Source organism: Xyrauchen texanus, chromosome 10, assembly GCF_025860055.1.
Source record: "Xyrauchen texanus isolate HMW12.3.18 chromosome 10, RBS_HiC_50CHRs, whole genome shotgun sequence".
NCBI classification, from domain to species: Eukaryota; Metazoa; Chordata; class Actinopteri; order Cypriniformes; family Catostomidae; genus Xyrauchen; species Xyrauchen texanus.
Window position 1 is genome coordinate 31757687 of NC_068285.1, and position 288358 is coordinate 32046044.

The 288358-nt window shown below is 38.5% G+C and overlaps 5 protein-coding genes and 1 non-coding gene across 13 annotated transcripts; 3 read left to right on the top strand and 3 right to left on the bottom strand.

Moving 5' to 3' along the window:
- Nucleotides 1-342: 342 nt before the first annotated feature.
- LOC127650022 (engulfment and cell motility protein 1) lies at nucleotides 343-129844 on the top strand. 5 transcript variants are annotated; one of them, XM_052135136.1, is made up of 23 exons: nucleotides 343-459; nucleotides 55899-56030; nucleotides 56650-56690; nucleotides 56815-56887; nucleotides 56972-57022; nucleotides 58933-59102; nucleotides 67232-67267; nucleotides 70132-70231; nucleotides 72854-73005; nucleotides 73130-73208; nucleotides 74461-74502; nucleotides 74672-74722; nucleotides 76162-76284; nucleotides 76501-76629; nucleotides 81605-81709; nucleotides 84653-84761; nucleotides 103896-104032; nucleotides 116453-116616; nucleotides 118315-118427; nucleotides 123207-123314; nucleotides 124280-124362; nucleotides 126118-126195; nucleotides 128516-129844. In XM_052135136.1, exons 2-23 carry the CDS (start codon nucleotides 55953-55955, stop codon nucleotides 128714-128716), a joined length of 2223 nt encoding a protein of 740 aa, XP_051991096.1. In that variant the 5' UTR covers nucleotides 343-459; nucleotides 55899-55952; the 3' UTR covers nucleotides 128717-129844. The 5 variants fall into 5 exon arrangements, with proteins under 5 accessions (XP_051991096.1, XP_051991095.1, XP_051991097.1 ...); XM_052135135.1 differs by lacking the exon at nucleotides 343-459 and adding an exon at nucleotides 36123-36275; XM_052135137.1 differs by lacking the exons at nucleotides 343-459; nucleotides 74461-74502 and adding an exon at nucleotides 36123-36275.
- Nucleotides 129845-130869: 1025 nt separating this feature from the next.
- trnai-aau (transfer RNA isoleucine (anticodon AAU)) lies at nucleotides 130870-130943 on the bottom strand. The gene has a single exon. It is a non-coding gene; the product is annotated as a tRNA-Ile (tRNA).
- A 672-nt stretch (nucleotides 130944-131615) lies between these two features.
- Nucleotides 131616-159749, bottom strand: pex1 (peroxisomal biogenesis factor 1). Its single transcript, XM_052135133.1, has 24 exons — nucleotides 159535-159749; nucleotides 159259-159402; nucleotides 159064-159147; nucleotides 156919-157033; nucleotides 156113-156828; nucleotides 155506-155625; nucleotides 155293-155416; nucleotides 155100-155200; nucleotides 153208-153299; nucleotides 152906-153038; nucleotides 152508-152604; nucleotides 140468-140638; nucleotides 140221-140375; nucleotides 139634-139820; nucleotides 139391-139551; nucleotides 139070-139204; nucleotides 137371-137435; nucleotides 137140-137282; nucleotides 136728-136831; nucleotides 136461-136637; nucleotides 135982-136212; nucleotides 135639-135833; nucleotides 135055-135185; nucleotides 131616-134932 (listed from the first exon to the last, which is right to left on the bottom strand). The coding sequence occupies exons 1-24, from the start codon at nucleotides 159640-159642 to the stop codon at nucleotides 134848-134850; spliced, it is 3774 nt and encodes a 1257-aa protein (XP_051991093.1). The 5' UTR covers nucleotides 159643-159749; the 3' UTR covers nucleotides 131616-134847.
- A 3326-nt stretch (nucleotides 159750-163075) lies between these two features.
- Nucleotides 163076-167920, top strand: otud6b (OTU deubiquitinase 6B). The gene is made up of 7 exons (XM_052135144.1): nucleotides 163076-163406; nucleotides 163539-163681; nucleotides 163808-163909; nucleotides 164694-165006; nucleotides 167098-167159; nucleotides 167269-167375; nucleotides 167479-167920. The coding sequence occupies exons 1-7, from the start codon at nucleotides 163337-163339 to the stop codon at nucleotides 167558-167560; spliced, it is 879 nt and encodes a 292-aa protein (XP_051991104.1). The 5' UTR covers nucleotides 163076-163336; the 3' UTR covers nucleotides 167561-167920.
- Nucleotides 167921-168084: 164 nt separating this feature from the next.
- Nucleotides 168085-171758, top strand: lrrc69 (leucine rich repeat containing 69). The gene is made up of 8 exons (XM_052135143.1): nucleotides 168085-168261; nucleotides 169399-169525; nucleotides 169606-169678; nucleotides 169789-169984; nucleotides 170195-170266; nucleotides 170603-170704; nucleotides 170807-170986; nucleotides 171651-171758. Exons 1-8 carry the CDS (start codon nucleotides 168085-168087, stop codon nucleotides 171756-171758), a joined length of 1035 nt encoding a protein of 344 aa, XP_051991103.1.
- A 28826-nt stretch (nucleotides 171759-200584) lies between these two features.
- Nucleotides 200585-287767, bottom strand: runx1t1 (RUNX1 partner transcriptional co-repressor 1). 4 transcript variants are annotated; one of them, XM_052136213.1, is made up of 11 exons: nucleotides 287333-287767; nucleotides 233054-233191; nucleotides 230575-230816; nucleotides 229127-229216; nucleotides 225461-225642; nucleotides 215020-215270; nucleotides 213684-213772; nucleotides 212266-212467; nucleotides 211606-211674; nucleotides 205214-205404; nucleotides 200585-202491 (listed from the first exon to the last, which is right to left on the bottom strand). In XM_052136213.1, the coding sequence occupies exons 1-11, from the start codon at nucleotides 287358-287360 to the stop codon at nucleotides 202213-202215; spliced, it is 1761 nt and encodes a 586-aa protein (XP_051992173.1). In that variant the 5' UTR covers nucleotides 287361-287767; the 3' UTR covers nucleotides 200585-202212. The 4 variants fall into 4 exon arrangements, with proteins under 4 accessions (XP_051992173.1, XP_051992172.1, XP_051992174.1 ...); XM_052136212.1 differs by having other exon boundaries at nucleotides 213675-213772; XM_052136214.1 differs by lacking the exon at nucleotides 287333-287767 and adding an exon at nucleotides 253920-254366 and having other exon boundaries at nucleotides 213675-213772.
- Between the last annotated feature and the right edge of the window lie 591 nt (nucleotides 287768-288358).

Here is a 288358-nt window from a genome sequence, read left to right on the forward strand (position 1 = left end):
GTGTGTGTGTGTGTGTGTGTGTGTGTGTGTGTGTGTGTGTGTGTGTGTGTGTGTGTGTTTGTGCTCACTAAAACCCATGAATTATTAAACCCATTGTTCACCTCAAAATAATTGCAGGAGAAGGCAAAATGTAATTGTCATATGCAATTTCTCGCGCATTATAAAATAAAGACCTAAATTTTAAGACCTAAATACATGTATATATAGTATACAGTCGTCACAATCAAGCTTTGACTACAATGACAAACGCATACAATAAATGCAGCCCCCCCCCGTGATGTGATTGGTGAATGTGCAGAAAAGGAGAGCCAATCAGCGAACAGGAGGAGGAGGCAATAGGAAGTGAAAACAACACCAGCGCTATCCATCTAGTGCGCTAGAGAAAGGGAGGGAGCGCGCGACTGTAACAAACTCCCAATTATAAATCTGGAAGGAGGAAAAGTCACCTCACCGCTTCAGGTTTGTACGTTTTATTCTGCATCACCTGTTCAACCGCGGGTTATCTCTCATGGGCGCGCGATATCAGACCGCTCCGGGTTGTTTAACACGTACTGATTGAAGTTGAAGGGCCGTGGTGGTGTGCAGTTGTGAGACAGTCATGAATAGCCCCTCTATTGCACCGCGGACAGACAGGCTGCTCGCGACGGAGAGAGAGTTTGACAGAGACCTCAGTGCATGTAAGAAGGGAGAACAGAACTGACTATCCTAATATGACACTCCTCGATTGTTAAGTTTAACACATTGCTCTTAGTGCATTCTTATTTTATTCCCTACACGTAAGGGCTTTAACTCTCTGTCAAACTTGCAGGAATACTCTGATGTCATAACACGGTCACAGTAGTTTCACTTCACATTTGCTACATTTTAGCAGCAACAATGTTACATTCGAAATTGATACATTTGAAGGAACTTTCTATAGAATGCATAAGAAGCTGTATGTTGTTTCAAGACCAATAGCTATGTCTTTTCTGTAGTTTGGAACATATTGTATGGAATATAAATATGTATTTAATGGAAACTCGTTGACTGTACTTTGTGTACTTTACGTACTTTATACATAATCTTTTTTAATTACGATAACTCTACATGCAAAAGTTGACAATTACAAGGAAACCATATAAAACAAAAGCACTTTATGACAGAAAAAAGTACTAAGTGACGTCACTGACACGCCCAGCTGACCAATGACATTCATTATTATTTTTATTATCGATTTTATCCATTAATTGTTGCACCCCTGTTGAGAATTCTAGGAATATAACCATAATTCTTCATACACCAATAAGGTTTATAGATGGGATTTGTAAGAGTTTTGAAAATGTGTCATTACTGAACAAATTACTTTTGTTAGGGGCTGTTCAGGACGAATGCGTTCGTGTGTTAAAAAGATGTATGTATATCGAGACACTTTTTTAACTGTTGAAGTTCTTTTTAACTTGGCAAGTCTTCTACAAAACTCTGCACAATGATCAAAGACTTCCGTATAGTGCATGTTTGCATAGAAAAACCGTTGTAAATCAGACGGACCCAGAACGCGTTCGGTGTGAACAGTCCAAGGGTATAGATTTGGCTTGAACAATGAGGGGGTTACATGTTTCCATTGATCATGGTATAAATATTGGGGGGGGTTGTACTTGCTTGTTTTGATTATTGGGGGGGGTTACCTCCACCATACCCCCTAGAATCTACACACCTGGAACCCTACCCTAAGTGGTAGAGAAGTTATGCTCTATAGGAAGGAAAAAGGTAATCTTTCAAAAACAACCAGTAGCTCTTCATCTTTGCATGAGATATGTGAGATAAGGACTAGTGGATTCCAGATGGGAATGTGTTTTGTTGTGACAGTCTGTTTCCTTTATCCTCATGGAGTTGAGTCACTTCTGTGGCTTGAGGCAAGTGTGAGCTCAGTGTCTTGGTCCCAGTGGGCTGTCTGTGACATCACATGCATGCTCTGTTCATCTTAAGAGATGTAAGCTTGTCAAGTGCATTTTAGTTGCATACAGTGTTTTCTGGGTCACAACATTACATTAATGTCAAATGCATATTTTTTTTTTGATGTGATGCACTCTGTCAGGTGGCTGGCTTTGTTAACTTCTCAACTTTCTATGCTGCCAGTGCATTCCAAGTTTGCACAGAGCAGTTTTATTTTTATATTTCCTTGTTTATTTTGCCCCTTTAGCCAATTGTATTTATAGATACAGGATTGGGAGGTAGAAGAGCGGGAAGGGGATCAGGAAATGTTGCAAGCTGGACTCTAATCTGCTACGCCCACATGAACACCATAACCCAATGTGTCAAGAGCATGTGGGCTTACCACAGCAGTTCTGATAGTTTGGATATCACTTTGCATCAGCCTATTATTTTGATCTCTTTTAAGGTGAAATGTAAATTTTTACACCAATAGCATCACCAAGCGGAACTGCAAATTTTACTTTTTATACAGGTTTCTCAAAAACCTTCCCCGTATTTTTTCTTCAGACAATGTGATCTCCCTCTCTCTTTCACGCTCCCCCATCTCCCTCGCCCTCTATCTTTCTCACCTCCCAGCCCCTTCTCTCACATCTAAACTCACTTACTCAGGAGGGATTTGTTGAAATCTAAACTGTTCCTCATCTGATGTGTTCTCTCCTAGCTTCTTTTATCTTGACATTTTGGTGCTGAGCTTCTGTCTAACTCTCATTTAAAAGAGCTTTAATGGGATTTTAAAGGGACAGTTCACACAAAAATTTCATTCCAGACCTGAGTGACTTATTCTGAGGAACACAGGAGTAATGTTGAAGAATGTTCTAGCTACTCTATTCCATTTTATGAAAGTGAAAAGGGCTGTCAAGCACCACAAAGTATCAGAAAAGTGATCCTTATTCATTAAAAATCTGCCCCTCTGCCGTAGCTCTCGAATCAAATATAGTGCTTTAGACATGTGGCATTGGTTTTGACATCAATGATGATCAGTTATGTCACATTGATGTCACAACATCAATAATGCATTTAAAAACGCCATATTTTAATGGATGTGGACAATTATTTTCATTTCGGAGCCTAACAGCCTGAGCCCCATATTCACTAAATACATTGGCCAGTACATTCTTCAACATTTCTGTTTTTGTGTTGTTTTAAAGAAAGAAATAATTTGGAGTTAAGAATGACATGAGAATGTGAAAATTACAAAATGTTAATTATTCCTTTAAGAACTCTTGCATTTGTAGCCGTCAGATTATTGTTATTACAAATAATTTTTCAGTATTATATTTTTTCAAAATTATATATTCCAACATCATAATATCATCTAATGGGAGGAGTATCAACATCCCCTGTTGCTTTACCATTGTCGCTTGACTAGATTCATTTCCTGGTTAAGTGGCAAATGTTGCAGTGCATGTAATGATTGCTTCTGGCATAACATTAATTACAGATGCAGACAGGATTAAATGAAGGTGTTAAAGTCTCCTAATAAGCACCAGTGGAAGTGTGAAGAAATTTTGTGATGCAGTCATAGTTATTTTGGTTTGTACTGTTCTACTTACTACCATGCTTTGGATGATTAATCTCATTGCAAGATCAAAACCAGGTCATTATACAGCTTTTTGACTACATTCTTTAATATTCTGTTAAAATGGATCTCGTCCAATGTGTTTAGTTTTACTTTTGTCTGGACACTCTCTGTAACTAGTGCAGTAGATTGGGAGTCATTAATAGACTCTCATAGGTAAGAAAAAATACAGATGAGATCTTTTAATAGTAAATAATCTGTGCTTTCTAAAAACACAGATAAGTTTCAGAAGAGATCTCAACTAGGGTTGGGAATGGGGTTCCATCTTAAAAGAAATACTAAAACCAAATGATTTCATGACTTCCGTTAACAGATCTGTTAATTATTTTCAAATGTGTATTCTTCTGGCAATGCAGATGCAACACCTTGCTAAAATGCTGTGACGGTACTTTCTGTGCCACCATTCAGCAACTCTGCAACAACACTATTGAACTAGCAGCGAGAAACATACAGGGCAACCAGTGTAGTCATATTCACAAACAAATTACTCTTATGAGCTGGTTCTTTTGAATTTACAGCGAGACCAGTGTAGTCCAACTCCAGGAGGAATTACTCTTATGAGCTGATTTTTTTTAATCTAAAGCCTGAAACATACAATGTCACCAGTGCAGGCTGATTCTCTGAATGAAGTATGTACTGAACCAAAAATCATAAATGTTTTAATGTCCGACTCAAAATAACCCAAGAACTGTTACTGTGTTATGCATACTCATTAGACTTAAATCTGGGTCATTATTGGATTCAAATGAGACACCTGTTGACTAATATGCAGTCTACTTTGATTAGGGTTGCAAGGGTATGAGGTTTTCATGGTACGATAACCGTCTCAGAAAATATCACTGTTTCATGGTACCACGGTATACGGTATTGCACAATTACTATTATCAGTTACAATGACCCTTAAAGGAGTGAAAACAGAAGTTTATTTTTTTTTTTTGGTTGAACTTGAAACTATTTTTTTTAATTGAAGTATGTGTAAAAAAAAAAGTCTCCCTTTTGAAAATAAATAAGAAAGCTAACAGAATTATAATAATAAACCGAAGTATAAACATGAAAAAAATTTGTGCAATAGGACAGTGTTGCTCTTTTCCTCCTCAGTGCTGTTTGGTATGTTAGGGCTGTTTACTGTTTGAGAGGTCTGACTTGACTTCCTCCGTAACCCTTTAAACTAGAAAAGTCTCACTAGAATTGAAATTGGTCGCATCAGTTTTAAGGTCTGTGCTCCGCAATATCAAGGAAAGCCTGTTTGTTTGCATGCATGCGCCAGAGAGAAGGGCAGATCATTAGCGTGAGCTGGTTCCATTACCCTTGTGCGAAAGTGCAGATGAGAAGCCTTTAGTTGATTGCTAGATTATCATTAAATCTGCCTCGGCAGTCCTAAATAGGCTATCACTTGGAATATCCGCTGAAATATCTTCAATGGGAAAACCATGTCATTGTTCTTTCCCTGCTGTCCGAGACCCAGTCCGAATAGACCTGCGATCCACCAGTTGAGAAACACTGCTCTAACTCTCACACATACTCACTTATGTCTAACCGCCTCGCTTCTCTCTGACATTTTCTCCACTGCATGTGCGTGTGCGTGTGTGTGGCGCAAGTTCATGAGTCTGACAGTCAGTCGAGGAGGAAATGAGATGCACACGCACAGATGAGATCCTCAGTCTGGTTGCATTTTTTCAATACCGTAAATAAGAAAATGTACATGGTATTATAACTATACATTTTTATACCGTGGTATACCGTGAAACCGGTATACTGCTGCAACCCTAACTTTGATTTGTCCTAAGGAATTTTTGGGAGAAAAATCTAAGACAACGCCAACTCCAAATTCCATTTGTTTAGCTTATCAACCTCTTAGAAATAAAATGCTCCTCTGTGCTGTGCCAGCCACACAACAGGTTTTGAAGCTTCTCCCCACACCTGTGCATTCAAAGCAGTGATCATGTGATGTTACTTTTATGTTTGGTTAAAACAGTTAGTTGAACCGGCCCTGCTGGTACTTTTTAGCACAACCTGTTGTCTATGAGCGGGCACAGATAGTCTTATTCAGCTTTGTGCCACAAAAATGTGCCTCTGGTCATGGCAGCTGCATGCTTGCTTTCAGTCCAGCTGTGCAACATTCTCCCATGGCTTCAGTAAAATCTTTTTCTCTTGAAAAGCTGTCACATGTGATGGTTCTTTTTGCATCCCTCTTGATAGTAAATCAAGCAGCATCCTGGTGGTGTTATCAATCCATCTCTTCACTTAGCCAAGGATTATACCATTAAAAGAGCAAAGGATATGGGATGACAATATTAACTGTGTTAGAGCATGTGTAGGGATAAACGCAAATCCAGCATTGATCCTTTCCATGTGGATCATGTGGTTTTAAAGTTTAACATTAATGGCCCACATCTTGATGCACTTTGCCAGGACTTCATATTGGGTTAAGATTTGTCTTGTTCCTGTTGGTAGCTGTTGTTGGATTTGGATTTGCTCTGTTTGTTATAGCGGTGATTCACTGGCCCTCTGAAAACACATAGCAGATCTGCACAATCATCTACATAGGGTTTTGCTTCATGTAAGCATGTGAGCTCTGTGTGAGTCAGAAGCTAGGTTTGGAACGGAATACTAATTTACTACTTGCTGCCTACTGCACAGTATGCACTGTATACTGATGTAACTAAGTTCAAGGAATGAGAAAGTAGGAAGCATCGAATACAACTCAAAAGTAACTTTATTCTTCCCAAAAAACACATTTGCTTGATTGTGAAATGGTAAAGCTTCACATAAACACTCAAAAACTATATATATAGTGTGCCTGACAGCGGCCAACACACTCACAGCTTCAGCTGGGCTCTCTCTCTCCCTCACTCTGAGGTCTGGCCCCTTTTATTAACCCCCCATCTCTCACTGTGAACAAAGAAACAGCAATTACCAGCAATTCATCTCAGGTGAAAACCCTTATCGCTTTCCCAGACCAAAGCTTGACCACGCCCTCACCTCCACAACTGCATACTCTTTAGCAAAAGAAACAGTAGGCATTATTATATTAATTTAAATGTTTCAAGCAGTAGTATGCTACATCGTTGTCACATGACATCATCCCACATTTGTGCCATCCACATATCATCTTAATAAATGTATTTCTTTTTAAAGAGCAGTTCACCCAAAAATTACTTCTATGACCTCCTTTCATATGCAGTACACAAAAAGAGAATTTTTAATGAACATCCCGTTCAATCTTTTCAATACATCATTAGCAACTCACTTTAAAGGTTAAAGGGATAGTTCACCTAAAAATGAAAATCCTCTCATTATTCACTCACACGCATGCATCCATATGTATGACTTGCTTTCTTCTGCAGAACACAAAGGTTTTTAGAAGAATATTTCAGCTGTGTAGGTCCATACGTGACCAGCACTTTGAAGCTCCGAAAAGCACTTAACTCTTTCACACATATGATCAAAAAGGTGTGATTACACTAGAATGTGCTCAGACACATATGATCAAACTGGTGCTATCTGCATTTGTGCTGCTGTTTACAAGCAAAAGATGGACTGAAGCGGTTATCATAAATCTGAGCTTTTATCATTGCTGGGGATTTCAATCACACCAATTTGAGGACAGCACTCCCCAAATTTTAACAGTAAAATTTAATAAACAATAAAACATTATCTGCTGCTCACATTTTCCTCCAGTGTCGTATGCTCCAGCATCCCGGGCCAAGTGCTCAGGGCCTGCGCAGAATAGCTGGCTGACGTCTTTGACGTCAACATTTTCAACCTCTCCTTGGCCCAGGCCATTGTCCCCACCTGCTTCAAAACAGCCACCATTGTACCAGTACCAAAACATGCTGATGCATTGGCCCTCATGACTTCCGCCCCGTTGCTCTTACTCCCATCATAGCTAAATGTTTTGAGAGGCTGGTCCTCTCCCAATGGAAAACATACCTGCCCCCAATACTGGACCCATATCAGTTTGCCTGCAAACCCAACAGGTCAACTGAGGATTCTATCGCCTCAGCTCTTCACCCCGTCCTGACTCACTTGGACAAAAGCAACATGTATGTCAGAATGCTATTCATTGATTTCAGTTCTGCCTTCAATACTGTGATCCTATCCAAGCTGATCTCCAAGCTCACTGATCTTAGCATCAGGCCCTCCCTCTGCAACTGGACCTTGGACTTTCTCACTAAGAGAACATAGTCTGTTAGGATTAGCAACCACAAATCCTCCACCCTCACTTTGAACACTGGTGCACCACAGGGCTGCGGAGTCCAATCCTCTACTCTCTCTTCACCCTTGACTGCATACCTGAGCATGGCTCCAACTTCATAATCAAGTTTGCAGATGACACCACATGGTAGGCCTGATCAGCAGCGATGGCAGTGTGGTGTGCCAACAACAATCTCACACTCAACACCCAGAAGACCAAGGAGCTGATTGTGGACTACCGGCGGACTAGGAAGGGCCATGCATACACTCCCATCTACATTGATGGGGACGAAGTGGAGCGTGTGACAAACTTCATGTTCCTGGGTGTCCATCTTTCCTGGACCTACAACACCTCCACTCTGTTCAAAAAGGCGCAACCGATTCCTTAGGAAGCTAAGGAAAGCTCACCTGTCCCCCCACATCCTGCTGAACTTTTACCGCTGCACTATTGAAAGTATCCTAACAAACTGCATCACAGTGTGGTATGGCAACTGCACTGTCTCAGGCCAGAAGGCACTCCAGCTGGTGGTGAAAACTGCCTGATACATCACTTTGTTCAGCTACCCTCCATCAAAGACATTCACAACAAACGCTGACTAAGAAGGGTGAGAATCATTATCAAAGACACCTCTCACCCCAACTACGGTCTGTTTACTCCTCTCCCATCTGGGAGACGCTATAGGAGTCTTTGCTGTCGCACCAACAGACTGAGGAACAGTTTCTTTCCCTCAGCTGTCAGCCTACTGAACTCTAAACTCAGGCGCTGAACACTACATCCCACTCGGACTACATATATATATATATATATATATATATATATTAAGCAATATCACACGAGTAAGAGTGCGATATGGCCCTACATCAGCACTGCTGTGATTCGGCCACAGGCCTCGTGCTGTAGGTAATTATAGCAGTGCTGATGTAGAGCCATATCGCACGATTGCGAGTGTGATATTGCTTATATACAAGCGTTCAATGAACAAGTACATTTAAAAAATTAGGAAAAACTCAGTATGGTCTTAAAAAGTGTGTGTGTGTGTGTGTGTGTGTGTGTGTGTGTGTGTGAGAGAGTGAGAGTGAGAGTAGAGAGAGAGAGAGAGAGAGAGAGAGAGAGAGAGAGAGAGAGAGAGAGCGCGTGTGCTGAACCTGTTGCCACACCCAATCAGAGATGCTTACAGCTTTCTGAAGGTCAGTTTTCTCAGTGGAATATAGGCGTCCAAGTGGGGTATTCCTCTCTATTTCAGGGTAGCTGGTGCACAAATGTCCTTCACTATAGAAACCGTGATGTCCTCCGCCATTTTAAACAGTATGTATCCAATGTTGAAACTCACAGAGAGCTGTTCTGTGTAAACAATGACTAACGGATTCACTTTACGTCACCAAATGGCTCATATTACACACAAAAATTATCTTTTGCCACCACCTGCTGGCTAACATATGTAATTTCAAAAATAAAGACAGTAACTCCTAACACATGCAGTATGCTTACACTATAGTTTAGAACAACACGAACACAAGCGGAGTGATACACACAGTGAAGCTATTGAGTGCTGATGCTGTCACACAATCAGTGCTCATGGAATATCTCTCGTCCAATCAGATTCGAGGACCGGAACTAACTGTGGCATATATATATATATATATATATATATATATATATATATATATATATATATATATAGGCAACACATTACAAACATTTCACTATTGACGAATCCCGATGACTCTGCCTGGACTCCAAATTACGTTTCACAACAGAGTACACGTGAGAAGTGAAACGAGATATGAAAACAAATGCATGATCATATGTTATGCATTTCAGAATATGATGTGTGTTTTTAATCATATATTTTATTGGTTACAATATGAAAAAGTACATCCTACTGAAAAATCGACCTATTTGCATACCTGACTGTCCAAAAGAATTTCTCTCCAACTCTTCTCTTTCTCCACCCGGTTTCAGATGAAACATCAAATAAGCGATGATGCACCTGCCAATGTTCCACTAATTTATCCTCCATTTCTTCGGTCCAATGAGACTCTCTTGATATCGCAGCTATGCTAGTTGATGTTCTGTTGCAGGTACATCAGGACTCCTCCCACTGAAACTTCCTGTGCCCTGTTTCTTGCTCTCTCATTTGCTGTAGGTCAACACTGCATTTGTATTCAGTCAAAACATATTTCACATTGCACAATTTGGAATTGCAGACGGGTCCAGATATTTAACTTGCTAGATATCTCACTGACATCGGCGACGCGTTGGCGCTTCTCTGAAATCAGGTCTTTGATATTTCATACATTGCGATCGTCGCTCACAGAAGCAGCTCCGATTTGCTTTTGTTGGCGATCTCCACAAAACTGTCGGCGAGCGAAAATCTGACTTAAAATCGTTTAGTGTAAACTCATCATTATGCTGCAAAAAGCAGTATTGTTTCATCGCAGTGCAAATGTCTGCACTCAGTTTGAAGGGGACAACAATTATTTTGTTAACCTGTATGCATCTCACAATCTGCTGGTGTGCATCTATACCACCATTATCTGGAAAAACGCTGGTAGCAGAACTAGACCACTCCCTTTAATGGGGACTACACCATAGGATAATCCCTTATTTGGCTGCTGGAATATTTAGAGTTTTAGCACATTGTTGTCTAAATCCACTAGAGCTTGTGAGGAAGCACAGGGGTTTGCGTCAGAGAAATCAGGGGCCTGAGAAGAAAAAATGCACATTTGCTGAAGTTGGCCGTCCATAGGGACTAAACCTGGAGAGACAAATAGCTGTTCAGGGAAGCAAACTATGAAGATGGGTTTTCCTTTTTTTTTTAAGGGCTGGAATGTGTCCTCTAAAGATATGTTTGACCTGGGATACTGGTTGGCTCGGAATGTTCTGCAGGTGTTTTTTACCCCGACTGCTGTTCTCTGTACTATTCTGTCTATCCGCTCCCAATTTGTCTCATTTTTGCTGCCTGATCTAATCAAACTTATGTTACTGTGGCAATATTTTTGCAAAACAAAATGACATGCTACATTACACATTTTGCAAAAGCAAGTTACTTTTGTTATAAACTTTAGATTATTTATGAAATATATAGTAAACATATAGAAAGCATTTTGACAGTGTACTCACAGAATGATGCAGACATACCAGTGCAGAAATATAAAAGCAAACCAATGCGTTGGCTACTACGTGGAGACTGCGCCATTGGTTCGACGCAGAAACATAAATCAGCTTTAAGTGTGTAAATGTAGGGGTGTCTGTAATACAAGCGTTAAAATGTGTAGTTTTTCAAATGATGCGTTAGAGTAAGTGTTTTGTCTCAGAGAAAAAAATAACTGCATACGATACGTGTTTGGATTGATGTGAGAGTAAGTATATAATGACTGAATTGTCAGGTTTGGGAGAACTATTCCTTTAAGATTTGTTTTCTTCCTTTTTATATTCGATTCCATACCACATTGCTTAAAATTAATTCCTAAAGATTTTTTTTTATTGCACATCCGTCCTCAGCGGAGAGGAAATATGTGAGAAGAGAGTCAGGTGAGCTTGTTCCTGTGCTGCTTACAGCGCACACTTATCTATTTCCTGTGTTAACGGATGCGTAGAATGTTTTTCCAGAGATGTTCTTTCCTGTTTGGTATTTGATTGTATCATAAATTACATTCAAGAGGGTTATTACCCTCTCTGTGCCCAGAACAGGACACTGGCCATGCATTTTCATGCATTTTTATCACTGATATAATAGATTTAATATGTATAATTGTGTAATAAGAGAATCAGTTGCATTTTGAGAACATTTTGCAAGTAGCAGACAGAGGACACTCATCTGCTGATGCACATTTGACTCGAATTCTGCAAAAACGTAATTCTGTTTTTGCAGCAGTGGACAAAATAGACATTAAGAAACATACTAAAAATACTATTTTGGCAACATGTTTTAAAGATTTTATTTATAGTTGAATGTTTTAATGTTTCTTTATTTTTTTTAAATAACTTTTCTTGCAAAGCAGTGTTTGAGTACCGACTTGGTACCAGGGTACCGGTATTTTTGAGTACGCTAATTGGGGACATGACTAAAAGTAATGACATGTGGTTCTTCAACTTTAGGTTCTTGAGTCTTTTTGAGTAATTAATTACAAGAACTAAATCATTAAGTCAATTTTTTTTGGATCGGACATGTCACGCATTTTTGTTGTGTGTTTTTTTGTGTTTGCAGCCAACAAAGACAACAAGAATTATTTTGTGGTGCCCAGTCTTTATATCACATTAAATTGAATTCAGATTGGAAGCTCACAACTAAAATGAGGTAAAATTAGTGCTGGGCATCAATATAGATTTCCTGGTTCGATTCCGAATCAGAAGCTCTTGATTCAATTTCAATTTGATTAGATTCTGATTAATTTGGGTATATTTCAGTTTTGATGTCCATGTTTGCTTACACATTAAAGCAATTTGATGACTCTTAATACCAATTTAAATAACACAACTGTGGCAGGGCGGAGGGCGGGGCCGGTCGTGGTCCTACACACCCGGTCCCGTATTAGGCTAATTATGCCTCCGTGAGGGATAAAGGTCGACTGCAGGGGATCGTGCGGGAGAGAGAGATCGTTTACGGACATGTCCGTCGTGTGTGTTTATGTTTGTGCTTTTGGTTTGAGTTTAATTAAATTATGATTTATATTGACAGTACATCAGAGAACCGGCTTTTCAATATAAATAATAGTTTAATGATAAACTAAAACAGAAGACACAAACACACACATGACGGACATGTCCGTAAACGATCTCTCTCTCCCGCACGATCCCCTGCAGTCGACCTTTATCCCTCACTGAGGCATAATTAGCCTAATACGGGACCGGGTGTGTAGGACCACGACCGGCCCCGCCCTCCGCCCTGCCACAACAACGAAATGCTAATTTGAGTAAACATTGTTTCAAGATATTAAGTAATTATTCAAGACAAGTAAAGAGTCAGTAATAAAGTAAGAACAAACAAACAAATTACAAGCAATAGAACAAATAAAAACTAGAGAGCAAAGATACAAATTAAGAATAACATTGCAGTTATCAACAGCAGTATCAAATCAAATTTACAGTAAGAAATTTTCAAAATTAGTAACATGTACAGGTAACATACAAATACTTAAATTACTGGTACTCACTGTGTGATTATAAGGCATTGCTACTGAAGATTTCCACCCAAGAGCAGTGAGTGGATTTCTCATTTTCTTTTTTATTGGGGGGGGTTCTACCCTTTTCTCCACAATTTGGAATGCCCAATTCCCAGTGTGCTGTAAGTCCTCATGGTGGTGTAGTTACTCACCTCAATCTGGGTGGCGGAGGATGATAAATGTTTATTGTATATTTGGCAGAATGTTAGCCACATTTACCATTCACTTATATTTGTATCTTTTATTTCCATATAATGAAACTGAATGGTGACTGAAGGTTAACATTTTGCCTAACATCTCCTTATGTCTTCCACAAAGGACAGAATGTCATATGATTTCGGAACAGCATGAGAGATTTTCATTTGTGGGTGAACTATCCCTTTAACCTGCTTCGTACCCTACCAGACTGGATTTTCAAACAAGTAGAGGAACAACAAGTTCTCAGCCCTGAAGAACTATCACTCAGTGGCACTGAAGTTTACGCTTTCATACCAAGTATTATACGAGTAATGCTCATATAATTACATCATAATTATATCCATAATTATCACAAGTACTGTAATTTGGGCAATAACGGCATGCTATGGAAACACTGAGCGCTGTGGGAGTGCTGGCATGGATTATTGTCTGCTGTTGCCTTCTAACCTTCAAAGCATCTTCCCTGTAGTGAGCAGCCAATTTGTAGAGTCACCAGGCTGATCCTGAAGCTTAGGTGCCAATGAGTGGCTGTAGTCTTAAATGATCCAGTCGGTGCCAGGCACAAGGGAGGGGAACAAAGAGAGACTGTGCCTAACACACACACACACACACACACACACACACACACACACACACACACACACACACACACACACACACACACACACAAAGCCAGCTGTCCCTTGCGCCTCCCAAACCCCCAGCTGTATCTGGCTTTTCACCAACCATCCCCCATTATAATGGGCAAAGACCATGAGTTGTTTCCACTGTCCATTTTCAGGATCTTCTCCTTGGTAAAACCGCCTTGACTGGGAACACCCATTGCAATGCCAGCCCTCATAATGTGTGTGTATATGTGTTTGTGCCCACACGCTTTCATCTCTCTGAGCCTCAGCTCTACCCATTCATTGGGGTTTGCTTTGGACTGTTATTTTTCACGGTAGTAAGGCTTACATCACTCAAGGACACCCTTCAATTGAGGAGAGGACTTTGATCCCATTGATGTACAGTCGATCTATTATAGTCAAGGGCATTGCAACTTTTTTCTTTTTTGACTGCTTTTACCTAGTCTGTGAACTGTTTTTTTTTTTCTCGGCAGACTAGTGTTTCCTGCACCAACATTAACACAGCTGAATCTACAGTGCCATTGCAAAAGAAAATATATTTTACCTGTAACGTTTTGTGGGAAGCAGGACAAGGAAGACGGGAGGTAGGATCCAAACGCAGCTTTATTATTACACAAAAATAAACAAACTCCGGAACAAAGAAAAGATCCACAAGGGGAAAAGGAAACCAAAATACTGGGTTGAACACAGAAGGGGTGCAGGCATCGAACATCCACGGAGCACAGGGTAAACCTGAAATGACAGACAGCAGGGAACATGGACAGCAGGGTAACCTCGGACGGATGAGCAACGAGAGCGGGGAGCATCAACAAGGAACACACGAATGAACGAACATGAAGCGTAGACAGGGACATGAAACTCCAATGAACGACAAAGGGAAGGGGAGAAAGCGGGGTTTAAATAAACAGACAAGGTAATGACAAAATAACAGACAGGTGTGGACAATAACACAGTGATCAGGGCTGGGAGTGTGATCCGGGAATTGTGGGAAGTGCAGTTTCACACACGGACAGTGAGACTCAGGGCGGACAACAGGGAAAACGTGACATGGAACGGGATCGGTGACGGGTGAAACGGAAAACACGGAGCAGACAACAAGGAAACGTGACATAAACGTGACTAGTGAGACAGAGAACACAGGGCAGACAACAGGGGATCGTAACATTACCTAGGGCTACAAAAAATCAAATTTATTTTATTAATCGTGAATCTAAAATCTTAAAATCACAAGATACATTTTAACTTTTATCCGGTAGTCCTAATTATGTCAATCACTATCAACTAGTTAATCGTAAGGAAGCCACTGGTTGATCTTGTTAACACCTATAAACAAATTGTAAGAAACAACACAAATTATATAAAAAAAATTGTCACTGTTTGACTGACAGGTGCTTTATGTGCCTGTGTGTTTCGAGAGCACTTGTGGAGTTGCAGTAATGTGGATACGTGCCTAAACTTTAAAATTCCTTAAAAATGCCCGTCTGTGTGAGGTATTTGTAAACAGTAATTTATGTGAAAAAAAAATTGAGTTCTTGTGTAAATGCAACCTATAAGACCTGAAGCAGTGTACACTGAAAATAAATTATGTGGTGGATTTACTTAAAATATATACGGATCATTTTTGCATCACACTTTTTAAGTAAATTCAACTTATGTCATATTATTTCAACATAACTAAAAAACCTTTGTTGCAAAAATGATCAGTTCACTCAACTTTATTTACATAAAAATGAATGTCACATGAATAAGAGTTAGCAACTAATAGCCAGTTGTTTCAAATGAACATTTACACCACTGTTTCTACTTAATTTACTTGGCTAATAACTGCAGCATTAAACTTGATTCCCAGAAGAAGTGCACATAAAGCTGCACTTCAGCTATATGCACATTCACATGAGCAAGGGAATATTAGGCTACATGGATGGAACTGGATCTAAGTTGACCTCTAATGGAACAATAATCACCCTTATGGTAACTTTACACGAAAAAGCTATTTTCAGGAAAACAACATCAATAACACTAAAAAGAGCTAAAACCTCTATGAACTCTTAATAACAACTAATTAAAAGCCGACATAAGTTCCTTTTGACCAAACAAACATGCTTAAATTATTCAAGCGTAAGGACTTATGGGTGTTCCCCACAACTTCAGATCTACACTTAATTGAGTTCGTACTTAAAAACGTAATATATTTATAAGCTAAAGAATTTCAAGGAATTCACAATTATTTATTTACTTTATTTAAATCTTTAAGTATACCTTAAATAATAATTTTTATAATAATTTTTGGTACAGCTTAAAATGGTAAAAATAGGTATATTTCTTAATAGAAACTATTTATTTGTATCCGTTATGGTTGTTGAGCCAACAAGTTTTTTTTTTTTTCCTCAGTGTAGTAAGTTGTTATTATTAATCAAACAACAACAAAAAAATGAGAAATCCGGGGGCCAGCGTAGCTCAGCAAGTACAGACGCTGATTACCACACCTGGAGTCGCAAGTTTGAATCCAGGTTGTGCTGAGAGACTCCAGTCAGGCTTCCTAAGCAACCAAATTAGCCCAGTTGCTAGGGAGGGTAGAGTCACATGGGTTAACATCCTCATGGTCGCTATAATGTGGTTCGCTCTCTGTGGGGCACGCGGTGAGTTGTACGTGTATGCCGTGGAGAATAGTGTGAAGCCTCCACATGCTCTAGGTCTCCGCGGTAACGTGCTCAACAAGCCACGTGATAAAATGGGTAGATTGACGTCTCAGACGTGGAGGCAACTGAGATTTGTGTTTCACAGACAACAGTCTTACGGATTTGAAACAGCAATGAGGGTGAGTAAATGAAAGAAATTTCACTTTTGGGTGAACTTCTACCTTTAAGGCATCGCTTTTGACCCTAAAACACTTTGTTTTTAAGGCCTGGAGATGTTATTTTCATTGCTTACAAGAATATTTCCTGTTAACGGTGGGATATTGGAAGATAATTTCTGTCTAATTGTTGGCTAAAGCGTACAGTCTTTGTCCTGGTGATTACAGACCAGCTCTCGGTTTGAATATACTTTTTTTTTGTACTTAAATGGACCATGGATTTGAACCAGTTCCTTGAAGTGGGCCATTTAAAAATAGTTTCATATCAATCACAGAACGTTCCAGGCTCTTGCAGGTCTCAATTCAGGATAAATGAACCCATCAGGGATTGCGGTGACATGTTGCTCTATATTTGAAGAGCTAAAGAATTTGAATTGTTGGCTTAAAGCGGTAGAAACTTAACCTCTTACAATGAGTTCATTATATAATTATAAGTGGTTCTAGCTAAGGCAAGGGATTCTGAAAAATCCCTAATCCTATGAAACGGCACGTAATTTTCCCCTTGCCATTTGTGCAGTGAACATAAATGATAGCTCAAATCTTGTGGCTTATTGAGGAGAGATGTACTATTACTTTTTTAACAATCATACTTGAAAACCGGTGGAAAAATAACCCTTAGCCTTATATTAAAAGAGGGTCCTGAGCCATAGGGACTGGAATAGCACAGGGACATGGGGTGGGCTCTTTTGACATGGGCTAGTAAGCAGTCATCTAAAACATACTTGCAACTGCATAGCAACACCCTGGCAACCACCCACAAATACCCTTGCACCACTCACATTTTGTTTCAGAAAATGTAAAGTCTAGTTTTTGATCTGTTTTGATGTTATTTATAATGTTTTAATTTAGTCAATTACTAGAGGATAATATATGTCCAATACCTAATCTGTAAATAACCTATGTTGAATGACCTAGAATAGGCAACAATATACTCTGACAGGTGCGAATCACTGCTTCCTTGTTTTGATATATCAGTTTGAGCTGAATGAAACCTGTGACTAGAGAAAATGTTTTTTGAAGCCTTGCAAATAAAGGGATAGTTCACCCAAAAATGAAAACTTTGAATTAATCTTTTATTGACCCTTATGTTTTCCTAAACCTGTATTTCTTCCTTCTTTGACACTAAAAACAGTTGGTTCTCACGTAAATTGTAACCATCTGTGAAGTGCTGAGTTTGCATGTGCAGAAGCACTAAAAAGATTTACAAGCTACAGTGGAGGGTATAATTTTCAACGAATAAAGACTTCCATTTTTGTCTATTTCTAACACAAAGATATCATATGGATTCAGATGACTTGAATGATATTGTACGCTTCAGACAACTTGGATTATTTTGTACGTCTGTATAAGTTGTGTAGGCAATGGTCACATTATGCATTCGTCGCATAGAAGAAATACAAAATGAGTGGAAAAATGTGTTTGTCCCTAAATGAAACCTGTCAGGAAAACTTCCTGGTCAAGTCAAGTCAAGTCAAGTGGTTTTTATTGTCGTTTCAACCATATACAGTTAGTACAGTACACAGCAAAACGAGACAACGTTCCTCCAGGACCATGGTGCTACATAAAAACAACAAAGGACCAACACAGGACCACATGAGACTACACAACGAAATAAAATACCTATATAAACTACCTATATATATACCTATATAAAGTGCACGTGCAAACATGTGCAAAAAGTACGGGACAGTACGACAAATTACTGACAATGAACAGGACAATAGACACAGTGCAGCGCCGACCAGTACTCAGTAGTGCAAAAAGATGACAGTTTCTGAAAATGTAAACATAACATACTATGAGATAGTGTTCTATGCACATAGCAGTTATTGAGGTAGCAGACAGTTATAAAGTGACAGTAATTAAAGTGTAACTCAGGACACGTGTGTGTGTGTGTGTGTGTGTGTGTGTGTCAAACCAGTCTTTGAGTATTGAGGAGTCTGATGGCTTGGGGGAAGAAGCTGTTACACAGTCTGGGCGTGAGGGCCCGAATGCTTCCGTACCTCTTGCCAGACGGCAGGAGGATAAAGAGTTTGTATGAGGGGTGTAATCTTTTACTCAAAAATAAAAAAAACAGACAAACAAGACATTATATTTTGAATATAGAAAATGAAGGCTATTTTAGGATCATTATGATTTTTTTACATTGTGACATTTAGTTTCATGACAATTACACACATTTGAAACCCCAAATTCTCATGAACACAATGAGTAAAATGAGGGTAATTATGATTTTCTCATTAACACAATGTAAAAAAAATATTGTTTTTAGATATTATTTACTGCCTTTGGTATGCCATTCATTTTTGCTGATTTTAATTTTTTAAAAATGAATAAAACAAAATGACTATCTTGCGGTAATGTAAATTCTCATTGAAAAAAGATTAGTAAAAGTAAAACATCCGGATTGAAAATTTGGGGTAAAATATGCTTAAGTGTCCTGAAAATAATCTTACAATACAAAGAATTTGAATGGTCCTAAATGTAGGCTTCATGTCATAAGGGATTGGGAAGACATAATGGTATGCCAATGATGACAGAATTTAAAATTGGAAGGAAAACTAGGCTATTCCTTTCGAGGTCGTATTTATAATAGACTACATTAGCCTCATTTTAGGTTGTGTGTATGTGTGTTTTTTTTTTTTTTATTAATATTTTAGGCCAAGTCTGAGACTCGAGCATTGTGTTTGCATAGGCCTTTTGATCTGCACTGCTGCACACAAACACACTAATGCTTTACAATTTGTTCCACTTTCATTATAAACTCAAGAATATCAAAGAGTCATTTGGTGAAGAATATTTTTTGTAATGTTTCATTCATATTTAGGGGGCAGAATGTCTGTGTTTATCTCCTGATGGTGTGATGCATGTATTGCTTTGTCAAGCATGTTTCTGACTAATTTTGTGAATGGAAACTCGGATGGAAACAATTTATGACAAAAGACAAGAATATAGTGCGTTGCATGTGACCCACCTCGACACACACGAACAGAGCCTTGATTATTGTGGTGGATCTTATTTGGAAGCCAGGGGAAATGCATTTTCCCACTTCCCTTTTCTTTTGGAAGTTAACGTAACATTAGTCTGAAAGCAAGTCTGTTTTACTTCCACAATTCTGTTGCGATTAAGCAAGATTTAATCACAGATATTCTGTTACCTTAGTGCCTGTTCTGGCAGCAGTCCAAATACAATGCAGATGTAAAGAGCGATGCTTCTAAATTTTATTATTATTACTTTATAATTGTTGCTTGTGAAGGCAAACATCGATGTTACTTTTGTTAATACTTGGGGTTAGGGATTTAAACAAAACTGTTAGAGGGCTGCTTTATGAGTGCTAAAGGTACTTTATTGTTGTGAAAGTTGAGAAATATTGTTAAGCATGCTCTCTCTTATTCTGGTTACCTAATGCTCATTTGTTTTTCAATGAAGAGCATGTTTTACAACCCACGTATTTATGTACTTTTTATAGCACTCACTATTTCTGAAAGCACTGTTTATGTTTTTTGTCCTGCATAATGCTGCCCACTCCAACCCACTCTGTGGTAAGTGCACCTGAGGGCAGTGTAGTGCCTGCGTTTAACATTCATAGCCCCAGAGCGATTGAATAAGTCAGACTCTGCTGCTGCTAAATAAAGGTTTTGTGCCCATCCCTGGAGAGATCCACACCTCTTCCATCTGGGGGCATCTTCACATGAAAGCCTATACAAAGGAAAATGGTTCTCGTGTTTTCCCAAAATGGTCTGTGCCTACCATTGTGTGGTGCCTACTACAGCTAGAGGTCAGTTTCACATTTTCAACATGGCCTGACCCGTGGGCCAGGCCATGTCTTTCTGAGAAGAGAACTCATTTGTGAAGCTTACTCATTGATTGCATTCCATTAGTTCATCCCCATTAAGTGATTAGTGGAATTCTGTTTTGTTTGGTTTCCTTTTTGCCTTTGTAAGAGATAATGAAGCACTTAAAACATAGCTTGGATGGTTGATGTGACATTATTTTTTACTTGTTCAGACTGAAATAGTTTTTAGACAGTTTACTACATTTTAATCTGTATAAACAGATGAAACTAATAAAAATTACTTTAAAAAGAATGTGATTATAATCTGTTTTCACAACTAATTTAAATACGGGAGTAAGGCTGAAACGATTAGTCAACGTTATCGACAACATCAACAACAAAACATTGTTAAAAAAAGTTTTCATTGTCGAATAGTTGATCTCATCTATTCGACAATGTTTGATCTCATTTAACGTAACATGCGATCAGTGATGACGTGTGAGTGCAGCACTGCATTTCACACCTGACTGAGGAGAGGAAGAAAACTGCTCACAGTTCAGATGCACTCTAAACATTCACAGCTTCAGGTGATGTAGATCACAAAGTATGAGGAAATTATAATGCAAAAATACAAAATAAGTAAATACAGAAGCACTCTCATTGTGGAATAAGTAGAGCTGGAGTTGCCGCTCCGCTGAAGCAAAACTTGTGTGTCGAGCGTCTTTAAAGTAAACACCCCGGCGTTACATCTAAAATGCAGGTGTGGAAAGAGTACTGAAAATACTCAAGTAAAAGTACTGTTACTTTACATCTAAACAGAGTAAAAGTACCTGTCCTAAAAACTACTCAAGTAAGAGTAAAAGTATAGCTCATTTAAAAGTACTCATGAGGAAGTGAGTATTGAGTACTGAGTTGCGAAAGCTATGCCCCTTTAAAATAAAAACTATTCTGCAATTTAAAAATGTAGCACACATACCCTAATTTACATTCCCTTTTATGGCTGTTTGCTAGAAAGAATAAAAAATATAGGTATTTTATAGGTGTTTGTGATTGACAACTTTTAAAATACATCACTTATCTATGATACTGTAAATACTACATGAATCTGATTTAAAATAATAAATAAAAGGGCGACATGATTACAGAAATGAAAAGATGAAAAAGTTATTTTCAATATAATGTATGAAACAATTACATTAAAAGCAGTTTATGTGTAGGGTCTAAATTTCCCTTTATACTGACTGAGAGTTATTGTTGCACATAAAACATGTTCAAAACAATGCAAGGAATGCAAAAAACCCACTAAAAAAGCAGGGTCACTTGGCACGGGCGGTAGAGCATTTGTTTGGTACAGGGGCCACATCGGGCTTTAAAGGAATAATTCACACAAAAATCTAAATTCTCTCATTGTTTAGTCACCCTTATGCCGTCCCGGATGTGTATAACCTTCTTTCATCAGCAGAACTCAAATTAGGATTTTAAGAAGAATTTCTCCGCTCTTTTGGTCCATGGATGCCAACATTTTAACGCTCCAAAAAGCACATAAAAAAATGTATTTAGCGCTCAAACGTTAGCTGCCTGTCAATCAAATGGCGCGCAGCTACAGACATCAGGAAATAAAAAGTTAATCTTTTATAGTTTATCTATCAACAAACCAGTGGTTGTCTTGCTATCGTGATCGATGTAATGAAAACCCTATTCTAGATGTAGAACATAGGTTAAGTAAAGAAAACTTCTCAAAAGTTTATCATCAATATCACAAACATCTCTCTTTTTCAGATAAACGTCTAGATAATTTTATTCTATTCATAACACTGCCTTAATCTCTCACATCATCCAAATAACCTCAGTGATAGATAGCTAATTTATAGGCTACGCTACAAACACAGATTCTAGTAAGCAGAATTATGACATTTATAACCATGTGAAAAAATACACTTATATTTAACACTTATATTTTTACATTCCCTTAAAGCAAGTATAAATATCTTATATGTTGCTTCTCAAGTAAATTGATTTTTTGACAATTTTAAATGGAAAACAAGACAGAAACACTTGATAACAATAGGATAATTTGCAGTGAAATTCTTTACTGAATTACACTCAAAGTATTTTTTTTTTCTTTTAATACAGTGATGGTCATTTAGAGGTAATTTTAAAAGCTGATTTTGCTCACTTTATTGTTAGTAAGTATGTTTAGTACAACCTTTTAAGTCGGGACACAAGCTGAATAATAATTTACGAGTTAATGATTAATCTGTGCAGTAATTCCCAAATATTCGAATAATTGTTCTAATAATCGTTAGATTAATCCATTATCAAATTAATCATTAGTTGCAGCCCAATATGGGAGACTCGGCAGTGAACACATGCATTCATTAATATACAGTTCATAATCTAAACATTGATTTCAGTAGACTAATTTGTGAGTGGTAACACTTTTATATAAAGTAACATTATATTTATATAAGGCTATATTTGTTAACATTAATAAACACATTAGATATTATGATAAAATGATGAACAATAATTTTTACAACATTTATTAATCTTGGTTAATGATAATTTATGAAAATATAAATGTTAATTTTCATGGTTCCAGTTTACTAATTTCCCCCTTTAACTGACCTGAGTGTGTCACAGTGGTGCCGAAAACATGGGAAATTAGGAAGCGGGAACCAGCTCGCACTTCATGGTGATTTATTTGTTCTGCTTTCACACAAAAACTCAACAAAGTCCTTATTCCAAGGTTTCACATAAACATAAACATAAACACACGCTGCCGTCCACGGCATTTTTAGCTTCAGGTCACTCCTCTCTCTTCACTGCTGGTCAACTCCTCTTTATCTCCCTTTAGTTTTCACTGTTAATGCAACACAGCTGTCAGAGATAATTTTCCCCCAGGTGTCAATCCTTAATGTTCTCTCTCTCCCGGCCTCACTCTCCATCAGGTTTGCATACCGGTTTCACGGCATACCACTGTATGAAAATTGATGGTTATCATACCATGCACTTTTGCTTGTCTACGGTATTGAGAAAAAATGCAACCGGACGGAGAATCTCACCTGCGTGAGCTCATCTCCTTTCATCCTCATCTGCCTGTGAGACTCGTCAACTTGCGCCACACAAACATGCAGTGAAGAAAATGTCAGAGAGAAGCAAGGTGAGGGGGTCTAACATAAGTGAGTGTGTGTGTGAGTTAGAGCAGTGTTCCTCAATTGGTCGGACAGCAGGGAAAGAACAATGCATGGCTCTCCCATTGAAGATATTTCAGCGGGTGCCAAGTGATGGCCTATTTAGGACTGCAGAGGCAGATTTAATGGTAATCTCGCAATCAGGCTTCTAATCTGTAATTTCGCATGAGTGTAACGGAACCAGCTTACGCTAATGATCTGCTCTTCTCTCTGACCGGTCTTCACTCGATATTGCAGAGCACAGACCTCAAAAACTGATGTGACCAATTTCAATTCTAGTAAGACTTTTCTAGTTTAAAGCATTACGGAGGAGGTACAGTAGGCAGCCCTGTATGTTCAGTTATGTTTGAAATTAGAAACAAACGGGATAATAATGGACTCTTATAAGTAAATATGCTCTACAATTTTTAAATGGAGGAGAGAAAACTTGACGTCAACAACAAAATTAATCTCACTTGATGCACGTCCTTGTACTTGAAAACCATGAACAAAACTATGCAACATAAAAGGAAATGTGACCCAGGATACATTAAATACCGGTTACTTTTTTACTATGATGGGTCGCCACTTGATTTCCTATGTAAAATCTGTCCTGAAAAAAACAGTTGAGAACCGCTGAGATGAATGTACAGACAGGCACCTACAGTATATGTTAATTATTAATAATCATGGGACATTACTTTAAATGCTCACACAGCTGATGTTACCTTGAAACCGTGATATATTCTGAGACGGTTATCGTACAGTGAAAATCTCACACCGTTGCAACCCTACTCTCCACAGACGTTGTTTGGCCATGCCTGTCTCTCCACAGATGTATAAAAATAAACTCTCATTGCCTCTATGTAGAATAAGCTATGTTTGGTGTCTTGGCTATTGCTATGAGATCCAAATAGTGCTGAAAGTTGAATTGGTAGCTGATCTTATATTTCTGGGACAGAGCATTTCCAAAGTCATTTCTGACTGCAGGATGCTTGTATAACCTCTCTCAGTATTTCAGCTACTGTATATCTCTCCGATCCAAGAGCCACAGGACTGGCCAGGATCTTGTGGGGATGTTTAGGAAATATCTTGAATTTCTGTCATTCCATCTCATCATTACTAATAATTAGTTTTAATTTCACCAGAGAAACCAGATGCATGGGTTGATTTTAAAACCTCCTAAATGTTCCAGTTTAGTCTGTGGGATGTGGTGTAGGGGGTTGAGGTCTGGTCAACATGCTGATTTTTAGTTTTGGCATGTGTACTCATAGCGACTTACCAGGAGTGGTTGGTGTTGTGGCTCAAGGTGATTCTTGGGGAAATCGTGAACCACAAAATAAGGGTTCACTTTGGTGTCCAGGTACTTTTTTAAAAACCATTAGAGACACAAATTCCATATTTTATGTTCTGACAACACCTTCAAATAAATTACACCCTTCTACCATTGGTCAAACAGATAGTCCTTCCCCAAGAACAAACATTTCTTAACCAATTTACAGCATTTGAAATTTTGTTCCTGGTCTACGAACAGAAAAAAGCAATCGTAGATCTTATAATCTTGTAGCAGTGTACATCTGGAACTGTCCTCTTTTAAGATATAGATTTTTTGTTGTATATTTAAGATGATTACAATTAGTACTGTTTAGATGTAAAGTTTAGCTTTTTACCTCGAAAGCTCCTTTTGAGTTGTTATTTGATTTCATTGGAATTGAAAAGATAATAATCTTGCTATGTTAATACAGTGTATGCACAACATGGAAAAAATCGATTTCTTTCCTCAAATGAAGCTAAACCAAGGGTTGCCATATGCAGAGTTGGTGGTTGGCAGCACAGCTCATGAGTACCACCAGCCTAACTCCCAAGGCCGGCATGGGTGACTTAATCAGGTTTGTCAGAGGCAGCACAGCGTGCAAGGGGTCTCTTTGCTCCTGGGGATGGGGTTTAGTAACCAACCAAACACTAGATATTGGACACTAATTGGAACGTGGCACATCACACATGCATCTCCAAGGAGACAGCTTGCTCCTTGATGAGCAAAATGGGAACATTGCTTTCAGGACAGCTGGGTATGTTTCTCAAGTTTAGAAACTTTTGTGGTGAGATGAGAGGTTTGTGTGTTTAGGCACTACTAGAGAAATCACATTTGATATTGGTCAATATATTGCAGTTAAGTGATGTGAAATGGCAATGCATCGCTGTTTATTTTAGCTGATAGTTCAGGATATGTAGAGGAAGAGGTAAATGATGACAATTGTATTTTGGAATTAATTATACTACTGTATGGTTTGTTGAATGTGGAACTGCTATTCATTTATGACAGTAAAGTATAGGGGGCAACATTTTTCTTGTAGGGGGCAACTATATTATACCTTAAATGTCCCCTGTACACATATACAACATCGTTTGCTGTTTTAATTCAGTTTAAGTCAGAAGTTTAAAAACACCAAACACCTTAGCCAAATACATTTAAACTCAGTTTTTCACAATTCCTGACATTTAATTGTAGAAAACATTCCCTGTCTTATGTCAGCTAGGATCACTACTTTATTTTAATAATGTGAAATGTAAGAATAATAGTAGAGAGAATAATTTTGTTTCAGATTTTATTTCTTTCATCACACTCCCAGTGGGCCAGAAGTCTAAAGCCACTTTTTTTTACACCGGTTTATAGGCCTCCTTGCCTATAAACCGGTGTTACACACTTTTTCAGTTTTGCCCACACATTTTCTATCGGATTAAGGTCAGGGCTTTGTGATGGCCACTCCAATGCCTTGAATTTGTTGTCCTTAAGCCATTTTGCTACAACTTTGGAGGTATGCTTCCCATGGTGTTTATACTTGCGTACTATTGTTTGTACAGATGAACGTGATACCTTCAGGCATTTATAAATTTCTCCCAAGTATTAACCAGACTTGTGGAGTTCCACAATTTCTGAGGTCTTGGCTGATTTCTTTTGATTTTCACTTGATGTCAAGCAAAGAGGCACTGAGTTTGATGGTAGGCCTTAAAATACACCTCCAATTCAGTATACGTCCTATCAGAAGCTAATTGCCTAAAGGCTTGACATTATTTTCTGGAATTTTTCAAGCTGCTTAAAGGCACAGTTAACTTAGTGTATGTAAACTTCTGACCCACTGGAATTGTGATATAGTCAATTAAAAGTGAAACAATCTGTCTGTAAACTTTGTAAAATTACTTGTGTCATGCACAACGTAGATGTCTTAAATGACTTGCCAAAACTATAGTTTGTTAATATGAAATTTGTGGAGAGGTTTTAATTACTTCTGACATCAACTGTATTTGCAGATGTGCAATTTTTGAAAGACATCCAAAGATTCACCAAATTTGAGTAAAAATTGTAATTTTTAAATGTATAAAAAAACAGGCTCATGACAAATGTTACAATGAGTCAATACACCCTAATGTTCTGGTTTTACCCACAAATTATAAGCCATGTTGCCATGCTGTTATTTAGAATTACTAATGCAATAACATTCTTGGTTAAAAGGAATGATAGGCTTTGATAATATTTTAGGTTAGAATTTAAGCATTAGGGTATAATCAGCATGTGCAGGTATTGTAAATGGTCACCATTTCTTTTAATATTCTATTAACAATTTTTAAGCACATTTTTAAGTTCACTAGTTCATTTTAAATGGTCCAGTATAACATAGTAATCTCAATTACTATGAGTTTTAAAAAGTTGCAAGCATCGTAATTATATGCATATATATTGCATATATAATCATTATGCCTGTCAGTGTCAATGCACATTCCTTATTGAGAGCGCTAGAGAATTCTGTTGCTAATATTAAGCTCAATTCTTCATTATTGAACACACGTGTGCTACTCCCTTGTGATTGGTGCGCTACGCGTTAAATATTTGATTGATAAATGGTGTTCATAAAGAGGATGTTGTGTTTGTTCTCTACCCTGTAAGCTATTTAGTGCTTATCTTGCATTTCATTTGCAAGAGAAGCAGCAGGATCAACTCTGCAGCTTTGTTTTCTTTCTTCCGGTTAGTTGAACGTTTGTTTTTTATTCTTGCACCTATACCCAACTGTCAGTGAGCTGAGAAAACCGGACCCAAGGGCAGAGGAGATTATTATCTTTTATATGGTCTCCGATATATGGTCGTTTATTAAACACAAAGTTGAACTCAAAATAATAAAGTCAGGAGGGCGAGGAGAGTATGTTCCTCAGTAAGTGTTCTAGTGGAAGTCCGGAAAATCCACTGAAGATAGACACAAGTTCCCTGACACGTGGGCATATAATCCAAAGAATCCTCCTCAGGAGCGATCAACAGGGCAATTGTGATCTGTGGAGTAAACACCACCTCAAGAACAGCTCAACCAGCTCCACACTAAACAGGAGACAAATGTGAGTGGTACAGCAAACAATAAACCAGCAAACAATCAGGGGAAACACACAGGATAAAATAGGGCATGCAGTCAGAGGAAGACAGGTGGAGCGTGTGAGAAACCCATTATCATAATGGATGTCTCCCCATGGAAACGGCTCACCAACTCCACCTGTGAAACACGAAGGAGAGAGAACAAACAACAGATTGAACTGGCAAACGCCGGATCCATGACAGTACCCCCTCACCTGAAGCATTACATCGCTGCTGGTGAAAACGATCAATGAGGGCGTGATCCAGGATATGCCACACCGGAACCCAACACCTCTCCTCAGGTCCATAATCCTCGCAGTCAACCAAATACTGAGACCCTCAGCCCCTCCACCTAATGTCGATAAGTCTCCAGACAGTATAGACCAGAGAGCCTTCAACCAGACGGGGGGTTGGGGGGGCTGATGAATTTGGGAGGACAGCCAAACCCTCTGCCACATGTAAGTTGGCGGTTTAGACTGCCGTCGGTCCACTGAATTCTTAACAGGAGTGCCAGTCCATAACAGGGCTTCTCTGGTGGCTTTCCATGTGCGTCAGCAAATGTGTAAAAAGGCGTGAGCAGACGGAACCTGAGTATTGGGCTCTTTGGAGGGGAAAATGTGGGCTGGTAACCGATGCTACTCTGGAAGGGTGACAACCCCATAGATGATGATGGCAATGAGTTGTGAACATACTCGACAGAAACTAAATTCTCACTCTAAGCATAAGGGTTTCGGGAGGCCATACACTGCAGGGTCTTCGCCAATTGGTTAGCTCGCTCTGCCTGCCCATTTGTCTGGGGATGAAACACAGAGGACAAACTTACTGTAGCCCCCAGCTGTGGAAGGCAAACTTACTGTCTCACCTGTGGAGGTGAGATCTGTCAGAGGAGCAGCGAGTTTGCTATAGTTTCTTATACATTTTCGATAAAAGTTAGCAAACCCCAGAAATCTCTGCAAAGTCTTGTGAGAATCTGGGGTTGGCACTCGGCAAATCCTTAGCCGAATCCATACGCACTCCCTCGGCCGAAACTATGAACCAAAGAATCAGAACTGACTGCATATGAAATGCACACTTCTCCACCTTGACAAACAGCTGATTCTCTAGTTGTCACTGAAGAACCTGCCTGACATGTCACCCATGGTCTTGCATATTCTGTGAGAAGATCAGAATATTGTCGAGATAAACGAAAACAAAATGGTCGACCATGTCTCGAAGCACATCATTCATGAGCCCCTGGAAGATGGCGTTGACCAAGTATTCAAAGTGCCCCCTACGGGTGTTAAAAGCCATCTTCCACTCATCCCCCTTCCTAATACAGACCAGATGGTACACACAGAGTGGATGAAAGCAGCTGCTAAAAAAAATGTATTTACCTGTTCATGGACTCCCTCTCGTGGCTCGAGAGCGATCAGCCAGCCTCGAGGTGGAGCCAGGACGCAATTCAATAGCGCAGTCATAAGGGCGATGAGGAGGAAGGTTCGAGGCACGGGATCGGCTGTATACTACCCTCAAGTTGTGATACTCCATCTGCCGGCTCAGCATGCAATAAAACACAAGACTTGACAGGGGAGACACTAGAGTTAAGACAATGTGAAGAACAGAAAGCGCTCCAAGACAAACAGATGCAAACAGATTTGTTTGCACCACCGGGTAGTTGGAGACCGGATGAGGAGGAAGGGACAGCTGCTCAGAAGACCATGGTGACTGGTCTAGTGGCAGGTGTTATGACCGATATGTTCCTTAAGTCAGCATATGGGGTCTTTTTGCACTACATTTGTCTTCTGCATTATACTGTGCAAAGCATTAAAGATAGTGGAAAAAAAAATATCAAATTTTTAATAACATAAGTGTGTACTGTATATTGTTCTAGAAATTAAAACCTGACAGATACACATACAAAGTTTTTTTTTATAATGAATGCTTGCCAAATAAGAAGGATCTCTAACGACTTGGGCTCAGGTGCATTCAAGGGAGAAAATCAGATCCAGATCTGGTTTCGTGATAATAACGTGGGAAATTGTGCTATAAAAGTAAATGTAAGCGCAGCGTAGTTCTAGAAGGAAGACTAGCAGCTGTACATCATCACACCTTTAGCTGGGTAATTCCTAGCCAATCAAATGTAAGCCATTAGTAAGTCTGCTCACAATCTGTCACATTGCTGTTTCAATGTGCTAACACGGCAACCTCCACCACCCCACCCATCCTGCACGGTGGTAGGCTCTTCGCCCCTGCCTCATATCTTTGATATGATATGACTGTTCCGAGGACAAATTCTTTGGACTACCAGACGGGGTCTACGCCAAAGAGAGACATTAATTTTCTGTTTTATATTCATCAAATAAATGCCATCTTAATTTTCACTCACATCTGCGAGTCTTCCTGATAGAAATTAACTTACACTTGCATTTATACCAGCACGTATAATCCACATTAAATAGAACTGACACTGGAGCTTGCGGAATGTCCAAAAATGCAAAACTGACGCTAAATTTCTACCTTATCTCCTGATGTTGTTGGCTCGTTATTCGTTTGACATTTGGTTTCCCCTACCCTTGCTCTCTGGAGCAGAACATTTTACAATGATATCATTAGCATAATTAGGTTAAATAATACAGTATATGACTATATCACACAGGCATAAAACTCAGTGCTAGTTGGAGCTGGAGAATTATGCCTAAAAATGGTCAGATGGCCTTTCTTTAACAAGCGCTAGTAAAGGACCATCTGAAAATTGGCACGCTATAATTGAGGAAGGACCCAAGATGCGGGATAGCAATGAAAGGTGTTTTATTGAAACAAAAAATACAAACAAAACTCTCACAATGGTGAAATAAAAGATAAGACAAAGACAGAACTGAAAACAAACTGACAAGGAAAACTAACCTGAACAGGAAAGAAAAATTCTCACTAGGGAGAAGAAATTAAAAAAACAAGACAAAAGGAACGGAGAACAAACCGATTGGATAACAGGACAGGATACAAACAACACAATGATCTGACGGGGAAGACAAGACAAAGGAGAGAATATAAAGAGGAAGGGAAGACTGTACACAGGTGCTGCCAGTAATCACAAGCAGCGTGAATCAGCGTTGCCATGACAATGCTGATTGTGCTGCTGAGCAGCACCTGTTGGATACACGAGGGAAGGAGGAAAACAAAAGCACATGGACGACCTGAGAGAAAGGAGGAGGAAATTAAACGTACCCCTCTAAATATTATGGTCACGCTTAATTTTAGGTGGGCTTAACTACTATGTACTAACATTGAATACATACAAGACTATGTATTTACTGTGTAACTAAATGTTATTCTGCAAAATCCCCACATTTGCTGCTACTGAGGTTGAGGTATGGGTGGGTTTCGGATAGGGATGTCCCAATACCACTTTTTCCGCTTCAGATTCCGAAATCGGAGATCTCAGTATTGGCCGATCCCGATCCGATGCAGTGTTGTTTTTTTGCATAATCAGTTATAATATAATATCAGATATAATATCTTTTACATTATTGTGTGGAAATAATTAGTCTTTAGTCTAAAGGGAGTAGTCTTTAATATGTAAAGAAACACAAACCTCTAACTACACATTATTTCAATATACATGTATAGCTTATTAAGAAACGCTTTATTATTAACTAGTATACTGGATAAAGTAGCAGCAAAATTAACAGTAATTCCAGTATATGTCATCCGTAGAAATGTTGGCAAAACCTTTTTTTTTTTTACTTGTATCTGGACTTTAAAGGATTCAGAACTAATTTTTTGTTCAATTTAGTTGTAAGATATCAGCTCACTTTTCATTCACACGGTCACTTTTTGGAGCCCATTCAACTTAAATATTGTTAGAATTTGTTAACAATGATAAAAATAATAGTAATTATATTATAATAGTAATATATATTAATATATCTCAATCATTCACGTTTCGTCACTGCACTCCCTGAGTTCTGATTACACGCACCTGCATATCATTAGTGGCTAATCCAAGACTGCACAAATACCCCGCTTTCACACACACTCTTTGATAGTATCTCTGAGACTCTAGAGCTTTCTACTATGTCAAATATACCTGTGTCTTCATTATTGCCTGCAAGTATCATCAAATTGTTGTGAGTGTCTATACACTGTCTGGATATTACTTACCTGCTGTTTGCCACTCTGCTCAACTGGATTTACTCACAATGTTTACATCACTGTTTCAATCCTCTGCTCAATAAACCCTGCTTCTGAGTTCATATCTCTGCCTCTGTGAGTCTCTCCGTGACACCTTTAACTTTTAAACCCTCACACTTTTTATTCACAGTTTAATTCGCTTCTTATTTAAATTCTGGTAAAATGCACCTCCGGTGCCATTCTAAATCCATATTATAAATTAACCGAACTATTGAGCATCTACATCTGAGATGTTGTTCGTTTGTAGCGCTCCAATATTGTGCACACGTGAGGGCTAAAAATGGCAGCGGGTGTGTGTGTAAACAGAGAAGCACCATTCACTAACGCGTTGCAGCTGCACGTGCATTTTATACGTTTACTTATTAAATACAGCCTATTGCGATTCACAGAGCTATCGCATGCCTTCAAGTGGCTTTGAATAAAATGCACGAGTCATATGAACCGCTTTAATGGTGTTTTAACAGTTCTTTTATGTAATTTTTTGAGCTTGACAGTAATGAACATGACTAACACATAGCATCAGATTTGGGTCGGGCTCGTTGGACCGATACCCAATCCGTCTAAAAACGTCAGTATCGAAGCCAATACCAATCCAGGTATCGGATCGGGACATCCCTAGTTTCGGAGTAATGGTAGGGTTAGGATTAGGGGTTAGAGTTAGGTTTTGGGGTAAGGGTTGGGTTGAGGGTATAGTTAACAATGTAGCTACAAATGTAATGAAATGCAAGTACTTTAAATGTAATTACAATGCAACAACATGTATGTACATAGTAGGTACATTGTATCAAATGGTTAAGTACATAGTAGTTAAGGCCACCTAATATAAAGTGGGTCCAGTGTTATTATGCAGTCATAATGCATTGATGGTTTGTTGAAATCTAATTTGTTTGGTCTATTTATTATGATGGGGGGGTCACTGGACTTTCAGTGGGTTGGAAAATGAGAGTACCACTCTTACCTTTCTGCCACTCCAATTTAGGGGGGCCACTGGGGGAGCCAGGCCTATTGACATGGAGGCACTGCACCCAACAGAACTGCCCCTGGGTCACAGTTTAATTTGAGATGCTCTTATCTTCTGTAGAAATTAGCATTTTTCTCTTGTTTCTCTCTGTCTCTTCCTCTTTGTCTCAGAAACCTTGACCATTTCACCAGTCAGTCTGAACAGCGCTGGTTTGATGCACCCAGCCACGCATGAATCCACGCCAAACCCAACATTTTTCATTGACCAGCTCTCCACTGATCTCTATTCATAGCTGGAGGAACCCAGAGCCACCTCAACAGCTGTGAGAGCAGGGCCGGCCGGCCTGTTGGAGCCCACAATGGGTGGGACCAACACATGCTCTCTCTCATTCACTGACATGAGACAATTTACCCATCACCCCCCTAATCTTGAATGGGCAATGAGATTTTACAAGCTCTTAAATTTGCCACCCAGTGCTAAAACCCAGCTGCAGAAATTACCATGTGTGCTCCTTTCAATATCGTGAGAGGATGAGTGTGGCCAGCTCATGGTGTAATCAGCAGCTCTTGTGTTCATTTTCTTTTTCTTTGTTTAAAATGTGCCGTTGGGTTGTGACAATTAGCACACTGATCAGTAAAGCTATTTGTGTGTAGGATCATCAGGCGTATGTTTCCAGCAATGCCATTCTGTCCAGCTAGTCATAATCGGAGCATGTTTTTTTTCCACTTGATGGCTTGTTTTTGAATTTTGTTACCATGACACTGTAAGTCTGTGATGTCAGTCTAGCATCAACTTTATTTGGGATGCACATGCATTTGCACATGCAATTGGGAGTTCTTTGAAAAATCTAAAGAATTAGAGCATTTTCTGTGATGCATAAGTCACACAAAAGTGTTTTTGTATCATTTACATTATTCTTATACCTGTTTAATATTCTTCTTCTTTTTTTTGTGTGTTTTATATGTATATATAGTTTTAATTTGATTGCAGATCCCAAATGTACAATTCATATAAAAATTCATATGATATGCTTGCTTGCTTTGATAAAATAATATTATTAATATTTTAATGAAATTACTATTGAGAGTAATTACTGTGAGTAATTACTCTTTAACCCAAAATCAAAAGGAACAAAATAAGAAATAATACGATTTTTTGTAAAGAATTTTACAAATATTATTGCTTTTTACTATAATGCAATATAATTAATTAATATAATTTAATAATTGCATTTTTATTAAATTTGAATATAAAAAATGTAATTCTTATAAAAAAAAATTATATATTATAAAGTTTGCGCTACTGATTTTTAAAAGATTATTATATTTTTATATCAATTATTAATACTGATTTTAATTATGAATAAAAACATCTTTGTGTCCAGACAGAATGATTGTCATTACTGTATTACAGAGATTTTTGTTTATTTTATTATTATTATTTTTATTACGTAACAGTAGTGAGAATTGGTGGGAAATTATCCTTGGCTTCAATATCATCACAAAAAAAAATATTATTATATATTTTTTTTCTTTTGATCTTGTGGTGATAAATGACCTGGACATACCTTCATGACATATTATCCCTCTAATACTAAAACAAATGCCCTGCACCTGGGCAGATTTATTGGTAGTTTGCATGTTGAATACTGCTGCCGCATGACCAGTTATGAATTCTGTTTTTGAAATTCAGCAGCTGTTTTCAGTTTAAAGGAATTCCCTTAAAGTTTAGATTAGGTTTCCTCATATTAACCTGTTGATACGCAAAACCCCCGCACGTGGTGTTGACATCACTCTGCTTACAGTTAATATATAATTTGCTGTCTGTAAATGTAATTAATGTTAACAAATTATACATCTTTTCAATGGTCTAAGGGTTCAACATTGATATCCGATCTCTGTTTCACAGTAGCAATGCTCCATAAACAGCAATTTAGTTTTTTGTGCCAGGAGTACAAATGAAAACATGCAATATCAAAACGGCACTTCATACATTTGTTATGAAAATGCGATCACCAGATGAATCCAGTTCACCACACTTGGGTCAATTGTCCATGACAAGTGTACATTGAAAAACATCCAATAGCACTTTTTGTCCATAAAAGTGATAAATCTGAGAAATATTGATATATTCTCCATTGTTTACATGAGATCTTTAACAAACTATGCAATCTGATCAGCATTCATGTTGTAAAACTGTGATGATCTTATATATTATAGTCTCATAAACAAAATGAGCCTATCTCCAAAGTCTATATTTAAAACTGTTGCGTCGTTTTATTCATAATAGCCGAGCAGTGCAGTCAGATTTTGTGTCGTCTTGAAAGGTGGAGCCTTAATTTTACTCCGTACGCTTCCAGCGATTTTACAGAGAAGAAAGCTTGCAGGAACCTCATTTTTTGTTAGATCATCTTCAAATTTGAAACGTAACTTCTTTAGACTTGTAGCTTTTTTTGTAGTTTTTATAGATTATAAAAACATGTTCAGCACAAAATATTTCCATTACTATAAACTTCAGCTTCTCTAACTTTAAAAAATAACAACATATATTAATTCTGAAATAAAGCCCAAAGTGTCTTCTTTCAAAAGATACTACAACTGTGTCCATACTCCAAAGGGTCCAGTAAATACAACCATTTAAGTTCAGGTATGTCATTTTCATAGTTTGTGCTCAAAAAGGGGGTGCATATCAACAGGTTAAGACACTATACACTATGTGACTTGACAACTGCTACGTGTCAGCTTATGATTTTCAGGTTTTATTTATCCCAAAATAGACTTAAAAAGAAACAAAAACAAGCAGTCACTTCATATCAAACAATCAGTGTGCCTCCATATTTCCTGTTATTGTTTGACACACTCGGATAAGCCAAGCAAGGAGCCTATGAGCCTGTTTCCACCCTACGCCTTCAATTGCGTTGTGTCTTTGAAATTTGCCGCCTTTCCGCTTAACTGTAGCCAAGCAGTTTCCTCTTCTCGTGATGAACGCCTACTTCCTCCTCCTCCTTCACCTCTCTTTCTTTATCTTTTGTGTCTTTCTCATTGGCAGAGACCAGGTTCTGTGAAGTAGTTTAAAAAATAGAGTTCTAGTATTAATTTTGGAGTCTTTTGTTGATGACTTGTATGCGTGGATAAGCAGCATACTGTACTGCTGAAGAGTAACCGGCTTACAGTGGAGGAAACACAACTTATTTGACCAGGAGGTTTCTGGTGAGTTACTTTATGCTTGTGAATGAGCCCGGGCCCTGTAGGGCTCCAGGGTGTGGCTTCGGGTACCGGAATCACCTCTGTTGCCCTTTAATATCTTACTACAGATAATCCTGTGAACAAGGCTGAATTTCCCTTCTTGGTAGATCTCATTACATTGTCGGTTGTTTTGGTCTGTTTGTTTTACTGTGGCATCTCCATTGAGCAGTCAAGTTACAATTCATATTAGCCAGTGTTAAGCTTGCATGGATAGAACACAATTAATTTTCTATTCTTCTGAAGTATTTTTTATTGTGCACTGTTCAGTACCACTATCCATACTGTACTGATCTGTATGTCCATATCTATAGGCTACTTCTTTGTACTTCTATCTGTTTCTACTTGTCTTTGTACTTGTTGCATGAATTCATGCTTTTGTGTGGTGGAATGTTTGTGTGATAGCTGGAAATGTTAACCTTTTTATAGTTATTATATATTATGGGGTGTTATGAGATTATTTTTTTACAAGGTGGTAAAGTTAGCCTGTAGGTGCAGTGTGATGCAAATGCAAGGAGCTGGAGATGTGTAAATTGCTGTTTAGCTGTGAGATGTACCATGTCTCTGACATGGTAATTTGACAGGATATCCTTGTTACTGCTTGAGGAAAAAGAGGGCTTGTTACAGCACACACCAAAAGAAACAAGAGAAACAGAATCACTTGATGAACTAAACTGCTTTATATTCTGTGATATGGGGAAACTAATGACATTTCAAAAGAATTAAAAAATACACATTTCTCTCAATTTCCCTTTTTATTTAAATGCACCTCTTTTAGTAGTAAGGCGAGGAAATGGGAGGTTTGTTTTAGTGTATACTGCATGCTTTTGTGTGGTGGAATTTTCTCCCCAGTTTGGAATGCCCAATTCCCAAATGCGCTCAAAGCCCTCATAGTGGCGTAGTGACTCTCCTCAATCCGGATGGAGGAGGACGAATCTCAATTGCCTCCACATCTGAGACCGTCAATCCATGCATCTTTTCACGTGGCTTGTTGAGTGCGTTACTGCGGAGACATAGCGCGTGTGGAGGCCCACGCTATACTCCGCGGCATCCACGCACAACTCACCATGTGCCCCACCGAGAGGGAGAACCACACATTATAGCGACCACGAGGAGGTTACTCCATGTGACTCTACCCTCCCTAGACCTGACTGGAGTCAATCAGCACGCCCTGGATTCAAACTCCCGACTCCAGGTGTGGTAGTCTGCGTCAATACTTGCTGAGCTACCCAGGCCCCCATCATAATTAATGCAATTATTTTGCATATTGTACATTCTAGACAGCTCATACATGCAGCTTATGAGAGGTAGGTCCATCAAATAGTTCCATACACTTTAAACATAATAAACATCTGAAAACACATAGGACAAATATTTGCAGGACTGCTGGCAGTGCATTTTACTAAATAAATTACAGCATATTCATGAAACTGAAATAACTGCAACCAAAATTAAATAAGTATGGTACATTTATTTTCAGTCATTGTTATCCAAAGAAGATAATGAATGCATTGGTAATGTATCCCAAGTTTCCCATAACTACCTGCTATTCCAGGACAACTGCAATATTGACCACCTTGGAGAATGTTCTTGATGTTGATGGAAATGTTGTTGTTCATCATTTCAAATATTCTCATTTTGGTGCTGCTTGTGTGGTTCTCCCATGCCTCATACTCCGTAGAATGCATAAAAAAGCAGTGTTAATAATGAGTCTGTGTAATCAACAAAGACAGGAATGCCAGTCTTCAGTAAAACAGTACAAATATTTATAAATATACATTGTATGTAATGTATGTATGTATGTAATATATGTTATGTATGTATGTATGTAATATATGTTATGTATTGTATGCATGTATGTATGCATGGTCACTATACCAATGATTCAGTTGTCGGTGAGTGAAATTTCATGGTTCTCGATACCAATACTAATTATTTATTAATTATAGTTTCATAATTGTTAGAATTTTCCAGAATTTTTTTAAAGTTTAATTTTATCATCAAAATAGTGTCTAACCAATAAATTCTTAAAACTTTGTACAAGTGAAAATAGACATTTTTAACATTTTAGATACATTTCAGTCTGGTTTCAGACCATTACACTAGAGCCCGACCGATATGGGATTTTTGAGACCGATACCACTTAAAATTCACTGATTATCAATATAGTGGCCGATTATAGTTAATTTTTGAGCTTGAATGAAAACAGACCTTTTCTGTTTGCCCCGATTTTGCAACAATATGACTATGCAAAGGTACTCAGAAGGCTGCTTTCTTATACAAATATTTTAATCAAAGAATATTTGACATTATAATACATTGTCAACAAATTCTAGAAATGAACACAGAGACAATAAAGAATAAATATAAATACAATAAAAAGCTAAATAAACATCAGTACTGTATTTTCAGTATCAGTCAGTTGCTGACCATTTAAATAAAGAATAAATAAAAATACAATAAATAGCTCAGTAAAAATCAGTACTGTATGTTTAGTATTTGTCAGGTGCTGACCATTAAAATAAAGAATAAATGAAAATAAAATAAATAGCTAAATAAACATCAGTAGTACTGTTTAGTAATAATCAAATGCTGACTATATTAATACTGCCAGTCAATTAGAGGCAGGTTGTAAAACAAGAAGCATTTACACCTAGCGAGTCAAGATGTGTTGCACCATATTCTGCTATACACGTTCAAGGGAAACTTTCAACAGTGGAAAACCAGACTTATAAATATTAAATTTTTATAAAGACAATGACTGGAATTGTTTGGTTTTAGGGGTACCAAACTGTGAATCCTGAACAAAACAGTTACACATTAGCTTCCACTCAGTTGACAAACAATGAAAGTAACTACGTAGTTAGCTATAAGGTCGTTGTCACGGAGAGTAAAAAGTGGACATTTAAAGTTGCCAACTAGGCAACAACAAAGCATGAAAGCAACACTCAACAGACACAATCCACCACTGCACCATTGTCTGCTGAGCTGTAAAAAGATGCTCTGATGTTTACCTTTCAATCTGCTACATTACTTACTGCACTGACAAACTATACATGGCTAACAGCAAACAGATGTGATAAACATGAGTGACATGGTTGTCAGGGGCAGGGTTAATGTTATATTAGTTATACTGAAAAGGGACAATGATGGGGTCATTGTTTATTAACTTTCCAGTATGTACTTCACAAACTAGTTAGCAACTTACCGATAAGGCACAGCTTAACTCCGCCCTGTCAGTAGAACTACTGTCAGTTCAGAGTCATCTCTGTAAACATTGGAGTCGGAGCAGGCTCTGCTGGACAAACTATGCTATGACACCAATTCAAGCATTGTTTTCTGCATTATATGTTCTGAAAAAGTTTTCATATCTGCACATATCGGTGAACACATACTCCGATACTGATATATTGGTGAAAGGCTAATATCGGCTGACCAATATATCGGTTGGGCACTACTTTGCACAGCACTGAATCTGGAGGCTGGCATGCACACGCAAGGTCCAGGCCAGTGATGAGATTGCTGGGCCCAGTGCTTTTGCTGATGTGGATGTGAATTAATCTGAAGACGCGTGGCCAAAGGTTGCGGAGGAACCAAATGTTGAAAGTGTTGAACACACGGATATTGTCACTGAAATTTCTGATATAAAAATGTATTCTAGTGAACGTTCTGCTGTGCCGGAATCAAGTGAAAAGACTGAAATTATTACAAGTGTTAATGAAAGTGTGAATGGTGAAGTAGCTGGAATGTGATGAAATGGGTAAAGATTTAGAGATGAGAGATGATGACGCATTCTCTGATATTTCTTACTTAGGCTCACAGGCTATCGATTTAAATGTACACTTTGCAAGAAAGATTTTTTGGATACAATGTTTGGTAAAACAGTGGAAGTGAGACATTTTTTTTTCAGGATACTGTATAGAAAGATTAATTGTGTCAGTGATGTTACTGCAGCACACTGTAAGTTACGAAGCTTCGAGTAAGAATAAGAGGTGCCATCTTAAAAAGATATTAACAAAGTTATGGAAGGATACGTTTCATGCTTCACAAAATAAAACACAGGGTGTCCTTTATGCTTTGCTTGCTATTTCTGTTTCTGTCTTGTCTTTCTCTTTTCCATCTTCCGGGGGCTTTATGGTAGGGCTCCTTAAATATGAAGGGGGGTAGAGACAGAATAAACTTGCAATGGTTTCTGAGTTTTTCGAATAAATCAGATCGATGTAAACACACACTTGTAATGATAATGAGATAGTGAGGTATGTGGTGGGGAGGAAAGTTTGCCTTAACCTTTGGGACAAACAAAAGTGCAGGAGTAGCAATTTTATTTTCTAAAAATATGAATGTTAATATTATAGCTGTGGATGAGATTTTAAAATGTCGGATCTTGTTAATTCATGAGTTTGGAGATTGGAACTGTACCACAGATTTTACAATTGACCAAAACGAAGAAGAGCCCCCATAGTCAGTCAAGTATGTTATTATTGAAAGTAATTAACGAATTAAATCTAATAGATGTGTGGAGGAATTTTAATACAGGAATGAGACTTTGCTTAAAGTGTCTGATGATCGAATCAATGGTGCAAGATTAGATTTTATTTGGGTAAAATATGGTGCAATAGGGTGATGAATGCTTCTATTTTACCTAATGGTTTTTCAGACCATCATATGGTCACCTTTTATTTTAATATGAGAAATACATCAAAACCTAATTATTGTTGGTATTTTAATGTTAAATTGTTACAAGATGTCAATTTTATTTGAACATTTTAAATTGTATTGGAATGACTGGAAGATGAAAAGGACACAATTGAAAATCGTAGCAAGTTGTGGGATGTGGGTCAAGTAAATATAAGATTTTTTATCAGAATTATACCTCTCATTCTACATTGATGTTGAAAGAAGTAGTAAAGAGTGTAGTAAACATAATGTTTTTTTAATAAGAATAAAATGGAGCTCAAGTCAATTCAAGTGTACTGATTTACCACAGTTAGGAGATGAGCAAAGAAAGGCTGGCATAATCACATTCATAATCACATAATCACAAGCTCACAGAAGCAATGCGGTAACTATCCACAGGTCGATCTCCAGGGATTGAAGGGCTTCCAGATGAATTTAACAGCAATTTTGGGACACTTTAGGAGAGCATTTACATAATGTACTGTTGGAATGTTTTAAGAATAAGACACTTCCTATGAGATGTAGATGAGCAATTCTTTACTTGCTTCCAAAAAAAGGAGACTTAGGACTTCTTAAAAATTGGCATCATTATTGTGTCATGACTATAATTTTTTTTGAATGGGCCTGGTGAACAGTCTCAAGTGTTATTTAAAGTTTCTGGTTTAGAATGACCAGACATATTGCATTTCTAACAGATCAATCATGGACAATCTTTTCTTATTAAAGGATGATATTGATTTGAATATATTTAATAATCTTGATCTTCAAATTCTCATTAGACTAAGAGAAAGCATTTGACAAAGTTGATCATGAGTACCTTTTTAATGTTTTAAAACATTTTGGATTTGGTGATATTTTTATATCTTACATAAGGCTGCTGTATTCCAATGTTTTTGTCCTTGTTAAAGCTGGAGGTGGATTAAGTGCACCATTGCCTGTTTCGAAAGGTATTAGGCAGGGCTGTCTGTTTTCGGGGCAGCTCTACAGTCTTGTTATTGAACCCCTGTTGTGCAGGTTAAGAAGAGACATTAGAGGAGTCTTAATATCAAATGGAGTTTTAATTTCCAAAATTACATTATTAGCATATGCTGATGATATTACAGTCTTCATTTCAGGGCAGGATGATGTTATAGCTTTAACGAAAAACATTGAACAATATGAAAGGGCATCCTCAGCTAGGTTTAACTGGGGTAAAAGTGAGGGTTTTATTATGGGCCAGTGGAAGGTAATGGGACCCCCATAACTCCCAAGTGAATTACAATGGGTAATGGAGGGGCTGAAAGTAAGGATTTTTAGATATTTTAAAGTATTTGTATTTTTAATATTATATTCAACATTCTCAGATAACAATTTTGTCTTTTGCAGTATAGCTGCTAAAATGTACATTGTTTTAAATGAGTTTTGGATATTGTTATTGGAAAACAAGCCAACACAAAAACAAATCAAAAACATATTTTGTTGAAGTGTATAATGTAAAGACTACCCTCTCTAACCGTTTTGTTCACTTCAATCCATCTTTAACTCACAAAAAAACCCCTCTCTTATTAATAAAGCTACGTTTTGCCAATATTCTTCACAATAAAAAATACACATTGATATATTTTATGATTCAATAAGTCACGAGCCATCGCGTTATAATCTAGCTGCATGTGCAGTGTGCGCACTTAAGGGACTAGCATCCACGTGACAGAGTGTGTATCAGTCGGATGCAGTTTCAATCACTCCCCCTTAGATTGGGACATTCGCGCAACTCATGGAAGAGCACTGACCACACAGACCAATGCCAGAGTTGGAGTTTGTAGTTATTTACATGACCTGCTTCTGTATTATTTGAACTTTAATAATGCTCAATGCATTAAAACTGCATTTAAGATGTAACACTGGGTGTTTCCTTTAAATAGCTCCGGCTCCACTTATTCCTCAACAAGAGTGCTTCTGTATTTACTTATTTGGTATTTTTGTATAATTCCCTTGTACTTTGCGATCTACATAAGACGAAGCTGTTTGGAAAGTTTAGAGTGCATCTGGACTGTGATCTGTGTAATTCTTCCTCTCCTCGGTCAGGCGCGAACTGCAGTGCTGCTCTTGTGCGTCATCATTACAGTTTAATGTGATCTTATGTTATGCTAAATGAGATCAAACAACTATTCGATAATGAAAATCTTTGTCAACAATGTTTTATTATCGACGTTGTCGATAATGTTGACTAATTGTTTCAGCCCTATTTGGCACAATTTTCTATACACTCTAGAGATTGTTATGTGTGAAAATCCCAAGAGATCAGCAGTTACAGAAATACTGAAATCAGCCAATCTGGCACCAACAATCATGCCACAGTCTAAATCACTGAGATCAAATTTTTTCTCCATTCTGATGGTTGATGTAAACAGGAACTGAAGCTCCTTACACGTATCTGCATGAATTTATACATTACACTGCTGCCACATGATTAGCTGATTAGATAATCAAATGAATAAGTAGATGTATAAGTAGATGATAAGTAGACCTAATAAAGTGGCCAGTGAGCGTATACACCGATCAGCCACAACATTAAAACCACCTGCCTAGTATTGTGTAGGTCCCACTCATGCTGCCAAAACCAGCCCGCATCTCAGAATAGCTCAGAATGCCTTGTTGATGAGAGAGGTTCAACATAGATTGTTCAGACTTGTAACACCCTTACTACCTCTTTTGCGTTAGTTTTGACTGCTGCTAAAGGTCAATATAAAACCAATATATAGTCTCAAGAACTGGATATGTCTTTGGTTGGACCCACAGTTCCGTCTCTTTAGGTTTGTATAGGGTAGGCCTGCAGGGCAGAAATAGGAACCGTCTGGCATCAGTGCATGTGTGTTTGAGAGAGAATGTGATTAGTAGCTCAGTAGCCATCTCTCATCTCTTTGTTTCTCAGCCCAGATGAATCTCATTGATCCTTTGAAGGCCCTCACAGCACTGGCCTCTGAGCTCTCGGGCCCTTTGTATAACTGTCAGATGAATTACTGTAGAGCTCTTTTGAAATCTATACAGGACGTGGGTAATCCTAGCACCTTGAGTGAACTGAAACCTGGTGAGAGTGTGAGTTTCTGAGCATTCATTCACTTTCTTCTGGGTGACTGTCAGAACTGAAACACAGCAGCTGCTTGGATTAGTGTTGTTGTGTTCCCTAAATATCCCAGGAGATCAGCAGTTACAGAAATACTCAAACCAGCCTGTCTGGCACCAACAATCATCCATACGATTATCTAATCAGCCAATCGTGTGGCAGCAGTGGGGGCGGTTCTAGAAGGGGGCAAGGGGTGCACCTGTTTTTGAAAGTCTGCTTATGTTGTTTTGTCTTAATATACACTCACCTAAAGGATTTTTAGGAACACCATACTAATACTGTGTTTGACCCCCTTTCACCTTCAGAACTGCCTTAATTCTACGTGGCATTGATTCAACAAGGTGCTGAAAGCATTCTTTAGAAATGTTGGCCCATATTGATAGGATAGCATCTTGCAGTTGATGGAGATTTGTGGGATGCACATCCAGGGCACGAAGCTCCCATTCCACCACATCCCAAAGATGCTCTATTGGGTTGAGATCTGGCGACTGTGGGGGCCATTTTAGTACAGTGAACTCATTGTCATGTTCAAGAAACCAATTTGAAATGATTCAAGCTTTCTGACATGGTGGATTATCCTGCTGGAAGTAGCCATCAGAGGATGGGTACATGGTGGCCATAAAGGGATGGACATGGTCAGAAACAATGCTCAGGTAGGCCGTGGCATTTAAACGATGCCCAATTGGCACTAAGGGGCCTGAAGTGTGCCAAGAAAACATCCCCCACACCATTACACCACCACCACCAGCCTGCACAGTGGTAACAAGGCATGATGGATCCATGTTCTCATTCTGTTTACGCCAAATTCTGACTCTACCATCTGAATGTCTCAACAGAAATCGAGACTCATCAGACCAGGCAACATTTTTACAGTCTTCAACTGTCCAATTTTGGTGAGCTCTTGCAAATTGTAGCCTCTTTTTCCTATTTGTAGTGGAGATGAGTGGTACCCGGTGGGGTCTTCTGCTGTTGTAGCCCATCCGCCTCAAGTTTGTGCGTGTTGTGGCTTCACAAATGTTTTGCTGCATACCTCGGTTGTAACGAGTGGTTATTTCAGGCAAAGTTGCTCTTCTATCAGCTTGAATCAGTCGGCCCATTCTCCTCTGACCTCTAGCATCAACAAGGCATTTTCGCCCACAGGACTGCCGCATAGTGGATGTTTTTCCCTTTTCACACCATTCTTTGTAAACCCTAGAAATGTTTGTGCGTGAAAATCCCAGTAACTGAGCAGATTGTGAAATACTCAGACCGGCCCGTCTGGAACCAACAACCATGCCACGCTCAAAATTGCTTAAATCACCTTTCTTTCCCATTCTGACATTCAGTTTGGAGTTCAGGAGATTGTCTTGACCAGGACCACACCTCTAAATGCATTGAAGCAACTGCCATGTGATTGTTTGATTAGATAATTGCATTAATGAGAAATTGAACAGGTGTTCCTAATAATCCTTTAGGTGAGTGTACATTATTTAATATATATATAATAATCTCCTGACATGAAAAATAGCAGCAAGTTTCGGCAATTCGTTTGCACTTAGCTCGTAGTAAAAATATCCCATAAAGGACACTTTACATGCAATATTTTACTGTAAACAAACAAACTTGTTGTTGTGAGGAATTACTTTCAATAAATTGTGAGGAAAATATAACAAAGTATTGCAATAATTAAAAAAAAGTAAAGACTGTGTGCCAGTGATTTCATATTATTAGGCATACGCATCGTATTTTACTGTACTATTGTGACTCTCTAGTTCTCAAGTTCTCTCTTTGAAGGAGGGAGCGGGAGTCAGATAAACAAACCACGTATAGACCATCTTTTATTCACACACATTTCAGTCTAAACACATAAAGCTTTGCTTTTCAGCATAACAAATACACACACACAATAACTCGGCTGCGTGCGTCTCTCTCTCTCTCTCTCTCTCTCTCTCCTCCGGCGGTCTGGAACGCTCTTTTATCCCTCTCCAGCTCTCACTGCTACACAGTACAGCTGTTAGAGATAATTTCCCATAGGTGTTAGTCCTTACCATTCTTCCTCTCCCGGCCTCACTCTCTACAGATGTCGCTCGGCCATGCCCCCACCTCCACAACTATACATGTTATTCTTAAAGTGTACTAATGTGCATGTGTATTTGTATCAGTACCTTGTGTTATATTTTCCAGGCATTAATCCAGACATTATAAAAGAGTAGTTAGTTTCGGGAGTCGTAATACAATAGTAAAATACATGTTCAAATATGAATAGGATAATATTTATGCAACAGAGCTTTGTACTCCTCTCACTTGCATAAAAACACAGATTATATATAGTCCTCAGAATGCGTCAACACCATGGAAAGAACATAATGAACAGTTATGCCAAACCAGGTAAATAAATGCCTTAAAAGTCTTCATCTAGCATTCACAGCTGGGCAGGGCAGGAGACTGGGAAAATGTTTGTAGAAAGGCAACAGCACCGCCTACTGTACAGGGGTGCCATTTTTTAAAAAAAAATATTTTTTCGTCTCGCAAAATCGTCACAAATTTGGTGTGATATGATTTTAGAATGGGCCAAAAATGTGTATCTCGCCGGCCACCTATTGAGGAACGCTGCTTTACGATAATTATCTTTTAAGTACTTTGGGGCCATGCTACAGTACAGTGATAATGGTGTCAGATGGTAATATCATGGTATTTTGATATTTATTCACCATGACGCTGAATAATTGCCATATGTAACATGCTGATATGCCAAATGTGTGTTTAAAGGTACTACAAGTAAGGTAATAGAACATGATATAGGCCTATACCTGAAGAAAACATGGTATAGCATAGCTGAAAAAAAGGTATTACCATGGTACATGCCAAAACAAAATGTATTACTATAGTACATTTCCAAGAAAATATGGTGTTATCATGGTACTTATGCAGAACACATGGATTTACCATAGTACAGTAAATGTTTTAAAAATATGGTATTACCATGTTAAATGTCCAAAAAACATAGTACACATCAAAAATATAGTATTATCATGGTATAGTACATGTCCAATAAAAACATGGAATTGCCACAGTACACGTTCAAAAATATGGTACTATCATGGTAAATGTCCAAAAAACACTGCATTGCTATAGTATATGTCCAAAAATATTCTATAGTCATAGCCTTATTCACAACAGTGCCATATTAGATTTTTTACGCTAATGACAATGAGGTTGTGAGGGATAGACATATGGTCTCTTCAATGGGCTTTACTGCAGTTTAAAATATTTTTGGATGGTTCAGTTGTTGAAACATTTAAAAAATATCTTTCCAAGAAATTTCAGTAGACAAAAGCCTCATGAGTGGATCAGACAACATGAGTTGTGGAACTAGGCGTTTTTTGATAGCTTCATACAGTGCATGTCATTGAAGAGAATAAAGAGACTGTAAAGATCCCTCACAGCCTTGTTTTCATTTCCATCAAAAATCAAAGATGGTGCTACTGTGAATAATGTCTATATATATATAGTATACTGTAGGCTACTTCAACAATGTTATTTTAGGATAAAATAGAACATATAATACCAGGCTATTATTATTATCATAATGATAATTTTGTAACATTTTGTAACAAAAACAATAAAAGCAAGATATTACCATATAGCATGCTCAAAGGTATTGTATTACCATGGTACATGTCCAAAAAAAAATGTAATTGCCACAGTACATCCAAAAAATTTGGTATTATAATATACATGTCCAAAAATAGGGTATTACCATGGTACATGTCTGTAAAGTATGGTATTACCCTACATTTCTAGAAAAAATATAGTATTACCATGGTACATGTCCAAATGTCATGGCATTACAAAAGTAAATGTCCAAAAATATGCTAATACCATGATACATGTCCAAAAAATATGGTATTACCATAGTACATGATGGCTATTTAAATTTCTATGGTACATGTTCAAAAACATGGCATTACGATAGCATAATGTATGTCTAAAAAATACATGTTCAAAAAGTATGGTACTACTATAGGACAAGACCAAAAAATATAGTATTACCATGCTACGCAGTTATGTGCTGGAGGGATTTGAATGGAAGAGCAGGCGATGCCATGTTTCCCTGCTGCCCATCAGAGAGACGCATCTCTTCCTCTGCTTGTCTGACTGATTGGCCTATGAAGCCCCATGAACAAATCAAATCCCTTCTGTCTGTCAGTCTGTTTTCTTATTCACTTCCTTCATACTGGGTATAATGTTATTGTAGGCTCAGTTCAAATATCCATGTCCATCAAATAGGTGTGTAAATCGGTAGTTTCACCATGATATAAATTCTCTTAGCCAGCAATCTGATGTTTGCTGATACCTCAAAGTCTGTCACTATACGATTTTGTTTAGATTCAGGAGCCTGTGATCGATATTACGATGTTATGTGCCTATTTTACACAATCAGTTACATTTCTTTATCTCACAAATGCAAACAAAATGTAATTTTTATATTTTACTGAGCACTCTGAAGTATACATAATACATGTATACACATTGGAACAGCCACAGCAAAATAAGGTACTTCAGTTGTTGAAAAAAATTATACAGGAAAATAAATCATATAAAAAATTAAGTCACATGCATGTGATCATCAGTCGTTTGATGACAGCTCATTGCCTTGTGGAATGAGGGAAACTACAGTGACAATTTATCATCTCTACAATAGTCAAGCAAGTTTTTCAGTCCAAAATATTTTCATACCCACAACAGGAGAGTATGTGCTTTCTGTGTTTTTTCTTGGCTACATCTGATAAAAATGTTAGTAAGGGTGTTTATGTGGAGATGTGAAAAGTAATGTAATTAATGCTGTTGCAGGTGTTTTCTCTTTCCCTCATCATTGCTGTTCAGAATATCGCAGCTCTTTAGCCATTTGACATCTATCGGTTTAAAATAGAAACTTCTCATGTATTCAAATGCGCCATGATATCGAGGGAAGCCCATATTAATTGTGCATGTGATCAGCTCTGCGCTGTCCTGTCACCGAAACTTGCAGCCCTGTTGATGGGCGCACGCAGAGAGAGCAGAGTGCAACTTTCAGTTTCAATCACTGTGCACATCTGAGCCTTACATGACAAGCATATTTTGTGCTCATAAAGCGAGATTAATATAATAAGGTTGCTGCATTGCCTGACGGAAATGCCTACAGACATGGCTGGCATTAGAGTGTAAAAAAAACATGCATCTTAAAAATACTGTATATATTTATCAATGTTTACTCGTTGCATCGATGACATTATATCTTGGTCATTTGATCGATTGATCGATCCAGATCGATGAATCGTTACACATCTACTATCAAAATGCATTTTCAAATGCAGCTTTTGATAGACAATGGCTATGAGAAATGAACTTACTTTTCACCTTTTCATCTTTGAAGCTGCACTATGTAAGATTTATTTTGTTACTATTAACAAAAGTTCATTATTGAGTGATTAAATGAAATAAAAAAATCCATGTTCAAAACCTTGTCCTTGCCTTTTCTGTAGCAAGCCTACAATAATCAGTTTATTTAGAGCTGCCGGGTTAGATTTGGTGTGAAATCGCAGGTATACGTTATCCGTCCTTGCGTGTTTATGTCATGTCCGTAAGCTCCGAATGGCTCAGAATGGCTCCGGTGTGGCGTGACTTGCGTGAGTGTCAGAGAAGCGAGTGCAATAGCTGTTAAGCTTCGGCGTGAAATCACTCTCCTATTGGATTTTTAAAAGTTTTTAACTGTATAAACATTAATGTGTAGTGGATAAAACACTTGAATAATCTTATTTAAATGTGTAAATATATAACATTATATCAACATGATAATTGCACATCACGAAAGGAAACAAACAATCATTTAAATCCAAATGAAATGCGGTCAAAAACCGTATGGCTGCACACCTGGCTACCATACCATGCTTGCTTTAAGACAAATGTAGGAGGTGGCTACCTGCTCACCTGGCAACAAAAGGAGGTGTGTCCAAAATAACCACCATGTTCCTTTCAATCAGAGCCATATAGAGAGTGAGTTGCGACAACTCCATTGACTCCAATGGAACGTTTTTTTTACAGCAATGGCGGCTCGTGGAGCCTCTCAATAGTTCCCGGAAGTAGCAGCAAACACATGCCGCACCGTAGAGATGCAGCAGAACAAACCGTTTGCGACGCACTTTTAAAACTTGAGACGTTTAAAGAATAATATTATCTTATTCTGTATATTATCAGTACATCTAAATAAAAATAACTTGTAAATTAAAACCTTATAGTTGAGTATTACTCATTAAATTAGGAGATAAGGGATGTTATCGGATAACTAACAGATTAGGCAAGGATTGGAGCTGGATAAAGTTAGTAACGAACACCCTATTAATTGTAAAATCTTTGCAAATACCTCACACATTTTTTTGTTGTTGTAATTTTTATTTATATTTAGATTGCTCCTGCTGACTTGAGCCAACCATTTTTTTCTCCTCCATGTCAGTGGGGAAGCCATACATTCGCACACCTTTCTCTGAGCGATTGGAGCATCCCCATGCAGCACAGCAAACCATAGTGAAGACTATGCAATGACAACATGAAAGAAAGAACACATACAAAATGCTTGGCATGCTATTTAATTTATTAGAAATGTATTCATGAATTGCTATAAATAGTTATTGCATTTATTTGAATAATAATACAAAAAAAAAAGTAATATCGTAATGTTATTACAATTTAAAATAACTGTTTTCTATTTTAATGTATTTTAAAATGTAATTTACTCCTGTGATGCCAAGCTGAATTTTCAGCCTCATTACTTTTGAACGGCAGTTTATATACGAGTATGCTTAAGTTGTTTTAAAGCTGAATATATTGTGTATATGAATAAGTATTGTAAGAATTATACATTAGATATCTAATATTTATAATACATAAATAATTATATTACTATATATAGAATTGTAAGAATTGTAAACAATAAGCTTCATTTCACTAAATTTTACATTTCCGTAACTGCTGCTAATAGTTAATAGTTCATTGACCCATTGTGCGGTGCGAGCTGGAAATCACCTGTCACCAGCCTGTCTCTGTACTATCTGAAAAGTCATAAATATGACATTAGTTACCATGAGATTAGTGAAAACAATGAACATGAGGTAACATAAAAAGGCAACAGAAACCCTAGCCTGAAATAAGTTGAGGCAAATAACGGTAAGCTGAACACTAATCCTCAAATATTAGCTGATTTGATCTTTAAAAAAACAACATCGCTGTAACAACATACTCATGCTACATACATATGTCGGTGTGTTACATAAATATATAAAATAAATGCATTTATTGACTACTAATTACCAGAAATCGCAGTTCTGTCACTCTACTCTAACAGTTTGGAATGATCGCAAAAGCACTTCCTGGAACTATCTGAAGTCTACGTGAATCACGTGACGATCAAGCATTTAGAACTTCCGTTGTCGCAACTCTCTCTCTATGTGGCTCTGCTTTCAATAATAACAATACAATTTAAATTAAAGTTTTACAAAAAATTGCAATATGGAAATAAAAATGCAATATGGAAATAAAACACTAATTAAATATGGCAGAGGCTAATGTTAAATGAAAACATAAACAGGGCATTAGCCTACTCATATGCTGCAGCATACATCACCTTAAAACAGGATTTTATCATTCACAGCATTTTATTCATGTAAGTTTTTGCTTAAATTAGTCAAAACATTTTATGCATTTATGCACATGCTTAAAGCTATCACAGTATTTTACTTATTTTTAACCAGGCTTTAAGGACATGTATTGCAGTTTAATACAATAGAATTCTCATTACACATGCTTACTTATTTGGAAAACACTCTGGGCTATAAACCATTAAATACAAAATGATTCATTCTAAATTTACATACCCAGTTCTCACATGTATGCAAAACATGGTCAAACTCCACACATGCAATCCATGTGCATCCTTCAAAAAAACCCATAACAAACACTCAATTTTAACTTGCGACTCTTCTGAACACATATTTAATGTAATTTAACAACATTTTGTGTAGAATTTTATATTTACCCAAAGAATTCTCTAATGTTGATCAAAACCGGGAGCTCTCTTGCACAATGTATGCACTTACGTCTCTAACACGATAGAGTGCCGGAAAGGGGGTGTCGCAAAACTCCAGTCTTAAAGGGGCCACATTCAGTTTATGTCTAGAGTTAAATTACATATAATTTCTCCACTTTTCTACATAGAAAAGGATGAATTATATGCAGGTACAAAGCTATTACAACATTCAAGTACAAGCAGTTTCATTCCACATGAATGTTGACATGACGGAGTAAAATGAAATGCAGGAAATATGGATATAACCACAAAACCTGGATATAACCACAAAACCATTGCGACACGATCATGTCAGGTTACCATGTAAAGTGCTTTCACCAAAATCAGGGCTTAAAGCCGCACTACAGAATTTCGCACTCTCTAGTGACATCTGTGGTTAAAAACTAAAATTGCGAGAAACTTTCGGAGGAACATTTTGCGTCAGTTGTGATTCGGCACTGCTCTTCTGCGTGGATGAATCTTATGGTTTGGAGCCACATTCATATTTCTAATGATTTAAGGAATGATGTATTATTTGCTGATTGATTATGATTATTGTTTAATGTGACAGTAATAAAACATTTAAATGTAATAATTCACCCACAAGGGAAAATTCTGTCATGCTGCTGCAGTACTAATCAAACTTTCTTCTTTGGATTACAAAAAATAAATCTGTAGCAGAATGTGCATCTCTTTTCCATACTGTAAAAAATGTATAAGAACTTAAGTTAGCTCACCCTGTACATCCTTACACTCTCAAAAAAAGAACTTTCACTATCATCAGTTTTACTCAATCCTTCCATGTTCATTTTATTAAAAAAATTAATGTAACCAGGAAACTTAAATTGATTTAGTTGATTCAGCTAAAAAAATTTATATCTTTTGTCATATTTACTAAATCCATTTATGTTAGGACAACATGAATATTTTTAGTTTGGTTAGTTGAGACTGTCAGAGGATTTCTAGTTCCCAGCAGGCTTTGCACGGTACACGACAGGCAGAGTAACTGTTACAATTAAGTGTGATTTTATGTGTATTTGTTCAAGATGAATATAAACGGGAAGCCTTTAGTGTCTAATATTTTTATATGGTGAGATTTAGAAGAATTTCTGTTATGTTGTAGTTTTGGGGGTTACCATCATGTTGAAGAGTGGAGCTTGCGCTTGGGTTCAGGACCAATACAATTTAAAGACTCTTCATATTGCTTTATCCATAGAGCAATTGCTGTGCTAACTATAGCAAGTTGCACTCATTAGTGCTTCCCCAACAGCATGTGTTTAGCATGCTAACGTTTCCTGTCACTTGCTAGCATATCACTAATTGTTTCATTTGAGTTATTTTGACATGTTAATTATTATTGGGTTTACTTGATTCAGTTAGATTGTAATTTGAATTTAAGAAAGCTAATTTCAAAAATGAGGAACCACTGCCCGTGATTGAATCAAGTTTCGCTAAATGTTTAAATTTTTTTATTTTTTTGAGTGAATGATAATACAGATGAGCGATAACTACGTGAACTAGCGCACAATTATAGCTCAGGCTCAGAAAACTGATACGGACAACACACTCACCTTTCCTAAGACAGACTCCCATGGCGGCTTAAGAGTTTTTACTGTCTGATGTTTAGAGTGAACTGTTCCTGCAAGTCTGCCTCCAGGGAAATCAAATCAATAACTGTAAGATGTGTCTCCTGCAGTTATCAGGAAAACAGGCCTCAAATCTAACACATCCCTGCTTCAGTTACCATGAGATCCTGACATGTTTTTGACTTGTTGCTTCGAACAGAAAATGGATGTGAATGCCCGACAGTGTTGACAACATTTTCAGGTCTGGTCAACATTAACCTTCATATTTCAGTGACCGTGTATATAATTTGTTGCTTCGGCATTGAGTGCTGTCAGTGATACAGACTGACTCCTCATGGCGAATTATTGCTTTTGCTTGCACGCACGCACGCACGCGCACACACAGACACACACACGTACACATGATGTGGCTATTCTTATGAGGACTCTCCATAGACATAATGATGTTTATACTGTACGAACTATAGATTGCATCCCCTAACCGTACCCCTAAACCTAACTCTCACAAAACACTTTCTGCATATTAACATTTTCAACAAAAAAAAAACATAGTTTAGAATGTTTTTTTTTTTTTTTACGCGATTTGAGTTACGGGACACTAGAAATGTCCTCATAAACCACATTTTTAGCATAATACCCTTGTAATTACCAGTTTGTAACCTAAAAAAATTTCCTCGTAAACCACCCAAGCCCGCACACACAAACACACACACACACACACACACACACACACACACACACACACACACACACACGAAACACTCAGACTTCTCCAATTAAGTTTCATTTATTCCTATATTGCCCACAAGGGTTCTTCATACATCTGCATTCATGTGAAGAAGGTCATATCCACATGAGACACTAATGTTATTCTAAGCCCTCTTTAGAATGCACTGTGAAGTATGCCCATGGGAGACACAGACTCATCTGTTAGTAGGGAAACAATTGTATCTTGTGCTCATGTGGACAAAGGTTGCCCATTTCTGACTCCTCACAATGTGTGTGTGTGTGTGTGTGTGTGTGTGTGTGTGTGTGTAGGGGTTTCAAATCTCAATTCTGATCTCTCAGATGCAATTTGAAAGGTGCTCTGGGTGGTTGATACTAGTGCTTATGGGTCAAAGGAGCTGATCCCAAAGTCGCTCTGATGCCTTAGCAGTTCTTCAAAAAACTTTATAAAAATTCTAAAATGTTTGAAAGTGTGTAGATATTCTGTCTATTTGAAAAATGAATTGACTTCTGTCATAAGACATTTTGACATTTTTAATATGGAAAGTTCCTACAAGAAATGAAACAAACATTTCCAAGAGAACCACCCTGTAAAGATGCAACTTCCAATGGAACAGCTGCCATAGCAACAGAGCCTGTGTAGTGTCTGTGAGAGTATTATGGGATGAGTCACGACAGGCGAGTGACATGACAGCATGTTTGAATGGCTTGAATGAATGCTTGTTTCACAGGCCGAGTGTGTTGTTTTCCCTCCAAGAATCATCCCCATGTATTATGGAAGGAGGGATTAAAAATGTAACAGGGTTTATCCACAAGCACTAAAGATGAGCTGTGCTATTTTAACTGCCAGAAGTACTGAAAGATTTATAGAGGGCTTTAGTGGATGTCACTTTCTATTTTTCGGCTCATCTAACCTTTTCAAAGCAAGGATTAACTTTTTATTGTGCTTGCATTTAATGGTATTAAAGACAAAGTTATTAATCAGATGTTTAGGTATTTAATTAAAGGTTTTGGGATTAACTTCTGTTAGTTTTACAACACGATGACAGCTATGTAGAAAAAGTCTTTAATGTGCAAATGGGCTTAATTGTTAATGTGCTTCATAGGTAGTTTGCTTTCCACGGTCTCACTGTTAATATGATCCTTTTGATGTGTAATGTAGACATACTCTTAACTCTTAAGCTGCATAAAATGAGTCATTAACCAAAAACTGTTCAGTATTTAGTATTTAGAACTTTATGAATGAAGTGTGTTGCAGTTTTGTGTCTCAATTATAGTCAAGCATTTATTTAATGGTCTTTAATCTCTTTTTCTCAGTTGGATGTAATGTTACTATATTATTAAAGAGTTTTCTAAAAGAGAGGATGTGTTTGATTAATTAGTATGCATAATATGACCCTCTCTATCTCCCTCTATAGGCTTGGATGAGAGCCAGGCAGCAGTAAGAGGCCGCACCCTCCATCAGCGCAGTCATGCCGCCCCCAGCAGACATCGTGAAGGTGGCCATCGAGTGGCCGGGGGCCTTTCCCAAACTCATGGAGATAGACCAGGTTAGTGCCTTTAGCAGAACAGAGAATGGGCTGTGCATATGCCTGTGACTTCACACCTGCTGCATGGAACAATGTTTTGGGTAAAATACAAGTTAGGGTCTGTAAACGGCATCTGCGGCATGCTGTCAATTATCACAGAGAATAATTTGGACTTGTTCTTAACAAACAAATATTGTGTTTACAGTAAAGCTCTTACAATTACATTTTAAAAGCGGGTTTAAAAACAAAAACATGAATTTAATATATTTTGTTGAAGCATTTATATTATTATAATTTGTTATACTGAATATTGTGTTATTTGAGCTTTAAAGTTTTCCATTAACTTCTGGTTATGCATTTTCAACTGAAATTAATCCTTATTTGTATTTTGTTCTTTGCTGCTTATTTTCTTTATTTCTATTTCCATTTTCTTTAAGTGAATACCCCTTGACTTTGACATTTGACCTAATATTATCTCACATGGCATATGCTCAATATTTGTCCTGATACGAATGGGACAATGTTGTTGGATATGAAGACTGTATTTGCTGTAAGGACTTTCGGGACAAAACAAATTTATAGAAAAAGGTAGAATATCAGTTCCCGGACAAGAAGAATAAGTCTTATGTTTGTTTTGCAGAAAAAGCCTCTCTCAGCCATAATTAAAGAAGTCTGTGAGGGGTAAGTAACATGATTTTTACAAACCTTTCTAATTTTCTGCTTTATGATGGAATTATTTTTTTATTTTTTTAAGTTACATGGCAAACAGCAGTCTCTGATGTTTGTCTGAATCCCCTCTCACTAGGTGGAACTTGCCGAACCCTGAAACCTATGCCCTACAGAACGCAGACTCCACCAATTTCTACATCACTGAAAAGGTTTAATGCGACACTATGAGCATTGCTAAGCTCATTTCAAAAGATACCTCATCCCAATACCTCTTCTCTTTTATTTTCACCCAGAATCGCAACAACATCAAAAACGGCTCCATCCTGCGGCTTACTACATCTGCTGTGAGTAGCAAATTTGAGGTTATTTTTTTATATAACTCATGTCTCTGAGGGCTTTATCAGAGGAAAGGACCTGACCTTATCCCTTGATGACCCTCCTACTCCAGCTGGGTCCTGTAATCCTTCAAATATGAGGGGTGAAAGGTTACATTACTAAAGCTTCCTAGTGTCAGCAGTCAAGTCTAGCTGTTATTATTTTCATTCTTTTGAGAAGATGTATCTGTGGAAGTTTTTGTGCCATATACTGTATATTAGAATGGTAATGTCATTCAGAAAGTGGCTTTCCGATGACCCATCTGAATTTGCAGCTTGTGGATGATGATATTTAAAGCTGATGTCTGTGACATTTCAAATGGTCCCCTCCACCATAATGACAACAATTCCTGTTTCTCCTTATGTGATGTTCTGCACCACACATTCAAGCACTAGTCATGACTGTTTTTTATAGGAAGTAGTTCACAAACAAAATTATTATGTCATTGGAACAACAAACCCGTATGATTTTCTTTCTTCTGTGGAACACAAAAGGAGAGGTTTAGCCTTCTTTTTTTCCATTCAATGAAATCAAATGGTGACCAGGGCTGTCAAGCTTCATAAAACACCATGAAAATAGTCCATACAACTCGTGTGTTTTTTTCCAAGTCTTCTAAAGTCATATGATAGCATTGTGTAAGGAACAGACTGAAATTGAAATTGTTATTCACTGAAAATCTTTGTCTCTGCTATAGCTTTCAAGTCATATTCAAGAGTCATGCATGATGTTTCCTTCCATATTGTGAATTTAATTTATGCAAAAAACATGATATTGCAAAAACAATGTGCTAATAAAGCCACCTTTCCATCCCTTGTGTACAAAAGAACAAAATCGCCACTTCCGGAGAAATTTTAGCCACTGTGACTGATTTATTAATAAAATACTCACAGTTTAGAGCACACAGACAAAACACAAGTACATTATTTCATGTCTGGGAGCGACAGCGTGTGACACAGTTCTGGGAGCACCATGTGTTTGCGTTCCTCCTTCCTTTTGTCTTTACCATGTAGATAAATAGGATATTTTTCAAAAGTGTCAGTCAATCTGCTCTTCAGCACAGTTCAAGTTTTATTTGACTTATTTGCTCTACATACACTTTATAGGCCTTAGATTTTATTGACACTGTTATTTCAGGATGACCAGAACGACATTTAAGATACAGTGATTGGTCCACTGGTTAGCCCAGTTATGAATGAGTTATTCAGTCACATGAGTTATTTTTATCAAATCAAAATGTATCCACCTCAAGCGAGCGTATAGGGTTTTTTTTTTTTTTTTTTTGTGCATTTTGGAAATTTTATTCACATCTTGGTGTTTCTATCCAGTAGATTTGATGCAAAATATGAACATGCAAATAAAAATATATGTATTAAAACCCAGCTACTGACGCAGCATTGGCTTCTCAAATGTCTCGCAACTGACACACCAAGTTTGAAAAAAACGGGAGGTGAAGATTATCAGTGAATAGTGACTTAATTTTGGACTGGTTTTTAAAGAAAGCTATCTGAAGACTTGGAATGTAGCGAATTTGCGCTAAACTTTATTATACTTTTAGGGTGCTTTTTGTCATTTTGGAGCTTGATAGACCCAGTCCCCATTCACTTTCACTATATCACTTTCATTAAGTGGAAAATTCTGCTTTAGTGTTCCACGGACGAAAGTCATACGGGTTTGGAAAAACTTTAAGTATGTAAAATCATTCTACACTTACAAGCTTAATACTCAGTAATGAGGGAATCATTTTGGGTTCAGCGAGCCAGTGATTTAGAGAAGTGCTGTCTCGTCTACTTCCTTGAGTCGAGGAATTAAAGGCCAGAACTTCTACATGATGATCTGTCATCCGCTCATTAACACGCCTCTTCTGTGGCCATGGTAACAGGCCCAGATGGCCCAGCAGCTCCACGAGCGTATCCAGTCCTCCAGCATGGACATGAAGCTGGATGCTCTAAAGGATCTGGCCAACTCTTCACGAGACATCACCTTCGCTCAGGAGTTCATCAACCTCGACGGCATCTCGCTGCTCACACAGATGGTGGAGAGTGGCACAGAGTAAGTCACTTTTTCATCTTTTTTCTGGCTGCCTTTCTTCCTATCTTTTTTCCTCAAAATGCTCTTGGTGTTCACTTGTTGGTTTGTCCTGTTAGCAGGGCTAAGACAGTTATAGTCTGAATATACTGTTAAAAAAAAGGGCCAATGACTTGCACTGTACTCTGTTTGTTTAAACATCTAAGTAGCTATGTTTCGAATAAAGCCACAATGATTTTTCAAAAACAATGTGATAATAAAGCCGCCTTTCCATCCCATGTGTTTAAAAGAACAAAATCTCACTTCCAGAGAAATTGTAGCCACTGTAACTGTTTTATTAATAAAATACACGGTTTGGAGCACACAGACAAAACACATAAGAACATTATCTCATGTCTGGGAGCGAGAGCGCCACACATTTCTGGGAGCACTGTATGTAGGTTTTATGCAATATACCAAAATGCATCTAAAAATACATGGATGGAAACCCAGCTAATGAGATTCTAGATGTTGTATACAAAAATGTGCCTTCAGATGCAACATAACACAATTTGCCCTCAGACACAACATAAATGTGCCCTCAAAAACACCATAACACAAAAATGTGCCTACAGATACACCATAACAACAATTTGCCCACAAACACAACATAACTTGACAATTTTCCCAACAATTTGCCCACAAACACAACATAACTCAACAATTTGCCCTCAAACACAACATAACTCAAACATTTTCCATCAGACACAACATAATACAACAATTTGCCCTCAGACACAATATAACACAACAATTTGCCCTCAGACACAACATAACACAACAATTTGCCCTCAGACACAACATAACAACAATGTGGCCAACAATTTGCCCTCAGACACAACATAACACAACAATTTGCCCTCAGACACAACATAATACAACGATTTGCCCTCAGACACAACATAACACAACAATTTGCCCTTTAACACAACATAAGACAAGAATTTGCCCTCAGACACAACATAACACAACAATTTGCCCTTTAACACAACATAAGACAAGAATTTGCCCTCAGACACAACATAACAACAATGTGGCCAACAATTTGCCCTCAGACACAACATAACACAACAATTTGCCCTCAGACACAACAGAAAACACAACAATTTGCCCTTTAACACAACATAAGACAAGAATTTGCCCTCAGACACAACATAACTCAACAATTTGCCCTCAGACACAACATAACACAACAATTTGCCCTCAGACACAACAAAACACAACAATTTGCCCTTTAACACAACATAAGACAAGAATTTGCCCTCAGACACAACATAACTCAACAATTTGCCCTCAGACACAACAAAACACAACAATTTGCCCTTTAACACAACATAAGACAAGAATTTGCCCTCAGACACAACATAACACAACAATTTTCCCTCAGACACAACATAACAGCAATGTGGCCAACAATTTGCCCTCAGACGACACAACATAACTCAACAATTTGCCCTCAGACACAACATAACACAACAATTTGCCCTCAGACACAACATAATACAACAATTTGCCCTCAAACACAACATAACGCAACAATTTGCCCTCAGACACAACATAATACAACAATTTACCCTTAGACACAACATAACTCAACAATTTGCCCTCAGACACAACATAACTCAACAATTTGCCCTCAGACACAACAAAACACAACAATTTGCCCTTTAACACAACATAAGACAAGAATTTGCCCTCAGACACAACATAACACAACAATTTTCCCTCAGACACAACATAACAGCAATGTGGCCAACAATTTGCCCTCAGACGACACAACATAACTCAACAATTTGCCCTCAGACACAACATAATACAACAATTTGCCCTCAAACACAACATAACTCAACAATTTGCCCTCAGACACAACATAATACAACAATTTGCCCTTAGACACAACATAACTCAACAATTTGCCCTCAGACACAACATAACACAACAATTTGCCCTCAGACACAACATAACACAACAATTTGCCCTCAAACACAATTTGCCCAACAATTTGCCCTCAGACACAACATAACACAACAATTTGCCCTCAGACACAACAAAACACAACAATTTGCCCTCAAACACAACATAACACAACAATTTGCCCTCAGACACAACATAACAGCAATGTGGCCAACAATTTGCCCTCAGACACAATATAACATAAAAATCTGCCCAACAATTTGCCCTCAGACACAACATAATACAACAATTTGCCCTCAGACACAACATAACACAACAATTTGCCCTCAAACACAATTTGCCCAACAATTTGCCCTCAGACACAACATAACACAACAATTTGCCCTCAGACACAGCATAACACAACAATTTGCCCTCAAACACAACATAACACAACAATTTGCCCTCAGACACAATATAACATAAAAATCTGCCCAACAATTTGCCCTCAGACACAACATAACACAACAATTTTCCCACAAACACAATATAACAATTTGCCCTCAGACACAATATAACATAAAAATCTGCCCAACAATTTGCCCTCAGACACAACATAACACAACAATGTGCCCTCAGACACAACATAACTCAACAATTTGCCCTCAGACACAACATAATACAACAATTTGCCCTTAGACACAACATAACTCAACAATTTGCCCTCAGACACAACATAACACAACAATTTGCCCTCAGACACAACATAACACAACAATTTGCCCTCAAACACAATTTGCCCAACAATTTGCCCTCAGACACAACATAACACAACAATTTGCCCTCAGACACAACATAACACAACAATGTGCCCTCAGACACAACAAAACACAACAATTTGCCCTCAAATACAACATAACACAACAATTTGCCCTCAGACACAACATAACACAACAATTTGCCCTCAAACACAATTTGCCCAACAATTTGCCCTCAGACACAACATAACACAACAATTTGCCCTCAAACACAACATAACACAACATAACACAACAATGTGCCCTCAGACACAACATAACACAACAATTTGCCCTCAGACACAACATAACACAACAATTTGCCCTCAGACACAACATAACACAACAATTTGCCCTCAAACACAACATAACACAACAATTTGCCCTCAGACACAACATAACAGCAATGTGGCCAACAATTTGCCCTCAGACACAATATAACATAAAAATCTGCCCAACAATTTGCCCTCAGACACAACATAATACAACAATTTGCCCTCAGACACAACATAACACAACAATTTGCCCTCAAACACAATTTGCCCAACAATTTGCCCTCAGACACAACATAACACAACAATTTGCCCTCAGACACAGCATAACACAACAATTTGCCCTCAGACACAACAAAACACAACAATTTGCCCTCAAACACAACATAACACAACAATTTGCCCTCAGACACAACAAAACAGCAATGTGGCCAACAATTTGCCCTCAGACACAATATAACATAAAAATCTGCCCAACAATTTGCCCTCAGACACAACATAACACAACAATTTTCCCACAAACACAATATAACAATTTGCCCTCAGACACAATATAACATAAAAATCTGCCCAACAATTTGCCCTCAGACACAACATAACACAACAATTTGCCCTCAAACACAATATAACATAACAATTTGCTTGATTATTTGCCCTCAGACACAACATAACACAACAATTTGCCCTCAGACACAACATAACACAACAATTTGCCCTCAGACACAACATAACACAACAATTTGCCCTCAGACACAACATAACACAACAATTTGCCCTCAGACACAACATAACACAACAATTTGCCCTCAGACACAACATAACACAACAATTTGCCCTCAGACACAACATAACACAACAATTTGCCCTCAAACACAACATAACACAACATAACACAACAATGTGCCCTCAGACACAACATAACACAACAATTTGCCCTCAGACACAACATAACACAACAATTTGCCCTCAAACACAACATAACACAACATAACACAACAATTTGCCCTCAGACACAACATAACACAACAATTTGCCCTCAAACACAATATAACATAACAATTTGCTTGATTATTTGCCCTCAGACACAACATACAACAATTTGCCCTCAGACACAACATAACACAACAATTTGCCCTCAAACATAACACAACAATTTGCCCTCAGACACAACATAACACAACAATTTGCCCTCAAACATAACACAACAATTTGCCCTCAGACACAACATAACACAACAATTTGCCCTCAGACACAACATAACACAACAATTTGCCCTCAAACACAACATAACACAACATAACACAACAATGTGCCCTCAGACACAACATAACACAACAATTTGCCCTCAGACACAACATAACACAACAATTTGCCCTCAAACACAACATAACACAACAATTTGCCCTCAGACACAACATAACACAACAATTTGCCCCCAAACACAACATAACACAACAATTTGCCCTCAGACACAACATAACACAACAATGTGCCCTCAGACACAACATAACATAACAATGTGCCCTCAGACACAACATAACACAACAATGTGCCCTCAGACACAACATAACACAACAATTTGCCCTCAAACACAATATAACATAACAATTTGCTTGATTATTTGCCCTCAGACACAACATAACACAACAATTTGCCCTCAAACATAACACAACAATTTGCCCTCAGACACAACATAACACAACAATTTGCCCTCAGACACAACAAAACACAACAATTTGCCCTTTAACACAACATAAGACAAGAATTTGCCCTCAGACACAACATAACACAACAATTTGCCCTCAGACACAACATAACACAACAATGTGCCCTCAGACACGACATAACACAACAATTTGCCCTTTAACACAACATAAGACAACAATGTGCCCTCAGACACAACATAACACAACAATGTGCCCTCAGACACGACATAACATAACAGTTTGCTTGATTATTTGCCCTCAGACACAACATAACACAACAATTTGCCCTCAAACACAATATAACAATTTGCCCTCAAACACAACATTACCTGACATTTGCTCAACAATGTACCGACAAACACAACATAACTTTGTGCCCTCAATCACAACATAGATGCCCCACTCAAATTAGCTGCAGGGATTGTGTATCAGACACAATATATGAAGCTTATACATTTCATTCCCTTCTCCAGTCTCCTCTCTAAAATAAAGCAACCATGTGTCTTGGCCATGAGGATCTCAATTGAAGGTTAAAGCGTTGATAGATTATGTGGTGAACTGGAGCTTTTTCAACTCTTATACGGATGCTTCCATGAGGTGGCAGAGCTCTGCCAGCAGAAACAACCTCAGGGGAGAGACACAGCAGGCAATTGAGTACAGTAACTTGACAGGAACAGAGCAAGATATTTAGATGCAGAGTCAATGAATAAGAATGCAATAAAGAAAATATATAAAGCTGAAGAGAGCTAAAGAGAAGAAATAGTTCATGGAAAGACAAGCTTGTCTGAATTAATGAGAACCTGCTAACAAGATGAACCTCCACTACTCAAATACAGTCCTCTCAGATGACAACTTTCGTTCCCTTAAACCAAAATTGACCCCATTTTCTTTCTTAATGGGTAGTTGACACATTAGGGGTTGTTCACACAAACATGTTATTGCATGTTTATTTTTTTATCATCAATTTTATGTTAAACTTTATATTCATGTATAAAAGAAAGTGTTCATCTTCGATCCTCTAACTGGTTATGATTCAAGTGTTTCACTATATTAATCATATTTTGACTTTATTAGTTCATTTTAAATAGCCAGAGAACATTATATTTATATATATGTGTATATGGATGTATATGTATTTTTCTTTCTTTTAAACTGTTTAAAATGATAAATTAGATGGAGTATAGCATGTTGCTGCAGCTCAAAATTATTTCATGTCAAGCAGCCTAATACATTGATTTTATTTGAACAATTCATACGTACTTGTTATTCTAAAGGAAAAGATGTTTGTCTTCATAATCTTTCATTAAAATGTTATAACTTGCCCCGCATCTAAAATGACTTTAGGACTTTGTCAGATTACAGAAGGAAAATGGGTAGCAAAAGGCATTTCATGTTAACTTTAAATGCATGGGAATCATTACACACATATTTCCTCTGGTCACCTTTACAAAACCAAGCATAATTAGGTTATTGTAACCTAATTTTGCATCCACTTCTTAATTTGTCAAGTTTTTAGTCCGACAGCTGTTTTTACACTTTATGCAGACAGAGAGGATAACATTTATCTGAATTGCTAGAATCATTCTTTTTCTTGCATGAGCAGCAGTGATTTCCCTCTGGTGCTGTGTTGACTGGATTTAGGTTGCAGTGGGGATGTTGGTTTTAACTCGCTATATCAATAGCTGCGTTTTTACTTATCGCAACTCTATGCCACCAACATTTCTGTACACTGGAGAGCTGACCATGGAAATCATTTCCATTGGTATGTTTTCTATAAAGCATCCCTGTGTCAACAGCTCCTGACCTCAATGAGCCTATGTGTGGGTTTTATGAAGTACATTCATACCGTTAATAGTCCAAGTGGACACACACATGCATACAAATACACACTGTCTCACATTCTTGCCGTGGATTCCTGTTAGCCGCTGACCAAGCGATGATTATTCAAAAGACTTGAGCATGATGGCACTCTTGAGGGTACGGAGTGAGTACTCCAGGCTTGTGCTTGATTACATCAGGGGATATGAATGTGGCCAGCTAGATGATTGAATGACTAGTGATGTAGCTCCCTCTACTGGTCAATTGCTGTTGTAGCACTTAGTTAGAGGCTGCTAGTAACTGGTAGATGTGCACCACCTGTCCAAAAGTTGTATTTCTTAAAGAAATGAATGGTACTTTTGACAGATATGTTTAAACAGTGTACACTTATAAGAGATGAAGGCCCCACTTATATATCACTATAATGACATGTTTGCAAACATAATATTTTTTTGTTCAGAATACAAAGAATGCTACTTTTGCATGGCTGTCAATAGAGATAATTGCTTTTTTTGCCCCCAGAAGTTTGTGGTTGTGGTATCTACCATGTTAACCTACCATCATTGATCTCTTGGCGGGCACAATGTTGTTTATGAGACAAGCCAACATTACTAACATTTTCTCAGAAACCCCACTAGTATCGTACATTTTCAGCTATGGAGCCCATCACTAATGGGTGACAAATGCGCCTGTGAATATTATATATTAGTATCACTTTAAAGTAAGGTTCTATTTGTTAACCATAGTCAATGCATTAGGTATTATAAACTAACAATGAACAATGATTTTTCTTTTTTACAGCATTTATTAAGTTTAGCTTTTTAATCAAAATACTATTCTTCATTGTTTGTTCATGTTAGTTCAGAATACATCAACTAATGTTAACATAAACAACTTTAAAAGTAAAAAGTTTTAATACTGTATTTGTAGAACTTAACATTAATCAATAATAATAAATGCTGAACAGTATTGTTCATTGCTAGTTTATTTGAACTATCATGTTACTGTTGCTAATGTTGTTGAATTCAACCTTATTGTAAAGTACTGGGATTTGTCAACAGACCAGGTTGTCATTAAAAGGAGTGTGCAAGTCATGAGGTTAGAAATAACAAAGCAAACTGCCCTTAGCCTTAGCTTCAGGGGCCAGATTGTCTCATATGATGAGTCATATATGTGGATCATAGCCCTGCTGACAGGACCATGTAAAGAAACTGTAGCCTTGTTTGAATCTGCTATTAAGAGAAAAATCATATTAATTTGTTATGAATGCATTTGGTAATCCTTCACACATTGAGAGTTCTGCACATGTTGTGTATCAAATGCAAGTTTGATGGCGAGGTTGAGTCCGTTTGCAGTGTGCTATAGTGTTGTGCTTTGCATGCTTTGTGTCTCGTTTAATGTTTTTTAAGGGTTGTGTTTGAGTGAACCTTTCTTAGCAATGTTTATTCTCTCTATTTAAACTCTATGACAGATTGTACCTTGTTTTATACCTTGTGTAACATTAACAATGATTTTTCCACAGATTTTTGGTTTTAATTTAAATGTTGTTCTGTTAATAAGGAATATTTGGACCCTGGCTATGTAAGTGTTTCTGTCTCCCTGACGTCAAAGTTTTTAAATCTTTTCAGACGGTATCAGAAACTACAGAAGATAATGAAGCCCTGGTAAGCCCCTCCCCCTGAGCTGGATAACCCCCTGTCTCTTACCCTCTAATCTCCGGGCTGAGTCTCTGCATGAACGGGCTCTGGCCTAATTGCGCGAAATCAATCAAACAGATGAGAACACATGGCAACCACTGCACTCACTACCATTTTCTTATCATTTTTTGGGGGGGATGTTTATTTCCATGTAACCAATTCAGCTTTTGTTCATTCTTTTGCATGTGGTAACTTCCGTGCTTAAGCATATAACTAAACACACTTGGGAAACTTTGGGCTGATTTTTCTTTTTTCTTTTCAATTAATTTTTCCAGTATTTTTAATTTGAGCATATTTGAGCACCTCTTCTATGCTGACATCTAATGTAGTTGGCTAATACTTCCCAAGAAATATAATTTCGTGCAAGAATGCCATTGGAATTAGTTTACCCACCCTCAAAACCTGTGTGACTTAGTTTTCCCTACAGCACAAACAGAGACATTCAACAGATTGTTCACATTGCTCAAACAGAAGTAGGTGATGACCAATAGCAATCAAGCAATCAAGTATTATATGCACCATATAATACCAAAAAGTTAGTCCATACAAACTGTGTGCTATATTCCAAGTATTCTTAACCAATGTGATAGTTTTGCGAGAGGAATAGACACAAATTTAAGCCCTCAAATTTAAGTTATAGTGCATAAGTTAGATAATAACACTAGTCACTGTATAAATTAGTTGTAATGACATTCGTTGGGCATTCTGCAAAATATCATCTTTTTATATTCCATGGAAGAAAAAAAGTCATAAAGTTTTGTTTTATTTTTTTTATTTAGTTGTATTTATTTATTTTTTGATGAGTTTTATTAGGAAGACCCAAAAACCTTTAAATGACTTTGAAATGTTTTGAAGCAGATACAGTGTTTTCAAACCACTGATTGTTGCTTAAAGGGATGGTTTACCCCCAAAAATTTAATTCTCTCATCATTTACTCGCCATACATGCCATCACAGATGTGTATGACTTTCTTTCTTCTGCGGAACAGAAATTATGATTTTTAGAAGAATATTTCAGCTCTGTAGGTCTATACAATGGAAGTGAATGGGTGCCAAAATTGTGGCAGCATAAAAGTAATCCATATGATTCCAGTGTTTAAATCCATATCTTCAAAAGTGACATGATAGGTGTGGGTGAGAAACAGATTGGTATTTATTTGCTTGAAATTCTTCTCCCTGCCCATTTGGGGTGATATGCATTAAGAATGTGAAATGCCAAAAACACAAGAAGAAAAATTTGAAAGTTATGTGTTTCTTACCCACACACCTATCATATCACTTCTGAAGATATTGATTTAACCACTTATGGATTACTTTTATGCTGACTTTTGTGATTTTTGGAGCTTCAAAACTTTGGCACCCATTCACTTGCATTGAATGGACCAGCTGAAAATTCTTCAATTAAGTTCAGCAGATGAAAGAAAGTCGTACACATCTGGGATGGTGTAAGGGTGAACTATTCCTTAAATATACTGTTGTTCAGGATCCCTCTAAAATGATTAGTTGTTATGAACAAGCGTTGACCATAGCTAGACTATTATTCTCAAAATCAATTGCTCAACCTAAATAGCTCTTATTGTTATTTTTTGAGAGAAACGTCTCCGTATCACTGTAAATTCTTAATAGAGTTCTGCCCAATTCCAGCTGCAAATTAATGTCTCTGAGGTCTAGCAAATGCTGTATTAACTCCCTGCTGCCCACAAATAAGCTCAACACATAAACCAGCATCTTTTGTTAATCATTTATTTTTCACATTTCAGATTCTACCTTTTCTGTTGTTTTACATTAATGATATTATTTGTCTTTGTTTTTGTAACTGGCTAGTAAAAAGTTCTTTATCACAGCAGTCTTATATTACCTTGTTTGCTTCTGTTGTATTTTTATGATGTTAAACTAAAACGATGCAAGAGTTATTTGTGCCAATAGGGGGCAGCATTTTTCATTTAAAGCCAGCTAGATGTGACATAAATGTTTAAAAAAAATACTTTAATTTAGGAGAGGTCTGTATAACTCAAAATAGTCAAGGAATGTTTCTTATGACTTTAAAGAATATTCTGGGTTAAATACAATTTAAGCTCTAGCGAAAGCTTGTGAGACATTGTTGTACGTTTGCCCCTTATACTTGTATTGTAAGTGAACAACAGGTGTACAATTATCAAAAGAGAATTTACAGTGGTTTACACAGCTGTCTTTGCGAACGATTGCCAAAGAGGTTTTATTATCACATTATGTAGGAACTTTGACTCATTGATGATTTTTATACACTTTAAAGTGAATGTTTATCATAAACTTTGGAAATCTACTTTAAAGTGAATGTTTATCATAAACTTTGGAAATCTCCCTGGTTACAGACATGTTTGTGTGTCGTCATGAATCGTCATCTTGGCGAAATCAGAGTTGTGGATTCCTGCACGGATTTCCAAGTTGGAATGGTACTTTTCCATGTAGTTTGTTCCGAGTTTAAATGAAAGCATCATTAAGTTGTATTTAACCTGGAATGTTCCATTAGGACTAGTGTATTCTATTGTGTGGCAAGTCACATTTACCATGTCCCAAACAAGCAGCTGCATGAAAGCACTGTTCATCTATGCTAGTGTAACTTCACTGCTGCCTCTGCTGCCAGCTTTTTGCCATTCGCTGCTGTTCTGAAAGACAGGGACATTAGCTGAACTAGGCTGCTTTCATGTGCTGTTCTCCAGCGCTGGCTCACTCTCTGTAGCAGCTAGTGAGTTCTCCACTCCCTATCGCTCCATGCAGCTGAGGCTTAACTGCATTTTCCATGCCAGAGAGCGGTAGAGTTGTGGCTAGTGGCTGTTATCTTGTCTTTTATAGCTTTGGTGACCTGCTTTCCTTTACACTGACCGCCTTCGTGGAGCTTATGGATCATGGCATCGTATCTTGGGACACCTTCTCTGTGGCATTCATCAAAAAGGTGCGTCCACATGGACTGCGATGGACCTCTGTCAAAAATAAGTTATATATAATTTGACACAAATGAAAACAAGGCTTTAAGGGATGGGAGAACAGTCTGTTCAATGGGTTATTCTGTCTTAAAGGAATAGTTCACAGATCAATTAAAAACATCATACCATTAACTTATCCTCATGTTGTTCCAAAACCATAAGATGTTCTTTCTTCTTTGGGACACAAAAAGAAAGCAAATTAAGTCTGTGCTGGTCTATCTTTTTCATGCAATTACAATGAATGGGGACTGGAGCTTTCAAGCTTCAAAAAATGATGTTAACTACTGTGTGTGTAAATATAATTTGTGTGTGTGTGTGTATACACTAGTGGCCAAAAGTTTGGAATAATGTACAGATTTTGGTCTTATTGAAAGAAAGTGGTTCTTTTATTCACCAAAGTGGCATTCAACTGAACACATTGTATAGTCAAGACATTAATAACATCAAAAATTTCTATTACAATTTGAAAAAAAAAAATCTGAACTTCTTTTCTACTATTTCAAAGAAAGAACACATCAAAAACTCCTCCATGTGCAGTAATGACAGCTTTGCAGATTCTTGGCATTCTAGCTGTCAGTTTGTCCAGATACTCAGGTGACATTTCACCCCACACTTCCTGTAGCAATTGCCATAGATGTGACCGTATTGTCGGGCACTTCTCACGCACCTTACAGTCTAGCTGATCCCACAAAAGCTCATTGGGGTTAAGCTCCATAACACTCTTTTCCAATTATCGGTTGACCAATGTCTGTGTTTTTTTTTGCCCACTCTAACATTTTATTTTTGTGTATCTGTTTCAAAAGTGTCTTTTTCTTTGCAATTCTTCCCATAAGTCCTGCACCCCTGAGTCTTCTCTTTACTGTTGTACATGAAACTGGTGTTGAGTGGGTAGAATTCAATGAAGCTGTCAGCTGAGGACAAGTGAGGCATCTATTTCTCAAACTACAAGTTCTGATGTACTTATCCTCTTGTTTAGTTGTACATCTGGTCTTCCACATCTCTTTCTGTCCTTGTTAGAGCCAGTTGTCCTTTGTATTTGAAGACTGTAGTGTACACATTTGTATGAAATCTTGCAATTTCAAGCATTTTATAGTCTTCATTCCTCAAAACAGTGATTGACTGACGAGTGATTGAATGTTAAGCTTCATTTAATGAACCAAATAGTTTTCAACTGTGTATTATAATGGCAAGTGATATTCTAGTACCATTAGCAATTTAGCATGATTACTCAAGGATAATGTCAAAATGGGGCCTGTCAAGATTTGATAAAAATGACTTTTTTCAGATAGTGATGGTGCTGTTTTTTTACATCAGTAATGGCATGACTATATTTTGTGATCAACTGAATGCCACTTTGTTGAATTATAGTACCAATTTCCTTCCGAAACTGCAAAATCTGTACATTATTCCAAACTTTCGCCATTCTATGTTGACCTCTCTCATCAACAAGGTGTTTCCATCCACAGATCTGCCACTCACATGATGTTTTTAGTTTTTTGGCACCATTCGGAGTAAAGTCTAGAGACTTTTGTGTGTGAAAATCTCAGGAGTTCAGCTGTTACAGAAATACTCAAACCAGCCTATCTGGTAACAACAATTATGCCACTGTCCAAATCACTGAGATTTCCCCATTCTGATGGTTGATGTGAACGTTAACTGAAGCTCCTGACCCTTATCTGCATGATTTTATACACTGCTACCTCATGTTTGGCTGATTAGATAATCTCATGAATGATTGTTGGTGCCAGATGAGCTGGTTTGAGTATTTCTGTAACAGCTGAACTCCTGAGATTTTCACACACAAAAGTCTCTAGAATTTATTCCGAATGGTGCCAAAAAACAAAAAACATCATGTGAGTGGCACACATATATACACCTATATATATATATATATATATATATATATATATATATATATATATATATATATATATATATATATATATATATATATATATATATATATATTTTTTTTTTTTTTTTTTAAATGAACACATTATATTACTCCAAGGTCAAAAATTAAGGGAGTCGGGGAAAATGTATAAAAACATTCAAAGTGTAGAGGTAAAAACTGCCTCTGCAATTAAATATTCAGTTAAATTAATTTGATTTATAACATCTGATATAGTTCTCAATATTCTACTATAGTCCTAGTTTGATTTTATTTATATATATATATATATATGTATGTATGTGTGTGTGTGTGTGTATATGTATGCCCCTTTATGTAAAAGTTAGACATTTCAGACATTTCTCTGATGAACATGTCAAGGAGAGCAATGGTAGATGTCAAGATTTTCAGTGAATAATGGCTTAAATGTTGGTCTTTCTGCACACCAAGCTATTGTATGTCTTCAGAAGACTTGAACTGTAAAGTCCTCTGTAACAGCCTTCTTTTCATTTGCTTCAAATTAAATATGCTGTCTACCCAGACAAAGGTCTAGAGTTTGCTCTATTTTTGTGGCAATTTTGTTTTTGTATCTTCCAAAGAATAAATTTATTTACTCTGTTTTATTGATTATTGTCTTATTTGCATTATCTTACACCAGTTATTCTTAACATTCAAAGCCATTTCCCACTATTTAATTTAGATCGCCAGTTATGTCTGCAAGTCTGCCATGGACACTGCTGTGCTCCAGAGGTCTCTGGCTATCCTGGAATCTATGGTGCTCAACAGTCAAGATCTCTACCAGAAGGTTGCTCAAGAAATCACCATTGGCCAGCTCATTCCTCACCTACAAGGGTATGGAGCTATGGCTAGTTCCCTCTCTTTCCTTGCTGTAGAACGTGTATCATCAATAGATTAATAAAGTTGATTTAATTGTTGCTCTCTCTGTTTTATTTTGTTTTAATCTCTCTGGGAACAGGACGGATCAGGACATTCAGACTTACACAATTGCAGTTATAAATGCATTGTTCCTCAAAGCCCCTGAGGAAAAGAGACAGGTACAGCACAAGCACACAAACATTCCCTGCTTTTTCTATTTGTTTGTTGTTGCCTAGACTAAAGATTGACGCAGTGTCCTAATCAGGCATGCAATGACAAAGCGTCAAGTGATAAATCACATCTTTTGTCCTAACAAAGCATTTCGACAACTGCTTGATTTTCTATTTTCAAACCCTCAAGCTGGCTAACTCTACCTTCACTGAAATGTCATTGGTCCAAACTCTTTCTACACAAAGCAGTATATGGAGTTCAACCATTCCAGAAGAAAAATCCCATACATTTTTTCCATAGGAAATAATTTTTATGATAACTTACAAATCTTTAAAGACAGACCTACCGTAAGCGCTGAAGTTGTTAATCGATTGTAAATTCTCCTGCTTAAGCCATTAATCCGTGTTTGAGTTGAACTTGTATGCTTTGCTTATATAGTTTTAACCTTGTATATATCTGAATATTTTCCATTCTACTTTAAATGTATTGTTTCTATACTAGTCATCAACCACTTTATATCAGCAGTTTCATATTTTGCCATAGTTTTTCATTCAGTTACATCATTTACAGTGCTCATAAAAGATGTGAAGTACACAGTCTTATACCTTTTGTCTTTTTATCTGATTTTCAAATACTTTTATGCTACAAATCAATTTTTGTAATGTTGCGATTCAACTTAGAGCAGGTTGGTTTGGTTCATAAGGTGACAATGAACTCTCATCAAGTCTCACAAAGTGAATTCCTGCTTCTTGTATACATATGTGGCTTTTGTTAACTCTTTAGCCTTTTTTCATTTTTTTCACCTCTGCTCATTTCCCTTCTTCCTTCACCTATTGAAAATGTCAAACACACCAGCTTGCCAATAGGGTGTGTTCGCCCATCAGTGACACATCGATCCTTAATGGTTCACTAGTTATAGAGATTTCAGAATCAAAATTCTGCTGTTTACAGAGCCAAGGGCTGTCAAAGAGACAAGTGTGATCTCTCAGGACACCTATTTCGGTGCTATCTGTCAGGTAGTAGGGACACATTATTTGTTGTATTGTAAAATATCGCTTGCAGCAGCTAACTGACTCATATCCTACATAAATGTCATTGTAGAGTTCCTGTTTTGCTGACTTGCTGACCTCTCATTTCTGTGCTGCTAACAAAATGCCTTTGCTTTTTCTCTACTCCTCTATGTCTTTTTTTCCTCTCTTTCTGTCTCATACTCTCTGTTTCTCTCATTATCTCTTGCCCTCGCTGTGCTCGTAATGGTAGTTTGATGAGGAAAATGTGAGCATCCTTGATTGTCCTCTAACAGTAAGTGCTCTCTTGTTGTGCTGAATGCTCTGTAGATGATGAGTTTCATTTAACAGTTTGTTTTCAGAGCTGTTTGGGGGGGGTGGTGTAATAGAGTTACACCTTTTGAAGAAGTTGTTCAAGATGTGTGTGAGAATTCAAGGTGAAACTTTGTTTTGTTTGATTGTAGGAGATGGCTCACATTCTAGCACAGAAGCAGCTGCGTTCAATCATTCTCAGTGTAAGTACACGGTATACAGTATATACTGCAACATTTTAACGAGAGGAATGGTAGTATGCCATTCTGAACTGAACCTTTGACTTTGATTCATTTGCTGAATTTGGAATTGCAGAATACCATACTACTCTACTATTTCTGCCAAATACTATTTATTTATCTCTTTCTTTTACACTGTGAGATTCTTTCTTCCTACTATTCATACATTTCCAACAGGGTTCATATGGTCATAGAAAGCCTGTAAATATAATGGAACTATTGGAACAATTTGGAACATTGTGAAAACACACAGTTGTGATTTCCAGACTTGAGGGGGAAAAAATATAATGGAAATTAATGAAACAATAAACAGTCATAGAAATTTCACTGAAGCATACAGTATATTATTTAGGGGCAGCTGTGGTTCAGGTGGTAGAGCGGGTCGGCCACTAATCACAGGGTTGATTGCCGGCCCACATGACTCCACATGCCGAAGTGTCCTTGGGCAAGACACTGAACCCCAAGTTGCTCCCAATGTCAGGCTAGCGCCTTGCATGGCAGCTCTGCCGTCATTGGTGTGTGAAAGTGTGTGTGATTGGGTGAATGGGACACAGTGTAAAGCACTTTGGTAACCGCTATGGTTTAAAAATGCGCTATATAAGTACATTTACCATATTATATAATATAATGGCAACACCAACTTCATGAACTCGATTCCCAGGAAATATGCAAGTCACTTAAAAAATAAAAACATCTTCCAAATGCATACATGTAAATATAGGCTCTTAAACATTTAATTACTTAGAAATCACTCTTTATAACAGCAATCACCATAAAGCAATAAAAAAAATAAAAACCTTTATTCATTAGTCACGAAAGACTGGAAAAGTCATGGAAAATAAATTGCTCAAATGGCGTTCCAAATATAGGATTGGTTTAATACAATATCCAGCCTTAAAGGGATAGTTCACTCAAAAATTAAATCCTCTCATCATTTACTCACCCTCATGCCATCCCAGATGTGTGTGACTTACTTTCTTCTACAGAAAGCAAATATATATGTTTAGAAAAAATATCTCAGCTCTGTTGGTCCAAAAATCACACAAAGGAAACATAATCCCCCAAATCCCCACACACACACATCTGAAAGTGAAAGTTAAAGTGGAGATTTATGGTTAAAAAGGACTTAATATAGATTTGTTTCTCACCCACACATCATATCGCTTTGAAGATATGGATTTAAACACTGGAGATTACTTTTATGTTTCCTTTATGTTATTTTTAAAGCCACAAAGATCTGATCACCATTGACTTATAATATTCCTCTAAAAATCTTTGTTTGAAGAAAGTAAGTCATACATATCTGGGAAAACAAGAGGATGAGTAAATGATGAGAGAATTTACATTTGCGGGTGAACTTTCCCTTTAATATTCTCCATTGTCTCTCTATTTCTTGTTTTCAGAATGTAATCAGGAGTAACAAACCCATAAATGATGAGATGGCCCACCAGCTTTATGTGCTGCAGGTCTTGACCTTTAATCTCTTGGAGGACCGCATGATGACTAAAATGGACCCGCAAGACCAGGTGTGTCTCTATCTATAAAAACTGTGATAACAAGGGATATGTTGTGAAACTATCAATGCTAAGTAGGAAATTGGTTACCTGGGACAATGAACAATTAGGGCAGTTATACAGTTTAATCATCATTAAACCATTTTACCTCAGTATACTATTATTGATCAATCAGAATCAATTATTCCAGAGAGCCTTGTAATAATATGTTTTTATACCTGTGTGTAGGCTCAGAGGGATATAATCTTTGAGCTGCGCAGGATCGCTTTCGATGTCGAGTGCGATTCCAACAACAGTGGCAGCATTGAGAAGCGCAAATCTATGTACACCCGAGACTACAAAAAACTGGGCTTTATTGTAAGTTTACACATATTACTCTGTTACACATCTTGCCAGCTGTTGATTGACAGCAATAGACAAATCTCAGTAATACTTCTAAAATTGTTCCTCATATGGCCCTCTGAGGTGTCATAACTAAATTATTAGGAATACATGGCACATTCAATAAACTCAATCAGTAAGCAATCAGCAGTCAGAGCTCTTTTATAAGATTCGTGTGACACATTTCACATTAACAGATCATCCAGCACTCACTTAAATGCATTTGCACAGCAGAACCGTTCACGTCTTCAGTCTGGAGGAGAAAATGTCAATCTATCTTATTCTGACACTCTGTCATGTTTCTCATGCACGTTTTCAGCCAGCTATGAATAAGCCACATCTACTGTAGGGCTGGGCATATATTGAATATTCATGTTAAATTCAATAATATTTTGTTAGTGAATTTTTTTTTTTACCAATATTGGGAAGATACTGTGTTTTCGAGAAGTATTGAGACCACATAGAAAATTCTTGTTAAAGCTCAAAATAACATTTTAGGATTTATGTTATGGTGTAAATTGGGAAGAGTTATGGTGTAAATTGAAAAGTAAATATTTAAGATTCTGCTCTATTTAGAGCTCACCAATGAAATAAGCAAATTTGTGACATTGACTATGTTAAGTTATTTGTACAGAAGGTCAGATTTCCTTGCTTGCACTGAATCACTTAAGATTGAAGATGCCCTTTGAAGCATTTACAAATCTGACTGATCTCATCTTCGGAAGCAGTAGGCTGACTTCTTTAGCTAAAATCAGTCTGTGCTAACCACGATGCAAAACACTGCCCTCAGTGGCCAAGGCAGTAGGTGTTGTTGGGTGTGTGGGCATGTTTAAGCTCCATTTTCCAGGTGTAATGTCCACAGAGGGGCGCCAAAAGCGAGTTGTTTTCAGCTGTACAGGCTGTATAAAGTCAAAAGTACTGCAAATTTTATAAATTGAACCCCTCAACCCAAACCCCAAATCTAAAGAAAGCCATCAGTGGAGTAAAAATGTTATGTTAGAGGGAAAAATGCAACCTCCTAATTGCGCTCGTCACTGATTATGCGAACGTGATTACATCCTGGTTTCAACACAGGATCTGAACCCGGGTCTTCCACGCTTCTGACGCAACACTCTTCCAGTCACATCACAGGGGAAGGCAAACACACTGGAGTTAATGCAAAATGTCGTGCTGGTAGTATAATAATGGAACATTTTGTATTGAAAAAAATGCAGATATCTATACATACTTTTGCCAGGGTTTGAGGAAATGAAAGCAGCAGGTAATAGGAAGAAGGAGAGGCTGAAACAGGTGTGAAAGAGAGCAGAGACAGCAGAAGGTCTGTGTGCATGTGTATTGCGGTCAGTAGCTTGAAGGGGAGCAAACCTGAAGTTGTCATGTGCTCCTAAACCCCTTCTGAGATTCACTAAGACCCCTTTCACAGTGCTGTGTGCTGTCTGAAGATAAGACCGTCCTTAAACTCCTCTAGCGGTGTTAACACCACCTCACATTACACACACATACACACACATTACTTTTCCTATGCAACGGAGCAACCTGCGAAAAGACAGGTTGCACCGTGGGGACCAGACGCTGTTACCACAGCAATTTAAAAGAAGTGTGGAGTTTGTTTTGCTGTTAAGAATGTGTTAAGACAGCATTGTGTTAATGAGGACTGTGTTCCAACTCTCTCAGAGCACTGTCACATTGATGGATGGGAAATTGGTCCCTTGTGCACTCACCACAGACATGTTTTTAAGTACTTGGTGCCAGCAGTGAACTGTTTCTGGAAATTTTTGGAATGGAATACAAGCACAGTGTTTACGACACAGTGCACATTTTATACAGTATGCTGCATACCATTTTTAGAAAGTAGTAGTATGTGAAATGCTGTACTGCATGTTACGATGAAAAGGTTTCATTCAGTAATAAATAATGTACAGTGATGTCTCTCTTTTGCATTTTAAATATTTTTTTATTTTAAATAATATCAAGCAATGTTTGGAATAGCATGCTACCCTACAACTTTTAAAGATGTCCTTATGGAATCTGCAGCACACTGTTATGAGCTCAACATGACCTTCCATTTTAATGTGATGTATGAACTGGAAGTAATATCTTTCAGACAATTTTCTTTTACATCATTATTTGATCAGACAGTCGAAGTTAAAGCATTGTTAAACAAAACTTGAAAATTCAAACAATGTCTCAAACAACTGAATGGCATCCCCTAAACTTGAGCTATAGCATGGAATACTATGATAACTTACTACATTTGTCAAAATGTGCAGTATATAGTAGCAGTATACGTTACTCTAAATTCTGTATACCTCTATGCAATAAAAATGAAAGGTCAAGTTGTGCGAATTGCTTTGTGGTATAATGCATTTAGTGCAGTGTGTTTTAGTTGCATGCTGCATATTTTGCCAAATGTAGAAAATCATTCACGTATCCCATGCATGCAAAGTGCTGTGCAGTTTCATAGTGCATACTGCAAATATTGTATTAGTAGGATGGTAGAATGCCATTCCTAACATACACCCTGTCTCTTTCTCTCTCTACCTTTCTCATCTTTCTCTTTGTTACTCTCTCTCAGAGAGTAGTGTCTGCTTAACAAGTTGGTGCAGAGAGCAATCTGTCTCTCTTGCCGTCCCATTCTTCTGTAATCAGCTACGTGTCTGCTCTGCGGTTCTGCTCTTCAGCACCGCAGACTCACCAGGGTCGATCTGAAGGCCAGAACTTTCAAAAGACAGAATAATTGGCAACTCTAAATCCAGTCAGACAAACGTAGAGCCCTCATCCTCAAAGGCAACCATCTTACATTGTCTGGAAAAAGCAGATTAGTTTGATGTAGACAGACGAATAGGGGGAGCAGATATCATTTTCTTCACATTTGCAGAGAGCTTTCTGGGCCTTTGTCATCCACCAGGGATAGATATGGCTGTTTCTGAATCACGGAGCCTCTGAAATTAAGTTTGAGCAGTGGAACCAATTTGAGACTTGTCTTATCTCGGTGCACCAACTCAAAATGCAGTACAGGACTTTTAGTGCCATTACAATGCAAGTCATGAAGTCATGGCTTGAGGATCATGCACCTTTTAAGCTTGCTGTACGATTTTGCTTTCTGAGATGGATTTTGGGAATCTTAAAAGATTTCTTAGGGAGAAATGGGCAGTGTTGGATTTGTTAGAGTGACATGCTCATCAATGGCCAATTAATTACTACCTTTGGGATCAGTGTTAGACTCTGACAAAGATCTTACAGAGATTCACTTTCTTGCATTGGAGATTTTGGTTTGGAGTCCTGTGACTACAGTGTAACTCCTAAAACGGCCATCTAATAAAGATTAAATTGGACCACAGCACAGGCGGAAATCGTGGGGGTCGGGGGTCAGGACCCCCATCTGAGGGTTCCCCCCCCCCAAAATATCATTAAAATGTGTGTATTAAGAATTGTTATGTTTATTTCCCCCCCCAACATTTTGATGAAAGTTTCGCCCCTGGACCACAGCAATTGTGACATTAAGTAATGTGTGCAAGAGACGTTCAGTTAAAAGTGTTGATGTTAGTTGTCTCTATAATATGAACAATTTTAAGAGCTACTATGCCTTAGTGATACTTCATATGCACAAAGTCTGTGGGCATGGCCATGAAGTTATGATATTTTCATGCAAGAATGCGCTAAGTCTAGGTGCAAGTGGGTCAGTGAAATAATGCTGGTGCAGCGCTAATTGGCTGGGTGAAGTGCAATTCAATTCCTAGATTGTTTTCTTGTTATTGCACCATCTGCATCATATTATATTATGTTCCATTCCCCGTCAAGCAGTGTCGATATAAATTAAGACAAATGAAGAATTTGGTAATGTAAATGGGCTGTATGTAATGCATTAGAAGAATAGAGATATGGACCATTAGTGTTACGTTCTTTTGCGCAATAACCAGGTCCTTGCTGTGAACTCTCTCTCTTTTTGTCTGCCATCAGTTTTATTGTGTATTCTTTAACAGCCTTTCTCACCTGTGTTAAAAGTGATTGATAGCTCTTTAATATCATCTGCTGGTGGATGATATAGTTGAGTTTCTGTGCCAAGAATATACTTGCTCCTCAGACGCCTTAGCACAATGACCTAAGTCTCAGCAAAAAAGCAAAGTGCACTTTGCGGCACTTCATTAACATACAACACACCAACAGTATGCATGCATACACCACAAAAGCGCAAACACTCCCACACATGCCCACTTGCTTTTGCACTGACATGAAATTTGCACTTAGAATGAGCACTGTCACGAAAATCTGATGAGATGTAATGCACGGTCGTTGCACTTAGCGCATCACCTAGCACAGTCACGAGGATAGAGACTCTTTTTAGTGTTCCCTTAACGTTAATCAAAATTACATCTAATCTGCTCCAGTTTTATAATCGTTAATGATGGATGGAAAAATCTGGAACTGAAGTCAAACATATTTCATGACTCAAAAACTAACTGAAATCAATTAGAAATAACCTAACCTAAATGCACAGTATATTATGAAATGTTAAACCTTTACATCCTGACACCAGATGGCAGAATACATATTTTAATGACATCAGTTAATGCATTCACTTTGGCAGCCATAAAATACTAAAACTAAAATAAAGTAAACTGAAACTAGAAATGCTTAAAAATCTAAAACTAGTAGTCATTGAGTGAAAACTAACAAAAACTAGACTAAATTGGAATGTCAAATGGAAAAAACAATAAATAAATATATCTGAAGAATTAGCTGTCCATAAACTTTTGCCTAGCCACAACTGACTCCAGACACTTTTCTGAACTTGTGATTTATAACGTCTAGTCAGCGCTGTCAATCATGACCAAAATCCTGTCTACAATATGTATCGTACTGTCTGACATGATTGATGTTGCAAAGAACCAAAAAGAATGTACTGTGTGCCTCTCTTACCGTGTGTTTTTGTGTGTCTGTGTTTGTGTAGAATCATGTGAACCCTGCGGTGGACTTCACTCAGATTCCTCCTGGGATGTTGGCTCTGGATAACATGCTCTACTTTGCCAGGCACCATCAGGATGCATATATCAGGGTAAAACACATGCTCACACACCTACAGAAAGGAGGTGCAGAACAGAGAAAACACTCAGTATTTATTTATAATCTGACGAGTGCTTAATTAGCACTTCTAAAGCTGAGCATTACCTCACCACTGCAGTCCTGAGTCATACGATTACATGAAGATCCTATATGTTATCCTATATGAAATCTATTAACTTGCCACTTGGTTTATACTATTTTCTTATACTTCTAAATCATGCAATTTGTGCAAAACTGCTGAAAAAGTATTCTTCCAGATCCCATTTCTGTCTGGTTCCAGAATGTTCCTTTGCCATTAATAAAAAAAAATAAAAATACAAAAATAAATCACAGTTCATTGATTGCACTTTTCAAAATGCTTCCAGAAGCCCTCCACACACACACACACACACACACACACGCAGACTCAGTAAGAAAAGTGAAGTAGTGTTTATTGAGGACACTCCCTGTCCCCTCATATCAGCCATTAACTGTACTGTACTATTCCACTCCACTGCATCCACAGCTGCCTGCAGTGATTCTGGAGCTCATTGCTTACTGCCCTCACACTAATGCAATACCCCAGTAAACACTAGGATATACTACAAGCACAGTATTGTGTAGTAATGGACTACATTTAATCTGTATTACATAATCAGATTGCATAAATTAACTACTTGAAATAAGATTGTTACATTTGAAAATACGCATAATCAAATTAGTTACTTTTTATGGATTAAATATCTATTACATTAAAGATACGCTAAAGGGTAAAAGTAATCAAAATCTAAAAGTTATCAGATTAGACTATGTTACTGATAAAAATTTTAAGTTGTGTAATCAGTACCAGATTATATTCGGAAGTAATCTACCCAACACTGCTCACGCAATACCCCAGTACACCCTAGAATACCCCAATAAACATAATGGGCTCTGTTAGGACCCTCACAAATAGTCAAGACAGATTGGTCTTTAAACCTGGTATTAAAATGCCAAATTTGGTTGAAGCTTAGGTACAGCTTTAAAAGAAAACAACAGCCTGATTGAAAAAGTCCATCATTTAATAACAAATGCACAAAACTTCACGTAAGTGTAGATTTTAAATGCCATTTTGGATCCTGTTTCCACCTTTATTTAGCACTGGCCACCCTGATAGGATCTCCTGAGACAAATGATAACCCTCTGGGGTCTGAGTGTATTTTGGGCCCTGGAGAAGTTTTGACATGCCTTGACATTTGTGCTTTTTTCAGTTGCTTAAAAACATATTAATGGCTATATATATAAAAGTCTGATAACACTGTATTCATCACAAACTGGGCTACAATAATATCTGAGCAACATGTGTGTACATTTTTGTATTTTTGAGAAAATAAAGTTTATGCATGTTTTTTTGAAAAAACAAAAATTTTAAGTCACTGAAATAAGGCCATATAACACATACTAAACTTTTGTCCACAAGACGTTTGAGAACTGGATCTTGTAGCCTAGAGTTTTTGCTACACAATTACGTGAAAATCATCCTGATCACTCATTCATACAAAACAATATAGTAATTTAACTTTTGTAAGACACTTTTAGTGTTGATAGGTAATATGCAAGGAGGCGTGAACTATCACAAATATTTATGTGTTTCACACCTGAGGATACAAAGACCCTCCCGTGGGCCTATCAATGAGGAATGTGACAGAAAGAGATTGAATGTGAGGAGACTTAATGATTAAAATCAAGTTTTAAGTCAAAATAAGTTATCTGAATATACATTTTCTTTACATAAATACTTTACTTAATTTTAGACCTACACTACCATTTAAAAGAATTCTCTTCTGCTCACCAAGACTGGATTTATTTTATCCAAAATACAGTAAAAACATTGTGTGAACTCTGAATTTAAAAGAACAGTTTTCTATTTAAATATATTGTAAAATGTAATTTGTGATCAAAGCTGAATTTTCAGCATCATTACTGCAGTCTTCAGTGTCACATGATCCATCAGAAATCATTATAATATGATGATTTTCTAATATGAGCATATTTAAAATGCATTTTACTCATTTAACCTGAACACATATTTGCAAGCACAAGCTTTGTTGATAATAACGAGGCAGCATAAACACGTTAAAATATAATCTAAACATTCATATTATTTTTATATCATATTACATATCATATTTATATCATACAGCATACAATTTAAATACCTGCTTTTGCCGAAACAGCATTTAAACGTAACTAAAACTTGCTTATTAGGACATATTTCAAATGTCAATACTCTGAATCCTGGCTGGGAAGTCTGGAAACAGTCCCACTAGTAAAATATGTACATGTTTATATAAAATAGCATGTCAGCTAATGGAAACTAAATTACTTACTCATCCGAAATTGTATCCTCTGCTGGATCAAGTCTCTCTTCAAAATACAAATGCTCATCCTTACATCCAGAAACACGCAGAAAAGTTGAGTTGTGTTGTGTTTACATTAAATCTCGCAGTCGAGGGTGTGCTCCATTTGCATTGATCGTCTCGGCACATTACCGTATGAATAGCGCACTCTGTGGTGGCTGTGATCACATTACCTATAATGAAGCTGAGCTAGGAAAACCGTACATCGCCGTACATCGCACATTAACAGGGTTAATACCAGGTGTAAGTGGGGTCTAAATGATGAAGTGGGGACACAAAATCAAGACCCTCCCCTCAGAGATATGCAGTCACTGTAGATGCATTTTTTACACTATTTATAAGAGATAGATTTAGGAATACTAAAGAGGTGTGGGCACAACTTCAAAAAATGGATGAGGTACGGGGGGTGGAATGAGGTCCCGTGTCTCTAAAGACCCGAGGTATGCATTTAAGTGTTAATAGAAAGAATAACAGCTCCATTTGTTGCACTCTTATGACTAGTTAAGTGTTTGTTTGACTAAGGTGAAAGTCTTTACGTCTGTCTGTGTTTTTTACAGATTGTTCTGGAGAACAGCAGTCGAGAGGACAAGCATGAGTGTCCATTCGGTCGCAGTAGTATTGAACTGACAAAGATGCTGTGTGAGATTCTCAAAGTGGGAGAACTTCGTAAGTGTGATCAAGTTTAAATTCAGCGTTTATTTACCAGTGACATGTACACAATATTTCTTGTTTTTTGTTTTTGTTTGTATCTTTCTTTCTTTCCTTCTTTCTTTCTTTCTTTCTTTCTTTTTGTCTTTCTTTCACTGTTTATCACTCACACATGCTTAGGGTGAACAGTTGCCAGCTGAGAAGATAATTGTTCAGGAGTTCATAAATTAATGAAGTAAAGTGCCTAATGTTTACCATGTTCCACCTCTGCACTGTATGGACTTTAAAGACTTTTTTTAAGACTTTAAGTCTTTTTTTTCACAAGTTGAGGCTGCAACTATGGGTAATAACTGACCTGAACTAAGGAATGGGGATTCAGACTAGTCTCTTTACTCTAGGCTTTGAATGCTAGGCTGAATGCTTGGTTAGGTGTTCTGTCGACCTTGCACTTAGAGCAGAGGTGTCATGAAAAGTGGCAGAGAGAGAGAATATATATGGAGGTGAGCAGGACAGAGAGGTGTTGGATGGATCTCGATGGGCAGCACCATGAGATGTAATTTGTGTGACTGTAAAAACAATGACTCATTGACAACTGTGTTTAAAAACTAGAGTAGAAGTATATTTATCACTAGATCCACAGTTGGCTTAAGAAAATGTGAGTGGTGCTTGTTTGTTCTGGATGAGTCATGTGCAAAAGTTTAATACTTTGGGTTAGTGGTTTAAAAAAGTTCTAGCTCTATTTTTGAGCTATAGTGATAATGATGTTAGCCTCAGCAAACACCACTTATACTGTAATAAATGCAAATATATTCTCTCTATGGATCCGAGATCAGATCTTTTCAAATACTGAAAAACTGCCTCCATGACAGCACTCATCAGTGACAATATCTTTGTGGGAAGATCCAAATCAAAGAGGCTCCTCTTCATTCTTGTGAGTAATGAGTTGTAAAACAGACCTTTAAATCTGTTGCTTTAATCAGTCACCCATAATTTAATGCAGCACAGTTTGGAAAGAAATTCACAACAAATCATTCTGTCAAATCATCATGGTCTTCGATTGCTTATAACAGTGATTCATCACATTTAATAAGCACAATATTGAAAGAATAATGAGCATGCAGCAAAGCTTTTTATTGTTAATAAACTCCATGTGGTATTCTGATTCAGATTATCAGAGACGAGTTACTAACACAACTTTCCTGACAGCTTCTTGAGTGTTATTGAATGGTAAGCAAGTTCTCGGTGGAGATTGCTCCACCAGCCTGTCATCGGAAGCTTAATTAAAATAACTTGCTGAGGAAGTTTAATGTAATTCCTCATTTAGTGGTAATGTGTGCCTTTCAAAGCCAGGAAGTGAGGGAGTGAGGACACTGCTGTTTAAATAGGGCTCCTTTTCAGAGAAGAACTTGGCTTTCAAAGACTCTCTTTAGTAAGTAGTCATTTGGCAGAAACTTTTATCCAAAGCATTAACAGTGCACTTATTGACCTTAGTCAGGGTTGATGCCATATTTGATTCAATATGAAATACAAATGAAAATGTGCCTGTGAGTGTGAAATGTACAGCCAGTTCTGTACCTTGAAAATACAGTGGCCCCAAAAATTATTTGTACATTTAAGCCACACTTAAAAATAAATGTATGTCTTTGCATTGAATGTTAAACCAAGTGGTAATTATTTTAAAGAAATACAAAAACCTTTTTCAGGTTTCAAATGAGTTTCTTTAGGTTTCAAATGATAAAACAATATTGTTAAAACAATCTAAATATAAAATAAAATATTATTTAATAAATAACTAATACATTATTAAATATTATAAATATTATAATTGTATATTATATTATAATGTAATCATTTAATTTTATATTTATTATATTATAATTAAATATTATACTATTTGTAATTATTAATAGGATTAAATAAATACTATTAAAATAAATCGTTTTTATTTTGTTTTATAAAAACAAATATTTATAAAACAATATTTTTCAAGATAAAGACAAAAAGCATTTGGACACATAAAACTGCCTTTTATGAAACACTTTCAAATCATCATTCACACTTATAGGGTTAGTTCACCCACAAATGAAAAATAATGAATAATTTACTCACCCTCAAGTCATCCTAGGTGTATATGACTTGCTTCTTTCAGCCAAACACAATCGGAGTTATATTAAAAAATATCCTGGCTCTTCCAAGCTTTATAATGGGAATGAACGGTACCTTAGATTTTGAAGCCCAAAAAAGCGCATCCATCCATCAAAAAAGTTATCCATACGGCTCCAGGGGGTTAATAAATGCCTTCTGAAGTGAAGCGATGCATTTTTGTAAGAAAAATATCCATATTTAAAACTTTATAAACTATAATCACTGGCTTCCGGTAACGGCCATCCGCACGTTCACTGGCTTCCTCTATCCTCTGCGCTTTCACTTCTAACCGGAGCTACACTATGCCTACGTCATACTTGACTTTCTCATGAACGTGTGGACGGCCGTTACCTGAAGCCAGTGATTATAGTTTATAAAGTTATAATATGGATATTTTTCTTACAAAAACATATTGCTTCGCTTCAGAAGGCATTTATTAACCCCCTGGAGCCGTATGGATTACTTTTTGATGGATGGATGTGCTTTTTTGGGTAACATTCACTCCCATTTTAAAGCTTAGAAGAGCCAGGATATTTTTTAATATAACTCCAATTGTGTTTGGCTGAAAGAAGAAAGTCATGTACACCTAGGATGGTTTGAGGGTGAGTAAATTATGGGATGATTTAAATTTTAGGGTGAACTAACCCTTTAAGTAAAGCTTCGGTGGCCTGGAGGTCTGTGATATTCTCTGCTGCAATGTTTCTCTCACAATGTGTATGTGCGTCAGATTGTGCGCTCACCAGGAAGAGCTCCAAGCCATGTCACACCTGTGAAAGCCATGGAGACCGCAACAATGGTGCAGATGATTGCTCATTTAGGCTAATGTATGTTTTTTGAACTCTTGTTTTAGCTTTGAAGTCAACATTTCCTTCAAAGTTTGCTGTCACGGTACACTGTTGTAGGCAGACAATTCCGCTTGAATTATCTTTCAATATTCTTTTAATTTACTGTCATTTAATTTAATTTACACAAAATCATGTCATTTCCCACATCACATTTAAATATGTTTTATGAAGCTGTGGCATGAGTTTCTGTTTGACCGGCTCTCTCCTCAGCTTTCATGAATTATTTATCAGGAGGCCAGGTGTCCCAGCTTCACCTCCTCTCTGAGAACCACTGAAAGTTGTATAGCCAGCCATGTTTTCCCAGCAAAAGCTTTAATAGAATCTGTGGTTGTCAGACGCCATGCAATGGCTTCCTATTTCAGCCTCTAAAAAGGTGTATCTAATATTTATGAAGATAATCAAAATGGCTACGAGCTGAAATGTCCTTGCTTATGGATTTATGGTGTTATTGGACTTTTAAAGGAGGAATAGAGTGTGCTTCAGAGCGGTTACACCTCCATGACCAAACTGACTTATTAATGATGGAGACTATTTATGGCTTGAGCTCCAAACTGTGAATAATTTGGCCAACTAGAGAGTTCAAGTTAATGAATAAGAATCCCAGTAAGCAGATGCACGTAGCAGAGACGTCTGTGAAAGAGCACATCATCTGGAAAGCACTGTGTTCTATTGTAAAGTTTGTATTTGTGAACAAACATCTGATAAACATTATCTGATTCATATACAACATACAGTCATTATAAATGATGCAGAAATGTATGCTGAATTTTGTTCTAACATCCAACTGGGAATGTTTTATTACAAATTGTTGGTGAGAAAATGGTCTCACTTTGGGTTTTTGAATAGTTTTTTTTGTGTGTTGCATTATGTTTGCTAAGGTGTTCTGGATGAATAGTAGGATGTTTCCATCTGGCCCAGGTCAAAATAGCCAACTTCCAAGTCTCTGATATTCTAATTTCTAGAAATTGCTTGTCAATGGAAGTCAATTGGATTTTTCCCACTTTATATCATCTGCTAGGCAAAAATGCCTGAGAAAAGAAAAAGCACACCTTTCCTCAAGAAGCCACATAGATTAAGGCAACACTTAGGTTCCAAGAATGGTGCTGGACAAGTTACAAACCAAAGTTTATACTTTTTCTGTCAAAACTATAGTGATTTCATCAAACCCTTAAATATGAGAAATAACTAATACTAATTGTATTTTTTTTTCTTCTCGCAAACATCTCTATTAGAATAGACATCTCGATGGTGCATGTATGTAATCCAGGGCAGAACTACGGCAATTTCTGGATTTTCGTAGTTTGAGTCTGTAAAATTCAAATCACAATCATGTCAGCTGGAGGCCAATATTTCTGATTCCACTGAGACACCCATGAGCACCACTGAGCCTCAGATCCCTGCAGACAGCATGTGGGTTAACACAGTATTAAGAAAAGGCTTGTCTGCATCCGTCTGCATCATCTCACCTCTCTCGGATTCTTGACATCCTTGCTGCTACAGCATCAGCTCCCTGCTGAGATATGGCACACTTTTAAGATCAGCACATGTGGCCATGCCTTGACAAGCCTGTGCAATGCTCTAGGGATCAACCGTAGATGAATCCAGATGACCACACTGTTTGCTTTAGTTGTTACCAAAATGCAAATAGGGTTCTTCAAAAGTGCTCCTCTCTGCATCTTCATGAAGCTCCCCCATGTCTTGTTGTCCACTAAAATGCATTTGTATAGTCGCAAAGGTTAACGAGGACTAAATTTTGAACCGAACCAATGGATCCAACCTTCGCTAAGCTTCGCCCCCTTTGTTTATGGTTGCTCGACCTGACACGCTCTGCAGAACTCCCCATAGGAATAAATGTGAGATTGCAGTGAACCGATCTTTTTGGCTAAATAGTCTTATAAATGGAATGGATAAAATTATTAAGTGGTTAAGAGTTTATGAAGACTTTTTTTTTTAAGAAATAGTTAAATTACACAGTAGTTTGATTGAAAACTGTGGAGACTGTGAATCAAAATTGAGGCAAGTGTTTATCAGTCACATTAGTCACTTTTTGGACCATTTCAATAAAATCCCACTTAAAATTTCTCAAACACATTACTTCCTTAGGCTCTCATTGTAAAAAGGTAAACACTTATCAGAGAAATGGTGGCAGGGCAGCAGATTCTAAGATAGGATTGGCCAGAAATGCTTTTAAGGAGAGGCTTAGGGTCTTTGGCTTCCAGGGCCTTCCAAAACCTCAGGCAGTGTGGCCTAAAGACCCAGGCATATAATTAGCGCCTAGCCAACCGCGTTGCCTTTCTGAGTATACTCTTCTGATCACGAGTGAGTACAAACCCGTTACACACATGCCCACTGCAGCTGGTTTTTGATGCTCTTTTAGTAGTCATTGGCCGGCACATTCACAGACGATGCGCACAGATGAGGATCGCATCTATGGGTCAAGAAAATCTGGTTCATGCGGTCAGGCCGTGCCCAGACTGTGCTGATGCCGACATTTGTGTCACACTTACTGTGCATGGAGTGATCAGCAACACGAAAAACCGAAGTACTGTATACTCGAGCCTTAGAGACTGCCCAAGAAGCTTAACACAAGGAACATACAGTGCATGCAGACCACGTTGGCAATACGTTTTCATTACTTCAGTTGATCCTTTGGGGCGCTGGCCACACACTATTTGAATATTCAGAATATCACACCGGTGTTTTGTTTTACCAACTTCAAACCCACCATATGTGTAGACTACTATTTTTGGTCATCTAATGTTGGCCTATCAAAGATTTAATTATAACCAAATTGCCCTGGTAGTAAACATTGTTCTCCTCTGAACAGAAGCTAGAAATAGTTAAAGTAGTCAGAGATCAGGGATAGTACAGGTTGTACTATTGTAGTTTCTCCATTTTGCTTTAGCTCTGCTAAGTAATAAGACCACTCATGACACAATGCACAAATGCTGACAAATACTCAAAGTGGGCAATTACACGGAGAGCGATGGATGCTAGAGAGCTAAGTTGAGTTGAATGGAAATTTATATTGACTTTGAAGTGATCTCTGTGGCTTGTTAAATTATAAGGTCCTATTAGCGGTTCAAAGAACCACTTACATGCTGTATTTTATCTAGTTGAGGTTTTGAAACCAGCAGTTTAAAGAGAGTGTTGGAGGGCATGTTTGTGTGATGGAATAAAACTTCCTCAAAGTTATTCCAACTTGGAGCCAATTAAAGATGCCAAGCGGAAGGTTCAGAATGCTGCCAGGTCTTTTCCGAACAGGTATAAATTATGATCCTTAACGATTAGTCAGTTGTTGATTATTTGCCATGAATATTGTAAAGGATTAAGAATAGTAATTAAATAAACAAATAAATTGGGAAGGATATAAAGCATCTATGATGGCAATTCAGTTAGAAGCTATAGGGCCATGGCAGAGCCGACTTTCCTTGAAGCCGGGTGCACACTGTACGACTTTTACAGAACTTTACGATTGTTGCTTGTCAGACTGTACAATATGATCTCAGCCCAATCTTGGGTAAAAGCCATGGCACTCTTTGCGACATCATGGCCTCATTTACATCTTGCGTTAACATGCTTTTCGGTGATCGGATCCCAATAGGATAGCACTTGACCACATTAAATGACAGGTGCAATGCACCCAAGATGCATTGTGATCAGATCATGATCAGATTGTTGAAACCAATGTTGAAATGTTGAAACCAATGAAACCAACCTGACCACCTGAGGTGGTCAGGTTCTGATTCTGACCTCATTCAAAGAAGGTGTAAATGCAAATCCATTTTTGTTTTCTGGATACAACTACATAAGTTATTAATTATGTGACGAGGTAACACTACAGTCATCTGTTGTTATAGTGCTGCATTGTGAGTTCTTGCCATTTTCTATTTATTCTGCCATTGCAATGTGAAGAACACAGCAGACGCTAGTGTTTTGCGGTCTTGTCAACTGAACAATAAACAATATACCATTAATTATTCCATTGGAATAAATTTGGAATATCTCCTCTCTGTCCTTAAATTCCCATTCGCTAACATCTCCCTCCTGTTTTCTAATCACTATGGCTGTCTTAAAACCTAGTAAGCTGCCTACCTAGGCATCATTTTTGGGCATCATACGTCTTTGATAAACCACCGTATGATGGACAAACAGGCTGTCTAGGTGTCAAGATGCAGCAAATGTGACTCGTGTGAAACCAGGCTTCACTCAAGCATTTCAGATAGGTGAGAGAGATGAATATCATTAATTTTACTTCAGTGACCCGAAAAGCTTTAGTGGCCACCAAAAATGTTAATTGAAGGAAAAACCCTGCCTGTCAAAGTGATGGTAAACATTTGGATTATCTGTCAATGTTTTTACAATTAGCTTAAAGATGGAGCATTTTAAGTTACCACTCCCTTTCATATGTAAGTTGCGTTTTCCATTTTGCACGGGTAACTTTTCGAGCATGTGCTAAAAATCGTCACTGTCTCTTTAAGAAAACCGGCAGTTCTGTTAGAGTCTGTAAATGAGCGTATATAGAGCTGTTCAGCTGTGCTGTCAATTTGTAGGTGAACCCAGAAAACTAAGTTTAGATTTATGAGTTAAATAAAGTCTGTGGTAAATATTACTTAAAGATACGTTTAGTTCTACAACATAAATTACACACTGTCATACCTCAAATGTGAAGTTTACAATGTGTTTTTCTGTAAAAGTATGTTGCTTAAATGCTGCTTCAAATGTAAAGTTTTTTGACTAGGTATATGCTATATGACATACAATATATTGTTTATAATAATTTTGTTATGTTTCTGTAAGTTTTGAAAACTGAACACTTTAAATCTGTCAGCAATTTAAAAGTCACTTGTTAGTAAAAAGTTTCTAAGCTTAAAAATAATACCTATTTTATGTTGGTCAAGCGAGTTATTAATTAATATGATTATTCATTTAATTAAATTAATTCAAACCCCCTGTTAACCATTAATAGATTTTTATTCATGATCATCATTAATGGTCAAATAAGGATTAAATTAAAATGTAATTAAAATGTTTTATAAACCAGTGTTTTTTTTTTTTTCATGCAAAATAGATGAGTTAACAGATGTCAGCATTTCACCCACATTCTTATACAGTCACGTGCACACGTACAAACACACAGAGGTAGAGCTCCAACAGAACATATGCTTTGCTTATATTACACATTTAGATACTGTGGTGAAATGAATGGTTATTCAGATTGGCAGCTTTCTCAGGCCTCATCTGTCATGCAATGGCATGTTTTATTACATTGTCAATCTTTCCTTGAGTAATAACTCTCCTAATCTGCTTGACTTCTTCGAGTTAATACTCCTCAACTGTCAATCTTGATGCCCCCTTCTTAAATGTTAGGAGCATTTAACATTTGCTCGTAAGACAAAAATATGAAATAAAAAATATGAGAATAAATGCACCCCCCAAAAAGAAGAAAATGCTGTTCATGATCAAATATCAAGTACATTTTATTTGTATAGTGCTTTTCACAATACATTTAGTTTCAAAGCAGTTTTACAGAAAGTCATGCTGAAATGTCTTAAGTGTCTTTATTGAGCAGTTTCATTTGAAAACAAAAAGCCTTAAACATTATTTGTATTTAGGTCCTCAGTGAGCAAGCCAAAGGTTACTGTGGAAAGGAAACTCCATAAGATGTTAGTTGAAATGATGAAACTATATTTTTTGTTGAACTATAGCTTTAATTCCCTCAATGTCACAGGCCTGTGCTCTGATGCCTTGCAATGATTCTTACATTTCTTCTGCTCTGGAGAGCTTTCCCTCTGTCTTGAGGAGCCTGGTTGTCATCTATCACTCTACATTCATTCATTTACAGTTCATCATAGTCCTTGCAGTAAAGGTGACGTCCCATAGCTGTCATCTTGCCTCGACATCTCTGTGTTCTCTGTGTGATTGTGTGTTTCCTACGGGCATTCAGACTTGTACTCACTTGTGTGCCACTTTCTGATTTGTTTATTTCCTCATCTAAGAGGCATCTGTGTGTTTTCCTGTTAGCTTCCATAATTAGCATTGGCGGAACATCAGAAGACATCAGTGGCTGATACTGTCAGATTTAGAGTGACTCACGCATACGTCATTCCTAGACACTGCAGACTCTAGGATCTCAGAGCAGACGACAGTCCCTTATTACTAACTTTGCATAAACTTTCAAGTAGGAATATGGAATACTTAAGCTCTAGTGATTATTTGACTAATAATTGTTAAAAATTATTTTTGTATTAAAATCCTATACAGCTGTTGCGTGCACAGAACGGCATTCACAGATCTAAAGGTGCCCATCTGGTTGTCCAGAAAAAATGTTTATCAAGTCTTACCTCCCTCAAACTCATCTCTCCTTTCTGCTTTGCTGTCCCTGCTTTTCTGATGTCAATCTACTGGAGCCAATAATGTTTGAGGCAAAATAAGATCATCAGTATTAGATTAGAAACTTACTTTAGTTTCATCATGTTTTCATAGCCTTCCTCAATTCTGACTTGCGTGCCGACACCTGGGTAGGATTGCACCAGCTGTGCATAAGTTCTCATGTACTGTAAGTTAGGACCTAAAGTTCACACTAAGGGTTTACAAGTTAGTTTGTAACTGATGTGTCTTGATGTCTTTTTGAAAGTAGATAGAGAATCAGCTGCTCGGGTGGAGTTCGAAAGGTCACTCCACCAGCGAGGAACAGTGGTAAAGCAATAGAAAAGTAAAAGTCTGGGAAAGCAATTTTGTGCAATGGCACCATGCTTCTGGAGGGCACATAGAGGTGTGCCCTCCAGTGTAAATGTAAGCAATAACTAGTGTAAACTAGTGTTATCTTATGTAATGACTAGTGTAAACTAATGGATACAACACTACAAATTCATAGTATTTTGAAAACAATCATGTCTTGAAGGAATAGTTCATCCAAAAATGTAAATTCTCTCATTATTTACTCACCCTTATGCCATTCCAGATGTGAATGACTTCCTTTCTTCTGCAAAACATTAATGTAGATTTTAAGAAAAGGGTCCATACAATGCAAGTGAATGGTGACCAACACTTTTAAGCTCTAAAAAGCACATAAAGGCAGCATAAAAGTAATCTGTAGGACTCCAGTGATATAATCCATGTCTTCTGAATCGGTTTTGGGTGAGAACAGACCAAGATGTAACTCCTTTGTCACTGTGCATCTGAGTACTAGCTAGATGGCGGTAGGAAGTGTAATCAAGCTTTAAATCATGATCGCCAAGGAGACAGATTTATAGTGAAAAATTAGTTATGTTTTGATCTGTTCTCACCCAAAACCCAATGGATCGCTTCAGAAGGAAGCATAATATTTTTATGCTGCTTTTATTTGCTTTTTGGAACTTCAATATTTTGGTCACCATTCACTTGCATTGTGTGGACCTACAGAGTTGAGATATTCCTTTAATCCCTGTGCTGTCTTCATTTTTTACCTAATTTGGTGTTCCTGGTCAAACATGACCGCCATATTAAAAATTGCTTAAAAATCCGTAATTATGCTATATTAGATCTTTTTTGTCAGCATGTTTTCTTTTAGTTATCTCAGGTTTTGTATTTCTGTTGGTGTAACAAAGTGAAGAAAAATAACAAAACATTTTGATACTCTGCGTGAACAAAAATAACAAAACATTTTGATACTCTTTGTGAACAGAGTCAAAAAGTTTTAATCCAATAGTACAGTGTTTCCCAACCTTTTTTCTGCCACGGCACACTTTTTTTTCTGAGTCAATTATAGCAAACTAACTGCACAATTTTGCTGAATTAGTTGAAAAAATAAAGGGTATTTTGGTGTGTCTTCCTTCTGTGTCACAAATTTGTAACATTTTATTAACTGATTAGTTCAGTGACACCTTCTGGAAATGCAAATAGATGGCGACAAATGAGCGTCTTATGTCGTACGAGTGAGTCATTGATTCATTTTGAGATGTTCATGACCGAAATCTACCAAGAGGCGTTATAGTGTTTAAGCATTAAAAGAACAAAGCAGATCTATAATTTGCCTTCAGTTTGAGCAATATTTTTCATCCAAAAAGACAACAATAACAGTCTAATAATAGTGAGTTTTAATAATGTCCTTACCTTTTCTTACATTAAAACATGCATGACTACAAATCTTCTGGCTTCAGTAGAATGTTTACGAATTATAAGAACAAAGCAGATCTACGGTATCATTTTCCTACAGATTTAAATAGCTGAGCATGACTTTTATCAGAAAAGAGTACAATAATAGCCTAATAATAATAATTTTGAGTTTCAATTCATAAAGCGCATTTTACATGAGTTGAGTCGAGGCATCAATGCTCCGTTCAATGCCAGCGTCCAGCGCTGCATCGCCTTGCATTGCAGAAAGCGTCACGGAGGGGCAATTTTACGAGTGTGCCATGCAAGAAAGTGGGAGATGTGCACAATAAACATGTATTTGCTTCGATTTCAGAAAATAATGAAGGGACTCATTTATGTTTAGGTCTTAACATTTTTCTTGAAGTTAAATTTGTTTAAAAAAACTGGGGTCTCGCTCTGAGACTCGGAAACGATGAAGTCATATTTAATTAAAATGAATTATGAGACATTCAATATCTCTTCACAAATTTAGACAGTCAATATTTCTTGTTGCTTATTACTCTCAAAGACATTATTTTTGAAGTAAAGACGTGTGTGAAAAACACTTTGTTATAAAGTGGCATCACTTCATAGACTTCAATGTATTCTGCTGTGGATCCTTAACACGTATAAATATCAGTCACTTCTACACATTAATCTTAGCTCTTCACAATCACAAAAGTAACCTATTATGGTTTAAAAATGGCACATTTTGCCAAAAGGTGAGGAGTTTGCATCCCTGAAATAATTTTTTTAATTTTATAATTTTCCACGGCACACCTGACATTCATTTATGGCACACTAGTGTGCCGTGGAACAGTGGTTGGGAAACACTGCAATAGAATAACACTAACTCTAACTAGCATTTTCAATTGCCTGAGGATGGCCAGATGGCCACACCATCACATCACATCATGACAATATTATAACATGAGTTAGCAAAGTCAGATGTTGATGCATGTAGCAATTAGCCTTGCATGAGTTGAATGATGCATGGAAATCAAATATTGTTTGTTTCTTTTGCACTGAAATCAGTGTTGAGGGATGAGTTTAACCCTTGCAAATATTATTTATGCATTCCCATTTGCTCCAACAGCAAACACCCCTATTTGACACCTCAAAACATCATTGTTTACAATTTTCATGTATTTATTTTTTATTAATGGCAGGGAAAAATAACACAATGCAATACATTTTCATTATATATTGAAAATATACAAAGGTTGCTAGATTAACGCTAAATTAAGGTGAAAATGCAGCATCACAGTCTGTGAAAAAACTTATCAAAAGAATCACAAACTCAAGAATTGAGTCTATAGCCCTTATACTCTGTGCTGTGGTTATTAGCCAGAGGGCATAAAGCCCAAGTTAACTCTCCATACACATTTTGTTCTGCCTCCCTTTTTTCAGTGTCAATCATGAGAGACTCACTAATGATGTAACGATGTTATATGATGCAATTATATGTTTGAATGTGTATATGGTGGATATTTGTAGAAAGTCACTTGACTTACAGTACTGTGCAGAAGTCTTAGGTGCATTTTAGGCTGCTTTTAGTGTATCAGAAGGAAATACCAATTTTAGATTTCAACATTCCCTTTGTAAATATAATTGAATAGAAGAAGAACAAAGAGTCATACAGATGGTATGGTCCCCACAGAGCCCAAATCTCAACATCATTAAGTCAATCTGGGATTACATGAAGAGACAGAAGCAATTGAGACAGAATAGATAGAAGAACTGTGGCAAATTCTCCAAGAAGCTTGGAACATCCTATTTGCCAACAACCATGAAAACTATGTCCAGGTTTTTCTAGGAGAATTGGATCTTTTTGAAGGCAAAGGTTGTCACACCAAATTTTGATTTAGCTTTTTATGTTTACTGAAATTTGTATGGTATTATTTTTTAAAGACATCATCACTATGCAACCTTTTTGAACCTATAGAAATCAGTTGTGAATCTCCCGTGCTGAGCGCTATTTGTGTGGCTGCCTATGTAGAATGTTCTAAATCAGTCACTAAAGAGGCAGCTTTCTATGCAGGCTGGAGGCTGCGATGCTGTTTATTAAGTTTTGGAACAGAACTGTAATCAAACAGGCTAGCAGGATTGTGTTAATCACATGGCTTTGCAGAGGAAAGGTCAGGAAGATATTTGAGGATCATTTAGTTTCATGATGAGAGAGAATGTTCCTTGTTTAATTTGATTCCTGCATTCACTGTGCCTTCCACCGAGACAGAGTTGTATCAGATGGTTAATACTGTCCAAATCTGTGAGCTCAGGGCTTAGGTGAGAGCCAAAGCAACTCTGACATTTCATTCCTCAGCAGGCGGGAGCTGATGGTGTTAGCCTCTCCTTCAGCACACCCTTGAACTCTGCTGACTCATGGAGGAGAAATAAACATTACATTGAATCAGTTGGAGTCATTCCAAAGGACAGTGTCCTGTGGCTTGAGCGCCTCTTGGTTGCTGAGTCTCATTGTGGTCAGCTGACTGATGTTACTTGTGCCGGTATGACCAGAACGGCATTGCTCCAAATGAAAGCACTATTGACCCTTCAATAGTGAAGTTTCAATTTCTACCAAGCCAATGCAATTACTGGCCCTCAACAGAACCAGCACCATGCTTCCAATTTCACTAAATGAGAACCTCAAACAGTGGATCTCATTCAAAGCGCCATTCCACTCAAGCAGTGTTTGTATTAAAGTGGCGAAACTGACACACACTGGTGTGTGCCGACACGGGGCCTCAGGGTGAAAACCTCAGTTTATTTTCACCTTCACTGCTGCTGTTTATGAACACAATAATGGCACCTTACATTTTTAAAGTGCTCATCAAGACTTTAATTTCCCGCGAAGCCATCCTGATTTGATTTCGAGAGGTTTTATACAAAGCACTAATCTTGTACGATAGATCATCACTTGAGCTCTCATTCCATAATCCTGGTTTGGCAATATCCCATGAGAACATCTTTGAGGATATTTTATGAAGTGGTGAGATGAAGAATAAGTCTCTCTTTTATCCTTCTTATGAAAGCAATCAACTTGCATCACATCCACAGAATTCTGTCACCTATGCATTGGTTTGTTATGAAAGTTGTATGTAGTAAAACAAATTTATAGGCTTAGTACCAGAGTGAGAGTCCAAAGCAATCAACTTACATCACATCCACAGAATTCTGTCACATATGCGTTGGTTTGTTACGGAAGTTGTATGTAGTAAAACAAATTTATAGGCTTAGTACCAGAGTGAGAGTCCAATTAGGTCCTCCAAGACCCAAACCAATTCCAGAACCCTGACATCCAGGGACAGACCTACACCAGACCCCCTAAGACCTAATACTAGACCCCTTTATACCCAAAACCAGACCAATACCAGGACCCCTAAGACCAAAACCCCCAGACCAATGCCAGACCCCCTAAGGCCTAATACCAGACCAATACCAGACCCCCTAAGACTTAAATACCCAAAACCAGACCAATGCCAGACCCTCTAAGACCCAGAGTCAGACCAATGCCAAACCCTTTAAGACCTAGAGCCTGACCAATACAAAGTCAAGTCGTCTTTATTTGTATAGCGCCTTTCACAACACACATCATTTCAAAGCAGCTTTACAGAAGATCATGCATGAACCGAAAATGAAACTGTAATATGTATAATGCCTTAGAGTCATCATTGTGCAGTTTGATAATATACTATTGTGAATTGTGTTTAAAAATAAGTAATTAAATAATAATTGTATTTATAACCCTAGTGAGCAAGCTGAAGGCGTCTGTGGCAAGAAACACAAAACTCCATAAGATGTTGTTTAATGGAGAAAAATAACCTTGTGAGAAACCAGGCTCATTGTGGGGGCCAGTTCCCCTCTGGATAACATCATGAATATAATGCCAATATTACTTATGTATAGTGCAAGTCATGGTTTAAAATGATTAAACTAAGTGTTAGGGGTCAGTGTTTAAACAAAGATTTTGTTTGAACTGTAAGATTAATGACTAATGTCTTTGAAGTTCATCCTGGATTAACTGCAGAAGTTCACATAGAAGCAGTTGTCCTTGTTAGTTGGCTGATGAAGGGTTTTGTTGGCCATTAATTGATAGTCTATGTATTCCATTTTAAGAGTGTAGTCCATCATTAGAACAAGTTGATTTAGCCAGAGATCAGTTAGGTGCATCACAGTTCAACCTGGCCGGTAATTTCAATGAGGTCTATCCTAAGGCCAAGGTTCTGTTGGCATCAGTTCATCCTCTGAAGTCCATCGTAATAGACTGAAGTGATGTTTGACTGGCACCGGCTGCATTTAGTCATCATCATTCAGCAACATGTAGCAGTGGAGTCCAACACGAAGCAGGAATGGAGATGGATCCAGCCGGTTCTGGTGACAAATAGAAATAGGAAAACAAATAGTATAACATTCGCATAGATGCCATTTCAATTTATTGCAGATTTATAGATCATGATGTGGTTCGTGGTTCACAATGTTTCTGGTTTCTGGTTCTGGCAGACCTAAAGAAGCCTAATTGTGAGTTGAATTATAAATTAGTTGTGTGCCTGGCTAAATAGATGAGTCTTTAGTCTAGACTTCCTAGACTAAAGTGCAAAATGCATTTAACAATAGTGGCTGGAGTTTCTATTTCCACGTTCCTTACAATAGAATAACCAATAACAAGGGCTCTTTCAACATGATTCTCAGTGGGTGCATCACTGAGTGGGGAGAATCCATTGGAATCTCTAACAGGAATGGGAGAGTGGTGTCACTTTGCAGAGCGAGTATGCTTCAGAGACGTCACCCAAATGCCCTGCTACGGGGGCTCTACAGCCGGAAACAAAGTGTGTGTGTTGCTCTCTGTACTGCCCGCACGGATGCGTGTCTCTAACTCATTAACCTTCTCTGTCAGCCTGACTAATTCCTTACATTTATCATGTGAATCCCTCACTGCTGACGGAATAAGCTATTGTAAACATGTGACATGCAATGCAGGAAGAAATAACATGAGCGGATGCTATGACTTACCGAAATTGATTGTTGTTGTAGTTTTTTGTTGTTGGTAAACGGTGAGGTATTGAGATTGATGTGAATACCGGACGCAATTGTTTGTTGTTATGGTTATTCTTGATAAGCGGTGCTTTGAGATCAATGCAATAATCTGTGTAACACAGAGGAGAAAAACGGGTGTGTGCTGTAAAATGCACAACAGTTTATTCGCGATAAAAATAGAAAGCGGATGCACGTGGAAAATGCATGCAGTTGAATCACGATAAGAGAATAATGCATGGGAAAACCTAGCAGGCCACAAACACAGACTCGAGCTAGGCACCAGCAGCAGCAACAGGTAAAATACACACAAATGAAACCCCGAAACACACGGTAAAATAACAAAGAAAAAATGACAAACGTATGAGATTAAGAATTTTGGGTCTTAGACCGTTAAGACCCAAAACAAGACCCCTTAAGACCTAAAATCAGACCATTACCAAAGACCCAGACCAATTCCAGACCCCCTAAGTCCAAAACCAGTCCAAGACCAAAATCCCTTAAAAACCTAAACCAGACCAATACCAGACCCCCTAAGACCAAAACCAGACCCCCTAAATAGGATCCAGACCATTACCAGACTCTTAAGACCCAATATCAGACCCCATAAGACCTAGGCCAATACCAGACCCCAAAAAGCCAAATCCAGACCAATACCAGACCCCATAAGACCCAGACCAGACCTCCAAAGACACTGATCAGAACACCTATGACCCAGACCAATACCAGACCCCCATATTACCCAAAACCAGACCAATACCAGACTTCCTAAGACCCATACCCAGACACTTGAGACCAAGATCCAACACCAAGACTCGCCCTGTCAATCCAAGAACCATTCTGAATAACTGAAATAGAGAAATATTGAATTTATAACAGCATTCATTTCAAACATTTACTCACTTTATACAGTGGCAAAGTAGCCATTCAGAGTCATGGAACTCTTGCAATTTTTTTATAATGTACACTGGCGGACATAAGTTTGGAATAATGTACAGATTTTGCTGTTTCGGAAGGAAATTGGTCATTTAATTCACCAAAGTGGCATTCAACTGATCACAAAGTATATTCAGGACATTACTGATAAAAAAAAACAGCACCATCACTATATTTGAAAAAAAAAAGTCATTTTTGATCAAATCTAGACACGCCCCATTTCTAGCAGCCATCATTACAACACCTTATCCTTGAGTAATCAATCTAATTTGGTACTAGAAAATCACTTGTCATTATATCAAACACAGTTGAAAGCTATTGGTTTGTGAAATTAAGCTTAACATTGTCTTTGTGTTTCTTTTTGAGTTTCCACAGTATGCAATAAATTGGCTAAATTTAATATTAGGTAAAAAATGGCAAAATAACGTCTTTCTCTCGAAAACTCATCAGTCAATCATTGTTTTGAAGAATGAAGGCTATATAATGCTTGAAACTGTTGTTCTGGGATTGATTTGTACTTTTCACACCAAGCTACATTCATCTCTAGGAGACAAAATGCGTCTTCTTCCTGAGTGGTATAATGGACGCATGGTCCCATGGTGTTTATACTTACATACTATTGTTTGTACAGATTACCGTGGTACCTTCAGGCATTTGGAAATTATTCCCAAGGATGAACCAGACTTGTGGAGGTCCACAGTTTTTTTCTGAGGGCTGATTTCTTTTGATTTTCCCATGATGTCAAGCAAAGAGGCACTGATTTTGAAGGTACGCCTTAAACTACATCCACAGGTACACCTCCAATTAGCCTATCAGAAGCTAATTGGCTAATTGCCTAAATGGCTTGACATCATTTTCTGGAATTTTCCAAGCCACTTAAAGGTGCAGTTAACTTCGTGTATGTAAACATCTGACCCTCTGGAATTGTGATATAGTCAATTAAAAGTGAAACAATCTGTCTGTAAACAATTGTTGGAAAAATTACTTGTGTCATGCACAATGTAGATGTCCTAAACACCATGTCAAAACTATGCTTTTGCTAAAATGAAATATGTGGAATGGTTATAAAATTTGTTTAAATGACTTCAACCTATGTTTATGTGAACTTCTGACTTCAACTGTATACTTTAATCCAAAGAAATTTACAAAGGATTAAAACTACAACAAAAGCAATTCATTCATTACACAAAAATGAGAAGTGCTACCATAGATAACAAAATTCAATAAATGCTCTTAAAAGTACAAAGGTATGAGCTAGTACACGGAGATAGTTAAAACAATCAAATTATTTTTTTAAAGAGTAATTACATTAATTCTTGTGAGTGAAGTGTTCACTGAAGAGTTGTGTTTTTAAGCTTTTTTAAAGGTAGAGATAGATTCAGCTATTCTGATAGAGTTTGGAAAATCCAGATAAAGACTGTGTTTTGGTTTGGATCTCATTTTTCTATGATCTTAAGAGGTCTCTAGAACAAGACCACAAAATCAATACTACAATTCAGCCTAGTATGCCGCACTAAGAAAAAAGTCAGCATAGCACAGTCACTTTTCATGGGGAACAAAAGAATCAGGTTCTGGAGGGACCTCACAAGGAGATTTTCTGAATAAATAACTCTGGCTGGCTGGCAGGAGAATGCGTTGAAAGAAAACATGGCAATAAAAATGTAATTTTTAACCAAATTCACTTCATTCAATTCAGATGTGTAGGTGAACAAGCCAAGTGCACTCTTTTCTGGGTTGAGAATGCATGTCTGCCCTGCCAAGAGGCTCTTTCAGAGAGCGGCTTTGTGAGTTAGCGTCGTTGCTTCCTAGCCATAGTTGATGTCTCAGTGAATGAGAAGCCCACGTGAGGGCTAAAGCAGGCCAACAATGGAGACACGTGAGGTTCACGAATGAAGCCCATATTTCAGTGTCAGAAGGTCTTTTGAGGCTTCCATTCTGAGCAGTATGAGTACAGGGTGTAGCTTTGTTATGAGATATGAATATTGCTGATTTACCTGAAAAATCTACATTTCTCAGGTTGAATGGTTTGCAACATTTGACAGAATAAACATTCACCTTGTCTCTTTCTGTCTTGCCACAGCCAGCGAGAACTGCCATGACTTCCACCCCATGTTTTTCACTCACGACCGCTCATTTGAGGAGTTCTTTTGCATCTGTATTCAGCTACTCAACAAAACCTGGAAAGAGATGAGAGCCACATCTGAGGACTTCAATAAGGTTAGAGCAGCACTTTTGTCTCTGCACCTGTGTCTAATCCTACATCTCTCACTATTCCTCACATTCTTTGCCCTACTCGCTTTTTCTTAATAGAGTTTGCTGTACTTTTGTCCTTCTCTCTTCGTCCCCTCACACTAGCGGTCAACTGATATGTGGATTTAAGTGGCCAATGTCGATATCTGTAAAGCAGGGTAGCCAGTGGCTGATATGATGCTGATATTAACATAATATAATTTAATAATATCAAATAAGATGTACACACATTTTGTGAACTTATATGAAGACTTGTTTATTAACACACATAATATTAATTCAAAATTCACAGAAATTTATGGAAATATGTACAATTATGGAAACTTAAAACGTAAAAAAATACAATGAAAACCTTGAAATGTCAGAGAATCTTAAAATTTGTATTTTAAGGATTGTAAAATTTATGAAAATAAATACAATCTTTAAAAGTCATGAAAAAAAATCATGCCAATTTCTAAAAGGCATATTTTTCTATTTAGTTATGCTTGGCTGTAAAATTTTCATTGGCTTGATTTTTTTTTTTTTTTTTTTTGCAATCTCTAAACTAAAATGAAAAAATTCCTTATCTAGTGACAATGTAAATTCACTGAACAAAATTAATGTGTGAACCCTGAACATACATTGACAAAATAGCCTGGCCGATTGAATGCTATGTCACACCACTTGGAAACGTAGAACTTGCTGAAGTTCCAGGCATTTGGCACAGGCAAGCTTTTTCCATGTTATAGAGGCGGATGAGTTTTGCTAGGTTATTGTTTGTGTAATTATGATAATCACCCAGCAAACTTCCCCCCCGTGTTCTAGCACAGGATAAAAGACCAGCTTGTGTAAAGTTGTAATATTTGAGTGTAATTCAGATTCATGGATTTGAAAACTTATTTCTAAAATATCTCCCTGGAGCATGTCTCTCTGGACACTGTGATTTAAATTCATTATTCCTGCCTCATAAATAGGTTTGCTGAATATAGAGATAAAACTGCTGTTTATTCCATGATCAGAAATCCCAATTCCTCCTGTCTGACAGATGTGAGAGGAGTGCACAACACTTAAACTTTACTGGAGGGATGAAATTTGAATACAGTAGATTGATTTGATTCTGGTTGTTGAGCGTCCCTTAATGATAACAAGAAGTTTTATTTGAGTTGGCGCCGTGTTTTTAATGATAAAAAATGCAAATGTTATATTCATAGTTAAATGTATTTAAGTAATGTATTTTTTTATATATAAAAAGGCACACTACTTGTCTTTTATGAAAAGGCAGGTTACGTGTCAAATATCACAGAAATATATGCCATGAAATTTCACACCTGTTTTTGTGAAAGCTCTAGGCTCTGTAAACAGCTGTAAAAAAAATGACCGCATCCTGCAGTCAGATTCTTTTAGCCAATCTGAAGACTTTGAAGCACTTTCTGCCTGTCAATCATTCTGTGCGTTCATAGGCAGCCCATATTTGGGCAAAACATGGCAACATTAAACCGTGTTTTCCGAGAGGAACCCACGTGTTAAACCACTTTCTTTTAATCCCTTAAACAGCACAAGGAAATCAGCGTTCTCCTTTACATGATGTTTCAGAACACCGTTTTCTACAAAAACCCTGGAATAAACCATTTTCTTAAGTGAATGTGAACGTGGTCATTGTGGCTGGTTTTTGTGTACAGTCATTGACCATGAACTTGTATCTTTGGCATGTCCTCCATTTTGTTGTATTGTCTAGAATGGTTTCAGTCAGACACATGTTAAAATGATTATTAGGCCGTACTGCCACCATATATTTCACATTGCGCATTGATACAGCATTGATGAACCTCTCCACTCAGTGAATGTCTGTTTACTGATGACTGCAACTCACCACCCCTTGCCTCTACACACACGCATTTAATTTCTATATGCACATACTATTTTTCTTATCCCCCGCATTCTCTCCATGGTAGTGCTGCCACATCCTGTAAATATTGTGTGCGTGTGGAGCTGAGGAGAGCGAGGCATGTCTGCTCTAGCTAGCGCTCTTGGGAAGAAAATTTGATGGGCAATGGTTTGCCTGTTTCCATGGCAACCACATTCTAATTACTCCCACTCCTGACAAGATAGAACTGCCATTGTGTGTGCATGCGCGAGTGGTGCGTGTGTGTTTTGGTTCATAAACAGCTGTCTTCTCCACCCAATCAGCTCTGACGAAGGCAGCTACAACACCTGACTAAAAATGGCCCACTTCAGTGCATCCAAGCGCTGTAGTAAAGATGTAGTGACTAGCTAGCACACCCCCCCCTCCCCCCTCCCAATATCTCTAGCTTCAGACACCCTGCCTTTTATTCAAACCATGTGATCACCCTTGCTGCAAAGCCATTGGCTTACGTCGTTGTGGCGTCTGCCCAATCAGGCTTAAGCGCTGAAATGGACATAAACTGAGCTGCTTGGAGATGCTGTCAGACTTCAGAATGCTGATCCTGCAAAGGGGCATGAACAACCAGACGTACGTTTGACGTGGTTAAAGCTTGGCCCAATTTCAACAGCAACATACAGAAAAGAGCATCTGGTGCAACTGTTCATCTTCCTTTCCAGTCGATCTGGTCGTCCCTGCACCTAGCCGGGGTTATTCTTGGCTACACTGGGTTCGACCAGAGTGGAGCCTCAATTCCAAACATGGAGGTGACAATGGCATGTGAGTACAGAACCGCCTGGTCCCTGCTGAAGAGCTTGAATTGGGTGGATGGAGAGAATAGGGGAGAGCCGTTGTTTGCAATTGTGCCTGGCTGCAGAGAGCAAGAGCGCACAGATGGGGCAGGCTTTGTGTGAAGCTGCCTGTAGTAATCAGGTTAGAGGCAGATTTCAGTTTACGATTAAAAAGGCAGCAGTCCAGTGCCAAGCGCTCACTCCAACCTTTGCTTTTCCAATGCCCAGCCCCTCCTTGGGTACCTATTATGAATGATCGATTTTTATCTGTCTTCCTCTTTCATTTCTCCATCATACTGTTGCATATTAACCTCTATTCGCACTATGTATTATTTTAAATAGTGTTACATATCCCATGTTTAAAGAGACATGGTTTTAGTGATAAACACTGTCCATTCAACCTCTTTTTTTTTTGCATGCTTTTTACCGGGAATTGGGTTAATCTCCTTTCTTTGTGTTTGGCCACGCGTTTTGTGTATTCTTGTTTATTCAGTGTTAGAAGTATTCACATTTATTGGGTTTTCAAAAAGGCAATAAAAATCCCACAGCACTTCTGAATCCTGTGATGGGCTGTCAGCTAGGTCCTAATGTTAACTGATTACAGTAATATCGAATAAAGCATATTTTCAGAGCACAAATCTGCAAGATCTCATACAGTGAATGATATCTAGAGGTTTTGTTTGATAGTGCTTAGTATCCGCACCCAAGCCTCCGAATCACAAACAATTCCCTACTGCGCTTTACTTCTAATTGCACAGTAAGACTAAGGAGTTTTAGAATAATTTTAATCTTTTTATTTCTTTCTTTAATTTGTTTGTTTCATTCATTTGCTTAATTTGTTCTTTTGTTTGTGATTCTTACTTTTGATAACTCGTTTGTTTCTTCTTTCTCCTTTTGTTTGTTCTTTTTTCTTTCGATTGATTGTTTTTTTTATTTTCTTCTGTTGTTTTGTTTGTTTGTTTAATTTGTTTGTTACTTTTGTTTATTTCTTTTGTCTGTTTATTCTTTTGATTGGTCACTTTTTTTCTGTTGTTTGTTCTGGTTTATCCTTTTTTCTTTCAATGGCTTGTTTGTTTGATTTCTTTCTTATGTTTTGTTTGTTTGTTTCATTCCTTTGTTTATTTTGTTTGTTTCTTTAATTTGTGCATTTATTGTTTGTACTTTTTATAACTTTTTTCTTTCTTTTGTTTGTTTGTTTGTCTGCTCTACCATTTTGTTTGTTTTTCTTCTGCTTTCTTTCACCCACACCGCAGTCTTAAATTCTCAAACGCAACTCAGGAGTAAAGACTCCTGAGACCTTAAGTGACCTTAATGTGATGCATGCTTTTAGCATGCTTCACGCTTGCCCTCTGGTGTTTTGAAAGAGTTTCTCTAATCTGCTTATGTCAGGATGGATGAAGTGGTCTGATCCACTCATTGGAGTTCATCCTGCTGTAGGATCACCTGCTGTAGACTATGCCAGGGCCAAAACAGCATTCTGTAGGAAACACTGAGTGCGTGGGTTTAGAGTATCTGCAAGTTGTCTATATCTGTGTCCATATAATCATCCTCTCTGCTTTGACCATTATTTAAGGCTATACAATAATACTGCGATCTCACCTCCTGTATGTTCCCTTCAGAACATTCTGAGAGTTTGCCGATGTTTAGAAAGGAATAGTAGCTTACTACTTACTGAAAACTGTACTGCATGTACTGTATATCACCTGTTACTTTTAAATTAACAATAAATGTACCAGCATCAATAAATGTATCAGTTATCCAACAAGAAATCAGTAGTATGCTACATTGCAGTGTGCTCTGTTGTACACTGCATATTTTGACAAATATGTAAGGTAATCTGGGTGTTCTATGGTACAAAAACAGTATACTATATATTTCAGAAATAGGAAGAGTAGTATGGTAGTGTGCTATTCTGAACATTGCCCATGTCTTTGGTACTCTGTTAAAGTGGCACCATTAGACAAGAAAATTGATCAATTTCAGACAGAGAAAAAGAGAAGGAAAGAGATCCTTCAAAAGAGCTTGACAGATGCCATCACTACACCATCGACTGCAGGTTGTATGGCCAAGCATAGATATTCACTACACTGTGAAATATGCCAGGCCATGCATCCCAACACTCAGCAAGCATTTAGCAATCAGCTCCAAAATGAATGTTCCAGGTTCTGCACTGTAACCTTGGCCAGGTCAGAGATAAATTGAAGAATGTGTGGAATGCAGTGTTGTTGTAGACTGCTGAGCTCTTTTGCCTGATTGCTTTCAGTTCCAGATCAGATCTTCTGTTTGCTTCACCTGTTCCTCAACAGAGTCGACCTATAATGTCCTGCCACATGCAAACCTGCAGACCTCTTGCTCAGCATGCATATTCATGCACAGGTGTCGTATCCTTCTACCCAGCTTGTTATGCATAGGCTAATTCCCAACATTTATAATGGTATGAAACATATTTAGGCTACATAGACACAACCGGTCAAAAGTTTTGAAACACTTGACTTCTGATGATCTTAAAAATCATTTGATCTGAAGGCATATGCTTAAATGTTTGAAATTAGTTTTGTAGACAAAAATATAATTGTGCCACCAAATTCATTTATTTCATTTCTTAGATGTGAATCATTATTAACTATTATAAAGATCATTAAGGGGAGGAAACAATGCAGTTAGTATGTCAGTTGTGCAATGAGTGAATGTCCTCTTTCTTTTTCATTCCTAATTACTCAAAAAGGACCATAACAAGCTAAATTAATGTTGAGACCGAGACATATGCACAACATGCTTCTCAGCATGAATTGCACATTTTCATTTCCCTTTTATTTGTTTATGAGAATGATGTTTATTACCTTAACACTATTTGAATTGTTGACAAGTTGTAAATGATCAGGTGATGGCACAATTGATCCATTTGTGGCTAAGGCTTGTGTGTTGATGTGGAGGCTGTAGTTTGTCATAGATGCTACGATGAATAAGCATAATGGATTTTCACTCATGTTGCAGTGGCAAGTTTTAAGATTTTTTTAGATACCTGTATTTGATAGTATCTTTTTTATGAATGCCCTGCTAAAAAAACAGCAGAGCTGGTCACCAGCTTTATTTGGTGGTCCACAACCCGGGATGCTGGTGTGCTGGTGTTACAACAAGGCTTTTTGACTAGGAAGATTACTTAGTTAAGCCCAAAGTATACTAAGGTCATACTTCGGCCTTAGCATCCATGTACAGGACGCGTGATGCAAATCTCTTCATCAGCAGAGTACTCGAGCACTAAACACGTACAGCCCCCATTTTTCTAACTGCGTGTCGATGAACGTGCAGAATGCGCATGCACCTGGAATTATTTGCACTAATTAGTGTGTCCACAAGGTGGTAACACACACATCTGAGCTGTTGCTATCACAGAGAAATGCTAGAAGAAGATGAAATGGCCAGTAAACAACAAGAGACAAAGGTAAAAACAGCAACAGTAGATATGCATGTCAAGAGCTTGTGTGTGAGGAGGTCAGAAGATACCTGCGATTGTATAACTTGAGTTTGAAGGACTATAAAGACATTATGGGTCTAAACTCCTGAAGAGAAATAGTCCAGTATCTCAAAGAATTTGTAGCGCGCATGCGCCAAACTCCTGTGAAGGTGTGAACAGTCATGGGGTATAATTTGACAAGCTTGTGTTCGACTGTAAGCTGAAGCTGAGCGTTCATGTCAAAATCGAAGTATACTTTGGGCTTTAAACTGCATTATTTGAAAACCTATTCTGGTCAACCAGCTTCACCAGAAAAAACAACAGCAATTTGCTGATCCACCAGCTAGACCAGTGTAAACCAGCCTAGACCAGCATGGGAAACGTATGCTGGTTAAGCTGGTCTTTTAAGCATGGTGAACAGGACTTCAGCTTGATTATTGATGACTACTGAGGCTAACTAGGCAGTAGATTCTTGTTTTTGGATGTCGGTGGCAAAGTTTTGGTTTTGGTCCCAAAAGTGGTTTGATCACTAGATTTAGCAGTTTGCAAGTCTGCTGACACCATCCAGTGCCTATTGCCAAGTATACGTTTGAATAACAGATGTAGAATGCTATTTAGGGCATATTTATGGAAGGTTGTTTGTCTGATATGTTGGAAATAAATCTCACAAATTGTGTCCAAAATATTAAAGATTATGAGCAAATACAATATAATCCTATTCTAGTCTTCAACTTTGTTTGCAGCAAAACTGCTCATAAACTCATACAATCTGATTGATGTTCCTAAGTCAATAAGAAGCTCTCCTTGTCAGACTGAGTCATGATCTGCGCATAATTACAGGTAGGAAGTAATATGACTATTAATTATGTGTTGCTGGATAAAAAAAGCGAGGCAAACATGTGAATTTGTGATGGATAGTGGTGCGAAATTATAATTAAAATCGGACAGGCGCTATAAATATTGCGTGGCCTGATTTGGAGGCATGGCAGTGATTTGATTGGCAGTAACATAAGTTTCTCATTGTTTTTAGTGTTTGATTATTTTCTCGGTGATGGTTATTCTTTCATAATTAGATGCACATTGGTTAAAGTAGACTGCTTATGAGCTAACTATAAAAAGGACAGGCATTGTATTATTGTAGAATTTGATAGTCTAGCTAACTACAGTTTTTTTGTTTACTGAGAAATACTATAAGAATTTGGCTTGTGTAGGAGAGCTGTTAGTTTGAAATTGGTTTGGATTCCAGAGGACAAATTTGCATTATACAGTAATCCGCCAGAAAATCCATTTGTTATCTTGTTTCAGCAGTTCTGCAGTTGGATTGTAGGATATACAATTATAAAGTGGTATAAATGTCTTTTGATGATACTTTTTGAATCCCATGAAATCAGAATTTGTTTCTTTGTAATTTTCTGATTCCAATGTTTATTGAATATTTTTGGTAAAGATTAAACAGAAAATAAAGTAAAAAAAACTCTAACATCAGATTAATCGTTTTTAGAGACATGTGACCAAGGTAACTTGGCTGAATGGGAATGATCAGCAATACATGATTGACATGGTTAAGAGATTTTTTTTTTTCTGGTCACATTTTGCAAGCTTTTTGTATTGTTTGCCATTTTATTTATTTTTTTAATTTATTATTATTATTTGGATTTTCTAAAAGATTGCAATGTGTTGTATCTCTCCTCTCTTCATAGTCTTTAATGGCACAGCTCTGATCCCACAAGCCCACACATTTTTCTAAGATGTTTAGAAAACACTATAATATTAAGATGAATCCCCTGTTTTTGTGCTTGAGGGAAGCAGTAGATTTGTTGAATGGTGTTTTGGCTTTGACATTCAGATGCATTATATAGTGCAGGTGCCTTCGAGTATATAATAATAGGTTTATAATAATATAAATCAAGATTTATGGTCCAATGCAGAATAACTGCCTTGGTCTTAAGAGAGCTCTCAATTTTTGAACTCGCACACATCCTTTCTTCCCCACTGTATGTCACTCTGTATTATCTGAAGGCTGACACACAGTGGGCGAGTGTGCTCAGTGCATTTAGACACTCTGGAGAGGAGAGGAGAAGGAAAGACAATAAGGATGGCAGGGATGTTGAAGCCTCGTAAACTTCTCACTGAGGTAGTGACACAATAGATCCCTTCTCTTTTTTTGCGCTTTATTCACAAATATCACCATCCACCACATCAGCAGCTGATATTCCACCATTCCTCCATGTCACCTCATCCTCACAAATAAAAGGTCTGCTTCTATTTCAGCCATCACGACTTGATTCACAGGGGCTAAGACAAGGAAGAGAGAGAACCCCTTTTGATGAAATTAATTAATTTTGAACCATGAAAATATTGCAAATGTGCTGAGAAATTTGCTTCCCTCGCCATAAGTGACTCTTTCAAGTGGAGACGTTGGCTTCTCCATCCCCCCACCTGCAGCTGTCGAAAACCCTCCCCTTTAAACACCAGTGCCGTTTGATTTGAGCATCTCGGTTTTATTCCTACAGCAATCACTCATTCTTTAGACTTGGGCATATCAACTTGGTGATTTGAGAGGGGGCCCTGACCTTGGCCCAGCCTTATCTCTAATTAAACCCCATCTAATCCTGCTGTGCGCTCCAACAGCACCTGCATCTCTGGATACCAGAAAGAGGATGCATGCTTGAATAGCAACTGCATTCAGTTACAGCTCTCTAGCTCCCCAGCTAATCACAACATATGATCTGTAGCCTAAGGCTCTCTGCTTATGCCAACCCAGTGTTTGCGATTTTGAGCTGTGCATTATTCAGGCTTCATGGGGGAAGCTTCGGCACTATGGCAGTCAGGTGATTCTAAGGGTTCTGTATCAGAGGAAAAAGAAAAGCTATCTGCTTCTGCTGTGTATGCATGAATTGTTGTGTCATACATTTGTGCAAGTCACATAACTTTGCTGGCTGTCACTTCCAGTCAGAATATGTTTCAAGACTGTCCTCCTGTCTTTCACAGCTGCCAATGTCCTAGCCCCGCATTGGTTGGCTAGCCTCCCCTCCTGAACACATGAAGTGTTTCCGCTTTTCCAGAGCAACTTCTGAAACCTTTTTCCTCATTGGTAGGACCAACACTGAACATCTTTTGAGAACAGCTAACACACAAACCACATTCAAACAAAAGCTGCTCTTCCATCAACAGGCTGAATGATTGCTGTTCCTGAATTGTGTACCGATCCGTGCTTGCTGGTACAGTTACAGTTTAATTTTCCATTGTGGTGCTGCATGGAAACTGGCGTAATGTCAACCGCCACTACACTATAGGCGTTTCACCAGAATGGTTCTCTGTCCTGATTATTGATAGCTAGCTGTGCTGAGAAATCTGGGCTGGAACAGTTTGTAATCATATCATTCCAAACTTTGTGGAAGTGGAAATGCTACTGGAACCATTACTCACCGTGCTCCGAACTGGTCTGTTAGTTTTCCCGAAAGTGGAAAAGCAGCTACAGCTTCAAGACGCATCTACTCTAGACATCACATTGTCTTTACACAAAAACACAATAAACCCTATATACAGTGCCTGCACTACTAATACCCTGTAGTCATAGGGCCTATCTAAAATAGCATTTTGATGTGGTCCTGAGGGTGTCCGTTTTTCATTTTATGATTCAGATGGGTGCTCACAAATGCTACAAAAAGTTGTTGTCCTATGATGACCTGATGGATTGCATCCTCATTGTTGCCTGCACATTCGATCTCTGCTTCAAACATCTTTAGTTCATCCCTGAGAGCATGAGAGGGCCCACCTGTAACCATCTGAGCAAGCTGCAAGTGGAGAGGGAACCGCCGGCAGCAACAGGTAGTCCAGGCTAAGAGATATAATGTTAAATGTTAACTTTTAGCTATGTTACAGCTAGATGTATACCTAACTGTGCTGCACACTTCTAATAAAATGGTGCTTACGAGGAGATATCTTAACGGTTGATATTTATTCCATCTGAACTATTTACATATAAAGCAACACGCACATCTCCTGACATAATTTCCCCATCAGGTGTGAAACTACTATTTTCATGGTAACCTATATGACCCCAGGCTGGCAATCTAATGCCTGATAACATCTAGCTATGTTGATAAAAAAAACATATAACTACCTAAAAAACATTACATTTCAGCAGATGTCAATCTGTCTGTTGTTTACTGTATGATTGTACAGTTAGGGAATGGAATTTCTGTAGAGGGTGGGGGGTGGAATGACATCACAACTATTCAACTCAACTAATGGTCTTGACTAGTCGACTATTAAAAATCAGTAGTCTTGCAACCCCTTTTTCACAGCAGAATATTACACAAAAGTCCACAGTACATTTCATCACCAATACTTAAACTCTAAGAAGGATTACTAAGGTTGAGGGTGCCATTTGGGTCAGGGACTATGAAGTATTTAGGGATTCATTTACATGGACACCAGAAAGTTGTTCATTGTGAGAAATCAGTTTAAGGCTCAAAATCAGTGTATGGGTTTACATGAGCTGTGTTCTATTTACTCCTGTATACATGCGGATTGATCTGTAAGCAGCTTTCTCTACAGCAATGTAATTTTCTGTGACACCTGGGTAAATAAAAAACATAGCGTAGAGGAAGACTTTGCTTTGATTTTTTCCAGATTTTCCGGAATTGTTGATGTGTTCATTTCCCTCACTTTCTAAAGCAATCTGCAGTGGAATTGTGCTGTAGTAGTGGGAGTTCTCTCTTATATAAAACTCTGGGATTCCCCCAGTGTTCTTGAGAGTATATATGCCAACTTTAGGGACAGTCAGTATTTTCATTGGTGTATATAAATGGGTATAGTTTATAATGTATGAGCTTTTCCCACAGTTATCCCAGAAATGTTGAATTCTTCCAGCTGTGTTAACATGTTGTTGGGCTCCATCCTATTACTTTTTGTTATCCGGCCTGTACAGGCACTCCTCAAAAACTGGTTAGAACACCGCTTATGTATTTACATGACCACATAAGCTGCATTCGCTGGGAGTAGCCCAGGTGTGTTAAACTACTTTCTCTTAATCCCTTAAATGGTGAAAGGAAACCAGCATTCTCGTTTACGTGATGTTTCAGAATGCCGCGTTCTGCAAAATCCCTGGAATAAACTGTTTCTCTTAAGTGCATGTTAACATGGTCATTTAATCTAGATGTATGTGACATATTGGTTCGGCTAGGTATTGACTTAGCTATTTAATTTTGTCCAAGGATGTATTGTATCCATAGACATTTAAAGCTTCCTCTCGGTGATTAAGGCATAAAGATTTAAAAGCTTGTGTATTCTCTGATGCCTGTCCAGGTATTTGCCAGTCATGAGATTTGTGCATTGTATTGTAAGTTGCTTCAGTAAGAAAGTGCTTGCTAATAAAATACTTGTATTGAATTTCTCTACCTGTGTGTGTGTGTGCGTGTGTGTGAGCGTGTATTTATCACTTTGTGGGTACCAAATGTACCCACTTTGTGGGTATCACTTTATCACTTTTGCGGGTTTTACTATAAGGATAGTAAAACCTGAAATTTCTGACCTTGTGGGGACATTTTGTCGGTCCCCATGAGGAAAACAGCTTATAAATCATACTAAATTATGTTTTTTGAAAAGGTAAAAATGCAGAAAGTTTTCTGTGAGGGTTAGGTTTAGGGGTAGGGTTAGGTTTAGGGGATAGAATATAAAGTTTGTACAGTATAAAAACCATTATGTCTATGGAAAGTCCCCATAAAACATGGAAACACAACGTGTGTGTGTGTGTGTGTGTGTGTGTGTGTGTGTGTGTGTGTGTGTGTGTGTGTGTGTGTGTGTGTGTGTGATTGATTGATTGATTGATTGATTGATTGATTCTTGTGTGTTAGGGTTAGGTTGGCCAAGACTCTTGATTATATGGAATGGGATTTTTTGTTTTTTATATATCAGAGCATATTAAAAAAAATATATGTGAAGAAGGAATAGACAATAATTGTTTGTTTATTCATTTTTCTAATCTTTTCTTCAACTTTTTGTCTTGGCCTTTCAAATCCTCAGCTTTCATTTAAAGGCAAAATTGTTTATTTTGTATCAATTATAGTTACCTTGTGCTGTCAAAAGTATGACAGTCTGATTGTACATCTTGTTTGAACAGTAAGCAAACTGATGTTTTGTCCTTTTTATGATTTAAAAGCTATAGCTACGAAAAGAGTGAGTCGGATTAATGAGAATGAGTATTTTGTCTACCTGAATGATAAAAAATAATTGTGTGTTTTGTGTGTGTGCTATAGGTGATGCAGGTGGTGAAGGAACAGATCACTCGTGCTCTCACCATCAAGCCTAACTCTCTAGACCAGTTTAAGAGTCGTCTGCAAAATCTGAGCTACACTGAAATCCTCAAATTGCGCCAGTCCGAGAGGATGAACCAGGAGGACTTCCAATCCCGGCCCATCCTGTGAGTCACACGCACACTGGAAACTGTTTAGTTATCTGACACACCCAATTTCAACAATCAGTCTCACACAGTTTTGGACCATGCCTGCTGCATCTGTGTTCTTCTTATGATTTAAAAGAAGTATTTAACTCCACTCACATTGTAATGTCAATTATCAACATTAATTTAAAACTCTTGGAGATTCAGAGGAGTCTCCATTAAATAAATTGCCAGTTGCATTATAGCGACACCATTCATCTGGAGTGTGAATATTCTGGAATATCAACATGTAACATTAGAATTATTTGGTGATGTTCATGTTGACCTTTCTGAGGTTATCAAACAATGACAAATGAACTGAAGATGTTATAATATGACTCACAATGTCTTTTTTAACTCCAAAATCAATATAAACAAATTATTTTTGCATATTGAAAATTAAGCATATTTTTAGGGCAATTGTGACTGTTTTCTCATTGTGACATTATTGTCAGTTATTTTCAGTTCCAGTTAAGTACATTTTACCTCCCCCAATTCTCATTACTGCAATCTGACAAAAAAAAAAAAAGAAAAGAAAAAAAGATCATTATGATATTCTTATTATCACAATGTGAAGATAAATGTATTATTTAAATTGTAAAGAATGTATACAACATATTAGTACTCTCTCGGTGCTGCTTTTCATTTTCACTGATTTTAATCAACAACAACAACAAAACAATTATTGTACAACAGCATATTTAAAATGTTTAACACAGTAAATATATAACTTATGTTAATGAGAATCATAATTGAAAACAAGGGGAATAGTAAAAGTAAAATGTCTTGGCCTGGTACAGTAATGACATTTGTTGGGTAAAATTTGGTTCTCTGAATACAGATAATTCAAATTTGGTTCTCTGTGAACCAGATAATTCATCTACAAAATAACACCTTCCAAAACGGTCAGAAATCTAAGGGTTGCCATCGACAACCAACTCAATTTCACCAATTACATCTCAAAAACAGCCAGGTCATGAAGATTTGCACTCTACGACATCAGGAAAATTAGACCTTTTCTCTCTGAACATGCCATACAACTCAGTCACTTGTCATAACTAGACTGGACTACTGAAATGCTCTTTTAGCCGGCCTTCCTGCATGCGCAGTTAGGCTTCTGCAAATGATCCAGAATGCAGCAGAAGTCGATTTGTATAAAAGTGTCTGCCAAATGAATAAATGTAAAGGAGTATTGAAACTGAAAATAATGAATAAACCAAAATCGAAACCCATTTAGCCATTTTATTACCATAGTGTCCACAAAATTTGTTTCACAATTAAAATTACTCAAATATTAATCAAATATTTAAATATCTACACTAAGTTAGAATGATCAGAGCCACACAGATAAAAGGAAGATAACAGAATGCCAGTACAGCAATGACCTCATTCCATAATGCTTCATATGCCCTGTGTGCTTCAGAGTCATGAATAATTTACTTGAGTTAGTATTTAATGTATACATTATGCAATTGTTTTTTAGAAGATACACATGTTAGAGTGTACTCTAACAAGTATGCCCTGTTTGCCTCATGTTCAGTTGTGTTTTTGATGCACTGTACATGACAGTGTATGAATCTTTCTTTGTGTGAACTGTCGGTAAAGTGCATACAGGGTGATCAGTCTTTTAGTCTGTTTGTCATAATGTTTCATGTGTGATATGCTCTAATGTTTCTCCAGGGAGCTTAGGGAGAAAATCCAGCCAGAGATCATGGAGCTGATTAAACAGCAACGCCTCAATCGTCTGTGTGAGGGCACCTGCTTCCGGAAGATCAGCAGCCGAAGGAGACAGGGTATGAAATACACATTCTATTAAAAGATTCCCCTAAGTTTTTTGGCTCCAAAGACTCTAAGACTTTTCTGCTTTTAAAAGAGGCACACGTTGTGCTGAATTGTCTCCGATGCACCAGATCTGTGTTATGTATCACTCTGGAAGTCTACGTGAAACAATTCTGGGTTTGTAATTTTGATGTCAGCATTCTGTTCACTGGAACCTAGCGTAGCTTCATAGCCTCTTAACCCATAATGTATTAAACTCTCCTGCTTTGATTAATGACCTTTATAGAGCACAACAGTGCCCGCCCACCTATTCAGCCATATATTCCTCATTCATTTCCTCCATAGACTTTTCATAAAATCCTTCATAAGAGTTGTAAGCCATGAATCAAACCATCCAGCTCTGAGGTAAATCACAACATAACAAACTGTGTTTTAAGGCAAAAAGGTACTTGAAAACCTGACTAAAAGACAAAGGTACAAAAGTATGTACTACCGTCTTTCATGAGGGCACAGACTACAATCCCATGAAGCATTGCAAATTATGTAATTGAATAAAAACGATGGGGAAACATAAAACTATTGATTTTAGGTTGTTGAGTACAAGTATAAAAACTATATATTTTAGGTTTATTGCAAAATATTCAGTTTGTTCGAATAGATAAGTAGTTTAAAGTTGAAGAGATACAGACTCGATTACATCATTGACACAGGAGTGTGCGGTCGCGCTAAGGTATTTTTCACTGGTTTCGTTATTCATGGTTGTCTGACTGGTGAAGTTTTCTCTGCTGGACCATGGGTAATGTAGTTGTTTACCATAGATTCTGCTATCAAACACAATTTTTAAACGATGAGGTTGAAATAATGCAGACTGATGGCTTCAACGGAAGCATATACCATCCATGAACAACCTCGTCGCTCACGGTAGGTCTGCCTCTAAAGGTTTAGAAGTTATCATGAAAATCAATTCGCCTATGGGATAAATTAATGGAATTTTTACTTACGGAATCAGACTGTTGCTCTCTGTTAAGGTCATTCTCATTCTTGAACATAACATCAGAATTGCAGAGATCTTTATGGGTTTTTCAATCCTATCACAAACTAAAATATCCACATATTCAAAATGTTGTCTTAAGAGGCTGCTTTTATCCAAATATATTACATAAACACACTCTGCAATTGATCTGTCCTCAGAATATTTTTATGACTGCTATTATTAAACTGACAGAATGATTTAGCAAGTTTGAAAAATAGCCTTGTCCATTGCTGAGAGAGCAAAAAAATGGGGCCAATTTCAAACAAGCACTGAGTGGTGGGAGTGATAAAGCTTACAGCGCAGATTTGGGAGTTGAAGGATCGTTGAAAGTAATATCTCTTTTTATGGCAGTTGGCTGAAGAGGAGGGCTGTCTGTTGAGCTCAGAGGGAGGCCTTATCAGTTAGCTGGATAATTTAACACTCTTCACACTTCGACAGGATTAGATCATTCGGAGACTAGACACCTTGTCTGTCTCTTGCTATGCATCCATCTGCCTGTCTCTCTCTCTAAAGGTTCCCACCTTCCCTCATATCTCATTCTTGCTCTTTCTCTAATTTTTTTATTTTAACCGGTTGGCAATTTTCACACTATTTCATTGCCTTCTCATGTTCTGTTATGAGCCTCATTTGTGTGAATGAAAAATGTTCTCACCTTGTTTGCTCACAATCAACAATTTCATAATCTGAGAATACCTAAATTTGCAATTAAGATGCATTAACAGCAATTTGAGTGACAAAGCGACCAGTAGTCCTGCGATTCGGGGTGACATGAGTGGCTGAGATTGTTGGTGATGTAACAAAGTTCAGTTAAATTAAAATGCTAAGTGACAATTCTGTGACTACTAACAGCAATGAAGTGGATCACATGATCTGCTGCCTTATACAGTTGGATACAGCAGTTTAGTAGGACCGCCTACGAGCAACCAACAGTGACTTGGTGACCTCCAGCGATTTAATTGAGTTCCCCCTTCAGGTTACTAACTGCTCAGAATAAATAGTGTGTGTGTGTAGATATGTACATACACTATATACTACACCCAAGATCTCTCACTCACATTCCATATATTACTTTTATAGTTTCTTCTATTGATGTTCATATCAGCCATCAAGTCTGAATTGCATTGAATGTATTTCCTGTTTCAATAGCTTGCACCATCACATTCAGATACTGTATGTTCTACTCTCTAATACCTCCTTTAGAATAAGTTTCCCCTTAGGAGGCAACAAATACATGAAACCACCTCAATTCACAACCCGTATCTTTCATCTCAAGATAATGTCAGGCGATTTTCAGCTGGCTTTTAAGGCTTGCTCTTAGATGGTAGACTGAAACACACCTGTGGCTTTCCACTGTAACAAGTGCAACATCCAGAGCTGCATTGACATTTATATTCCCTATTGTTCCCCCATAGCAGAGCTCTATTCTTATCGCTTAAAGTGAGCATTCCAATCCTGAATTTTAACCACAAGCACTGCAGAGTTTGGCCTGAGGATTAAGAATAATGTTAAACTTGTTTTTGTTTTTTACCTTTAATTATGAAACAGTTTTGTTTGTTTGTTTGTTTGTTTATGTTCTATTTTAGATATTTAGATGTATGAGTGTGTCTAGTCTCAGAAACAGATCACCCACAATTAATTCACTGCCCATCTGATGCATATTGGCTTGCACTCAAGCACTGGCAGAAGATGGTGCAATGGTGCAGCAGTTTCTTTTTTCGACAGCCTTGAGAAGTTCATTCTGTTGCCAGGTGACTAGTAAAAAAACTGTGCAATCTGACTCCTGAAAATTTTATAGCAATTAGCCAGTCAGATTGCACCATTTTTTTACTGGTCCACTTGGCAACAAAATTAACCTTTCAAAGCTGTTGAAAAAAGAAACCGTTTCACCATTGTTTTTATGCACTATTATTGAGGTATCGTTCATTTCAGATTTATATGCCTCTGAACGGTTCGTAACAACAAAACAAATGTGATTAGTCACTTTACTTATCGGTCAGACAGTCTTTTTGTCTAAGTGGACAGCTCTTGGCCAGAAGAAGCTGCAAAGTGTACCAGACTTTATTGTGATAGTAAAGGGTCAAGATGGTCATTGCAACATTCAAGGGTCAAGATAGTCATTGCAACAATCAAGAGTCAAGATAGTCATTACGATTAGTCAGGGCTCAAGAAAGTCATTGTGATTAGTCAAGGGTCAATATAGTCATCACAAATAACTGCAATAGTCAAAAGTCATAGATAGACATTGTGATTAATCAAGGGCAAACATAGTCATTGCGATTAATCAAGGGACAACAAATTCATTGTGACAGCCAAGGGTCAAAGACAGTCGGTGATATTAATCAAAGGACAACGGAGTCAATGCGAGAGTCAAGGCTCAAAGATAGTCATTGCTATTAATCAAGGGCATATATAGTCATTGCAATAGTCAAGGGTCAAAGATAGTCATTACAAGTCAAGGGCCAACATAGTCATTGCGATTTAATCAAGAGCCAATATTGTCATTGCGATAGCCAAGGACCAAAGCTATGAATTGTGTCAGCCTAGGGCCAAAGATAGTCATTGTGATGGCCAAGGGTCAAAGATAGTCATTGCAATAGTCAAGGGTCAAGTTACTCATTGCGATAGTCAATGGCCAACGTAGTCATTGCGACAGTCAATTGCCAAGATAGTAATTGCAATATTCGGGGGTCAAGATAGTCATTGCGATATTAAGGGCCAAGACACTCAATGCAACAGTCAAGGGCTAGGATATTCTTTGCGATTAGTCAAAGTTCAAGATAATTATTGTGATAGTTAAGATGAAAGGTACCACAAAACTACCACAACTGCACACCAATCATTAATCAAACTGCTGTTAAATCAAAATCACTTCTCTCCTTACCCACCTTGCTTCTCTGTCTCTTGATTCCACCCTAATGTTTATAATCTGTTAGCATAGAGACAGCTTTTCCTTTCGAAAAGCCTTTTCCATCATGTACGTTGCACTGCATGCAATTTAAACTATTCTGCACATATCTGTTCTGACATCTCAGGATGGGCTCACAAATGGCTGTTGGCTGCAATATGCCCTAGTTGTTCATTGTTTATTCGTAGTGGTGGATAAACATCCTATTGAGCTATTTTGTTGGTAAGATGATGGTATAGAATGTGAGCAATGATTGAGCTATTTATAGCACACTCCTCATCCCTCAGGTTGTGCGTATAAGTGGCTGTGAGGCAAGTCAATACGCCACCACCAGGACTTTGAGCGCATTGGGAATTGAGCATTCCAAATTGGGGGAAAAAGGGAGAGAAAAAGAAAAGGCCACTGGGCATTGTTAAGTGATGCTCCTGCATAAACGACACAAATCTTATGGACCATTTACAGCGATATTGATTAAATTGCAGGAGGTTTCAATATGAATGCTGTATCCAATTGTCTGCACCGCCATTGGAAGTTGCTACATCACTTTGCTTCTCATTTGCAAAAAGTTGTGCTCTGTTAAACTCTGTTGCGTCGTCAGTCATGTTGTTGAAAATCAACAACACTCATTGAAAATGAATGACTTCACATCGTTTTGTAGCTGTAGATTGCTCCGTGTAACTGCCATTTTACACCAAAAGTGGTGTTTCCATGGTCTAAGCATGATGGTGGACCTTGTGCATTGGGGTCTTATGAGATACAGTGCTACTTTTTATAAGATACGGTTGTATTTAGTGTAGTAATGTTAACTTGCATGGATTATATTGTAGAAGACTGACCCACTGTTCTTCTATACAGATAAATTTTGGTACTGTCGATTGTCACCTAATCATAAAGTCCTGCACTATGGGGACCTGGAGGAGAGCCCTCAGGGAGAAGTACCCCATGATTCCCTTCAGGACAAACGTGAGTACAGCCTACATTCTGATTATGACTCTGTGCCTTCACAAATATGGTAATACAATGGCCACACCTAGTTTTCATGCACACACTGCAAAGTTTTGGGAATGACAACTACATTTAAATGTAAACTCGATATAAATGAATCCCCTAAATTATCGTTCCGTGTTTGTACAGAAAACAGCAATCACTCCCAAACCTGTAATGGTTGACGGCAGTAACCATAAAGTTTTGAAGTGTTGTGGATGTAAACAAGACTCATGTATCCCAACAGTTTAACCAATTTGGTGAAAAAGAATATTAGCAACCAGAAACGTAAACATCCAGTAATTGTTAGTTAGCGCAGTCAACAGAGTCGCCATGCTGTGCTCATGCTTTTTAAGAGGTTGCTTTTAAACAGTGTGCACTTTCTCTCTTGACTTTGAAGTATGAGGTTCCTTTAGACTGCAGAGATGATTAGACCAACTAAGGAGCAGAGAGACAGACTGGTGTAAAACTTTGCAAATGAGTTAAGACATATACCTCTGTTTCTGCAATTTCTCTACACCTCAGACGAGCTTCTAAAGCGGTTTCTAAAGAGAGTGCCGTCACTGTATAACTAGTTGTTCAGTTCAGTAATTCTGTTGGATAGTGCAGTTCTTATTCCTTGAAATGACGGAGTTCTGTGTGTATAGAATGGTAATAAAGGAATAGTTTACCCAAAATGAATATTCTGTCATTATTTATATTTACTTTACTCAAAGTGTTTAGTATATCTTCAGAAGTCTCGGCTTGAGTTGTACTGATGTTTATTCTGTCCTTTGCTTCAGTCACCTTTCACTTATATTTTATGGCAAACGCTATATAATTTCATATGATTCTGAGTAAGAATTCTCATTTTTGGGCGAACTATTCCATGAAGCATGTAGTGACAATTGTATTAAGCTCCTGTGTGTACTTGACCATTAATTATTCTCTGTTCCCTGTGGCAGTTCCAGTTGCTGATATCAAAGCTGTTGTCACTGGTAAAGACTGTCCGCACATGAAGGAAAAGGGAGCTCTGAAGCAGAACAAGGTGAGTCCTTTTGTGTGTGCTCAGTGAAGGAGAGTAAAAATGCTCTTGAATATCAAAAGATCACATATTCTTTTGATGCATTGGTGTGTGGCTTGGTGACAAAGGATGCATTAGTTATGCCTTGTAGCTTCATAACTAATGATACATCAACTCACTTCAGTTTCAAAGTCCCGCTTTCTTCTTCCCACAGAATAAAGCAGGCAATGTCAAATTTATGCGACAGTTGGTCAGGGCTTTGTGGTGGCCACTTCAATACCTTGACTTTGTTGTTCTTAAGCCATTTTGACACAACTTTGGAGGTATGCTTGGGGTCATTGTGCATTTGGAAGACCCATTTGCGACCAAGCTTTAACTTCCTTGCTGATATCTTGAGAATTTGCATCAATATATCCACATAGTTTTTCTTCCTCATGATGCCATCTATTTAGTGAAGTGCACCAGTCCCTCCTGCAGCAAAGCACCCATTTTTGTTTCATCAGACCAGAGGAAAATTCTCCAAAAAGTAAGATCTTTGTCCCCATGTGCACTTGCAAACTGTAGTCTGGCTTTTTATGGTGGTTTTGGAGCATTGGCTTCTTCCTTGCTGAGCAGCCTTTCGGATTATGTCAATATAGGACTTGTTTTACTGTGGATATAGATACTTGTCTACCTGTTTCCTCCAGCATCTTCACAAGGTCCTTTGCTGTTGTTTGATTTTCACTTTTTGCACAAAACTATGTTCATCTCTAGGAGATAGAATGTGTTTCCTTCCTGAGCAGTATGATGGCTGGGTGGTCCCATGGTGTTTATACTTGCACACTATTGTTGTACAGATGAGCGTGGTACCTTCAGGCATTTGGAAATTACTCCCAAGGATGAACCAAAGTTGTTGAGGTCCACATATTTTTTTCTGAGGTCTTGGCTGATTTCTTTAGATTTTCCCATAATGTCAAGCAAAGTGGCACTGAGTTTGAAGGTAGGATTTAAAATACATCCACGGGTACACCACCAATTGACTCCAATTAACCTATCAGAAGCTAATTGTCTAAAGGCTTGACATAATTTTCTGGAATTTTCAAAGCTGCATATATGCACAGTTAACTTAGTGTATGTAAACTTCTGACGCACTGGAATTGTGATTTAGTCAATTAAAAGTGTCTGTAAACAATTGTTGGAAATATTACTCATGTCATGCACGAAGTAGATGTGTTTGTAAACTTCTGACTGCAACTGTTCCTGTTATTGGACAATTTTTACTCATAGGGGGTGTGAGACGTTTTGGTGAGATCTAGGAAACATATTCAAAAATACCATAGAAAGGATTTTGTTTTTTGTTTTATCAATTGAACAAGAAGTCATTGTCGTTTTGGAGCTGGTGACTTCTTGCTTGCATTTCCACAATTTATAGAAGTATTAATCAGAATTGCTAGACACATTTTCGGGATGTACTGGACACCTCCCATGACTGCTACCCCAAAAACATCTCCATGTATTTTCTGTTTAGAGTTTGTGAGAGTAAAACATCTTGTTACAGTAAAGCATCGATGCACTTCCTGTGTTGATCATCTTACCACTGTCTCTTGGTGCCCAGCAGGAGATGCACATATACAGTACACACACACACACACACACGTACACACACACTCACCAGATTGGACCATCTGCTGTTGTAATATGTTCAGAGAAGACCTGCAACAGTCACGCAGTAGGAGGCAAACAAACACAGCAGCCCCATTTGCATTTGACAGACGGTGTCAATTTTCTCTCCTACTTTAGGAGATTCTGGAGCTGGCCTTCTCTGTCCTCTACGAGTCTGACGAGTATCTAAACTTCATTGCCCCTGACAAGCATGAGGTGAGCAGCAGCCAGCAGCAAGCTAAAAAGAGGAACTGTTTAATCTTAATAAAGTGCAACAACATCTGTTCCAGAAGTGAAAACTCATAATTTATTTGAAATTATAAACCTTTAAAGATTTACTGTGAGCTCAGAGGTCGTTAATCAATGGTATATACTTCAGTTGAAGACATCAGTCCACATTATTTCAACTTCTTTTTTAAAAACCAAAAAAAAACATTCTGGTGGTGAACAACTACACAATACAAGAATCATGAAGAGAAAGATCCACCAATCAAATAATCACCGACTGCCCTCTTCCAGGATGCGCTATGATTGACGTAATCAAATCATTCTCCCTACACTCTCAAACTCTTTTATATTTTGCAAAATTTTAAATAAATTATAGTTAAATGATTATATACTTAAAAATCAATAGTTTTATATATTTCCATTTTTTTATTGGATTAAGTCATTCACAATGCTTTGTGGGATTGTAGTTATTTCCCTCGTGAAACATTTTTAGTACAATGTCTTGTACCTTATATATTTTTGCTTTCTAATATTGTGATTCACATCACAGTTCCATTGCTTGTACTCTTATTCTTATGAAGGATCATATCTTGCATGATATGCAGATTATTTAATTGAAGTAATCACATATAATCAATATTTGTAAATAAATATAAATAATCATATTTAAATAATTATAAATATAATATATACTATAAATATATTTCACATAATTAAAATACATTATTGTAGGGGACAAGTACAGCATTAATTAGGCATTACAGAAAGTGGCTTTAGAAGTCAATATCTATTATTTATTTCCATATTACTGAATATAAGCCTATAATAAGGTAAACTTATTATGTGGGCTTTTCTATGGATGTGTCTACTGTATGTACACATGCATCAGACCAATGCTTTTGGAGCATCTCACATTGGTTGTCACCTCATAAAAACTTTATTTTTAGGACACTGTCAAGATTAACGTAATTCGAAACTTAGAAAAACAGATGCAGTGCAGAGGTTTATTCATGGGAATGCAGAATATTTCTACTCTTTAGGGCTGTCATTTGATTAAAACAATGGGTCTGTTCCAAAACCTAGTGAGCATCCTCCGGAAGCAGCATTTGAAGGCATTATAGGCGCACTCCTGACACAAAGGCCATTCCAAAAGGTAGATATTTTAATTATACTGCCTCTTAAGGTTACCAGGGTACCTGGTAGGCGATCTCAGAATGATGCCGGATGAAGCGAGAGAAATTTAGATTATAAATATAATTATAATCCATTCGATACTGAACAGTATCGATAAAAAACATGTTTAATATAATACAAAACCGACTATTTTACCCAAAGTGTGTGTGTTTGTGTGTGTGTGTGTGTGTTTGTGTGTGTGCTGTGCATACTTGGGCTCATTAGAGGATAGCATGTTTCTCTTGCATCACCTGTATTGAAATCAGTTGAGTGTCCCGTGTGCTGCGTGTGAGGAGCACTATTTGAATGATGCGCGGCACTGCCGCCTATGTAGACCGTTCCAAATCGGTCTCTTATGAGGCTTCATTTCAGTAAGGATGCTGCCATAGAAGACAGCAGCTTATGTAGTCAGGAGACAGCAAGGCGGCTCACTAAGTTTTGGAACAGACCCAATAACTGATGTTTTTGGCTTTAACTTGACTGATCTTAAATTTATAATTTGCCTCTAAATATATTTTTTTCTTTCCAAATGTAGCTACACTCAGTTCCTATAAATCAAACACATGTAACTGCAGCAGTCTGGCTGTCTAATTAACACATTTCATTAATTAATGATATTTCATATCTGTTGAGTTTTAACGATAGATTCCACCACACGATTGCAAATGACTGAATTAAAGCTTTTAAAACTGCTTTTCCACTACATTTTTAATACAATGTAAACAGGTATGTTCAGAATGTTTCTTCTCCTGTCTCTGAAAATATCCCTAATTTAAAATCTTCTTCCGAACACAAATTTCGGGAACTAGACAACTACATCACATTGTGAACGTACATAACTGGAAACTAGTGAGCTGCTATATTCAAAGCGGAAGTATGTAATGAGGCTCAATGCTAGTAGTCCATTGCTCTGATAGTAACAGCCTATTCCTTATTACATTCCGGGCACATGATTACTTGCATGCATTTTCTGCATGCTGTTTTTTTTATACAATTAACACGTGAAATTGACAGCCCTAGAGATAATATTTTCTGAACCAAGATGGCTGAAAAAGTGGATGGGCACTGTTGCTCTCTAGTGTGATTCAGACTTGATTGCTGTGGTTTAATGCTGTGTTGTCTGGCTGTTTTTCAGTACTGCGTGTGGACAGATGGGCTAAATGCACTGCTGGGGAAGGAGATGACCAGTGAGTTCACTCGCTCAGACATGGACACCCTCCTCAACATGGAGATGAAGCTCCGCCTCCTCGACCTGGAGAACATTCAGATTCCTGAAGTTCCACCCCCCATCCCCAAAGAGCCCAGCAATTATGACTTTGTTTATGACTGCAACTAATCCCCTTTCACTGGACTGACTGATATTTCTTAAAACACATACTGGAAAAAAGACAAACTTTTTTTTTTTAAAAAAGGACAACTTTCCTGCTTAAACTTGGCTCTCTTGTGCACCTCATCTCAATGGATTTGCTAAACTTAATGGATTTAACTTGCAAGGCCTCTGAACCATCTGGTCTGGTTGAAGAACCATGACACACAAACTGGTCCTCAGGTCCTAAACCACTCTCATTTTGTCACAGTCATCTCCAAACGTCTCTTTAAATTGTTATATTCCTCAAACAGACCACCTGCTCTGGCATAAAGATTGCTTCATGTCAAAAAATGTCTCATTGTATAATTTCAGGCTGTTTGGAGCGGGATGCTCTTTGTTGAGTCTGCAGAAAGTCCAACCTTGCACATGGTGAGCTACCTTCTGAGTTTAGTTCCAGTTCTACTTACACCTGCCTGTACTTTTCAAGTTAACTCCAAGACCTTTATTGGCTGGTTCAGGTTTGATTAAAGATGAATCTAAGCTCTTCAGGAAACTAGATCTTCAGGAGCAGGCTTGGTTACCGCTGTTATTGGCAATTGGGGCATGTAGCGCTCATTGTAATATGTTTCTCACTCCAACAAGCGGCAGCTAACATCAAAGCGGGGTTGGTAGTGCAAGCAAAGTCAAAGTTAGTTCCAAGTATCTCATTCAAGCCTTGTATACTGTAGACTGTTAAATAGGTAGCTTCATGCAAGAGGTTACCTCTTTTGTCTTAAACCATACCTGCTTTGTGCATACATTGTTGTCATTGTCTGACTATAACGCAGGCGTGTAGATAAAGCTTCACTCAGCATTAACAGATTCATGGCAGACTGCTGTAACATTCCAAAGCAATATTGAGCTTCTGTTTTGTAAGCTGGTATAACTTTTGTGATATTCATGACTGCTGCCAAGCAGTCAGTATTATACATTTTTGTGTAATAAGGAATTTTTATTTTTCAGGGCCGTCAAATTCATTTGAGCATTCATGTTTAATTTAATTTAAGATTGTGGTTATTATAATTGTTATGATTTACTTTCCTCCCTTCAGATGTTTGTTATAGGTTTAGGAGAGCGACATCCTGCTGTTTACATTAAAGATTGATTCCAATTCAGGTTTTGGTTGTATCTCTGTCACAACAGTGACTGTTATTTTTTACATTTCATTATGTTGGTGTCATACATTTACTAACGATGAGTCATTTAGATACTTGTGAATTTTCCTCAAAAGCTTATGGTGTAAAATGCCAGTTTATGGCCCTCTAGTGGGTAGTTTGGAGATAACATGTCCATTAACACTTTTTTTTATTTATCATCATGATTTTGTTTTTTAAATCTCCTTTTAGCTTTTTTTTTTTTGCGATTTATAAATTAGTCCTGCAGCGTGCCAAATATTTTTTTTTTAAACTAATATTTAATGTAGTGTAATATGAAGTTATAAAATGCATGTATTTATATATATATATATATATATACCTTTTTTAATAATCTACCTTTTTTTTTTTTCGTCTGGTCTCTTCATGGGTAAAGTTAAAATACACTAGAATTTAAAACAAATAATCTATATGAATTTGTGTGCCACTGTCAATGAGCAGCGATATACAGAAGAAGACAGACCTGTTAATGCAGGTCTTTCACTATTGTCACATATAGTATATTAAACACCAAATAATTTAAGGAAGGGGTTTTACTATCCACTTACACATAGTCACTTACCATTGCAGCATTCTGCCTCAAATATCTATTAATGTGCTGAGATGGGCCTCTTTGCATGCTCTTCACGCCTCTGTATGGAATAACAGAGGTAGTGTGGCAGTTAGGTTGTTGAAAAGAAAATCCATACCCAACACTGAAAAAAGGGAAAGGATAAGGGGAGGTTGAGGTGTTGAGCTGTTTTGGAAACATCTTTATTGTGGGGGTTGTGCCAACTGGCCTACTAGGCAGTCAATCCACTAGCCCTACATATTTGAGAATTATTTCAAATGATTACCTTAATAAAGTGACTACTAGAATGCTGTAGTGATTGATTTGGGTGGAAATTACTAGATTATTAATCAGTATGATTAACTGAAAGTTACAGCATTTATTTGAAACCGAAAAGTATCAATTCAAACAAAATTCAAAAACGATGAAAAACTTTGTGGCCAGTACGGGGATCGAACCCGCGACCTTGGCGTTATTAGCACCACGCTCTAACCAACTGAACTAACCGGCCTATACGTAGATGGCTACAAAACTCTATAAAGCACCTAGAACACATCTTTAACGAAACAGCAGTTCAAACCATTAAAGAGACTGTAAGTCAATTCCTAACAGCATTTCATTCCCTCATAAATTAATTATGGCGCAAATCTGAAGACGGTATTAAACGAAATGATGAACCGAATGTTCATCATTGGAACTACTGTGGATCGAAAGGCTATTTGTTCACCGCCAATTTTAAATCCGGGTGATTGCAATAGCGTACTGTTGAACTGACCGTTAAAATATTGATTTTAAATCACTTAGGAAGCGTCAACAGCAATTTGACATAATTTGCTGAAAGAACAGTTCGCTCGTTAGAACTGATAGGCCTAAGTATAGTTAATGAACAACTCTTATGGGTTCATCTCCATCTTCGCCTAGAGCTGCATCCCGCGTATTTTGCAATAAGAATAGCCTATATTCGTTCCCCCCAATATGTTCTGTAGATGAGCACATCGTTTTCAATTATGCAAATCATAATGTATTTACTAGCAAAAAATGGTCCCCAGGTCTATTTAGAATTATTAATAGTATGAAAATAAGATGCAGCAGGGCCTATGGTTTATAACCCTTTAAAACATGTTCCGTTTTGTGAATCATAATCACAATGTCGTCAACCGTATTCTTTAGTCAGTATTTCATTTCATTTATTTCAGGCAATGGCACAGAAGTACAAGGCAACAAATATTGTTAAGTCATACAGGATAAAACAAACATGCAGTATTAAACTATGACGATCGAAATCTGCCTGAAAGGGAGTGGGAAGAAGACAACTTATTTAATCCCACCCCAGTTCCCCATGCATTTAATAATTAGTACATTGAGCTTCATTTTACTTTGCTCACGTATCGTTTACAAATGTTGTATCATGGTGGCGTTACCACAAGTAACAAGTATTTATTATAACAACCGTACCAACAATTAAGAAGAAGAAACAATACCAACAATGGTAATGGACAATATACCGACGATATTAATGGACAATATACCAACGATGGTTAGGAAATATTGAGCACACGTTAACACTATAAGACAGAGTACAACAGCAATGTAAATTAAAGATCCTCATCTCTGTATCTTAACCAGACCCGATGTTTATATATCAGTTTAAATTGATGAATAGTTTTACATTGCTTTTGTTGCAAGTCCAGTTTGTTCCAGAGTTTCACTCCGCATACAGACACACAATAATGTTTACGAGTGGTTTGGGCTCTTTGTAATGAAAAATATCCAAAACCTCTCAAGTTATGAGCTCGCACTGGAATTTGAAAAAAACGTTGTAAGTTAGGCGGTAATAAGTTGTTAAATGCTTTATATAGGACCATTGATGTATTGTATTTTACAAGATCATCAAATTTTAACAACTTTGACTGTGTAAATAGATTATGAGTATGCTCTAGAAAACCAACCTTATGAATGATCCTCACAGCTCTTTTCTGTAATATGATCAGAGGATTTATTGTGTTCCGGTAATTATTTCCCCACACTTCAACACAAAACATAAGGTATGGTAGTACCAGGGTGCAGTATAAAGTACGGAGTGCATTCTCATCAAGGTATAGTTTTGCTTTGTTTATAATTGAGAGGCTTTTGGAGATTTTTGATTTTATGTGTCTGACATGGGGTTTCCATGACAATTTACTGTCAATTTTACTCCCAAAAATGTATTCTCACTCACAGTTTCAATTTGGGTACCATCAATACTTATTCTCTGTTTAGACATTTTGTTGCGATTACCGAACATCATTATCTTAGTTTTATTTATATTCAAGGATAATTTATTTGTATCCATCCACTTTTTTATTATATTTAGTTCCCTGTTTACCATATTTACAAGCTCATTATAATCAGCACTACTGTAGAATATATTCGTGTCATCTGCAAATAGTATAAGTTTCAGTATTTTGGATATATTAAAAATATCATTTATATACACATTAAACAGTTTTGGCCCTAATACTGACCCCTGGGGGACACCACAAACAATGCCAAGAGTATCTGATAAATACTGACCAATTTTTACAAACTGTAACCTCCCTGTTAAATAACTTTTTAACCAATCTCCAGCCAGCCCCCTAACTCCATATCTTTCCATCTTATTTAATAGGATTGAGTGATTAATAGTATCGAAGGCTTTTTTTAGATCAATAAAGATACCAACTGCATACTTTTTGCAGTTTTTGTAGTATTACATACAGAGCTGAGATATACTTCTGAAAATCTTTGTGTTCTGCAGAAGAAAGTCATACACATCTGGGATGGCATGAGGGTCAACATGAGATCATTTTCATTTTTGGGTGAACTATCCCTTTGACAATTAACAAAAGATCTGTTAATGTAATAATGCTATTTAATACTTTTTATGAAAGTTATCTTAAAGTGTAACAAGAAATTACTTGGCTCTGAGTCAGACTGGGGTGGTCCCTGACCCTGTGTCACCAAATGTTAAAAACCCCCATGCTTTTAACATGCATATAAGTACAGATTTATACACTGATACTGCCCTGAGTGTAGAAAGAGAGCCTGGTTCTACACAGGCTGAACTGATGTGTCCTGCTGACTGAGTGCAATTTTGTTTCTCTCATCTAGATGGAGCATTCTCACAGTGATGGTACCAAGTCTATTGTAGACTGTTTGAATTTTTTTGGCTGAGATATGGTCAAATAGACTTCCAGCTCTGCTGTGTTCCTCAGAACAAGGGCCAGAACAAACACTTGCTATATTTAACAGCAAAAATTGCTGCATCAGGTTGTATACAATAGGCTCATTGTGGGCTGTAGTACAGCTTGCGGTAACTCTGATTTCAGCACAAAGATGTGTGAGAGGGGAATCCAGCTCACAAGAGAGCAGAACTGTGAATGTGCTATGAAAGTTAATGATAATCAAAGATGCAGAGAGAGCTGTAGCTTCAGGCCAGGGCATGTCCAAGCAGGTCTGAAGACTATGAAAATGTATGGTTTGAAAAATCAATCTAAAGAGAACTCAGATCCTGGAGATTTGCAGATGTCAGTTACCCACAGAATAAATCAGAAGCCTTCAAGGTTGATTAAACAAATAGAAGACTATTCTTCAAAAGAGAAGGAAAAATATGTCTTTGAATACAGATTTAGCAGCATTCGTGATACTTTTATGCATATCAAAATGATGGTAAGATTTGAAGAAACCTATTTGAAAAAAATAAAAACACCAATAACACTGTACAGTACATTATGTGCTCTTTCATGGCATTTACTTTGAACATATGTGATGTCCTCATAGACCAATTAACGGAAGTGTTCCCACCCTCATTTCTTTTAGTTTTTATTTTGGTGAAATTTGAGTAAATGGTGTTCATGTAATTCAATAACATTTATTTTGCTGTCATTTAACTGTATATTGGCATTATAGCATTAGCCAACCTGAACCTGCACTTCTTGATCTACCCCAGCCAAAACCACATCTGAAAACCCAAGATTTGTCTGTAATGTAGAAATTTTACATAAACATCAGAATTCCTAGAAAATTTTCATTAATTAAATAGTTAATTAATTACACATTTCCCACATAAACATTTGTTCTTTTGTACATTTCCTAGAACAGCTTCGCAAATGAAAAAAACAAAAAATTAGAAAATTAGATATTTGTATCTTTAAATTACTTCAGTGTTACTGAATTAAAATAAAGTTGTTTCATCCCTCAGCTTACATGATTAAAACTGAAATATTTTATAGCACACAATGAGTTAATCATAATTCTGCATTTGCACTTAAGGCAAAAACGAAAGTAATGTGTGATACAAATTTATTTTTTTACACCAATCACACACAGACTATCCTCTAGCCAGCAACATTCACTGTCTAATGCCCTGAGCTGTATAAATGTATGTGAGGCTCTCATTAAGCCAAGGTCACCCGCTGACCTGCTTTCAATGTAGCAGTGCTCTGAAACCTTGCTTCCCTTGAGGCTCCGAAAGACTCATATCTGCATTACAGAGGGAAAAAAAGAACACGCTTTTGAATCAGCAATTAAAAGAGATCAGCGTGAATACACTGATGTTGTTTTAAATAAAGGTTGATATGTTTACTTATCAAGTATACACTCACAGTTCAGTGCATCTCCTCCAGTCTTCTCTACTGACAGATGCTCTAGTGTTAGCCAGAGCTGCAGTCAGGTGAGCTTGACATATGAGAGAACCAGACTTACTGGGACCTGTCTGCACCAGAGAAGAGTCATCCTACAAACACAGGAGACCATCAGATCTGACCAAACATGGACTATTGACTGCTACATACAGTACTCAAACACAGTCCTCAGAATCAAGACAGATGCAGTATATACAACAATAGAATGACAGACAGATAGACAGACATACAGATAGACAGATAGATAGACAGACAGACAGAGCGGCCGACAGGCATACAGACAGATAGAGAAATAAACAAAAAAACAAAAGAAAGAATTAACTAAAGAAAGACAACAAAAGAAAATGAAAGAATGAAAAACAAGAGAGAAAGAAAGAATGAAAGCAAGAAAGAACTAAAGACAACAAGAGAAAGAGAAACACAACAGAAGAGAATGAAAGAATGAAAAAGCAAGACAGAAAAAAAAACTAAAGAAAGAATGAAGGAAAGCAAGAAAGAAAGAAATAAAAATGGGTTTTTATAGATAGATCAGGAATGTAACTGACCATGTTTTTGCGGTAGCTATTCTTTATAGCATTGACCTCTGCTCGGAGGCGTTCTGACTGCTCATGGGTCAGTTCCTGAAAGCCCTCCTGCAGACAGGACATGAGGACAGGTGCATGACAAGAGCTTGAGTCCCTCACCGATGCCCCTGTCAGATCAGGAGCAGTAGAGTTGGGTCCAGACAGGCACTGAGAATTCTGAAAAGAGCAAGTGGAATGCAAAAGATGCATTTGCAACTCAAAGTGTTCAAATCAGTTATATTGAAATAACATCTGTATCGATAACATTGATTTGAACATAATTTTGTATCACCCATTATATCTCCATTTGTACAGTTAGTCTCACCAGTTCAGATAGTGAATGGTTGTCTAGTTCGGACTCAAAGGAGCTCCCGAAGTAAAGGCGCCAGATGTTGTGACGTGGGTCCTCAGGTGGGAACTCACTGGGGTCCAGCAGAACCAATGAGTTTTCCAGCCCTGCATCCCCCTCTCCAGCAGAATCATCTGACCCGCTGCTGTGGTTCAGGAAGATCAGGGAGGAGAGGCTGACATCACTGTCTGACCCTGAGCCCAGATCCTATTAAACAACAAATTCTGCTTCAGACACAAGCCTGTAAATTGTCAGTTGTTACTGCAATTCTGCATGCTCACATCATTGTACTGATTTTGTGATGTCTGTATGTGCAATTATATTTAAATATAGGGTAGTGATAGACCTATATATAGACCAGGCCAATTATTCTGACAATATTTGGCCATTTTGAGATTATTAGTGTTGCCAGCTTGGCCAGTTCTATGTGTGTTATATGTGTGTTTGTAACCTACATGCAGAAGGTTGGGCCCTAGGGTGCTATGTATTGCCTCGAGCTGGGCGTTATAGAGAAGGGCCTTCAGGTCGGCTCCAGTGAACATCTCTGTTGCTACAGCAATCTGCTCCAAGTCCACATCTGCAGCCAGTGGCACAGAGCAAGTCAGAGTCCTCAGGATCTCCAGACGTGCCTCCTGAATGACAAGCATGAATCAGTAAATTGACAAGGCAGTTCATTTAGGTGTAGAGAGGTTAAACTGATGTGTGTCAGACAGCATGCTAACCTGATCAGGAGGAGGGCAGTAGAGAGACTTGTCCAGTCGCCCAGGTCTCAAAAGAGCAGGGTCTATTAGGTCGGGACGGCTGGTGGCAGCCAACACATACACCCCTAGAAATAAGAAACAGTCACTGCAGAGCCTTAACAGACAATTGCAATTTTCTACATTTCCATGCAAATAACTGCATACACAATATTGCAATCTATCAAATATACACTCTAAATATTTCTCATACAATTAATAAGAAGTCTAGCAAGAACATTTAGCTTTGCTCTACACTTCTATGATCCTATGATAATATACTTTAAAAACGCATACAATAGATGGCCAAATAAAAAATGTATATTGGGTCAGTTAAGACAGCTTATATTTGGTCTTTGACCCATGTAAACACATTTGATCTTTTGCCCTGATGTACCTGTCAGTCCCTCTACTCCATCCAGCTGTGTGAGCAGCTGGTTAACCACACGGTCAGTGACTCCTGTGTTGTCGTGACCTCTTCGAGGGGCCAATGAGTCAAACTCATCAAAGAACAGAATGCAAGGCTTAGCTGCTTGAGCCCTGCAGCAACACAAAGACACATTCATTGATGACTCTAGTAGTGGTGGTAATGTTTCATATAGAAGGGGCTATTTGCATTGAGACAGACCTCTGAAACACATCTCTAACTGCCTGCTCACTGGCACCAATATACTTGCTGAGGAGCTCAGGACCCTGGAGAAACATGGAAATGATTTTACAATCATTGAGGAATGTTACTGGACTAAGACAGACCATAAAGGTATAGATCTTAAAGGGTTAGTTCACCCCAAAAATAAAAATTCTCTCATCATTTACTTACCCTCATGCCATCCTAGATGTGCATGACTTTCTTTCATATGCTGAACACAAATGAAGATTTTTAGAAGAATTTCTCAGTGGTTTTGGTCCATACAATGCAAGTGAATGGGTGCCAAAATTTTGAAGATCCAAAAACCACATAAATCAGCATAAAACTAATCCATTAGACTCCAGTGGTTAAATCAATATCTTCAGAAGTGATATGATAGGTGTGGGTGAGAAACAGATATATCTCCATTTTGGGTGCTTCTCAAATTAAAGGCTGCAGCCTAGTAATGCTGCATCCTTTCTAGTCTAGTCCTTTTGAGGCTGTAGGCTAGGCTCCTCATCCTCATCATTAAGCACTATGAATGAGACAGTCTAGTAAGTCTGCATGGCTATGTCATAAAGGTTTCCGCCTCTGCAGTCAAGGCATGAAGATTTTGGAAATAAATCATTTGTGAACCACTAATTTGTAGAAATGGAGTAAGCACATCTGTTAGTTTGTTTTTTCAGAAATGTATTTTTTATTTTTTTTTATCAGACTTCCATCCACGGTGCTTGATGACCTGGCAGCCAAGATATCCAGCCTAATTAGGCTGCAGCCTTCCGATTGAGAAACATTGTTTAACTTTCACATTCACATTCATCTTCTTGTGTTTTTCTTCATATCACTACTGAGGAGTCATATGGATCACTTTTAAGCTGCCTTAATGTGCTTTTTGGAGCATACCAATTTTGACACATTCAAAATTCATTTGCATTTTATAGACCTGTAGAGCTGAAATATTCATGTAAAATTATTTTACATGTTCTGCAGAAGAAAGAAAGTCATTCACATCTGGGATGGCATGAGGGTGAGCAAATGATGAGAGCATTTTCATTTTTGGGTGAACTATCCCTTTAAAGGAAAATTCCAGGTTAAATACAAGTTAAGGTCAATCGACAGCATTGGTGGCATAATATTGACTGCCACAAAAAAAATCTCTTTAAAAAGGAAACATTTTAGTTACAGTCAGGCACTTACAATGGAAGTGAATGGGCCAATCCATAAACGTTAAAATACTCACTGTATTGTCACAAATATAGCCACAAGAAATAAACAATACAAATGTGAACATGATTTTGGTGTGATAAAATAACTTACAAAGACTTCCTGTATAAAGTTATTTTCAATTAAAAAATTCCTTAAATTCCTTAAACACCAAAATGACCTTAAATGATGATTTAAGCCAAATAATACACAAGTTTCAACAAACAAATTGAATTGCTTTTTTTTAAAATAAAATTCTAAACTTCACATTTCAGCTTTTAAAACCTCCCAAAATGTTTTTCAAGTGTAAGTGCTTCACTGTAACCTTAATTGTTCCTTTTTTAAGGGGCGAGCTGGAATCATATTATTGTAGTAATCAACATAATGCCACAAATGCTGTAGATTGAGCTTAACTTGTATTGAACACAAGATATTCCTTTACATTTTTTTGTATATCATTATATCAGAACACATCCATATTCACACACTCCCTTACCTTGATGCTAATAAAGTTCATGCCGCTCTCCTTGGCGACAGCTCCAGCAAGTAGAGTCTTGCCTGTGCCGGGAGCTCCATAGAGCAGCACACCAGAGCACTGACGCATCGGCAAACTGGAGAAAAGTAGGGGGTACTGGAAAACACGAGACAACAGACCTTCTTTAACAGTTCAGGGATACACAGTGATATCCAATTTCCCACAAATCACTTGTATCCCTGTTAGTTTGCCCCTTTAACACAGATTTGTAACCAGTACCTTTTTAAAAAAAATTCTTGGATAAGTCCTGGAATTTTTTTTAATATGGAGATATTTTTGTACCATAGTTGGCAGCAGTATGATGTCCATCAGAAGCTGACGTGCCTGGTGAAGCCCCCCAATTCTCTCCATGCCCACCCCGCTTGGGGCCTGCAACTGAGCCCCCCAAAGCGAAGGTGGGGTGAAGTCCTGAAGAGCCTGTTTGAAGTCCTTATAGCTCAAATCTGCGGAATAAGAAACTTTAACTACAAAAGATTTCAGAAGGACTGCTGACTCATAGAGAGACTTAACTTTATTCGAGCTTGCCTTCAGAGCTGCCATTGCTTCTGCTGCATACGGTGTTGGCATGGACAGCTCTCTCAAGCAGCAGATTCAGGTCTTGTGGCATGTATCCTTCTGTTTCCTTGGCAACACTGTCCAGATCAAGAGTAGTTTGACAATCCCGAAGATTCCTTTTGTGTATCAGGGACCTCAGAATCTCAACCCTTTGAGTCTTCAAAGAGAAACAGTACAGTTGATATGTTCATAGCAACATTTTACAATACACAATGTACAAACATATTTTGATGAAGAGGAGAGAGTGGCCGGGCCGTGAGGTTGCACGGCTGGCGCTGAGTCACCTAATCAGCCAGGAGGGGGATAAAGACGAGCCAGGGGTGTCAGTTCAAGAGAGAAAGAGAGACACACGCGGCCACCATATGTGTGTGCACTTCTTTGTGTTTTACGTTAGGTTCAGTTCTATTATGTCATCAAAGTTTTGTTGACAGTTCTGCCAGTTCACGCCGCCTCCTTGCTCATCCTTACCCATTACAATATTATATTATACAGTAATATTACAGACAGCAGGGAAGTTATAGAAGAAAAAAAAGGAGACCACAGTGTCCTGACCTCACCTGATCGGGTGTTTGGATCTTGCTGAAGCTTTGGAAAAAGTGTGAGCCTTGCACCTCAGTCAGGGTCTGATGTAGGGCATGTTCACTGTGTGCTGTGACCACCAGAGCAATAAAACTGGAACGTACCACCATCTCATCCACCAAATCCCTCAGACCTGAACAAAACACAGATTAAAGATGTCTTCAGACTTCAAGGCTCCTCACGGAGGTGTGTAAGGAGCCATGCGTGTCTGTTGGGATGTCTTACTCTGTGCAATGTGTTGCCGCAGTATTGCCTCCGGTCCGTGCTCATGCTCAGGTGAGGTTGCAGCACCCGTCACGTGATCCAGATCATCCAGAAGGACCACTGAGGGCTGTCTCCAAACTGCCTGCTCAAAAACCTCCTCTAGCCTTTGCCTGATTGTGTCAGCTCGCTTGCCTAAGAAATTAAAGGCGTAGCGGTTACATTAATGTCTTCTAAAGCTAAATGATCACTTTAAGTATTTAAGTGCTTTTTAACTATAATTCAACGCTTCCGAGAGGGTGGAGTTCAAGCTGTCTCTCATGTGACGTATTCTGTTGCCATTGATACAGAGATAATCTCATGTACTCCACTCAGTTGAGACATCACGGCACAGCACCTACGCACGCTGCACGAGAGTTTGTTTGTGGCCTGCTTAGCACTGCTTATTCTCATACGTTCAACGTTATAGTCATCGTTCATAGTTATTATTTGTCATTTTACCGCGTCGTTCATAGTTATATCCTTTGTCATTTTACCACGTTTCAGATTCTTCCGCTTTTTCTCCCGTTTCATCTGCGTGTATTTTACCGGTTGCTGCTGACACCTAACTAGAGTCTGTGTTTGTAGCTTTTAATCCTTAAACATCTGCCATTTTTAAGCACGCATCAGGTCTTCCCGTATTATTCTCTTATCGGGATTCAACTGCGTGCATATTCCACCTGCATCCGCGTTCTATTTTTATAGCGATTAAACTGCGTGCATTTTTTCAGCGCGCACCGCTTTTTTCTCCTCTGCGGTACACAGATTATTGCATCGATCTCAAAGCACCGCTTATCAAGAACAACCACCACCAACAACAAACAATTTTGTGAGGGATTCAAATCAACCTCAAAACCCTCACCGCTCAGGAACAACGAACAATTTGCGGTAAGTCATGGCATCGGCTCATGTTATTTGTTCATGCATTGCATGTCACATGTTTACAATAGCCTCCTCCGTCAGCAGTGAGGGATTCACTTGTGATAAATGTAAGGAATTAGTCAGGCTGACGGAGAAGGTTAATGAGTTAGAGACTCGCATCCGAACGCTAGTAGAGGTCAGTGAGAAAGAGAAGCCGGTAGATACTGTTTCGGATGCGGGCAGTACAGAGAGCAAGACACACACTTTGGTTCCGGCTATAGAGCCCCTGCAGCAGGGCATTTGGGTGACGTCTCGGCGGCATACTCGTTCAGCAAAGAGACACCACTCTCCCGTTCCTGTTAGGGTTTCCAATAAATTCTCCCCACTCAGTGACACACCCACTGAGAATCATATTGAAAGAGCCCTTGTTATCGGTGATTCTATTGTAAGGAACGTGGAAATAGAGACTCCAGCCACTATTGTTAATTGCATTTCGGGGGCCAGAGCGTCTGACATCAAATCAAATTTACAAGTGCTGGCTAATGTTAAACGTAGATTTTCTAAAATTGTTATCCATGTCGGCACTAACGATGTCCGGCTTCGCCAGTCGGAGATCACTAAAGATAATGTTAAAGAGGTGTGCAAATTTGCAAAAACGATGTCAGACACTGTAATATGCTCTGGTCCCTCCCTGCTCGACGTGGTGACGAGGTTTATAGTAGATTAGTGTCACTGAATGGCTGGATGTCTGAGTGGTGTCTGCAGAATAAAATAGGATTTATAGACAATTGGAAAAGTTTTTGGGGTAGACCTGACCTGCTAAAGAGAGATGGACTCCATCCCTCCAGGGAAGGTGCCGCTCTCCTCTCTAGTAATTTGGCTCATAGACTTAATGATATTAATTGACTAACTGGGGCCCAGGTCAGGAAGCAGACAAACTGGTTAATCCGAACGTCTGCTAGCTGCCATGAGACGTCACACAGGTCACATAAACTACAACACATAGAGACAGTATCACCTAGATATCTCATAGAGACTGTGTCTGTTCCCCGAACTACCAAACACAATACCCTCACTAAATCATTTAGAAAAAATTTGATTAAGGTCAAACTTGAACAAAACAAACAAATTAAAAATAAACATCATATAAAAATAGGGCTACTAAACATTAGATCTCTTGCTACCAAAGCACTAATTGTCAATGAAATGATTACAGATCATAGATTGGATGCGCTCTGTTTGACTGAAACCTGGCTTAAACCGGATGAATATATTAGTTTAAATGAATCTACTCCCCAGGTTATTGTTATAAACATGAGCCTCGTCTGAAGGGCCGAGGAGGAGGTGTTGCTACAATTTACAGTGAAGTTTTTGGTGTTACTCAGAGGACAGGATATAAATGTAAGTCTTTTGAACTAATAATGCTTAATGTGACACCGTCAAATACAAATATAAATAAAAAATCTCTGTCGTCCTTTACCCTTGCTACAGTGTATAGATCACCCGGGCCTTATTCAGATTTCCTTAGTGAATTTTCAAATTTTCTATCAGATCTTGTAGTTACTGTAGATAGAGCCTTAATTGTTGGTGACTTCAACATTCACATAGATAATGAAAATGATACATTGGGATTAGCATTTATCGATATTCTCAACTCTCTCGGAGTCAGACAAAATGTAACAGGACCAACTCATCGCCATAATCATACGCTAGATTTAATTCTTTCATATGGAGTTGATGTTGATAATATAGAAATTCTGCAGCAGAGCGATGACATCTCGGATCATTGCCTCGTCTCTTGTATGCTGCGATCAGCTACTGTTACTCAATCTACACCACGCTATCGTTTAGGTAGAACTATTCTTTCGACCACTAAAGATAGCTTCACTAATACTCTTCCAGATCTATCTCATATACTCAATAAACCGCAAAGCCCAGAAGAACTTGATGAAATAACAAAAAATTTAAATGCAGTCTTCTCTAGCACCCTTGATGTTGTCGCCCCACTTCGATTAAAAAAAAAATAAAAAAAATAAGCCCTGCACCATGGTACAATGATCACACTCATGCTCTCAAGAGAGCAGCTCGGAAAATGGAGCGCATGTGGAAAAATACAAAATTAGAAGTATTTCAGGGTGCATGGAAGGATAGTATCTGTAGCTACAAACACGCACTAAAAGCTGCCAGGTCAGCATATTTTAGTAAACTCATAGAAAATAACCACAACAATCCTAGATGTTTATTCAGTACTGTGGCTAAATTGGTTAGGAATAAAGCCTCAACCGAACCAGATATTACGTCACACCTCAAGAGTAATGACTTCATGAATTTCTTTACAGATAAAATTGAAATAATCAGAAATAAAATTGGAATTATGCAATCATCTGTCATAGCACCTCAGAAATCAGAGTCGACTAATTTCCCTCATGTGCATCTTCAATCCTTCAGCTATCATAGGTCATGAAGAGCTAACAAAACTTATCGAAACATCAAAAGCCACAACTTGTTTGTTAGATCCAATACCAACTAAGCTCTTAAAAGAGGTATCTCCTGTAATATCAGAACCTCTTCTTAATATCATTAACTCCTCACTATGCTTAGGACATGTCCCAAGAAACTTTAAAATGGCAATTATCAAACCGCTAATTAAGAAGCCACAACTTGATTCTGGAGAACTTGCTAATTATAGACCGATTTCAAATCTCCCGTTTATGTCAAAAATACTAGAAAGGGTAGTATCCTCCCAAATATGTTCATTTCTACAGTAAAATAGTATATATGAAGAATTTCAATCTGGATTTAGGCCTCATCACAGTACAGAGACTGCACTTATCAGAGTTACAAATGACTTGCTCTTATCATCTGATCGCGGCAGCATTTCTCTTCTAGTGCTTTTAGATCTTAGTGCTGCATTCGACACGATAGATCACGACATTCTCTTGAATAGGCTGGAGAATTATGTTGGAATTTGTGGAGTGGCATTAGCATGGTTTAGGTCATATTTAGCAGACCGTTACCACTTTGTCTATGTAAATGAGGAATTGTCAAACCAAACAAAAGTAAAATATGGAGTGCCACAGGGATCAGTTTTAGGGCCTCTGCTTTTCTCCATGTATATGCTTCCCCTGGGAGATATTATCAGGAATCGTGGAATAAGTTTCCACTGCTATGCTGACGATACACAACTTTATATTTCTTCAAAACCTGATGAGATTTCACAATTATCAAAATTAACAGAGTGTATCAATGAAATAAAAGACTGGATGGCCAGAAATTTCCTTCTACTCAATTCTGACAAAACAGAGGTTCTAATTATTGGACCAAAAAGCTCTAAAAATAAGCCACTAAAATATAATTTGACTCTAGATGGATGTACCGTTACATCATCTTCAACAGCAAAGAACTTAGGTGTTATATTTGATACAAATCTGTCCTTTGAAAATCAAATTACAAATGTTTGTAGAACAGCATTCTTCCACCTAAGAACTATTGCTAAATTAAGGCAAATGCTCTCGGTTGCTGATGCCGAAAAACTAATTCATGCGTTCATGACCTCAAGACTAGATTATTGTAATGCATTACTGGGAGGATGTCCAGCAAGATCAATAAATAAACTTCAATTGGTTCAAAATGCAGCAGCCAGAGTGCTGACGAGAACCAAGAAATATGATCATATTAGCCCCATTTTATCATCGCTACATTGGCTACCTGTTAAATTTCGTATTGATTTTAAAATTCTGTTATCTACGTACAAAGCTTTGAATGGTCTAGCTCCGCAGTACTTAAGTGATCTTCTAACACGCTATATTCCAACACGTTCATTAAGATCGCAAAATTCTGGCCTATTAATAGTTCCTAGAATATCAAAATCCACAAAAGGAGGAAGATCCTTTTCATATTTGGCTCCTAAACTATGGAATAATCTCCCTAACACTGTTCGAGATGCAGACACACTCTCTCAGTTTAAGTCTAGACTAAAGAGTCATCTATTTAGCCAGGCATACACCTAATTTATCCCACACTTAGGCTGCTTTAGTTGAGTCTGCCGGAACTAGAAACATTGAGCATGATCTCAAACTCTGCAATAAATTGAATGGCATCTACGCTTACATCTTTTTATTTGTTTCCCTGTCTCAACCTCGGGACTCCTATCCTGAGGTCACCAGAACCGGCTGGATCCAGCACCATTCCTGCTTCATGTTGGACTCCACTGCTACATGTCGCTGAATGATGATGACTAAATGCGGTCGATTGATGGACTACGATCGTGAAATGGAATGCATAGACTAACTATTGCCCACAAAAGCCTTCGTCGGCCAATTGACAGGGACACTTGCATCTATGTGAACCTCTACAATTAATCTAGATGGACTTCAAAGACTTTGGTCATTAATCTTACAGTTCAAACACAATCGATTTTTACTCACTGACACCTTAACACTTAGTTTAATAATTTTAAAACATGATTTTACCTATACATAATTAATATTTACATTACATTCATAATGTTAGCCAGAGGGAACTGGCCCCCACAGTGAGTCTGGTTTCTCCCAAGGTTATTTTTCTCCATTAATCTACATCTTATGGAGTTTTGTGTTCCTTGCCACAGTCAGCCTACGGCTTGCTCACTGGGGTTATTAACTCTTTCCCGCCAGCGTTTTAAAAAAAAAAGTTGCCAGCCACCGCCAGGGTTTTTGACGATTTTCGCAAAACTTTAATGGCCCGCAGAATAATTAATTCCATGAATATATGAAGATGCTATATATCAAAATAAAGATCTGAGCCTCTGCTTTTAGGCAAATAAAAAACGATTTTATTTTATCTTCATTTGTTATTTTTAATGCCATTAAGGCATTAAAGGTAGGCTTTGTCAAAAACAACATTTCGGACAAAAAGCTGAGAAAAAGGCATTTCTATCTACATTTTGAGCTACATTCTCAAAACTCCACTTTACGTTTAAGACGATCGCAGTCTGTTTCTTTGATCAAAGAGTTGCGTACTCTTTCAAAACATGCGTCGTGGTCTTTCTTACCAGTATTCCACCTAAAACACGGATACCAGGAAAATTCCGTGTTTGGCGGAAGCTTTTTCATAAACCCCGGAAAATTCCGTGTTTGGAAGGGAAAGAGTTAATATAATTATCATTTAATTATTTTTAAACCATTAAAATCAAATTTTGTCTAAATTACACAATGATGACTAATCGACTTTATGGACGTTGCAGTTTTTGTCGTCTGTTAATGCTGATGTTCTGTGAAGCTGCTTTGAAACGATGTGTGTTGTGAAAGGCGCTATACAAATAAAATTGAATTGAACTGAATTGAATCCAGGATAAGCACACAAACGCACCATTGTGAGTAAAGAAACAGAAAAATACAGATTGAAACTAAAATCAACCAAGATACTGTACAGCGTTCTTCCTTCTCACTTGTAAAATGTGAAAACGGCTGTGACGCAAGTGTGTCAGTTCTCAAGTTTCAAATGCTAATGCGATTGCATCACAAAATGTTTAGTTAAAAAAGTACAAAAATATTCGATCGATAAAGCGATCATGTCACTTTAGAAGACATTAAATTTAACCACTGGGGTCGTATGGATGACGGTTATGCTGACTGTCTGTGATTTTTGGAGCTTCAAAAGAGAAATCTGCATTCTCTTGCATTTCAAGGACAAACTGAGCTGAGATATTTTCTAATTTTCTTCAAATGTGTTCTGGTGAAGAAAGACAGTCATACACACCTGGGTTATAATGAGGGTGAGTAAATAATTAGAGAATTTAAATTTTTGGGTGAACTCTCCCTTTAATTCACAATATGTATAATTCTGATTCACAAGAGACATGATAAATAGAATCTGCCAAAAAATCTTTATAGAATTAAGCTGATGTGTGTATTTTCTGCACCACTAATGCCACTTAATGGCAATTAAAACGGCTGAATTAACCCTTTAATGCATGCCTTTTGTCTTTAGTTTCCTGGGACCTCATTCCACCCCTGCACCCTAATCCATTTTTTGGAGTTATTCCCCACATCTTTAGTATTCCTCAACCTTTCTCTTATAATAGTGTAGCACAAAAATGTCAAAATTGCAATAAAATATATATTTTTATAATTGCTTAAGCACCAAAAGTGTTTTGAATCATTACCCTAAGTAACCTAGGTATGTAATAGTGTCCTTTTTGTTTTTTGCGCTTCCATAAATTATATTTGTGATTATTCCATATCTATATACGTTGACTATCACATGATTTATATTTCTTAAATAATTCCTTTAACAGCTTTCAATATATAAATCTGACAACTGGGCAGGGTAGGAGACTGCTGTAAATGTTTGTAGAATAGAAACAGTGCCGTCTACTGTACAGGGGTGTAATTGTTTTTCGTTTTTATTTTTTACAGACTCTGTGTGTATAAACCAGGTTTCCTCAAAAGGTGGCCCACAAGAGACAAATGTTTGGCCAGTGCTAAAGGCCTGTTCACACCAAATACGTGACAATTTTGTGAGGCAAACCTCCAACGAAAGGGCTATACACTGTCAATGGAGTCCGTAAAAAATAAAAACAATTACACCACTGTACATTAGGTGGCGCTGTTGCTGTTTTATAAACATATATACCAGTCTTCTGTCAGTGCTAGAGATTTATATATTGAATGCTGTTAAAGCATTTATTTACCTAATTTAACTGTTTCAATATGTTCTTTCCATGGTGTTGATGCATTTTGAAGACTATATATAATATGTGTTTTTATGCGGGTGAAATGAGTAAAGATCACTGTTGCATAAATATACATCCTACGAGCAGTGGCGGGCTGTGCATTAAAAGTCTAGGCCTTCAGTGTGATTCATGCCATTAAGAAAACACAGTTTCACAATGAATAAGACACCCTATGCCTTTGGGCATCATATATTATGTCGCAGCTAACTAGTAATACCAACTGAGATTTTAAAAACACATCCATGCACGACAGCCAGAACTTGAAATAACACTTAATGCTCAAGCAAGACTAATTTTAACTGCAGCATGACTGTTTTGTGAATAAATGTCAAAAATTATAATTTTGTATATGAATCTACCAAGGAGGTCTATAATACCTGGAAAAATCTAATAATATTTAGTTTCATCAGGGTACACGATTATGCTGCTTTCCATTCAAGTTGGATGTGGGATATTCCTACTTGATATCTCCGACCATAAATGCATTCCATTCCCCGATATTCAGAACATTTAAGGAAACAAAACCGCAATGCTCCCGTTAGCTTAGCAGGGGTTTGACTCTCATTAGAGATGTCTCCTATCAATCAAACTGATAAACAATGCTGCAGCACTAGCATTTGTGGTTCAGGTGTAGGATTACCCAAAGAGATTATAAAGTTTTATACACCTGTTTCTGCAGGTGTTTGTTAAACGAGCTTTAATATCATGTAATGTGGAAACAAACTAATTTATCGATATTACTTAATAAAGTGAATGTTTATCACTTACTTTGTATATCTCCCTGAGTGTCGACATGTTTGTGTGACATCATGCACCTGCATCTAAGCGAAATCGGAGTTGAGAATTTCTGCATAAGCCTACAAGTTGTAATTCTGACTTCAAGATGCATTCCATTGCACTTTTCCTAAAAATAAATAGTAAAATCCGACTTTCCGAGTTGAATGGAAAGCAGCACAACTTTTCAAAACTTGATCCGACACTGAATGCTCCAGCAGCCTAATTTACCTAAAACTCCTGATGTTGCTATAATGCAAAAAGCACTTACCAATTTACCTGATGTGAAAATCAGTCCTCCTTTCATGATTAATAAATTAAGCAATCACACGGTCTCGCAGAACATGTTTTTAAATCCATAAGGATCTCTTTCTCAACGGCAATAACAGCAGTGATGACAGCCGACTCGTCAAGATCTCGCGCTCTTCGCTTTTTAAATTACGTCACTTAAAGCGTGATTGCGTCACTCAAGGCCAGCTAGAAGGCCTCCACAGGAACATATTCTAAAGATCACACCCATCAAGAACAAATAAATCAATCTGATTGGCTGATGAATCTGACAGTCTGACTATAGTTGCCCGTTCATTTGCACTGTTGAGAGATTCTGTGGAAATTCTGAAGGCTTCTCAAACTGGATCTCAAACTCACGTGCTGCTTTGGGCATGCGATTTGTGATACATTTGTCACACTTTGCTTGTGAGCATCAAGGAATAAATTCTGACTGGCATATCGCAGTGCCGTTTTGCGGCCCTCTTCAGCTTATCATGCCCCGTTTCGTGGCCGGCCCACTGGGAAAAGTCCTGGTTCTCCCTATGGCCAGTCCGCCCCTGTCAGACTGTAAAGAACAGTAAGGATATTAAGAGAGCAATTATTTGATTGAAATGTGATTGCTTGGATCCCATCTTTGAAGGACACACGTTAAATGGGGCACTGTCATGTTACACACGTATGTAGAGAAAAATGCATTAAAAGGTAGAATTTTCTGAAAACAGTCTGTGGTAAAGTTTAACCAAAGTCACTGTTGACCTCATTAAATGCAGAGCAAATGTATCTTTGGCATATCACGTCTTAACTAAAGCGATGGTGACATCCATGCAACCAATCCATGAGGTAAATTTCCTTCAGAGAGCGCATTCCTGCGACGCAATACTTAATGAAAGTTTATCACCGCTACACAACTCAATCACTGGCCAGTGGCTAATACCAGACATTTTTGTCACCTAGCGAAAAATCTGGTCGCATATGCGTGTTGTAGAGGTCTGTACGCATTGACATTTAGCGACAACACAAAGCACAGACTTTTGTTTTTTGCCTGCCCCACACGTCACATATAAACAAATTAGCTGTGCTTGATCGCTTTTCATGTCGGTCCGATGGCCCCTTTCAGTCTAAGGTTGGTTCAAATATGTACTCTATGAGTGGGAGATATCGCAAATATAATCAAAAGATGTGTGGAAAAGTAATGCGTTTCTCAGGTGTGCTAAATGTATAGAACTTTTTCGTGTTCATTTTAAACCCTGTTATTTACATTTGACATTGCTATTTGACAAATAGTAAACTATAACAGGTACAACACATGAACAGTATACAGTGAGGAAAATAAGTATTTGAACACCCTGCTATTTTGCAAGTTCTCCCACTTGGAAATCATGGAGGGGTCTGAAATTGTCATCGTAGGTGCATGTCCACTGTGAGAGACATAATCTAAAAAAAAAAATCCAGAAATCACAATATATGATTTTTTAACTATTTATTTGTATGATACAGCTGCAAATAAGTATTTGAACACCTGCCTATCAGCTAGAATTCTGACCCTCAAAGACCTGTTAGTCTGCCTTTATAATGTCCACCTCCACTCCATTTATTATCCTAAATTAGATGCACCTGTTTGAGGTTGTTAGCTGCATAAAGACACCTGTCCACCCCATACAATCAGTAAGAATCCAACTACTAACATGGCCAAGACCAAAGAGCTGTCCAAAGACACTAGAGACAAAATTGTACACCTCCACAAGGCTGGAAAGGGCTACGGGGAAATTGCCAAGCAGCTTGGTGAAAAAAGGTCCACTGTTGGAGCAATCATTAGAAAATGGAAGAAGCTAAACATGACTGTCAATCTCCCTCGGACTGGGGCTCCATGCAAGATCTCACCTCGTGGGGTCTCAATGATCCTAAGAAAGGTGAGAAATCAGCCCAGAACTACACGGGAGGAGCTGGTCAATGACCTGAAAAGAGCTGGGACCACCGTTTCCAAGGTTACTGTTGGTAATACACTAAGACGTCATGGTTTGAAATCATGCATGGCACGGAAGGTTCCCCTGCTTAAACCAGCACATGTCAAGGCCCGTCTTAAGTTTGCCAATGACCATTTGGATGATCCAGAGGAGTCATGGGAGAAAGTCATGTGGTCAGATGAGACCAAAATAGAACTTTTTGGTCATAATTCCACTAACCGTGTTTGGAGGAAGAAGAATGATGAGTACCATCCCAAGAACACCATCCCTACTGTGAAGCATGGGGTGGTAGCATCATGCTTTGGGGGTGTTTTTCTGCACATGGGACAGGGCTGACTGCACTGTATTAAGGAGAGGATGACCGGGGCCATGTATTGCGAGATTTTGGGGAACAACCTCCTTCCCTCAGTTAGAGCATTGAAGATGGGTCGAGGCTGGGTCTTCCAACATGACAATGACCCGAAGCACACAGCCAGGATAACCAAGGAGTGGCTCTATAAGAAGCATATCAAGGTTCTGGCGTGGCCTAGCCAGTCTCCAGACCTAAACCCAATAGAGAATCTTTGGAGGGAGCTCAAACTCCGGGTTTCTCAGCGACAGCCCAGAAACCTGACTGATCTAGAGAAGATCTGTGTGGAGGAGTGGGCCAAAATCCCTCCTGCAGTGTGTGCAAACCTGGTGAAAAACTACAGGAAACGTTTGACCTCTGTAATTGCAAACAAAGGCTACTGTACCAAATATTAACATTGATTTTCTCAGGTGTTCAAATACTTATTTGCAGCTGTATCATACAAATAAATAGTTAAAAAATCATACATTGTGATTTCTGGATTTTTTTTTTTTAGATTATGTCTCTCACAGTGGACATGCACCTACGATGACAATTTCAGACCCCTCCATGATTTCCAAGTGGGAGAACTTGCAAAATAGCAGGGTGTTCAAATACTTATTTTCCTCACTGTAATATGACTATTGTTATTTTGTGTACTACTGAAATTATGTAAAGTTGTACATCTATAAAGACTCAATAATTGCCTGAGAAAATACATGTGTAACTTATGTGTAGCTCAATCTGTGTTTGACAGCTAGCTGTGTCTCATAAAATTTCAGTGTGAAAGTTAGAACCCTGTTCTAGATTTGTCCTGATTTATTGCATCATCTCTTTGATACATGAAAAATAAAACACAAAAATATATCAGAATATATTCTATTCTAATCATTTCTAATTGTCTTGAAAATGTTAAACTATGTGGGCATTTTGTAGATCCATTTGCGCCAGGTCTCTAAAGACCCAAGTATGTAATAGTGTTTGGTGAAAAACCCATGTATTAAGAGTTGGTATCGTGAATCTTCAAATTTCAATGGTAATGCTATCAACTACTGAAGTCATTGCCAGTTGGATTACACAGCAAACAGCTACAGTACATTTTTCTCTTCTTACCTCTCAGTGTCTTACAGTCTATCACTTGAACGTGGGCATCCAGCTCTTCACTGGCCTTTCGACACAGTGCTCTGGAGAGTGACGTCTTCCCACTGCCCTGTGGAGATCAGCTGGACATTTATCACACACTCCAGCACACTCATTCACATGTGGTTTGCTGGTCTTAGCTGGTTTAAGCTTTTCTCCTGGCCTGACTTGGCAGGTTTTTAGCAGGTGTAGCTGGTCGGCAAGCTGGTCTACCAGCCTGACAGTTTAAAAAGTGCTCTAAGACAGCTAAGAACAGCAAACTGATTTTTTAGTAGGACTGAAACGTTATTTCTTTATACTTATTGCATAAGTGGGAGATCAAGTAGTAAAATCTGAATTTGAATTGAACTTTAGAGGAACTTAAAGGTTACCTTGGCTCCTGTGATGAGGAGAGCTCCACCAATGAGTCCACGTCCTGTAGAGACCAGGTCATGAGAGAGAGGACCTTCCATTAGAGCATGAGAGATGTGTTGAAAAGCAGACCTGCTGATGTCCTCTATCCCACTGTGCAAACAGACAGGACCCAGACAAATTTGAACAGGCTCAATCACTAATAACAAAGAACAGCTGCTATGACTACTCAAAGTGAATCCAGTTTGTTGCTAAAGTTATTTGAAAAATATGTTGAAAGTGTCTGTTTTTTGTTTTGTATTTTAAGTGATTTAAAGCATACCCAAGAGAGCTGAGGGAAGGAAAGCCAAGACAGGGGTCATAATCTGAGTTTGCAGAGCCCATGTGGTCCGAATTTTGTGGCTCCCTGAGCACCTAAACAGAACCATAAAATATTATGCTAGTTTATGGAGTAAATCATTTTCTTAAAGCTGAAGTATGTAATAACACTAAATGGAACAGCTTTCTGAATACGCCACTGTCTGCTGTTAATCAAACAAAGAGATAGTCCCACCCCCAAATCATGCCATTGGTCGATAAGTGTCATTGCGTTTGTATAGACTTATGCTAATGGATGAGCCAATGTTGCTATATCGGGCTGATCATGATCCTCTAGAGTCACAGTGTTTTTGGGGAAATCAACCTATCCACCTTATTTTTTCAGTGAAACTAGGGCGCCACCATTATCAACCTTGAATGTGGACCACTTCTGGTATAAGCCACTTCCAACTATTTTAGCTATACAAAAATACTACATTATGCTGCTTTATATTACAGGCTGGCAATAAATGTCAAAATATTACTATCATTAATTACAAATTTCATAAACTCATTGGTTTTGTGCGCACAGTTTTACCGTTTATCGCATTTTGTCATTGTTTTATCACACATTGTTGCACAGGCAGAATTAATGAAATCAGGCACTGACAGGACAGTCCGCTACAAATGTACACAACCAGCAGAGAAGAGAAGGATGCCGGTAAAATACTGCTTCAACTTTCTTTGCATTAAAACTACATCTTGGTAAAATAATATACACATTTTACTCTCCACTCTTGTCAGAGAGCATTCTCTCTTTCTTATCAGTGCACAGTAAACAGACATGCATATCTCGCATTCATCATGGTTATGGAACATCGCCTTTGGAAATAAATAAATAATTAAATAAATAAAGGCATCATCGGAGGTTATGCAGTTACATATGAACGGAGGTTTACATGGAGGCAAGAAAGACTGCATCGTCACGATCTCTGTTAAAACAAGTGAATGATTTACTTACTTTTTTACTATAAATGCTCACGTTAGAAAATTATCTGACATTGGCACATGATTCTGCTGTATATCATGTGGCTGATAGTTTATAAGACCATATCACTAAATTCTGGTATTATAACCTTCTAATTAACCTTATATACACTGCGGTCAGTGCCAGTGGAACTTTTTCACATTCGCCGGAAATTCAGCCGGTGCTTACTTCCACGTTGGCTTTCGTTTCTCTGCACATTAAGTTGGGATAGAAGAACATTGTGATGAGGAGGAGGGTGTGGCCCGGCTGTGATGATGCATGGCTGGTGCTGAATCAGCTGATCAGCGGGAGAGCGAGATAAAGGGGATCCGGAGGCACCAGTTCGAGAGAGAGAGAGAGAGAGAGGGGACGGAGGGGTGGCTGCCAGCCGGCGAGAGCCGAAGGAACCACTGCCGTCTGCCGGGGGAGGAGCGGTTCCGTCCGCCAGAGGGCAGAGGAGCGGTTCAGGACTGGGCGACGGTGCGTCCGGGAGCTGGCGAGCAAGTTCTTCTCTCTCTCTGTCTCTCACTCGCCCTTACCCTCTCCCTGTGCCTCCCCTCGTCTTTCTCCTGGATCCTGGGAGGCGGGGTAGACCACTGGCTGATGGAATGGCCAGAAGGGCAGTGTCTACCCTCCAGAGATGGGGGGGTGTTGGTCAGACCGGTGGCGCCCCAGTCTGAATCGAATCAGCTGATCGGCAGGAGAGTGAGATAAAGGGGAGCCGGAGGCTTTTATTTATGTTTGTTTTATGTTGAGTTTCTTATTAAACTTTATGTTTACTGTTCAGCCAGTTCCTGCCTCCTACTTGCCTGTCCTTTATCTGTTACAAAAATATTTATACTTCATAAAACCTACACACATCACATGTAAAACGATGTGTGAATTGTTACCTGCACATCTGTTTTTTTTAGTAAACTGGCTGATAGAAAGAACATTTCATCTTCTTTCTGTTGCTCTGGTTTCAACACACTCAATGCAAACTCTGACTTTCCTTAAAAGAGAGAAAAACAGGTTAGTCCATAACAACCACAAAATAAATAAAAACATATTTTAGAAACAAATTACTGGGAGCTTTTCCCATACCTTCAGCACAGGGTAAGTGAATGACATTGGAGCGTGCAGTCAGACAGGTTAACGGCTGATGGCTCTGAGCATGAACCCAATCTAGAAACGCAGCTTGAACCTCATCCTCTCTCTCACTCTCTGCCTTCACGCAGAAAGCAGATAGCAACCTTACAATAAAATATTCAGAGTGCCTGGCAGACAACAATGCATTAGTCTGAAAGAACTACTTACCATTGGTTGTAATGGTTGAAGCATGACTGCTTCTGCTACCCTGGGCATTGATTTCAAAGGCTGAATTCTCACAGCCGAGTGAGGGTCTATACTCAATTGCTTCTGCAACACTTTTGGGATCTGATAAATGTAACAAAACATGCAATTAGATTTTAGAGTGGTACATGACCATGCAAAACTCATCACCACAATTCTAGAATGTTGATGGTAGCTGCTATGCCGTTTTAGCACATTATGTGGTTGCAAGGCTTTTCTAGGTGGTTGCTTCCTGGCACTGGCCAAAACAAGCCTGCCCTAGGCCTCTATGAAAATTTGGTCCCCCTAGAAATAACTAGGTACTCTACTTTAGTATAAGTCTATGGGATTTTTATCTGTTTTGTTGTCCATTAAGTAAAAATCTTAAGTCTGATCAGTTCAAAAAGTAATAGCACACCTCTGCTCAATAAGCCACACAATTCAAGATATCATTCTCGTTAAAGTCTCTAATACAAAGTATGAGCAATAGTTATAGTGAAGCTAGCATATAATTAAGAATGGTTTAGAAATAACAGAAATTTGTTTTTTATTTATTTGTCTCAAATGACAGAATTTGTATGGAATAACTTACCCAAACCTTCCCTGAGTAAATATCTTCACTTCTATTGAATCTCTGTGCTTCCTGCAGCTTCTCTACATTATGACAAAGCATCCTAACCACAACAGCGTTCTTCTTGCATTCCTCTGCGTCTTTCTCTTTGTGAGGTCCATCTCTGACTTTCTTTTTCTCCATGGCCTCCTTGACTCTCTGTTTGACTTCTTTAGGAGAAAGAATCTTTGAAAGTCTCCCATATGTCAGGGCTGATTGCCCTGGACTCCAATTGTCATGTTCTTGCAGGTCCCATGGCAGTATATGCACATCTCCATGGCATGGTCCAAGATGGCTGACAGACCTAGGAGGGCCTCCACATGTTCGGAGGATACAGTCTTTCAGGATGATGGGAATGGCAGGAACTGCAATGTTTTCCTTTGCAGGCTCAGTTCTTCTTGTAAACAGGTATCTAACCAGGGTTTTCAGATCAGCTATACCTCCCCATTGGCCTTCATTCTGATTTTGGCAAATGTCCTGATTATTACTGAGGTTCTCATGATGGACGTTTGAGGCTATGGAAGCTTTGGAGATGGAGGGCAGCATGAGATCAACTTTCTGTTGTTTTTGTAAACATTGGCTTGGCTCTACTGGAGGAGTTTGGAGTAGTTGTTCACCTCCAGGATGTAGTTTTGGGGAGATAACAAGCTCTGTGAACTGCTCCAGTCGACCATATGAGACAGATGGAGAGAGGGATGCTAAAAAACAAAGGATCTTTAGTGTAAATGGACTGATTAACACCTACAATAATTCACATATGACTGACCTTTAAATTAGGGCTTACTGACCTATCCTGATAAAGATGACAGTATGTTGGTCCACCCACACAGGAAACACACCCCCACTAAAGACAACTCGGATCTGGTCCAAAAGTCGCTGTTCCAGTGCCATGCTGTGAAGCTCCTGGAATAAAGATCTCATGTTTGTGACTTAAAAACTAAGACTAAAGCCCTATTCAGAAGGGACTAGTTTTTAAACAACATTTTATTTACAATTATTATCAAACAATGTCTGTAAATTAATTGATCCATTCATCCATTGATTCAGACTAAACTAAAATTTCCGTGTTTATTACAGAGATAGAAATATGGGCATTGCAGAAGGTTGAACACATCAATTTAGGTGATAAAATTAACATATCTTTTAAACTTTATCGGTTTAAATTTAAAAATACTTCTCAATATAAAATACATTTCCAATAAATAATTATTAAATGTACTGATTTAATTTCTATTTATGAATTATACATTATAAATGAATGATTTTACAAAGCCTATTAAAATAAACTTCACATGAGTTCATAGAAGTGGCTGCTTATAATAAACCCACAGAAATAAACTAGACTTATCTGTGAATTATACTGTATAATTATAACATTACGTAACTGATCAGAGAAATTAAGATGAGCATCTTGCCTGATGCTGATTTTAAAGAGTGAAAACTCTCCTGTGGATTTTATTTTCTATTTTTTAGTAGGATGGCAAAAGAAAAAATTCTGCATCCATACTGAAAGGTGCGCTGCAGGTAGAAGACTGGCACACAAGCTCGCGGTTTATTGCGGTTGTGAGAGAAAAACACAGGCTTCTCAGATTCGGACGGGATTTAAATCACAAAGTACGTCTGTGAAACACAAATTTCCCTGACCTCCTCAGGGAAAACCAGTCTCATCCGAATAGGGTTTAAGACTAGCCTAAGACAAGCCACAAGTGTAGTTTATCACATTATGCCACGTGTGACAACCATAAAGTGTCTATGTTTTATCATTTACTAACAAACGTTTTTGTGTTACCTTTCTTTAAATTAAATGCCACTTGGTTTGATATTTTCTAATATGTGTATAAATATGTCCATTACAATGAGATAATTCATGAGAGTAAAAGTATTGCTCATAATATTGATGGTTATTTTACAACTGTAAACCCTAATGTTGCCATTACTGGAAATATTAAATTGTCTTTACTTTTCTTCACTTGAAATGTAAAGTTTGGGCTCACACCTCAAATATCTAAGTTCCATGAACTTATTATTATTATTTTTTTAATCAGATTTAAAGTGTTAATAACTCAAGCTAAGTACAAAATGAAGGCTATTGGCAATACCCACAATGCATTGAGTTTTAATTATTTAATTATGTTTCCTTGGTCAAAGGGAAATTATGGGGGTATTTAAATAGTTATTACTAAGAATTCATAGTATTCATAATTCATAGAATTCATAATTATTTCACTTATAGTATTACTTATAGTAGTTTTTTGCATGTTGACACCATCAGTGTGATTTGTGTCCCCTTTGGTCAGGTTGGACTCTGTTATCACTTATCATCTCAATTCTCCTTGAGCAAGTGCAACAGAAGTGCAGGCATACATTTCTGTGGAAAAATACTTTTATTTAATGATTGACCTAGAATCAGTTATAATATGTTATAATTAAGCAGCTATTATATGACCTAAATTAAGTCTACTTGTATCTAGTTGCCTTAACTTAAATAGTTAAGTTAATTCTATATAAACACCAAATTAACGTAATTACATTTACATTTTCAACTGAGGAAAACAAGTTGGAATAGATTAAACTTATTAGGGTTATTATCATTGACAAGTATCAGAGACAGTTTAGCAGCGCTAGACCACTGCTATTAAAATGAATGGGAGAAATTAGTAGATAGGATCTATACTTTAGTTCTGCTTGTTTACATCGAAAATGCCCAGGAGAGTTCCAAAGATGGCCAGCATGTGAATCATTTTAATTATAGCATAATTTGGTCCATTTTGGTATTATAGTGGTATTATTATTAGTATTTGGTGTTGTTATGATTGATGTTATTACTATGGTATTATCAAGGTTTTGCTTTATTATACCATGTTCTATATTACTTAAGTCAACAAGGGACTGAGAAGAGGACAGAGGTAAATCACTTGGCATCATGCACTCACCAGGATGTCCCAGTCATCTGTAGACAGAGGCTCTACAAACACCTGCTGCACTGACTGCACCTGATGACATGGCCGCAAGAACCCCTGAAACACAACACAAACATGTTAAATCAACATTCACACTCAAATAAATCACTTTCAATAGTCGGTAGTACTGAAATTGTTTAACAACACATCTAAAACAATGCAATGAACCTGCTCTCCATCTTTGATTCCAAGTTTCTCTGCCAGCTGCCTGCTGACCTCAGCTCTATCTTCTGGACCTGAAGACTGTCTGGACCTGATCCAGCTGACGAACACGGGTGCAGAAACACCCCAAGACAGCTCCACGATCTGGTTCTGTCAATAACACACAAGTGTTAAATGAATCATGAATTCCACCACTTTGCTTATGATGGAAGATAAACTTACAGTCCGGCGATATATTAGTTATTGGCATGCATGTATCATAAAACAGCTAGGTGGACACACCTCATTAAGACACAACTGAGACGCAAAGTTTGATGACAGGTGAAGAAAGCAGTTTTTGGAATTATTGAAGACTAGCGTGACAGGTTGAATTCCCTGGCTGCCCAACATTGCCTGCGAGGCTACAGTAACCTCGCACCTACGACACAATTATAGAGTATTTGAATGAATCAGCTGTAGAGCCCGAGCCAGCATGCTAGAACTGTAAACACGGACAGCAAGCCAGACATAAGTACATGCATACATCGATCACAAGCGCTGTTTGGGGCTGTTCACATGGAACACGTTCTCTCGTCCGTCAGCGCTGTTTTTCGACTAAACGGACGTCTTTGCTTTACTCCAGCGTCTCGTGCAGGAGCGACGTATTTTTAGACGTAGTGTGAAGTTAAAAAGAATGTCAACGGTTAAACACGTGTTGTACTGTCAGAGATCTTATATACTAAGATCACAACCTCCACTGTTTTCCCATAGGAGAGAGCATAACGGTCTACTACTCGTTACGACAGTTAATCACCGTTTGCGGATACCATACAAATGAATGAAGAGAGCCATAAACCGATACCTACCTGTCGCAAAATTGCATGTTCTCTTATGAAACTGCAATTGTATCGTAGTAATTTCAACACATAGATTATTCCTAAAGGATTGTTTAGTGTAAAATATGTTGACGATTAGCAAAAAGGTGATCAGTTTATTAAGTGATGAGCTGTTTCCTCACAAAAGAAGTTTATACAGCAAACTCAAGCATTTCCACCATAGACATTTATTTAAAAAATAAAGAAATAAACGGCAACAGGGACCGCTTACACCAGCTATACGTAAAACTAAGCCTAGTTGTGGCGTAAATGGGCAGTAAGTCACAATTTACACACCACTAAATATTTGATCGTTGCACCATTAATCTTAGGTAGGACGTAACCCTACATAATATTTATGGAAGCCTCTGACTAGGAGCAACAGTTGGAATAAAATCGCAGACTAAATTATATACTACTAATAGCCTGTTGTATTAGTATTTATTCATCACCCCTTATGTATTTTAGATACAGTTCCTATATATTGATGTTTACAGAGGGGAAATATACTATTTATCAAATCCACTTTTATTACATATCTTATTTTAATGGGGATTTAATTTACAGCTGACAGTAACATGAGCAAACAAGGTTTGAATATCAAGCGTAACAAGATCAAACTGAAATTCACAGCTTTTTAAAATTTCTGTGTCAAATGTCAAGGCTGTTTATTGAATCAATTAAACGTCATATTGTGATGGTTGTAACCACTGCAGTATTTACGGTAGTCCTGTTGGGAAAGTTACAACATCTGTTGAAGTGATTTATGCACCTAAAGATAAAAAGATGTTAATGTTTTCTAGTGACCCAGGTACTATCTCCTATTAAGATTGGGTTGATGAAGTGAAGAATTCTATGAGTTATCGGCAATACAGAGAAAGAGAACAGGCAGCATTTCTCTATGATTATTTGGAGGGGGGAGCTAAACAAGAGATAGGATATACATCTGAGCTATGCAGGAGTCCTGCATTGATTCTAGAAGTTTTAAAGGAAGTGTATGGCCATCCTTATTCTCTGACTGCTTCTCAAAAGCGTTTTTTTGACAGAAAACAGAAGGCAGGTGAGGGGTTGCGGGAATTTTCTCATTCATTGTTATCCCTGGCAGGGGACATAAATCGTTATAATGGAGGAGTGGAGCTGTGTGGAGAACAGACAATAAGAAATCAGTTTGCAGAGAATCAGAATCAGCTTTATTGCCAAGTATGCTTACACATACAAGGAATTTGTCTTGGTGACAGGAGCTTCCAGTGCACAACAATACAAACAATACCAAAACAGCATAGATAATTAAAAACAAACAAACAAAAAAAGAATAATAAATAAAAATAATTATACATATACGTACATACACTCACCTTCATACATACCCACATACACACACAGTGCAAATCTATTACAAATCTGTTATATAAAGAACAAAAATACAGTATATTATGTACAGTGCAATGTATGTAATGGCAGAAGTGGATATGTTGGATAATATAAATAGACATAACTGCGTATTGAACGGCCAGCCGTTCAACCTCCTTTCTATATGCAGACTCATTGTCATCTCGGATGTTGTCTGCAAACTTCAGGAGCTTGACAGAGTGATCCTTGGTGGTGCTGTCATTGGTGTAGAGGGAGAAGTGTATAGTGGGGAGAGCACACATCCCTGGGGGGGGGCACCAGAGCTGACTGTACAGGTGCTGGAAGTGAATTTCCACCTGTCTCACATGCTGCTGCCTGTCTGTCAGAAAGCTGGTGATCCAATAACAGGTAGACATGGGAACAGGGAGTTGGTTTAACTAGTAAGAGATCCTTCAATTCGTAGATAATTAAAATGATTAGACAAGATTCAAGACAGGAGCCCAGGTATGATTCGACAGGAAGACCTATTTGATTTAGATGTCAGGGAGCAGGACATATTGCCAGATTTTGTTCAGATATGAATATTATTAGTGATAATGGCCATCAGGCAACATCATCTGAGTCGGCTATGTTTCCAGCTAATATGCAACAGGGAAACAAATTCCCTCTGTAGTTAAGAGCCAGACTACGGGAGGTGTACAGTTGGGCTCAGACGATTCTATCATTTCATGGGAAAAAGTATTCAATGCACTTACAGGGCAAACTCCGGTTATGGATGTGTATATGGGGGGAGTATATGTTCCATATATGATAGATACAGGCTCTATGGTCACTATTATAACAGAGTTTTTTTAAGGAACATTTTGAGTGTAAAGGGGAGGATGTCTTAAAAGTATGTGGGTGGCTGACTTTAAAGGCAGCAAATGGCCTTTCTATACCATATTTGGGTTATTTAGAACTCAGTGTTAAAATTATGGGTGAGGTCTTACCACAGCGTGGCGTTCTGGTGGTGAAGAATCCAACAGATCCTGTAACAAAATTAAAGAGGAAACTGTTCCAGGGTTGGTGCCTAGTGTTGAACCCTTCTGGTGTGAACTTGCTACCATATACGCCTATTTCTTTTATGGTTTTGGAGTTTTGTGTCGAGTGTGTTAATAAATTATTATTAAAAGGACAACCGGGTTGGAGAATCTTAATGTGTATCATAGCTAGGCTTTACAATATTATGTGACTGCGCATTACTTTACAGAGAGCTTACGACCTACTAGCTAAGTCTTGTCTTAAGAACAGGTGGTGCAACCAAATTAAGCACCGACTTAGTTAAACTAACTAGTTACTAAGCCCTTAGTGTGAACTTTACGTCCCAATTTACGTGAGACCTTACGCACAACTGGTGCAAACCTACCCTGGTCTCCTCACCAGTGTTCACCCATTTAGGGACCGCCGCATTATGTATTTTGTTGCTAACCTTGTAGGTTCATCTTGATAGAAGGGCTCTTGTGCTGCGCTCGCGAACGTGAATCAATTTCGGTCTGAACGGCCCCTTGAATCGAACATTTTCGATTAGTCTGGTCTAGTATTTTAAAGGTTGTAAATGGCTTAACTAGCACTATAGTTGACCAGACATGGCAAAGTCAGGACGACTGAACAGATCAGTCAGAGAAAGGCAGTTTATATAAAAACATATTATTTAATCGGTCTTTTCCGCATTATTTTATAGAGAGACTTTTATTTTAAAGGCTCGATTTCCAGGATCTCGCGAGATTGAATGATCCATGCGTTTGAGCAGCTGAGCAAAACTGACTGAAAATCAATTTGTTTCTATGAGCTGAACCCACAAATTAGACTTTATTTTACTCTGAATATTTAGTTAATTTGATATGGATGCAGTGGAGACAGCAGAGGAGCTGTTAGCTAAACAGCATCGTAAGGAAAAGAAAGACTTGCAAGGTAAAACAACACAATATATGCTAACATTTACAAGATGATCTTTAGTGATTACGCTTTAAGACCACATTTTATGTTGATGCATGTGTTAGGAAACGCTACATCAATGTTTCTAAAATTGGTTTTGTTTCTTAGCCAAAATACAAAGTATGAAAAATGCTGTGGCCAAAAATGACAAGAAGAGGAGGAAACAGCTGACTGAGGATATCGCCAGATTAGAGGCTGAGCTCAGTCAAAAACACGAAAATGAACTCAAACAACTGCAGATGTCTTCCACGGTACATCTTCACTTTGACCGTTCTATTAGATGTTAAATATCACACTAAATACCCCTTTCTATTTTAAGCCATGTCTCTTGATTAAGTTTGTAGCTCACCAATGCATGTCTGATGATTGTTTTAAAGACAGAAGAGGTATCAGATGCATTGGATTCCGTGAGTTTGGCAAATAATGAGGAAAAAACAGATGCAAAGCAAACTAGGACATCTAAAGCGCAGAAGAGAAGGGTGAGTTCAACTGCTTTCCTGGGTAGTTTTTGGTGGCAGTACTCTAAAAGACCAACAATGTTGTGTAATAGTAATACTACAACATAATGTTATTAATTAAATGTGTTTTCTTAATTTTGGACTGTATTGGCTTTTTTTATGTCTTCAATATTTAAGGAAGGCTCTGCTTTAAAGGGATAGTTCACCCAAAACTGAAAATCTGTGCATTATTTATTCACCCTCACCCTCAGATGTTTATGAACACAAATTATGATTTTTAGAAGAATGTCTGAGGTGAAAGGTGGCCAGAACTTTGAAGCATCAAAAACCACATAAAGGCAGCATAAAAGTAATCCATATGAAGAATGTGAATCACCAAAATCAAAAGTAGAAGAATTCTTTGGAGGGCTGGTGAAAGTTTAGATTTATAGTAAAACAGGACTTAAATCTTGATCTGTTTCTCACCCACACCTATCATATTGCTTCTGAAGAAATGGATTTAACCGCTGCAGTCATTAATTACTTTTAAGTTGACTTTGTTCATTTTGGCACTTCAAAGTTCTAGCCACTATTCTTCCTGAGCTATCCTTTTAAAAATCTTTATTGGTGTTCACTACAAATAAATAAGTCATACACATCAGGGATGACATGAGGGTGAGTAAATAATGAGAGAATTAAAAGTTTTGGGTCAACTATTTCTTTTACATCTGTTTTGTGTATTCTGAATTGCTGGCTTTCCATCATTTGAATCCTGTCTGATGCTTTTATTTAACCTACATCTCTTGTGTTGCCTGGTACTTCTTAGGACAGAAAGACTGCTCTTGAGAAGGAACGGGAGGTCCGGATCGCTGAGGCAGAGGTGGAGAATCTTATCGGCTCCCGACATCAGGAGGGTCTGAAGCTGAGACAGAAGCTGGCGGAAAAGCACCTGCAGATCAAAGAGATCTCCTCTGATGGACACTGCATGTACCGCACTGTGGAGGATCAGCTGACAGAGCGAGGCTGCTCTCTCAGCCTCAAAGAGCTTCGGGCTCAAACAGCTCAGTATATGAGAAGCCATGCCGGTGAATTCATGCCTTTCCTTACCGACCTCAATACAGGAGAAATGTACACTGCAGGTGAACATCAACACTCTTTTCAGTGGTGCTTTATTAAAAGCACAGCAAGATTCACTTTGGACTGGAATATATATATATATATATATATATATATATATATATATATATATATATATATACACTGGCGGCCAAAAGTTTGGAATAACGTACAGATTTTGCTCTTATGGAAAGAATTTGGTACTTTTATTCACCAAAGTGGCATTCAACTGAACACATTGTATAGTCAGGTCATTAATAATGTGAAAAATTACTATTACAATACATTTTTTAAACTACTTAAAAGAGTTCTCATCAAAAAATCCTCCACATGCAGTAATGACAGCTTTGCAGATTCTTGGCATTTTAGTATGTCCAGATACTCGGGTGACATTTCACCCCACACTTCCTGTAGCACTTGCCATAGATGTGGCTGTCTTGTCGGGCACTTCTCACGCACCTTACAGTCTAGCTGATCCCACAAAAGCTCAATGGGTTTAAGATCCATAACACTATTTTCCAATTATCGGTTGACCAATGTCTGTTTTTTTTTGCCCACTCTAACATTTTATTTTTGATTTTCTGTTTCAAAAGTGTCTTTTTCTTTGCAATTCTTCCCATAAGGCCTGCACCCCTGAGTCTTCTCTTTACTGTTGTACATGAAACTGGTGTTGAGTGGGTAGAATTCAATGAAGCTGTCAGCTGAGGACATGTGAGGCATCTATTTCTTGAACTAGAGACTCTGATGTACTTATCCTCTTGTTTAGTTGTACTTCTGGTCTTCCATTATCTCTTTCTGTCCTTGATAGAGACAGTTGTCCTTTGTTTTTGAAGACTGTACTGTACACCTTTGTATGAAATCTTCAGTTTTTTTGTCAATTTCAAACATTGTATAGCCTTCATTCCTCAAAACAATGATTGACTGACGAGTTTCTAGAGAAAGCTGTTTCTTTTTTTTGCCATTTCTGACCTAATATTGACATTAAGACATGCCAGTCTATTGCATACTGTGACAACTCAAAAACAAACACAAAGACAATATTAAGCTTCATTTAATGATCCAACTGGCTTTCAACTGTGTTTGATATAATGGCAAGTGATTTTCTAGTACCAAATTATCAATTTAGCATGATTACTCAAGGATAAGGTGATGGCTGCTAGAAATGGGGCCTGTTGAGATTTTATCAAAAATATTTTTTTCAAATAGTGATGGTGCTGTTTTTTTACACCAGTAATGTCCTGACTATACTTTGTGATCAGATGAATGCCACTTTGGTGAATTAAATTACCAATTTCATTCCGAAACATCAAAATCTGTACATTATTCCTAACTTGTGTGTGTGTGTGTGTGTGTGTGTGTGTGTGTGTGTGTGTGTGTGTGTGTGTGTGTGTGTGTGTGTGTGTGTGTGTGTGTGTGTATTTTAGGGCTGATCGATACAATGTTTTTAATCCAATTAATCGTGTATATAAATATTTGAGAAAATGCCTCAATGTGAAATACACTGCCTGGCCAAAAAAAAAAGGCTGCTGTTTGAATTTAAATAAGCAGATACTTAAGAGACTATGATTGGATCATTATTGCAGTTATTAATATGTTTCAGCTGACAACCATTCTTTTTAACCATAACTGATGCAGTGTGTAGCATCTAATTTCTTAAACAACCATGTCGTAAGACATATCCCGTGGTCGTGGGAAAGATGTTACTGTGTTTCATAAAGGGCATATTGGCCTGCATCAAGCAAAGAAAACAACTGGAAATTGCTGAAATCACTGGAATATGGTTAAGAACTGTCCAACGCATTATTAATACCTGGAAGGATAGTGGTGAACCGTCAGCTTCACAGAAGAAATGTGGTTCGACTCTCCTGTCATCAATACAAGATCTCGGCCAAAAATTAATGCAACTCTTGATTGAAATAAATTTGGTGATGTTTGCATGAGTTTGTTGAAACAATGGCACTATTAATTCATACCGTAATCAAAGCTAAAGGCAGTCAGACGAAATATTAGAGTATGTCACTTTTTTTTTTTTTGGGCCGGTCAGTGTACATATGTAAGCTTTGTATTATATGAATGTGTGCATTTGCAACTTTTGTTAATTTTTCTCACTTCAGAGGAGTTTGCGAAGTACTGCAATGACATTGCCGACACAGCTGCTTGGGGCGGACAGTTAGAGGTCAGAATACCTGTTCCATATAAATGTCCTATGAATAATATACTTTTTGTCTTTCCCAGTTTTGTTATTATTGATGCTTAATTTCATCAATGTATTTCCTCCATGACAGTTGAAAGCCCTTTCACAGATCCTCCAGCTTCCAATAGAAGTCATTCAGGCAGAGTCCCCCTCTATTATTATTGGTGAAGAATATGGCAAGCCACCAATCACACTCATGTAAATACCAGCAGTTTGTTTATGTATTCATTGTAAACAAGATTATATACAGAAGTACATTCTCTAGGGCTGTACTTTAAAATCGTTTCACTGTCTCTTTCAGTTACATGCGGCATGCATATGGACTTGGTGAGCACTACAACTCTGTGGAACCTCTGAAAGATTTAGCAAATGAAGAGGTCTGACCTGATCAGTGACTCACATCAATAGAGTATATGCAGCTGTGCATAATTCATTAGCCTGTTAAATTGGACCTACTGGAATTACTGTACATTCAGTTTTGATAGAAGCAACTAAACTGAGCTTGTTCACTCAAGATGCTCCTAGAAGATGCTAAAATAACACAAGGCAGTGACTTTGGATGCAGTGGATAAGATTCATGTAATAATTCATGCTGTTCATGAATTGTCTGAACTGTATTTACATTGTTTTATTTATGGAAAAAGTGCATGACATCGAAGTAATTTGCTCTATGAGGTGCTGGATCATGTAAAGTGCGACATGCTAACATCATTGTCTTGGAATAAAGAGAACCTTTGATCAAAAACAAGCATCACTCTGTCTGATATATGTTGCTGTTCAGTCTGTGATTGCTGGCAGTGCCAGTATAAAATACTGGTGTTTGTCCGACAGGCGGCGCTATTGAGAAGTAGCGTTACATCTCTATGGAAACGTGTGGAAAAGTTCAACTCGACGATGCAAAAGTAAAATGGCAAACGATTTAGTCATCAAAGCATTAAAGGCAAAAACAAAATCGCTCAACTTGAGCTCTAGAAAAATTACTGATCTTCCAGAAGCTTTTGCGAGGCTGACATGGATTCTGACGTTGAAGCTGAATAATAACGATCTGTCGAGTCTGCCATCTGAACTGCAGTGTTTACAAAATGTGAGTGAGACCTACCACGTTTTGTATTTCATACTTTTTAAACATATACAGATACATATACAGATCAATGTTTGAGCACCAAAATGCTAAGTTTGTCATCATTTTTGGTATAGTGTAGATTCATAATTTTGAGTTGATCAGAAATGATGTAAAATGAATGAAGAACACTAAAGCACGGATAGTAATTACAACTTAGATTTTATTTTTGCTTTATTTTAGAGACATAAAGGAATAGTTCACCCAAAATAATAATTATCTTATCATCATTTATCAATGTAAGTGAATGGTGACCAAATTTTCAAAAATCCAAAAAGCATTTAAGGCAGGATGAAAAGCCTGTGATTTAATCTTTGTCTTCTGAAGAGATCTAATTGGTTTTGGGTTAGAACAGACAAAAATATGGGGTACAACAGGGCTAAAGGCACCCTTTTTGTTTCTGGTCACAAAAATGGATCAAGGTAAAAAAGATATGGAGCTACATAATTTATTGGGTACCTTGGGTAAAAGGCTCCCTCACTTAGGGTAAACAGCCCCTAGTGGGTTTAAAGTGATATAATAGTGTAGATACCGGGCCAATAGTTAATGGACACAATTGGTCAACTAGCGCATATCACGTTGAGACAGCAAGATGCTTTTTTGAGGAACAAGTTATGATGCTTTCTCAAAATAAGCACTTCAGGAAAAAGTCAACTATTTCCTGTTAATTTCATTTCAACTATTTCCTGTTAATTTCAACATTTGACATTTCATTACATGTCAAGTATTCTATATACAAGCTTATCTCTATTATGATTGGATGAGTCAATGTGAACCCACTTTGAACATTTTTCATAAAAACTCTTTTCCCAAACTTGAAACCGATTGGGTTACGTTCTGTGGAAAAAAGAAAGCCATAAGATTTTAAGATGACATAAGGCTGAGAAAATGACTAGAGAATAAACATTTTTAGGTAAACTATTCCTTAAATGCCCCTTTGTACCTCTATGCATGTAGTTAGCCCCCCTTTTCCTTTTTTGTCTTTTAGGTTCCTGTTCATACTATTTAATTTCAATAAGGGTTTCATATTATTATTAATAATTATATTATTATTTTTTCGTTCTTATTTTTACAATGTACATTTATTGTGTGCGTCTTAAGTTGACAGAGCTCAATCTTGGCAATAATGTTCTTAAGGAGGTGCCATCTGTGATAAAGCACCTCTGCTGTCTGAAAAAGCTCTATTTATATGGGAACAAAATCAGCCATTTGCCACCAGAGGTTCTCGGTAAGTGTACACTGTTTTATATTCAGCATTACTGTTTTCTTTATTCAGACGTGTCTTAGTATACCTTTAATTATTTGCAGAGGGTCTTCCAAATCTTGTGCTGCTCAATTTGAACCACAATTCAATCAAAGTCATTCCTCCAGAAATAAAAAGGTTAGTTAGTATTTAATTATTATGTCTGTTGAGAGACACTCACATTTTTACATTAAGCTTAATGGCCAATGTAGTGTCTGTTTTATAAAAAGTTAAACTTGTATTTGCAGGCTTTGTACTCTAGAAAGCATCAGCCTCACAGACAATCAGTTGGAGCAGATTCCCGCTGAATTCGGCTTGATAAAGAGTTTGACTGAGGTTAACTTTAACAACAATAAACTGACTCATATACCACAGCAATTATACAATTTATCCCAGCTGAGGAAGTTGTACTTGGCAAGAAACAACCTGACAGAACTACCAGAGGCAAGAGACTGGACTATTGTTATATTTTAAACATTCTTATACATTTATGAATAAATAAATAAAGCTACCTACTGTACCATACAGTTAAACTGTCTGTATTTAACTCTTTTCCAGTGTTCCTTTTTATTTTAGAATTTTTTTTTTTTTAAGAGTGATGTTTCAAAAGACATAAGTACTTCTGTTTCATTATAACATTACTTCTTTGCTTAGGGTGTTCTTGGTTGGAAAAACCTGAAGATCTTAGATGTTGCTGGGAATTGTTTATCAGTGTTTCCAGTCGGGGTAAGTTACACTATTTTTATTTATATAATTTGTAAAGATTTACACATTTAAATTTCGTAACAAAACTCCAGTTACTTTACAAGTACTTTACACGTTTTTCTAAGTACAAATTACTTTAATTGAGTAATCTTTAACAAAATAAAATAAATACAAACTGAATATTTTGTTTTTTTAATTTGTTTAAATTTACACAATTCAATGGAATTTTGTTATGAAATTGAAATGCATAAATTGTAAAAATATTTTTTGGAGTGGACAAAATGATTGGAGGTGTATGCATTTATTAAATTATTCTATGTATTATTTTTGCTTATTATTTTCTCTTTTTTGTCATAGTTCCAGTTTCTCGCATTAAAGGAATTGTTCTTCGAGGGAAACTGTTTAGTTCCATTCACACTGATTGAATCAGTTCAAGAGAAAGAAGCTCTCTCGTTAAAGGTGCAAAAATATTGCTTAATGCTACAGCAACATTGTATCCTTTTCTGTGATAATTAGAAGGCATTTGTAAGGACATTTAAAGTTGAAGTTGTTCCTGTGCAGGAACTCTCTGCCAGGGTGATTCTTAAGGAGAGCACAAACAAGATCTCGCTGGTGTCCAGGGCTCTGCCAATTTACCCAGAGCTGCAGGACCTGCTGTCTCAATGGGGCCAATGTGCCTTGTGTACCCAGCCTTTCCTCACCACCTGGTTGGAGTGTGTGCAATTCATAAACCTCTGGAAGGTATTCGCCCACTCTGCCATTCTTTACCTGCAAACCTATGTTTAACACCACTGTTCACAGTGTGGCAGTATATTCATACTGAATAGTGGCGTTGTTAGAAAGATTGGCAGGAAGCTTAAGTTGTAGTGATCTTAAGTGACACTTGGCACTCTGTTTACATTGTTGCAGTTCAGGCTAAACACAACACATTTAGTCAAATTTAAAGGGATAGTTCACCCAAAAATGAAAATTCTCTCATCATTTACTCACCCTCATGCCATCCCAGATGTGTATAACTTTCTTCTGCAGAACACAAATTAAGATTTTTAGAAGAATATTTCAGCTCTGTGAATTCAAGTGAATGGGTTCAAAATGTTGACGCTCCAAAAAGTATATAAAGGCAGCATCCAAGTAACCTAATCTATATCTTCAGAAGTTATATTATATGTGTGGGTGAAAAACAGATCAATATTTAAGTACATTTTTGCTAGAAATTCTTCTCTCTGCCCAGAAGGGGGCGATATGCATGAAGCATGTAACTCACCAAAAATAAAAGAAGAAGAAAGTGAAAGTTAAAGTGGAGATTGACTGAGCAGGGAGGAGAATTTATAGTAAAAATGGACTTAAAAATGTATCTGTTTCTCATCCACACCTCTCATATCATATATTTTTTGTCTTTGGACAGCACATGGGGATGAAAAGATCCCAGTCTATTCCAGTGAGAGTGTTGCTGTGTTCCTACAATTGCTTCAACAGGAATGACCATTTATACTATAGGCTTATACGGATATAAATAAAAAATGTGTCTTTTTATTCTACCCCAGCATGTCTGATAATGGTTCTTTTTAAATCTGTTTATTAGAAAGAATTATGTTTATGCATTACACCAGCAGATGGCAACATTTGATCGCTGGCATTCTTTGATCTGGCTGTCAGACAGATATATCTGCTGAAGTGAATCATTCCAGTCATGTTTTGGTACATCTCACAATAATGCAAATCTGTATGCTTTCTCGACTTGAATAAGCTTTATAGAAACTACCCTTTAAAGGGATAGTTCACCTAGAAATAAAAATTCTGTCATCATTTACTCACACTCATATTGTTCCAAACCCATATGACTTTCTTTCTTCTGTGCAACACAAAAAGTGCACTTTTTTGAAGAATATCCTGGCCTCTCTTTTCCATATAATGAAAGTGGAAGCATCAGTCACCATTCGTTTGCATTGAATGGATAAAAGATGCATTTAAAGTGAATGAACATTGAGGCTGTCCCTATAAAATTATTTCTAACATCTCCTTTTGTGTTTCATAGAAGAAAGAAAGGCATACGTGTTTGGAATGACATCAGGGTGAGTAAATGATGACAGAATTTTCATTTTTGGGTGAAATATCCCTTCAAACAGTATCTGTATGTCTTTGATATCAACATCTGAAAATTTGATCATAATAAAAGAGATGGTTTAAGGAAATAATGCCAGTTCTATATTAGATAATCATTATATGTTTCACCATAAGTTATTTTAAATCAATTTGAAGCACTCTGCCACAGGCTATGCACAATTATTATATATTTTGTATTTGCATTTTTCCATTTTTTAATCATCTTTCTATAGTCTAGCTTTATGCTTGCCAATCTAATTCACCACAATGAATGCATTCCATACATACCCTCTGTTTGGGCCAATGGCATCTGTTCTTACCTGAGAGGAAACTTCAACTCTCCAAATTAATTTCTCATGCAGGCCTTCTGAGCTCGTAGCAGAGTCTACCGAGTTGGGCCTGATGAATAATGCAGCAGGTTTAATTGCAAAGCCAGAAACTAATGACTTTGGACTGGTTAACAGCAGGGGAACCATACATCTCTGCAAACTGAATGAAAAATCAGTTTAGAAAAAAGAAGGAGGGGGGAGAAAACGCTAATTGATGAATAATTAAAGCTTGAGTTACAGGGCATAATTGTGACATTTTGTTTCAATCAATTTAGAAGTGCAGTGAAAAGTGCACTTAGGAAACTAATGGTGACTGTGTGGATGTCCACTGAAAGGAGCCACTAGACCCAGTCATTTATTATACAGCTCTCAGTCAAGCTCAGCCATTATTCTACAGCATTTGCTTAAATTTCCAAGTGATTGTGCACTTGGTGGGCTTTAATGCACTGCACAAATGGTATATGCCCTCGCCGTGAAAGGAGAAGTGAAGAAAGTGTAAACAAGTCTGTTGTGCTTCAACAACAACCCCCCCAGCAGGGAGAAAATTATGCTAAATGCAAATAATAAAATGCAATGAGCAGTATAATTTGGAACAGCAAATACATTTTTTTTTGATTATCGACTTTTAAAATGTAGGAGAAAGCATATTATTTGTGGTTGATGTCAAAAGCCATGCGTCTCTTGGTAATGTGGCTAAGGCTAATACTAACAAAAATATTTGTCCCAGTGTTTGTTCCATGTATTACTAGGTTGGTAAATCACATCTGCTGTTGTTTATGCATTTACAAAATTTTACAAAAAAGTTGTGTTGATATTTTCTTATATTATTGTGCTTATACAGGTCATGGTAATATTAGTTCATTTATATGTTTGATTTTTAAGAAATATTATCAATGCACTTGTCCCTCGCAAAATCTGAGGCACTTACGATGGAAGTAAATGGGGCCAATCCATAAAACGTTCAATACTCGCTGTTTCAAAATTATACCCTTAAAAACGATGCAGCTAAAATATTTAAAGAAAGAAAAATAGCAGAGGAAAAAGATTTAACAGAAGAATTAATGTTAGTGCTTTTTTTTAAATTATAAGCTTCCCATTTCTGCCTTTAAGCCTCCAAAAATTGGCCACATTCACTAACCCCATTTTAAATGTGTCACTGTAAGCTCGTTTTGTTTGAACGAGTAGAAATAATATTTTTTATGTAATCAACATTATGCCACAAATGCTGTTGATTTAACTTAACTTATATTGAACCCAGAATATTCCTTTTTGCACATTTCTGTTTGATTCTGTTCAATAAACATTTAGTACCGTGTCGGGTCGCCACTTGGTGTTTAATGTAAAATCTAGATCAAGAAACAAAGCCAGTTGTGTACCACTGTTGGAAATCATTAAGAATACATACAGATCTTTTTCTTAGTGGTTTGGCTTATTGTCAACTTTAACTGTACATAGAGGTTAGATGTTTTTTTTTTTTTTAAATGCTGAATTATGCTATTTTGTTTGTGTTAGGAACCACTAAGTATGAGTATTTCTTTGTGTGTGTAGACTGAAACAGTCTGCCTTTGTGGCAGAGCCCAGTGACTGCCATTACTCAGTGCACTGGAAACAAATGGTGCACCAGCCCTCTCCATCTCTCTATCTGGATTCTGAGGGTCTGAGGTCAGCTTTGAGGCTACCAGACCAAAGCTTACAACATGATCTGTGGCCTTTGCATTACAGGCAGATCACATTCCATTTTAGAAAGAGAGAGAGAACATCGGAATTGAAACATGCATTATTCCAGAGAGCAGTTGTAGGGGTCTTTAAGCAGCAGGACCGCCTCGGGCAGTGTCCGGTGTCAGCGTGTGTGTGTGCTTGCGGATGTGTATGTGCGAGAACGCATCTCCTCTGTCAGAACACTTTGTTAAAGCAGAGCCGATCCATCCTCTTGTTTTGATAACCTTTTTTCCACACAAACACCTGTCCGAACACACCGCTGTTGTTTTCATGCGTCAACAATGCTGGAATTATGTGACGCATCCCTGAATTGTGGGCATTTGTGCTGCTTCAATAGAAAGTATGATTGATTGATATTAATATTAATTCAGAATATATGTCATTGAAGAAATATCACATAGTGGGAGGCACTCCAGAGTACTGAAAGCATTATGCATGTACACTCTGCACATGTATGCCATATATTAATTAAGAAGTCTACTCTGATATAATTACTGAAAGGGAATATTGCCTATGGTGAGAATATCTCAACGCTACCTCATGGGGAATGTAAAGGAAGATAAAGTAGGTGTGCATAAATTTGAATTTACTAGGCTTGAAATGGGAAGAGTAATGTTGGAAAATTCACTCAGGATGATCTATTGGAAAGCCTGAGCTTTATTACATTTCCCTTTTATCAGACTATGTAAGCTCCTATCAGCCCCTCACACACAAACATGCACACATTGAGAAGTCTGTATGTTATAGACGAGTCTCTCTGAGTGTAGTATGACTTGTTTCAGGGATTTGCTTGGAAATTACCTCACTGTAATGCATCAGCTGCAAATTAGTTATATAGCATTTTACCCACATAAATATTACCAGTAATAGGTTGCATAATGCCTATGACTTTTATAAGCAGCTTGTCTTGGATCAATATATCAAGCTCGCATGAATTGTTTATAAGATGTCACTCAGATGGCTTTATTGTCACCCTGGATTTGAGATCAGCCAAATAAGGTTTTATCGCACCATATTGCTTTCATAATCTCTGACACGGAAAGAGCTGGAATGAGATTGCTTTGATTGTGTTTTTGCCTGAGGCGTGCCTGTTCCTCTCACCAGCATCTCTCAGCCATGCCCAGTTTCTCAAGTCTATGTGACTATTGAATGACCTTGAGTGCTAACAACAGCATTTGACTCAGGATAAATTGTAGGTCCAATTATATCGAAGTCATATTTGGGTAGCTGATATGTACTGTGATGTGATGTACTATACTCCATATAAAACCATTTTAAACAGCATTAAATGCAATTTTTTTTTGTACTGTAATTATAATGCACGCTACTTTAATTGAGAGATTACTTGTACTTAATATTTGTACTTTAAATATTTATTTTCTTGTTAAAAATGGTGCAAAAATCATAGGATCTATACAGGTTTACTTATGCATTCATATCCAATTGAGCCTAAACCTTGATTTTGTAGAAAAAAAAAAAAGGTGCACATCTCACGTTTTCTCATCAATGGGTTTTGTTGAGCTTGTATAAAAACTGTCAATAAAACCTTGCCTCATAGAAAATGCTAAACCAGAACAGAAACAAGGCCAGACCACATTATTAAACTTTATATAATTCAGTAACTGTATGTACTCATGACACACCTTGACCAAAGTGCATTTAACAACCCTTGAAATGTCAGTAGCAAGACATTCTTTATGTCTTAATTTTTTTCCTAGGTAAATCTAAGTATTTGGAAGTCAAATGAAAATGACTTCCAAATGCATGCAGTTATAGCCTCATCATTGTACTTTTATAATTTGTCTTACTTTTTACTCCAGCAAATATTTCTCAGGGTCAATTTCTGCATATACACATAAACAAAAGTCTAGGTTACAAAAAAGCTATTGAACATGCCATCACTTTTGTATGTTGGCTTGTATGCTATTGGGGTAACATAGAAAAAAGATACAGATCATTGAATGCATGTTAACCTTTTTACTATTGACCGCAATAGCATACAAGCCAACATACAAAAGTACTGCTAAGAGACTCTAAGCCTTATAGTTATTTAGATATAGCCCTTGTAAAAACATCCCCATGGACTGTCTGTCCTACTTCCTTGCCTTTCATTTCTTTGATATGTTCAAATGTCTAGGGAGAATAACTATCGATACAACTCTGACTAGTTTGGGTCGATTTGAGTTCTACAATCATACCCGCTATCTTCTGAGTTTTCTAAGTATTAAAATTAGCATCATTGATTGGTGTATTGGCCTGCTTCTGAGAAGGAGAAAAACAGCTACTCAATACCATGCAGTGAACCACTGTCAAGCTAAGGAGAGCACTCTCCAATCAGGGAAATCTATTGTCTGGCATCTGATGCTGAATGAGGGATCTCCTATTGAGCTGCTGGCATGGGACCAAGGCGTTGTCAACATGATGGTTGCACAATCAATCTGTCACGCTGTTCTCGGGTGCCACTAGGGGGCAATGTGTCTCTCTGATAAACGTCCCTAAAAGATAGGAATGGAATTGCAGTGCTCTGATTTTAAACGCATTCAAGAACAGCTTGTGAAATCATCTAAGAGGATGAGAATATCATACATAAAACAAAATGGCAGAGGAACATGAGATGATCCAAAACATAACCAGAAAAATAGGATTAATCAAGAACTCTGAAAACATGAGATTTTGTCAGGGACTGCTTGTGCTCAAAAATACTTTAATTAAATGTTTATGTCTGAGTTTCAAGCTTTGCAGTTTTCTTTTTCTTTTATATAACTGGATCCAAAACCAGAAGTCAGAGCTCAAAACATCCAGTGTTTCGTATCACTCAGCACAATTTTTTTCTTATTTGGTAATTTGGTGTATTTTCTTACTTTAAAAAACAAAAGAAAGAAAGAAAATATGAGAGCACATATGCTTTCAGAAGTATCTGAGCCCTGCAGTGTAGGAGAAATGTAAGCCTTTGTTTTTCTGTGTCTCAGCCCTGAACAAATGAGAATAGGTGTTCGATAGATTTAGGCGGGAAGGCTTTGAGGTGAAGATGAGGCTGTAGCATCACTGGCCCTCTCCTCATTACCAGAGTGCACAGAGCTGCAAAGACAGGCCTTTTTGCAGTGGCAGTTTTGGGTCATTCGCCTCTTTTTCGAAGTGTAAAAACATCTCATGTTGTGAAGAGCAAGAAAACATGGAAGAAGCAAAACAAAAAAACCTTCAAAGAACAAATAAGCTTTGATCTTGTTTCGTGCTTTTTGAGAGTTTCCGTTGTCACAATAATGACTGGAGTCCATCAATATAGGGAATAATAAACCTCTGCCTCTTTTGTACTTTTGAGAGCTTATGTTTTTCTCACAAAGTTGGTTTTCAAGTTTTGTAATTTGATCCTAACTACAGTGGATGCTTTGAAACAAACCATCCCTTTCCCAATTGTTTGATGCACCTTGGTTGACAGAAAAGGAAAACAAAAAGGTCACCAAAATGCGCACACAGGAATTGAGGATGTGTGCTATGAGCAGCGTGCTTGGTGGGTGGTTACTTACTATGATTGTATATGTCTTTTATACAGGCTAAAGTCAATTTTAACTCAAACGAAAACTCTATTTACATTCTTAATACACATTCCTGGTCTTATTGTGCTTGAATCATCAGTTCATGATATTCAAACGAAAACTATTGCCTTCATAATCTTTCAAGTGTATTAACTTGCACTGCTTAAGAAATGGCTTGCACATAATTATGTTCTGTGCGGATGGGGAAAAATTTGTAACAATTGTTGAATATTGGTATATGTGGAAATGCTCTAAAGGGTAAACTTGACCTCAAAAGTAGGTGTTTGCAATGTTTCTAGAGGGGAGTGTCCTCCTCGATGGACTACAATCTCGCATTGAGATCTGGCTCCATTGTGGTATGGAACACCTACTTTTTACAATCCAATCAATTCTTGGTGGATAAAATCAAGTTTCTCTACATTTCATCTCAATAAATACCTGTTTCACTTGGAAATATGCTAATATAATGCTATGCTAATGTAAATGTGACATTTTTACAATAGTACATAAGATAAAGATACATGCATACAAAAGATGATAAAATGTATGTTTCTCCAATTATTTTAGATAATCGTTCATAAAAAGGGCTTGTGATTGGCTAAACATTTTTCCTTTTCTTCTGAAAGTTTAGTGTTATATTTCATCTTTGCCAGTCAGCGTAATGGCCTGTCCATTGCAGTTTTGGTGCAGTCTCGCAGTCATATTGCACCATTTGTTTTTCCATTACTCCTTGGTGGCTCATATGGCACGGGAAGCATGCTCAATATGAGAGACAGCTGACACCAGCACGATCCAGGTAGAGGCACCTGTACACAGGCGTTTTTTTGGAAAATGCCACGCCAGTGGCATTCCACCTCCACTGGCTCAACATCTGTTTCATATAGAGGGAGAGGAGCAACGTCCTTGAGGAATTTGTCAGTCGAATTAATTAATCTTTCTCTATTTCTGTAACTCTCCACCAAAGCATCAGTCATTGCCCTGTCATATGTTACATTTGCCCTATAATAGCAGATGTCTGTCTCATATGTGTGCTCATGATTAGACTTAAAAGAACAGTTTCCCCAAATTCTGTCATCATTTTCTCACCCGTGTGTCATTCCAAACTCGTATGACTTTCTTCCTTCTGTGGAGCGCAAAAGGAGATGCTAGTCATAATGTTAGCCTTAGTAACCATTCACTTTCATTGCATCTTTTAGTGTTCCACAAAAGTAAGAAAGTCATTCAGGTTTAGAACTACAAGAAGGTGAGTAAATGATGGCAGAATTTTTATTTTTGGGTGAACTATCCCTTTATGATGAAACCAGGATTGTGACAATGCATGCAGCCTAGAATAACAGATCTATTAAAACCCATACTACCATCCAATAAAGTAATCAAGGTAAGAGTATGATTTTCAACCTAAAAACACAGTTTTGTATTAACACTACCATATGTGCTGTATAAACTGTGCGTTGTGAATGGGGAATATGCACACTTATGAAGCTACTAAATCTTATTTGGTAGCACTAAAGCTCTAATTCAATTTTTCAGTGATCCTCTGGTACAGCAAATGGGGAGACTGAGTCCATTCCAGCAGGTGTGTGAAAGGGAAAGCACTCCGATGGATGGTGACGGGCGGCACTACAGCCATATGTGCTGGAACCTAGCCAGCCTAATTGGAGCACCTGGCTTAAGTCAACCCCCTCAACCCACCCATTAATGATACTGCTCTGTTAATGCAAGGAACAGTCTTAAAATGAGAGGATGAAGACTGAAACAGCAGGCTGATCCATGACACTGTTATTCTGCTTTTCTGTTTAATAACTAGTAGTGAAAAGAAGCTCCCGTGGTGAGATGAGCTGGCATGTTTTAACATTTTGATTCACCTTAGTTCTTTTTTAACAACCCTGTGATTTTGCTAGCCGAGCGCAGTTTCCTTTCCTGTGTTGACATATTTCCTTTTGGAACATGAAGTTTGGGCTTATCATATTGAAGGGCTTGTCTACTTTTGTTTAAATAGTCTTTTGGGTTTAGTCACAGCCATGTACCAATGAGTGTGTTTACATGCACTTTAAAAGTTTGATTTCAGTCGGACTAAGGCAATAATTGGTCTTTTTAAAAGACCTAGATAATGTGCTTGTGGCTTTGCTTGTCCAGCATTAATACACTTCAATTGGACCACAAAAGGCCTAAGCGTTATGCGCTTGCTCTGAAAAACAGAGGTGCCGAGTGACGTATTTAACCTGGAAGTCAAACTTAACACAAAGCAGAGAAGAAGAGAAATGATGTAGGGTGCATCCCAAACCGCACTATTCTACGCCATTTTATAGTGTATGTAGTGCGAGTAGTATGGTAACACTAAAATGCAGCAAAAAGAATTGTACTGTAACTACCCAGATGATGCACTTTTTCAACTGTCAAAATGGAGTGTGAAATGTCAGACACTTCATGCACTCAGTGCACGCCGCTTTCTGTACATAGCGGAAGGGGCGGAGTTACCTGACAGTGCTGCTGGTCTGAAAAACTGTTTTAAATAATGAAGTATCAGCTAGCGAACTTAAATGAAGACAGCACCATACAAATGTGAGTTGAATGCATCACCCCATTCTGCGTGAATATGGACATTGTTTAAGATACTTTAAGATTAAGATTGTTTAAGTGTTGAACTGAGGTTGGCTAAAGTGCTAAAGCTAGCTTGAAACGTCACTTATGGCAGCTGTTAAACGGCGAGCACTTCCGTGTAGTAAAAAAAAAATTTTAAGTGTTCCATTTCAGACGATACTACTCTTTGAAAATTATTACAAGTGGCTGAGTGCATAGTATATTTTGTAAATGTATAGTGTGTTGTTTGGGACACAGCTAGGGTGCGCTTCATTCACAAGTGACCATTCATCCCTATGCCTTATCCACTATGAAAGCTCTGGAGGGCAAAAAGGTGTGGGGCTCAAACATAAAAGGTGAGTATAGGAATAAACGTTAAGTAATTTTTATTAGAATTTCTGATGGAAAGCAATCTTACGGCATGGCTATTACGTTTGTTCTCCCATCAAATTGCCCTTCAAAGGCCAATTTATCCCATTTGAAATGCAGAGACAACTGTCCTAGAAAGAGCCTATAAATGAAATGGACAAAAACAAAAAGAGTCTCTCATATTCTATTATACTGTAGTCTCCTGTAACAACAGACATGCCAACCTTAAGGAAATATTTAGAGTACATAATATTTAGTGATCCCAGCATGCTGGGATCTTCACACCGAACTGATGTGGGGCGATAGAAGCATGCTTCTATGCGGATTGAAGGTCAGATTTGAAAATTCAAATGAAGATTGCAGTGTATATATTTGTCAGAGGTCATTAATAAAAAGGAAATCATTGAGGGGGCAATTTTTTACCCCCTTATGTGAATTTTATGGGCATTTTTGCCCTGTGGCTCTGTTGCTTTCCGACCCTTCCAAGGGGCAAAGTTTTGGCTGGTTAGCATTGTCCAGTTAGCTCCTGTTTGTAGATGCCACAACTACGCCATGTGGACCCAAAAATCTTTCTTTATTGACAACCGTTCAAAAGTGATTGTGAATTCTGAACATATAATATAAATTGCAAATATGTCATTATATTATAGTAGATGTTTTGCAAGTGCATAGTTTTTGGAGGGCTCTTAAAAGTGTGAATTCTTTATTTTTTTTTACCCTGTCTGCTGCCTTTGACGTCATGGCTCAGTGTAGTTGCTAGTGAAGGGCATGTTCTTTTGGTGCCATCAGCCAATCAACATGGTCACAATGTCATTTTCCTGCAGCTCCAGATTGATTGGTCTGTTGGCATTTAAGGTTCAAGTGATTGGCTCAAAAACATTTGTGCTTCCCATGAGGAAATATGGCAGATTTCAATTATATACTTCCGGGGGCCCAGTGCCAGCCGAGTAACTGCAATTGAAATCAATGAAAATGCAAATACTGTAGCTAGCTATCTCCAGGTATAATACTGAAGGTCTTCTTGATAGACACAGTCAAGAGTTGAAAGGAAGTTATTGTGGGGAGGGTTCTGGAAATTTCACAAACCAGATTCAAACTCATATATGAGCACCAAAACTCAATGTGTTGCAGCACATACACCTGCTGCTAGACCACAGCTCCAACAAGAGAGTTACTTTGACTCCTGATTGACAATTGCTGTATATGCAAAGTGCAATAATGTGGATGTTCATGACAAAGTGAAATGTGAATGCACATTGATGATTAAAAGGGGTGTCTATTTGCACCACAGAGAAGGGTTTGATCCAGAGGCAGAGTCTGTCGATTAAACTTGTTCCCTTCCTCTTACTCCCGTGGCTTGGCATAGCTTGTGTTCTGATTGCATCAAACCAAGGTTATATAAGGCTAAGGTTAGGTTTAAGGGTACGGGTTAATGTAGTGTGTCTGTAAGACTCTAAATAAACACAATAAACACACTGCAGATATGCACATACTATACAGTATGTAAATACATACTTTTAGTATTTAAATATGGTGCAAATAGTATCTACAATTAATCACCAGGGATGGGGTGCAAATAATATCTGCCACTATTTGCACTGGGGTGTAAACAGCATATACCATTATTTGCACCAGGGTGCAAAAAGCATCTGCCTAATTAAAATGTGATCCAAATGTCTGTACCTTGTATGTGTCTCCTGCTTCACTGAAATACTTTGGATTCATCTTCCTCTTTTCTCCTGCCTTCTTTAACAGACTGGCTTGGTATGGCGATATATGTATAAGGTCTGGAAATGCTATCTAACTTTCTATCTGTCACCCATTTTCAACAGATCAGTGGAAAGGAAAAGAAATCAGGGCAGCATGTCCCAGTGCTTCATTCTTGATGCATTCAACCCAGTCAAGATGGCAGAAACCTCGCCATATTCAAATAAATCACTTGCTCTCAGACAGAGAGAGACCATCTGTAAATATTTATCTGGAATCTATATAATTAAAGGGGCAAATGCATTATGTCAAATGTGTCAGGTCCTTCGCAGAACTGAATAATACAGTGGAACAGCTTGGTCAAACATTTGTTTTAGATCTGGGTGGCATCACTCATTGTAGATGGATGGCTGGGACAGAGGGTGTGGAAATTGCATGCGGTGGTTTTCACACTGCCAGCACTCTTCTGACTGAGAGCAGCTCCTCACTGCTGGAGGGAAGCTCGGGCTTGGAAAAACAAAGATGTATCAAATTGAGGGAATTATAGAGAGCTAGTAAATCTCTACATGATTAAGGCAAGCATGACATTGAATGTGAGGATGCAGCTAAGAGAATGGAACATGGTTCCCATACAGAGTCTCATTTACATGGGCCATTGTGTTGGCCATTTATCTTGTATCCATGGAGCTAAATATGAATGCTGCAGATGAGTAACCAACACTGCCCGCATGTTTTAGGCCCTAAGTTAGATTTTCCACAGAATATTCTTGAATCTGCATCACTTCCTCACCAAAAGGCATTTTGTTTTTGATCTACAAGTGTATCTCTTAAGCTTATGCGAAATCACTTTACAATAAGGCTATATTTGTGAACATTAATAATGGCATTAGGCATCATGATGTAACAATGAACTTTTACTATCAGCCTTAATTGGTTAATGTTAATTTATAAATATTTTACTATTCATTGTTAGTTCATGTTAGTTTAAACTGTATTAACTAATGTTAACATTTAATAATACAAGTTGTATAAGAATTTGTAGAAATAAACATTAACCAAGATTAATAAATGCTGTAAAGGTTTTGTTGATCGTTGCTTGATGTTAACTTTGCGCAAACTTATCTTTACATTTGCAGCCTTATTGTAAAGTTTTACCAGTTTTTTTTAAACCTCTAAAAAGGCATATTAACACCAAGCGCGATTTGTGCCGAACAAATATTTTTGTAAATGTTTGAAGAATTTGAATAGAAACAATGAATTAGGAATGTCATAAATTCCACCTGCCATCCACCGGGGGAGGAAGTAGACCGACCGCCCGAACGCGGTGAGCGGCCGCCATCCGCGAGGCGAGTGGGGACTGGACTCCCCGACCACCTGGAACGATGGAGCCGCTGCCAGGGGTGGAGGAGAGCTCTGCCATCCCCAAGAAACGCAGAGGGGTCAGAGCAAGACCGCCGTCCGTGAGGGGAGGAGGGAAGTGTTCCCCGACGTCCTGGAGCGGTAGGGCCACTGCCAGGGGCGGAGGAGTGTCCCCACGAGTAGCAGAGAACGCGGAGGGGTGTTCTGACCGCCAGGGGTCGTGAGTCTGACTCCGGTCTGCCCGGGGAGAAGTGGCTGTCGTCCGCCTGAGAGGGTGGAGGAGTGCTCGAGGACCATGTGACGGTGTATCGGAGCACGCCCTCCCTCAGGGAAGGGGGGGGGGGGGTGTACATCAGGCCGGGGACTCCCCAGCCTGAGAGAACGAGGGAGGAATGTGGCAGGGTGGAGGGCAACTTATCAGGCAACTTAAGCCTCCAAGAGGGATAAAGGCCGATGACAGACAGTGGTGCGACGAGAGAGAGATCGTTTACGGACATGTCCATCATGTGTATGTTTGTCTTTAAGTTTATCATTAAAACTATTATTTATATTGTCAAGCCGGTTCTCGCCTCCTCCTTTCCATCGATCCCTTTACAGAAGCCTAATTTGTGTGATTTCCAATTCACTGTCAGTTGGCCTTCCCTTTAATGTAGTCTGGAGTAATAGCTTTGGGAGACCACAAGGGGGATGATTTACCATTTACTATATTACGATTTTCTTCTAAAAATCTTAATTTGAGTTCAGCAGAAGAAACAAAGTCTGGGATACAAATCTGGGATGGCATGAGGGTGAGAAAATAATGAGAGACTAAAATGTATGGGTGAACTATTCCTTTAATACTGAAGGACTCATCGATGTGGTACAGGTGGCCGTCCAAATTTGTGAATCTAAGCACCAATCACACACAAGTTACGAAGGATTTTGTACATATTCAAGAATGAACAACGTGATGGTGAGGAGCTGCAGGCATCCCTTCATAGAAAATAATTGTTTGTAATTTTAGAACGCACCATGTCGTCTGGCAGACATGTCCTGTGTGCGGCTCCCTTTAACTTAACCTGCTGCTCACACTTTACCAAAGCTGTGTTGAGAAGTGGATACAAATTTGTCCCCAGACAGACCAACGTTTTTTTTTATTATTTTTACTGAGAAAAGTCAGATTTTGTTTTCTTTGACTGATGATGAAAATGAATGACCAACACGTCCAGCTGAGTGTAGATTTTCGTTTTCATGATTTCATGACTGTAGATTTTAGTTTTCCAAGCGATCAGATGACTTTCATCTAGTGGACTAAAACAGGTGAAAAATCTAATAGACTTACATTGAGAAACTTTTACACAGGCTAGCACCACATATGTTTTCTTACGAAAATTTAAAAATCTACCAGTTTTTGCTCCTCTGAGGTTTTGACGTATTTGATCATTCATCCATCTGTAAAGGTGAGGATGAAAAGACCATGGCGTGTGAGGATCTGTCTCACGAGGGGTTTGAGGTGTCATCTCTGCCACTCGATTGATCAGGGGGAGTGTGAATAGGGTGACACAGTGCCAATCTTGACAGGTCTTGCTCATCTGCTACAGGCAATCCTGCAGCTGGAATTAATGTTTTTTTTTTTTTTTTTTAGGGACCAGTGCTCAGATACATACTTCAGCGTGATTCCAAATCATCTGAAAGGATTGGATGGGATTCCCATGTGAAGATCAGGTGCCTTTTAAGTTTCAACCCTATAAAAAATTTCATTTACTAAAAAATCAATTCCATATTCTGAGACATCGCCTGTCCATACAGATTGCCATCCCAATAGGGGCCACTTTTATCACATCTCATCAAAGTGTGACAGAGAGAGGTGGTTTATTCGCTTCTCTAGTGGAATCCCAGCAATAACGCTTGTCAGTATGAAATATGATTTAGGGGTACTGAAAAGAGGACTTTGAATTTGAATGAAGCAAATTTGTGGTGATTGCAAAATTTTGCACACTTTTTTGTTAAATGTTCAGTAAATAAATGGCAGCTGTGGTTGCCAAAACATGAATGTAAAAAATACAGGGACAATGTTATAAGTATTACAGCATGGTATTTTGGTGACCGTATATTTTACAGTTCCTATTATTATTATTAACCTTTATTTAACCAAGAAGTCCCTTGAGATTAAATCTCTTTTTCGAGGGAGACCTGTCCAGGAAAGCACACCGAACAATGTAAAAAGTTAAAAGATCAACACAACAAAAACAGACATAAGACAAAAATATTCATACACTGAAGAGTGCAATTATGTATAAGCTGGATTCTGTAATTGTAGTCCATTGTTTTCATTATTGTGGCCTCTCCAGTAACTGTCACAAATAATAACATACAGACACGACAATGGTGCAAGAAACATCAATTAAATAACATAAATAGTAACATAAAACACTCCAATGTACTAATAGCAAGATTAATAAAATTTAAACAAATTTGATGGTTTATACAGAGACTTATTTATAGTATATGGTAAAGTAACTAACAGTTAATAAATAAACAAGTTATAACAGTAGCATTTTTTTCTTTTTGGAATGTAGAAGGCCAAGCAGCTTTTACCTGCAATGCTGCATTTGTTTTGTGTGTTTTTGTAGCGTTTTCTGCATCAAAACTCCATATAGCACCTGCTGGGTGCTCCCCCCCCCACACTCCTCCCTCTGTGGCCTGTGAGAGATGGATGGCTTGTCTCTCTCCTGGGCCCACGTCCAGGTGTGGAACAGCTGGGGAAGACCGCGGTGGGGGGACGGCAGATATGAGGATGGGGGGAGAGCGCGGCAGGAGCTATAAATTGCGCAGGAACTCTGGGTACTTAACACCGGCGTGTCTCTCTAACGCTATTAATCATGCGCAGGAGCTCAGGTGTGTCCTGTCACTCCGCTGGCCGTCAGCTGCACTTATTCACCTCCAATCCTTCTTGTTCTATTTCTCCCTTCTATCGTAGCTCGCTTTTGCTCTATTTCTCTTTTTTACTCCCTTCGTTCTTTATGCCGTTACTCTGTCCATTCAGTAGAGAGAAGGATGGGAGTGGGGAGGCCAGATGGAGCCATATTGATTTATGACCTCTCTTTGGATGTTTATTTGGTAGAATGAAAAGCACATTACCAGCTTCGCCACAATGAATCTCTCACGTCCTTCATCTTCGAAGTCAGTGTTTCCCTAGTCTCAGTTTACAGCTACAACCACACACAGTCCTGTCGACCATCAGATGCAGATTGCACACAAAGATGGCAAGAGGCATCTTTCTATGATCTATTTCAGATAAACATGTTTCAAAATGCCGTGTTAAAAAGTCAAACTGTGATTGGATGCTTTACATATCAGTCAGACAATTTCTTCCTGTCTAAATTGGTGGTTCTTGGTTAGAATAAGCTGCAATAATATAATGCAATGTAGTACTAGTTATCATTTAGCATTGACATAAATTGTAGTAGCTGTGATTGCAATGATTCACTTTTAAACATGAAACTAAGGCTGTCAATGTAATGTGTTAATTTAGTGTGATTAATTATATGAAATATAGAATACCGCAGTTAATCATGCCCATATATAAATTCTGTAAAAAAGAATGCTTCTACTGTTGGAGAAATTCAAGCACCATTTTGATGTTTTGCGAATGTGTGGCAGTAGGGGGCAGTCAGCACAACTCTAGCTGTACATGCATGATGCCTTGTCAAACCAATGAGAGCAGGCTGTGCAGCCTTCCAAAGATGACGCATTCTTGTGCTCAAAAATTCTAGAGACTGATGTGTGGGAAAATCCCAGGAGTTCAGCAGTTACAGAAATACTCAAACCAGCTCATCATGTTGTGGCTGATTGGTGTAAACTGTACAGCGATTCAGAATTACTACCGTAATGACTCCTGAAAATGGGCACCTTAATATTCATACACATGCATTTCATGCATATTTTTAAAACATATATATGGAGTTACAGCATGCCTAAAAGTGTAAATTTGTGAATATTTCGAATTTCCAATAACTCACCCTCCAGTGTCCACAATTACATGCTCCGAAGGCTGAGAAAGTGCTCATTCATTAGGGTGTCAGTGTATGTGTGATTTTTTTTGTGTGCTGCAATTAAGAAAAGATTGACCCTGAATCTAGGCAGGCTTGGCCTATCATAGATTTTAAACAAACGAAGATAAGCCGATCTAATCGGTGTCTGATCTATTGGTGCATTCCTAATAAAAACATACTGTGGGTAAAGAACAGACTCACCAAGAAGCTTCCTCAACATTTAATAAGGCACCAGAGCATTTGTGTCTATCACATCATATTTGCCAATAATTTGTTACAGTTCCTGTGACTCAACTGTGAATTAAATTATAAATTAAATGTTTAACAAAAGTGAAGTATTTTGCAGTCTTTTATGGTGGAATTTATGTATTATTGAAGTTCAGCAATAAAATTTCACCTACAGTACAAGCAAAACAAGCCACCATTTTTTTATAAGATGTTTAGAGGCATGTATTTATATTCTGCCACAAGTGTAATCCACACAAATTAAAAACCCACATACACAAATCGTATAGGTTTATAAACAAACAAAGCAAAAGTGAAATCTTGCCAATTACCCCTGGAACCTGCTTAAGTACACCCTGAGGTTAAAATATCACTAGTTGGAAATGACTGTTGTATTTGATCAGTGCAGTTGTGTGTGAGAGAGGAACATGCAGAGTACAGATCCAGTGAGGAGGACGCATATGTCAGGGAGCACCTGACCCAGCTGCTCTGCCGCATCATTACTCTCCCTGGCAAACCAAAAGACGCATTTCTTTGAGACCATTTATCAACATAACAAGTACTTGGAAAAACAGTGGATGGCATCTCTGTTTATTCTGAAACTGCCCGCTGAGATCTGTTTAGCTGTATTTCACAAAACAGTTTACAAAACAGATTACAAAAATGCCTGCAATATTTTCATGATGGCAGCCCGGTTTGTGTTGGTGTGATATCTCACATGAGAAAGCCTCTGTGGAGGACTTTGTTAACAGAATGATGGATAGCACATTAATGAATTCTGACACATTTCTATTGCCAAAAACCTGGCGGGTTCACTGAAAATCCCCTGGATCTAACTGGACCAATAATTAAACATTAAAAACTGAAGCATCTGAATAACACTGAGCACTGATTGAAACATAACATTTACTGACTCTTCCTGTCTGTGGTGGCCAGAGTTCATGGAAGACCAGCCTATGCAGTTTTTCAGCTTCAAACTTTACTGTTTAACCCTTGATATTACATTGCATGTTGATCTTTTGAAGGTCATAGGATGAGCCATGGGCTTGTTTTGGTTCAACTCTCTGCAGTTGACAGTATGTAGATCACATCCAGTGAGGTCTGGAAGTTGTGGGCTCCATATGCTTACTAAAGTTTAATTGTGCATTGGGCCAGCTCTCGTAAACACAGAGTTTGCATTGAAGTCAGCAAGTGCTGCCCTGTGTGTTTAGAGCAAGCTGTTCCTGTGAAGAGGGGGCTCGGGAGCCATGAACAGCATCAATCACGCTTTAAACACACAGTGGGTAACAGTCGGCCTGGTCCTCACTCCACTCTCATTAGCCATCAGTCATCTCAGCTGGGTAAGACCTGCAGCTCAGGCATTCTGGAGGTGTGCACGTCTGCACTTTTCTAGCACCAGCACAAACCAGCACTAGTTTCAAGGTGGCCTGAAAATGATCCTCCTGTTCTGTTTTCATATATTCATTTCTAGCGATGTGCTTTCACCTATTGTCATTATCCTGCACATCCTAATTCTGAGTGATGCTTCATGTGATGTTGCATCACATACATTATGTAGCACCCCCTTCATAGTATGTTTGGGAATATGAGTGGTGCCCTGAACGTGTTAACTCTAGACTGTTTTACAGTACCCATTAAAGGAATATTATGGGTTCTATACAAGTTATGCCTTTGTGGCGTAATGTTGATAACCACAAAAATGTATTTCAACTCGTAATTCTTCTTTTAAAAAAATTTAATAACGTATTGTTTGTGCTGTAAAGTTGTTTAAATGTTCTTTTTAAAGTTGTTTTAAGGTTTTTAGGTTTGTTGACATTGCATCGTCATTGCAACAAAGATTTATTACACTAAAATCCTGTTGACATGCATTTCTTTTATGTCTTGAGGCTATACTTTTGAAAAGTGTTTAATTGTTCAAAAATTGTCCCCCATTCACTTCCATTATAAGTGCCACAATATAACCCAGATTTCAGATTTTTTTTAAGAAAAAAAGGGGCAAGTCAAAACGAATTGTTGTGGTAATCAATATTATGCCACAAATGCTGTCGACTGAGCTTGACTTGTATTTTCACATTGCACTTAACCCTGGGTTATCATCTTTTTAAACCCAATTTTCAACCCGTGGCAAAGCAATACTTTACTTTTGTGATTTTAAAAGCGGGTTAGCAATGCCTATAACCCTTTGTTTTGAAAACCTGCTACAGAGCAGGGTTAGCACCACTTTTTGCATGTTCTTATTTTTTTAATTCTTATCTCAGGGTAAAATTTAAACAGTGTGAAACATGCAACAAGATAACCCAGGATTTAGTTTACTCAGAGTTAAGAATGACCCTGGTTTTACAATTTAAAAAGTGTGAAAAGCCCTTTTTTTTGTTTGAAAATATTCCAGAGAATCAATAAACCTTATGCGAAATGAACAAATATCTCTACATCTATTATTTAAACAAATAAGTCATTGTCATATCAAGCAACTCCAGTTAAATTAAATGTCAGTATTTTGTATTCCTATGTGTAGGCTATTTTGTGCAAGTAAATGTTAAAGTTCAATCATAACAAGATTGCATTGTTTCTGTCCCTTACAGTGGCATCAAAAATAATTTGGGCACTTAACAACACTTAAACTTTAGTGTGAATGAATGTCATGTATTGCATTAGATAAAAGTGGCATTTATTTATTTATTGAAAGATACTGTAGTGCAAGCACAATTTTAAAGGCAAATGTTTCACAAAAAGAGAAGTTAGGTTTTAAATTAGACACTTTACATTTATATTTGGAGTTTCTGGTGTTCAAACTAGTAGATCATGTCCATATTTAATGTGATGAACTACACTTGTGTATAGCAGCATTTGTTTACAGATGTCACTTGGGTTGATATATTGTTATGAAGGCAATACATGTTTAAGTATTGCTTAAGTGGTCAAATACTTTTTAGGATCACTGTATAACCAGACTGATCTCACAGTGAATTCGGAAACAGTAGGTTGAATTTTTTTGAGCTGAACTTTGTCTGTGCTTACCGAAATTAAAAGCACTGCCCTCAGTGGCCAAAGTGGGAATTGTTTTTGAACTTAAGGGCACATGTGAACTCCAGTTTCCAGGTGAAATGCCCACAGAGGTTTGACAAAAGCAAGTTGTATAGAGAGTTGTTTTTAGCTGTGTATTTTGTACTGTAATCGAGTGAAGATGGATACATACTTCATTGACCATATGCCCTAAATCAAACCCCAACCCTTAACCTTAATGTAATTTGAGTAAAAATATAATATAAGATGAAATCAGAACCTACGAATCATGCTCGCTACTGAATATGCAACGCAAATACTTCCTGGTTTCAACACTGGTGGCAAACACTCAAGGGAGATTTATTTTCATTTGGTCACTATGTTGCCTAATCAGTGCATCATTAGACTAATTTCACGATCCAACAGGGCTGCAGAATTGATCAAAATAACAATAAAATTGCGACGTTGCTTATATTATAAAATATGCTTTGTTTGCCTAGGGTGCTTTAGTTCGTCCAGAAAAAAAAGTTTGGATTCTTCCATTGTATAAATAAGGATTTACACACAATTCCAAACACTGAAAGCTGATTGAATTTATAATACAAATCTAAAAACATGACAGCATCACAGAAATGGAGGAGGTGACAGCATTTCACCAGATACTGGCCATGCCAAAAGTTGGAAAATGTTGCCTTCGGAGGCTCGATGCAAAGATAGAATGAAAATAAGGTGCCTTTCACACTGTTTTGAGACCAGCTTCGTTAAGAGGTCCATTCATACAAAAACTCAAAACTCAAGCCATTAACAGTGTTCCGCCAAAATAAAAGCTTCTGGTGAAGTAAATAGACTAAATATACCACCCTTGTGAATAAACTAATCCTTAGTATAATAATAATAATTCAGGACCAATAAGTAATATTCAACTGGATTCCAATTTCTTTTTAATTTAATATTTTATATTTTAAATTAAATGTTATTATCCCTTATATTTAGTGTTATATTTATTCAAATTTTATTAAACATTTTGGAACTACATGGTGAAAATGGCTGTTTGGATAAATAGAAAAACTGATTTAAAATCACTTTTATGTCATTTCTAACCAAATAAAAATGGTCAAGATTTATATTGATAATACAACAGTTAGTTCTGGTCCTCAAATCAGATTGGACTAGTGATGCTCCTAGAGTGCTGATATTTCAGAACAGCAGCACTGGGACGCTTTACTGTTTGTATCACTCCGCTCCTGTTTATGTTGTTCCAAACTGAAGTTTAAGAGCAGCGCAAATGTGTAAAAAGCAGCCAAAATGTGGGGATTTTAATTTATCCCTGTGACATGAAAGATTTTAGCCAGCAGGTGGCAACAAAGGACCATTTTTAGAATCATTGAGCGCTTTCTTTGAAGTAATCTGCATTGTCTTTCACTCCATGATCGCTCAGATTACTACTACACTACAGCAGGGAAATTGGGTTAAACCAATAGTTTCAGCATTAAGGCTGAAAGACACAACAGACGGAGTAATCAAACATACTCAAGGTGCTCACTTACCAGAGTTTCCGCACTGAGAGGAGATGTAAACATTCAACATGATGGAGGAGAGAGCAAACCGGGTACAGGTTTCATCTCTGCTTGAGAGTCGCAACAGACGTACATGGTCAATCTCTCTATGGTCAATACATTCTACAATATATATATATATATATATATATATATATATATATATATATATATATATATATATATATATATATATATTTAACAAGACATTATGAACATAAAAAATACAGAAATACTGTGACTGAAGAACATTAAGGCAGTGGCAAAAAAGGTAAGACAATCACTGGTCCATGAAAATTTGTTCTGGGGATATTTCTTTTAAAGAATAAGCTAAAAGCACCAATTCCAGTTATTTTAGAGATTCAAGTTTAATAAAAGTGAGTTTCAATAACGTCCTTACCTTTTACTTGCATGGCTACAAATCTACTGACTTCAGTATAAGAATTATAAACACAAAGCAGATCTACGGTATCATTTTCCTACAGTAGCCCATTTAAACTGTTGAGCATGACGTCTATCAGAAAAGACCAGAATAATAGACAAATAATAATTTAGAGTTTCAATAATGTTTTTCGTCATTGTTTTTTTTAGGTCTAAGCGTTTTCTTGGTGAATTTAAATTAGCTCAATAACTGGGGTCTCTGATATTTGTAAACGATAAGGTCATATTTAATCAAAACAAATTATGAGATATTTAATGTCTTCACAAATTTGGACCGTTTTTAAATGTTTATTGTTGCTTAGTACTCTCAAAGACATTATTGGTGAGCAAAAATGTGTGTGTGAAAAATATTTTGGTGTGACGTCACTTCATAGACGTCAATGTATTCTGCAGCGCTGATGCGAGTCATGTGAAAGACCCTTAATGCGTATAAATATTCCTCACTTTTGCACATTAACCATTGCTCGTCACAATCAAAAAAGTAACCTATTATGGTTTCAAAATGGCAAATTTCTCTGAAAGGTGAGGAGCTTGGACATTTCTGCAGCGCTGTGTTTTAGCATTTCTGTTCTAATGTTTACTAAACTACATGCCTTTCTGGGTTTTAGTTCTATCAATTCTTCTCTGCTAAGTCTAAAGGGTTTTGGTTATTTTTTATTGTAGATTCAAATTGACTTTGATTGTATGGCTATGTCCTGGCTGTGCTGTTTATTCAGACTGTTACATTTTTCCCAGAACTGATTATTATTAATTCAATTTCATTAAGAGTGTGGTTTAGGTGTTGCTGCTTTTTGTGACATAGTATATTTTTATAATCCCTGAGTGCTTCACAATCATTTTGTGGCTTTCTGGATGTGGTTATTCCCATGGGTATCTATAATGTCCGATTCTCTCTCAAACACACATGCACACACGCACACATGTTGCTGCGGCTATCCTTATTATGACACTCCATAGACATAATGATTTTTATACTGTACATACTATACTATCCCCTAAACCTAACCCTCACAAAAAAACGTTCTGCATTTAAACATTTTCAAAAAACATGGTTTAGTATGTTTTTTAAGTGATTTGAATTATGGGGACACTAGAAATGCCCATGCACGCATGCACGCACACACACACGTGTCCTTGTTTCTCCAATAACTTGTAAAATACATCCACCGTTACTAGTTCTATAGTGACGGATTTTCCTTTTTTGATTCTACTGTAGTGAAATGAGTCAAACCCTAGCAATACAACCTAGATGTATAATAATTTAATCAGCCTAGATCCTGGATTACTAATCTTTGAATCCAAACTGGTATGGCTACTATTATGGATTATGCATTTTATCAGTTTAGCAAATTTTAAGACAGTACATATGATTTTTATTTTTCACTGGATAAATATAGGCTTATGCTTTTCAACCCCTGGAGATAAACGGTAGATCTCTTTATCTTCTTTTTTCTTTCTTTCATGCCCTGTTCATCAGCAGGGTGCCAGGAAACCATTAGCTGACATTTTAGCTGTGCTTTTGTCACTGCCAAGTTCTCTCTCTATCTCTATCTCTCTCTCTCTCTCTCTCTCTCTCTCTCTCTCTCTCTCTCTCTCTCTCTCTCTCACTTTCTCTCTTTCAAAAAAATTAAATAAATATATATATATATATTTAAGCAATATCACATGAGCAAGAGTGTGATATAGCATGATTGTTTATATACAACAGTTCAATGAACAAGTAAATTTAAAAGAATTAGGTAGTACGGTCATAAAAACGCATTTGTGCATGGAACTAATTTCTGATGGATCAGAATCTGCCGTTGCTGGTTCCAAACAAATGATGTGTCCAAGCCTCTGTTAGTAATTCACAAATGTCACTTCAGAAATAGTATCACGGCTTGTGCTGTTTCGAACAAGTAATTGGATAAACAAGGATAGATTGATGTGTGTGTGTGTGTGTGTGTGTGTGTGTGTGTGTGTGAGCGTGTATTTATCACTTTGTGGGGACCAAATGTCCCCATAAGGATAGTAAAACCCGAAATTTTTGACCTTGTGGGGACATTTTGTCGGTCCCCATGAGGAAAAAAGCTTATAAATCATACTAAATTATGTTTTTTGAAAATGTAAAAATGCAGAACGTTTTCTGTGAGGTTTAGGTTTAGGGGTAGGGTTGGGTTTAGGGGATAGAATATAAAGTTTGTACAGTATAAAAACCATTATGTCTATGGAAAGTCCCCATAAAACATGGAAACACAACATGTGTGTGTGTGTGTGTGTGAGAGAGAGATGGAGCATGTGCGATCACCCATTGCTACATCCAAGCAGTGATGCTGTCAGCTTTCTGAAGGTCAGCTTTCTTAGTGGAAAATAGCCATCCAAGCGGGGACATCTCCCTATGTCATGGTATCATTCTCTCCACATCATGGACCACATCCTCTGTCTAAGATGATGGTCTGCTACATGAATCATTCAGGCCTGGGTGGAGATGCACTACTCCACTTCCTTAATAGTGTCATTTTGGTTGAATGGTATTAACAGATTATCCAGGCCCAGGGCACTGAGGCATGTGCTTTGGAAAGATAACCTTGTGTTCTGTAATTTAATTACAAATATTTTCTCCATAGGGTCACTTTGCCTACACCATAACGGGCCCTAATATGCTCCTGTAGCCCCTAGTTGTATTTCTCTGTAGTAAAATAAAAAAAAAATAAATACTATTACATGGGAGTTTTTCCTGAAGATTCCTGAACGAGGTGTTTCAAATCACTCAGTGCCTCATCCGTGGACATGGGAATATAAACAGGTTTAGATTAAATCAGATTTAAAGCCTCAAATTAGCAGTGCTGCACATCAAAGAGACCTCTCGCTTGGCTTTCAAAGGCAGAATGTTATTTTCTCCTCCGTCACTGTGGGCCTACAGTAATATTCCTCGTGACATATTGCGTTCAAAAAGGCACAATGAAATTCTGCGACACAGTTTGATTTATAGGCAAAAAATGTAAACCATTTAGAAGCGTGCTCTTTATAGGGTTTAATCCCGCATTTCATCCCTGCAAGCCGAATGTATATACTGCATTAGATATCGTCTCTCGGAGAATTGCTCTTTTCCTTCCGCGAGCGTTCCAGGGGCAGACGGCGGCCTTATCACTCACGAGCACATGCAGACACTAACATTACCGGCTTATCTCATCTCATGCAGCCCACACTACGACATGGCTCAGTCCTCCGGACTACTTTACTAATAACCTTTTTCTTATCAGGCACTCTGCACCTCTGCCTGTGATCAAAGACCCAATTAATTGAGCAGGGAAAGGTGAGGCATTCAAATAATAGAGACAGCTGTTTTTCTCTGTTTGAGAAATCCATTTGCATTGTTATCGGTGGAGAACAGTTCTCCAGACCTCCCTTAATTGAGGGTCTGTCAATTCTTGCCACTTAATAAAAAACGCAAAAAAAAAAAAAAAAAGCAAAGCTAAAATGTGATGGTGGTAAATGGCAGGACTATCACAGTGTTTCAACTCATCCTTAGCTTTATGATCTCTTAAATGGCTATAAAAGGAGATAAGGCACAAAAGAGGTTCACAAAAGACAGATCTTTGGCATACGAGATTAGCCATTCTCCTCGAAAGTGTTTTCACAGCTGAGTGATTGTAGAAGCCGAGGGTTAATTTTGTGGTGTGGGGCCACAGCATCTAAACGCAGCATTTATAAAGCCTTTCGGCCAAGATGAAGGTAATTGCTGTACTGAATGTGTTGCCTTGTCAGTGTTGCTGTCAAATTGCAGGAGGATGTGGGCTGAATATTGGACATATTAACTCTTTAACATTAGGTAAAATGTAAAATGGTGGACACAGGAATTAAGTGACACTTTAAATATAGACCTTCCACTCTAATAGCTTCCCTTCAGAGAGAGCATTCACTCTTCAGTTCCCAAGGCCACTTATGTTGAGTGTACCAGGTCTTTAAAATGGCCTTCCAAAACGTAATTTTTACTTAAAGCTTTTCTTGATTCACATATACATACATATTGAATCACAATTTACTCAACCTTTTACAATATGTCTGTGTTACTTGGGAGTAGTTTCAGTTTCGGTCAAATTTGTTGTTAAAGGACATCATTATGGCCATTTGAAATGAGTTTGAATTGCTTAGAAGTAACAGTCTACAAAGAATACACTTTAAGTACACTTTTGGACCACTGAATTCCCATGTCTTTTCCAGCCATTTGTGGTTACTTGATTAGGCTCTTTAAAAATAATTTTATAGAGATTGCTCCCACAAACAGGAATATGTAGCCGATTAAATATTTTAGAGCTGATCAAAACTAGCGAAGATTTATATTAACTACAGAAATTTCCATGATTTGTTTTTTTTTTACATTTATTCGCCCTCATGTTCCAAACCTGCATGACTTGTGGAACACAGTTATATACACAATTACATACAATTAAACATTGCCAAATTAGACATCCATTTGACACATGCACAACATTCAAAGTCTTAAAAATAACTTCTTAGCAGTGTTGTAGTTGAGACCAGGCTTCTACGCATCTAGGCCGAGACCAGAGATGGTCGAGTCCGAATCAAGACGGTTGAGTCTGAGTCAAGTCCAAGACTGGAGAGGGGTCTGAGTCAAGACCAGAAAAAGACAAGACTTAAATAGAACTAATGCATTCTCATTGAATGTAGTACATTTTGTATAAATAGCTTAACTGACTCTAAGCTCATCATACTTTATATCTACATAAACCTCATTTATATGTGCTTATGTTGGTTTAAACTATATTGTTATACCCATGTATAATAAAAGATTAATGTTACATCTTTGAGGTGTTGCTGATATAAAGTAAATCTTTAAAATATTACTAGAACTAAAACTAAAATGTCCCACTAAATTTTCTCTCAGCCTCAGATATGCTCAAAGAGCAGAATTTACATGCGTTTAACACTATGCACTTTAAATCAAGTTAGTTAAAGGAATGTTCCGGGTTCAATACAAGTTAAGCTTAATCAACAGCATTTGCGGCATAATGTTGATTACCACAAAAATTCATTTTGACTTGTCCCTGCTTTTGTTTAAAAAAAAAATAAAATAAATATATATATATATATATATATATATATATATATATATATATATAAACTTGTGTAAACACATATGTAAACATATGTATAACACTTGATTTAAAATGTTCTTAATTTCCACACATTTTTCATGATTTTAGGGACCCTATAAATAATGCAACAAATGGGCAGAGGTATTTTCAGTCACTGGATCTTTTCTGAAGTACTGTAGCTGCAACAACTACAAGAAAGAAAACCAGCAGTCTCCAATGCAGGTATGAACATATTTATTACACAGTAAAGAGTACAACAATACCAGAATCATACTGCAAAGATTCACAGACTGACAGACCATGTACTAAAGCCCCCAAAAATGAGAGGATAAAATAAAGAAAACAGATTAAACAAGAAACCACAATTCTGACATAGTAGACTCAAAAAACTCTAGAGTACACTGAAAAAGTGTGATTAGGGACCACACCCTCCTAGTCCACACATTTAACCTGTGGTTCATGTCTCAATTAAGTATTGCACAACGACTTTCATGAGTTTTATTTTCACAATAAAGATTTCAAAGAACCCTATGGCCGCCCGTCCCTGAACCCAACCCACCCAATTAATTTCACTTTGTGTTTTCACTGTCCCTTTATAATCCCAAAGTTTTATTCACTTTATAATCCGGAAAACGCAAGAACAAGAGGCATGCGCAATTTCACCAGTCGTTCCATTTTGCTCGTGCTCTGTATGAATCCCTTATAAACATGAGCCTAAATGACACTGAGCAGCCTAGCAGGTCTCACAACAGAGGACAAAAACAGGGGGAAAAGGGGGTGCAGGAGAAGAGGGCAATATGAAATTACATCTCTCATCTTTGACAATTTATCGAATTATAGTGTATATCAAAAGATGTCAACACTCTAAAATCATATGAGTTGTGAGACTTACAAGAGACAAAGGAACGTTAAAAAAGTTTTTTTTTCAAATTTTTTAGCATAAGTACTCTATTCATTAAGTTTTTTTCTTTTCTCATGAGGTCTGCATTGTTACCAAGTAGTGATATGGTTTGCAGCTGTATGAGCTTTTACCTTTGGGTTTAAGTCCTGTTCTCTTGTGCCCATTTGGTTTGACTAGACCAGTGTCGTCAGTGACTGGTGCTCCTAACATGCTGTCAGAGGTAGAGTGAGACTTTTTGCCACAGAGGAAAAAGAATTGTAGCAAAACAGACATACTAGAAGTGGGAAAAGAGGAGAAAGAGCCTTCAAGGAGTTTCTTAATGCTTTGTCCATGCTTATTTTATTCAGGTTGCCTTGTTTAAACTCACTACACTAATTGTATACATTTTTCAAAAATAGTACACAAGTGTTTCAAGACAGCTTAGCTGGCAGGTTCTGTGGAGTTGTGGACAGGTGTCTTACACCTTTTACTTTTGGATTATTTAACCATAGCATCCTAAGAGACCAAATGCGCAGCCTTTAGCACCCTAGTTTAGGAATCGCGAGCCGTAAGTGTGCAGCTAAGTGATCATCTAGTCCCTTCTTCCTCTTTAGCCATTATCGAGGTTGTTGCGTTTAGTTTGTTTAGTTTCTTATATGGCTTTATATCATGAGCTGAAACACTTGAATGTTTGGTTATATGTTGTTTATGAACACGAACAGCTTCGTTGGGCTATTCAGAGTACAGCGTTTTGGGGCAACATTCTTTCTTTGAGAATGATAGGTATAGAAAAACAACAAAGATGAAATTGTTGTTAAGTATTTCACAGAAAACCTTGCCCTGGAGGATCGAGATATGGGATCCACCTTTGATTATTGCTCATTCGTTCAAGACCACCTCATTCATATGTGATCCCTCTTTCCTCAGGACCTGCTACATGGTTTTATTAGTGGCTTCTCCTCTATACGAGCTGAACAGGGCTGGTCTTGGCTCAGGACAGGGGAGAGTTAAAGGTTTTCAAAACAGAACATTGCTCAATGTGGCTTCCCCTGATAAACACTTAGATAAAACAAGAATGCATTTGAGTGAATATCTTTTGTCATGTTTTACATCTTGGATAAAATCAGGTTTTGGTCCTTCATGTCTGTCTTTGGCTGTCTTCCATGTTAATTCATTTGTAATACTGTGTATCCTGGTGCTCTGCAGTGTTAAAGCTGTCTGTTTGTAACCTCTGCATTTGGAAAGTTTGTGTCTTTTTTGTACATTTTTCAATTTTTTTTTGTAAAAACAAAACAACATATACAATAGCGTTCAGTATGCATATGCATGCACTGTCCTTAACAATTCAAAGCAAAAGTTATGACTTTTTGCCAATACGTTTAGAAAATAAAACCAAAGCAGATTGTGATACCTCTGTTTTGTATTTTTTTCCCATTTTCTTCTTTTTTTTCATTTTCCCACCACTTTTTTAAACAAGAAATGAAAATCACAGACATGTAATGAAGCACTCCAAAGATAACCCATGAAGTGAGGCTCCCTACAGGTAAAACTGCCAAAAAAAGCATGCCGTGAGAAACCGTGACAGTGCAAATACATTTACTGTATGTACGTCCCATGTACAAAAACATTTATGTTAGCATTCCATGTAACATGCTAGTTCTCAGAAAGAGATCTGAATGAGACTGAAGTAGCAGCTCTGAGAGATAGCGTTTGTCTTCTTTTGAGGACAGTGGGAAAAAAGCGTTTGCCTTCTCTTTCGAGAACTACAAGGGGACTACCACAAACACGTACAAATTGAAAAGCAGCTTGCGAGAGTGTGAGAAAGAGAAAAAAACAGGAGAAATTATGTTGTTGCACCTAGAAATTCTAACAATGTGACTGGTTTAAACTATTATGCATTGTCACAATTGTCCAGCACATATACATCAATAAATAACCATTGGAGACGGCACAGGAGACAAAGTGTTTAACACAATGAGATCTAGGAGGGGGTAAAAGAAGCAAAAAACAAGGATTGATGGCAGGGTTATAGAGATAGGCAGGACAGGAGAGGGGTCTGGACTGGCTCCAATGGCCAGGAACTTGCTTGTAATTTATGGGTAATTTCTCAGCCCTTTGTTTTTCCAGCGGCTGTCATTGTGAGTCTCTGACAGTCCTGCTATGGTGGGCTGATGACTTCACATCCTGTTTGGGAGCTGATGAAGTGCATTTGGGATTGGGGCTCAGTGCGCATCCTTCATTATGCCATGCGGTACTCAACGTCCAACAAAGGCGTGCTCACGTTCCTCCTCACCCTTACATTCCTCAGTGAAACAGCTTTGTATTTCTCAGACCATTGACCTGGATATTATGTTGCTGAAGTTCAGAAAAAAAGCAAGAGGGATGAACAGCTGTGTTCCTTCACAATCTGCTGCAAATCTGCATGCTCCGTTGAGGGTCTGCAGAGTTCAACGAGAGAGACATAATTCGTCCATCGACTACACCACTATGTTCAACACAGATGCCCTTCATGGCATGTTTTTTTCTCAACAAGGTTAGTTGTCTTCTTTACAAAGAATCATATTTTGTGTCTTTGCTTAAATAAGCTTGTATGAAGTATTTCCTTGGTTTTGTTGTTTAATAAAGTGTCTTTTAATGAGGTCAAATAGTTTCATATCCCAGCTACCGGATAAAGAGCATTGAGAACGTAAAACGAAAGGGGAGGTCAAATATACTCATCGAGAGGTCTTAGCTGTCTACTCCATTTCTCTTTTCATCATATTTACAAAAATGTACGAGAGCCACAACAACAAGAAACAACATTACCAACAGTGATCAATAATAGCTGTAGTAACAATAAAGAACAATGAGCATTTAAAAACAAAGAATATCTTTGTGTTTTCTATCATGGCAAGTCAATATGACCTGAAATGGACCTCCTGTAGGTGATCGCCCTAAGTACAGTCTTGTTTCTTTGTTAGCGCACTATCATTAGCATCTTTGAGCAAGTGAGGAAGCTGAGTCAGTCCCCAGTAGGTTGAAGCATCCACTCTAGCGTGGCGTGGTCTCTATGGCGGAGGGTGTGCCGGGCGTGGCCGAGCGTGGAGTGGCAGCAGACAGCGTATCAGCAGGGCTGCCGGCGCCACTGCTGGGGGTCGCTGAAGAGCTGACGGTGGCGGGGGTCTCGCCCTGCTGCTGTGCCTGAAGAGTTTGGCCACATACATGGTGGTGCTTTTCCCAGTCCTTGTGCTGACAGAAGGAACCACAGTAACGTGCGGTATTGCAGCCACTGCAGGTCTCGCTCGCCTTGCGCCCGCAATTCCAGCAACTCTGCATAGAAAAATGGGTGGAGGGGAGATTTAAGATATGTTTTAAGGTACTCAAAAAAATCAACTTGGTCTCATATAATTATATTACTATACCTATAATTTTTGCCAAATTATTTATACTAGATACACTATAACATAATGACGTTAACTCCCTTTCACATAAATCAAGAATAGAAAGGCAGATTATCAGTTGGTATACAATAATTTTTCGCCACGGTCCTCTCACAATGCTCTTTTATGACAACAAAAACTATTCCTGTTGCAGATGACTTGTAAGGCAATGCATTTTAAGCTTTGCATTACATAACAAACTACATTTCTAAGCTTGTTCAAACTTGATCAAATTGTGCAGTAGTTTAACTGATAAAGCATCACACCAGCAATGCAAAGGACCGGGATACGAGTCCTGAAGAGTACATCAGACGTCAAGTGCGTCAAAAGTGTAAAAGAAACACCAGTTATTTCAGCAACTGAGTTTTTGATGTGACATCTATATTAGGTTATATAGGACATATATATTAGGTTTAGGGATTAGGGTAGGGTAGGTAATTTGTTTTGTTGTTTTAAAACTCAATAGAGAAAAAACCTCATCTGTTTTGAAAAATAAATAAATAAATAAATCATTGGGACACTATCATCTCACCTCGGAACTGTCACGATAAGCAATAAGGTTAAATCACTTTGCAAAATTGTTGCCAGTCACATTTTTTTCTTGAGATCAGGCTCCAAACCCCCCTTCTCTTTCTCTCTCTCTCTCTCTCTCTCTCTCTCTCTCTCAATCTGTGTGCTCTTTTCCGTGGGTTTTACACCAATTAGGAAATAATAGATGCACAGATTTTTGGGACAACCAAGAGAAAGTCTCGGCTCATTAGCAGCAAGCATTTCCCATTTGATTTAAAGTCTAAATAGAGAATTCTGGTTTATTTCTCTTTGGATCCCTCTGCTTTAAAAAAGAAAAGAAAAAGAAAATAAATAAAGAATAAAGAAATAATGAGCTGTCAGGGGTAAAAAAGCGACGCAAAATGTTGTCAGAGTCATTTTACCGAGTTCCACATGGTGCTACATGAGAACACATTTGTGACATTTTAACTCCAAAATGCTCAAAGATCACACAGACACTCAGGTTACCACTGTGGCCTCTTTTTGTTTGTCTCCAGGCAAAATAAGAGCAATTATCACAAAGTCCTAAATGTGTAGCATGAGATGGGAAGCCGGAGTTAAAAACGGCTACCGGCGCAATCCTCCGGGGAGACGTGTGCATAAACATGGCTCGTGCAATTAAACTCAGATGCGTGCCGCCTTTCTCTGCTAACTGATTAAACGAGCCATCCCCCCGCTGTGCGCAGACACTCACCGCTCTCTTCCCAATTTCCCTCATCCAAATCAGTACCACCTTAACTGTCCACATGTTTCATTTAGATGAAAAGCGCGTCTCTGCCTGAGGTGATAAATACAACATTATTCCTCTGCTCCACATGACATTGGCCTGCACGAAGAATTAGCTGGGACACCCTTTCTCTTCCCCATTCTTTTTTATATTTTTATTTGTTTTCTGTGTTTTCAAAAGGATATCCATAATGAGGAGATAAAAAATATGCCACAGGAATAAAACAACAAAACAAACTAAATCAAGAGATGCTGCCTAGAATGTAATGGGCATTTACAATAGTGGCTCCAAAAAGTATTTAGACACTTACACCACACATCTATGCAGTAAATGTATGAACATCATTGCATAAGATAAAAAATATCAAACCATGAGGTATTTATAAAAGATAGCACATTTTTCAAGCAAAACTAATTTATAAGGTTTTAAATTATAAAACAAAAGACATCCAGTTAAAAAATTTGATAAAAAGGATTTTGACACTTTCTTTAAGTGAAACTTAGTTAAGCATGATGAACTACACCTGTGATTACTCTGCTAGGACACTTGTAAGGATAGTTCACCCAAAAATGAAAACTCTCTCATCATTTACAGTGTGGGTGAAAAACAGATAACTTTCTCACTCTTCTTGTGTTTTTGATGATTCACATTCTTCATGCATATCGCCCCCTGCTGTGCAGGGAGAAGAATTTCTAGCAAAGAAAGTACTTAAATATTGATCTTTTTCTCACACACACACCTATCATATCCCTTCAAAAGATATGGATTAAAACACTGTCGTATGGATTAATTTTATGATGCTTTTATGTGCTTTTTGGGGCATCAAAATTATGGCACCAATTCACTTGCATTGTATGGACCTGCAGAGCTGAAATATTCTTCTAAAAATCATAATTTGTGTTCTGCAGAAGAAAGTAAGTCATGCACATCTGGGATGGCATAAGGGTGAGTAAATGATGAGAGAATCTTCATATTGGAGTGAACTATTCCTTTAAACACTACCTTAATTTCAGTTTGTTTAAAGTAATTGCAAGAAAAGTTACTGTAGTTCAGAGTAAAGCTCTATAGCATCATTTGTTGGCAGACCCCACAAGTTTTAATATTTTCTTATTCACTGCAATGACATGCATACATTTTAATGTGTCTTAACTGTCCAAATACTTGTTGGGGCCACTGTATATTTTTATATAAATTAAAGAAAATCTGCCAAACCCCAAGACAATTTCTAATCCAAAACAATAATAAATGGAATATATTACCATCCAAATGAATCAACGTGGAGTGTATGAATGCTGCAGCTGTTCAGTAACAATGCAGTGAGCAGACAAGCTGTTACCTCACTAGAGTCCTCCTGCTGGTTGATGACTGACAGCGCATCATCTGCCGCTTGCCTCTTGGCCTCGGCCACCGTGCGTTCCATCTTGGCTCGCTCAGTGCTTATCATCTCGTGAGCCTTGCGCTCGGCCTCTGACACGGCTTTCTGCAGCTCGGACATGGCCTGCCTCTTCACTTCATTCACAGCCTCTTCTGAAAGAAAGACCACAATGACTTTAAGTACCACGGTACAAATTCACAAGCTTCCCACACTGTAAAAACATTTTGTCAGGTAACCAAAAAAATTTGCTTAATATGAAAGTATCTAAACTACCTGACCAGCCCAACACTGCAACACTGACTGAAATAATGTTCCACATTGGCTCAACCAGTCCAAAGCTCTTCTACAAGACTGAAATTTTCTGCCAAACAACTCAGTGTAAAAGGTTCAAATGATCAGTTAAAAACAATTTTATCTGAGATTTTTTTATTCATCTATCCTTAATTGGCTAAAAAGAAAGTAACTAAATTGCTAACTATTGCATATTTTGAAAATATTTTTTACGATGTTTAATTTATCCTTTTGTAATGTTTTGTTCAAAGGTAGCTGAGAGGTTAATCTGGGGATAAATTAGAAACATCAATTATTATTTGAATAGACTTGAACACAGATCAACAATACTTTTGTTTTCCTCTTAAACCAGAAAAACTTGACTGTAGTGCACATGACAGAATACAGGTAATCCTTGACATTCAAGTAGAAATGTATTTCCTTGGACTCACAATTTATCTAAATGCTTTACATTGTTATCCCATTAACCGTAAATACTTCTGGCTTGAAAACACATCTCAAGAGCAGACTAGGGCATTTTTTGTGTTTGTTTGTTTTTGTTGTTCAAGGCTGCAGCCTGACTAATTGTATATGCAAATCTGCCAATTTATATTTAAATTATATATTTCAATTGCGCCACAAAGGCCCATGCAGATCAGGATACGTCACTGTGAATATTCATCACCTACTGTACACAAGCTTTCTAAAAAAAGGATATTCGCCTCTTGTTACATTGCTACAACTTACAGAGGCAACTCTGAATCTTTAGTGAAAACGAAAGCACAGTTTTTTTTTTGCTCCTAGCTTGGGTTGCACGATCATCAAGGCTTAAAGGGATAGTTCCCAAAAAAATTTTTATTCTGTTATCATTTACTCACCCCGAAGTTGTTCCAAACCTGTATGACTTTCTTACAAGGAGCACTTTCACTATATGGGAGAAAGATGCAATGAAAGTGAATGGTGACTGAGACTTATATTCAACCTACACTTTAAAAATCGTTTTATTTAAAAAACAAAACTGGCAGTTGTGTTTGCCAGAATAATAATATACAAAATAAATTTAAAATGTAAAGAATTTTACAGAACAACCTGTACATTTTACAGTCACGGTATATTTTACGGTGCAGTACCATTGTTTCCATTATTAAATTATAAACTTAATATATTAATCTAATGAAACTGTAAAAATGTGCTTATTTATTTATAAGGTAGTTGTTAATCACTGTAGCAATTACAAAAGGGCACATGATGACATGAAGTTCATCAATAATGGCCCTTCCAGGAGCAATGACCAATAAACATGTAGAGACAGTGCTCAGTGTCACTCACACAAACACTAAACACCATCAGAGTAACACATGTGAAATAAACATTATGCAATAAACATTAACTAAACTACATCAAATATAACACAGAACACCCTAGTGTACGTAACTGATATTAAAAATAAGAAGAAACATAACTATTCCCATAAAATATGGGTCACGCAGAGAATTCTGGGAATGCCAGATTACGTTTTTTTTTTTTACATAATTTTAACAATAATTTACCATAAAAAGTACTTGTACTCTGTTGTTAAATCTACCGGTAATACAACTTTTAACTGTTAATTATATGTGAAAATCATACATTTACATAAAAACATTTAATTTGTCCATAAAACTACATGTATTGTCTTTTTACATATATTACAAATTATTAACCTATATTTTACGGTAACTACTCATTAACCAATTTCCATTTTATTTTAACTGTAGCATTTTTACAGTCTTTTACCATTTAAATAATGGACATTTTGTTACATCTCCTTTTGTGTTCCTCAGAAGACAGTAAGTTATACAGGTTTGGAGCAACATGAAAGTGAGTAAATGATTAGGCTAAGCTGTCATGCCTAATAATACAGCAGCCTGTAGTTATAAAAAAAAATGGATGATTGCGGTCACAAAAACCCTCCTCAGTCTTAAATATGAAGGATAATAGAGCCAGGGACATTTTCATCAGGACTGGACGGAATTGTGAAACCATCGTGGTTTGGTACATTGAGTCTTCCTGTTGATGGGCTGAGGTCACGGAAAATGCACTGCGTTCCCTTGTTCGTTTAACTGCATTTATAATTCCCTATACAGATGGAATTTCAATCTGCGGTGATTTGTTTAGGGTGGTACTGCCCTATTCCTCATCTGAAACGAATGGTCTTAGAGCATCTTTTGTAACATAATTTTCATGGTGAAAGGTTAGTTTGCTCTTATAAAGCCCTTTGTTAAGACCACACAGCACAGACAAACGGCCTTAACAGATGCATATGTCGTGTAATAGTGAGCAAGCCAAGGTAAACAATCTGCTATAATAGAATCCATGTCATGTCATATTTCACACAGATCAGCTGCTCTTTAAACAAAGCCTTTTAATCTTTAATCTTTAATCTTTATCCGTCTTTTAACCAGCTCCTCTTCTGTGATAAAACAAGAGTGCAGTGGAGAGCCAGACAGCTCCTGTTGCACAGCTAATCGCAGGAGTGCTAAAGTGCTGTAAATGCTGGGTGCACTTATGTGTCCTGTGCAGCCAGAGCAATAAAAGAGCTTTATGATCTGACATCACTGTTGGAATGTGTAGAGGTGCTTCCAGTGTAAGCCACTCACTGAACTGACCACTGTTGGGCTTATATTATAGAACTCCAAACATTCCAGAACTCATTCTAGAACTCAAAGAATATTCTGCAAAAACAAACAAACATACATTTCAAAACTCATTCTAAACTAAAAGTATATTCCACAAATATCAGACAAACACTCCATATCTCATTTAAGAATTAAAGGATATTTAGCAAAAACGAATATTTCAAAGCTCATTCTAGAACTAAAAGAATATTCCGCAAAAACAAACCAATCAAAACTTGTTCTAGAACTGAAGGAATATTCCGCAATTTTTTTTGCTCATTCTAGATCTTAAAGAAGATTCCACAAAAACGTTTTAAATCTCATCCTAGAACTCAAAGGATATTACGCAAAAACAAACATTTCAGAATGCATTCTAGAACTCAAATCATATTATCCAAAAAGAAACATTTTAAAACTCATTGTAGAACTCAAATAATATTCTGCAAAAACAGACAAACATTCCATAGCATGCTAAGGCAAGCATCACTCCTACTATTTGTACCGTTAAGAGATCTAGACATGAATGGTACCTCAAATCATGTGGCTTGAGAATGCAACCAAATTCTATAGTCTTACATTAAACGATGGACCCATGCCATATCAAGGGATGAGAAGATTATAGTGACCAGGGGGGTTATTTTGACTTGACACGGGGCAAGTCAGTATGTTAAAAACTATCTGATGTCTGTGACCAAAGATGTAACCCTTATGTGAAGTTTGCACCATAGGCCCCATGTACAGAGTCTCTGCATTGTGAGTGATGAGAAAGGAGTGGGGACACCAGGCATGGCTGTGTTTGAAGCAGGGCAGCTCTCTCTCTCTCTCTCTCTCTCTCTTAGGAATCGGATGAAGAGAAGGCAACTTCCCAAAAGGAAAATTACATTAAAATGTAACCACCTAGCAACCACCCAGAACCTCTTAGCAACCACATAGCAATGCCCTGGAAACAGGTCCTGTCAGATGGTAGTGCCCAACAACCTGAACCTGCTGCCACAGTGCTGTTTAGAATGGTGAGGGGGTCAGTGTTGGGGTTTTCCTCCTAAAGTCCACAATCATCTCCACTCTTTTGAGCATGTTCAGCTCCAGGTTGCTATGACTGCACCAGTGAGCCAGCTGTTCAACCTCCCTTGTGTATGCAGACTCATCGTCATCTTGGATGAGGCAGAAGAGAGTAGTGTTGTCTGCAAACTTCAGGAGCTTGACAGAGGGGTCCTTGGAGGTGCAGTTGTTGGTATACAGGGAGAAGAGTAGTGGGGAGAGCACACAGCCCTGGGGGCACTAGTGCTGATCGTACATGTGCTGGAAGTGAATTTCCCCTGTCTCACTAGCTGCTGCCTGTCTGTCAGAAAGCTGGTGATCCATTGACAAATGGGAACAGAGAGCTGGGTTAATTTATTCCATAGGAGAGCTGGGATGATGATCTTTGAAAGCCAAACTGAAGTCCACAAAAAGGATCCTTGCATATGTGTGCTAGGATGTTGGTGTTTGTGTGAAGTGAATATCAGAGAGGGTGTGGGGTGTGAGACTGGGCTTTTCAAATCTACAGTCAAACACATTCAAGTCGTCAGCCAGTTGTTGGTTTCCTACAGTGTTGAGGGAGGGTTCTTTGAAGTTAGTAATGTATTTCAGGCCTCTCCACACTGATGCATGGTCGTTAGCTGAAAACTTGTTTTTCAGCTTCTCAGAGTAGCTTCTTTTAGCCACTTTAATTTCCTTAGTCAGTGTGTTTTTGGACTGATTATACAAAATGTTATCCCTGCTTCTGTAAGCATCCTCTTCGGCACAACAAAGCTGTCTGCATTGTCCTGTAAACCATGGTTTGTCGTTGTTGAACATTAAAAAAGTCCTAGTACATATCCTCACAGAAACATATATGATGTTACAGTATCTTTGAGCTCATCCAGATTGGTGTATGCAGCTTCAAAAACACTCCAATCAGTGCAGTCAAAGCAGGCTTGTAGTTCCGGCTCTGCTTTAATGGTCTACACTTTAGAGTCCATACTACAGGTTTAGCAGATTTAAGTTTCTGCCTGTAGGTTGGAAGACGATGAACCACACAGTGATCAGAGAGTCCCAAAGCTGCTCTAGGAACAGAGCAATATGCATCGCTTTAATGTTGTGTAGCAGTGGTCTAGTATATTTCCATCCCTGGTGGAGCATGTAATGTATTGTAATGTATTTTGGCAGTTCGTGGGTGAGGATGGCTTTGTTAAAATCACAGAGAATAATAATAAGTGAGTACAGGTATTGTTGTTCTGTGTCTGTGACCTGATCAGGCAGCTGTTGCAGCACTGCATTGCATTCATGCACATGTGTGGAGGAATATAAACACTAACCAGAATAAATTAGGAAAACTCCTGCAGTGAATAGAAAGGCTTACAGTTAATAAAGAGCACTTTCAAATTAGGACAGCACATCTTCTTTAACATTGTTACATCTGTACACCATCTTTCATTGATGTAAAAGCATGTTCCACCGCCTCTCATTTTCCCCGTTAACTCTGACATGCGAGATACGCTTTACGCAACTGAAATTCCCGGCAGATGTAATGCGCTATCCGGATTGGCTTTACTCAGCCAGGTTCCTGTGAAGCACAAGGCAGCAGAGTTTGAAAAGTCCTTGTTTGTGTGGGTGAGGAGATTTAGTTCACCTGTTTTGTTAGGGAGAGAGTGGAGATTCACTAGATGAATACTCGGCAGTGCTGTTTGAAAGCCATGCTGTAGGAGCTTGACCAGCGCGCCGGCTCACTTCCCTCACCTGCGTCTCATAGCACGCTTAAACAACACAGCTTCGCCTCCTACTAAAATGTCTAGCAAAACATCAGAATAGTCAAAAACAGGGAAAATATTTTCTGGTATATGCTGCCGAATGTTCAGCAGTTCGTCCCTGGTAAAACTGATTGGAAAAAAATGACTAAACACAGGACAAACAAACAAAAATAACAAAAGATTTGGAGAGCTCCACTCTGAGGCGGCCATCTGCTTAGTTCATTTAGAGTCATCACTTGATCTGCCTGTCTTTGTACTGTGGGGAAAATCAGAGCACCTGGAGGAAACCCACATGAACATGGTAGAACATACAAACTCCACACAGAAAGGCCCAGAGTGAATCAGGACTTGAACCAGGGACCTTTTTACTGTGAGGCGACAGTGCTTTCAACTGAGCAACCGTGAATGCTGGGAACCTTTTTTAACTAAGCAAGCAATAGTACCAAGGTGCACAGAATATTCTAGGACCCTGATTGCTAATATGCCAGAATTTGGTGTGACACTGAACCAGTTCTCACCTGACTGATACATATAGCTGACTGAATTACTGATTGTATTTCAGAGAGCTTTTAAATTACAGACAGGCTTTGAAAGAGCTCTGTCTGAATAATTTAGCTTTGATTTTCCACATGTGCTTAAGAGTGTGTGCATTGCTAACCAGCTTTCTTCCAGATCTCTTCAGGTACGTATCCAGATGCTGGCCTGTGAAGGAGCTCTCTATGGATGTCTGGAGGAGAGAAAAGAAGGATTACTTGATTTAAAATTAACTCAACTCAATACACTGTGTAACAAATCTTTCCACTCAAATTAACTGACTTGAAAAACCTGATAGTACATATACATTGCCAAGATGTCGTCTATGTGATGAGTGTGTTTTCATTCAGACCAGCGGCTCTCAACCTTTTTTGTTATTTGAACACCTGTGACCTAGATTTACTTAAAGATTTCAAGAAATGTTGATAAAATAACAATAATATTTTTTTATGTCTATAAAATCAGAGCAATGTCATAAAATTGTATTAGTTTTAATAGCACACATTTTATTTAAAAACATAATGCAATTTTAAATAATTAAGTTTGGTATTGCCCTACTAAAAGCCTAAAGGTTAGTTGTTTACGTGTTGTTAGAATTTTTGTGAATCTACTCTGATTAAGATGTTTGTAAACAAACAATACACATATAATAGAACACAATGCTTTTACAGAGGTTTTGGCAACATACATGTGCATAAATGGGAAGTGTGTATGAATCCCATCTTCTGTGAATTCTGTGCTACAGTAAACATTACTCAGTGCCTGTGTTAAGTGTGTTCTATACCTAAAGCATTGTTGTCCTGGCCTGCGGGGCTTTGCTGTCTAGACTGACTACTGCTGGAGCTGCTGGTCTTCTTAAGCTCTTCAGCATCACTGTAACGACGGATCCAGTAGTTGAGCTCCTCCCGGTCGGCCTCCTGGCACCTCCGCAACACTGTTAGAGAGCGACGAGTCTTCTCCACCATGTCCATGATGCAGTTCAGCAGCTGGGGAGGAGACAAAAACAGAGTGTGACCAAAATCGCTCAGAGTAGTATTGACCAATTTAGATATAAAATACTGAAACTACCAATGATTCTAAATTTTAAAAATAGGTCTAAAAATATTTCTCATTTTATATCTCTATGGCACTTAAAACGGATAGTTCACCTCAAAATAAAATGTATCTCATCCTCATGCCATACCAGATGTGTATGTCTTTCTTTTGCAAAACACATATTAAGATTTTTAATCTTAATTTGAGATCACTTAATTTTGAGATCACTCAGCTCTGCTGGTCCAAACAATGAACGTGAATGGTGAAAAATGACATAAAGTCAGCATAAAAGTAATCCATAAGACTCCAGTGGTTAAATCCATATCTTCATAAGCGATATAATAATTGTGGGTGAAAAACAGATACATATTGAAGTCCTTTTTTACTATCAATCTCTACCTTTGACCAGCATCAACCAGTGGGTGGCTGAACGTCAAAGTGAAAGTCATATCCACAACAGAATGTGGAAGTGAAAGTGTATATTTACAGATGAAAAAGTTTATTAGACTTAAATATTGGTCTATTTCTCATCCACATCTATCATATTGCTTCAGAATATATGGATTTAACCACTGGATACTTATGGATTACTTTTATACTGCCTTTTGGGCCTTCAAAGTTCTGGTCACCATTCACTTGCATTGTGAGGACCAACAGAGCTGAAATATTCTTCTAAAAATCTTCATTTATGTTCTGCTGAAGAAAGAAAGTCACATCTGGGATTGCATGAGGAAATGATAAGAGAATCTTTACATTTGGATAAACTATTCCTTTAATATGTTTCTTTCAACTATCAATTGTTTTACCTAAAATTCCATGGGATATATAGTACATACTGTGACATAAATGATGCCATTTTTAATTTCAGACTTCAGTATATTGACAAATCTGAGCAAAGTTTATGATATTGTTGAGATCTCTTCTGAAACTCTAGGAGGAGACATGTGTGAGATTACCGGGGTCTTGTTTTAGGAGCAAAATTTGAAAAGTTGCACTTAAACACAGAGATGTACTAGCAAACACACTTGTCAATGTATTCTCTCTCTCTCTCTCTCTCTCTCTCTCTCTCTCTCTCTCTCTCTCTCTCTCTCTCTCTCTCTCTCTCGCTTGCACATGCAAACACACATATACTTTGGATAGTAATAAAAATTTTATTACTTTTCTTACATGGTCAAGGTGCTTCCATTCTTCTGCCCATTCTCTTTCCGTGAGTCTGTGATCTATGACCTCCTCCTGGCGTGTGCTGCCATGCATCCCTGAAACAGAGAGAGCATGAAAAAGATAGTGTGTTAAACGTGTTACTATTTGAGCCTCGGTTTCTCCATTTCTCTTGCTTGCCCTCAGCGGCGTGTCGTGCCCGTCTGTTTCACAGCCATAGCTCACCCGCTTCCTGACATTCTCCATCACTCACACACTCTTCATTCCTCACATATTCTCATCGCTCACTCCACTCTCCTGCGCTGCCTGCGGGTACGCTCTCTCCCTCTCTCCATGCCGCACCAGACAGAGCTGCAAGGCTCATACATATCTCGTGCATATATCACCGGCTAACACACTCCAGTATTTTTAGCACATTTAAGCCTGATATGGCAAGTTGGTTTTATGTAAACCTCAAATCATTTCTAAAGAAGTTTATGTTACTGATCCAACGGAGACTGCAGCAATGGAGAATGTAGCTTACATTGCATGTGTTTTTCATCTCAATCATGTTTTCCATGCAGAAAACATGCATTTTTATTCTCAATCAAATTAATTTGCCCTATGACATAATTTTCATCGAATTATTAATCAATAAATTATTATATATTTTATAATATGTTATTATATTTTATTAATATTAACAATTAAAATAATTTTTTTTAATAAAATGTATTTACTTTATATACATACTAATAAAATAATAATAATAAACATCTTTTGAAACCCCCACACATTTTTTTAAATAATTAGCCTAATTATTTTATAGTAATCTATAAATATATATATATATATATATATATATATATATATATATTCACCCTCATGTTTCACCAAACAACCCTTCAACTGTATTATACATGCAACACAAAAAGAATGAGAATGCAACACAAAAGAGAATGTGAGCCTCAGTAACCATTCACTTTAATTGCATCTTTTTTGCCATACAATGAAAGAGAATGTTGATCACAGCTGTCAGTCCCAAACATTTTACATGCCTTACAACACCTTCTTTACTCCACTGAAGAAATAAAGTCATACAGGAATGGAACAACATAAGGGATAGTAAATTATGATAAGTTTTGGGTTAAGTAGCCCTTTAAAACCTTTTTTGTATTCCTTTCCAAATATATCAGGGTTGTGCAGCACAATGGATTATTTTATTTTATGACTTTTGAAGATTTGTGCCATTGGTGACAACAGTCATGGAGAACACAGCTTATATTGCATGTCTGCGGCTCAAATAATAATTCACAGCAGACAAACACTTTTATTAATGACGCTTCTGTAATGTGCCCTCACTTACCGATAGGCCGAGGGCGGTCGCGATGCTCGCGGTGGTTGGGGTGGCGGTAAGAGTCTCTGTAGTGGTGCGCAATGGCCATGTCGTCCAGTCGGTAGTGCTGTGGAGGGGGCGGAGTGGGGTGCGGGAGGCCGTTGGGCTGGTAGGAGAGCCCATTTGAGGGGCTGAAGCGCTGGCTCGGGCTGATAGTGCACGGCCTCTTGCTGGGGTGCTCGGGGTGGAGTGGTTCCCGCTCAAAGCCGTTCTCTTTGGTTCTGAAAGGAAAGAGAAAAATCCAGAATGAGTAACATAAAGGAAGTAGGAGGGACAAAGACTCTTGCTGACATTGAGTATGGTGTCTTTCAGGATAGCATGCTAATGCCTGTAATGCAGTGATGACCAATTTTGCAAATTGCTTGTAAATCACTGGGCTGAAAGTAAGAACTGGGTTTGGGAGTAAAACTGTGAGATAGTGAATCATTAGATCCATAAACAACACAGGGTTAGATGCAATCAATATAACCTATTGAAAAACAGTGAAAAATAGCAACATTTTATACATTGCCTGGACAAAAAAAAAGTTGGATCCTCTAATATTTAGTTTAACCACCTTTAGCTTTGAAAGAATTTCAATGGGGTTAAGGTCAGGACTATGTGGTGGCCAATTAATGTGTGAAAATGATTCCTCATGCTCCATGAACCACTCTTTCATAATTTGAGCCCGATAAATCTTGGCATTGTTGTCCTGGAATATACCATGCATTCAGGGAAGAAAGAATTAATTGATGAGATAACCTGGTTATTCAGTACATTCAGGTGGTCATCTGACATGTTATTGCAGCATAACGTTGCTGAGTGATTTCTAAAATGATTCAGTGAATCTTTTTTATTTATTTTTATAAATCATCCAAAAGAACAAATTCTGTAAGAACTCGAATGAAACTCTATATCCTAAATTGAAAACAGCCAAAAATAGCAATATATATATATATATAAAATGTGGTTAACTACAAAAATGAAAAATAAATGCCATATGGGGATTTCTGGGAACACTTTGGAGGGATTGTCAGTGATTGTCAGTGATTGTGTGTTGTCAGTAAAGGAAGGTCTTGACAGAGCACACATGAGGACCATAAGAGATGTGCTCTTACACATCACAGTCAGCACAACCAACCCCTGGAGCTCTCAGCCTGCTCTGCTCTTCACTTTCATGTGTTGTGGGTCCAGGTGTTTACAGATGCTGGTACTCGTGTGAGTTTGTGAGTCAGTGTGTGTGTCTTGGTAACCCCTGAAAGAGACTGAACTTCCAAATGAGCTGCTTTTATGAGCTGCTAATGCACATCCATCAGCATCCATATGCTCCTCAAAGCAACCTCTCTCCTCCACCCACACCTCTAAAACACAGCTGCCTTTATTCTACCCCAGTCTCGTGCATTTTAATGCAAATTCTAATTCTATCTTTGATAGAGATCTCCATCATGTTTTTCATGCATTTGAAACATGTCTTTGTTTTTGTATTTCTTAATCAATTTATTTACCCTTATGAAATTTCTTGCATTTGTTTTTTCAAATACATTTCTCTGTGAAATTTTCAACTCTATAAAATACTCCATTCTTATTGGCCAATGTGATATTCGGCAGTCAAATTGACTTGCCTACATTGCAGAGCTAGTTTTGTGTATTTTGTATCACTCCACAGTTTCTTCTCACATAATACAATCATTAAAACTTAAAATAATATATTTCATGTCCATATATTTACTTATTTGTTAAATATCCATGTTATTGTGTTAATGTATAGTCATTATTGCAAAATAAACCCCTTCAGTGTGACACAAGACCACTTCATGCCATATATTTTGACAATGAAAAAAGTGATAAGCCTAAAGAAATGCTTCATGTGGTAATATCTAAAAGTCAAAATATTTCATTCCGTTCATAATATTATGTCTGTTTCAACTTGACTATATTAGGTTGCACCAACAATACAAAATATAAAAGTTAGATCAAGTAGAAATAGCTCCTTTTTTAAAGTGTACATATCCCTACTTTTTATTAAATACAGCATATTCTCCAAAAAAATCCTCTTTTACCTCCACTATCAAAACCTTTGGGGTCACTGAAAACCATAAGCTGAATCTAAGCCTCATTTTATATTCAACTTTTTTTTACTTTGCAAATATATAGGGGTCGTGCAGCACAATGGAATAATTTTATTCAAATAAGTCTCGGCACACATTTCTCTTCTAAATGAGGGGACAGCTACTAAGCATGTATTCTCCTGTTCGCTCCTTTTTGTTGCCGTAGCTTCCTGATCCTTTGATATTAATCAGACTGAAGTGACCGTACATTGTACACCGTGATTAAGGACAGCACAGCTCCCTTTCAAATTCCAATATTACTTTCTTTCTCTCTCTCTTTCACCTCCTCATTCTGAGTGCGGTAAAGCCGAGCCGAGCTAAGCAGAAACAGAAGCGCTTAGCCAGCCGTATCTGAACTGAGTCTCATCTGTATGTGTTATCAGCCATGTCCCCAGGCTCACCTAGCCATGTATTAGAGCTCACGTAAAATATGCAGGTATTACATTGAAAAAAAAATATTGAAAGGAAGAGAAAAAGAGAAGACTGTGTACTCGCCTCTAATAACCACAGGGACCTGAGTGTAACATCTGAGGTTTTTACAAATCCTACCAACCACCAGGGAGAGCCCTCTCCCGAATACTGATATTCACACATTTCTTCACTGCTCAATTCCTGTTTACCACATGTATATATAGTCATGCAGTTCTTTTGTTCATTGCAAAGTATTGCCAGTTTCCCCCGCCTTACCAAGCGTTTTTCCATTGCCATTGTTTCTTGATTCATGTTATGACCACTGCCTGTTCCCCTTCTGTCACTCACTCGACGATGTGTCAATGTAGTGACACTCGGTGTCGCACTTGAGAGCCCCAAACACATCTAATCTTTGAAAAAAGGCCAATGAGAATTGGCGAGTGGAATTTTCATGCCTCTCCCCCGGACATATGGCCACTCATTTGGAGCCAAGCGGTTGTGTATCAGCGAGCTGAATCCCACTGTTGTTCCATTCACCTCAGAAAGAAGCGTATGCTGTTGGATATACGGCGCATTCCAGCGGCTTTCTCTCTACTAAGCTAATAAGAGAGTATATATTTCTACAAAGTGTATATTTTCCTCTATTAGAGCAGCACATTGACGTGAACGTCTTTTTAAAGACATGTCTTTTTAAAGATGCCTTTCCACCTTTGCCACCTTCGGGTGTGCCCGCCCAGTCTGATATTGGACTGGAACCCTCCACCCTCCCCTGAGCTAGATGATTGGTTCCTGGGTTCGGGGCGCCACTCACGGCCATGCCCCCCACCCGGTCCCTTTCTTCGCGGAAATGCATGACGAACTGACAAGTTCGTGGAAGTTCTCCTTTTGCTGCCCGAAACCGACTTCCCGGTTTGTCCCCGGTTGTGGGCAACGCCACCACCTGGCGGGATCATCCAGCAATCCCCTCCAGGGCCTGTAGGATTATGTCATCTCTGGTCTACAGTACAGCTGGACAGGTCGCCTCTGCCAGTGGCGGATTTAGCAAATTGGGGGCCCAAGGCGAAGGTATGTATGGGCCCCCCTCTCCCCCCCCCCACCAAAAAAATTTACAGACTGAATGGTGGGATAGGCAGGTAAAGCTAATCTACGGCCTGTAGCAAGCCTGCAGTGCTTTGGTCGGTGGCAGCAGGATTAGCACAGCTAGGGCTTGGGCTATTACTACACTGTAAAAAAAAAAAAAAAAAAAAAAAGTAAAAAATAACAGTGAGATTTACAAAAAGATTTTCTCTGGCTGATTATAAAACACATTCGTTATGGCATGAAAATCTGAGAGAAAATGTGATCAGGTGTTGTTGGCTATTTATTGATGATGACATAATCATTATGTAGTGGCCTGATTCAATGATCTACAGAGAGGAATGCTTAATACGAATTAACATGTCACATTTTTGAGTATTAAAGCTCTGTGAACATACCGCATGCGAGCTAGCAGTGACAAACAGGTAATCTGAAGAACTTTAAAAACACATGGTGTACAATAACGGTTTTGAACTACAGTATGATGTAGACCAACACAGACATCAAGAATCAGCATATGAATCTCAACAACGGTGACAATCAACAAAATAATCAGATAAAACTGAACATCACAAAACAAGCTACTAAAAAGTTGCAACAATAACAACAGCAAAAATAAAAGCAGATAGTAATAATAAAAGAAAATACTAAAGGTGATGATACACAGGGCAACTTTTTGAGCAATGTTGCTGGGCAATGTTGCCGTCAACAGGCAACCAGATGAGACACAGGGCCTACGACCGATCTAAAATATCCAGATAGAAATGTATTGCACATTTTCAATGGGAAAGTGCCCAAGCAACATTGCTCAAAAAGTTGCCCTGTGTATCATCACCTTTAGGCAATTCAGCATAATTTATTCATGCTGCAATGTATGCTGGGAGATATTGATGAGTTTTGATTGATGGCTCCCATCATGCACTGCACTTATATCATCACAGTTGTTGATAATGATTCATTATGCTGAATCTTGATGTCTGTGTGTGTGTCTGAAAGTTCAAACCTTCATTGTGCACAATGTTTTACAAATTCTTCAGGTTAACGTTATCACAACATATGATGGATCACATGCTGTAGAATCATAGGGCTACTACAATTACGTTAGTAAAAAAAAAATGTTTTACCGTAAATTTCACAGGTTGACTCACCAAAGCCTCCTCATCGCTGTCAAAATGGCCATCACCGGACAACTCTTCCTCAGTGTCAGCCTCGATAACACTGTCGGTGACGGCGGGCGGCAACAACGCGATGTCCTCTTCAATTACTTGGTTGACGTTATCCTCACCTAGCACCACTTCACAGCTAGCTGCTGCTGTAGCGGCATGTTCAACTCGTTGGACGTTTTTATTCCTGTCTGTATCAGTAACGTTAGCCGTAAAAAAGTTTGTCATCTTTGGCAGTGTTGCCAAATACTTATCAGCGTCTTTTTGCTTTTTTCTTTTAATTGAGCCGCTTGGGTAACTTCTTTTAATTTTCGTGTTTAGACTCGTCTTGTTTCGTCTCTGTTTGTGTACATCCCTGTCCTCCTGTCACTGTGTGTTTATCTTTTGTGGCGCGCACTGTTACGGACTAGTCCATTTCATTGTGAAAATAGGGGGTGTATGTGTAGGGACAGATAACCATGAACTGGACATTTTAACCAGTACTTCAACGTTTCAACTTATTTCTTAAGAATGTTAATAAAATGTACTATGCTTTTGAAGCGTTCATGATGATAAGGGGCCTTTTATTTGATTATTTCTTATTATTTGTTTTAGGTTGTTTGGGGGCCCCCCTACTTCGACCGCTGGTAGGGGGCCCCAAGCAGCCGCCTACCTATGCCTCTATGTTAACCGCCACTGTGCCCAGCATGCCATGGCCCTCCTGCAAGTACACCAAGCCAAGGCACTGAAAGAGCTGCACATGGGTAGTCAGTCATATCTTGCCCCAGCACGGCTCAATATCTCATAACCCGTCTGCTCACCAAGGGCGTCCCCCTGCGGCGGCAAAAGCCCAGGCGGTTCCACCATAGCCCGAGCCCAGTTCTCGGCCCCAGTGTAGCGCCCCCCCAGGAAGCTGATGCCCCCTGCCTCACAGCCTGGCACGAGGACCCGAAGGCTCCTAAACGCCCCTGAGATGGATGACCTAGGGAGCGAGATGTCTGCTACGTCCATGGAGCTGTTACCCAGACCACTCCATCTCCCTGTGGAGGGCCGAGATAAAAATCCTCTGTTTCCTTTTGTTTTGTGTTCTGCGGTACCCACATTGTCTCCTTGGGTCACATAATCAGTGTTAACTAGACACTGAGCACTCGCAGCCAGGGCCCCGCGAACGTACCCCCGCTGCCTTCGCGTGCCTGGCCATGCCAAACCTACAACCACGGCCAGCCAGTTGTGATGAGTCTCGAGGATGGCCCAAGAGGCCCTCCACCTCAGTCGTTAACCCACCCTATGCCGAGTACTTGGAGGGAGGTAAGTGCTTTGAGGTTCCCCTCAACGCAGCCACCTCAGGACGAAGCAACGCTTCTCGACGTGGGGTCGCCTGCCCCCCCCCGCCGCGAGGCCCCACCCCCAGCTACATCAAATACGATTGTCCCCTTAGTGCCCCTTGCCCGGAGCTTGCTACGTGATTCAGTTTTCCATGTGCCCGCCCCGGTTCACCTCGGTGCAGTGCGATAATGGTGCCATCCTTCTTGTGGAGATCGCGACCCTTCTGTGCAAGGGCGAGATAAAGCCTGTCCCTCCATTCAAGATGAGGAAAGGGTTCTACAGCCCTTACTTCATCGTGAAAAAAAGGTGGTTGGCTGCGGCCAATCTTGGACCTGCGAGTTCTGAACCGGGCCTTACACAGACTCCCGTTCAAGATACTGACGCAGAAACGCATTTTGGTGTGTGTCTGGCATTAAAATTGGCTTGTGGCGGAAGACCTGAAGGATGCATACTTTCACATCTCGGTTTACCTTGAAACAGACCCTTTTTACGGTTTGCTTTTGACTGCCGGGCGTATCAGTACAAGGTCCTCCCCTTCGGCATGTCCATGTCTCCTCTTCATGAATGTCAAAGAGGCAGTTCTTGCACCATTAAGGGAAGTGGGCATCCGCATACTCAACTACCTTGACGACTGGCTGATCCTAGCACACTCTCGAGAGTTGTTGTGTGCACACATGGACCTCACATGGACCTCAGCCGCCTAACCACTCAAATCCCGGGCAGCATCAATGCAAAAGCGGACATGCTCTCATGGCAGGTGACGCTCAGCGGAGAGTGGAGAATCCACCTCTAAGTGGTCCAGCCGATTTGGAGTCGATTCGGCAAAGCACAGGTAGACCTGTTTGCTTCCCGGGAATCCTCCTACTGCCCGCTCTGGTATTCCCTGAAGGGAGCCCCCCTCAGGACAGACGCGCTGGCACACAGCTGGCCCTGGGGGCTGCACAAATACGTATTCCCCCTGTGAACCTACTTGTACAGAGTTCAGGGAGGACGAGGAACGACCCTCGTGGCCCCATATTGGCCCACCCAGACTTTGTTCTCGGACCTCACGCTCCTCGTGACAGCACCTCCCTGGCAAATTCCCCTAAGGAGGGACCTCCTCTCTCAGAGATGGAGCACCATCTGACACCCACGCCCAGACTGAGGCAACTTTCTACGAGGCAACTTTATGCTGTGAAGTCGCTTTTGTTCATAAGGTGGTGTTCTTCTCAAACCTAAGAGTCAGTCGAGTCAGTGCTTTCCTTCCAGCAGTAGAGGCTGGAGGGGTGGCTGTCCCCCTCCACCTTGAAGGTATATGTGGCCACCATAGCGGTCCACAATGACGCGGTGGTCGGTAAGTCCCTAGGGAAGCACAACCTGATAATCAGGTTTCTCAGAAGCGCCTGGAGGCTGAATACTCCTAGGCCACACCTCTTCCCCTCATGGGATCTCTCCGTGGTCCTCCTTGGCCTTTGGAGAGCCCCGTTTGAGCCACTAGAGTTAGTCGAGCTGAAAGCCCTCTCCTTGAAGATGGCCCACCTGATTGCACTCACCTCCATCAAGAGGGTTGGGGACCTGCAAGAGTTTTCTGTCAGCGACACTTGCCTGGATTTCAGTCCGGCAGATTCTTACGTGTTCCTGAGACCCCGGCCGGGCTATGTGCCCAAGGTTCCCACGACCCCGTTCAGGAATCAGGTGGTGAGACTGCAAGCTCTGCCCTGGGAGGAGGTATACCCAGCCCTTTCTTGCTGTGTCCGGTGCGTGCTTTGCACATCCTCTTTCGCACGCAGAGCTTTAGACGCTCTGAGCAGCTTTTTGTCTGCTTCGGCGGACAGTGGAAAGGGAATGCTGTCTTTATACAGAGGCTTGCCCACTGGATCATGGATCCATCGCTTTGGCATATCAGGCCCAGGCCATGCCCGCCCCTTTAGGAATATGAGCACACTCTTCATCCTCATGGGCACTGGCCACTATTACCTCTCTAGCAGACATCTGTAGAGCAGCGGTCTGGCAACACACCATTCCTTTGCGAGATTTTACAATCTCCAGGTTGAGCTGGTTTCGTCCCATGTATTGTCATGTACAAGTTTGGTAATACGGAACAGCTGGCTGGGTGTATTGCTTGTTTATAGTGCCTTTCCCCTCCGTGAGGCAAAGACATTCTCCCATGCGAGTTCATGAACTTCTGAACCCTGGATGTCCTTCCTCCCTTGCCCTGTGGCTCACGGATTTGGTGAATTCGCAACAGGACTATGGGTGCTAATATGCCCTGTACTGGGATAGGTGCTCCACAGGTGTCCATTACTCTGATAACCCCCTGTTATGTATTTTCCGCAGTACGGTCTCCCAGACGGCAGACCCTTGTCTCCTTGGGCACAGCTTCCACTCCCCCAGTCGCTGTGTTGTAGAGCTCCTCCCCTTAGAGGCAGGACCTACCACCGAGCCTCTCCCATGTGTGGCTGGTGAGGCCATGTGATGTATTTACCACATGTTAACCTCCCCTTTGGGCAGGATGTGGTCTCCACGGGGTCTTTTCCCCCTGAAAGATTAGGAAAGGAAAAGAACACCTTCCCGATGCGTATAATAGTGTTAGATGGCCCCTGCCAAATCTAATACTCTGTGGAGAGAAAACAAAGAGAGAAAAGACTGCAGCTGGCACGGCTAGGTCCAATGTTAGTTATGAATAAGTGGCTGCATTCCAGCTCCTTTTATACCCGTATGTCCGGGGGAGTGGCATACAAATTCCACTTGGCAATTCTCATTAGCCTTTTCTCAAAGATTAGAGGCGTTTGGGACTCTAAAAAGTGACCCCTATTGTCACTACATCGACACAACGTCTCGTTCCCCCCATCAGGGAACGAGTAAGACTGAGACTTTTTTTTGGATAACCTTTGTTTTGATTTCCTGGTTGGACTGTCTATTTGGTTTATTGGATTTATCTGCCTGTTTTATGACTACGTCTCTCTGCCTGCTGTCTCCTTTAAAAAACTTCCTGCGCATGGATCCTAACACCGTCTCCATGGCCAGTTTGTTACACTGAGCTGATATGTATTAACATAAGATATGATATAAAAAAATGTATATTTCTTCACTAAAAAGGGAAATGCTAAGCTCCTGAGGTTGGGCTGATATACAGTATAAAAGCTTTTTTTTTTTTCTCCTACGTCCAAAGCAGACATATAGCTTTGGTCTGTAGACTCATCTTGTTTTATGATTCTAACCCTCATGCGTGCAGGCCCAGACAGAATCTGCAGGCAGACTTCTTTTTTTGCATTTTTCTGTGCTGCTTTTAGGGGAAAATCTGCAGAATTCTGTGTAATGGATTTATGGTACATATGGTCAATTTAATAAAAAAAAAAAATATAAAAAAAAAAACAGGCAAGAGGTAGTGAAAGATTAGAAATTTGTGAATGACGGGTTTTCCAATTTTGTGGAAATCCACAGAGCTTTCTACAGAGAGATTTTGTGTGCGCCTACTCATGTCCATTTCAGGTGACTGAACACCAGGCAGCAGTCTACAAGAACAGGTATACAATTCCCCCTCTCTCTTTCTCTGTCTCCAAAGTATCTAATTTCTCCAGATGTGTCTGGTTCCTCCAGGTTCTGCTCCATTTAAGGGAACCGCAGAGAATTCAAATGATGCAAGACAATATAGACACTCAAAACCTGCTAACACATTTCTATATCCTTCCAGCTGTTTTAAAAGTATCTATTCCAAAGGTTCGAGCACATCTACTCCATCTTTATTATTACTATTTTTCACATTTTAGAATAATAGTAAAGTCAGCAAAGCTATGTAATAACACAAATAAAAGTATGGCCATTATATAGTCACTGAAAAAAAAATATTATATCTTATATTTTAACTTCTTTAAAATGTGCATCCTTTGCATAGATTACAGCTCTGTACACTCTAGGCATTCCCTCAAGCAACTTCATCGGTATCCACCCGAGATGCTTTTTAAACCGTATTGAAGGAGTTACTTCATGTATGCTGGATAATTGTTGGCTGATTTTCCTTCACTATCCAGTATAACTCATCCATTAAAAAATATTACAAGTAGTTTTAAAAAGAAATGTAAATGTTTGCACAAACTACATTTGTATACATAACTACAGTAATTTTAAGCATTTAAACATAAACCTTTAAATCAAAAGTTGTTAAGAAGTTAAAAAAGACATTAAGCAAATAGTGTCCAAACTGTTACCTGGAAGTGTAGGCGCCAACAGTACAGATGCTGTTTTGAACATTTATCGCTAACCTAATGTGAGAATGTATTAACTACTATGAGCTCTTGTTTCACATGTATTTATTTGATCCAGCTAATTAACCACCAAATGTCACTCAAGACCGAATGATAATGCTGTAATTGTACAGTTCGTGCTCACCTGTCAGGCGTCCTCCTCTTGCCATTCTCATTGACGTCCATCAAGAGTTCAGATGAGTCGACCGGTGAGGTGGTACTGGTGTCCAGCAAGAGCTGCTCATGTTGGGCTAGATACTGTGCCGGGTTTTGCTTTGCCAGCCGAGCACAGTGCACCAGCTCCCTCTGCAGTAGTGGCAGGTTGGCCTGCAGCGGGAGATAGCAGTTAGGCTGTGCTGAGCAAAGGCACAACTACAAAGTTGTCGACACATCAGTGGCTCTAAACACCGTTTTTTGTTTACTCATTATTATCATTACAAGTTCATTCTTCCGAAATAAATACACTCTTGCGCTGTTTCGAGCAGCACTCTATTGTGACCCGAAACATGCATTAGTGCCCTGGGCCCTTGATAAGAGCAATCACGGTCAAAATGGAAAGTGACATCTTCAAAGCAGATGGTTTTGAGGGGGGAAGTAACGATTGCTTTCTTTCTCTCTCATTTCCTCTCCATCTCACTCGTGATTACTAGCTGGCCTGGCTTTCTCCAAAAGCACTCGGAGGCCTCAGCACTTCAAAGACATGCTGAGGAGCATTTTCATGGCAGATGAAAGGTTTTTGTGAATCCCCATCCAGAAACAGTGAGACTATTGCTGCATCTAAACAGTGTAAGGTGTTAGTGGTGTTATATATTCTCTCTCTGCGCTTTCTTTCCCTGTCTCTTTGTTTTCTTTCTTTCGTCTGGCCCTGTGACTCTGATCTAAGACTATAATCAGACATCCTTTCAGCTCTGAAATATTCTTCAGTCCGCTCCTACTGTGTGCCATTTCAGTGATGTAATGGCTAAAATTAGGAGGTGTGTTGTTTGAATATCAAAGGACAGCAGAACTAAAGAATTAACATTCTTTAAGTGAAGTGAAAAAATTGTGCCACTGGCTATGATGCAAAAATAATTTCCAAAAAGCAAAGAAAAATATTTTTATATAATGATGATAATAGGGATTGTTTAAAAAAGGACCTCCTGGTCGCCGGCTGTATGAGGTAATGGTCTGTTGCTAGTTTACGATAATTACCAGAAGGCAGTGAAATTGCTTTGACCCCCAGTCACCTCAGAATTTCATTAAATGGAGTTCCTCAAAGTTAGTGACAGTTCACATATTGCGGCTGCTCACTGTATAGTGTAGATGTTCAAGACAATGTATGCAAAAAGACTTATCTGTATTTCTTGAACTGAAAAAGCTAGCGCAATCCAATTTACATTGAAGTAAACCTTGTCTAAAGAGCGTATGGAGATTGGCATCATTTATTTATTAAAGTCAACAAACACAAGCAAATTTAAATAGCTTGTAAATGATTCATAAAACAGTTCTCACATAGATTATTATATTCAGTTTGCTTTGACAGTTTACTGTACATAAAATGCTTTTACAAACACTGAACACAATATTCCTTTCTGCTTGTGTTTCATGAATGAGGGCTAATATTTTTATAATTCCATAAACAAATACTGTACTAGGATTTTGCTTTGTGGTATGATGTACTATACTCCATCTAAAACCATTTAATCAGCATTTTTCTAATTCTTTTATCATTTTTATACATTCAGCTTATGACCTTACATTATTTGATGCTATATGGAATACTTTTCCTTTTATAAATGCATGTATCACAAATCAGGGCCACTTTAAATAAACTGATGGTGGCATAAAGTTAAATAAAATGGTGAAAAACTTTATATTTATTATTTTACTAATAATATTTATTAGACAAATTTATACCTAAAATCTAGATACAATGTTGATTAAAAAAGTCCATGCATGGGTTATGCATCAACTACCATAAGCATAGAGTAAACAATGACTTGACAATTGTACAGAGCGGTTAATTTGGTACTGTCAATGTGCATTCTCCAGCCCTTTGTTCCTGTGTGGTCCATTAGTCCAAAGCTAGTTGGAAACACAAGCCGCAAAGTAGTTTGCCGCGTATGTGTAATCTTCACTTCCTCTGAATGGCAAGCATGTGGTGAAGCACCGACTATGTCACACTGAGTACGTCTCTGAGCAATGAGGCACAGAGCCATAGAGGAACACATGTGCTTACAGGCTTTATGGAGCCTGCTCAATAAAACACCGGCAAAATATAAAAAATTTATCTGATGAGGAATCCATTTAGAAATCTTAAACAAAAGCCAACAGCACAAATGCATTGGGTCTGGATTACACAAGTGGCATGGCACACACTGCCCGTCCTGTAAACATTTCCTCGCAAACCCAACTCTGACGTGAGGGTCATTAGATGACATTAGCCTAATGAAAAAATGCTTCTAATGCACATTGTTGCAGCTGTGCCTCTGCACACTTTTAAAAGCCCCTGTTCCCACAGCCATATGGTATTTGTCATTAAAGGCTCCTTTGAGGGAAACCACTAAAATTAGACAAGAGGGAGAGAGGGAGTGAGAGAGAGAAAAAACACAAGTTGCATCTTTGATACCACCCCTCCTGACTGGATGATACAGTAACCATATGGTGAAGAGCTGTAAGAGCGAAAGCAGGGTACGTGTCCCTGTATGCTTCTCTACATCCGTCAGCGGCTGGCGCAAGCCCTAATGGGACCAATTTCTGCAATGCACAGCCGCCCGGGACAAGCAATGGACAAGATGAAATGCCTGAGAACGGCACTCCATGAGAATGGGGCCACATTCAAACCACATCAACTGGAGAGAAATCATTCCATCATGTTCTAATGGAGTAAACAACACAGATTTGATCCATCTTCGCTGGTCGCTTATTTCATTATTATGGAAAGGTAGATGGAGACAGAGAGATATGGGGGCGGCAGGCTGAAGGTTAGACAAAGAGGGAGGGTAGTGGTTAGGCTGGTGTGGCGTGTGTATTGGCTGTTATTTATAAGCAGATGAAAATGAATGGTGAACGATTGAGGGTGGAGGGATACCTCAGTCACCATATGGATCAAAGCTCATGAGAACTGAATCTCTATCAAAGCATCAATGTCTATTTGCTACATATGTCAAACATTTACAAATTATACATTCAGTCCGCAGGTTACGATCATTTTAATCTCAAACAAGATGATGTGATACAAAAATATGCCATGTATATAATTCAAGTACAATTCCCTTAGATTAAATAATAAAATGTGGTGGGTGTTTATTTGAATGATCCTTGTTAAGTGCTCCAACATAAACAGGCCCAGAGACACATATTTAACTGTAATGAAATAAGGGCCACAGTGACAAATGGGCAGCAGAGGAGGCAAAGGTCGATACTCTCAGATGACAACAATGGCTCCTATTACTGTGGTAATGGTTGCAGATGTGCCCTGCCCTCTTCCAAATTTGAGCACCCCTCAGCATGTGTGAATAAATAGAGACTTTGTGCTGTGGGATGGGCCTGTACAACACTGTTATAATGAACAGGGTAATGTGGATCCACATCATATTCCCACATTTAAACGCACTACACCCCCCAAAAAAAAAAGAAAAGTAGAATAAAAAAATGCTTGCCAGTCAACAGGAAATCCGATACCGCTCTGCTCATGGGGAAACCATGTATATATTTAAGCCTTGTCTGTGCTTTAAAAGTCGAGAGCTGGGAGAAATAAGCACATCCTTATCCTAAGCACGTGTACCTCAGTTGTCTAAATGTCTTCCAGATCACTTTGCTTGTGCAATACCTTCAAAAATGGGATGACAAAAGGTCTGAGAGGGAAGTTGGTCGCTTCTTGTAGTTTGGAGTGGAATTCCTCAATGGTTAAAGTGGAGTTCTGTGGGGAGAGAGGAAAAAAAAGATGATACATGCAAGAACCCATGTGGAAAACATTATGTGATAATATTACTTATTGGAGGCAAAACTATATCCTGTTGGAGATTGAATGATTTGAAGACTTTAATAGGAGGCATATGGATCACTGTGGTGAAAGGCCACGTATGGGGAAGTTTGATCTGTTGGCTTTTACATGTGCAAACCCTGACCACATCATCATTGCGCTAACAAATACACATGCACACAAATGCATACACAGTTACAGCTCCAGTATTACACCACACAGCTTGCTGTGAGAGATAAAACATGGCATAAACATCATAACACACACATATCAAGTGCAAAGCACATGAAGACGAAGATATATAGCTTGATCGATTTAAAAAATGTCTTGTTCGCTTCCGAACTTGCATGTACTGTATCTCACCACCTTTAAACACAGTGTAAAAAAAATAAGAAAAAGAAATGACTAATTTCTATCTGCCTTCCTCTCTGCTCTATAATCTTTTAACAGACTGATAGGACTGCGACACTATTTTCAATTTTCTAGGTGTTATTTCGGAGAGAGCTAGTGAGGGAAAGAGATCGGGGAGTCGTACATTTGAGAAAAAATACACAGCCTTTTTTTCCCTCTCATTTCCCAGACCTGAATTTTGTTACATTAGGCTTACATCTGTTCGTCCAGATTGCTGCGGCCTGTTTTGACAGCTAGAAAGCCTCCTGAGCTTTTCTCCAGCATTGGCGGCGCTAATTAAGTGTGTCACTCTTTTCAATAAGGCAGAGTGGGGAGCGAATTAAAGAGAGCTACGGAAGCCAAGGGGACACAAGGAAGCCTCTGCGTGTAGACACAGCAAAAAATAAACAAATGCCCGCCGCAAAAAAGAGCTTTCCTTTGGAATGGCTAATTAAAGCAGCCCTCCTCTGATTCAAGCAGCTAATTTGCCATTGTTTATTCCATAACTACATATTAACTAAAATATTGCTGTTACAGCTCATGCTGCACGTTTTGTTTAACGCGAGTTATGTCCTAGCTACAGATGCATTTCATTTGATTTATTGTTGTTGGACAAGCCTTTATTTTTCCAACAGCTTTATGACGAAGGCCAAAAAGATACTTTTTGGTGGTAAGAAAGCACAACAAGTCCATTTCTACTGTCTGTATGGGGAGCAAATATTCAGGAGACACAATAATCACTTGTCTCCTGGGATACTTATATGCTAGACAATCCTTTCGTTTTCCAATTAAAATGACAGCATTTTAATTTGCGATGAAGTTCAATGCACTCAAACGTACAATTAAGTTGCAAAAATTACAAACATTTTAAAATGTTGTCAATAATTCAGTAATAAAAGACTTACCACAAGCCCCAACACCAACGTGCGCACTCGTTCTCCTATCTCAGGTGAGATGTCATTGCCGAACTGCTGCAGTGTCGTTAGGAAGCGTTTGAGCTTGCTGAGCTGCCTCGCACCACATGCCGGCGGGAGCTGCTGATTGGCCAGCGAGGAGGAAGAGGATGATGAAGGTCCATTGCTGAAGCCATTGGGTGGAGATGGAGCTCCATTCAGTGCTGTGGGAGAGTGACTGGTGCCATTCGTTACTGAAAATTAGAAAAGTCATTTTTATTTACCAGGAAGGATGCACCACCATTGGGAATTATTTAAAAGAAAGTTCCAGGTTCAGTAAAAGTTAAGCTTCAAGTGCTTCAACAGCATTTGTGGCATAATGATGATTCCCCAAAAATTATGTAGACTTGTCCGCCTTTTGTTTAAAAAAGCAAAAATCATGGTTACAGTAAAGCACTTACAATAGAAGTGAATGGGGCAAAATCCATTGAAATGGACATTGTTTTAAAAGTATAGCAACAAGATGCATAATTGTTTTGTTAAATAAAGTTATTGTTATCATGACAACAAAACCCATTAATCCCGGTACTAGACATAATGTAACACATTGGTATACAGTATCTGTTTTGCTTTTATTAGTGTGCCAACAGTGTGCGTTTGCTTTTAGTTGTACGACAGCAAGTTAAAACTGTAAAAAAAACTGTCTTTAAATTAATATCCTATTTCATTTATAGGACGCCGTGGCAATGTGTCACGTGACCACTGCATTCTGTTCCATGCTGCTGGGCTCCATCTAGCTATTTTTGAATGCAAAAACACATTTTTGTAAAAACATGTCCAATTAATGCAAAAACACATTTTGTAAAAACATGTCCAAATAGATTCAGATGAAACTAGCCTAATCATCCACTATAAATGATTCAGATAAATTGACTCGTCATTCAGCCAACCCACCAACTAGTCGATATAGAAAATCTGTAGTTGTGCACATCCCTAATTTTTAACTCAAACGTATGTATTTAGAGTGAATGATCAAAATATGAAAGATCTGCATAATACCCCTCAAAATAGGAATATGCCTCAAAAACAAGCAGCAACCGGTGCCTTTGTCAAAAATGACATTGCTGTTCTCTGTGAGGTTGTAACTGACAGCACTTGAACGAGGCTCATGTGACAGTCGAACATTTGTTTTGAATAAGCCATGGTAGCTTTGAGAAGGAAGCTGTGCATTCTTGCTTCCATACATCAGACAAATTAAGTCCAGAGGAGTAGAATACATGTGGTCGAGTGTCCCCGTGCCACAATGAGAAACATACACGGCGGAGGGATGCAGCTTGGAATCAACGTCTCTTTAATGAGATTAGGCTGTGTGACAGCCTTGTTTGCCTGGCGTCCCTCCAACAGAACAGAAACGAGATACTTGAGCTGCATCTGGTAACAATTACATGGAAGGGAAATCAAAGCGCTTGCTTTGTTAAATCTTCAGAATGTATAATTAGAGCATGCCTTTAAAAAGGCTCCGGATTGCTTTAGACCCAGCTTGCTTTTTGCCTTTTTTTTTCATAAGCGCTTATTGCAGAGTCCAACTGATCTGTTTTTAGGGATGTAACATCAGAGAGAGGAATGTGTTACCACTGTTGACAGCACACCAATGCTCTACTACACTGACATAATGCTGGGAGGCTGTTACATGGAAGGCTTTGATAGTGAGCCACTCTTGAAATCCCCTGAGTTGGCATGTGTTATGCTCTTGGAATTCTGTGGGCATTCTGAAAAATCAACAGGTTAGGGAGAATTAGTGGCCAGCAGAAGAACAATAGGAATGTTAGGCATGTTGAATGTAATTAGGAATGGGCAAAACTATATATATTTTCCAAATTGACAAGTTGGTCTTAAAGGAATATTCTGGGTTCAATACAGGTTAAGCTCAATTGATGGCATTCATGGCATAATGTTGATTACCACAAAACATATTTCGACTTGTCCCTCCTTTTCGTAAAAAAAATCAAAAATCGTGATTACAGTGAGTACTTACAATGAAAGTGAATGTGGGCCATTTTTGGAGGGTTTAAAGGCGGAAATGTGAAGCTTATAATTTAACAAAAGCACTTACATTAATTCTTCTGTTAAAAATTGTGTATTATAAAAGCTGTAATGTTTTTTAAATCATCGTTTTATGGTCATTTGAGGGTTTAAGGATTTACAGTGTTACGTCGGCATGGCAAGAAAGTTGTAATATTAGATATACCATTACACAGAAAAGGTAAGCGATTATATCACACTAAAATCATGTTAACATGCATATTCTTTACGTCTTGTTGCTATACTTTTGAAACAGATTTAAATTTACGGATTGGCCCTGTAACCCAGAAAGTCAGTCATTTTTCATTTTTGGGTAAACTATGCCTTTAAGGCTGAAAACAGGTGTACATTGTCTTCTCTTGCAGTGTTTTTTTAGAGTGTAGGTCTTTAAGTTTGAATGTGTACTCACATGTGGTGGGGGTGAAGGAGCTGTTCCGGGGAGCTCCCTGTGTGGTGGGGGGAGGAGGCATGGTGGGCGGAGTTAACCTGGGCTGTGTTTTCACATCAGCAGGTGAGTCGGGCATGGTGGAGCGCTTCTCAGTGCGATCTGCAGAAGAAAAAGTGGAACAGTTCTTGTGAGACCTAAGTGATACCCCAACAGCTGCCTTTCTACAGGACCTGAGCTCCTGTAACATTTACACACACATAACTACATACACCATATATGCCTTTAGAGAGTTTATAGATAGTAACATTGGTCAAATTCCAGCTGTCATCAGCTTTTCCCTAATGATCAAAGAGAACAACAGAACTCTCATTAAATATTTCTCAGAAATATGGAGTAACACAGTTGAGATAGCTAGTATATTCATCCACTGTGCACTGTCTGGCAGTCAACCAATTTTATTAATTATGAAAACTAGTAGTAGCAGTCTAACAGCACATTTATTTTTGTTTCCATTTTCTGTGGAAAATGTGAGTAGTGCTTATCCATGCAAAAAAATGCTAAGGTGCCCATTTTATCATTCACTAGGTGAACATATTAAAGCAATATTCCATGTTCAATACAAGTTAAACTCAAGTCGACAGCATTTGTGGCATTATGTTGATTACCAACAAAACAAAAAAACAAAAAATCTGGGTAAGAGTGAGGCACTTACAATGAAAGTGAATGGGGCCAATCAGTACATGATAAAATACTCACTGTTTCATAAGACACAAGACTTAAACATATATACAGTATATGTGTATATATATATATATATATATATATATATATATATAAAGAAGTCAATGGAAAGGAGGAGGCGAGAACCGGCTTGACAATGTAAATAATATTTTAATAATAAACTGAAACAGACAAACACACACGACGTACATGTCCGTAAACGATCTCTCAAGTCTCAAGTCTCAAGTCTCATTTATTTATATAGCCCCTTCAACTACAACGTAGACCAAAGGGCTGTACATCCAAAAACAAGAAAAAACATACATACAATATGCAATGACAAAGTCAAGAATTAAAACAAACAGAATACAAATACGTTTTCACACGAATTTTAAAAACATCAACTGACGGTGCAGTTCTAATATCTCTCTCCCGCACGATCCTCTGCAGTTGACCTTTATCCCTCTCGGAGGCTTGATTAGCCTAATATGGGACCGGGTGTGTAGGATCACGACCCAGCCCCGCCCTCCGCCCTGCCACAATATATATATGTACGCATATGTAAATATTACATATGAGAGTTAAATTTTCTTAATAAACTTTTCTGCTTAAAGTTATATCCAATTTACAACTTTGTTGCCCTGACAACGTAATGACATAAATCCTAAAACGACCATAAAAACAATGATTTAAGCAACTTTTCAGCTCAAACAATAAGCAAGTTTTAACAGAAGATCTAATGTAAGTGATTTTATAAAATCATAAGCTTCATATTATTTCTTTAAGCACTCAAAAATGGGCCTCATTCACTTCCACTCCAAGTGCTTCACTGAAACTTCGAATTTTGCTTTTTTTTTTTTTTTTTAAGAAAAGGAGAGATGAGTCAAAATTATTTTTGTGGTAAACACCATTATGCCACAAATGCCATCGATTGAGCTGAACTTGTATTGAATTCAGTCCAATAGCCTAGAAAATAAAAAGCACAACTCTTCTCAACAAGAAGCACAATTTGAGGTATCATTCATGTCTGTAGCACAATCTGTGAGTTACATGATAATATGAAAGTAATAGCAATAGTAATACCACTAAAACACTGTATTCTTGGATGTGACATTGCCAGCAAGACAGCTATACAACATATTTGATTTATCGAGTATTTAGTATCCTTCTGAGGAGTAAAAAGAAGTGAGAAGAGAACCGAAAGGAGCAGGTTGGGGTAAGAGAGGAGCCCTGCTGCTATCAAGGGTCAAGGGGACACCCAGGACAGCTGTAATAAGGAAAGTCAGGATACACGTCCTAGACACAGCGGCTGCTCAACCGACACACTATGTTCTCACAGCTGGTACAACGCGTACGTGTCTGAATGTAAAAACAGAAAATAGGGATGAGAATGATTAAGTTCAATGCTATATCAAGATGTCAAAAGTGTACTAGTTGTAGCTGGGTGTCATAAGACTACTAAAATGAGAATGATTGTGTTATAGTTAGTCTGTTAGATAAGCAGGGGTTTTAAAAGCTCACCTTTAAAGCAGCAAGGACATCATGAGAAAACTCATCATGATGTCATGTTGTGTGCTGTCACATCTATTTTTGTGACAGTGCTCTTGACCTCTGAGTCAATTCTGACTTAACAACTCTTTAAGCAATTAGAAAAACATGGGTTCTGGGTTACAGTGAGGCACTTACAATGGAAGTGAATGCACAAATGCTGTCGACAGAGCTTATCTTGTATTGAACCTGGAACATTCTTTTAACATCTGGTTTAAAATCCTGATAATTAAAAACAGCCTATTATAGACTCTGCCACATACTACATTACCAAAGTCCAAATATTTCTAACTAGTTAATGGATAAAGAATTCTGAATGGAGAAATATAATTTGCCAGTGTAGTGAGTTTTATTTTTGTATTTTTTGGGACTAATTTCATAATCGTCTAGGTATGAAAACGTAAGTTTGATTGCTTAGAACAGTACTAGAACACCTCTCCAAGCTGCACAATTTGAGGTATGATTTAAGTCTGTCACAAAATCTGTTAAAATCTGTGTTAAAAGTTTAAGATGAGTTATGCGCCAAAGTTGAATACTTAGGTTTAAAGGGGGCGTTTTAAGTGAAGGTACGCATTTTCAATGATGGTACACACACTGCTACTCGACGTCTGTCGGCAGCACCCAGCTATGTCTCCGGAGGTTGTTGCACCACAGAGCAAACTCATATTTTCCATTAAATTAAACTCAAATCATTAACAAAGGACAGAGTTTATTTATTCATTCTTGAAGAAGGGAAAAACCTTGGCAACTTTCACATGTACTGTCTGCCACCTGAACCGTATTGATGGGCCCTGTGTTTGATACCTGTGCCATGTCCTAGCCGTGACGCGGTGTGGTGCTTCTCATCCGGTGTGCAACCGCCTTAAGAGTTTGTTTATATTTTAGCAATAATAATAGCAATGCTAGTGTAATTAGTAGCAAAAACCACAAATTAATTGTCTCTGGCATGTATTTTCAGTGGTGGTCTCAAACTAAAGAACACCTCAATCTGACAGAGGGCCAAGTACAGAGCCCTGGGGGATACCGTCCAAAACTTTCTAGAAAGAAAGGCAGTTCTCCTTAGACAACCAGAGTCTGACCAAGGAAGCAGAAGAGATAAAGTAGAGTGGGAATTTTAGCACTGTATGGCTCCCAATCCCTAGGCACTTCAGTGGCTCTGAGTGTGTAAGTACTAGATCCTGAACATGTGTGACTTTTAATGGTTGGCCGATAAATTGGCGAGGCCAATAAATCTGCCGATATTCAGAATTTTTTATTTATCAGCATCAGCCGATACATTTGGCCGATTTGTTTCTTGAGTGCGCTGAGAATTACTGCTTGCATGTGGTGACTGAGACATGTAAACAACCAGTCACAGTTCGTTTTGTTGTTATGTGCCATCATGTTACTACAATAATAGACCGGTGTGCAACACAGTCTCATTTAAATGGTCCGCATATCAGAGCCGCAGCAGATGTGTTTGAGCACATGTTAAACTGCTCACCTGTTTCATTCTCCCTCTCTCTCCTCAACAGTTCCCTGTAACATTTAACTGTCTTGTCTAATGATAAAAAGGCAAATATCAACAAAACTAATATCATAAAGCCTTCCATCTGCAAATAATGCACACAAGCCATGGTTGCTGGATTACTGTGTGTGCTGTTATTTCCTTTTTCCTAATATATTAACAATTTTTCATGTGCAAATAAATTACTACAATTTGATGACTAAACAGAAATCAGAAGAAACTTCTATCTACCATTTTAAATACAATAAAATTTAATATTTTTAAAAGTTCAAGTTTAGTGTGAAATTGAGTAAATATAGTGCTAAATAAGAGTTTATAACTTTTATATTTTACCAATTTTATGTTTAAGTTATTTACTTTATTAAATTGTGTGATATATCAGCATTGTATCGGCCTATCGGCCACCATGCTTTCTGGATATCTGCATCGGCCATTAAAAAAAAACCATATCGGTCCATCAATAGTGTCTTTGCAGGCATAATCTTAGCCATAACTGCTCCCCATGCAATCTCAATCCTCTCCCCAATTGATAACACAGCCACATTGACATCCAGCTCAGCCAGAACAAACCGTTTAATTTCTCAGATAAAGATAAACACCTTTGCTGATTAAGCATTCTATATCTACATTGTAAAATAAAGAATGGTGGCAGTGAAAAAGCAATGCTGCTATGTACACCTTGTCTTGTTTCACCGTTGCCCTTTGTTTGTCATTTTTGCCACTTTTCTACTCCTTAGTTTTTCACTTTTGTCACCCTTGTGCCTCCATAGTCTTCCTGTTAGCTTTCGTGTTCTCTGTCATTGTTTTCACCTGTCTCATTAGTTTGCCCTTTGGTTTCTGTTCATCACCTGGTTACCTTGTTTGAGTTCTGTTTGGTTATTGGTCCCTTTTCCCCTTGTGCATGTATTTAACCCTGTCTGTTTGTTCAGTCCTTGTCGATCGTTGAGTGTTGTTAGTCTGGTATGTTTTCCCTGCCCGAGTTCTCAGTGTTTAAGTTTCCTGTTTCCCCATTGTGGGTTTTTCCTTTGTGTTTATTTGTTTATTTGATCATCAGTGTTTAAGTTTCCTGTTTCCCCATTGTGGGTTTTTCCTTTGTGTTTATTTGTTTATTTCATCATTCAATAAAAGTTAACTGCATTTGGATCCGCACCTCCTCGTCTGCCTTCGCTGCCTCATTCGCGTTACAGAACGATCAACCAATACCATGGATCCAGTAGTTATTTGGGCCAACCACCAGTTGCTCAACTTGAAACAAGGAGACCGCCCAATAGTAGACCACGTTTTCAACTTTCTCCCTCTGGCGAATCTTACCAACTTCCCGGACTCAATGTTGATGGTCTTCTTCAGGGACAACTTGAACCCCTCGCTGAGGGAGCGGGCGCCACTGCTAATGCCTGGCTGGACTCTCCTCGACTACATAGAGGCAACCCTACTAGCGAGCATCCCACCCACAGTAGAGACCCCTCAGCCACCCCTGGAACCCACGCCTGTCACTGTGAGCGAGTCCACGCCGGCCACGGTGAGCGAGCTCGAGCCCACGCCGGCCACGGTCGGCGAGCCTGTGCCCACTCCTGCCACGGTCAGCGAGCCTGAGGTCACGCCAACCACGAACAGCGTTCCAGCATTGTCAGCCTCATCCGCCCGGAGGAAGAGGAGGAAGGGAAGGGGCTCTGCTCTCCAGCCTCCGCCTACCGCAACTCCGTCCCCAGAACACCCCGTGGCTCGGATCCCAGCATCCAGCCAACACAAGCTCGCGCATACCACGGTCAACCAACCAATGCCTGTAGCCTCGACCATCCCTGAGCCAGCGCCTGTAGCCTCGACCGTCCCTGAGCCAGCGCCTGTAGCCTCGACCTTCCCTGAGCCAGCGCCTGTAGCCTCGACCGTCCCTGAGCCAGCGCCTGTAGCCTCGACCGTCCCTGAGCCAGCGCCTGTAGCCTCGACCGTCCCTGAGCCAGCGCCTGTAGCCTCGACCGTCCCTGAGCCAGCGCCAGTAGCCATGACCGTCCCCGAGCCAGCGCCAGTAGCTATGACCGTCCCCGAGCCAGCGCCAGTAGCCATGACCGTCCCCGAGCCAGCGCCAGTAGCCATGACCGTCCAAGAGCCAGTGCCAATAGCCATGACCGTCCAAGAGCCAGTGCCAGTAGCCACGGCCGTCCAGGAGCCAGCGCCAGTAGCCATGACCGTCCAAAGGCCAGCGCCAGTGGTCGCGCCTGTCCAAGAGTCAGCGCCTCTCGAGCCTCCCATGGCTCCTCCTCCCGAGCCTTCCAGGGCTCCTCCTCTCAAGTCTCTCGAGCCTTCCAGGGCTCCTCCTCTCAAGCCTTCCAGGGCTCCTCCTCCCAAGCCTTCCAGGGCAAAACCTCTCAAGCCTCCCGAGCCTTCCAGGGCTCCTCCTCTCAAGTCTCTCGAGTCTTCCAGGGCTCCTCCTCTCGAGCCTTCCAGGGCTCCTCCTCCCGAGCCTTCCAGGGCCCCGCCTCTCAAGTCTCTCGAGCCTTCCAGGGCTCCACCTCTCGAGCCTTCCAGGGCTCCGACTCTCGAGTCTCTCAGGGCTCCTCCTCCAGAGTCTTCCAGGGCTCCGCCCCTCAAGCCTCTCGAGCCTTCCAGGGCAAAACCTCTCAAGCCTCTCGAGTCTTCCAGGGCTCCTCCTCCCGAGTCTTCCAGGGCCCCGCCTCTCAAGTCTCTCGAGTCTTCAAGGGCTCCTCCTCCTGAGCCTTCCAGGGCTCCGCCTCTCAAGCCTCTCGAGCCTTCCAGGGCTCCGCCTCTCAAGCCTCTCGAGCCTTCCAGGGCTCCGCCTCTCAAGACTCTCGAGTCTCCCAGGGCTCCTCCTCCAGAGCCTTCCAGGGCTCCGCCCCTCAAGCCTCTCAAGCCTTCCAGGGCTCTGCCTCTCAAGCCTCTCAAGCCTTCCAGGGCTCCGCCCCTCAAGCCTCTCGAGCCTTCTAGGGCTCCACCCCTCCAGTCTCTCGAGCCACCCAGGGCTCCGCCTCCAGAGTCCCCCGAGCCTTCCACGGCTCCGCCTCCCGAGCCTCTTACGGCTCTGCCCCCAGAGACTCCAGAACCTTCCAGGTCTCCGCCCCTAAGGCCTCCTACAGCGCCACTGCCCTCAGCTCCGCCTCCTGAGCCTTCCTCGGCTCCCCCTCCTGAACCTTCCTCAGTTCCGTCTCCTGAGCCTCCTTCGGCTCCACCTCCAGAGCCTTCCAGGCCTCCGCCTCTAGAGCCTCCTATGGCGCCACCTCCATTGGCTCCACCTCCTGAGCCTTCCAGGCCTCCGCCTCTAGAGCCTCCTACGGCACCACCTCCATCGGCTCCGCCGCCAGAGCCTTCCAGGTCTCCGCCTCTAGAGCCTCCTGCGGCGCCACCTCCCTCTGCCCTGTCCCCTGGGCCTCCCATGGCACCGCCCCCTGAGCCTCCAGAGCCTCCCTCAGCCTACCCACATTCCGTGGTCAACCCCCAGGCCTCCTGAACCCATCCTTGCCCTGTGGCCAGCTCCCAGGCCTCCTGAGCCCATCCTTGCCCTGAGGTCAGCTCCCAGACCTCCTGCACCTGTCCTTGCCCTGTGGCCAGGTCCCAAGCCTCCTGAACCTATCCTTGCCCTGTGGCCAGCTCCCAGACCTCCTGAACCGGTCCTTGCCCCATGGCCATCTCATAGGCCACCAAAACCGGCCTCTGTCCTGTGGCCACGTCCCAGGTCCCCTGAACCGGCCCTTGGCCCATGGCCATCTCCCATGCCACCAAAACCGGCCTCTGTCCTGTGGCCTCCTCCTAGGCCCCCTGAGCCGGCCCTTGCCTTATGGCCAGCCCCCGGGCCATCTAAACTTGTCCCTGCCCGGTCGATACCTCCCTGGCCCCCTAAACCTGTCCCTTTGTGGCCCCATAGACTGCTTGCCTGTCCTCTCGGCCTCCTTGGACTGCCTGTCTGCCCCTCGTTGCCCCCTGGACTGCCTGCCTGCCACTCGTTGCCCCCTTGGACTTCCTGTCTGCCCTCTGTGCCCCTTAGACTGCCTTCTTGCTTTTGTGCCCTCCTGGTCTGCCTGTCTGCCCCTGGTGCCATCATTTTGTTTTCTGTGGGTTTTTTGTCTTTGGTTTTTTTTCTTTAGGATCGTCTGGGATCCGATCCTTTGAGGGGGGGCTCTGTTATGTACACCTTGTCTTGTTTCACCGTTGCCCTTTGTTTGTCATTTTTGTCACTTTTCTACTCCTTAGTTTTTCACTTTTGTCACCCTTGTGCCTCCATAGTCTTCCTGTTAGCTTTTGTGTTCTCTGTCATTGTTTTCACCTGTCTCATTAGTTTGCCCTTTGGTTTCTGTTCATCACCTGGTTACCTTGTTTGAGTTCTGTTTGGTTATTGGTCCCTTTTCCCCTTGTGCATGTATTTAACCCTGTCTGTTTGTTCAGTCCTTGTCGATCGTTGAGTGTTGTTAGTCTGGTATGTTTTCCCTGCCCGAGTTCTCAGTGTTTAAGTTTCCTGTTTCCCCATTGTGGGTTTTTCCTTTGTGTTTATTTGTTTATTTGATCATCAGTGTTTAAGTTTCCTGTTTCCCCATTGTGAGTTTTTCCTTTGTGTTTATTTGTTTATTTCATCATTCAATAAAAGTTAACTGCATTTGGATCCGCACCTCCTCGTCTGCCTTCGCTGCCTCATTCGCGTTACAGCTGCTAATGTCAATGTGACATACAATTTTTTTCACAGAAATAATAATAACAAGACGACACTGTATTCTGCTTATGATATTCAATCAAGAATACAATGATTTTTTTTGTATCAAAGATTCTCAAGCTGGTGTAAGGGACATCGATTCAATATTAAAATCTCAGTATGGGGCCGGTTATTACCTTTGAAATGTTAACAACGTGACAAGTCCAGGCACTATAATTCACAAGAGCCCCAGCAAGAGACTGAAATGAATAAAATAGCCCAAGCGCTAGTGCACTAGCTATTGTAAAACAAAATGCCAGATTAATATTATTAAATTTTTTAATTATATTCAAATATATTATATATAATATTATGATATATAATTTGAAAATATCACTCACTAATCTAAAAAGTGAAAATTATATTAATGGTTCAAAACATATAAGGTCTACTTTTATTCAGCCTTGGTCTCGGAAACAGCCCAGGGCAATGCAAAAAGCAGATTGTGGTTCTACATGTGTAATTGAGGATTAACATCTGGGTCACTGTTGGGATTGGATTGTGAATCGGGCAAAGAGAAACAACCATAAAGCATCTAAACCTCCTCCTCTCCTTCCCTGTCAGGCAGAAATAGATGATAAAGGAAGAGGTTATGCTGTAATCTGCCAGCACACACACACTAATTATCTTACCCCTTTGAGACCCAAGATTCAAGGTGAAATATGGGAAAATAGTTTGGATTAGGATCTGTCAGCAAAGATGGGCAGGCATGACATATCCATAAGGTTTGATATTTCCCTCACCACATTCAGCTGTAATATTACAAATCAGACAACTTAAAAGCATTGCATTTCCATAGTGTACGTCATCTGGTGTTCGAGTGAAATAATAACCACCATAATACATCTCAATTTTATGCAAGCAGGCAGTATGAACTGCATACAAAATAAAATCAACGGCTGTAAGAAATCCAAGCGTAGAAAAGAAAGAATAGATAAAATTGTTCTCTACTCTTTGTATTGTAATTTTCATTTTATAGACTACAAATGTGTCTGAATAACAATTACTGTATGTATTACAGACATGGTATGGAGAGTAGAGTGCAGATGCTCATTCCAATTTTTACGTGTATATATATATAAATATATATTTATAGGCAAGGCAAAATTATCACAATAAAGTCATATTGTCCCAGGCCATTAAATCCACCTAAAAGTGGTATAGTGTGCAAATATGTTGTGAAAATCAGCAATGCATAACTCAATTCAAATTAGTTTCCTCTTGCAGAAAAAGGTGCAATTTTGCATTTTAAACAGGCTCAAACATACTAGAGTGCACATCAATCCTGCCCTGATTTTGCAAAGTTAATCGGTGCAGAGTTAACGCACAGAGTGCATTTTGTTTGGCGGTTACTTTGCCTTTTTTTTAAATGGGAAATTGGTGGATGAGCAGCACAGATATTAGGCGGGCCACCACAGATATTGATTCAGCAAGAGATTTAATGTGGCTCCCAGGAAGGACGATGAAGTGCTTTCCATTTTCCTGTTCGGCAAGGTCTTTTATTGCTTTTCAAAAGAGCTCTCGAGTAATATGGATCGCCATTAAATGGCACGCCAAACTGAGCATTAGAAAGCACCGACTCTCTCATTTTGACTTCACGCCTGGTCATTTTTCTTGAACGACAATGGCAGTATATATCTTGTCAGGATGTGCCTGGCTCACCTTCTTGCTCTCCTCATATCTTTTTCCTTATATTGGCAATATGCATGCATAAACACAGCAGAAGTCAAGGAGGAATCTCAAACTTTCATACTATTTTTACGAGACCACCAAACCAAAAAGAGCAGGACTGCTTAAATGGTTAATCATGCATGCAGTCAACCTCAGTTTTCTAAGAGCAGCTTGGGGCCAGCTAGTTAGTGATCCTCCAAGAAGCACTTCTTTTTAATTAAATGTTGGTATGGCCACTTTTTAAGATCCAATCAATTTCTGATGGATAAAATCAAATTATTCACAAATATATATATATTTTTTCTTGTTTAATACTTTTTTCTGTCACATTACAAAAGCAAAATGGGTTACAAATGCAGTTCCATATTGACCAAAAAAAAAAATATTTATTTTTTGGCAAATTATTAGTAAATATTGTGTATAATAAATAAGATTTATTTTGCCTTGTTTGCTATATATTGTAAACAATATAAATTATATTATACATATAAACATAGTATAATATAAGCCATCGGTCACACTGCTATGTACAGTAGATTTCAACATTGATTGAAATCTATGTTTTGGCAGACCTTTCCTCTGCTAACGTGATCAGAAAAACATCTGGTCTCTCGTTCGTATGCTTTTTGATGCACAATGCTTGGCTTACATATCTGTTACATCACTCACTGCACAGATGGCAATGTTTAGCTCATTCTAGTGTGGTTAATATCTATTGGTACACAAGCTGCACATAAGGAAAAGAAGGTCAGGATTAATATTGTTCATTTTCTTGTTAGAATCCCTGTAGGATGTTTCTGTTAAAACTCTCCCCAATGTGTTATGAATTTAATATCAGGATCTCACTTGTGCATCTTTTTTGTGTCATTGTGAAATGCTAAAGCTGAAACTTGATGCATCCTCCTACACAGATAGAGTTGCATGTTCACTTAGTAAGTTAGTTTAGGAGAAGCTTTGTGAAATCTAATCTGCTGTGATAATTCAGCTTTATGACCGAACGATTTCAGACTCTTTCTGAAACGCCTGTGGTAATTCAGAAACCCACACATTTATGTGATTGCAGGAAGTTCAGCTTGCTGAAAAGACCAAAATGGCTGGTTACCAGTATACGTTGTGCTTAGCATGATGGTCCCCAACATGGGATGCTGGCATGTGAAAGTGAATAGTGACTAAGACAATAGTGACTTTCAGCCTAACATCTCCTTTTTGTATTCCATGCAAGAAAAACATAATACAGATTTGAAACAAAGTATTTTCATCTTGTTCTAGAGATACAAGAAAAGAGTTTAGACCTTCATTTACTGGTAAACAAGACTAAAATACTGAGTAAGATATTTTTTTGCAGTCTTCCAGAAAGACCATGCTGGTCAACAAGTTTTACCAGCTGCATTTTGTTGGTTCACTTGCTAGACTAGCACCAAACCAGCATTAATCAGCACATGTCCGCCTGGACAGGCATGAAATTCATGCTAGTGTCATTTCAGAAGAGCAGAGAGAGTTTCTCTACATAGGAATGTGTTTAGTAGTGAGGAAGTAGAAGCTCTGCTCCTCAGAGAAAAGCTATGCCCACTAACGTGAAGCATGATGTGCCAAAACCCCAGGAAGCTAATCAGCTGCATGCTAATGCTGAAAAAATGGTTGCTTTTAGTCTGCACCCCCAGACTCCTCATTCGCTCATCAGACTGGCAAGATAGAGCTCACCTTTCACAGGAAGACATCACATGGGACAGATACCATTGGAAAGGTGATGGCAATGCTGACTGTTCACACAAATACATTATTGTGCTGAGAAAAGCTTGACAACGAATGGAGCAGAATGGAGGTGTCCTGAGGCATGTTTATAAAAGTTCAAGTTTTTCTTTTAACTTGACACATCAAGTTCTGCGCAAGCTGTTGGATAAACAGTGAGATGTAGCGCAATGTTCAAAGATGTCCATCCAGCAGATGTTTACATTGAAGATCAATCAAAAACAATACAGACGGACACAAAAACATGTTCAGTGTGAGCGGCCCCTTAGTAATGTGGTGAGAAAGTGACAACACTGACTCTTCTGATAATTGGAATTCAGATGCCGTCGCAGGTATCTGAGGCTGAGGGTGAACAGGGGAGTGTTGCATCGGCATAAATACATTATGAACTTGTGCGCGCCAATGCACCATGCAATCATCTCCGCCAGATGGAATGGAGCGTGGCCCATCAAACCCCGCCTGCTTGTCAGGGAAGATGTATGGATGCCCACACCCTCCTGGAACTCATTCCCGGCACTTATCCTGCTCATTCTCCCTGCAACAAACCCTGTCCCTTTGGACAGCTATTTTACTCTCCGTATCATTCTCAGCCTCTCTCACTCTCTCCCAGAGCCCTCAGTTTTCAAGGCCTCTCCTCAGGCGCAGTTGTTTTCTGGGCCCCACTTGGCCAGCGCCAGGTGGTGTGCCAACGTTCCATTCCATGCCATCAAATGATGCGCGTGCTGATAGGAACTGCATCAGTCTGTGCTCACTCAAGTGTTACCAACCCACCTACCCACCCATCAACCACTGCAGCACACAGCAACTAGTGCACTCCAATATTTAAAGAGATTGCACCACTACATCAGCTCTTTCCTCACCGTGCCTAACCAAGATGTTATTCCTGGTTTACAGCAGACTTATGAATCACTCCACCTCTTAGCAACAGAGTTGTAGTCAAGACTAGACCTTCCAAGACACAAACTCAGACCAATACCAGAAACCTTAATAGCCAGATACAGACCAAGACTAGACCCAATCAACCAGAAAAGAAGAACAAGAAAACAAGCCCTAGGGATAAGAAAAATAAACCTAATTCACAGGTAGTTGCAATTTTTAAATAATAATCTGATTGCATTTTTTTTATCTAACTGTGGTTATTTTAAATAACCTTGAATATTGTGTGCTTCAAATTCCAATCACAATTTAATTCCCAAATAAGGGAATTTTGAGAGAATATATAAACACCATTAACAGCACGTTTGTGTGTAATTCAGTTGAACTTAGAGAGTTTTTTTTTTTTTCTGGTCAATGGCTGGCAATCAAATTTGCTTATTTGATTACTTATTATGAAATTGTGTGGAATCTTAAATACTTCTTATATTAGTTCAAGTTAAAGTTTATTTATAAAGCACATTTAAAACAACAAATGTTGTAACCAAAGTGCTGTACAACATTTGCCACATTTTAACTTTTTGTTTACCTTCCCTTTCAGCTCACAAAAACAAACTGCGTGATCATAAGGAAGGATTACATCAAGATGTAGATTGGAACGCAGGTCCAGAATTAATTTAAATAAAATAGTCTCCTCCTCTTTCGCCGTTGTTGGCATGCCAGTGATTACCCCTCTGTGCCATAGGTTGCAAACCCCTGATATAAACAAATAAATATAAACATTGATACTGACAGCAAAGCTCTTTGATTTCACTTTAAATGATGGAGTAATGGCAAATGTTCCTGGTCATAGCGGGCTCATTCAAGCAGTCTTAATGATACACAGTGGCACAGAGGAGGAGAGGCACGCTTACTCTATTTCTGTGGAGTCATACAATGATGAAATGAAATCTCAAAGGTTTTGCTTCATGAGAAATAAAGGCTTGTGGGTTTAATCAAAGAGCATTAAAATAACGTGTGAAAGTGAAGAAATTAGGACAGAAATGTTTTACTATTGCATAATATAATATAATATAATATAATATAATATAATATAATATAATATAATATAATATAATATAATATAATATAATATGATACAAATATCTAAAACATTTATTTTAAATTTTTATATTAAAAAATGGTGTTCCAAAAACAATGTAAAGTTGACCAAAGAGAGACATATTTTAAGTATATTGTATATTTTGATATTTAAACATAATTTTTCATGTCATTCATAAGTCATTCATTTAAGTTTGTATATCCCTATTTTATTATTTGATTAATGTATTTGAATTTAAATATGTAAAAAAGACTTCTTGAGGTGTATTTAGCACACATGCAACAATTTATATGACAATTATCTTGAAATCCCTAAAATAGACAATTAATCATAATAGTCAAAATTAGTTAATTGTCAACCAAATTTTATAATCATGACAGCCCTATTCAAAGGGAAAACATGTTTATTTTTCTTATCACAGTGGCAAATAATTTTAATAGTTTAGTTTAGTAAATAGTTTTAAGCATAAACATCAAATAGCAAATTTTGTCAGATTCCTCTGAAAATAAGATTTGATGTCATGTTGTTGTATATTGATCTTGTTTTAAGGATGTTTAGATATTTTAACTGGAAAACAAGACAAAAATACAATTTCAATTAACATCTGAAATAACAGCCTTTTGGCTTAAGGCCATCAAGACACAGACAAATACTAGACCACCCAAAATCCAGATCCAAACCAAGACTACACCCTTCCAAACCTAGATACAGACCAAAACTAGACCACTCAAGGTGCAGATCCAGACCAAGACCTAACCTGGAGACCCAGATCCAGATAAAGACTACTACTTAAACCACATTTATTAAGATAGCAACTGACTACCAATGGCAGTAACCTTTAAAAGAATGTCATTTAAGACTATAGCTACCCATTTTGATGACAGTTGTGTTGGCTTAAGTGTATACTGTTAGTTTTACAATTTGCCCATTATGTAGTATAATGCATTTCCAACGTAGGCATACAAAGCATTTCAGCAGTAAATACGATGGACCGGGAGCCATCTGCTGATCAATTTCAAAATATGGTCTTGCATCAAGAAAGAAGTCTGATGCAGTGTTTAATAGTGGAGTCACTCTTTTTTCCTCTTCTCCTTCAAAATGGATTCATCTTAACGTCTGTTTTAACCATCTGTTGAAATAAGGCCCCGTCATGAAGCACAGAGGAAGAAAACAAGTGTAGAAGGACAATAAAAGTGATTCACTGTTGCCGTTACGCATCCACTGAAATTGCACAGATTTGTGCTGTATTTTATGGCCTGGATTAAAAAAAGGAAAAGAAACAAAAAATAAAGGCTGTGAGAGTGTAAGACCTTCCATGGGATCTCACATAAATGAAAATGAAAAGAAAGGCACTTGTAATCTCCACTCCTGCCTCATCTACAAATAGACGATCATAACTGAAATGGGAACAATTAAGGTTTTGCAATTACACTACAAGCATAACTGCAATTTCCAGCATATTTTGAACACACAGTAAATTATTATTTACTAACTTCTAATCTAGAGAGGCAGAATTAAAGCATTTCTCAATAAAAGGCCTTTCATACTGAGATTAGTGTTCTCCAGCGCTAGTATGAAGCTCGTCCAACTCTCAAGTCAACAACTCACTCAGCTTCCTGGCATGAGCAGATGCCAGCTGAAAAGTGGGGAGAAAGAGAGAGACAAATAGAGAAAGATACAATATGGCTCAGCACCTAGACACATGGCTTTATCTGGCTATGCATCAACACAGCTATGTTTTTTTTACCGCTATGTTCCTCATTAGCAGTGTGTAGGGTAAAGTCACACATCCTCATGAGATTTGCACAAGATTTACAAGCAACACTTTGTCATTGAATAAAGTTTGTTTGGTGAAAACAACAGCACACAAATAGAATGTCACGTGATGAGGAAAAGGAGCAAATAACTATGCACAGAACGATTAGCTGATCTTCGTCTTAAAACTGTTATCGGCCGATTGTGCCTAGATTCAGGGACAAGATCAGTCTCTCGTGTCAGCACTATTTTGTGAGAACCCCGATTTAAATCAGACATACACTGTATGTCTGTCGCAATTCCACAAATAACAGTAATAACAAGTTTAACCTTCAATAACAGCACCAAATCTATATGCAGTTGTTTAATAATTAGCTATTTGTGTTACAGTAGGGGTGGATCAAAATATTGTTTTTCCAATTAACCGTGATCTTTATTTGATCTTTCTTGATATTGATTCTTAAATCCCAAGATCGATCTTTCACTCTCCTAAAATGAGAGGTAATCACTCGCATTTGCAACCAAATTTTGCGCTATGCGACTAAAGTGAATATATTTAGCAACTGACTGGTTAATGTTTACATTTCACTCACCAGTAAATGTGTAGTTTAGTCGTGAAGTGTTCAGCAGCGAGAACCTTTCACAGTTGTTCCGTGTGATGTGTGTTCAAAGACAAGATCCACGCAACCCATTTGTCATTGATTACAGTCTCTTTTAATACCCTTTCTGTTCTATACAGTTAGTTGTTGATTAAAAACAACTACAAAAAAAAAAAAACATTTAATTCTAATAATGCATTGCACAGATGAGGTAAAGCTGTTCAAGTCCTCTCCAGTTAAAATGCGCACATTTAAAGGCATTGTTTACAGAAATTAAATGTTTTGTTAAAGAGACAGTACTAGATTTAGCACATGTTCAACAAATCAATGTAAATAGTAAAAATTATGCAATTTAACAAAGAATAACAAAAATAATATATTAAATATAATATGGTATTTATGTATTGATTGAATACATTAATTTGTTCATTTAAAAAAAAAAATGTAACAAAAATTATGAAAAAGTAATAAAATATAATTAGTAAAATGTATATTTTCATAATGTACCTAGTTAAAAGGTCACCTGTATAATTAACAGCATTAGCTGGGAGAGGATTTCTTTGATATGTCTGCAAAAGGGACATTAGAACTGAAATAAACGTATATGAAACTAAATAATGAATGATTCGATAATTCTTTGAATAATGAATCAAATCAAATACGGAATAGAATTGAGAGCTTGTGAATTGGAATCTAATTGTATCGGGATATCTGTATCAATACCCAGCCCTGTCTTACAGTAAAATCTCAAAGATGGTAAACAAATCATAGATACTAAAGATTTCTCACTAAAGCGTTTTTGGAGCTTGTAATATATATATATATATATATATATATATATATATATATATATATATATATATATATATATATATATATATATTTATCTTATTTTTGAACATATCTCTGCTGTGTGTGATGCTCTCATGGTGCTTTCTGATTGACATATGGCAAATATATTTGATACTGAAAACTAAATATTTCATAACTGTTTTCAATTCAAGCAAATTTTTGCATTTCACAATTAATGTAAATTGAATTTTACAGTGTGGGGCATAAACATATAACTGCAGCATATCAATTGTTACAGTGTGGGACTTTAAAAATAAGCATCAGTGATTGGATCGCTACCGGCCACAGTGTTACAATAGCATGATCATATCAGCCTCAGATTGGTGCACCACTGCCATTAACATTTACTGATCTACTAGGCCCATTAACATCAGTAGTTTGTCAAAATTGAAATGCCTTGAAAGATTCCAGAACTTCATGACATACTCACTGAGATCACTGAGAATGATTTGAATTATGATGTCACAAGAAGGAACAATAAACTCAAGTGAACAGAATGAACAAACGTTAGATACTTCAACCATATCCATATACAGCTCCTGTCTTCTCCTTCAGCTCAAGCAGACTGCAATTACCTCTGCACTCTGCTCATTGCCCTCAGCACTACTCAAACCTGCAAATTGCAGGTCTTTATCCACTTATTCACTTTATTCATTTCAGCCACTTATTCTCACTGACTGTGGCAGCTGTGAACGAACTTCTCTCCACGCTTGGCAACAATCGCTTGGCGGAGTCTCTGATGCAAGGACGAGTCAAGCTCATGGCGATGGATGCCAAATCAATTATCAGCAGATAATAAAGATGCTCATTTTTTACATTAACAAAACGCTATTTTATTATACCCAAAAATGCGAGATAATAATATATATTTCTCTCTGTAACTGAAAACACAGCTACGTGATAAAAAAATAAGTGACAGGCGTAGGGGAGGGAGGTTCGAGAAAAAAGAAAGACCTGGCGGCAAGATGACGGTTTATTTCTGTTGGGACCTCTGTCTGCAAGTGTTTTGAAAATATCACATGACAGAAGCCATGTGTTCAAAATTAGAGTAAGTTACGTCTGCTCAGAAAAATATGTTGACAATTTATGAAACGCAGTCTGGATGGAGATTTACTAAGTAGAACCAGATTCAGAAAACAACTAAGCCCCCCCTTCCCAATTACTGTGCACATACAAAAACTCTTTCTCTCTCTCTCTCTCTGATTCCCTCCATAAGACTTTAAAAATGGTTTGAGTCACATCTGGCAGGCAGGAGATGGTGGTGTATGACCTAACATCAAGGTACTTCCACCCTGAGCACTTTTCTGTGTGTGTTTGTATATGTGTGAGTGAGTGTGCATGATTGTGGCACTGGCTGCAGTTTGCTAATGGCTTTCAGTACAGGGAACTGAGGCATAGCTCCAGGCAATGACTGCACCCTCAACCGACTGGCTGCCATCACTGAGTGGTTCCTTAATGCCTAAATACACTCTGGAGAGGCTGTCTTTAATGCTTAAACTTAGGTCAAAAGGTTTCCATACTACCCAAGAGAACGGCCTTTATTCTTGTTACAGTGGAATAATCTGCAAGTGAAACGCAGCAAAATGAAACATGTTGTTTGAAAAAATTATCCGTAACAAGACCACAGGCTGAGAGACTTATTACATACTAACCAAGAAAACAACATTTTTATTATTAAAGTATCATAATCGGCAAACAACATGTTGCAAACTGAGATGTGTGTTAAAAACATATGGTACGAATATAGGTACTCTTAAATACATGCAACAAAAATACAGGCGGACAGCTTTTGCTTCCATACTACCCAAGCAAATTACTTTTTTATCAAGTTAAAGTAGCATACTGCAAGTGAAATATTGTGAACGGAGAAAGTTTGTTAGAAATGTATCGAACAATAACATTCTCCCTAACAAAAAAGCAACAAAACTACAGGCGGAGAGGAAGGAGCCAAGCTCTACTCGCCGTCGAGAGCTCCAGTCCCTGCCACAGATGGACGGCACAGTGTTTGGCACGCTGCCAGCGAGTGAACAGATTGTCCGTGGCGGCGGCCTGGAGGAACAGTAGCTCCAGTGCAGATGGGTGTCCGAAATAACCCAGTGTCAGTTCTGCTCAAGTGTCCCTGACCTGGCACATGCGGCTGCTTACAGCTGCTTCCTCCACAGCTTCCCAGAATGATTCTACACACACTCACATAATGGATTAACACAAACCCACATGCTAACAAACTCGTTTTAAGCACCCATTTTGAAAAAAGTTAATATCGTGAAACCAGACCACCACTGCAATTTTCAGTCAGAAACATGCATGGAATTAAAACTCATCATTTACTCACCCTCATGTTAGGACAGGCAGTGTGCTAGGGACTGATAGCCTCAGTCACCATTCACTTTAATTACAATGAAAGTGAATGGTGTCTAAGGCTATCATTCTGCGCATCATCTCCTTTTATGTTCCATGGAAGAAAGGAAGTCAAAAGGGTTTGGAACAACAAGAGGTTAAGTAAATTAAGACATCATTTTCATTTTTGGGTGAACTGTCCTCTATCCCTTTAACACATAGGGAAGATAAAAGTAACAGTTTGAAAAGTCACAACAGTAGCATTGTGCCATACACAGCCAACAATGTAACACTTTTAAGTTAAGATGCAAACAGAAAGAGAAATAAGAAGTGGATGGATGGAGAGGGAGTGCCGGAGAGCTGGGCACCAGACGGGTTGGCTGGCGGAGAGGTAGTGGCCATGGCACACAGGAGAGCAGCAGTGCCAACAGAGCTTGTCTCACAACACCATCTGTGAAGAGCAGCACTGCAGCCTGCACACACACACACACACACACACGCACGCACACACACACACACACACACACACACACACACACACACACACACACACACACACACACACACACACACACACACACACACACACACAGCATGCCAGCTGCCCTCTGCAACTCTCCTCTCTTATTCTATTTTTCTTTCAGTCTGTTCTTTTCTCTTCACTCATGTGTTTCTCTACTGTGTTTAACTATTCCAAAAACAGATCTCTGATGTTTCTCTGTTATTCCGTCTCAATAAGTTTCCAGGTTTCTCTTGTTCCTTAGAAACCACTTCACAGGTAGGCAGGTAGAGATTCAATGCCTCTAGTCAATCAGAAAGAGGCATCAGCTATGTATGGATAGTTCACATGAAACATTTTTGGGACAGTTAACATGTGTTATATGCTCAATTCCATTTACAGAAAAAATTATTTAAAGAGTATCTCACTTTTTTATGATCTCAAATTACAGTAAATGAAAGAGAACATGGGATATTTGTGCCTTAAAATTCATACATTTAAAATGAACTATTTAAGGCAAAAGGTAATTAAAATGGTAAAATAAATAAATAAATAAATACAAACCTTTAGACAAAAGATTGCCAGTGACAGGTCCTAAACTGCACATGTTCCCTTAATAAACTGTACATATTACATTTATTTTACATTATACATTTTAACTTCATATCTTGATATTGATTAAATGTAAAAAGAGAGTTCACGGACATGTTATGTGTCAACAACCCATAAACAAAACTTCAGCTTTGGATCTCACATAACTCATAATCAAATCACAAATGCAAACAAGGAAATATAAAAAACAACACATAATTTGAATATGTTTTGTGTAGATTAGTTTTTTTCCCCAGCAGCAGCAAACATTCTTACAATCTTAATTCCGTTCAGCATACAACGTTACATAGTATTATTCTGTATTTCCACATACAAAAAGCACATGCACAATTTCCCTCAGTCACACAAATTCAAAGCTGTCCAATCCTACCTGGCATCATAGATGATGTGACCAAACTGGATATCAAAGAATGCAGATTTTTCTCTCTATTTCTGTCTTTTTCCGTCTTTCTCTGCTATGTGGGAGTACACAAGGGCAGAGTGTGGGAGAGTCAAACCGCCTGTCTGCCTGCCTTACTGAGAGAGGCCAGATGGAGACCTGCCTCTCGCTCTGCTCTGCTTCCAGGGATGCCCCGCAATAACGAGGGCACGTGTGGCCGCTGGGGCCTCCCGCTATCCTGCACACACTTACTCCCAGAGCCCGGAATGAGACAATGACAGCTAGAGCTCAAGCAAACGCGCACACATGCTCCCCGCCTCCTATGCTGACCCCTCCCAGCTGATGCACGGCAGCCACACAAAACACAGCACGCATGAGAGAGAGAGAGAGAGAGTGTGTGTGTGAGATAGAGAAAAAGAGAGAGAGAGGGTTGGGAGGAAGGGGTGACAGACAGACAGACAGACAGACAGACAGACAGACAGATAGATAGATAGATAGATAGATAGATAGATAGATAGATAGATAGATAGATAGATAGATAGATAGATAGATAGATAGATAGATAGATAGATAGATAGAGTATCATTTTTGTAAATATTTGATTATAACCTTTCATGTGACAACACTGAAGAAATGACACTGCTACAATGTAAAGTAGTGAGTGTACAGCTTGTAGAACAGTGTAAATTTGCTCTCCCCTCAAAATATCTCAACAACAGCCATTAATGTCTAAACCTCTGGCAACAAAAGTGTGTAAACCCATTAGTGAAAATGTCCAAATCGGGCCCAAAGTGTCAATATTTTGTGTGGCCACCATTATTTTCCAGCACTGCTTTAACCCTCTTCGGCATGGAGTTCACCAGAGCTTCACAGGTTGCCACTGGAGTCCTCTTCCACTCCTCCATGATGACATCACGGAGCTGGTGGATGTTAGAGACCTTGTGCTCCACATTCCGTTTGAGGATGCCCCACAGATGCTCAATTGGGTTTAGGTCTGGAGACATACTTGGCCAGTCCATCACCGTCACCCTCAGCTTCTTTAGCAAGGCAGTGTTCGTCTTGGAGGTGTGTTTGGGGTCATTATCATGCTGGAATACTGCCCTGCGGCCCAGTCTCCGAAAGGAGGGGATCATGCTCTGCTTCAGTATGTCACAGTACATGTTGGCATTCATGGTTCCCTCAATGAACTGTAGCTCCCCAGTGCAGCACTCATGCAGCCGCAGACCATGACACTCCCACCACTATGTTTGACTGTAGGCAAGACACACTTGTCTTTGTACTCCTCACCTGGTTTCCGCCACACACGCTTGACACCATCTGAACCAAATAAGTTTATCTTGGTCTCATCAGACCACGGGACATGGTTCCAGTAATCCATGTCTTTAGTCTGCTTGTCTTCAGCAAACTGTGTGCAGGCTTTCTTGTGCATAATCTTTAGAAGAGGCTTCCTTCTGGGATGACAGCCATGCAGACCAATTTGATGCAGCGTGCGTCATATGGTCTGAGCATTGACAGGCTGACCCCCCACCCCTTCAACCTCTGCAGAAATTCTGGCAGCACTCATACGTCTATTTCCCAAAGACAACCTCTGGATATGACGCTGAGCATGTGCACTCAACTTCTTTAGCGAGGCCTGTTCTGAGTGGAACCTGTCCTGTTAAACCGCTGTATGGTCTTGGCCACCGTGCTGCAGCTCAGTGTCAGGGTCTTGGCAATCTTCTTATAGCCTAGGCCATCTTTATGTAGAGCAACAATTCTTTTTTTCAGATCCTCAGAGAGTTCTTTGCCATGAGGTGCCATGTTGAACTTCCAGTGACCAGTTTGAGGGAGCGTGAGAGCGATGACACCAAATTTAACACACCTGCTCCCCATTCACACCTGAGACCTTGTAACACTTACGAGTCACATGACACCGAGGAGGGAAAATGGCTAATTGGGCCCAATTTGGACATTTTCACTTAGGGGTGTACTCACTTTTGTTGCCAGCAGTTTAGACATTAATGGCTGTGTGTTGAGTTATTTTGAGGGGAGAGCATATTTACACTGTTATACAAGCTGTACACTCACTACTTTACATTGTAGCAAAGTGTCATTTCTTCAGTGTTGTCACATGAAAAGATATTATCAAATATTTACAAAAATGTGAGGGGTGTACTCACTTTTGTAAGATACTGTAGATGATTGATAGATAGATAGATAGATAGATAGATAGATAGATAGATAGATAGATAGATAGATAGATAGATAGATAGATAGATAGATAGATAGATAGATAGATAGATAGATAGATAGATAGATAGATAGATAGATAGAGGACTGCATGGTGCAGGTCAGTGCACTATGAATGAGTCTGTCGTTTCATATGTTCCGAATTAAGAGTGCTCTTGCAAAAACAACTCACTTCTGGTCAACTGGCCAGTCTTAGTTCACAAACATCTGCTTCTGCTTAACCAGATTCAGATCAAACTTTACTACTACATTTAGATCAAATGAGAAAATATGAATCTGAGGTTAATGGTGTGTTTGCTCATGTTTGAGATTATCAGCTTCACTTAACCACCTCCTGATTTAGCTATCTAAAAATTCACCATGTTGATGCTCGAATGCTTGAGATCTGTCTAAAATAACGGCATGCGGCAGCCCTGCCTGCATCCATCACCCTCCCTCCAACCGTCTTTTTGCAAGAAGCGGCGGGAACAACCTCATTAAAAACAAGAAAAATCAATTTGGAGAGTCCAAACAAAGGCATGCATCTGTGCTGCTGTGTAGGACTGGGCAATATGTAAAAAATATTTTGTGATTATTGCCTTAAGAAATATCATTTTTTAAATTGCTTTATTGATTTTGCTTTAAAAATGCAATTCATTTATTAAAACAAGAAAAACAGAGACAAAATATATTTCAAAATTAATATTGCACTTTAAACTAAATAAAAAAAGCAATAAAATAACAAAGTGATGAAAAAAATCTTATCTAACCACCTCTCCAAATCAAAATATTTACCATCTCCAATGGCTCCATTTGCCATCACACAAGCATCCATCAACAGAGATCCATCAACAGAGAAAATTACTAATAGTCTACAGATTAAGAACTAAACACAATTATAAATGTAAAGACCATAATAATCAAAATAAATAAGCTTAAGAAATTCCCATGTGTGTTCTTATCAAATTTGTGTTTGTATTGCATTTTGGTAATACAGTTAATGCTGCCAAAAAGAACAGAAGAAAAAAAAAACCCCTCAATTTTATGTTCAAGGTGAATGTGTCTTGCATTACTTTATGATTTAATCACTTTCGTCTTTATTTAATACAAAGATATATTACTGAACCTATATATTATATATATTACTTTATATTATATATATTACTGAAGATATTAATGCTGAATAACAGCATTTCTTGTCATGTGTCACACCAAGACGTCTTACAGGTCGCCCGCCTGTTGCGAATAGATGAGCAAAATTACCCACGCATGAAATACATTTGGATGAGGCACTCGCAAACTGGATTCAGACTTGTTGCATTTGGCGGGTGCTAGTTTCACACTCTGGTCACTGTTTAATACATTTGGTGCCTTCCCAGACCCATGGTTTTGCCATTTCCCAATATTGTTGGTCATCATCTGTTTGCAATCAACATCGGGATCTTTGTAAGACATCATCGATATCCAATTACATCGTCCTATCGCCCAGCTCTACCGCTGTGTTTTAAGTCTCTAGAGTAGCAGTCCTCCCCCTCCCCCTATCTCACACTTGTTCTTTTTCTGCTCTCTTTCTCAGATTTGCTGTTTCTCTCTCCCCTCCCAGACTGCCATAACTGCATGTGATTAACATATGTCTGGGCTTTCAGCCCCTGTCAGCTTGGAGGCATTTCTCCCAGCCGCCTTAAACAGCAGATGAGCTCCATGTGGAGGTAACACTTTGGAGAGAGAAAGGAGGAGGATGAGGATGAGGATGAGGGTGGAAAGACTAGGTGTTTTCCTCATTCTTTAATGGCGTACCTTCTCTCTTTCTGCATCGGCCTCCCACCCGTCTCTCCATGCCGGGGGGTGGACCGAGTGTGACTTTGAAATATAGTAAACAGCGAAGACGCATTTCATCTCACAGAGATAGCAAAAAACACAAACCTCAGGATAATTGCAATTTAAATGTACAATCACTGGCAAAAAGAATGACTTTTCAGGATGTCTACCTTCAAAAAAGAATTCTTACTGGTGCTGCTTCAAACAAAGTTGATTTGTTTTAATTGGCAGCAGTTGCATTCACTTGTAAATTACAAACATTACAAAATGTCTAAAAATCCTAAATTTCCTCATTTGCTTTGAATTCTGAAGTAAAATGCAGTGTAGTTATCAAAATCATGAAAGGCAAATTGTAAGGCAAAATCTCTGCAATACTGGTCAATACTTTCAAACACATCAAAATGCCCACTACAGTTTTTTCAGAAAGCATAATCATAATTTAGCAATTCAAGGAATATCACTGAATGCTCGAGCCAAACCCACACTGAAAACTCCATTCAGCTTCCTAACGTCATCTTTTCCCAAAGTATGCATTAATATTGAGTGTTTTTAATGAATTATGTTAAAGATGTATTAGTGTGTATGTGGCCCCAGTCACATACACACTAATACATGCTGCCCGCCCTTCATCTGCATGCCATGGAGGCTAGAATTGAGAAACATTATTGGATAATTCTTATAATTGACATTTCTCTGGGCCAATCGGAATCTTAGCACTTTTTCTCTTGGCCAATCGGAATCTTAGCACTTGCGTCAGAATCTTGAAGCTCACATTTACTTTTGCAAGGTAAAATTCCACATGGGAAATACAATAATCTCGATGGGAAACTGCACAATTAGGAATTTCACCCAATAAGACTTTCGGTGGAGAGATATTTTCCTAAACAAATTTTGTGTGGGTTCAAGTCTGGTGAACTTTGACACACGTATGTGCAGCATTGGCCAATTAGAAGTTGCTTGGTTTGGCAGTGACCTCTGTGTGGACAATGTTACGTAGCTACATGGAGTAGTTTTTGCGGGTTTCATACTTGCTTAGCATCTGGCCACACCTTCTCTGCCTAAGGAATTGCCATGCAAAGGTATGGTAAATACCTAGCATGTTCATGTGGTAAAATCTTGCCTATATGTACATCCTGTAGTGACTTGTGTGAGAACATTTCCTCTTTACTGCCTTTTGGTTAGCACTTCAACTCAACTTCACATAAAGCCAGCCCCGTCCATTCCCCTCACATCTAAGCAAGAACATTTCTAAAGAGCTGCCACATCCATGATTTTATTGAGAGGCAATGTCACAAACTAAATATTCAGGCTTTTCTGGGACTCCCTTTTCCCCCTCCCTCCTCTTAAACCAATCTGACAAGCCTTTAAGAGTGAGTGGGAAGAGAATATATTTTCAGTCTGGCCTGATAAAGGCCTGCTTTAAGATTTGGCTGCATTAATAAACTAAAAGAGCTGAAAGACGACAAATCCAAAAGAGTTTAGCGGTTTCCATTGGATTCCAAGTGCTTTTGTTTAGCATTGGAGGAGATAGCCAAAAGCACCAGACTTTGTGACGTCTTCAAAGATCTATGAAAATCTGATGATCTGCAGGTATGTTTTCGGGAGGGTTTTATCCCAGCAAGGCGAGGTTCCCAATGGGAAGGGCGACAGACCCACACACTCAGTCACTTGACCTATTCTGGGGGTAACACCAGGTGAACCGATGTTTTTGTAGTCCACTGGCACAGAAAAAAGGCCCAAATTAGTCTGTTTTTTCTTGTGCATTGTCTACTCCTTGATCCAACCCAAATAGCTTAATTTTCCACACAGCTGGAAGCCATTAGGACTCTCTGATGATCAGCTCATACGCAGGGTGGCTGAGCTGCATAGGCAGCAATGAGACAGAAAAAGAGAAAGAGAGAGAGGCAGAATGAGGATGCAAAGGAACTTTGGAAGGAGAGATTGTCATTAGACCAGCCAGTATGTTGCTGTCTCTCACAGAAACCCCAAAAGGGGATGACTGCAGAATAAGAATGGATAGAGTAAATGGTTAAATTTCTGTCATGGCCACAACATACTCAGATAGCAAAAACACAATAAGACCAGTCCATTCAAAACACTGGAAACATGCAAGGCCACACTAAGATAGCATCATATTTAGTCTGTATGATATATAAGTGGTTATAATTCACCTCATGAAGGTGCTTGTTGTTGACATGCCAGAATCTCCCAAAGTTTCTTCCTCATCTGCTCAACATCTTAGGGAGTTTTTCCCTGCCACTTTTGCCTTTAGCTTTCGCTTGGGGTGTTTATTTATTGTGAAAAGTGCTATAATGGCAAAATGTGTATTTCAGCACAATTAGGATCACCAAATGAAATTGCAAACAGTTTCCTTATGCACCCTCCGTCTTCCATTGGTTGCTCAAACAGATAGTCCTGCCCCAAACACCACTGGTTGAGCCAATAGTGCTGTGTTGGGGTAGCTGGAGGGCGCTCAAACAAGCAGATCAATGTTTCATACCTGCAAACTTGTCGCTTTTCGGCGAAAATCGCCGTTTTCTTGGTCAATTGGGTCATTTACGTGAATCGCGTAGAACCGGAGTTTTTTTATGGGGGGTATGCTGCCCGCCCTTCATCTGCATGCCATGGAGGCTAGAATTGAGAAACATTATTGGATAATTCTTATAATTGACATTTCTCTGGGCCAATCGGAATTTTAGCACTTTTTCTCTTGGCCAATCGGAATCTTAGCACTTGCTTCAGAATCTTGAAGCACACAGCGTCAACCACGCGAGTCTGATGGAAACTCATAATGTGTAGGAATCGTATGTGAAATTCGAGATAAGTCAAGCTTTTTGGAGCAAAAACAAAAGCTATTTGTTTGCTTGATTCAAGTAACGTTAGTTACTGCTTTTTATGTGATATAATTTACAATAATATTGTATTGTCTATGGGTGGAACGGTACATGTAAGTTATTCGTATTGAACCGAAACTGTACGGGTGTCACGGTTCGGTGCACGAATTTGCACAGAGAATACACGAGAAAAAAAAAATAAAACTCTAGATAGCGATAAATTTAGCTCTATTCACGTTTGGTGTGAACGCAGCATAATAAACAGGCTGCGATGTCAAGATTGTAATGCTGTAGTGTGTGTGTGTGTGTGTGTGTGTGAGTGAGAGGCGCGCGGGCGCGTTCGAACATTGGAAACAAAAACATACTCCATCATTTTGTTAATACAGGACATCATTCAAACTGCAAAGTGTTTACTTATTTGTGTACACTCGCAATCAAATACAACATTGTGCTTTTGTCACACTCTAAACTCTTGTCAAACTGTAACCTACAACTGTCACCCAACCAAACACACACACACACACACACACACACACACACACACACACACACACACACACACACACACACACACACACACACAGTTTTAAAAGCAAAACATTTATCCAACCCCATGTCAAAACAGTCTGTGGGTTCTATCTTTTGGACATTCATCATATCGCATTGGTTTTCATTTCTTGTCCTCAGAGCACTAATCTGTTTATTTTTAAGTTACACATTCTACGTTGCTTAAAAAAGAAAATCAAATGTGTTTTTAATGGTAGTATTATATTATACGGAAATCAATTATTTATAATTCAGATGAGAATAAAGTTAGGGTTAATTAAAATTAAGGAAAACAAATATATTGATCTGAAATATAGCAAGTTAATTTTAAATTCATTCAGGTACAATTACCAAACATATCTCAAGGTCTTTTTATTAATTTTTATTAATAAACTAATTGTATAAAACTATTGTCAGTGCACTACAAATAAACTGGTTCTAAGCCTTTATTAATAAAACTCATTTAAAAAATACAAGGCTTAAGACAATGATAAAAATGCTATCTATATTTTTGTTTTGCTTTTCACTCCATTGTACCAAAATCGTACCGAACCGTGATGTCTGAACCAAGGTATGAACCGAACCGTGACTTCTGTGTACCGTTCCACCCCTAGTATTGTCGTCATACCTATAAATTACGTTAAGCTATGCTAAAAGTGGTATGAATGGTTTCCAAAACGGTACAAAAACTATTGTTTTACTCGAGGGGAGGTGGAAAATGAGCTTAATTCCCCAAATGGTGGAATATCCCTGTAACGTTAGCTAGGCTTATCGTTAGCCAGGTATCCAATCATCCATCTCCCCACCCCCGGCGATACTGTCACCTTTTTTACTCTGAGGAGTTTGCAGGTATGATGTTTGAAAGAGCCACAAAGCCACAGTTTTGACAATTTTTGTGTAAATCTATATATGAATGGTTTACTTATACTGGTAGTTGTCTCTGCATATTAAGGGATCGTAAAAAGTAATGTAACATCGAAAAAATTACAAACAACAGCTTTAAAATGAACACAAATATGGCCAGGTGAGTCACATGAGCAACTTGCCAATTGTTAGAGCTCAAATCTGAAAATGAAAAACAGAAATGTCTCTGTTGATCAATTCTTCCCATTTGTGATGTCATAAATGGTTCCATTTGTAAGCTAAAGCCATAGGGAAATAGTCTATATCTTGGACATAGCAATGTAAGAGCATGTATTGTAGCATGATTATAAATGGACATGTTTGTGAAAAAAGAGTTATTCATAAGTTAACATTCCTTCCTGTTTTTTTTTGTTGTTGTTTTTTTTTTGCACCAAAGGTTGCATGTAGGCGCAATTGCTTTTGAACTACCTAAGTATTGTAGTTCTTCATGAAGGAAGAAGAGAAAAAGGCAAAGCAAGAGTGTATGTGTATGTATGTGTCCAGTCTCAAGCCATCTGTCAGTTCTGCTGTCCCTGAGTCCCAGTGCAAGCTGTGGCTGCGGGCCAGGCTAGATCTGTGTACCGCAGCTATTCAAGACTTTCCCACTCCACCTTTTCAGCATGGCTGCTCCACACATTGCATGCCAATCAAGCTCACATTCCCCCTCCCTGTCCCCATAACTGCAGAATAATCCCCTCTCCAAAGAACAGCCCATTACATTCTTTAAAGTGTGCAACTGTCATCGGTAGCGGTAGACCACTTTGTTATTTTTATAACTCATAAAAGTCTCAGTTATCTTTTTTTTTAACAAGTATTTCTTTCTCTGATAAACTGTTTTTGGCATTGACATTGCTGTTGGTAGATTTTGGAAATGACTCGAGGTCCAATTTGTGGCTTGTTTGAGTTGTATTGCAATATCCAGTATAAGTGACACAGGCAGTTGTGCTGATTCACAAAAGCATGTCGTCAGTACAAATCAGCCCTCTTTTTTGGACCAGAGCCAAGCTCTGCTCTCATCCCAGTCCAGAATCTGTTTCACAGCCAAGCTGCTCTTCCTCACTGCAGAACAGAGCATATTTCATCAAGCACATTGCATACTGTAAAGTTTGATGTTATTTTGAATTCTGCATAATCTCTTTTTATGATAATTCAATGGCCCATCCCTTAGTGTTTGCACACTAGGTGGTGCTAGTAATTCATACTTCATTCATTACACCCTCAAAAAAAATAGTGACAGATTCATTGTGTCTGTCTGGTTAAGCATTCAGATAACGAACAAGAATGCTCGCACACCTATGTCTCTGTCTAGCACGTTTCTAAATTTCAGAAGAAAGTCCATATGGTCATACTGACAGATCCACCAACAAACACTGAAGAAAAAAATTGTGCTTTAGAAGGGTTTTGTCTCCTTTTTCAAAAGGGAGGACGCCAGCTGTCCCAGTTTATGTTAGATTATGCGATGCAAACATATTGTAGATACAAGAAAAATAAAAGAGAAAAAGAGAACTATAGATTTGCATTTCATCAAGGAAATGCCAGTGCTTGCAAGGCAGGAAGAAAGTTTCAAGTAAGTTTAGGTTTAAGGATTTGGTTCTATTTGAATGAAATGCTGTAGTCGGCTGCACAATAAGTTAACAAAAAGTCACTATGCAGTGCAAAGGATGATATTAATGTTTATATAGATTTTCATAAATTGTTTAACTTCAACCTTAAGTGCCTTAATTAGTATTAAGTTTAAAAAAAAAAAAAGAATAGATTAGAATAGATAGCAAAAAATAGATTGCACACATAATTCTAAAAATATCTGCAAAACAAAGTTTTAATGGAGCATGTACAGTATGTTAACTGGTTCAGGCTAAATTAATTGCAGGAGTTTAATACTTCTGCATGTAGGCTACAATATTACATTTATAGGGGTTTAGAACATTCTCTATCCAGAATGTTAGAGGAATACTAATTCAGTGCTGCCTTGCAAGCATGTTAAAAACAATGCAAGCTCTCCTCAATTCTGTTGTCACTTTTGATATCCTCATAACTGAATAAAACAAAAAGAGAGAGAGAGAGAGAGAGAGAGAGAGAGAGAGAGAGAGAGAGAGAGAGAGAGAGTGAGAGAGAGAGCAAAACAAAACAGGAGGAATCTGTCAGTGGGACCGGAGCAGGCTGAGTGAGAGATGGAGCCCAACAGGAACCAGTCATTCTAGCCCAGCCCTTCTCTACACAATGGCCTTTAGAATGGAAGGAACCACAGGCGCGGTAGAGATAGCCCACTGTCAGGAACCAGGATGGACAGGCCCGGCCTCCCTGGGCAGGATGTCGCTGCCTCAGGACTGTGCGGCCATGATATCCCACATTCACACACTCTCCCCCTCCAGAGGGCCGGGATGTTTTGCTCCTCAGGTAATTAAAGTCGGAAGCCCTGACGGCAGGCGAGCTCATGGTCTGACCTCCGCTGTCCTGGTCGAGACTATCAGGCTTCCGCAAGCTCAAGCTAGGGCATCAACAAGCCGCCTCTAACCATTGCACTCTTGCCCTTCATTGAGGAACACCCAACAGTCAAATGAACTGACCTGAGATCAGACAAGCATGCTAGTGGACTTAAAAAACACAGCACTCATTGACTTGTGGTCAACTGATATGGGTTTTTCAATGGTCAATACCAATGCCAATATAAAGAGAGCTGAGTGGCCACTGACCAATATACCCCTTTACCATGACTTCTCCACAATATACTTGTGATTACTTGATAAGGATTTTTGAAAATAATTTGATAGAGATTGCACTCACGAAGAGCACTTTGTAGTCAATTACATTTTTTAAAGCTGAGCACAATCTGGGGAAAAGACAATATATTCACTACAGATATTCCATGACTTTTCCAAGAAGAAATCAATATTTTGTAAAATCCTGATATTTCCAGGTTTTACATAATCGTGGGAATCCTGACATATAATAAAATGTAATGATAGCAAATGAGATACACACAAATTAGCTACATTTAAAGAAAGAAAACTCAAATTCTCTCAAAAACAATTTCTGCACTCTGAAGTACAGACTGGCCAACTAGGTATGAACTGGCTGGTCTTACAGAACACTCTTGAGGTTACAGGAAGTTCACTAAATCCACTTACATTTGTCTTCTAAACAATACAAAGTCCCTGAAGGAGGAGTGGAGCCATGGATTTCTCAAATGTCCTGCTGTTAATGAAGCCACATTCTGCACTCATAGATTAAGTGGATAAAACGCTCCCAGCATCCTCATGAAATATTCACTTGCCCAGCAGAGGAGGAAGGTGAGGACGGTCAGAGATGTGATTCTGTGACCCTTTGACCATGGGTGTCCCAAGCTTACCCCAGGCATCTCTCTGGTCAGCACTGCCCTACTTCAGCACACCTCCGACCACCAAGAACCACCAGCAGCCCATTGCAGTTGCCATGACAACCGGCACTGCAGATATGCTGTGAAGTGAACAGCCCTGTAAAACCACAGAGGTGCACTGAGCAGAATGTATTGAGTGTTTACTACATGCTAAATAAAGTTACCATCACTACTAGAAAGAGAAAAAATAGAGAGATACAGAGGACATTAAGTGAGAAGAGAAAGAGAGACTCATTGCTCTAAATAAAATATATAGTGAGCTGCAAAGCATCAATGAATTATTTTCAGCCTCTCCTGGATCAAAACAGTCTCATGTCAGAGTCGTAAAACTAAAACAGTCCTCCGGCATATGTGCGCTATTAACATCACTTGTCCATTGCTCAGAAAGCCTCTTAGCCACTAAATCAAACCCACAGATGGCATTAAGGCAGAGTCTGTAAAGGAGAGGGCTTGAAATGAGAGAGGGGGCTAAAAAACCACTCTACTCAATTCATGCTTCACATTCTCTTCTCAGCCAAGGGAAACGATAATTTTGTCAACTCTAAAAAAAAAAAATGCAAATAATCAAATGAAAAACAATCTACCAACAGCCTTATCAATAAATAATGAACGTTTTATATTTAATAATATTATTATTAAAAAAAATGTTGCTGAGCAAATATTGTGCAAAATAATTGCTCATCTAATTTCAGATATTTACATTTAGTATTTGATTTATTTGCTGTCATTAAATTGTATCAAAATTATTACAACATTCAGCATTGACCTTGCAGGGCTCCAGACTGTAAATAAAATTATCACAAATGTGTAAGGCAAGGAAACTTTAGTTCTGCCGATAAGCAAATTCAGTCAATGATAATTTATAATCTAATAACCATTGGTGATTTATAGTTAAAAAGTAATTTGTGCCAATATGTGGTTTCATCATATAACAATTTAAAATCTAATCATCATTGGCAGTAATATATCGATTTCATCAAGAATGTTCTGTTCTGTTGGGGCCTGGGTAGCTCAGCGTGTATTGACGCTGACTACCACCCTTGAACCTCCTCGTGGTCGCGATTAGTAGTTCTCCCTCTCAATGGGGTGCATGGTAAATTGTGCATTGATCGCGGAGATTAGCATGAGCCTCTACATGCTGGGAGTCTCCGCGGTGTCAGGTGTAACCAGAGTGATTACTAAAAGCTAATAATAAATAGTAATCTAGAAAAATTGCTAAAAGAAACTAAACTAAAATAATTAAACTCAAGGTTTGGGAAATTAAAGCTTCATGTGATGTTTAAAAATGTATATGTTCTTGTGTTGCAGTATGACATTAAAGTATGTAGTTTAAGTGTATGTTTCCCGGAAAGAGTTTTACAGTTGACCAATGAGGAGTGATGAACGAGCGGAGGAAGACAGAAAAGAGACAGGAGCACGGAAAGATATAAACTAGGCAATACATCTAGAGAGAGAGTGATTACATTTGTTTTAAGAGTTATTTGTTGATACAGAAGTTTTGAGTTGATATTATACTCTATATTGTAAATGTAAGGTTTTATTTGTGAATTGAAATGAAATTTAAGTGGTTTGATTTGAACATCAAATTTAAAAAAAGAGAGCAATAATTTTACTTAAATAGGTTTTTATTAGAAAATAAAAAAGATTTTCACTATAGGAAACCAAATTAGTTTAAATAATTAAGTAATAAAAAGGGAATCAATTAGTTAAACCTAAAAGTAAGTTTAAAAGAGTTAAGTTAGTAAGCTGAATCATACTATTAGATTATAATATTAGAGTTCATAGTTATTTAGAAAGAAAATAAAAAGAAGACTAAGCATAGAAATAAATGTATTTTCATTTAATATGTTTTATTTTTGCTCACTGTTTACAGTGGCATTGCTGTCATTGACGCTGTTTGCTTTATTTTTTTTCTGGAAAAAAACAACATTAATTAAAAAACGTTTCAACATAAACCAATGTATGGTTCAAACTCATCTCTATTGTGAGCACCATTTTTACTGAATAAAATTATCATCTGCATTATCCATGATCTGATTATGCCATTATTCCAAAATCCATCATAAAGAAAGCTGGTGGTAATGGGCTGTCATGTTCACTGTTGTCTTTTGTTTTGTGCTTTTATGTTGAAGTTTAGTTCCTGTTTCCTGTTTTGGTTTTTGTAGTCCTTTGTAGTTTCGTCTATTACCTTGTCTTGTTTCACTTTGTTGCCCTTTGTTTGTCATTTTGTCACTTTTGTAACTCCTTAGTTTTCACTTGTCCCTTTTGTAGCTCCGTAGTCTCTTTGTTAGCTTTCGTGTTCTCTGTACATTGTTTTCACCTGCCCTCGTTAGTTCCCCATTGGTTTCTGTTTATTTCCCTGTTATCTTGTTTGAGTTCTGTTTGTTCATTGGCGCTCGTCTCCCCATGTCCATGTATTTAACCCTGTCTGTTTGTTCAGTCTCTGTCGGTCGTTGTTCGTTTGTGGATGTATTTGTTAGCTCCCTGTTTCCAGCCCGAGTTCCCTGTGACTTCTCTCTCGTTTGTGGTTCCTGTTCCCCCTGTTGATGTCCCCGTGTCCTTCCAAGGTTCTGTCTCGGTTTTCCCATTGTGGACCTTTCTTTTGTTCCCGTGATTTGTTTATTTATTGTTTCAATAAAGCCGCGTTTGGATCCTACCTTCTGTCTGCCTTCTCCTGATTTCCCACATCGTGACAGAACAACCGACCATTACAATGGATCCAGCGGTCCAACAGGCCAACTACCAGCTGCTCTGCTTGAAGCAAGGGGACCAAACATTTGAAGACCACATCCAGGACTTCCTCGAGCTGGCGTTTGTCTCCGACTTCCCGGACTCAGTCCTGGCATCTTTCTTTCGGGGAAATCTGAATGCCTCACTAAGGGAGTGGTTGCCACCAGCGACGCTCGGCTGGACTTTGCAGGAGATGGTGGAAGAGGCTCTGCTGGTCAGCGGCGCGTCACTCACGGTGGACGTGACAGAGGAGAACCCTACCTCACCTCCCGCGGTGGCGACCTTCAACTCGCCCTTGGCTCTTCCCGTCACGCCAGTTCCACCTGTCAGGGAGCCCATCCCTACGCCAGTCGCCCCCCACGAACCAGCGCGTCCATCTTCGTCTGCCCAGAGGAGGAGGAGGAGAAGACGGGCTTCCGCCTCCCGGCCCGCGCCTGCCCCGGTCTGCGATCCAGAGCCCACGCATGTCACTGTGAGCGAGCCAGAGCCCACGCATGTCACTGTGAGCGAGCCAGAGCCCACGCATGTCACTGTGAGCGAGCCTGAGTCCTCGTTAGCCACGGTGAGCGAGCCTGAGCCCTCGACCGTCCCCGAGCCAGCGCCGGTAGCCTCGACCGTCCCCGAGCCAGCGCCGGTAGCCTCGACCGTCCCTGAGCCAGCGCCTGTAGCCTCGACCGTCCCTGAGCCAGCGCCTGTAGCCTTGACCGTCCCTGAGCCAGCGCCTGTAGCCTCGACCGTCCCTGAGCCAGCGCCTGTAGCCTCGACCGTCCCTGAGCCAGCACCTCCCGAGCTTTCCAGAGCTCCGCCTCCCGAGCTTTCCAGAGCTCCGCCTACCGAGTCTTCCAGGACTCCGCCTCTCAAGTCTCTCCAGCCTCCCAGGGCTCCTCCTCTCGAGCCTCCCAGGGCTCCTCCTCCCGAGCCTCCTAGGGCTCCGCCTCTCAAGTCTCTCCAGCCTCCCAGAGCTCCTCCCGAGCTTCCCAGGGCTCCGCCTCTCGAGCCTTCTAGGGCTCCGCCCCACAAGTCTCTCGAGCCTCCCAGGGCTCCACCCCTCAAGTCTCTCGAGTCTTCCAGGGCTCCGCCCCTCGAGTCTTCCAGGGCTCCGCCCCTCGAGTCTTCCAGGGCTCTGCCCCTCGAGTCTTCCAGGGCTCCGCCCCTCGAGTCTTCCAGGGCTCCGCCCCTCGAGTCTTCCAGGGCTCCGCCTCTCGAGCCTTCTAGGGCTCCGCCTCTCAAGCCTCTCGAGCCTTATAGGGCTCCGCCCCTCAAGCCTCCCAGGGCTCCACCCCTCAAGTCTCTCGAGTCTTCCAGGGCTCCGCCTCTCGAGCCTCCCAGGGCTCCGCCCCTCAAGCCTTCCAGGGCTCCGCCCCTCAAGTCTCTCGAACCTCCCAGGGCTCCACCCCTCATGTCTCTCGAGTCTTTCAGGGCTCCACCTCTCAAGCCCGTGGACTGCCTATTTGCCCCTTTTGCCTCCTCGGACTGCCTGATTGCCCCTTGTGCCCCCTTTGGTCTGTCTGTTTGCCCCTGGTGCCCTCACTTTGTTTCTTGTGTTTTTTTTTTTTGCCATTTATTTTTTTAGGATCGTCTGGAATCCGATCCTTTGGGGGGGGTTTCTGTCATGTTCACTGTTGTCTTTTGTTTTGTGCTTTTATGTTGAAGTTTAGTTCCTGTTTTGGTTTTTGTAGTCCTTTGTAGTTTCGTCTATTACCTTGTCTTGTTTCACTGTTGCCCTTTGTTTGTCATTTTGTCACTTTTGTAACTCCTTAGTTTTCACTTGTCCCTTTTGTAGCTCCGTAGTCTCTTTGTTAGCTTTCGTGTTCTCTGTTCATTGTTTTCACCTGCCCTCGTTAGTTCCCCATTGGTTTGTTTATTTCCCTGTTATCTTGTTTGAGTTCTGTTTGTTCATTGGCTCTCGTCTCCCCATGTCCATGTATTTAACCCTGTCTGTTTGTTCAGTCTCTGTCGGTCGTTGTTCGTTTGTGGATGTATTTGTTAGCTCCCTGTTTCCAGCCCGAGTTCCCTGTGACTACTCTCTCGTTCGTGGTTCCTGTTCCCCCTGTTGATGTCCCCGTGTCCTTCCAAGGTTCTGTCTCGGTTTTCCCATTGTGGACCTTTCTTTTGTTCCCGTGTTTTGTTTATTTATTGTTTCAATAAAGCCGTGTTTGGATCCTACCTTCTGTCTGCCTTCTCCTGATTTCCCACATCGTGACATGGGCGACAAGCCCAACCTCATCTACGCAGCAAATCCACATATTAAAACATGAAAGTAGGATTCTTTACAATCTGCTTCAATTCAATCCTGTTTCATTCCTCCATTTCCTCCCTCATTTCTTCCTGCTTCTATATTTTGTGGCATCTGGCACAGAGACTGTATGTCTGTTCAAAATCTCTCTCGAAGAAACACCCTCATATTTCGCTCTCTTTTCTTATGGGGCTCCCTGCTCTTCTCCTCCCTCTGGTTTCCTCTGCTGTGGCCTGCAGCCCTACCCATCAATCCTCAGCCTGTGGCATCAGTAGATAGAGGAAGACCCCACCCTGACAAATGCCTGTGAAAAGTATATTCCATCCCAGTCCTCCCTCTTTTTGAACATCTCTCTCCTCGATCTCAGGATGGACAGGGGCCCTATGGTCAACTGGGGCCCCAGCTGCGATAGTTCACCCAAAATGAAGATTGTGTCATCAGTTTTTCACACTTATGTTGTCCTAAACCCGTGTGACTTATGTTCCAAAGGAGACAAAAAGTCATACAGGTTTGTGATGTCAAAACTTAATTTTTTTGTGTACCCAACCCCTTTGAACTCACCTTGATGCCATCCGATTCTGTCAGATCAATCAGACAGATGACAAACACACTACAAATAGCATTGAAATTGTGGTCCGTTCTTATTCCGTTTCACTGTCCGCTCCTCATCGACCTTCTACATTATCCATAATCCACTCTACGGCTGAACTCCATTTTCATCTCATCATGACTGATAGCAAATTCCCAGAGGCCCTCTGGTTGTGTTAGGGAAAGAAATCTCTTTTGTTTTTATGGCTTTGGATACCACCCCTCACTCCCCCTGCGATCAACACCCACCTCCACCTCTCCCCTTTCTCCTCCTCCCATAATGTGGATAAATAATTGAAAACAAGTGCAGGGATTTGCCAGATTGTAAGCTTCCTTTCATATGTTAATTACTCACAAACAGTTGTTTTGGATAAAGGCATTCTCCTCTCTCTCCTCCTCTTCAGGCTCCAATTCCTGCATGGAGAGAAATGTGGTGCCAATCGCAGATAAATCCAACTTTCTGTTTATAGCATTAATCCATCTTGTTCACACACACACACACACACACACACATAGACACACAAACAGATGCCTCAAGCACTCAGCTGATGCAAGGGGCCTTTTAAGAGAGTCGTGCTTGGCACGGAGTGACAGGGAGCACCAGACGGGAGCCAAAAGTGAGATCTGAATAAGCATGCTGTGTTCGTGCATGCTCTCTAATCAGCCGACGACTTTTCAGTTTACACTGTCATTAAAAGCAATAGCCCGAGGCTGTGCATGACAAATCATCTCGTTGGCAATACAGTAAGTGCTTTGGGAGTCTGCATCCAGAAGGACCCCCATGTCAGCGATGAGTGCTATCTTCCTAGATTCAAGCTGCGAAGGATGATGGTGGCAAATCACCCTAGGAACTCTGTGGATGCTATCACTCAAAATACTGCAGTTACACTGTCTATAAAGCAAAGCCAAAATGTAGGGACTACACATTTGTCAATCATTTGAGTTCTGACCAGAATCTGATCTCTTAGGGAGGGTGCTTTTCCACAATTTGGTCGAACAGTTCTGAGCATGGTGAGTAACAGTTCCAGTAGCATTTTCCCCTTAAGCATGGTTCAGTATGCAAACCCTTCCTAGCCCGGATTTCTTAGCAATGTTGGCTAACTCTACTGAAACGTGCTGGTGGAACACTACACTGAGGACTCACGATTGGTAACTTTCTTATTTAGTCAATTTTGTCCAAGTCTAATTTCGCAGCATCACGATGGAAAATAAATCGTAATGTAAGCAAGCCTGAATCTTTAAGGAACAGCACAGTTCCGCAATGAGAACCATTCAGCCTGATGGTGAATGAATTTTATACTATGATCTGACCTGTGACAGATGGGTTTGGCTCAGTTAGGTTCAGATTAACAGAAACCTTAGAGAGAACATTTAATAATCCATATTTGGCTGTATAATCAAAATGCCTTTTAAAGAGATTTGTTGGCCATTTTTGTGTTGGCATAGATACTGTGTTTTGGCTTTGTAGGACAAAATACATGGGCGAGCATTCAGACCGTGACCCGGCCATCGCAGATTCTAGCCACGATTAGGTCTCCGGGGGAAGGAAATGTTTGGAATTAATGTGTCTCAGGGTGAATGAAACCGTGACAAGCTCCTAATCCCTCTGTTGAGATTGCACACTACACCACCCACCACTGCAACACAATCTAGCCATCGAGGTGGCTTCGAATGCACACATCACTTTGCTATATCAGACGCACAAACCCCCTTCATTCGACTGTAGCAACATCTAACCATATGGTGCCAGGAGAAGGTGGGGGTGGAGAGAGAAACAGAAAGACAGAAAGAACAGTTAAAATTCACAAACATAAAATTGCAGCTGCACCATTATATTTGATCCCAGTACAGCTGTGAATTATTATGTGGACAATTTAATACTGCCAAAGAGGAAATAGCAGATTAAGATCATATCTTTGCATCACTGCCAAAGTGTGTGTGCGTTCCTAAGCCCCGAGCCTCAGAGGAGTTACAGACGCATCTCCTTTCATGTGCCAAACGAGATGGCTAGAAAACGTCTCCGTCTCTCGCTTTCTCTCTTCGTAAAGTTTGTAGGGAGGTGCAGACAGGGCTATGCTTTAGGGGATGAGCCATTCCCATTTCACTCATGCACACTGGAAAGCCTGCGAGCCAGTAATTTGTCCAGTCACCAGGGGAACATTAAAACCAGAGAGAAATAATTCTTTACAGTTATGGAAAAAGTAAAGAAAAGAAGAAAAACAGTCACATATTTCCCCCTGAAAAGTTATTACATTTTGTGACAGGTATGGAGTAATGGCAAGCATATGTGGAGTGGTAGTCAAGTCTAAGCTAATCATGCTATCAGGACTGGGAACCCTTGACACATAACGGATACTTGTCACTGAAGTACAGCTTACAAAACCAGATGTTGATAAAGACGCATAAAGACAGATGGGAGAGCAATTACTGGCACACACAACTGTTCTGAAACAACTTAAAACATTTCTGACCTTATAAGGCAAGTTGGATTTATACGCACTGCCATTTTATTGCTCCATGAGACCCTTTCCCATTCGGAGAGTGGTCTTGACCTTGGCATAGCCATAGCTGTGCAATTTGCCACAATGTGTTGCTATTTAAAACACTGGTGCTGAAGTGTATTTTGAAAGAAATAAATCAGAAAGAGACCACCATCACATGAAATGTCACATGGTGCCATTCCAATCCTTACTTCCCCCTTTATAAGGTACTTTTAAAAGTGCCAATGTATCTGCAAATCTGAAAAATGCCAGAAAGCACCACCTCATCTGGACTTATGCTAACGCATTACAGCGCTCTAAACTTTAAACAAGCCTTTAAACATCTTTAAATTGAAAACCCAGATTCTTCATTGTAGGCAGTATTAATGATGACATGGATTTTGAAATGTCCAATGCCAGTACAGATATACTGTATTTCAGGGTGACCAATGACAAATATAATGCTAAAATATACTGTAGACATTACAACATGTTGATTTTACTATTTAATCAGTGACAATATGATGAAATAAAAAATACACAAAATTGCTACATGCCACTGTAGTCATGGAAACCGGTAATGAGGCTCTGTAGCTGCTAGCTAGCTATCCGACTAATATGACGCTGTGCACCAAACAATACAGCACTGACAATGCATTACAGCTATCGACTGAACACAACAGCAACTGGAAAACAACACCTTTGCTGTTTCTTTATGTACTGTTTAGTTTAAAACATATTTTCATGAACCATAGTGCTGCCACAAGACAGAAAGTGTTTCTTCTTCTTGTGATGTTTATTGGGGGTTTGTAATCCAGTGTATGATGTACCGCCACCTACTGAGCTGGAGTATGGAGTGTCACAAGAAAGTGTTACTCTTGAGTCAAAAGTCAGCTGAAAATGATGACATTTAATTGAAAAGAGGTCACACACACCTAATGTAGGATTAAATCTTAAATTGAGTATACTTTAAAGGTAGCTTACCCTCTGGGGTTTACTTGTAAACAAATAAGTTATGTTAACATTCATTCTTGAGGTCTAACATACATGTTGAATGTTATTCCTCCCCCATTAATAGTATGAAAAGTATATTGTGATAAATATAGATATTGAACGATATGAAAAAAAATATTGTGATCATATTTTTGGTCATATTGCCCAGCCCTAGTTGTTGGTATATGGACATTTAGGTTATCTGTCGCAAAATGTTAGGCCAATACTGAACACTGTGATTTACATTTACATTTAAATTGATTCATTTGGCAGACGCTTTTATCCAAATTGACTTACAAAAGAGGAACACATAAGCGAATCATCTTAAAGAGACAGTGGTACGAAAAAGTGCCATATTACAAAGTTCCACTAGCATCAGAATAGTATTCAAAACAGATAACATTGCAGCAATTTCTTTTTTTTTAGTGACTGGTTAAGTGATCATCTGATACTGATCTAATCACCAATGATTCTTTTTAAAGAGCCCCATGCCACAATTTTATGTTTCTGTATATACTGATGTGTTTATGCCCCACACTTTACATTAATTGTGAAATCCTAACATTTATCTGAATTTAAAAATCTTTATGAATAATTCTGTTGTCACTATCAAATATCATTGTAAACAAACAATGAGATCATCACACACAGCACACACAGTTTTAAAACAACCCAGTATTGTCATCTAAATTACAACATGTCTGAATGTGTAAATTTACAAAACTTAGAATTGCCTCAATGTCATGATTTGATCGGATGATCACAGATTTAGGACAAAGTTTGGCCGATCTAGATTGTTGCATTCCTACAAATATCCGATGATAAATCATCCTGGCTGATGTATTAGTCTATCATTAGTCAAAATGAATCTTCAATTTCATCAATCAAGTAGTATATTTCATGTAGAAATCTCTCAAAATTGTTGGACATTCTATCAATTCAGGAAGCAGACAGAACCTCAGGCCCTTAACGGCAATACCACATGCATAAAGGTTAATGTCACAGAAATACTACAGCATGGATCACTGTCTGCCTCTCTCGACCTCATCAACTCACACCCTATTGATCAATAATGATCTGCTTTTGCACATCACAATACACTGAAATAAGTCATATTAATAACCATGAGGGCTGCTTCACCTAGCCGTAATTGAACCAGTAGAAGAGGTGCTCTGATGTCCTGTTGTAGAATTCTGGGTAACACTTTATAATAATGGTCTATTATAAATTGTAACAATGCATAATTAATGCAGGACAAATGACTAGTACTACATTAACACTTCAGTTACTACTATTAACTAATATTGAAACATGATTAACCAATCAGTAAGTAATAGCGAACTGATGACTGAGGTAGTTCAGTAATCAATAATTACTGAATTTGATTTGCCTCATTGAGAACTATTAACTAACTATGTCTAATTTTAAATAACGACTAATGAATTACTAATCAAAACATTAACGTGTCTAAAATGTGAATGATTATGTTTTTATTGTGAACATGATCATGAAATGCGCTTTCATAGCAACATGCGCCTCACGTGTGTTCTTTGTGGGAATTACTTTATGAATGTAACAGTTTGCTGAATCAAGGCTACAGTGTCTGCTAGAGTATCATAGTCAAGGATGTATCCACATATTCAGGATTGATGGGAACCAAATTTGATAATGTAATAATTAACCATGGAAAACACCCATATCAGTAGACCAAATGTAGGAATATTGGGGGGAACATGTCCACCTCAATGTCTATGGTGGTTACAGCCATGATGATCATATGCTGGGTTTCCATCCAAAATGTTTACATTTTTTAAGCACATTTCAAAAAATTCGACTTAAGAAAATTGTTGTGCGTTTCCATCCACTAAGTAACACACATTATCATGAAGGAACCACCTAGTCATGATGAAGCAGCTGAATAACTTCTCCTTGCTTTGGGGACAGATTTACTTGCAAGATTGGAAAACATATCTCATTTTATTAAATGCATCCACGAGACAATGTAGAATAAGTGTAATATCTGATATAATGTGGGCTGAAATAGCTGCGATGCCCACACACCAACAGTCTCCGCAAACCTGGGAGTGCCCGCCCTCAAAACTGTTCTGCCTACATGTGAGGACCCACTTTATCGACCAGCTCTGGGTTAAACACTTCAGAATAACAAGCGCTTTGTTCAAAGTATTGTGTGCCAAGGTCAGACTTTTCAGTTGGCTAGTCACATCAAGCTATCACACACTCATAACAAATGCATGAATGGTCAAAACACGTAATGATTTTGCGAATAAACTATTTCCATCACTTTAATGCACATTTTAACTAATGTGAAACTCTAGGTAATCTACCTCCTCCTAGCGCATAAATTTGTGAGCAAATTTAGAAAGTTTATGTGCAATTTAAAAATGTGTATAAAAATAGTTGGATGGAAACCCACCTAGTCAACTTACCTTACAGAAATATAGGGATGTATGTGCCCAACCTGTGTATTCCTTGGGATATGTATTCGGTTCATTACAAATGAACAACTGCGGCATGTTTGATATTGCTGAAGATCTTTTTTTAATCATTCTGGTAACCCATAAGTAATGAGTCAAGTATTACCACATAAAATGATTGAATTACTAATTATCTGGACCATTATTCTAAAGCGAGGGTCATGGTAATGTATTATTAATTAATGAGATCTTACTGTTTCCTGGCATTGAATTATGAATCATTGAAATAATTGAACATAATTGCATAGGCTACAAACCTTAAGCAGGATAAAGCTTTAATTGCTGGTGCTCACAGTTACTACATGCTTTAAACGTCTTATCTCTTAACAAAGTCAAATTATAAAATGATGTGTTTAAAGGACAAGTGTGTTGATCTCCACAAGACTTAACAGAAAACGGAGAGAAAACCAGCATGCAGCTATGAGGTTGATTCCACATATGTACTTCCGCTCAATACTGTCCACTTGGTAAGTACAAACAGTTTTATAAAATGTATTTTACATATAACCTCCTTTGTTCGGTCTGAACAGAACAGAATGGTGGTTCTCGCTCTCAATGGGGGGGGGGCGTAGTAATTTGTGCATGGATCGCGGAGTAGCGCATGCGGAGTCTACGCTGTGTCATGTACAACGAGCCGCATGATAAGATGTGCGGATTGGCGGTCTCAGAAGCGAGACAACTGAGACTTACCGGATTGGGGTGAGTAACCGTACCACCATGAGGACCTACTAAGTAGAGAAAATTTGGCATTACAAATTGGGAGAAAAGGAGATCAAATATAAATATATTTTGTAATGAAGAGGTGTCCCAAAGAATACACATGTTGGGCACATACATCTGTAAGCTAACGTTGTTACTCTAGCAGACACTATAGCCATGATTTAAAGATCTATTGTGTTCATAAATTAATTCCAAAGAACACACGTGAGGCGCATGTTTCTCTGAAGGTGCATTTCATGATCATGTTCACAATAAAAACATAATCATTCACATTTTAGACGCATGTTAATGTTTTAATTAGTAATTCATTAATAGATATTTAAATTAGCCATATTTAGTTAATAGTTCTCAAGGAGGCAAATCAAATTCAGTAATTATTGATTACCTAACAGTGAACTACCTCAGTCATCAGTTCGCTATTACTTACTGATTGGTTTATCATGTTTCCATATTAGTTAATGGTAGTAACTGAAGTGTTAATGTAGAACTACTCATTTGTCCTGCATTAATTCCTGCATAGTTACTTATTAATAATGACAGACCATTATTACAAAGTGTAACCAACTTCTGTATTTAATTTTGGAAGGGGTTGAGAATATGAATCATAGACTTGAAGGACAAGCACAGACATGTTGGAAGTCTGTAGCAACTGAGGCCAGTGCCCATCTGTGAATTCATGTGCGTGCATTAAAGCCGTGCTACTAATGGCGGAAGTTCTTAGTGACCAGGAATGGCTCCTGGCAGGGTGAATTCCTTCCCAGCTGTTTGAAAAAATGTGCTCACATTCATTAAGCGATAAACAGGATCTGAGACAAGGTTCATTCTTATTTTATGGCTTCTATGAAGTCTGTATACATTTGTCAGGAAATGTTCACTGGTTATAGCTCGCTTCCCTGCCTTAATTTAACACAGGTCAAAAAAGCAAGCAATGTTTAAAAAAGCAACTGAGTAATCAATGCATTATCATTGTGTCTTCGATGTGTTTGGTGTTTATATATTTGTATTTGTTAGCATTTAAATTCAAATGGCTCCTTTAGTCTTTACAATGTTACATATGGAGATCCTGTCAAGTAATTGAATGCAATTCTCCATTCAAACACTTTTAATGCGCCAGTAGTGCTCCCTCCATTTATCAGTAACAAAAGCTTAGATGCAGCAGACATTTAACAAAATGACTCCTTTATGCTAAGCTACATTGAAAACGAGAGGTTTATCCACCCCGGTCAGCGCAACTATTTACCTGCTCCCCCACGTTCTGCCTTCCTCCTCTCAAACCCCATCTTATGAATCACCTCTTCTAGACATAATTGACACTGAGCGTTTATCTCGAAGGCACCTGCTGATCGTTCAACTACAACAAAATCTTCTAGTGTACTACACCACAGAGCTATTGTCCAACCACTATGTCTGTGACACTAACTGCCTACAACAGGAAGTCCAAACTATAGCCTCAATAGAATTTAAACTAATCTAGAGACAACGACAAAACACACACACAAATGCTTTTTGAAAAAGTCTGTATACTCAGTTTCTGAAGACGCTGTTGAATACCAGGTGCTATTTTATCTAGCGGTGTAAGAATCTATAGACTCTATAATGAATGCACGCCATATGGCATTGTGTGCTTTGGTAAACCACTGTGTTGCACAACTGTACACTACCTTATTTTACATTTATTCAGATGGTGTGTGAGACGAGTACAATCCAACCAATCAAGGTAATTATAGTTTTGCTTTTCAACTTTTACTGATTTTGTTAGTTTTAGTTTAGTTTTTATTTTGTAAGAACATTCCTATTTCGTTTGAATATATTTTAGTTTCAGTTTTAGTAATTATAATTATAAGAGTACATAACAGAAGACTTCCAGAGTGTAGACGAAAGCAAGACATTTGAATTTAAGCTTGGCAAACTTACACAATACACTTAAAGCGAAACAAAACAGTTTAATATTTGCTTAGACTTACTTAGTTTACTTAGACTCAGCATACTTGTGCAGGATAACAATAACATAATGGTTTGAGATTCAACAAAGTCACAAAGAACCAAACAAAAGCAAATCAAAAGTAAAAAAGTTGAACATTTCAAATGAACTCAAATTCATTTTAAACAGGAAATCTTGTTAAACTGTTGATGTTCACTGTACCGATGGTGGGTGCTCTGTTACTTTGCTTATATATGTTTACATTGACTGCATGTGATACGATCCATGTCTCGTATAATCTTGAAATCCATGGTCGTCTGTTAAATATAGTACGTTATCCATTCAACCATGAAGCTAGAAGCTTAACTTAACTGCTTAAATTATTAACCCGCATACAATAAACAATACTATTTTACTTCAATATGATCCTATTCCATATCAAAACTTAACAATAGCCATTTTCGGTAGAAGAATATTATTTACTGCAATCAAAATAAATGCAAAGACTCTTTGCATTCTTAATGCTGTATGACATTATTTTTATTCACTTATCCTTTCACAAACAGTAGTCCATGTGACGGGTACTGTTCCACCTGTTACATCTTATATGGTGGTTTTGATCATCATTAGATCATATTTGACCTAAAACCTGTCAAAACAGCCGTTTGCAATCAGATTTTTTGTGATTTCTTCAATAAAAAGTTTAATATCCACCAACAGCTGCTGAGATTCAACTGTGTCTAATACATCAGATGCATTAACGATGACGGTGACCCATGAATTATGAGTTTTTCCTGATGCAGCGATCAGGTGGAAATTTGAAGAAGCACTAATCTCAAATAATTTGTGGAAAGCATGGTGTTTCAACCCCAGAAACAGCACTTTTTGGGCCGTTTCAGCGCAATTTGAGTGAAGTTCCCATAGACAGCAGCTTTTTTTCTGGGCAAAAAAAAGAACCTGGAAGTGGCAGGGCGGAGTGTTTGGTTGTAATCAATAACTTCATCTTTAGAAGATCGTGAAAAAAAGTTTTTATATTTGTTTTTAAATAAAGACTTCCTAAAAGCCATAATTCATGTCGGAGATGTCTTCATATATCAGCCTTTCAGTATCAGCTAACCTCATGTGCATTACATGCCACAACGTCACCTGCAGGTGTTCACCGAAACAACCCAATAGTGTATGGCTCTGTGGCTCTGAAGATATACAAATCTCTAAAACACACACAGGTCCGAATTTTCTACAAGAGCTTGTTGAGTACAAAAACAATCATTTATTTTTTAGAATTTTTATTTTATTTCAGTTTGTTTTTTAATAACTGCTGTTAGTTTAGTTTAGTTTTTCATTTATTTTGAAATATTCATTTTATTTCAGTTTACGAAAATGTTTTCATTTCAGTTTTAGTTTAAGAAAATAACCTTGCTACCAATCCATCTTGTTCTCAGCCTCTTTCTGCTTGCTTGCTCCTCTTCTCGGGAGCTCTAATTGACTGAGCGTGTCAATATGTGTAGTAAACACACAAGGGTCTGCTGTCTCTTACTATTGATCCATAGCTCTTGAAGGAGTTGAGCCTCTGGGCTAAAAACAAATCTTAATTACACTCCTCTTTACTGGGCCACAGAGGACACACTCGAGTGGGTGCCCTTTTCATAAATACATATCAGAATCTATAAATCAAAATTAATGGGTGTGAGCAGCCCATGAATCAAACATTAGTGACTGAACAGATACGGCTGACAGATTCAAACTCTGATCCCATGAATTACAGGACACCCCACCCCCATCCTTAGTACAACTGCAATCTAGTCTAGTCTGCAATGTGAAATGCAAATGCGGTTGTTGCTGTACAAACAGCTGGGCAATATGGTAGTATGTCGCCACCATGAAATGGTAGAGATTTTGCTATACTGTTTAAATCATGGTGCAAATATTACATATTTTATTAAATTGTTTTGCTTTTGTTGTTCTTAAAGATATAGTTCACCCAAAGATAAAAAGTCTCATCATCTCTTGCCATCCCAGATGTGTATGACTTTCTATCTTCAGCAGAACACAAACAAAGATTTTTGGAAAAATATCTCAGCTCTGTAGGTCCATATAATGCAAGTGAATGGTGATCAGACATTTGTAGCTCCAAAAATAACAAAGGAAACATTAACGTAATCCATAAGACTTTTTAAATCCATATCTTCAGAGGCAATATAATATGTGTGGGTGAGAAACAGAAACATATTTAAGTCCTTTTTTACTCTAAATCTCCACTTTAACAGATGTGAAAGTGAAACTATACAGGCACCACATGTGACATTCAGACGTAAAAGTGACAGTGGAGATTTAGAGAAAAAAGGACTTAAATTTTCATCTGTTTCTCACCCACACCTATTATATTGCCTCTGTATTTTTGTTTTAAAAACTATTATGGCTGTAGAAAACATTGGAAAATAATAAAATGAGATGAAGTTATTTGAACCTGTCATTTGTTAAACTTTTAATTAATTGGATTACCAAATTTTAGGATTTATTAAATTAATATTTAATATTTAAAAAATAAAATTTTAATTCCCAGCAAATATAACAATTTCGTACTGTGATCTAAAATTAGTTAGGCTATACTGTGATGTAAGATTTTTTCATACCACCCATCCCTACCTGCAAGCAATTGTAAACGTAATGAAAGGACATAAGCATCATTCAAAAGGTTGTTTCTGATGTCTCTATTGACTCTCTTTACTGACTGCTGCACAAGCACAAAAACACTTGTTTTTATGGAGGAGTTTTATAGACTTCTTGCAAGGGCCAAGTCCATCCCTCTACAATTGTTACCTCATAAAGAGAAGTAAATCCTAATGAAGCCATTACACAGTCCATATTCCCCATCAATCATGCCTTTACACTGATATGCCAATACATAATGTTGGTCATGTACCATTCTAACCTTCTCCTTGGCAAAAGCAGTCACTGGATCCACAGACAAAACCCAATTACAGATAACAATGTGCTAATCTCTGTTCCCAGGGAGCAGAGAGTTGGTCTGGAGAGAGATAGCACTGCCGCAAGGCTGGACCGCAGACCAGATACAGCCCGTATGACAGACTGTTATTTTGTGTGTGTCTTCTTCACTGCTTCCTGCTAAAGTCATGCTCCCTTCCCCCTTCCACACACACACACACACACACACACACACACACACACACACACACACACACACACACACACACACATGTTGTGTTTCCATGTTTTATGGGGACTTTCCATAGACATAATGGTTTTTATACTGAACAAACTTTATATTCTATCCCCTAAACCTAACCCTACCCCTAAACCTAAACCTCACAGAAAACTTTCTGCATTTTTACATTTTCAAAAAACATAATTTAGTATGATTTATAAGCTGTTTTCCTCATGGGGACCGACAAAATGTCCCCACAAGGTCAAAAATTTCGGGTTTTACTATCCTTATGGGGACATTTGGTCCCCACAAAGTGATAAATACACGCTCACACATACACACACACACACACACACACACACACACACACACACACACACACACACCTTCACCACCCTGAATCTTTTACCATTTTACAGCTAATCTTTAAATGTAAATTCTGTGACGGGAAAATAGAGGAGGCACGAGATAACAGGTTACATCTTCACTCCTGCGCCGCTATCGTCTTCTGCATCACTGAAAAGCACCTATTCAATAAGATTACCTTCTGGCAGAGTGCACGGCTACACACTGCGGCTTTGTATTCATTAAACACACATCCCCGGCTTATCTGAAATATAAAGGGGCTTGTCAGGATGGCACATTGTGTGTGTGTCTAAGGGGAAGGCAATGTGCATTAGGGCGATTACAATATCAGCTTGGTCCAGATGGAGGCAGGAAAATAAACAGAGGGAGAAAGAGAGAGAGTAGAGTGAGAGAAACAGAAGACAGTGTGCGTGTGTGTGTGTGTGTGTGTGTGTGTGTGTGTGTGTGTGTGTGTGTGTGTGTGTGTGTGTGTGTGTGTGTGGCTGATGGATGTGAGTGAAAAGGAGTGTGTGTTGGAGTAAGACAGAGGTAGAGAAAGAGAAGTTAATTGGCAACTGAATCTTGGATTAACAGAGAGAGAGAGAGTGAAAGAGAAAGACAGACAGAAAGAGAGGAAGACAGATTTGAAGTGGTTTGTTTAGTTAACCCTGGACCACATTGACTGCTCACGGTCAGATAGACCCCCTCAGCCACCGGCAAGTTCAGATCCATGCTAACTAAATTTACAGAAATACTTCTGTAACTTAAGATATCTTATATTGAATATTTGGTTTCATAATCATCTGTTTCAGTGATTTGAACGAGGGCATTTGTAATTTAAAAATTTAAAAAGTAATTTCCCTAGCAGCAACATTCACAAATTTTGTTGATAATGATCTCATATTTAGTCTTAAATCTTTTATAATCTTTAAAATAATGGAATTAATTTCATGGTTTAAACCCATGTAAATTCTCACTCCCCCTTCACATTACATTGCCTCTTGTATCCAGCCCCACGATCCAATAAAAATCACTCATCCTCTCCTCTCACATTATACTTTCATGCTTTATGAAATCCAATAACCACACGCTAAATTCCTCTCCTTGAAAAATTTGTAGCCATTATGCCCCCTATCGATTTCAAGTACAGATTCTCAGAGATGGTGGCCGTCTCAATCATTCACCAGCCCTCCGCAGAGACTCACGTTGAGTCAAATCTACAGCCCTCGCAAATAAGGGGCTTTCTACTCTCCGACAACTTACTTTGCTTATTTACGGCCCAAGATTGAGTATGTCAGCAAGTCCAACAGTAGCCCTCGATGAATATAAAGATTCTCATACATGATATAGCTCAACGGAAAGAGATTCAAGTAAAATAACACTAATGTATTTTAGGAATGTTTCCCTTAAGAGTTGGAACGTTAAGAGTGCTCATGGCTGATGTTGTGTAACTGAACTTGCTCATTTTTCTTCCCTTTTGTGATTGTAGTTTTTATTCACACAGAAAAATATATGATGGCTTGAACCTTTTTGCTCACACAAATGGATGCTCACTGCAGAATTTACAATATGTGTTCCTGTATCCCAAAAGGGTGTGTTTTTTATTTACTTGTGGAAGTGTCTGGTGAGAATATCTGTCAGTTTATGTATGGAGTTAATGACATCACTTATGAAATGAGTTACACACTGTCACAATAAAACACTTGGCTTTCGGCCAGAGCGTCTGCTGTTCATTATTTAAAATACACATAAGCAATTCACTACAATTTTTTTTTATGGTGCTCTGCGTATAAGGTAAATGAGAAACACATTTACCATTAAAAAGAACATTTGTCTTTCATGAATGTGACACAAACAGATAAATATTTTCCATTGCATGGTTGTTAGCATGTCATGCTTAATTTCTAGTGATGCATTACCTAAAGTGAGCATTACAATTTATAGATAATCTTTACAACTGAAACAATATTTTATTAAAATAAAAGCATAGAGCAATATGAGTAAATATCCTACATGGGAAACTAATAATGGGAAAATTCCAAACACCTTCCCTGTTATCCCAGAAAAATAATGAATGTATATTTCCATATCTCTCTCTCACACACAGCTGTGTGTAGCCTAGTCATCTCTTCATTATGCTGTGGCAGTGTCTGGTTTCACGCGTTTGACCTGTGTTAGGCCAGTGGGAGTGGAGGAGAGGGAAACAGGTGTGAAGCAGGCAGGCTAGTGGCTGTGCAGATGGCCTCAGCCAGAGGATGCTGCTGCCTGTTAATGTTGCTTTCACACACACACACACACACACACACACACACACACACACACACACACACACACACACACACACACACACACATGGTGTGGCTATTCTTATGAGGACTCTCCGTAGACATAATGATTTGTATACTGTATGAACTATAGATTATAGCCCCTAACCCTACCCCTAAACCTAACCCTCACAAAAAACTTTCTGCATTTTTACATTTTCAAAAAACTTTGTTTAGTATGTTTTTTAAACTATTTGAATTATGGGGACACTAGAAATGTCCTCATAAACCACATTTATAGCATAATAACCTTGTAATTACCAGTTTGTAACCTCAAAAAAATGTGACTCTTCAAAATAATCTCATTCAAACATTAAAGACTCAACTCTTCAGTCTCAAGATAACTTAAGAATCCAGAGCGAAGAATAAACATGATTATGGATAAAGAAGATACGTTTGACAAGTGTGACTGGTGCAGCTTTTAGTCAATTGGTGAAAGCATCTTCACAATTAATTATAATATAACAATTGTTAATGTAGCTTCTCAATTAATTATAATATAACAATTGTTATTGCAGCTTCTCAATGAATTGGATGTCACAAGTGTAAATGCATCTTCTCAATCAATTGTGATGTCACAATTGTTAAACATTTTCTCAGTCCACAATGACCTCACAACTGCCAAAGGCATCTTCTTAATCCGTTGTGACATCAGAATGGTCGAATCTTCTCAATCTACTGTGATGTCAAAACAGTATTACCTCACACCTTATGTTTACCTCACCTCGTACGTCTGAATTTGTTACATAATAATATTATTAATAATACATAATAATAATAAACTACTTAGAAAGATCACTGACCAACAACATATTGAGTTAGAGTCGGATCGGTCGTTATTGTGTATTCATAGTCTGAGGTGACATTAAACTCGGGACAACAGCTGACATGCAGATATTCTGTTAATGTTTGATTTTAAAACTAGTAGGTTGACTTTTATGATGATTTCCAGTTACTGTACAAATACATTTTGAACAGTAGGCCTATCATGCAAAAATGTCCTGACTAAAATGTTATCAAAAGATTAATTCATTAAGAGACCAAGAGACTGCATCTCTTAAAATGGGTACATTAAGTACTGTCAAACTATCGATTTACGATACGTGATAGTAAATAGAATAATCCTGACTCGGACTAATTTAATAAACAGATTACAATCCACAGAAGAAAATACGATTGAATATATTTTTTTATTTAGTTAGAGAAAAAAACTAAAAATAAATAAGTTAAAGAAAGAAAGGTTTTTGTATTAAAAATTCAGACTACATTAATACGCGTAAAGAGTGAGAAATTCGCAGTCAAATATCCATTGGTGTGGAAGATATTTTTGCGTTGTTTTCCTATTAACGAGTTAAATATGGTGAAAGCATAATTTAGTTAAGCGTTACATCATTAAACCATAACAGCAGTAAGTGAGCATTTATTAAACTACGATTAAATGTGACAATTGCATAGAAGCCGAATGTTTTGGAAAACATATTTAAAACATATTTCCTTTGTGATATTTGCTTTACTTTGTAAATAAATAATAATAATAATAAACAATCCGCAAAAGGCAATAAGAAACGAGTTATAAAAGACTTATGTGTGTTTGTCATTCAAGCAAATGTGTAATAAAACATTCTTATATTTCTAAACATGTTTAAAATGCAAAGAATACTAAATGTGCATAACATACTGTAAAGAGAAAAATAAATAAAATAAGTAACTGAGCGACTTACACTGAAAAGAGGTCGAAATTCCCACCATGCGTAACGGCGTTGTTAGAGAAAAAATAATTATTTCCTGTCCTCGACTCCGGTCGACTCGATATATCAGAGCTGTTCCTCAGTACTATAAGTGTACTTCCAAGAGGAAGAATAAGATGTGTCCGTCAAACCCCAGTGCACAGCTCTAGATAGGCTCCAGTCTGCTGAAGGGCAGTGAGCTCTCCACTCGGATGAAGCTCAACCTGACAAGAGGATGCTGTGCGCGTCTTGCGCTCAACTCATTTAGCGCTGTTGTTTTAGGTGTTTCCTTTAAATGTCCGAATAAATGAACACGAAACACTTGAATGCTTAGTCCTGGTGTGCTGCGACAGTCAGAGACGTTAAGAGAATTTAGAAATAGTGACAAAACAGTTTCTTCCGTAGAGCCTCTAACGTTCACCCAGATGCCACGAGAAGCTGTGGTGCTTTGCCTCTAGTCGGCGAGCTTCGACGGGAAACCCAGGTGCAGGGTGGGCGGAGCTTTCTCTAGCGGTGGGCGGAGACTGAGATAACCGGCATCTGGACAGATTTGTGAAATGAACTCCATATGAGAGAAGTGAGATTCTGTGAGAAGAAGATTGTGAGTTATAACGAGGGTTTGCCGTGGCGCTTGCCGAGGGTTTTCTCTCATTCTTTCCCTTCCTCTATGGGGTTATTTTTGTTTCATATTAATAATAAATGGAACATACAAATGGAAAAAGATTTACAAATAAAAAGTTGGTTCTAAAATAAATTGAATGAGATCCACGAGTAAGGTGTTTCACAAAAAATAAACGAATTCACAAATAAAGAGAATGAGATTTATAAATATATGTTAGGAGTTTCACAAAAAAATTAAGTGAATTCACAAATAAATAAAATGAGATTTGCAAATATATATATATATATCTTTTTACAAATTCATATTTTAACTTACAAACACAACTCTGTCCAGCATTTATTTGTGAATTGCTCGCATTTATTTGTGGATCTCTTCCTGTGCATTTGCATATTGCCACA

Excerpts from the sequence above, each read along its gene's own strand:
- runx1t1 (XM_052136212.1), bottom strand. The coding sequence starts at position 287,360 with ATGGTGGGAATTTCGACCTCTTTTCAGT. Across the intron at positions 205,405-211,605 it reads AGAGATCTGGAAGAAAGCTG|AAGAGGCTGTGAATGAAGTG; the intron begins GTTAGCAATGCA and ends TCTTTCTTTCAG. Across the intron at positions 202,492-205,213 it reads AGCAGGAGGACTCTAGTGAG|AGTTGCTGGAATTGCGGGCG; the intron begins GTAACAGCTTGT and ends TTTTCTATGCAG.
- otud6b (XM_052135144.1), top strand. The coding sequence starts at position 163,337 with ATGGATGCAGTGGAGACAGCAGAGGAGCTGTTAGCTAAACAGCATCGT. Across the intron at positions 163,910-164,693 it reads CTAAAGCGCAGAAGAGAAGG|GACAGAAAGACTGCTCTTGA; the intron begins GTGAGTTCAACT and ends GGTACTTCTTAG. Across the intron at positions 167,376-167,478 it reads AAGCCACCAATCACACTCAT|TTACATGCGGCATGCATATG; the intron begins GTAAATACCAGC and ends TGTCTCTTTCAG.
- LOC127650022 (XM_052135136.1), top strand. The coding sequence starts at position 55,953 with ATGCCGCCCCCAGCAGACATCGTGAAGGTGGCCATCGAGTGGCCGGGG. Across the intron at positions 67,268-70,131 it reads CAGAAGATAATGAAGCCCTG|CTTTGGTGACCTGCTTTCCT; the intron begins GTAAGCCCCTCC and ends TGTCTTTTATAG. Across the intron at positions 126,196-128,515 it reads TTGCCCCTGACAAGCATGAG|TACTGCGTGTGGACAGATGG; the intron begins GTGAGCAGCAGC and ends GCTGTTTTTCAG.
- pex1 (XM_052135133.1), bottom strand. The coding sequence starts at position 159,642 with ATGTTGGGCAGCCAGGGAATTCAACCTGTCACGCTAGTCTTCAATAAT. Across the intron at positions 140,376-140,467 it reads GCGGCAACACATTGCACAGA|GTCTGAGGGATTTGGTGGAT; the intron begins GTAAGACATCCC and ends TGTTTTGTTCAG. Across the intron at positions 136,213-136,460 it reads TAGGGCCCAACCTTCTGCAT|GATCTGGGCTCAGGGTCAGA; the intron begins GTAGGTTACAAA and ends GTTGTTTAATAG.
- lrrc69 (XM_052135143.1), top strand. The coding sequence starts at position 168,085 with ATGGCAAACGATTTAGTCATCAAAGCATTAAAGGCAAAAACAAAATCG. Across the intron at positions 169,526-169,605 it reads TTTGCCACCAGAGGTTCTCG|AGGGTCTTCCAAATCTTGTG; the intron begins GTAAGTGTACAC and ends AATTATTTGCAG. Across the intron at positions 169,985-170,194 it reads ACCTGACAGAACTACCAGAG|GGTGTTCTTGGTTGGAAAAA; the intron begins GCAAGAGACTGG and ends TTCTTTGCTTAG.